Raw genomic sequence first — 244997 nt, forward strand, 5'->3', positions numbered from 1 at the left:
ACCCCCTGCCATAGTTTTTATTCTTATTTTACTTTTTTTTTTTTTTTTTTTTTTTTTTTGCAGGTCTGGGGATGGAACCCAGAGGTATTTGACCTCCGAGCTACACTCCCTGCCCAATTTTTTATTCTTTATTTTGAAATAGGGTCTCACTGAATTGCAAAGGGCCTCACTAAGTAGCTGAGGCTGGCCACCAACCATGATCCTCCTGTCTCAGCCTCCCAAATACTGGGATTACAAGCATGTGCCACCATGCCTAGCTTAAACTTTTTTTTTTTTTTTTTTGGTGGTACTGGGGGTGGAACCCAGGGGCTTTCCACTTCCAGGTTATACTCCCAGACCTATTTCCTATTTTATTTGGAAACAGGGTCTCACTAAGTTGCTGAGAGCCTCACTAAGTAGCTGAAGCTGGCTTTGAACCTGTGCGATTCTCCTGTCTCAGCCTCCCAAGAGTGGGGATTATAAGCATGAGCCACCATGCCTGAACTTAAACTTTTTTTTTAAATCGACTTTATTTTTTAGAGCAGTTTTGATTCACAGCAAATTGAACTGAAAGTATAGAGTTCCAGTATACATCCTGCCTCCACAGCTGCATAGCCTTCCCCTTTATACCTGCTAAAATCCACAGTAACCCTACATTGCCAGAGTCCATGAAGTTCACGTTAGTGTTCATGCTTGGAAGAAATATATAATGACATGTAGCAAACCTTGAAAGCACACAGGATGGCTTCACATTCTATGGATTGGGCTACATATAGGGTGACATGTAGCCACCTATATAGTATACAGCATTGCTACACCGCCCTAAAACTCCATGTTTTAAAACTCTGCCTATTCATCCCTCTTCCCTATTAACCCATTCCCCCCCCCTTTTTTTTTGCAAGTCTGGTGATGGAACCCAGGGGCATTCGACCTCCAAGCTACACCCCCTGCCCTATTTTTTTATTCTTTATTTTGAAACCGGGTCTTACTGAGTTGCAAAGGGCCTTACTAAGTAGCTGAGGCTGTCCGGGAACCACAATCCCCCAGTCTCAGCCTCCCAAAGGCTGGGATTACAAGCGTGCGCCACCATGTCCGGCTTATTCTTTTTTTTTTTAAATAAAATTTTATTGGTGCATTGTAGTCATACACCTTAATGAGAAAAAAACAAAAAACTTGTGGAAATATACATGCACACATCACCCAATCAGCCCCTGCCCAATCTCTAACCCCTTTCCTCCCCCTCCCTCCTTCCCATGCTTGGCTTCCTGATTGACTTTGATATGTGTAAGTACATCATGTGCTTTAAAGAGTTTCCCTCTTTTCCCCCTCCCATCCCCTCAGATAGGTCACCTTAATTACTCCTCTATAGGGTCCCTTCTTCATCTAGAGTTCCTCCTGTTACCCATTTCTCCCTAGTTTTTGCACATTAGGAAAAGCATCTGATTTCTTATTTTTTGTTTGTTCTCCTTATGGCCGGGCAAAATTCCATTGTGTACACATCCCATAGTTTTGCAATCTGCTCTTCCATTAGAGGTGAACTGTGCAGCTATGAACATGGTTGCTAATGCATTAGTTTGGTATTTTGGTTTTCATTCTTTCACTCAATGTGACCCTGTTTCAAAATAAAGAATAAAAGGTGGGCGTGGTGGCACACGCTTGTAATCCCCATGCTTGGGAGGTGGAGACAAGAGGATCGCGCAGGTTCTAAGCCAGCCATGCTGGCTTAGGAGACCCTGTTTCCAAAAATAAAAAAGTTTAAAATAGGTCTGAGAGTGTAGCCCAGAGGTAGAAGGGCTTCCAGAAACCCCAGTACCACCCAAAAAAAAAAAAAAAAAAAAAAAAAGAATAAAAAATAAGGCTGGGGTTGTAGCTCAGAAGTAGAATGTCCTGGGTTCCATAACCAGTGTCCCCCCCCAAAAAATCTTAATATACTTTTATCTAAAAGGTGATATTAACAAAATGAGAAAGCTGGGTGTAGTGGCACATGCTTGTAATCCCAGCATTTGGAAGGCTGAGACAGGAGGATTTGGGTTCAAGGCCAGTCTCAGCTACTTAGTGAGGTCCTTTGCAACTCAGTGAGACCCTGTTTCAAATTAAAGAATAAAAAAATAGGGCTGGGGGTGTAGCTCAGAGATACAATGCTCCTGGGTTCCATCCCTAGTACTGAAAAAAAAAATAAAAGTAATAACCAAAATTGAACACGTAATACAGAATGTACATAATGTACAAAAAAAAATTGTTTTTTTTTTTGTTTGGTACTCGAAATTGAACCCAGGGACATTCGAACTCTGAGCTACACCCCCAGCTCTATTTTATTTTTATTTTGAAACAGGGTCTCACTAGGTTGATTAGAGTCTCATTACTTACCGAGGCTGTCCTTGAACCTGCAAGATTCCTGTCTCAACCTCCCAAGATGTTAAAGAAACTCTTGTCAAATGCCTTCCTTAAATTCACTTACTGTCAATCATGCCATCCTACTAACATTTGAAGAAAATGGGTGAGGTCTATATAGGAATTTAAAAAATTTTATTTGCAACTTCTTATAAACCTGAACTTATTTCAGAGTAAAACAAGTAACAGTAAGTTAGCTTGAGATGACTAGTTCTAAGTATTGTTGTCTTTTAGGAATCATTGCTTCTTTTCTAATGATCTTTTAAGTGTATTTATAGTGTGTGTGTGTGTGTGTGTGTGTGTGTGTGTGTGTGTGTGTGGTGTGGTACTGGGGATGGAACCCAGTAGCCTTCTACCTCCAGGCTACACTCCCAGACCTATTTTATATTTTTTTATTTGGAAACAGGGTCTCTTAAGCCAGCAGAGACTGGCTTTGTACCTGCGAGATCCTCCTGTCTCAGCCTCCCAAGCGCGGTGACTACAAGCAAGCTCCACCACTTTAAAATATTTAAAAATAAACTCTAGAATTTAAACTCTGTATTTAAATAAACTCTGTATTTAAAAATAAACTCTAGAATTTTGACAGTTTGTTATATGATTCACTATAACTACCATATCCTTTGGACCAAAAAAAAAAAAAAAAAAAAACCCACCAAAGAATAGTCGTAAAAGCTGTATGCTTAATGTTCCTACTTCTTCCTGTTAAAGGGATAGTAAACTTTCCTATAATATCCTAATGTACTTACTATCCCTTTTGTCTTGAGGAAAATCGTTCTTGCTGGTATATAAAAAGGTCTTACTATGAGTTCGCATACTCTGCATAGTTAAAGAAAACATAGGATCCTATTTTTGAAATTTCATCCAATAAAAAACTTTTAAAGGCAGGAGTGGTGGCACACGTTTGTAATCTCAGCATTTGGGAGGTTGAGACGGGAGGATCTCGCTCAAGGGCAGCCTCAGCTACTCAGTGAGGTCTTTTGCAACTCAGTGAGACTCTGTTTCAAAAATAAAAGAATAAAAAATAGGGCTGGGGGTGTAACTCGGAGGTAGAATGCCCATGGGTTTCATCCCCAGTACTGCAATTTTTTAAAAAAATAAAGAAAAGCCGGGCGTGGTGGCTCACGCTTGTAATCCCCGCGCTTGGGAGGCTGAGACAGGAGGATCGCACAGGTTCGAAGCCAGCCTCAGCTACTTAGTGAGGCTTTCAGCAACTTAGTGAGACCCTGTTTCCAAATAAAATATAAAATAGGACTGGGAGTGTAGCCCAGAGGTAGAAGGCCCCTGGATTCTACTCCCAGTATTACCACCAAAAAAAAAAAAACTTTTAAGGGATCAACTTCTGTAAGGAATATTTTCTTATTATAGATTGCAAAATATGCATTGGTGAAAATGTTATATAGTTATTGTATAATTTTGAAAGCTTTCTTTCTGGATATTTTATATTAAAGAATTATTATTGTTTTATCTATGATAATACTAGTACAGTTATGTTTCCTGAAAGAGTCCTAATTGCTTAACTATGCATACTAAAATATTTACAGGTGAAATGAAATGACAATTAGGATTTGTTTTAAGATAATTTGAGGAGATAGTGGGTAGAAAACAGATAAACATAATTGACCTGGTATTAAGTATATCTACTGAATCAAGGTTAATGAGTGCATTATAGTTCATTCTATTAGTATTTATATTTTTGTGCATCAGCAAAAAAATCCCATAACAGAAAGTTTTTATTTATTTATTTATTTATTTATTTATTTATTGCAGTACTGGGGATGAAACCCAGGGGCATTCATCCTCTGAGCTACACCCCCAGCCCTATTTTTTATTCTTTATTTTGAAACAGAGTCTCACTGAGTTGCAAAGGGCCTTGCTAAGTACCTGAGGCTGCCTGTGAGCTGTGATCCTCCTGTCTCAACCTCCTAAATGCTAGGATTACAAGTGTGTGCCACGACACCCGGCAGGAATATATTTTTACTTTTTTAATATTTATTTACTTACTTGTTTATTTTTTGCGGTACTGGGGATGGAACCCAGGGGCGTTCTACCTCTGAGCTACTCCGCCAGCCCTGTTTTTTATTCTTTATTTGAAACCGGGTCTCACTGAATTGCAAAGGGCCTCACTAAGTAGCTGAGGCTGTCAACGAACCGAACCATGATCCTCCTGTCTCAGCCTCCTGAATGCTGGCATTTCAAGCGTGTGCCACCACGCCCAGCCCCAGCCCTATTTTTTAGTCTTTATTTTGAAACAGGGTAACGCTAAGTTGTAGAAGGCCTCACTAAGTAGCTGAGGCTGGCTGTGAACCTGCTATCTTCTTGTCTGGGCTTCCCAAGTACTGGGATTACAGGGATGCAACACCATGCTCAGCACATTTGCAGTTTTAAAAAGTGAACCTATGCCAGATGTGGTGGCGCACACTTGTAATCCCTGTGCTTGGGAGGCTGAGACAGGAGGATCCCGCAGCTTTGAAGCCAGCCTCCGCTGGTTTAAGAAACCCCGTTTCCAAATAAAAAATATAAAGTAGGTCTGGGAGTGTAGCCCCGAGGTAGGCCCCTGAGTTCCATCCCCAGTACCACCAAAAAAAAAAAAAAAAAAAAAAGTAAACCTATGCAAGAGGCTGAGACCAGAGGATCACGGTTCACAGACAGCCTCAGCTACTTAGCAAGGCCCTTCCCAACTCAGTGAAACCCTGTTTCAAAAAAAAGACTAAAAAATAGGACTGGGGTGTAGCACTGAGGTAGAATGCCCCTGAGTTGCATTCCCAGTACCGCAAAAACAAATAAATAGATAGATAGGTAGATAGATAGATAGATAGATAGATAGATAGCTTGGAGTGGTGGCACACACTTGTAATCCTAGCACTTGGGAGGCTGAGACAGGAGGATCGCACAGGTTCGAAGCCAGCCTCGGCTACTTAGTGAGGTTCTCAGCAACTCAGTGAGACCCTGTTTCAAAATAAAGAATAAAAAATAGGACTGGGAATTAAAGAAAAAGAAAGAAAGAAAGAAAGAAAGAAAGAAAGAAAGAAAGAAAGAAAGAAAGAAAGAAAGGAGGATTGTAGGTTTCTGGCTGCCAGCAACTACTTAGTGAGGCTCTCAGCAATCTAATGAGACCCTGTTTCCAAATAAAGTATAAAATAGGTCTGGGAGTATAGCCTGGAGGTAGAAGAACTCCTGGGTCACACACACACACACACACACACACACACACACACACGACTCTCAGTAACCTAGAGAAACTCTTTTTCTTTTCTTTTCTTTTTATTTCTTTTCGTGTGTGTGTGTGTGTGTGTGTGTGTGTGTGTGTGTTACTGGGGATTGAACCAAGGGGCATTCCACCTCCGAGTTACACCCCCAGCTTTATTTTATTTTTATTTTGAAACAGGATCTCACTATGTGATGAGAGTCTCTCTACTTTCTGAGGTTGTCCTTGAACCTCCCATCCTCCTTCTCAGCCTCCCAAGTACTGGGATTTCAGGCATGTACCACTATGCCCAGCTGAAGTTCAACTCTTAAGCCATCTTCTTGGACTTTTTGTAATGCTTAAGTCCAACATCCATCTACCCATCTCCATCCAAGCTCACCTATTTTTCTCGGTGTCCTTTCTATCCCTGCTCTCAACTAACTAGAGGAGCCGACCTGCCAGGCTCTTCAGCTGAGCCAGAAAAAGTAGCTGCTTCACTTGAGCCCTGAGGATTACGCCTCTGGTCTCGGAGATCAGCACCTGCGATGGCAGAGTTAAAGTGGTGAGCAGTTATCCAGAAAAGCTGCTTAAGAGAAAACCCATCTAGGTCATCCAAAACCCAAATTGCCCTCTACTTTCCCGGAGGTCATGTGCCATAAATGATGTGACTCCTTGTCTGTAAGACCTAGGTAGATAGATTGGAATTTAATATCAATTCAGAGCCCAGAGAATAGTGTTTGATTTACTAGGTAAATACTAGTGGCTGATAACACCTGTGGACTACAAATATGTATTATTAATGTGAGAATGTGGGTGTGCTAAGGTATACTGGAGAAAAGGCAGGGCGCTTGGTGTGTGTGTGTGTGTGTGTGTGTGTGTGTGTGTGTGTGTGTGTTATCAGGGATTGAATCCAGGGACAGTGTACCATTGAGCTACATCCCCAGCCCTATTTTTTATTTTTTATTTATTTATTTATGTATTTGTTTATTTATTTATTTTGTGGTACTGGGGATGGAACCCAGGGGATTTTTACTTCCGAGCTACACCCCCCCAGCCCTATTTTTTTATTCTTTATTTTGAAACAAGGTCTCACTGAGTCACAAAGGGCATCACTAAGTAGCAGCTGAGGCTCTTCGCGAACTGTGATCCTCCTGAATCAGCCTCCTGAATGCTGGGATTACAAGCGTGCACCACCATGCCTGGCTCCTATTCTGTTTTTATTTGAAAACAGGGTCTCACTAGGTCACTGAAGCTATCCTTGAGCCTTCAGTCTTGAACCTGCAAATCTTTCTGTTTCAGCCTCCCAAGTATTAGGATTTCAGGTATGGACAACCTTTCCCAGCTGCAGGATGCTTCTTGACCAAAGAAATCAATCAATAAACTCTCAAGGAACTACTATCATATAAGTGGGATTATATAGTATGTGGCCTTTATATCTAACTTGTGTGTGTGTGTGTGTGTGTGTGTGTGTGTGTGTGTGTGTGTTACTGGGAATTGAACCTAGGGGCATTCTACCTCTGAACTATAGCCCCCAGGCCTATTTTTATTTTAAAATAGAGTCGTAAACCCGGTGTGGTGGTGCATGCTTATAATCTCAGCATTCTGGAAATTGAGATCAGAGGATTGCAGTTTGTGGACAGCCTTAGCTACTTAGTGAGGCCCTTTGCAACTTAGTGAGTCCCTATTTCAAAATAAAGAATAGAGCTAGGTGTGGTGGTGCACGCTTGTAATCCCAGCATTCGGGAGGCTGAGACAGGAGAATCGCGGTTTGAACACAGCCTCAGCTACTTAGTGAGGCCCTTTGCAACTCAGTGAGACCCTGTTTCAAAAAAAAAGAGAGATAAAAATAGGGCTGGGGGTATAGCTCAGAGGTAGAATGCCCTTGGGTTCCATCCCCAGTACTGCAATAAATAAATTAAATAAATAAATAAATAAATAAAATAGAATAAAAAATAGGGCAGGAGGTATAGCTCAGACGGAGGTAGAATGCCCCTGGATTCCATCCCCAGACCTGTAAAACAACAAAAAACAAACAAACAAAACCAGAGTCTTGCTAAGTTACTGAGAGACACACTAAATTGCTGAGGCTGGCCTCAAACATGTGATCTGCCTGCCTCAACCTTGTGAAATTATAGGCATAGGCCACCACATCCAGCTCTATATCTGACTTCTTTCTTTTTTCTTTTTTCTTTTTTTTTTCTTTTTTCTTTTTGCAGGTCTGGGCCAGCCAGGGGCATTCAACCTCCGAGCTATACCCCGTGCCCTGTTTTTTAATCTTTATTTTGAAACAGGGTCTCACTAACTTGCAGAGGGCCTCACTAAGTAGCTGAGGCTGGCCGCGAACCGCGATCCTCCCATCTCAACCTCCCGAATGCTAGGATTACAAGTCTGTGCCACCACGCCTGTCTTTCTGACTTCTTTCAATTAGCATAATATATTCATACTGTAGTTTCTATAAGAACTTTATTTCTTTGTGAATATACTGTGTTTGTTTGTTTGTTGTTGTTTTGTTGTTGGTAGTGGCACTGGGAATTGAACCCAGGGCCTTGTACATCCTAGGCAAGTACTCTACTATATCCCCAGCCCTTTTTTTTTCCTTATTTTTCTCTTGTGGTACTGAGGATCGAACCTAGAGGCATTCTAACTTTAAGCTATACCCCAAATTGATTTTCTTTTCTCTCTCTTCTCTCTTTCTTTCTTTCTTGTGGTACTGGGATGGAACCCAGGGGCTTTCTACCCCCAGACTACACCCCAGACCTACTTTTATATTTTATTTGGAAACAGGGTCTCACTAAGTTGCTGAGAACCTCACTAAGTAGCTGAGGCTGAAGCCGAGTATGGTAGTGCACGCTTGTAATCCCAGCACTTGGGAGGCTGAGACAGGAGGATCTCACAGGTTCGAAGCCAGCCTCAGCTATTTTAGTGAGGCTCTCAGCAACTTAGTGAGACCCTGTTTCCAAATAAAATATAAAATAGGTCTGGGAGTATAACCCTGAGGTAGAAAGCCCCTGGGTTCTACCCCCAGTACCACAGAAAAAATAAATAAATAAATAAAAATAAAAATAAGTAGCTGGCGCTGGCTTTGAACCTGTGCAATCCTCCTGTTCAGCCTTCCAAGTGCTGGGATTACAAGCACGCACCACCACACCTGGCTTGATTTTCTTATTTGGAAACAGAATCTCTCTTGGTTGATGAGAGTCTTAACTACTTGCTTACACTGCACTGGATCCTCCTGTCTCAGCCTCCCAAGTGTTGGGATTGTGGAAGCAGAGGAAACTCCATTTTGTCTCCCCTCCTGTTGTAAACTGCTGTAACCTTGTATTTTGCAGGACCACTACCTGCCCTATGTTAATGGTTTATCTCCTACCTGAAATTCCTGTGTCCCTCCCCTCCCTCCGCTGACCTTGGGTGGGGCCAGACCCAGCACCTGACACACTAACTTGCAAGTTTCTGCTTCTGTAACCCGCTTGCCTGCCGCTTATAAGCCCCCCACCCCAACCAGTTGGCACGCCCCTCTGGTCTGATTTTAGACTGAGGGCTTCGTCGCTGGCCAGCTAATAAAGGCTTCAATCGGCACATTTCCCTTGGGCTCTCGAGTCTCCCGTTTCTCGCAAACTCTGCATACAACAGGATTACAGGCATGTTCCACCATATCTGGCTCCCCAGTTTATAAATTTTGTTTCCAGGTAGGATCTCAATAAATTGCCCAGGTTATCCTTGAATTTGTGGTCCTCCTGCCTTAGCCACCCAAAAAGCTGAGACTATGGGCAAAAGGCCACCATGCCTGGCTTTTGAGTTTTTGTTGTGTAAAATAATACCTTATTGTGATTTTTCTGCGTGTGTGTGTGTGTGTGTGTGTGTGTGTGTGTGTGTGGTGTTCTGGGGATTGAACTCAGAAGCATTCTACCTCTGAGCTACATCCCTACCCCTATTTTATTTTTTATTTGGAAATAGGTTCTCACTGAGTTGCTGAAGCTGGCTTTGAACCCGCAATCCTCCTGTCTCAGAGGCCCAAGTACTGGGATTACAGGCTTATTCTGCCACGGCCAGTTTATAGCCAAGATTGTAATAGAGATAGCATTGGGTCTATGGATTCAGTTAGAAAACATGAACGTTAAACCGGGCGTGGTGGCGCACGCTTGTAATCCCAGCATTTGGGAGGCTGAGACAGGAGCCTCAGCTACTGAGTGAGGCCCTCTGAAACTCAGTGAGACCCTGTTTCAAAATAAAAAGTAAAAAAATAGGGCTGGGGGTGTAGCTTGTAGGTAGAATGTCCCTGGGTTCAATCCCCAGTGCCGCAAAAAACAAAAAAGCATTAACATTATAATAATATTAAGTCTTCTGATTCATGAGAGTAGAAAGCTCTTTTGTTCTGGAATAGCCCTACCTAGTGTATGAAGAGTGGCCCCAAGATCCAGTGCAACTGAAGAGAGGGGGACAGATACAGGATGGCACAGAATACAATGTGTGTATGTGTTTGAAGGGTGTTGGGCATGAACCCCCGGAGGACTTTACCACTGAGCTGCACCTCCAAGCCTTTTTATATTATATATATATATATATATATATATATATATATATATATATTTATTTATTTATTTATTTATTGTGGTATTGGGGGTGAAACCCAGGGGCATTCTACCTCTGAGCTACACCCCTAGCACTATTTTTTATACTTTTATTTTGAAACAGGGTCTCATTGAGTTGCAGAGGACCTGACTAAATAGCTGAAGCTGTCCATGAACCATAATCCTCCAGTCTCAGCCTCCCAAATGCTGGGATTACAAGAGTGCACCACCACGCCCAGCTCCTCCAAGCCTTTTTATTTTTATTATTTTTTATTTTTTTATTTTATTTTTTGTGGTACTGTGGTTCCTGGAAACTCTTTTACCTCCACACTATACTCCCAGACCTATTTTTATATATTTTTTTTTGGAAACAGGGTCTCTTAAGCCAGAGAGGCTAGCTTCGAGCCTGTGCGATCCTCCTGTCTCCGCCTCCCAAGCACGGGAATTACAAGTGTGCACCACCACGCCTGGTTCAAGCCTTTTTATTTTAAGAGAAGATCTTTTCCAGACTCAGTCCACATGCCTGTGCCGGAGCCAGCCGGCAAAAGTACGGGTTCCGAAGAGAGGAGTGAGGACTAAAGAATTCATGCATGGGAGGGCTGCTAGTCACTACTAGCGCCAAGTTTATTCTCTCATGGACCTTTTATACAGTTTCTAGCTTTGGGTTGCACAGGGATGCAAGAAAGGCAAGTACAAGGTACATACATCATGGGCAAGTCAAACAATTCCCTGGTACAACATAAACCTAATCTTATCCTTCAGACAGAACGATTAGCATCAATCATTCCAAGAGGGTCTTATTTACTTTGAAGCCCCCATGACTCCAAACCTTGATGACTCTGGGCGAAGGACAGTCAGAAGTGTACTTTTTTTGTGTGTGTGTGGTACTAGGCTTTCTACCTCCAGGCTATACTCCCAGACCTTTTTTATATTTTATTTGGAAACAGGGTCTTGCTAAGTTGCTGAAAGCCTCACTAAGTAGCTGAGGCTGGCTTCGAACCTGCGCGATCCTCCTGTCTCAGCCTCCCAGCGCGGGGATTACAAGCTTGCGCCACTGCGCCTGGCAAGAAGTGCACTTTTGAGTATGGGTGAAACAAGATAAAGTAAAAACCTTAATGGCTCCCCACAGGCTTGTCATTCACCTACTATGGAGGCCGAGGCCAAGGCAGGAGGTTTGTAGGTTTGAGACTAGCCTGGGCCATTTAGTGAGACCCTGTTATTTTGTTTTTGTGGTACTGGGGATGGAACCCAGGGCCTTGTACCTCCGTGCTACACCTCCAGACAGAAATATATATATATATATATATATATATATATATATATATATACACACACACACACATATATGTATATATACACATATATATGTATGTATATATACATATATGTATGTATACATATGTATATACATATATATGTGTATATATATAGGTATATAGGTGTGTGTGTGTGTGTGTGTGTGTATATATATATATATATATATATATATATATACTTTTTTTGTGTGGTACTGGGAGTGGAACCCAGAGGCTTTCTACCTCCAGACTATACTCCCATACCAATTTTCTATTTTATTTGGAAACAAGGTCTCACTAAGTTGCTGTGAGCCTCACTAAGTAGCTGAGGCTGGCTTCAAACCTGTGCGATCCTCCTGTCTCAACCTCCCAAGCACAGGGATTACAAGAGTGCGCCACTACACCCGGCTCTATATTATTATTATTATTTTTTTATTTTTTTTTATTTGGAAATGGTCTGGCTAAGTTGTTGAGGCTGGCCTCAAACCTGCACTCTTCCTATCTTTTTTTTTTTTTTTTTGGTGGTACTGGGGTTCCTGGAAACCCTTCTACGTCTGCACTATACTCCCAGACCTATTTTATACTTTTTTTAAAATTTGGAAACAGGGTCTCTTAAGCCAGCGCGGCTGGCTTCGAACCTGCGCGATCCTCCTGTCTCCGCCTCCCAAGCGCTGGGATTACAAGCGTGCACTACCACGCCCGGCTATATACTTTTTTTTTTTTTTTTTTTGAAAGAGAGTCTCATTAAGTTGCTGAGAGCCTCACTGAGCTGCTGAGACTGGCTTCGAACCTGCAATAGTCCTGTCTCAGCCTCCCAAGTTCTGGGATTACAAACGTCCGCCACCACGCCCAGCTGAGACCCTGTTTCAAAATAAAAAATAAAATAGAGCTGGGGATGTAGCTTAGAGGTAGAACACCCCTCGGACAAGTTGCCCAAGCTGGCCTAGAACCTGGAATCCTCCTGCTTCAGCCTTCTAAATAGCTGAATTAGAGTCCTGTGCTACCATGTCTAGCCTACCAGGTGCAATTTACTGAGGGACTTACTGATGAAAGTATGGTCATGGACAGCAAAGCCAGTTGGATCCCTGTGATATTTAGGTGTGAAAGAAGAATGTATTTGTGTGTTAGGACAAAAGTAACTTAATCCAGCCGGGCGTGGTGGCACACACTTGTAATCCCCGCGCTTTGGAGGCTGAGACAGGAGGATCGCATGGGTTTGAAGCCAGCCTCAGCTGCTTAGTGAGACCCTGTTTCCAAATAAAATATAAAAAAAGGTCTGGGAGTATACCCCGGAGATAGAAAGCCTCTGGGTTCCACTCCCAGTACCACCAAAAAAAAAAAAAAAAAAAAAAGTAACTTAATCCTAATAGGATGGTACCTGGTTTATCTTACAATAATATCAGAATCAGGCACATCCCTGGATGCAGGGTCTGGCTCTAAAGCGCGACATAAGACTCTAGTGGTTTGGTCTGTTTATAGCTTGCTGGGAAGCTATGCTGGAAAGCCGGCTAGGATTAGTCTGGAGCATTCATGGGAATTATGACTCAAGATGGCTATAGTTATGTCAGGTTGGAAGTATACTTCTCATTAATCCCTCAATAGTATTTTGTAAAGTTTAGTGTACAAGTCTTGGATATTTTGTGAGTGTGTGTGTGTGGCACTGGAGATTGAACCCAGGGCATCCTACCTCCATGCTACACCCCTAGCCCCCTTTTTAAATTTTGTTTTTATCTCCGTCCTTGAACCTGTGATCCTCTTGAAGTACAAGTATTGAGATTACAGGTGTATGCCGCCATACCCAACCAAAGTTCATCTTTATTCATTGTATATCCATCAACACAACTTTATAATTATTGCTTTATGTAATTGTCTTTTTTTTGCGGGTCTGGGGATGGAACCCAGGGGCATTTAACCTCCGAGCTAAACTCCCTGCCTTATTTTTTTATTCTTTCTTTCTTTTTCTTTTCTTTCTTTCTTTTTTTTTTTTTTTTTTTTTTTTTTTTGTGGTACTGGGGTTCCTGGAAATCCTTCTAAATCTGGGCTACACTCACAGACCTATTTTATATTTTTATTTGGAAACGGGGTCTCTTAAGCCATCTGAGGCTGGCTTCGAACTTGCGTGATCCTCCTGTCTCTGCCTCCCAAGCGCTGAGGGTTACAAGCGTGCGCCACCATGCCCGGCCTATTCTTTATTTTTGAAACCGGGTCTCACTGAGTTCCAGAGGGCCACACTAAGTAGCTGAGGCTGTCCTCAAACAGTGATGCTCCTGTCTCAGCCTCCCAAGTGGTGGGATTACAGGCATGCACCACCATGTCCAGCCTAAAAATTTTTAAACATTGAGCTTACATCTGTGATTTGCTTCAGCTATTTTCCCCTTGCAATAGTTGTTTTTTGTTTGTTTGTTTGTTTGTTTGTTTGTTTTTGTTTTTTTGGTGGTACTGGAGCTCCTGGAAGCCCTTCTACCTCCAGGCTACACTCCCAGACCTATTTTACACTTTTTATTTTTATTTGGAAACAGGGTCTCTTAAACCAGAGAGGCTGGCTTCGAACCTGTGTGATCCTCCTGTCTCCGCCTCCCAAATGCAGGGATTACAAGCCTGTGCCACCACACCCGGCCTGCAATAGTTTTTAAATTGTAATTATCTAGAGTAATGTGGGTTAGTGGAAAGACTGATGGGTTTTGATGAAAGTCTTAGAGTCTACTAATGGGTTTCAGACCATTGACTGATTTTGTAATCTGGATTAAGACATTTAGTTATTATTTGGCCTACAATTTTCTTGACTCAAAAGTGGAGAATATAATATTTAGCAGTGTATGACTACTGATTTCCTTTCCTTTCCCTCCCTCCTTCCCTCCCTCCCTCCCTCCCTCCCTCCCTCCCTCCCTTCCTTCCTTCCTTCCTGGTAGAATCCAGGAGCATTCTACCTCTGGGCTACATCCCCAGATCTACTTTATTTTTTATTTTAAAACAGAATCTCACTAAGTTGCTGAGGGCCTCACTAAATGGCTGAGCCTGGCCTTGAACCTGCACTCTTTCTGTTTCAACCACTCAAGTACTGGGGTTACAAGCATGTGCCACCATGCCTGGCTAAAGGCTACTGGTTTCAAATATATCACTTCTTCAAATATGGTTCCTACCACAGATTAAAGAAGTTATTTTGTTATAGTTTACCAGTTGATGCCCAGAAAGGTTAAAAAAACTTTATATTACCAATGTGGATTCCCATAGAAAAGGAAAATTAAACCAGGCATGGTGGCACAATCTTGTAATCCCTGTGCTTGGGAGGCTGAGACAGGAGGATCACTCAGGTTCGAAGCCAGCCTCAGCTGGTTTAAGAGACCCTGTTTCCAAATAAAAATATAAAATAGGTCTGAGAGGATAGCCCGGAGGTAGAAAGCCCCTGGGTTCCATCCCCAGTACCACCACCAAAAAAAAAAAAAAAAGGGAAAATTATTGAGAATAAGTAAAATATAAAAGCTACCTTGGGTGACCTATTGCTATTTATGATATGCTGCAATACAAATTCTTCATCTTGCAAACTGCTTTCTAGGCACATTTCTAAGAAAACAAATATAACTAAAAGAATCTTCTTATAATCACTTTCAGCAATATCATACATACTCATTCCTCAGGACCAGAAATCCTGATTTTTTTTTTTTTTTTTTTTTTTTTTTGCAGGTCTGGGGGTGGAACCCAGTGTTATTCGACCTCTGAGCTATACGCCTTCGTCTGTTTTTTATTCCTTATTTTTTTTTTGGAGGGGTGGTACTGGGGGTGGAACCCAGAGGCTTTCTACCTCCGGGCTATACTCCCAGACCTATTTTTAGAAACAGGGTCTCACTAAGTTACTGAGAATCTCACTAAGTAGCTGAGGCTGGCTTCGAACCTGTGTGATCCTCCTGTCTCAGCCTCCCAAGCGTGGGCATTACAAGTGTGTGCCACCACACCCGGCTGTACCTGATTTCTGTGTGTGTGTGTGTGCGTGTTACTAGAGATTAAACTCAGAGACTACACTACAGCCCTATTTTTGGTTTTTATTAAAAATAACCCAAAGCTGGGCATGGTGGCACATGCTTGTAATCCCAGCATTTGAGAGGCTGAGACCAGATGATCACAGTTCCTGGCCAGCCTCAGCGACTTAGTGAGGAGCTTTGCAATTCTGTGAGATCCTGTTTCAAAACAAAGAATGAAAAATAGAGCTGGGGGTGTAGCTCAAGATACAATGCCCTGGGTTTCCATCCCCAGTACCGCAAAAACAAACAAACAAACAAACAAACAAACAAACACACACCTAAGCTACATTCCAGCTTTCTTTCTTTCTTTCTTTCTTTCTTTCTTTCTTTCTTTCTTTCTTTTTATATTTTATCTGTCCGCGAACCGGGATCCTCCTGTCTCAGCCTCCCAAATGCTGGAATTACAAGTGTGCGTTATCACACCTGGCTTATTTTTATTTTGTATTTATTTATTTATTTATTTATTTATTTATTTATTTATTTGTGTAGTACTGGGGATTGAACCCAGGGATGTTGTACCCCTGAGCTACAGCCCCAGTCTTATTTTTATTTATTTATTTATTTATTTATTTATTTATTTATTTATTTTTACAGTGCTGAGGATGGAGCCAGGGGCATTCTACCTCCAAGCCACACCCCTAGTCCTATTTTTTATTTTTTTTAAAAAACAGGGTCTCACTGAGTTGGAAAGGGTCTCACTTACTAGTAGTTGAGGCTGTCCTTGTACTGCAATCCTCCTGTCTCAGCCTGCCAAATGCTGGGATTACAAGCATGTGCCACCATACCCAGCTTCAGATATTAGTTTTAAGGAATAGGACCATTAATTACATTTAGAGTCTGCAATCTAATACCCTATAAAATCTGTTTGGGAGCCAGGCCTAGTGTCTCAGGCTTGTAATCCCAGTGCTTGGGAGGCTAAAACAGGAGGATCGCAGGTTTGTGCTAAGCCTAGCTATTAAGTGAGGCCATCTGCAACTTGGTGAGACCCTGTTTCAAAATAAAAATAATAAAATAGGGCTGGGGATGTAGCTCAGAGGTAGAATGCCCCTGGGTTGAATTCCTGGTATAAGAAAGAAGTCCTTGTTCTTGTCCAACTTGGAAACAGCCTTTGCACTCAGGTTTTATTGGTTGATGAGATCCTGACCACTGTAGTTTCTGAATTTTTTATTTTATTTTATTTTATTTTTTGTGGTACTAGGGGTGGAACCCAGAGGCTTTCTACCTCCAGACTATACTCCCAGACCTTTTTTCTATTTTATTTGGAAGAAGGGTCTCACTAAGTGCTGAGAGCCTCACTAAGTAGCTGAGGCTGGCTTCGAACCTCTGTGATCCTCCTGTCTCAGACTCCCAAGTGCGGGGATTACAAGCGTGCGCCACCACGCCCGACTAGTTTCTGAATATTAATGAAAGAACAAGTTGAAATATATGACTTAGAGCCGGGTATGGTGGCATATACTTGTAATCCCAGCATTTGGACGGCTGAGACAAGAAGATATTGCTTTGTGACCAGCCTCAGCTACTCAGTGAGGCCCTTTGCAACTCAGTGAGACCCTGTTTTCAAAATAAAGAAAAAAAAATAGGGCTAGAGGTGTAGCTCGGTAGAATGCTCCTGGGTTCAAAAATAAAATAAAATAAGATAAAATAAGACCTGGTTAGTATGTACTGGTATGATTCAAACTCACTATGTAGTGATACTCATTCTAAGGAACTCAGTTCCTCAGTCAGGAAAAGGTAGCCAGACTCGACTACACTGTAATTTTAGTAACCATTGCAAAATTTCCATGTGAGGGTTAGAGGTGGTGTGCTGTGGTGGGGCACATGCTACCTAAGTGTAGCATGGGTGAAGCCCTGTGTTGATTCCCAGCATTGAAAAAAAAAAAGGCAATTATACTTTACCAGTGGGTGGCCAGTTTGAACTTTACTCTCTTCCAGTTATTTAAAAATATTCTTAGCTGTGTGTGGTGGTACACGCTTGTAATCCCCGCGCTTGGGAGGCTGAGACAGGAGGATCGCACAGGTTCGAAGCCAGCCTCAGCTCAAAATAAAAATATAAAATAGGGAGTAGGGAGTAAACCTGAAGGTAGAAAGCCCCTGGTTCTACCCCCATTACCAATAAATAAATAAATAAATAAATATAAAATAAAATAAAAATATTCTTAGGGGTGTGGTGGCGCAAACCCATAATCCCATTACTTCATTACTTGGGAAGCTGAGACAGGAGGACTACAGGTTCTAGGCCAGCCTTAAAAATTTAGGAAGAGCTGGGCGTGGTGGCGCACGCTTGTAATCTCCAAACTTGGGGGGAGGAGATAGGAGGATCGCTCAGGTTTGAAGCTAAGCTCACTGGCTTAAGAGACCCTGTTTCCAAATAAAAATATATTAAAAAATAGGTCTGGAAGTGTAGCCTGGAGATAAAAGGGTTTTCAGGAACCCTAGTACCACCAAAAAAAATTTTTTTAGGAAGAAGCCAGGCATGGTGGCACATGCTTGTAATCCCAGCATTTAAAAGGCTGAGACAGAAGGATCGCGGTTCATGGACAGCCTCAGCCACTTAGTGAGGCCCTCTGCTACTCAGTGAGACCCTGTTTCAAAATAAAGAGTTAAAAATAGGGCTGAGAAGCCAGGCATGGTGGCGCTCGCTTGTAATCTTAGCGCTTGGGAGGCTGAGACAGGAGGATCGACATGTTCGAAGCCAGCCTCAGCACTTTAGTGAGGCTCTCAGCAACTTAGTGAGGCCCTGTTTCCAAATCAAATATAACATAGGTCTGGGAGGATAGCCCAGAGGTAGAAAAGCCCCTGGGTTCCACCCTCAGTACCACACACAAAATAAAATTTTTAGGAAGACCATTAGCAATTTAGCAACTTAAACCTTGTTTCAAAATAAAAGAATAAAGGAGGTTGCAAATGTAGCTCGGAGGTAAAATGCCCCTGGGTTCAATCAGTAGAACACACACACACACACACACACACACACACACACACACACACAATGAGAATGTGGGCTGGAGCTGTAGCTCTGTGGTAGAGCACTTACCCAGCATGCATGAGGCACTGGGTTCAGTTCCCAATACTGAGAAAACAAATTTCTTTGTAACCAAACAAAAATAAGACGTATTTTGCTCTTTTTTCATATTCAAAAGGAACATTAAAAATTATTCTTGTTTTCTTTAGCTATAGCAATCTGTGTTCTTCCCTCAGTAGTCTAGAGTCTCATTAGCAAACAGAATTTGTGTGAGGCTTTTATATTAGCGTCACTCTCCCACAGTGTACCCGGGGAGACATTATAACTAACCTCACTTCAGTAAATGGACCAGACTGTATGGGCTGAATATTCCTATACTTAAAGAACTGAATAAGATGGGTATTGGTGACACACACCTGTAATCCCAGTAATTGGGAGGCTGAGACAGAAGGATCACAGGTTCTAGACCAGTCCGGGCAAATTAGCGAGACTCATAACCTAGAGAAAGTCTGTTTCAAAAAAAAAAAAAAAAAAAATGGGGGGAGGAGGTTGGGGTCTGGAGGAGTCTAGCTTAGAGGTAGAATATCCCCAGTTCAATCCTCAGTACCATCAAGAAAAGAAAAAAACATATGAGTAAGATAATATTTATTCCTGAAAAATGATAACTGAAATTCTTATTCTCCCCTCATTAAGGGTTGTTTCCCCCTTAACCTGGCACAACTGCAGGGTTTTCTTTCTTTTTTTTTATTTTTTTGCGTGTCTGGGGATGGAACCCAGGGGCATTCTACCTCCGAGCTACACCCCCTGCCCTAATTTTTATTCTTCATTTTGAAACAGGTTCTCACTGAGTTGTGGAGGGCCTCACTAAGTAGCCTAGGCTGTCCGCGAACCGCGATCCTCCTGTCTCAGCCTCACGAATGCTGGGATTACAAGCGTGCGCCACCAAGCCGGGCAGTGCAGGATTTTCTAAAAGACACAGCTTTTAGTCTCAAGGAATAAAGAACAGAACCTTCTTTTTGTAGTGGTGTCTTTAGTCAAATACATCCTATATTGTAGTATTGATGAAGTGACAGCAGAATTTTTAGTAACAGGACAATCACTTTTTCGTATGTGACCTATTTTAGCCCCTGAAAAAACAAAAGTACCTGCTTCTGCCAGCGACTGACTTATGTGTTACTGATGGATGAATAGACTTGTACTAAGCATATCAGTTAATTTGTTCTAATTATTCTAAAATCTTTTTTTTTTTTTTTTTTTGGTGATACTGGATATGGAACCCAGGGGCATTCTACCTCCGAGCTACACTCCCAGCCCTATTTTTTATTCTTTATTTTGAAACAGGGTCTCACTGAGTTGCAAAGGGCCTCACTAAGTAGCTGAGGCTGTTTGTGAACTGCGATCCTCTGGTCTCAGCCTCTCAAATGCTGAGATTACAAGTGTGCGTCACCACGCCCAGCTCTTCTAAATCTTAAAAGTAAGTTTAGTTGAAATTGCAACACCCAGGCTCAGCTTTTCATTTCTTTCATAATAATAGCTGGCGATTACAAGTGTATAACCTCATCTGCTGGGACTCTTCCTGACAGGCCCTCCTAGTCCCCTGCACCTCCCAGGGTTATACAACCTTTGGAGCTGGAACACAATGTCAACCAGTCTTTCTAAAGGCGGTGAGTACTGTTTACACGCTGAAGCTGCTGGCACCAACCAGCCGACAGGAGTCAGATGGAAACCGCGACGTTTATCATTCCCAGTCAAACCTGTTGTGCAATGGGCCACAATGGGCACTGTGCGAAAGGTTGCCCAACCAGCCGCCTGGCTTCAGGATTAGTCAGCTCCTTGCAGGAGAGGTATGCGACCAACAGGCTGGAAGTCGCTGGAGATGGAAAGGCAGGCCGGCCAATGACAGGAACCAAAGGGAGGGGAAACTCAATTCTTGGCAAACACTTGATCTTTACTTAGCTAGCAAGAGGATTTGAAGTACAGGGGCAGAAGCCGCCAGGAAACGTCCGAGGGACAGACATTGTTTTCTGACCTAGTGTTTCTCATGAAAAATTTCCCCTGCAGGTTCTGACCATGTTAACCTACAGTGGAACCACAGCATATTGCTGGGAATAGAACCCAGGGGCATTCTACCTCCAAGCTCCACCTACAGCTCTGTTTTATTCTTTTTTGTGTGTGTGAGGAATTGAACGCAGAGGCAGCCTACCTCTAGGCTATATCCCTAGCCCTATTTTATGTTTGGTATGTATGTATGTATGTATGTATGTATGTGTTTATGTATGTGTTTATGTATGTGTTATGGTACTGGGGATAGAACCTAGGGGCATTCTACCTCTGAGGTATATTCCAAGCCTGATTTTTTATTCTTTATTTTGAAACAGGGTCTCACTAAGTTACAGAGGGCCTTACAAGTTGCTTAGGCTGACTGTGAACCTGCAATCCTCCTATTTCAGCCTCTGAAGTCTATTACAAGTGTGAATTTTTTAATTTTTAATTTTATTTTGTTTTATTTTGTGTGTGTGGTACTAGGAGTGGAACCCAGAGGCTTTCTACCTCCAGGCTATACTCCCAGCCCTATTTTATATTTTATTTGGAAACAGAGTCTTGCTAAGTTACTGAGAGCCTAAGTAGCTGAGGCTGGCTTCCTGCGAGATCCTCTTGTCTCAGCCTCCCAAGCACTGATATTACAAGCATGTGCCACCGTGCCCGGCTTGAATTTTTTTATTTTGAACCAAGGTCTCGTTAAGTTGCAGAGTACTTCACTAAATAGCTGAGGCTGGCCACAAACCTACGATTCTCCTGTACTGGGATTACAAACCTGCACCACCACACCCAGCTGAAAAATTTACTTTTTTTTTTTTTTTGCAGTTCTGGGGACGAAACCTCTGAACTACACCTTCTGCCCTATTTTTTATTTATTTATTTATTTTTCTTGGTGGTAGTGGGGTGGAACCCAAGGGTTTTTCTACCTCCAGGCTATACTCCCGGACCTATTTTATACTTTATTTGGAAACAAGGTATCACTAAGTTGCTGAGAACCTCACTCAGTGGCTGAGGCTGGCTTTGAACCTCTGGGATTCTCCTGTCTCGCTAAATTGAGGAGGCCTCACTAAGTAGCTGAGACTCTGGGAATCCTCAAGTCTCAGCCTCCCTAATGCTGAGATTTCAAGTGTGTGCCACCACTCCCAGCTCAAAAATCTCTTTCTTTTAGTAATAAAAGGTTAATGATAGCTGGGCGTGGTGGCACACACTTATAATCCCAGCATTCAAGAGGCTGAGACTGAAAGATCGTGGTTTGCAGTCAGCCTCAGTTACTATTTAGTGAGGCCCTTTGCAGTTACTATTCAGTGAGACCCTGTTTCAAAATATAGAATAATAAGCCGGGCATGGTGGGGAGGCTGAGACAGGACGATTTGGTGCAGGTTCGAAGCCAGTCTCAGCTGGTTTAAGAGACCCTGTTTCCACATATATAAAAAATAGGTCTGGGAGTATAACCTGGAGGTATAAGGCTCCTGGGTTCCACCCCCAGTACCACACACACACACAAAAGAAAGAACTTGTAATCCCCACGCTTGGGAGGCTGAGACAGGAGGATCACGCAGGTTCGAAGCCAGCTTCAGTTACTTAATGAGGCTCTCAGCATCTTAGTGAGACCCCGTTTCCAAATAAAATGTAAAATGGGTCTGGTAGTATAGCCCGGAGGTAGAAAGCCCCTGGGTTCCACCCCCAGTACCATTAAAAAAAAAAAAAAAAAAAAAAAGAATTTTTAAAAAGGGCTAGGGTTGTAGCTCAGCGGTAGAAAGCCCCTGGGTTCCATTCCCAGTACCGCAAACAAAAACAAACAAACAAACAAACAAAAAACCCAACCATACTTTATAGATAATTAGAAAAAACAAAGAGGAAATATTTATAATTTTCTTCTGCTAAGAAACAACTGAAGCCAGGTATGGTGACGCATGCTTGTAATCCCAGCATTTGAAAGGCTGATACAGGAGGATCACGGTTAGCAGCCAACTTCAGCTACTTAGTGAGGCCCTTTGCAACTCAGTGTGAACCTGTTTCAAAATAAAGAATTAAACCGGGCGTGGTGGCGCACGCTTGTAATCCCCGCGCTTGGGAGGCTGAGACAGGAGGATCCCACAGGTTCGAAGCCGGCCTCAGCTACTTAGTGAGGCTCTCAGCAACTTAGTGAGACCCTGTTTCAAAATAAAGTTAAGCCGGGCGTGGTGGCACACACTTGTAATCCCAGCATTTGGGAGGCTGAGACCTGAGGATCATGGTTCACAGATAGCCTCGGCTACTTAGTGAGTCCTTCCACAACTCAGTGAGACCCTGTTTCAAGATAAAGAATAAAAAATTGGGCAGGGGTGTAGCTCGGAGGTCAAATGCCTCTGGGTTCCATCCCCAGACCTGCAAAACAAACAAACAAACAAACAAACAAACAGAGTTAAAAATAGGGCTGGGGGTGTAGCTTGGAGGTAGAATGTACCTGGGTTCAATTCCTGGTATTGCAAAAAAAAAAAAAAAAATTATTGAACCGGATGCAGTGGCACACGCTTGTAATCCCAGTTCTTGGGAGGCTGAGACTGGAAGGATCACAAGTTGGAGGACAGCATCAGCAACTAGTGAGACTTTTATCAATCTAGTGAGGCCTTATTTAAAAAAAAAAAAATATATATATATATATATATATATATATATTTATTTATAGTAGGGTTGGGGGTATAGCTTAGAGGAAGGACACCCTCAGGCTCAATACCAAATACCACAAAAAATAAAAATAAAAATTGTTACATTCTGGATGATATAAACTAGGCATGGTGGTGCGCACCTGTAATCCCAGTACCTGGGAGGCTGAGACAGGAGGGCTCACAGGTCCAAGGACAGCTTCAGTAAGTAGTGAGACTCTTAACCTAGTGAGACCCTGTTTTCAAATATGAAATGAAATTGGGCGGGGGTTATATATTGAAGCTAGAATGCCTCTGGGTCAATCTCCACAAAAAAATGTTGAATTATTAATACCATATACAAAACTTGCATTAAGTATCTAGAAACAGCTTATAGAATAATAACAAAATGAAGAGCTGAGTCCTCGTCTGACTAAGATATAAAACACTAGCCAGATGTGGTGACACATCCCTTTAATCCCAGTTTGGGAGGGTGAGACAGGATGACCACAAGATCAGCCCCAGTTGTACCAGTATTGGGAATGGCCTAGGAAGATTTGAGAAAGCTATGATTATTAATATATTTCAAAAATTGGGTGAGGGGCAACTCTGTGAAAGGACTTGGTTTCTGCCTAGAAGCAGGCAATTATTCCAATGTAAATTAACCTAGCTAAAGGTGATTAACAAGTCAATAGGAGAGGAGAACTACGCCTTTCTCTATCTAAAGACAGATTTTAGGTTGTATTCATTTCGAGTCACCCCCTCATGCCATTTTGGCATGGGGCTTTATTTCTATTTTCTGTATTTCTATCTTTTAATAAACTTATTTCAATCTTAAAAAAAAAAAAAGACAGATCTTAGGATAAGCTAGCTAAGATGGTAGGAGGGGTCGACCTTCATGAAAGGAGACACCTCGCCACACCTGGCTGGGGAAGGTACCTTACAGGGTTAAGGGGAGGTACCTTATAGGGACGTCACTACGTCAGAATTATGCAAACAAGATGGAGGTCATGGGTATAAAACTTCCAGTCCACATGGTTTATCTGGGGAATGGTGCATTGGCCTGGGCTACCCTCCCCCCTCATGCCATTTTGGCATGGGGCTGTAACTATTTTCTGTATTTCTATTTTCTGTATTTCTATCTTTTTAATAAACTTCTTTAAATCTTCAGCAACTGTCCAAACTATGCATATTTATTCTTAGCTCAGGACAAGAACCCGTGGTAATTTTCTGTTTTTGGTCATTTTGGGTTTTGTTGTGGTTTGAGGGAAAGTGTGTCCGGGACCCTAACAGGGGTCCCCGGGAACAGTTTCCCCACAACCATATTCTCTCAATCTGTAACATCAGCAATGTTAGCAAGACCCTATTTCAAAATAAAAATGTTTAAGAAGGGCTGGGGGTGTAACTCAGAGGTCGAAAATTATATATATATATATATATATATATATATATATATATATATATATATATATATGTATTTCTGCCATCATTTAGAAGGCCCCTGAGTGTGACCATCTGGTGACATCCTGTTTCTTCATTAGTAGGAATAACTACTAGCTTTAATCTTTTGTCTCTTGCATATGTCTATATATTGGTTTTTTCCTTAGTGTAGGTCCTTTCTAGAAGAACCCAATAGTTAAGGTAAATTGGTTACATGTTTATCAAGCTAGTGTCTGATGTTCGTGGAAAGCACTTGGCTCTCGTTACTACTCCAGAAATTATCAGTCTTACCACACCCAAAAAGACAGGGTGGGCCCATAGCCCAGAGAGAGGCACTGAGCTCAGAGGCGGAGTGCTCTGTAACAGCCTTCTGTAGTGTGTATTAGGGGTTAGGCTTGAGAAGAGTTACCCTAGAAGGGGGTCATTCTTCACTTTTGATATGATTATCCTCCCTCCTGCCAGTCCTCCCTCCATTCCCCAGTTATTATTATTTTTTATTATTTTTTATTTTTCTCAGTATTGGGGATGGAACCCAGGGGCATTCTACCTCTGAACTACACTCCCAGCCTGATTTTTTATTACTTATTTATTGTGTGTGTGTGTGTGTGTGTGTGTGTGTGTGTGTGTGTGTGTTACTGGAGATGGAACCCAGGGGTATTCTACCTCCGAGCTACAACCCCAGCCTTATTTTCTTTATTCTACTTTTGTGTGTGTGTATGTGGTACTGGTGTTCCTGGGAACCCTTCTACCTCCGGGCTATATTCTCAGACCTTTGAACCTGCGCAATCCTCCTATCTCTGCGCCTCCCAAGCGCGGGGATTACAAGTGTGTGCCACCACGCCCAACTCTTGCATATATATATATATATATATATATATATATATATATATATTTTTTTTTTTTTTTTTTTTTTTTTTTTTTTTGTGGGTAATAGGGATAGAACCCAGGGGCCTTCTACCTCTGGGCTACATTCATTCCAAGACCTATTTTATATTTTATTTGGAAACAGGGTCTCTTAAACCAGCTGAGGCTGGCTTGGAACCTGCTTGATCCTCCTGTCTCAGCCTCCTGAATGCTGAGACTACAAGCCTGTTGCCACTATGTGACCCCCATTGTCATTCATTCATTCTTTCATTCACTCATTTATTCATTGTACTAGAGATTAAATCCAGGCCATTCTACCTCCAAGATACACCCTCAACCCTTTTTATTTTATTTTATTTTATTTATTTATATTTGGTGTTACTGAGGATGGAACCCAGGGGCTTTCTGCCTCCGGGCTATACTCCCCGACCTATTTTATACTTTATTTGAAAACAGGGTCTCACTAAGTAGCTGAGGCTGGCTTCGCACCTCTGCAATCCTCCTGTCTCACCTTTCAAGCTCTGGGATTACAGCATGCGCCTCCACGCCCGGCTATTTTATATTTTATTTTCAAACAGGGTCTCTCTAGGTTGCTGAAAGTCTCGGGAAGTTGCTAAGGCTGTCTTTGAACCTGTGTGCCACCACAGCCGGCTTATTGTTTGTACTTTTTAAATTGCTCATTCATTTAAAATTGGGCAGTTCTGCCAGCTGGGCTTGGTTGCACATGCTTGTAATCTCAGTACTTGGTGAGGCTGAAACAAGAGGATCTCAGGTTCACGGCCAGCCTCAGCTACTTAGTGAGGCCCTCTGCAACTTAGTGAGACCCTGTTTCAAAGTAAAGAATAAGCTGAGCGTGGTGGCGCACGCTTAGTAAAAAATAAAAAAAAATTTTAGTAAAAAATAAAAAAATAGGGCTGGGGGTGTAACTCTGAGGTAGAATGCCTTTAGGTTCCATCCCCAGTATCACACACACACACACACACAAAAGGCAGTTCTGGGGCTGAAGATTGTGATTCAGTGGTAGAGCTTTGCCTAGCATGTGAGAGGCTCTGGGTTCAACACCCAGTACCAAACAAAATAAAACCAACCAAACCAACCAAAAAAAAAGTTGTCTTGAGCTGGGCGTGGTGGCACACGCTTGTAATCCCCGCGCCTGGGAGTCTGAGACAGGAGGATCTCACAGGTTCGAAGCCAGCCTCAGCTACTTAGTGAGGCTCTCAGCAACTTCGTGAGACCCTGTTTCCAAAATAAAATATAAATGGGTCTGGGAGTATAGCCCAGAGGTAGAAAGCCTCTGGGTTCCACCCCTAGTACCACACACACAAAAAAAGTTGTCTTCTTTGCTGAGCATATTGTTGTCTGTCTTCTGAGAGAAATATCTATATAATCATCTTCATCTTTAACTCAAGAAATTAGATTGATCAGATTTATCTTCTTTTTGTTTTGTTTTTGTAATACTGGGGATGAAACCCAGACCCTCACAAGTGCTAGGCAAGTGCTCTACCACTGAAGTATATCCCTAGCCCCAGATTTAGCTCCTTGGATTTATTTATTTATTTATTTATTTATTTATTTATTTATTTTGCGGGTCTGGGGATGGAACCCAGGGTCATTTGACCTCCAAGCTACACCCCCTGCCCAATTTTTTATTCTTTATTTTGAAACAGGGTCTCACTGAGTTGCAGAGGGCCTCACTAAGTAGGCTGTCCGCGAACTGCGATCATCCTGTCTCAGCCTCCCAAATGCTGGGGTTACAAGTGTGCGCCACCACACCTGGTTTAGCTCTTTGGTTTTAGAGAGGACAAAACTAAAGCCAGACCTGGTGGCCCATGCTTGTAATCCCAGTACTTGGGAGGCTGAGACAGGAGGATCGCAGGTTCCTCACTACTTAGTGAGACCCTCTGCAATTTAGTGAGACTCTGTTTCAAAACAAAGAATAAAATAGGGCTAGATTTGTACCTCAGAGGTGGAACGCACCTGAGTTCAATCCTCAGTATCACAAAAAAGAAAGAAAGAAAAAAAAACAAAGAAAGAAAGAACAAAAGAGGGAAGGAAGAAAAGAAAAGGCAAAACTAAATTTTTTTTGTGTGTGTGTGTGTGGTACTGGGGGTGGAACCCAGAGGCTTTCTACCTCTGGGCTATACTCCCACCCCTATTTTATATTTTATTTTTGAAACAGGGTCTCACTAAGTTGCTGAGAGCCTCACTAACTAGCTGAGGCTGGCTTTGAACCTGCACGATCCTCCTGTCTCAGCCTCCCAAGCTCGGGGATTACAAGCGTGCGCCACCACGCCCGGCTAAAACTAATGTTTTAAAAATAACTAGGATGTGTAGCTCAGTAGTGAGTGGTGGAGTATGGAGTATGCACCTAGTATGTGCAAAGCCTTAGGTTCAGCCCCCGCACCAAATACTAACAGTAATAATAACAACAATGAGCTTGGCATGGTGGCACATGCTTGTAATGCCAGTACTTGGGAGACCAGAGGACTGCGGTTCATGGATAGCCTCAGCTACTTAGCGACGCCCTTGGCAACTCAATGAGACCCTGTTTCAAAAAATAAAAAGACTAAAAAAAAAATAATAAAAAGGGCTAAGTGTGTAGTTAAGAAGTAAAATGCCTCTGGACTCCATCCCCAGTACTGAAAAAAAAAAAAAAAGACGGACTCTAGCTCAGTATTAGAGCCCCTGATAGTAAAAGAAACACAAATAAAAACAATGAGATACTATATTGTCCAACTATCTGGTTGTTCAAGTAAAATAGTGAGAATACTCAGTTCTGGGTGATTGTAATATTGTTTATGTATCTATGTAGAGAATATTACATCTTTATGTAAAACTTTGATCTCTTACATTTTATATTATTTTGGTACTGGGGATTATACCTCAGGGCATTCTACCTCTGAACTACACTTCAGCAACCCTCCTTTTTATTTTGGTTTGGAAATGGGGTCTGCTAGGTTGCTGATTGTCTCCCTATGTTATTGAGGTTGTCCTTGAACATGCAATCCTCCTGTCTCGCCTACCAAGTACTAAGATTACAGGTGTGCACCACAACATCCAGCTTGTTTTTTACGTGTGTGTGTGTTTTGTTGTGTGGTGCTAGGGATTGAACCCATGGGCATTCTACCTCCAAACTACAATCCCAGCCCTATTTTTTATTCTTTACTTTGAAACAGGGTCTCACGAAGTTGCAGAGGGTCTCACCCAGTAGCTGAGTGGCCGCGAAACTGCAATTCTCCTGTCTCAGTCTCCCAAGTACTGGGATTACAAGTGCGAACCACTACACTTGGCTTTTTTTTTTTTTTTTTTACTTTTTTTTGTGTGGTACTGGGAATTGAACTCATCAGAGACATTTTACTTCTGAGTTACACCCCCACCCCTATTTTATTTTTATACTGAAACAGGGTCTCACTAGGTTGATGAGAATCTCACTACTTGTTGAGGCTGTCCTTGAACCTGTGATCTTCCTGTCTCAGCCTCCCAAGTAGTGGGATTACAGGCATGGGACACCATACTCAGCTGAGATTTATTTTGGAAAGCAAGAAATACACATTCAAAGGAGAGTGTGGGCCATCTCCAAAGTGAGAGTTACCTTTTGGGGGTTCGTAGCTCTTTTTTTTGTGTGTGGTACTGGGGATTGAATCCAAGGGTGCTCTATACCCTCGAATCCAAGGTGTTCTACATCTTGAATCCAGCCCAATTTTATTTTCAAACAGGGTCCTGCTAGGTTGATGAGAGTCTCACTAAGTTGCTGAGGCTGGCCTCAAATCTGCAATCCTCCATGTACTGGGATTACAGGCTGCACTACCTGGCTAATTGCTCTTCTTTTAAAAGTAATGTGGTGAAGGATGAGCCTGGGAAGATTTGCAAGGATGCCGCCAGTCTGGTGGTGCTCACTAGTCAGTTGAAGTTGTTACGGATTGGGAGAGTATGGTTGTGGGGAAACTGTTCCCGGGAACTCCTGTTAGGGTCCCAGACACAATTTCCCTCAAACCAAAACAACTCCAAAATGACCCAAAACAAAAAATTACCTCGGGTTCTTGTCCTAAGCTAAGAATAAATATGCATAGCTTGGACAGTTGCTGAAGATTTAAAGAAGTTTATTAAAAAGATAGAAATACAGAAAATAGGTACAGCTCCATACCAGACTGGCATGGAGGGGTGAGTCAAATGAATACATCAAAGGGACCACACGTGGACTTGCTTTTTTTATACCCATGACCTCCATCTTGTTTGCATAATTCTGACTTAGTGAACATCCCTGTAAGGTACCTCCCCTTACCTGTAAGGTACCTTCTCCAGCCAGGTGTGGAGAGGTGTCTCCTTTCATGAAGGGCAAGGTCAAACCCTGCTCTATCCTCCCTAGATTATCATGTAGATCTGTCTTTAGATAGAGAAAGGCCTAGTTCTCCTCTCCTATTGACTTGTTAACTACCTTTAGAAATGTTAATTTACATTGGAATAGTTGCCTGCTTTTAGGCAGAAACCAAGTCCTTGCACAGATTTGCCCCGCACCCAATTTTTGAAATATATTAATAATCATAGCTTTCTCAAATCTTCCGAGGCCATTTCCGATACTGGTACAGATGGTGGTCTGTTTGTCTACCAGATCCTTAGGCCGATTATGGTCTCTATCATTTGATAAAGAGATAAACTGGAAAGTCTCCTAAATTACAGGTTTTTCTGGATGTCATATCTGTCTTATCAGTGCATAGGACAAGTAGCTTTTTTTTCTTTTTGGTTAATTTTAAGATTTATTTAAAGATTTCCCAGAAATTTGGAAGATACAGGCCTGGGCCAAACTGGTTTGGCAAGTAAAGGTAAGAGAAACTTGAGCACTAGGCTTTGATATTTTCTACCTGGTGTGTGTGTGTGTGTGTGTGTGTGTGTGTGTGTGTGTGTGTGTGTACGTGGTACTAGGGGTGAAACCCTGGGCCATTTGAAACCCCAAGTCCTATTTTTTATTCTTTTATTTTGAAACAGGGTCTCACTGACTTGCAAAGGGTTTCCTTAAGTAGCTGAGGTTGTCCTCAAACCGCGATCCTCCTTTCTCAACCTCCCAAATAATGGGATTACAAGCGTGCACCACCACGTCTAGCTCTACCACTTTCTTTTATTTCTTCTATAGTGCTTCATTCCCAACAATGCTACACTGAGGACCCAGCTTCCAACAAATGAACTCTTCCTTGGGCAGCACACTCAAATCATGTCCCAACCAGAGCAATGACTCAGGAAAAAACCCATGGGCTTCTCATTAAGACCTCTAGTGTTCCTTCACAGAGCGCAAGATTCCAGGAGCTAGGGGAATATTGCCTTTCTAATCTTACAAATTTAAAAATGGAAGCCGGGCGTGGTGGTGCACACTTGTAATCCCAGTACTTGGGAGGCTGAAACAGGAGGACTACAGGTTCAAGGACAGCAATTAAAAATGGAGATATAAACCCTGAGCTGGTACGTACCTATAATTCCAGTCCTTGGGAGGCTTGTTAAGTAAAATGAAAAATTATGCGAGTAAAATAAAAAATAATGTGAGTATGGTGGAGTGTGAAAAACACGAGAGAGGTCCGGTACACGTGGCATGTAAAGTTTTAATGGCACGGCTCTCCCGGGGATCAGGGAGAGGCACCATGGGGCCCGCTCGACTGTCCGAAGCTAGAGGGCTCTCCTTTTCAAGGTATGCATCTCACGAGATGGGGGTTTACTCACAGGAATGCCCAATTCTCCCCTCCCTTGCCCTGCAGAGGTCATGTGACACAAAGTCACACGAGTGCAGGACCCAACTTATCAAGGCTGAGACAGGAAAATCACAGGTTTGAGGACAGTCTCAAGATTTTAGCGACGCCCATCACAACTTAGACCCTGTTTCAAAATAAAAGATAAAAATAAGACTGGAGCCGGGCATCGTGGCATGCATGCCAATAATCCCAGCATTTGGGAGGTTGAGACAGAAGAATGGCGGTTCACGGACAGCCTCAGCTATTACTTAGTGAGGCCCTCTCCAACTCAGTGAGTCCCTGTTTCAAAATAAAGAATAAAAATAGGGGCTGAGGATGTAGCTCATAGGTAGAATGCCCCTGGGTTCCATCCCCAGTACTGTACACACACACACACACACACACACACACACACACACACACAAGACTGGGGTATAGCTCACAGGTAGAATGACTTTGGGTTCCATTCCCAGTATTGAAATAAACGAATAAAACTAGCCAGGTGTGTTGGCACAAGGCCGTGATCCCAGTATTTGAGAGGCTGAGACAGGAGGATCATAGATTTGAAGTCAGCCGTAGCAACTTAGCAAGTCCCTCAGCAACTTAGTGAGACGCTGTGTGTACAGCATGGGATGTAAAACAACTTCAGGAGCTCATAAACAACTTGTTTGGACATGTCGATTGTATAGAACATGGGACCTAGCTTAGGAACTCATACGGCAACTTGTACTGATCTGCCAGCATATGGCCCAGACCAACACGCCTGTGCTACGATGGATAATGGACCCTTGGATTACAAATCTATTTTCTGAGTCGGATGGACTTACATCATCAATACATTTGTGGAAATGACAAGTATCTGCTAATGTTTAATAAGTCTGCTAAAGACAATTGATAGCACTTACAGAAACCTGAAGGAACCCTAAAACTGAGCACACTGAGCTACTGTCTACACCATGATGAGTCTACCGTGTGTACAACGCAGATCCAGCACCTTCGCTTCGGCCCTGCTCTTTGCTGACGGAGAATCAGTGCCAGTCTTCAGCCCTCTCAGTGCCCAGAGCAACTTCGGAATTTCCTCTGCCATTCTTGAAATTGGTTTGTTATCTCCCTGCTTGTTTGTAACTAGTCACTTGTTAAGTACCTGAAGTGCGTAGGTGTTAGGATTTGTATATTGTTTATATACTAGTTCAACCTAAATTGTTAGATTTGCTAGGGTAAAGTGTATTGTTTGATGCTTAATCATAGCTAATTGGTTTTTGGCAAAGTAGCTGCCCAGCATCCAAAACTAGCCTAACCTAACCTATAGAATTTACTAATAATTTCTCACATGCTATAACCTTCAAGTATTGAATAAACTTCATGACATTGTGGAAAGTCACAAATTGTGTGTGACGTGGCTTTGTTACAGTTGTAACAGCCCTGTGGGCTCTTTTCCTGGATTCAAATTAATATGTTGAATCATGAAATTAAAACTAATAGACAGCCGGGAATGGTGGCGCACTCTTGTAATCCCAGCATTCGGGAGGCTGAGACCGGAGGATCGTGGTTTGCGGACAGCTTCAGCTACTTAGTGAGGCCCTTTGCAATTCACTGAGACCCTGTTTCAAAATAAAGAATAAAAAATAGGGCTGGGGGTGTAGCTTGGAGGTCGAATGCCCCTGGGTTCCATCTCCCCAGTACCGCAAAAAAAAAAAAAAAAAAAAAAAAGTTCGGTTGTACCTTAAACAAATCAAAGTCAGTAGGAAACAGAAAGGGAAGAGAAAAAGAGCAGCGTGCCTGGAAGACACACGGGAGAGGCTGAAAATGGAACTCTGCCTCCCCTCTCTGACCCCAGGCCTTAAATACAGTTTTCTTATTGGTATGTTATCAGCGTTACCAAGACAACAGGCTAGTAACTTATTTCTTAGGCAGGTGGTGCCTTCTTATCTCTGGACAATGTACTTACTAAGTACAAGGGTTAATAATCTATCTTTTTTTCTAAATCTGTTGTATCAGGCTGTATCAGTTGCCTATTAATCTGAGTGCTTTGAAGTCACATGTGGAATTTACATTCCACACACCAAGGTCGGGTCACAAAGAAGAAGAGGGAAACAGAGGTACTAATTGCAGTCCGGGCACCTGCGTATAATCTCTAAGAGCAAGACATGAGGCTCTTGCTACCTATATGGTGTCAAGCTGAGCCAGGCATGGTGGCGCACGCTTGTAATCCCAGCGCTTGGGAGGCTGAGACAGGAGGATCGTGCAGGTTCGAAGCAGCCTCAGCTACTTAGTGAGGCTCTCAGCAACTTAGTGAGACCCTGTTTCCAAATAAAGTATAAAATAGGTCTGGGAGTATAGCCTGGAGGTAGAAAGCCCCTGGGTTCTACCCCCAGTACCATACACACACACAAAAAAAGTGTCAGGCAGAATAACTGTAATCTTAAGACTTTTAATTGCTTGTCTATATTTTTAGGGCTAAAGGCTTTAATTGCCTCAACATTCTTATGATGGATTAACATCAAGGCGAGCGGAATGTGGTGGCGCACGCTTGTAATCCCAGCTTTTGGGAGGCTGAGACCGGAGGATCGTGGTTCACGGACACTCTCAGCTACTTAGTGAGGCCCTCTGCAACTCAGTGAGACCCTGTTTTAAAATAAAGAATAAAAAATAGGGCAGGGGGTGTAGCTCAGAGGTCAAATGCCTCTGGGTTGCATCCCCAGACATGCAACAAACAAACAAACAAAGAGCATCAAGGCAAAGGAGAGGGGATAAGAGTTTTGAAGTCTAACAGGAAAAGCTGGGTTTCTCCCTGCCTGAGCGCCTGCGCAGCTTCCAGACTTTGACTGCCTTTATGTCTTTATTGTAAATCAATACTGGAACAGTTTTCCAATACCAACAGAGCTTATTGGTCTTAGGACCTTGTGGCCCATTGCTTGAGACACTCTGTTTCAAAATAAAAAGTAAAAAGGGCCAGAGCTGTAGCTCGGAGGTAGAACGCCCCTGGGTTAAATCCTCAGTACCAAAAAGATAAAATAGTAAAACAAAATAAGACAAAAAGCTAAGACACAGACTTGCATTTCTAGCACAGGACATCACAAGACTAATTTATTATTATTATTTTTTGTACTGGGGATGGAACCCAGGGGTATTCTACCTCTGAGCTACATCCCCAGTCTTATTTTTCTTTATCTTGAAGCAGGGTCTCACTGACTTGCAAAGGGCCTAAGTAGCTGAGGCTGGCGGCGAAGTGATCCTCCTGTCTCAGCTTAATATTTCTCTCTTTTTTTTTTTGGCGGGTCTGGGAATGGAAGCCAGGGGCATTCCACCACCGATCTACAGCCCCTGCCCTATTTTTTATTCTTTATTTTGAAACCGGGTCTCACTGAGGTGCAGAGAGCCTCACTAATTAGCTGAGGCTGTCCACCAACCGTGATCCTCCAGTCTCAGCCTCCCGAAGGCGGGGATTACAAGTGTGTGCTACCACATCAGTGATAGAGGGCTTGCCTAGCATTTCTGAGGCCCTGGGCTGGGTTCCATCCCCAGCACTACACACACGCAAAAAAAAAAAAAAAAAAGAAAGAAAGAAAGAAATCCTAAAGCTAGGAGTGGTGGTGCACACTTGTAATCCCAGCATTCGGGAGGCTGAGACCTGAGGATCGCGGTTCCTGGACAGCCTCAGCTCCTTAGTGAGGCCCTCTGCAACTTAGTGAGACCCTGTTTCAAAATAAAGAATAAAAAATAGGGCAGGGGGTGTAGCTCGGAGGTCGAATGCTCCCGGGTTCCATCCCCGGATCCGCAAAAATAAAAATAAAAATAAAAATAAAAAACAACAAACAAGCCAGGCATGGTGGCAAATGCTTGTAATTCCAGTACTTGGGAGGCAGAGACAGGAGGATCCAGGTTCCGTTCAGGTTTGGAGTCTGACTCTATTACTTAGTGAGGCTCTCAACAACTTAGTGGGATCCTGTTTCAAAATCAAGAACAACAACAACAAAATTGGGCTGGTGGGTAACTCAGAGGTAGAATGCCCCTGGGTTCCATCCCCAGCCCAGCACCAAAAAAAAAAAAAAAAAAAAAAAAAAAATTAAAACTACCAGCATTCGGGAGACTGAGACAGGAAGATCGTGGTTCACAGACAGCCTCAGCTACTTAGTGAGGCCCTCTGCAACACAGTGAGACCCTGTTTCAAAATAAAGAATAGAATGCTCCTGGGTTCCATTCCCAGTACTACAAAAAAATAAAAAATAAAAAACAAACAGTGTGCCTCACCATCCCCAGCTTACTTATTATTTTGAAACAGGGTCTCACTAAGTTTCGGATAGTCCTGCTAAGACGCTGAGGCTGGTGTTCAACAGTATGATCCTCCTGTCTAAGCTTTCCAAACCTGGGATCACAGGCATGCACCAGTGCATCCAGCTTATATGGCAGTTTATAACAGCACACTGGACACATACTCAGTTCCAGACACAAGGATTACACTAATTTTCTCAAATGTAGAAGTCAGTAGAAGGGCTTAGTGTGCTAATGCATTTGGGAGCACTTTAGTGCCTGAGTGACTAATGGGGATTCAAAAGCTGCCATTAAACATAGCTCCAACTCTATGATTCTTGCTTTTCAACATTAGGAAGGTTGATTATTATTTCCAGACTGATGAATAATGTACTGTCTTTTTATTTTTTGGTACTGCTTTTTTTTTTTTTTTTTTCAGTATTGAGGATGGAACCTAGGGGCATTGTACCTCTGAGCTACACCTCCAGCCCTCTTTTTTAGCCTTTTAAAATTATTTATTTATTTATTTATTTATTTATTTATTTTTGCGGTACTGGGCATGGAACCCAGGGGCATTCTACCTCTGAGTTATACCCCCAGCCCTATTTTTTTTATTCTTTATTTGGAAACAGGATCTCACTGAGTTGCAAAGGGTCTCACTAAGTAGCTGAGGCTGTCCTCAAACCGTGATCCTCCGGTTTCAGCCTCCCAAATGCTGGGATTACACGCGTGCGCCACCACGCCCGGCTTAGTGTTTCTTATTTTTGAGACAAGGTCTCACTGAGTTGCAAAGGGCCTTGGTAAGCAGCTGACCCTCTCTGTAAACCATGATCCTCTGGTCTCAGCCTTCCGAATGCTGGGATTACAAGCATGTGCCACCATGCTTGGCTTTGGTACCAGGTTTTGAACCCAGGGGCATTCTACCTCTGAGCTATGCTCTCAACCCTTGTATTTATTAATTTTTTAAACTTTAAAATAGGTAATCATTAAGTTGTTGAGGATATCACTAAGTTGCTGAGGCTGGCCTCAAACCTGTGATACTCCTGTCTCAGTCTCTCAAGTGCTGGGATTACAGGTATGTGCCACCATGCCTAGCTAAACCTCCTTTATAACAAAAAAGTTTGAACTTTAGGACCAGAAGAAACTGCTAGACAAGGATCGTGTGCTTTACTCTTTTCTCTTCCTCCATATGCGACTATTCCTAGGCAGCCTCTACTTTAAAAACCCTTATTTCCTGGGAAGGAGAAAGACTGCGCGCTCTCCCTCTTCCCCTCCCTCCTCCTCCCCTCCCCTCTCCCTCTCTCCCCCTCCCTCCCTCCCCTCCTCCTCCCCCCTCTCTGTTTCTCTCCATTTTGTGATGCTGAGAATCAAACCCAGGGTCTTACACACGCTAGTCAAGCGATACCCAGCCCTATTCCTGTTTAATTGCTAAGTTCTACCTTTGTATTGATCAGCTGTAACTCCCAAAGGCAGCTGGAGACTTTTTTTTTTGTCCACTAGAGGAATCAAGACTTTCCAGGAGGACTTTCAGACCAAATAAACCAAATCATCAATCAGCAAAAAACAATGTGCCATTTTTCCTGGAAACTTTGGAAACACACTGCAAACTGTGTTCCCATTTAGGAGGCTATGTGTGGAGCCAATTTCTGGTACCGGAGCCTGGAGCTGTAAGGATTCTGTTTGCAGAAGGAATACCACAGCTCGGTCCCAGAGCATCGGGGGCCAGAAGCGATGCCAGTCTAGTGCCAGCTTCCTGCCTCCTCAGCGGCAGTAAGTGTGGCCCTGAGTCTACCCTTCCCCCGTTTAAAAAACGATGCTTCAGATCTGCACGAGATTTGGAGCGGAACAAAATCAGGAGTGCAAATCAGCTGCAGGATGCATAACTTCCAGAAGCAGAAATTATTATTTTTTTCTTTTGTGGTACTGGGCATGGAATCCAGGGGCATTCTACCTCCGAGCCACACCCCAGCCTTATTTTATTATTCTTTATTTTGAAATAGGGTCTAAGTTGTGGAGGGTCTCACTAATTTAGCTGAGGCTGGCCTCAACCCTGTGATCCTCCTGTCTCAGCTTTGCAAGTACTGGTCCTATGACTGGTCCCATAGGACCAGGGTGGAGTGTGTACAGAAGCCCTGAGGATCAGGTGTCAGAGATCAGTTAAACAGCTTTATTTATTTATTTACTTATTTGTAGTACTGGGGGTCGAACTCAGGGGCTTTTTACCTCCAGGCCATACTCCCAGACCTATTTTATACTTTATTTGTATTGTGTGTGTGTGTGTGTGTGTGTGTGTGTGTGTGTGTGTATGTGTGTGTGTGTGTGTGTGTTACTGAGGGTGGAACCCAGGGGCTTTTCTATCTCTGGGCTATACTCCCAGACCTATTTTTTTTTTTTTTTTTTTACTTTATTTGGAAACAGGGTCTAAGTTGCTGAGAGCCTCACTAAGTAGCTGAGGCTGGCTTCGAACCTGTGCAATCCTTGTGTCTCAGCCTCCCAAGCGCTGGGATTACAAGTGTGTGCCACCATGCCCAGCTTACCGCTTTATTTTGCATATATTTTTGTACTGGAGTTTCAGCCCAGGAGCATTCTATCTCTGAGCCACACCCCAGACTTTTTTATTTTCATTTATTTTTTTTTGATCCAGGGTCTTGCTATATTGCTGAGGGTCTCACTAAATTGTTGAGGCTGGTCTCAAACCTTCGATCCTCCTGTCTTAGTTTCCCAAGTACTAGGATTACAGGTGTGTACCACCACGCATCTGGCTACAGCTTTACTATTAGAATCATAAGGTGGTCCCTGACAGAAGTAAGCTTTTCTCATGAACTCACACATGTACAAACTCTCCATCTCTTAGGAAGAAAAGATGTGTGTGTGTGTGTGTGTGTGTGTGTGTGTGTGTGTACTTTTGTGCACCGTCAGAGCTAAATGTCCCTGGCACATAGTAGGTATGCAGAGGACAGTGCTGCCCTGCGTCTTGTGCAGCACAAGCGTGGCCACAGGTTTGGTGACTCTCATAAACACAGGTGTAAATCAGGCTTTGACTGGACCTCCTTGCGTCATAAAACCTCTCCTCAAAAACTCCACTCCAGCCAGGATTAAAGAAACATGTTCCCCCAGCTCCTCCCCAGGCTCCAGAGATGGGGAGTTAACAAACTCAAAGGCCAGGGCACAGGGCAGGTGGCCAGATCTTACCTGCTGTGAAAGCCTTAGCCACCTGCGTTCACAAAGCAAATCCACACGTGTCTTTTAATTTCTTCTCAGTCCATTAAATAACAGGATACTCTTCAATTGGAGGAATTCAAAGTCACATGCCTGGAGCCTCCTTATTTAGCCCGTCTTCCCGGGTCCATCAGGCATCACCCAGAATACCATGTGCAGGTATTCATGAGACTGGATCCTGGTTATGTGTAAACAGAAATTTCCATTTGAGTCATAATTAGTCTCTAGATAATTAACTCATGAACTGCGGTGGCTAAAAGTTTCCTTTGTTAGCAGCCTTAGATTCTACTAAAGTTGGGCTCACAGACAAGAGAGAAGGGCGCATTCAGTTGGGGAAAATACGACTATTTGATACACTTCTGAAACCAGTTTGACTTGATTTTGCTGTGTATTCGAACCCGATTGACTTGATTATTACAGTATTTTCGATTGGTCAGCAGTGGGAAGAGACTTTAAATAGCTACATCTTCATTTGCTGAGTTGGAAAAGATCTTTGCTTTGCTCCTTTAGTTCCTTAAATAGCTGCTGTTGATCTCCTCTGTTGACTCTCTCCGGGAGCACTCTGTCGCTGCCCCGTAATTGCTTGGGGCTGCTTTGCTTCTAGCTGCAGAAGGGCCAAATTTATTCTATGAGGTGAGATTGAAATAGGAGTTGACTTAAGCATGAAGCCAAAGTGAAACCAGGCACACAGTAAATGTACAAGGTGATTATGAAGTTCGCTTCTAAATTAAATATAAATCTATGGCATGCCGCATCTCTTTGAGAGTCAGCTGAGGGCCAGCTGGCCGTGAGTTCCTTCAATATGAAAAATCTCCCCAAGACTTCCAGTTCAGCTATTCTCCCCATACTCGTCATCCCAAAACTTTATTTTCTTTCTTTCTTTCCTCCCCTCCTTCTCCTCCTTTTCTTTCTTTTTATCCTTCTTTCTTTCTTTTTGGTACTGGGGGTTCAATCCGGGGGCTTTCTACCTCCAAGCTATACCAACAGAGTTTTTAATTTTTATTTCAAAACAGGCTCCTGTTAAGTTGCTGAGGGTGGCCTTGAACCTGTGATCTTCTTGTCTCAGTATCCCAAATTCTGACATTATAGGCATGCACCAATACACCTGGCTTCTTCTCTTTCTGGTACTAGAGATTAAACCCAGGAGCGTTCTACCACTAACGACACCCCCAGCCCTTTTAATTTTTTATTTTGAAACAGAGTCTTGCTTAGTTAACCAGGCTGGCCTCAAACTTGGCATCCCAGGTGTGTGCCCCCAAGGAGCTTCTTCCTGAACGCCAGGACAGTAGGACCATGGGTTCAATTGTCAACACTAATGTCCCTTGTTCTGCTGGTCTTTTCTTTTGAACGTCCTTTATTAGAAAGCTGATTTCATGTGATCTCAGGCTGGGCTAACTCTCTATTTGAGGATGCTAAAAGCTTTGCTGCCAAGCCAGTGTTGAGTACAGTCTAAACTGGGAAAGGAGCCTATGCTGGGAGCCAGCCAAGACGTTAGCCAGTTGCGGCTGTGGCTTAAAAGGTTATTGGCTCACTCGCAGGAAGGCTGGCAGACTCGACATTCGCTCCACATTCCTCTCGTTAGTCAGTTGTTTTTGAATTTCTTTTCTATTGGAAAACCCAAGACGTCCTCTTTCTTGAGCGTACATTCTCAGCCGATCTCTTTTCCGCTGCGATGCTAGGAATGGTGTCGCGCTGCACCCACGGTGAGTCAGAGGTCAGGAGGCAGGTGCCTTCCAAGTCCTTTGCATAGTGTCCCTGCCCCTTCCCCATGACTCAGGCCACGCCGGTGCCTTGAGGAAGCACCCGAGGCTCTGACCCCAAAGTGTCAGGCCCAGCAAGGTGCTCAGACGGCCTGACCAACAAGGGAACTCACCGCGCTGGCTTACCTGGTACTGAGAGACTATCTGGGACACAGAACTTTTTTTTTTTTTTTTTTTTTTGGTGGTACTGGGAGTGGAACCCAGAGGCTTTCTACCTCTGGGCTATACTCCCAGACCCATTTTATATTTTTATTTGGAAACAGGGTCTCACTAAGTTGCTGAGAGCCTCACTAAGTAACTGAGGCTGGCTTCAGTTGTGTGATCCTCCTGTCTCAGCCTCCCAAGCACGGGGATTACAAGCGTCTGCCACCACACCCGGCTAAGGGTTTTTTTTTTTTTTTTTTTTTTTGGTGGTACTGGGGTTCCTGAAAGCCCTTCTACCTCCGGGCTACACTCCCAGACCTATTTTTACATTTTTATTTGGAAACAGGGTCTCCTAAACCAGCGCACGGCTGGTTTCGAACCTGCGCGATCCTCCTGTCTCCGCCTCCCAAGCGCGGGGATTACAAGCGTGCGCCACCACGCCCGGCCAGAACTTTCAATACTAAAACGAGGAGTCCTAGGTAAACTGAAGTAGTTGGTCATAATGTACCCAGCCATTCCGTGTGTGTGCACGCATGCGCGTGCGCGTGCGCGTGTTCCTGGAGATGGAACCCAGGGGCATTCTACCTCTGAGCTACGACCCCAGGACTTTTTCTTTTTCTTTGTTTTGAAACAGTCTCCCTGGGTTGCTGAGAGTTTCACTCAATCCTCAGTAAGACTGTTGAATCTGGTCTTGAACCTGTGATCCTCTTGTCCCAGCTTCCCAAGTGCTGGGATTACAGGCATGCGCCACCATGCCCGGCTTGTACCCAGCAATTCTTTCTTCCTTCCTTTCTTTCTTCCTTTCTTTCTTTCTTTCTTTCTTTCTTTCTTTCTTTCTTTCTTTCTTTCTTTCTTTTTTTTTGCAGTACTGGGGATGGAACCCAGGGGCATTCTACCTCTGAGTGATACCCCCATCCCTAATTTTTTATTCTTTATTTTTGAAACAGGGTCTCACTGAGTTGCAAGGGGCCTCACTAAGTTGCTGAGGCTGTTGGCGAACCTTGATCCTCTGGTCTTCACCTCCCCAATGCTGGGATTACAAGCGTGTGCCACAAAGCCCAGCCTCTTTTTTTTTTTTTTTTTTTTTTGTGTGTGTGTGTGTGTGTTACTGGGGTTCCTGGAAGCCCTTCTACCTCCGGGCTACACTCCCAGACCTATTTTACACTTTTTATTTGGAAACAGGGTCTCCTAAGCCAGCATAGCTGGCTTTGAACCTGCCTGATCCTCCTGTCTCTGCCTCCCAAGCGCGGGGATTACAAGCGTGCGCCACCACGCCTGGCTCTTTTTTAAATTTTAAATTAAAAATATACATTTTTTTTTCTGGACTGGGGATTATTAAACCCAGTGGCATTCTACACCTGAGCTATACCACTAGCCCTTTTTTTAATTTTTGCAGTCGTGGTGATTGAACCCAGGGGTATTCTACTTCCAAGCTATACCCTCAACCCTATTTTTAATTTTTTATTTTGAAATAGGGTGTTACTAAGTAGTTGAGGCTGGCTGCAAACCTTCGATCCTCCTGTCTCAGCCCCCCAAGTACTGAGATTATAAGTGTGCACCACCATGCCTGGCTCTATTTATTTTCTTGAAAAAGTTTTGCTAAATTGCTATCGTAAACCTACAATTTTCCTGCTTTAGCCTCCCAGAATACTGGGATGACAGAAATGCTCTGGAACTTTCTTTTATTCCCTGCAATGATTTGCACAGACAGGTGCTCACTTTTCTATCGTGGTTATTTTTTAATTTCTGGGGATGTGTTTTTCTCAGCTAAGGTCATTCCTAATTAGCAGTGGATCTCAGTCAAGGTCATCATGAATTATGGTGAAATCAGGTCTCTGCTTCTCCACTCTGAACAGAACAGTGTGAGCAGAAGGGCGGGAGCTTGGTGAGTCATAACAGAAGTGGTTAGGTAAACAGAAGGGTTATGCAAAATGAAGAGACCTATATAGCAGGTCAGCTGAGCGGCTCCATAACAGGAGCACAAAGAAACATGGTGTGGTGTAAACACCAAAGACAAGGAAGTATTTTTTGTCTTCAGATTTAAAAAAAAAAAACGGTAGGAAGGAAACATGGTAGTTCTCTGACTGGGAAGAAAGGTAACCAGGGAGGTGCAGCCCCCGTGTGGTAATGAGCATGTAATAAAATGACACCACCTGACACGGTCATGTTTTCAAGGTCTTCAAAATAATATAACTCCCAGCAGTACCCTATCTTTCTAGAGCTGAGATTTGCCCCATTTTCCTTGCCAGTATTCTTCCCCGGATATTGAATTTTTTTTTTTTTTTTTTTTTTGGTGGTACTGGGGTTCCTGGAAGCCCTTCTACCTCCGGGCTACACTCCCAGACCTATTTTTACATTTTTTTTTTTTGGTGGTACTGGGGTTCCTGGAAGCCCTTCTACCTCCGTGCTACATTCCCAGACCTATTTTATATTTTTGAAACAGGGTCTCTTACGCCAGCGTGGCTGGCTTTGAACCTGCGCGATCCTCCTGTCTCCACCTCCCAAGCGCGGGGATTACAAGCGTGCGCCACCACGCCCGGCCAGATACTGAATTTTTTCATACAATAGTCCAAATAACTCAAAATCATTAGTATGTTATGTATAGATTTTTGATCACTTCGTTTATTGTTCCTGGGAATGTGTGTGTGTGTGTGTGTGTGTGTGTGTGTGTGGTACTGGGGGGTGGGACCCAGGGGCTTTCTACCTTCGGGCTACACCCCAGCCCTATTTTATAATTTATTTGGAAACATGGTCTCACTAAATAGCTGAGGCTGGGCTTCCATCCTGTGAGATCCTCCTGTCCCAGCCTCCCAAGCGCTGGGATTACAAGCGTGCACCACCACGCCCAGCTCTCAGCCCTATTTTTTATTCTTTATTTTATTTTATTTTTGCAGGTCTGGGGATGGAACCCAGGGGCATTCAACCTCCAAGCTAAACCCCCTGCCCTATTTTTTATTTTGAAACTGAGTCTCACTGATTTGCAAATAGCCTCACTAAGTAGCTGAGACTTGTCTGCAAATGGCGATGCTCTGGTCTCAGCCTCCCAAATGCTTGGATTACAAGTGTGGGCCACCATGCCCGGCTCTTATTCTTTATTTTAAAACAAGGTCCTAGCCGGGTGTGGTGGTGCACACTTGTAATCCCCGCACTTGGGAGGCTGAGACAGGAGAATTGCACAGGTTCGAAGCCAGCCTCAGCTACTTAGTGAGGCTCTCAGCAACTTAGTGAGACCCTGTTTCCAAATAAAATATAAAACAGGTCTGGGAGTGTAGTCTGGAGGTAGAAAGCCTCTGGGTTCCACCCCCAGTACCACCAAAAAATAAATAAATAAATAAATATAAAATAAATAAATAAATAAATAAAACAAGGTCCTACTAAGTTGCAGAAGGCCTCACAAATTGCTGAGGCAGGCCACGAATCTTCAATCCTCCTGTCTCAGTCTCTCAAGTACTAACTGGGATTACAAGCCTACATCACCAAGCCCAACTCTCTCTTTTTATTTCTGAAACAAGGTCTCCCTAAATTTTTTAGGGTCTCTATATTGCTGAGGCTGGTCTCACACCTTGATCCTTTGGTCTCAGCCTCCCAAGTACTGGGATCACAGGTGTGTCCTTCCAGACTCGAATATTTGATCACTTTACACACTGCTGTGAAGCCAGGCGTGGTGGTGCACGCCTGTAATCCCAGCGCTTGGGAGGCTGAGACAGGAGGATCACACAGGTTCGAAGCCAGCCTCAGCTACTTAGTTAGGCTCTCAGCAACTTAGTGAGACCCTGTTTCCAAATAAAGTAAAAAAAAAAAAATAGGGCTGGGGCCAGGTGTGGTGGCGCATGCTTGTAATCTCTGCGCTTGGGAGGCAGAGACAGGAGGATCGCACAGGTTTGAAGCCAGCCTTGCTGGCTTAAGAGACCCTGTTTCCAAATAAAAATATAAAAAGATAGGTCTGGGAGTGTAGCCCAGAGGTAGAAGGGCTTCCAGGAACCCCAGTACCACCAAAAAAAAAAAAAAAAAAAAAAATAGGGCTGGGGGTGTAGCCCGGAGGTAGAAAGTCCCTGGGTTCCACTCCCCAGTATCCCCCCCCCAAAAAAAAAAGAATATTTAAACACTGCTGTGTTCTCCTCAGTGCTGCAGGCTTCTCACCAACAAGAGGCACCGAATGCCTTGAATGAGGGACCGGGCGAAGTATGATCGGGAAGGTGAAGGTGACTGAGAACTAAAACTGGAAAGATGGCTCTTGGAAAGAGGGCCCAGCAACCTGTCCTTATGGCGGCCCTCTGCAGCAAGGCCCTTTGCGGGACAGCGCTGTGGCTCTTGACTTCTTTTCGGGATGGAGACCCAGGAAGTGGGGCTGGGAAAGGAGTGCCGTAGACAGAATGGAAGTGACTAAGGTGTTTTGACACTCCTGAGGATGGGTGTTCCACCCCTGGAAGCTGGTTGCCTACTTTGCTATTCCACCACGCCTTTTCCTGCTGGGGACCAGACACAGGTTCCCAATTCTTCTGACTAATTCCAAAAAATGCAGGTGAACCAAGGCTGAGTTGACCTACTTTGCAGATAGGATGTTAAGCAGTGAACGCAGGGCAGCCGTGGTCAGTGTGCCTCACAGCTCTGCTTTAAGGCTGAGGGCTAGACCAGGAGCTGACTTCGTGGTACCTAAAAGAGAAATTGGGAAACCAGAGACCTCAGGTAAAGGAGCAGAGACTCCATGGAGCGACGGAGGGGGCTTAGGGAAAAGGAAGAGAGTTGTGAAGAAAGTAACAGCTTAAATAATGCAATGTAGTCAGGCGTGGTGTTGCACGCCTGCAATCCCAGTGCTTGGGAGGCTGAGACAGGAGGATCGCAGTTCGCGGACAGCCTCAGCTACTTAGTGAGGCCCTCTGCAACTCAGTGAGACCCAGTTTCAAAATAAAGAATAAACTGGGTGTGGTGTTGCACGCCTGTAATCCCTGCGCTTGGGAGGCAGAGACAGGAGGATCACGTAGGTTTGAAGCCAGCTGCGCTGGCTTAAAAGACCCTGTTTTGAAATAAAAAAGTATAAAAATAGGTCTGGGAGTGTAGCCCGGAGGTAGAAGGGCTTCTAGGAACCCCAGTACCACCAAAAAAAAAAAAAAAAAAAGCTTCTGGGTTCTATCTCCAACACCACAAAAATAAATAAATAAATAAATAAATAAATAAGTGCTATGTGTGTACATGAATTATCAATGCCAATCTGAATCACACTTCTGGGCAGGGGAGGGGTAGGGGATCTAGAGGGAAGCCCACAACGTGTGTGCGCATATGTGCTCCTTTCCCTCTGTACCTCATTATGAGGTATAATTCTAGTCTACCAATAAAAATATAAAAACAAAGTTCTCAAGTTGGCCTCCATAAAAAAAAAAAAAAAAAAGAATGGACTTGTGGCAAAAAAAGAATGGACTTGTGGCCACCCTGCAGAAATGAGGAGGGGGGTAAGAAATGAGTGCAAGGCCCAGTACGGTGGTGCATGTCTGAAATCCTAGTACTTGGGAGGCTGAGACTGGAGGATCATAGGTTCACGGCCAGCCTTAGCTACTTAGTGAGGCCCTCTGCAACTTAGTGAGGCCTTGTTTTAAAAATAAAGAATTAAAAAATAGGGCTGGAGGTGTAGCTTGGAGGTAGAATGCCCTGGGTTCAATTCCCAGTACAGAAAGAAAGAAAGAAAGAAAGAAAGAAAGAAATGAGTGCTAGGTCAATTGCAAATTGTTGGTCCTTACCCCCACTTATGCTGAGTCAGAATGTTTTTATTTTTATTTTATTGTGGTACTGGGGGTGGAACCCAGGGGCTTTTCCAGCTCCAGGCTATACTTCCAGTCCTATTTTATATTTTATTTTGAAACAGGGTCTCAGTAAGTTGGTGAGAGCCTCACTAAGTAGCTGAGGCTGGCTTGGAACCTGTGTGATCCTCCTGTCTCAGCCTCCCAAGCGCTGGGATTACAAGCAAGCGCCACCATGCCTGACTCGAGTCAGAATGTTTTTTTTTTTTTAATTTTTTTATTTTTTTGGTGGTACTGGGGTTACTGGAAGCCCTTCTACCTCTGGGCTACACTCCCAGACCTATTTTTACATTTTTATTTGGAAATAGGGTCTCCTAAGCCAGCGTGCGCGGCTGGCTTCGAACCTGCGTGATCCTCCTGTCTCTGCCTCCCAAGCGCGGAGATTACAAGCGTGCGCCACCACGCCCGGCCGAGTCAGAATGTTTCTAAAAATAAAATTTTACAGCCGGGCGTGGTGGTGTACTCTTGTAATCCCAGCATTTGGGAGGCTAAGACCAGAGGATCACGGTTCGCAGACAGCCTCAGCTACTTAGTGAGGCCCTTTGCAACTCAGTGAGACCCTGTTTCAAAATAAAGAATAAAAAATTGGGCAGGTATTGTAGCTCAGAGGTCAAATGCCTCTGGGTTCCATCCCAGACCTGCAAAAATTAATAAATAAATAAATAAAATAAAATTTTAAGTTGGGTATGGTGGTGCAAGCTTGTAATCCAGTAGTTGGGAAGTTGAGACAGGAGGACAGAAGGTTTGTGGCCATCTTCAGCAATCTTGTGAGGCCCTCTGCAATTTAGTGAGACCCTGTTTCAAAACAGAACATAAAAGCTGAGCGTGGTGATGCACGCTTCAGCTACTTAGCGAGGCCCTTTGCAACTGAGACCCTGTTTCAACAATAAAAAGGCTAAAAAAGAGGGCTGAGGGTGTAGCTATTAGATTGAATGTCCTGGGTTCCATCCCTGGTACTGGTACTGCAAAAACAACAGCAACAACAACAACAACAACAAAAAAAAAAAAAAAAAAAAAAAAAAAACATAAAAATAGGGCTGGGTGTGTGGCTTAGAGGTAGGATGCCCCTGGGTTCAATCCTCAGAACCGCAGGGGGAAAAAATACCCTTCAGCTTTGCTGTATCTACTGCAAAAACAAATCCTCTCTCAGCAACCAGACTGTTAGTGTTCCAGCGAGTGTGGACACCTCGCTGCAGGGACGCGGTTCTTGGGGAGAGCTCCAGGGGAACCTTGAGGAAGGGCTTCACTCACATCAGTGCAGACCTTCATCTCCTTGGGAAGAAGAGGCTGCTTGTTGTCGGGGTGGGGGCACAAGAAGGGGCTGGCTGCTGTCTGCATCACCTGGAGTCAGGTAGAACATGAGCACAGTATAGACACCGGCTCCCTGCGGACACTCACCTTCCACCCAGGTCACTACTCGGGAGAACCAGCTTCTTGCTGGCGTCGAACATTCCCGGTGTGAGGATGTTTCTGCAGGGTTTGCATGAGTCCAGCTGTTCTTGTTCAGGATCTCAAGCCCAGAACAATGAGTCATCCTCGAAAGACAGGACATTGAACTTGACTCACATTCAGCTGCTTTGATTCAGCAAGCCTCAACAGTAAGAAACAAGGGTATCAGAAAATCTGGGGATGGTATCTACATCTCCCACAAAAGGAAGAGTTCAGCGTGGTTGACTAAGATCTGAGTCAGTGCTGGGGACGTAGCTCAGTGGTAGAGCACTTACCTCGCGTGTGTGCGTGAGGCTCTGGGCTTGACGCCCAGTACTGCAAAAACAGCAGCAACAACAACAAAACTAATTGTCTGGTTACAGAAAGAAGATCCTGGATTCCTGGATTATAAAACCACCTTGTGATACTTTAATGATGCAATAAAGATCTCTATTTAAAAAATAAGGTGGCTGGAACCACCCTATGTGGTGTGGTGGCAAAACTGTAATCCCAGTACTTGGGAGGCTGAGACAGGAAGATCCCAGGTTTGAGACCAGTCATGGCAATTTAGTGAAACTCTGTGTAAAAAAAAAAAAAAAAAAAAAAGGCTGAGGGTGTAGAATGATCTTGGTACCATAAATAAATAAATATAAAAAATAAAGTATGATTCAGTGGTTTTTGGTATAATTACAAGATTGTGCAACCATCACTTTTATCTAATCCCAAACATTTTTTCTTTTTCCTCTTTTTTTTTGTGGTACTGGGGATGGAACCCAGGGACATTCTATCTCCAGGCTACACCCCTAGACCTATTTTATATTTTATTTGGAAACAAGGTCTCCACTAAGTTGCTGAGAGTCTCACTAAGTAGCTGAGGCTGGCTTTGAACCTGTGCGATCAATTCTCCTGTCTCAGCCTCCCAAGTACTGAGATTACAAATGTGCAACTGTGCACCACCATGCCCGGTGATACTAGAGTTTTTTTTTTTTTTTTTTTTTTTTGCGGGTTTGGGGATGGAACCCAGGGGCAGTCTACCTCTGAGCTACAACCCCTGCACTATTTTTTATTCTTTATTTTGAAACAGGGTCTCATTAAGTTGCAGAGGGCCTCAGTAGCTGAGGCCGTCCTCAAACCATGATCCTCCGGTCTCAGCCTCTCAAATGCTGGGATTATAAGCGTGTGCCACCACACCCAGCTAATACTAGAGTTTTATTAGACATGATTTTCAAGAATGTCCTACTCATTCTATGAGATTTTTTTCATTCTCTTGATGGTGTCCTAAGCACAACAGTCTTAGTTTTGAGCCCAAATTATCTTTTTCTTTTGTTTCAGCCAAAGTCATAGAAATTGACATCTACATTTTCTTCTAGGACATTTTTTTGTGTGTGTGGGCCTGGAGATGGAGCCTAGGGGCATTCGACCTCCGAGCTACACCCCTGGCCTATTTTTTTTATTCTTTATTTTGAAACAGGGTCTCAAGTTACAGTGGGCCTCACTAAGTAGCTGTCCATGAACCGAACCGTGATCCTCCAGTCTCAACTTCCCGAATGCTGGGATTACAAGTGTGTGCCACCACGCCCCGCTGGCACATTTTAATTTAATTAAGTAATTTATTTATTTTTGTGGGCCTGGGGATGGAACCCAGAGGCATTCGACCTCCGAGCTATACCCCCTGCCCAATTTTTTATTTTTTATTTTGAAACAGGGTTTCATTGAGTTGCGGAAGGCCTCACTAAGTAGCTGAGGCTGTCCGCGAACCCTGATCCTCCGGTCTCAGCCTCCCAAATGCTGGGATTACAAGCGTGCGCCACCATGCCTGGTTACATTTTAATTTTAGGTCACATTTGGGTATTTGATCCATTTTAGCCTTTGCATATGGTATGAGGCCAATCTCTAAATATATATGTATCATGTGGCTATCCAACTGTCCCAGCAAGTAACTCAATGCTTGACTAACTTGAGAAAATAAAAATAAACGATCAGCTGACGAGTAAGAAATATTGCTGTATTAATTGCAATGCTAAGCTTGGATTTTAGGAATTAGGGCTCTCTACAGGGTTGGATGATGGTTTCTCCAAAAATATATCCATGTCTCAGAGTCTGTGAATGTGATTTTCATTTTTATTTTATTTTTTGATCCTGGGGATTGAACCCAGAGGCATTCTACCTCCAACCTACACCCCCAGCCTGATTTTATTTTTTATTTGGAAACAGGGTCTTACTTGGTTGCTAAGAGTCTCATTAAATTATCGAGGTTAGATTTGAACCTGCCACTCCAAATCCTGGGATTACAAGCATGCACCACCATACCCAGAGTTAGGTTTTATTTTTAAAATAGGTCTTTGTGGGTATAACTAAATTGAGACTATCTTGCCGGGCCTGGTGGTGCATGCTTGTTATCCCAGCATTTGAGAGGCGGAGACCAGAGGATAGTAGTTTGCAGACAGCCTCAGCTACTTATTGAGGTCCTTTGCAACTCAGTGAGACCTTGTTTCAAGAAATAAAAAGACTAAAAAAAAAAAAAAAAATAGGGCTGGGGGTGTAGCTCTGAGATAGAATCCCCTAGGTACCATCCCTAGTACCGCAATAAATAAATAAATAAATAAATAAATAAATAAGCAAGCCGGGCGTGGTGGCGCATGCTTGTAATCCTAACATTCGGGAGGCTGAGACAGGAGGATCAAGGTTGTGGACAGCCTCAGCTGCTTGGTGAGACCCTCCGCAATTTAGTGAGACCCTGTTTCAAAATAAAGAATAAAAAATAGAGCAGTGGGTGTAGTTCGGAGGTCAAATGCCTCTGGGCTCCATCCCCAGACCTGCAAAAAATAAAAATAAATAAATAAATAAACAAACAAACAAATAAATAAATAAATAATAAAGCCAGCCTCAGCAACTCAGTGAGACTCTGTTCCTAAATAAAAAATAAAATAGGGCTGGGGGTACAGTTTGGAGATAGAATGCAATCCCCAGATAATCTTTGTGTGTGTGTGTGTGTGTGTGTGTGTGTGTGTGTGTGTGTGTGGTACTGGGGATGGAACCTGGGACATTCTACCTCTGAGCTACATCCCCAGCCCTATTTTTTATTCCATTTATTTATTTATTTATTTTGGTGGTACTGGGGTTCCTGGAAGCCCTTCTACCTCCGGGCTATACTCCCAGACCTATTTTATATTTTATTTGGAAACAGGGTCTCTTAAACCAGCAAGGCTGGCTTCGAACCTGCGGGATCCTCCTGTCTCTGCCTCCCAAGCGGGGGGATTACAAGCATGCGCCACCACGCCCGGCTCCATTTTATTTTATTTCATTTCATTTCATTTCATTTCATTTTATTTTATTTTATGGTCCTTGGGATTGAACCCAGACACATTCTACCTTCCAGCTACACCCCTAGCCTGAAATTATTTTTTATTTGGAAACAGTGTCTGGCTAGGTTGCTGAGGCTGTCCTTGAATCTGTACCTTCCTGTCTCAGCCTCCCAAATACTGGGATTACAGGTGCGCACCATCATACCCGGCTCAAATGCCTTTTTTTTTTTTTAAATATATATACATCAAAATACCCGCGTGATCAAATTGTTAAAATGAGAAAAAGCGTCTCCAGTGGAGATGAGGCAAAGCAAGGCCGCAGCTGCCTCCGTGAGGGGAAGCAGTCTAACCACTTCTCACTTGCTATTGACTCACCATGGGCCTCTTGACCACAAGAAGAAAGACGTGTCCACAGTTTAGAAAGTCTATTTTTAAGACGCTTTTGTGTTTAAACAAAGGCCTAGATGATGTGTGTGGTACTTTTAGGAGAGAGAAGAGAGGATGTGAGAAGCGCAGGAGGCCTGACAGTCGAGATCTGAATGAGCAGAAAATGGAACTCTGGCAGCCACAGCAGAATCCCGGCCTCCAGCTTCCTGGTCATCAGAGTCTCAGCTGTGGACGCACAGACACAGTTTTCTTGAGGCTCCTTTACTTCCAACAGCAGCACTAACAAACTTGCCCTTAATCTGCCACTGGCAAACTTTTCTTTTTCAGTACTGGGGATGGAGCCCAGGGTCATTCTACCTTGACCTACACCCCCAGGTCTATTTTTTATTCTTTATTTTATTTTATTTTTGCAGGGCTGGGGATGGAACCCAGGGGCATTCGACCTCCGAGCTACACCCCCTGCCCTACTTTTTATTCTTTTTTTTTTTTTTTTGGTGGTACTGGGGTTCCTGGAAGCCCTTCTACCTCCGGGCTACACTCCCAGACCTATTTTATGTTGCAGGGGTGAAATGTGCGTGGTATGTGTGTGTGGAGAAGTAATCCCCCCTCACCACATAGACAGACAAACAGAAAAACCATGGATTCTTGTCCTAAGCTAGGAATAAGTATTCATCGCTTGGACAGCTGCTGAAGATTTAAAGAAATTTATTAAAAAGATAGAAATATAGAGATAGTTACAGCTCTGTGCCGGAGCGGGGGCACAGGGGGGCAATTCGAATGAAAATGCCAAAGAACTCCAGTTTACTGAGTTTTTATCCTGTCTAAGTCCAGCAGGTCCCTCTGATTTTGGAGATAATGTTACCCCTTATCTCCAGCCCCGGCTCTGCTTCTGTTATCTCTCCAGCCGAATTTATGGCCTGAGGGGGGGAGGCATCTCTGTCTCCAGACATAGGCTTTTACCTTTTGTTTTATCCCCCAAAATGTGTGAAGTTGTTCTTAGGAATGCAAAGACACATTTTTCTCCTGGCTCCAGCCTTCTTTCCTGCTAGCTAGCCCTGGCTTTCTTAGTAAAGAAGATATATTATAAAATTGGAAATCTTTCCCAATACTGATACATTAATAAATTTTAAAACCTTTTCCCACTACCAGTACATTTTATATTTTTGAAACAGGGTCTCTACGCCAGCGCGGCTGGCTTCGAACCTCCGCGATCCTCCTGTCTCCGCCTCCCAAGCGCGGGGATTACAAGCGTGCGCCACCACGCCCGGCTTTATTCTTTATTTTGAAACAGGGTCTCACTAAATTGTGGAGGGCCTAAGTAGCGAAGGCTGGCAATGAACTTCTGATCCTCCTGTCTTAGCTTCCCACGTACTTGGATTACATCATGCTCAGCGATCAGACTCCTTTTTAAAAAGTCCTTTTTTTTTTGCCAGGCGTGGTGGCACATGCTTGTAATCCCAGCATTTGGGAGGCTGAGACCTGAGGATCGCAGTTCGAGGACAGCCTCAGTTACTTAGTGATGCCCTCTGCAACTCAGTGAGACCTGGTTTCAAATAAAGAATAAAAAATAGGGCAGGGGTTGTAGCTCGGATGCTGAATGCCCCTGGGTTTCATACCCAGACCAACACACACACACACACACACACACACACACACACACAAAATATATACTATATATATATAGTATATATTTTAGTATATATACTATAGTATATATATTGTCTAAGCAGGCATGGTGGCACACACTTGTAATCCCAGTGCTTGGGAGGCTGAGACAGGAGGATCACACAGGTTCAAAGCCAGCCTGAGCTACTTAGTGAGGCTCTCGGCAACTTAGTGAGACTGTTTCCAAATAAAGTATAAAATAGGTCTGAGAGTATAGCCTGGCGGTAGAAAAAGGCCCTGGGTTCCACCCCCAGTACCACACACACAAAAATAAAAATAAATAAACAAACAAATAAATAAACTGTCTAGTCAGTGGTGCACACCTGCAGTCCCAGTACTTGGAAGGTGAGACAGGAAGATTGCAAGTTTGAGGCCAGGGTCAGCAACACTAGGCTTTCTGTATTTTAGTGAGACCCTGTTTCAAAATCTACAATAAAATACTAGGGGTATAGCTCAGAAATAGAACACGCCTCCATTCAATCTCTACTACCACAATACACACACACACACACAAAAGAATAGCTACTAATAGGAATTTTACACAAGTAGGCTTGGAATCTTTTTTTTTTTTTTTTTTTGGTGGTACTGGGGTTCCTGGAAGCCCTTCTACCTCCGGGCTACACTCCCAGACCTATTTTTACATTTTTATTTGGAAACAGGGTCTCCTAAGCCAGCGCGCGCGGCTGGCTTCGAACCTGCGCGATCCTCCTGTCTCTGCCTCCCAAGCGCGGGGATTACAAGCGTGCGCCACCACGCCCAGCATTGGAATCATTTTTTAATAATCTCACAATGAGACGGTGCAGTAGTATTAAGCAAAGAAAAAAGATGATAAAAAAAACTAGAATCTTTGAATTTACATAACAAGGGATTATACTTGTGGTCTGTACTGGATATATTCCAGGTCTATGTTTCTCAACACAAAATCTTCCATTTCCTGCAAGTTTAAAAGCCTGTACATCAGCTAAATAAATTGTAAAATCTTCAAAAGTCACATGGGCACAATTCATTAAGTGGCTGATCACTGTCAGCCAGCAAGCAGCTGGAATACTGTATTTCTTTTTTCTTTCTTTTTTTTGCGGGTCTGGGGATGGAACCCAGGGGCATTTGACCTCCGAGCTACACCCCCTGCCCAATTTTTTATTCTTTATTCTGATACCGGGTCTCACTGAGTTGCGGAGGGCTTTACTAAGTAGCTGAGGCTGTCCATGAACCGTGATCCTCCAGTCTCAGCCTCCCAAATGCTGGGATTACAAAGCGTGCGCCACCACGCCCGGCTGGAACACTGTATTTCTAGCACTCATGAAAATAAATTTTTCCTGATAAATTGATTTTTTTTTTTTTTTTTTTTTTGGTGGTACTGGGTGTGGAACCCAGAGGCTTTCTACCTCTGGGCTATACTCCCAGACCTATTTTATATTTTTTTAAATTTGGAACAGGGTCTTACTAATTTGCTGAGAGCCTCACTCAGTAGCTGAGGCTGGCTTTGAACCTGCACATTCCTCCGGTCTCAGCCTCCCAAGCGCAGGGATTACAAGCGTGCGCCACCACGCCCAGCTTTTCCTGATAAATTGAGGTCTTGCAAGGATTAGCAAATTCTTTCTTCTTTTTTTTCTTTCTTTCCTTCTTTCTTTCTTTCTGGTACTGGGGATGGAACCCAGGCGCATTCTACCTCCAAGTTACACCCCCAACCCTATTTTTTTATTCTTTTTTTTTTGTTGTTGTTGTTGTGTGTGTGTGAAACTAGGGATTGAACCCAGAGGCATTCTACCACCAAGCTACATCCTCAGCCCTATTTTTTTTTTTTTTTTTTTTTTTGTGGTACTGGGGTTCGTGGAAACCCTTCTACCTCTGGGCTACACTCCACTCCCAGACCTATTTTTTAATGCTCTTTTTTTTAAAAATTTGGGAACAGGGTCTCTTAAGCCAGTGCGGCTGGCTTCGAACCTGTGCAATCCTCCTGTCTCTGCCTCCCAAGCACGGGGATTACAGGCATGTGCCACCACGTCTGGCCTCAGCCCTACTTTTTTATTCTTTATTTTGAAACAGGGTCTCACTAAGTTGTGGAGGGCCTCACTAAGTAGCTTAGGTTGGCTGCGAACCTGTGATCCTCCTGTCTCCGCCTCCCACGTACTGGGATTACAAGGGTGCGCCACCATACCTGGCCTATTTTTGTTTTTGTTTTTTTGGTGGTACTGGGGTGGAACCCAGAGGCTTTCTACCTCTGGGCTATACTCCCAGACCTTTTTTATATTTTATTTGGAAACAGGGTCTCACTAAGTAGCTGAGGCTGGCTTCGAACCCGTGCGATCCTCCTGTCTCAGCCTCCCAAGCGCAGGGATTACAGGCGTGCACCACCACGCCCGGCTTTACCTGGCCTATTTTCATTCTTTATTTTGAAACACGGTCTCACTGAGTTGCAAAGTTCCTCACTAAGTAGCTGAGGCTGTCCGCAAACTGTGATCCTCCTGTCTCAGCTCCCAAATGCTGGGATTACAAGCGTGCACCACCACACCTAGTTTAGCAAGTTATTTCTAAAGCGGAATGTATAGTCAACTGTGGAGAATATGCAATATTTTAATTACCTTGTTTACAGACTTTACAGTTATGAATATTAATGAGCTCTGGAAAGATACTAATAGACTTGAAGTTTTATGATTGTGGTCAGACAAGGTAATGCAATCATTAAACTGTCTGAAAGGATTCAATATTTTTAACTTTACAGTTTTTTTTTTTTTTTTTTTTTTGCAGTACTGGGGTTTGAACCCAGGGACATTCTACCTCTGAGCTACACCCCCAGCCCTATTTTTCCTTTTTTGAATGGGTACTTGTGATGGAACCCAGGGGCCTTCTACCTCCAGGCTAAACTCCGAGACCTATTTTTTATATTTTATTTGGAAACAGTGTCTCACTAAGTTGCTGAGAGCCTCACTAGTAGCTGAGGCTGGCTTCGAACCTGCGTGATCTTCCTATTTCAGCCTCCCAAGTACTGGGATTATAAGTGCGCACCATAACGCCCGGCCTATTTTTCATTCTTTACTTTTGAAACAGGGTCTCACTGAGTTGAGGAGGGCCTCACTAAGTAGCTGAGGCTGTCCACGAACCGTGATCCTCCGGTCTCAGTCTCCCGAATGCTGGGATTACAAGTGTGTGCCACCACACCTGGCTACAGATTGCCAATTTTGCATTATCAGTTTGAGGGTTGAATTTCTTCCTTCATAATGCAAATGTATTATTAAAAGAGTCAAGGGAATGCTTTCCTTCAAAGGTGTTGCAAAAGGCTCTTGGATTATACATGTATTCCATTAAGTGTGATTCTTTAAGCCTGCATCACATGATACTCTTTCTGTGAAGTTCATTTTGGTAGCCCCACTTTTCCTCTCTGGGCTCTCATGGCATTATGCCTGTACCTCTTTTATTTATTTGTCTATTTTATTTTATTTTATTTTTTGCGGTATTGGGGATGGAGTCCAGGGGCATTCTACCTCTGAGCTACACTCCCAGCACTATTTTTTATTCTTTATTTTTTTATTTTTATTTTTTGGTGGCATTTGGGGTGGAACCCAGGGGCTTTCCTACTCTGGGCTATACTCCCAGACCTATTTTATACTTTATTTGGAAACAGGGTCTCTTAAGCCAGCTAAGGCTGGCTTTGAACCCGTGTGACCCTCTTGTCTCAGCCTCCCAGCACTGGGATTACCTGTGGGATGCCTGGCTCTTTAAGTCTTTATTTTGGAACAGGGTCTCAACGAGTTGGAAAGAGCCTCACTAAGTAGCTAAGGCTGTCCGTGAACCTCAATCCCAAATGCTGGGATTATAAGCATGTCCCACCACCCTTGGCTTATTTATCTGTTTATTTATTTATTTGGAGATAGGATTTCACTAACTGCCCACATTGGCAATCTCTCAGCCTCCCAAATTGCTGGGGATTACAGGTATGCACCATCTAGCTGGGCTTATACCTATTACAACACTTATTTATCTTTTTTCTTTTTTTGTGGTACTGGGATGGAACCCAGGGGCATTCTACCTCCAAGCTGCACCCTCAGCCCTACTTTTTATTCTTTATTTTGAAACAGGGTCTCACTGTTGCAGAGGGCCTAAGTAGCTGAGGCTGTCTGCATACCGCAATCCTCCTGAATGCTGGGATTACAAGTGTGCGCCACCACCCCCAGTACTTATTTATCTTTTTAAGTGCATTAAGCTTCCATCTGAGTTGATGATAAAACCTATTTTTTTTTCACATAAATTTTTTTTTTTTTGCAGTAGTAGGGATTGAATCCAGGGGCATTCTACTTCTGAACTACACACCCAGTCTTATTTTATTCTTTATTATTTTAACTGCAGTGCTGGTGATTGAACCCAGGGGCGTTCTACCTGCGATCTACACCCCCAGCCCAATTTTTTCTTCTTTATTTTCAAACAGGGTCTCACTAAGTCACAGAGGCCTCACTGAGTAGCTGAGGCTGGTCATGAACCTGGATCCTCCTGTCTCAGCCTTCCAAATACTGAGATTACAAGCTTGCACCACCACGCCTGGCTTATTATTCTTTATTTTGAAACAGAGTTTCACTAAATTGTGGAGGGCCTAAGTAGCTGAGGCTGGCTGCAAACCTGTGATCCTCCTGTCTCAGCTTCCCAAGTATTGGAATTCCCAGTGAGCCACCACGCCTGGCTGGGAAGTTTATTTTTAGAAGTAAATTTAGTTCCAATGCTCTGGTAATAAAAATCTGTTATAACCAATGTTAAGTTTTTAAGCAATTGATTAAACAGAATGACTCAACCAGTAGCTTGCCTCTATTTCTTCCCTTAGAAAAAGAATAAAACTCAATATAAATATTATGCCACTTTGTTTCATTCAAGTTGCTAATCAACTTGTTTTTAAAATTAGGGATTAAAATCAGAGACTTTAGTATGTTGGGCAAGCACTCTACCATTAAGTTACATCCTGAGCCAAACATATCTAATTTGCAAAGAGTTACCAGGGGAGGGTGGCTGACACAAGCCTGTCATCCAGTACTTTGGAGGCTGGGATAGGAGGATGGCAGGTTAGAAGCCAGCTTTGACAATTTAGTGAGAACCTGTTTCCAAATTAAACAAATAAAAATAAAAAGGAGCCAGGAATGGTGGCGGATGCCTAATATGTACTTGGTAGGCTGACATAAGGATTTCAAGTTCAAGGCCGGCTTGGGCGATTTAGGGTAATGCTGTCTCAAAATAAAAAACAAAAAGGAAGTCAGGTGTGGCAGCACACGTCTGTAATCCCAGTACTTGGGGAGCTGGGGCAGGAGTATCTCGGGTTCTAGGAGAACTTCAGGAAGCAGTGAGATTCTCATCAACCTAGCAAGACCCTGTTTCAAAATAAAAAAGGGGGTTGGGGGTGTAGCTTAGAGGTAGAATTCTCCTGGGTTCAATTCCCAGTACCACAAAAAAGAAAAAAAAAAAAAAAAGAAAAGAAAAATGTGGGGAGGTGGAGTGTAGCTCAGTGGTAGAGACCCTGGAATCAATCCTCAATCAATCTCTCATTCATGTTCTCTCTCTCATAAGCACATGTGCACACGTGCACACCCACACTCACACACCCACCCACACCCACACACACACACACACAGAGTTACTATGCCAATAAATACACAACTGCCTTATAACAATCATCATCTCATTAAAGTAAAACCATAGCTGGGTGTGGTGGTGCACTCTTGTAAGCCCAGTACTTGGAAGGCTGAGACAGGAGGATCACAGGTTCAAGTCCAGCCTCGGCAGTTTAGCAAGATCCTGTTTCAAAATAAAAAATAAACAGAGATGGAGATGTGTACTCAGAGGTAGAGCTCTCTGATATTCAACCCCCATTATTACACACACACACACACACACACACACACACACAAAGGATGAAAATAACAATGTACTTTTCAACTATTTACGTGTGTGTGTGTGTGTGTGTGTGTGTGTGTGTGTGTGTGTGTGTGGTGCTGGGGATGAAATCCAGGGGCTTTCTACCTCCGCGCTACACTCCCAGACCTATTTTATATTTTATTTGGAAACAGGGTCTCACTAAGTTGCTGAGCGCCTCATTAAGTAGCTGAGGCTGGCTTCAAACCGGTGTGATCCTCCTGTCTCAGCCTCCTGAATGCTCAGATTACAAGCGTCCGCCACCACGCCCAGCTCCATGGTTTGTTTATTTTTTTTTGGTGGTACTGCGGTTCTTGGAAGCCCTTCTACTTCCAGGCTACACTCCCAGACCTATTTTATACTTTTTATTTGGAAACAGGGTCTCTGATTACAAGCGTGTGCCACCATGCCTGGCTCCATGTTTTTTTTTTATTGTTAACTTAAAATTATTATTATTTTTGTACTGGGCATGGTGGTGCATGCTTGTAATCCCAGCATTTGGGAGGCTGAGACAGGAGGATCAGAACTTTGTGGACAGCCTCAGCTACTACTTATTAGTGAGGCCCTTTGCAAGTCAGTGAGACTGTTTCAAAGTAAAAACTAAAAATAAAAATAAAAAATAGGGCTAGGGGTGTAGCTTGGAGGTAGAAAGCCTCTGGGTTCCATCCTCAGTACCATAAAAACAAAAACAAAACCCACATAAGCATACTATAGAAAATTAGGAAAAAAAAAAAACCAAAGAGAAGGGGAAATATTCATAATTTTCTTTTGCTTAGAAAAAACTGAAGCCAGGTATGGTGGCGCATACTTGTAATCCCAGCATCTGGGAGGCTGAGATAGGAGGATTGTGGTTCGCGGCCAGCTTCAGCTACAAAGTGAGATCCTGTTTCAAATATAAAGAATAAAAAATAGGGCTGAGGGTGTAGCTGAGAGGTACAATGCTCCTGAAATCCATCCCCAGCACCACCAAAAAAAAAAAAAAAAGTTTTTTTGTGGTACTGAGGATTGAACCCAATGGTAATCTACCACCCACCGAGCTACATTTCCAGCCTTTTCTCTATTTTATTTTGAGACAGTGTTTCACTAAATTGTCCAGGCTGGCCTTGAGCTTGTGATCTTTCTGTCTCAGATTCCTGAGTTGCTGGGATCACAGCCATTTGCCACTGTGCACTGTTGGACACTTTATAGAAATGTGTGTGTGTGTGCGTGCACGCGCGTGTGCACGTGTGTGTATATCCAAGGGATTGAACCCCGGGCCATGCTACCTGTGAGTGATACCCCCAGCCCTATTTTTTATTCATTATTTTGAAATCAGGTCTCACTAGATTACAGAAGGCCTCACTTAGTAGCTGAGGCTGACCCTGAAGCTGTGAATCCTGTCTCCATCTCCCAAGTACTGGGATTACAGGCATGTACCACCACGCCTGGCTTCAAGCTTCCCGCTTTGAGGAAGCACATTCTAGGAAAAGGGAAGAGGATATTAAAATGCAGTGTGGCTGCGAATGGTAGTACACACTTGGAAACCAGAATTTAAACCAGTGCAAAGAATGCTCTAAAGATGGGCTCCTTGAAGTTATAAGGTTATTACTATTCCATTGTAATGATTTTCTGGAATTTTTAAGGCTAGCTAGTTATCGCTTCTGTGTAAAATAATTTAAAATACAAAAGAGATAAAGAAAAGTAACTTTATTTATGTAATTTAGAAAAATTGATTGTAGTGTTAGAATTTGTCAAATGTTTTTCATTCTGAACAATTTACAAGAGTACTTATATACAAACATAATAAAATAGAGTATATCACATTGCTTTCGCGTGAATCAGTGTTTTCTCAATTCTGAACATGCCTCTATCACTTCAGCTTGTATTTTTTTTTGTGTGTGTGTGGTGCTGGGCGTGGAACCCAGGGGTTTTTCTACCTCCGGGCTACACTCCCAGACCTATTTTATACTTTATTTGGAAACAGGGTCTCACTAAGTTGCTGAGAGCCTCACTAAGTAGTTGAGGCTGGCTTTGAACCTGTGCAACCCTCCTGTCTCAACCTCCCAGCGCTGGGATTACAAGCGTGCACCACCACGCCCGGCCGGTTTGTAATTTTTAACAGGGAAATACTTTATGCTGACACAGTGCTTAACCCATACAATAAAATAAATTGAAGTGGAAGGAAGGTCAATGATCATGAACAGAGTTAAAAAAATATTTAAACCAATATGATTTCATCATTAATTTTTTCTGTATTAAAATATGTCCCATGTTAAAAAAACATACTTGTATTCACTGATGATCTAAACTTATTATACTAAATTTGGCATTCATGTAAACCCATAGTTGATCGAAATATAACATAGATATGAATCTATATGAAACATCAACATGAATGTTTGACAAAAATGAAAATCAACAAAATTATTAGGAATAGAGGTAACAGAAAATCCATTTAAAAATAGTGACATGGAGTTATTCTATTTAAAATGAGTAGCTTTCATTTTGTGAATGCAATTTTGAACTAACCCAAAAGACGGTGAAAAGTCATGATATTTTATGGGCACCAAATCTTATGTTACACTGTAGAGCTGTATATAATTTGTACCATTATATATCCTTTGATTATAAATAGCTTTAAGATCATGTAGTCTTGCTGGAGAAATCCAATAAAGTTTAATACTATTATTGAATAAGGTAGAATTTTCAATTAGCCACTGGGATAGAATATAAATGCAGATAATTTATATTAGAGTTAAATCTATATCTGCCAAGAATTAAGTATGCCACATGTATATGGACCGATAGAAGAGGTTCATTTCTTTTATTTATTTTCTTAGTGGTACTGGAGATGGAACCCAGGAGCATTCGACCTCTGAGCTACACCCCCAGCCCTATTTTTTATTCTTAATTTTGAAACAGGGTCTCACTGAGTTGCAGAGGGCCTCACTAAGTAGCTAAGGCTGGCCTTGAACCAGGATCCTCCTGTCTCAGCCTTCCGAATGCTGGGATTACAAGCGTACGCCCGGCTGGTTCATTTCATTTTTAAAGCAGTGGGTTGTTTAGGAGATTTAATTCTTTAGCATTTCCTTGAAATTCCTGGCAAGAATTCTGATAGTTCTATGGCCTTATTAAATGGAGAGAATAAAAAAAAAAAAATGTTGTTTGCTGTCACTCTGCAAAGTCACAGCTATTTAAATTAAAACAATCAACTAGACCTCCAAGTGCACTTATGTCTAAAATTTTGCTTTTGTCCCCAAAAGAGAAGGAAATGATCAAGTATTATATTAAGGTGCTTACTCTTCCAGAAAAATAATATCAGAGGAAATTAGTCTTTAACTGGATGCTTGAATTCTTTCCAGGGTTCTTGGTGTGTTTAGATGAAGGGAACTTGACTTTGACGCTTTCCTGATTGCCCTTCAGCGCGGCCTCAAGGCGGGCTTTCAGGGCTGGAGAGGAAGCCATCACGTTTTTAAAAACTGATGAATACTGAGGCCCAATCTGCATGAGACTTTGTAAAGCAAAGTCATGTAAACTTCTCATTACTGAAGGTGCTGATCCCAGAGAATTCTCGTCCAAAAGGAAGGAAATGAGCATGGGCAGAAGACAGGCCACCAGCGGAGAGCCTAGAAAGTATAAATGGTGCAAGTTCAGAACACGAGCCTTCCTCAGTCAAGGTGGCAAAAATACCTGATGGCGGTTTCCCTTGGGAGGAAGCATTCTTCCTACCTTTTCTCCCAAATTAACACTAAATAATATCAATACTTGGATTAATGATTGTGAAATACAGATCCAACGTGACTCGATGAATGGTTTACTACGTAAATAACACTGAGGTTCTGACTTTGGAGAGATTCTGCAACATTATCAATGTAGTGCTGACACTTACGATGCTGTTCTTCAGCGACAGTGACCAGTGCCTCCAAGACCTTTATGCCTTCTTCAAAGACCTGAAGCTCGGTAGTGTCCTCAGGTTTTCTCTTGTCTATTTCCTGCAGTTTTTCCACAATAGAGGATGCTAAAGAGTAAATGTATGGGTAGGAAACTGCTGGATTCGGATACTGAAAAATGGAATGTAGGAGCTGATAGGTCTTGACTTGTACCTAACAGGTAAGAGACAAGAATAGTATAAACTATAAATATAAAAAATAGTATAAACTATAAATATAAAAGAGTCTCTAAAACAAACATTTGAGCAACTAAAAATTCTTTGCAATTAAAGTTGCAAAGGTATTTAAATTTATCTTTAATTTTGGAAGTCCAAGTACCAAAAGATATTTTTTTCTTTTTGAGACTGGAGATTGAACCTAGCGCACTCTACCACTGAACCTCACTCTCGGCCCTTTATCTTTTCTTTTGAGACAAGGATCACAGAGTTGCCTAGGTTGGCCTCAAAATTACAATTCTCCAGAGTTGCTAGGATTACAGGTGTGTGCCACTGCGCCTGGCTGGAGAAGTTTTCAGTTAGTAATAACTGAGCCTCGGATACATTTCACTGACTGATACTGCCACTGTGTGAAGCAAGTATTCAAATAAAGGTCCTAACAATTTGGAGTGGGATAGAAGTATATGAGTACAATAGAGAAGGATAATAACGAGTGGTTACTTTTTCTACTTTTCTCCAGGTCCCATTTTCTCCTTCATGTCCCTCTCTATAATATACAATGACAACAACAACAACAACAAAAACTAGAAGCAATAAAATACAAAAATATTTTGCACAAAATACTTTAGAAACTGTTTTAAACAAAAAGCACATACATTTCATGTATTTCTTTCTCTCTCTTTTTTTTTGGCAGTGTTGGGGACTGAACCCAGCATGCTAGGCAAAGTGTACTATCGCTGAGCCACACCCCCAGCCTAATGTTAGATGTTCACAGGTCATGGTATGAAGTTTTTTAGGAACCATGTCTGAACCACACCAAGTAGGTGTCATCCTATATTTCTGGGAGTAGATATACTGTGAGCATGAGCTACCAATTCCATTTGTAGCACCTAAAGGAATGGGAAAATTAATCTAGCAAATGAAGTGGTCATAAAAGAATGGAATGAACTTGTGTGCATTGTTTTTTGAACAGGTAGTATTATTTCACAATTATACTGCTGAAAACATGTTAGTGAATTTATTTCTCTCTTTTTATTTTTAAAAAAAGGAAATCCACGCCAGGCATGGTGGCGCACACTTGTAATCCCAGTATTTGGGAGGCTGAGACAGGAGGATTGCAGGTTCCTGGCCAGCCTCAGCTACTTAGTGAGATCTTCCGCAACTTACTAAGACCCTGTTTCAAAATAAAGACCAAAAGCTGGGCATGGTGGTGCACACTTGTAATTCCAGCATTTGGGAGGCAGAGACTGGAGGATCATGGTTCGTGGATAGCCTCAGTTATTTAGTGAGGCCCTTAGCAACTCAGTGAGACTCTGTTTCAAAAATAAAGAGTAAAAATAAATAGGACTGGGGGTATAGCCCCTGGGTTTCATCCCAGTACTGAGGGGAAAAAAAAAAAAAAAAAAAAAACAATACAAAATAAGGTTGGGGACGTAGCTTGGAGGTGGAATGCCCCTGGGTTCCATTCCTAGTACTACAAAAAAATTCAAGAATAAAAAATAGGGCTGGGAGTGTAGCTCAGAGGTAGAATGCCTCTGACACTGAAAAAAAGGAAAAAGAGAAAAAAAAAAGGCGGGGGTATAGATTAGTGGTAGAATGTCCCTAGGTTCAATCCGTGTGAGTGTATGACACACATGTCCCTTGTTCTAATTATAGCAATAAAACTTCCTATCAAAATATTTTCTAGAGTTACACTAATTTTAAGATGCCCTTATTTCAAATTTAGCTTCATAATATTTCCTTTCTCTTTTCCTCATTACCCTTTACCCTGAGGGTGAAAGAATAAAGACTATTATTTGTCTTTGTTACCCAAGAGTAGGAATTAATCCCAAATCTAAAAACAAAAAACTGTTGTCTGAAGCTTCTTGTTGAAGCCAACAAAATCACAAAGAAAAGGTTTGCAAAACTCCTAATACTTTCCTATTACAATCATCTGCCTGCTGAGAGACACTTACCATAGGATCTTTTATGCTAAGAGTAGCCTTGAATTTCTCAATGCAACGCTCCTGAAGGCATGGGATGCTAGTCACCTCTGGACTGGTAGACAAAATAAATACTGTGATGGCAGTAAGCAGACTGACTTCATCAAGGTCTTGATGTGTTCCATCGCCTAAGGAGAAATGATCCATTAGAACAGATCGTATTTATACTTTATGCATCTGTGTAGCTTTAGTTTGATAGCAATAACTTTTTTGTGTATACAATGAACACAGGTAACAAACACTGACTGACAGGCTTTAAAAACTTTGGCAAATATTGGAGATTTTAAGATGTGTATTATTAAGTAATTCTTTTTTTTTTTGTGAGGGTCTGTGATGAAACCCAGGGGCATTCGACCTCCGAGCTACACCTCCTGCCCTGTTTTTTATTCTTTATTTTGAAACAGGGTCTCACTAAGTTACGGAGTGCCTCACTAAGTAGCTGAGCCTGTCTGCGAACCGCGATCCTCCAGTCTCAGCCTCCCAAATGCTGGGATTACAAGAGTGTGTCACCATGCCTGGTTATAAGTAATTCTAAGAAGGCCTGATAGCTGGGTATGGTGGTGCATCCTCCTGTCTCAACCTCCCAAGTACTGGGATTATAAGTGTGCACCACCACACCTAGCTATTGGACAAGAGTGGCAGGGATAATGTTTTATATGTCTAAAGACATTTTACAACCACTGTAATATGCTATTAAAAATAAAAACTATGGTGGTGTACACCTATAATCCCAGCATTTGGAAGGCTGAGACAGGAGGATAGCGGACTTGAGGCTGACCTCAGTGAATTAATGAGGCCCTTTTTCCAAAATAAAGTATAAATAAAATAGAACTGGGGGTATAGCTAAAAGGTAGAATGCTCCTGGATTAAATCCCCAGAACCAGCAAATAAACAAACAATAAAAATCACATAACAGGGTCTGGAAGTGTAGGTCAGTGGTAGAGCACATGCCTAAGTGTACAAGGCTCTGAATTTGATCCCTGGCACTGCAAAAATGTCACCCCCTAAAACAAAAGACCCACACAATGATAAGAGAAGATGAAAAAACATAATAAGGAAAATAATACTGGCTGTCATTTTATTGATGCATGCTAGTAATAAACAAGATGCTTCATGTATTATGTTACTGTGTTTACAATTTCCTATAAAATAATGTCCTTGCTGGATGCCAGTGATATATGATCCTAGCTACTCTGGAGACTGAGGGAGGGGATCAGAAGTTTAAGATCAGCCTGGTCCAATTAGTGAGACCCTTGTTTTAAATCATAATATCCTGATTTTTTTTTTTTTTCTTGTGGTAGTAGGGGTGGAATCCAGGGGCTTTCTACCTCTGGGCTGCACTCCCAGACCTATTTTATATTTTATTTGGAAACGGTCTCACTAAGTTGCTGAGAGCCTCACTAAGTAGCTGAGGCTGGCTTTGAAACTGTGCGATCTTCCTGTCTCAGCCTCCCAAGTGGAGAGATTACAAACGTGTACCACCACGCCCGGCCCTGTAACCTGGCCAGTCACTCAGCTAGTAAATACTGGAGTGATGAGCCAGACTGATTTTGTTTTATTTATAATGACTTATCCATTTTTCAGTACAGTGTATATAAAAAGTTCTGTCATAGACCATTTTTATATAAACATACTCTTAATTCTAAAGGTTTCTTACCATAAACACATAGGCTACTTGTCATTTAACTGTACTAAAAGGTAAAAGGCATTAAATGTACACATATCTTAAGGTGAGAATCCTCTAGGTGAGAATCACAACTATAGTCAAGTAAATTGCTTATCCTCAAAAAAGCATTTCACTGTTTAAGACAATCTGAACAAATGCTTCCAAACAGCCTTAATTACCTGGATCCCAACAATCGAGAACAGTTGTTAAAGCACTGCGAAGCAGGTTGGTCCACGCAGTGTGGCTCTTCTCTGCTCGGGCCATGGGGGAAGACAGTATTCCCTTTAGAGCCTGGAGGGAAGCTGCCACCGTTGAAGATAACTGGCCCCCAGGTAACTTTACAGCGGTTTCTCTGAGGACCCCAATTGTGAGGTACAATATAGTAGGAAGAATTGAGATGCTTCCTATAAGACAAATGTTAGAAACACTCAGCCAGGTGTGGTGGTGCATGCCTGTAATCCTAGGGCTGGGGGTGTATCTTGGAGAGAGAATGCCCTTGGGTTCAATCCCTAGTGCCACACACACACAATTTTTAGACATATTCTGGACTGGAACCCAGGGGCATTCTACCTCCAAGATATAACTCCAGTCCTATTTTTTTATTCTTTATTTTGAAACAAGGTCTTACTAAGTAGCTGAGGCTGCCTGTGAACCTGTAATCCTCCTGTCTCAGCCTCTTAAGTACTGCCATTATAACTGCTAAGATAATTAAGTAACTTATATTAAGTTTTTAAGGTTGTATTAAATTTTGATGACTAGCCGGGCGTGGTGGTGCATGAATTTAATCCCAGCAATTGGGAGGCTGAGATAGGAGATCGCACAGGTTTGAAGCCAGCCTCAGCTACTTAGTGAGACCCTGTTTTCAAATAAAGTACAAAAATAGGTTTGGGAGTATAGCTTGGAGTTAGAAAAGTCCCTGAGTTCTACCCTCAATACCACACACAAAAATATTGATGGCTATAATTGATATTTAAACTGTACAACAGTATTATTAGTATAATTAAGGTTTTGTTGTCTTATATTTTTTGGTAGTTGAGCTAATACCAGATCTTTTAATAATTTTTTTTTTTTGGTACTTCGGATTGAACCTAGGAGCATTTTATCTACACTCAGTTGTGGAGTTTGGCCTGGAACCTGCTAATCCTACTATCTCAGCCTCACATAACTCTGCTGTATTTTACCCCCCCCCCTTTTTTTTGATACTCGGGATGGAATCTGGAGGTATTCTACCTCCAAGTTATACCCCCAAACTGATTTTATTTCTTATTTGGAAACAGGGTTTCACTAAAGAGGGCCTCGCTAAATTGTGAAGGTTGGCTTTGAATCTGTGATCTGCATCTCAGCCTCTCAAAGTACTGGGATTTTTTTTGTGTGTGTGGTACTGGGGTTCCTAGAAGCCCTTCTATCTCCAAGCTACACTCCCAGACCGATTTTATACTTTTTATTTGGAAACAGGGTCTCTTAAGCCAGAGAGGCTGGCTTTGAACCTGCATGATCCTCCTGTCTCCAGCTCCCTAGCGCAGGGATTACAAGCGTGCACCACCACGCCCGGCTCAAGTACTAGGATTATAAATGTGCTCCACCATGCCCAGGTTAACCATTTTTATTTTAAATTAAATTTTTTTTTAATTTTTTGCGGTACTGGGGATGGAACCCAGGGGCATTCTACCTCTGAGCTACACTACTAGTCCTATCTTTTAGCCTTTTTAGCCTTTTTTTTTTTTGTGGTACTGGGGGTGGAACCCAGGAGCTCTTCTATCTCTGGGCTATACTTCCAAACCTATTTTATACTTTATTTGGAAACAGGGTCTCACTAAGTTGCTGAGAGCCTAAGTAGCTGAGGCTGGCTTTGAACCTGCGCGATCCTCTCGTCTCAGCCTCCCAAGCACTGGGATTACAAGCGTGCGCCACAAAGGCCAGCACTCTTTTAGTCATTTTTTTAAGGTTTGAAACAGGACCTCACTAAGTAGTAGCTGAAGCTGTCCGTGCACCACAATCCTCCCATCTCTGCCTCCTGAATGCTGGGTTTACAAGTGTTACACCGCCACGTCCCCCCCCACCCCGACCTTTTTTTGGTGGCACTGGGGATTAAACCCAGAGGCATTTACCTCTGAGTTAAACTCCCAGCCTGATTTTATTTCTTATTTGGAAATGGGGTCTTGCTAAATTGCAGAGGGCCTTGCTAAGCTGTTAAGGCTGGCTTCGAACCTGTGATCCTCCTGTCTCAGCCTCCCAAGTACTGAAATTACAAGCATGTACCACTACGCCCAGCTATACTATGCTCTTTCAAGAAATTTGTGGAAGCCAGGCGTGATGGTGCACGCTTGTAATCCCAGCAGTCGGGAGGCTGAGACCGGAGGATCGTGGTTCGCGGACAGCCTCAGCTACTTAGTGAGGCTCTCCGCAACTTAGTGAGACCGTGTTTCAAAATAAAGAATAAAAAATAGGGCAGGGGTGTAACTTGGAGGTCAAATACCTCTGGGTTCCATTCCCAGACCCGCAAAAAAAGAAAAAAAAAATTTGTGGAAATCCACTCAGTACAAAATACTAGACGTTTTCGGCTGGGTGTGGTGATACACGCTTGTAATCCTCGCGCTTGGGAGGTGGAGACAGGAGGATCATGCAGGTTCAAAGCTAGCCATGCTGGCTTATGAGACCCTGTTTCCAAATAAAATATAAAATAGGTCTGGGAGTGTAGCCCAGAGCCCAGAGGTAGAAGGGTTCCATCCCTAGTATCACCAAAAAAAAAAAAAAAAAAAAAAAAAGAAAAGAAAAGAAACAACAACAACAACAAACCACCACCACCAACAACCAAAAAAACCCCACCAAACAAAATACTAGGAGTTTTCATGGCCACTGAAAACAGTTGAAAAGGTAGTTAAGGGTTGGGCATGGTGGGGCATGCTTGTAATCCCAGTGCTTGGGAGGCTGAGACAGGAGGATTGCATGGATTTGAAGCCAGCCTCAGCTACTTAGTGAGGCTCTCAGCAACTTAGTGAGACCCTGTTTCCAAATAAAATATAAAATAGGTCTGGGGGTATAGTCCACAGGTAGAAGGCCCCTGGGTCCCGTCCCCAGTTCCCTCCCCCCAAAAAAGTTATTTTTAAGTTTAAAATGAACATGAAGAAACTAAAGCTAAAATTTAATTTAATTTTCCGGAGTCCACTCAACAAAACTCATATAGTGTATTTTTACCCCAATCCTCTGCTAGTCACTGCACCCCCCCACTCTTGGTATAAGACAGGATGTGAGAAAAAGGAGTAAAAGATTTAGTTAAACTGAAGCTTAAAGTTGTGAAGCTAAAAATAAGATAGCATAAGACACATCTAAGCAAAAATGTGCTTACCAATTAAGAAGTATATATTAAGTACTGAATAGCTGTTATGTGCTAGATTTTGTAGAGTATGCAACATTTAGTTGGAATTAAGACACATATCTTTACATATATTATCTTATAATTACATAAAATGCTTCCATATGACAGATTAAAGCTACAGATTTACATACAGAAAGAACATATGTATGCATACACTCAAAACTTAGTATGAGCTAGAATTTTTATTTTTATTTTTTACAGGTCTGAGGGTGGAACCCAGGGGCATCTGACCTCCGAGCTACACCCCCTGCCCCATTTTTTATTCTTTATTTTGAAACAGGGTCTCACTAAGTTGCGAAGGGCCTAAGTAGCTGAGGCTGTCCGCGAACCGCGATCCTCCGGTCTAGGCCTCTCGAATGCTGGGATTACAAGCGTGCGCCACCAGGCCCAGCATGAGCTAGAATTTTTAGGGAAAACTTTATAGATGTAACTCATCTATAGTTAGAACTAATATATATATATATATATTCTTTGTAGTATGGAGGATTGAACCCAAGGCCTCAAGCATTCTAGGCAAGTGCTCTACCACTGAGCTACACTCCCAGCCCTAGTGTTGAACTTTGAAGGAAGAAAAAAATTTAAAAGCAAAGAAGAGATGGGGTTGTTTCAGAACAAGTGACAGCAAGGACAACAGCACAGAACAAGGATGAACATGAAGCCTTCTGGGTTTAGGATTTGCATAGAATGAATCAGCTGAACTAGACGGAGAGCCTTAAACCCTAGGTTAAAAAGTGTACGGCCTGGGAGCTGTGGGTAGAGCTCAGTGGCAGAGTGCTGGCCTAGCATGTGTGAGATCCTAGATTCCATCCTCAGCAGTGAGAGAGAAAAAAAAAAAAAAAGAAAAAAAAAAGATTAGCAACAAGGCTGCATCATCTGCTAATGCGATTTCTCTTCTTTTGCACCAAGTAAAGCAATCACATGACCACAGCATACCTTCAGGAGAGCACACTGCAGGAAGTTCAGAGAGAATAACCAGTGCAGCTGAAACCAATCTACTTCCATCTTCAGTCAGTAGCTGTGGCTTTGCAGCTTTTACTCCCGGACTACCCGTCAATTTAGGATTTAGTTCTGGGAGTTGTCTAACAAGAATGCATACACACAATTCCAGAGTTGCAAAGACCAAAGACTTCCCAGGCACCAGTCCTCCTGTATCCTTTCCTTCTCCAAATTCTGGCAGAGTTTCCTTCTCAGCAGCCCCATCATCAACTAAAACATAGAAAGAATGGTGTTTAATAAAATACTTTGTGCCTGCTTGGTTTCTGGAAAATGACAATTTTCATCTTTTTATAGGTAACATTTAATGGCTTAAGTCTTGGTAGTGTTAAAGCTGTTATGGGTTAAAAACAACAACAACAAACCTGTCACCCTGTCAGCTTTAAAAATATTGCCTGTTTAGCCCATTTAACTCCTTGCTGTTAAGAATGTGAACGTGACAGAGCTCTTAATAGTGACCTAGGTCCCTCATGCTTGTTTGTTTTTGCGGTACTGGGGATTGAACCCAGGGGCATTCTACCTCTGAGCTATTCCCCCAATGCTATTTTATTCTTTATTCTGAGACAGGTTCTCACTAAGTTGTGGAAGACTCCATGAGTTATTGAGACTGGTTGTGAACTGGCGGTCCACCTGTCTCAGCCCCCCAAGTATTGGGACCACAAGTGTGTGCCACCGTGCCCAGCTCCCTCGTGTTCTAAGAAATTGCCCTATCACCCTGGACTGCTTGTCTCTAGACTTCTTGTTAAGTGAGAGAATAAATCGTTCTGTCTTAAATCTACTTTTATATTGGGATTTTTATTATATGTAGCCAAATGTAATCTTAAATGATAAACTTACCAATAATGTATCAGACCTGTAAACAAGCAGGTGTCAAACTAAGAGATTAAATAACTATCAACAGTTTTTGGGTTTTTTTGGTGGCACTGGGGATGGAACCCAGGGATGTTCTATTTCTGAGCTACCCGCCAGTCCTATTTTACTTTTGATTTTGAACTTGCTAAGTTGTTGAGGCCGGCCTTGAAACTGTAATCCTCCTTTCTCAGCCTCACAAGTCCTGGGATTACAGGTGTGCACACCACATCTGGTTTATCAATAGTTCTTCCCATGTACATTGGTAAGTGGTCTAGCAGCACAGGAATATTTTTTTTCTTCAAGCTTTGTTAAAATTCTCATTTTCCCCAAAAATGGCTTAACTATAGACAATATCCAAACTAACATGCACAGAAGAATACGAGGTTTAAAGCTAAGCCTAGAGATCTTCCATTTGTCCTGTACATCACACATTTTCAAGACTACATAGATATTAGATTTACCTTCTGCACTTCGTCTTTTCTCCCTCACGTGTTCTTGAGCTGCATAGATAATCTGCCTCACCACTTCAAGTGACGCCAACTGAACGGAAGGCGATTCTCTGGTCAAAACCACTCGATGCAGCACATTCAGCAACTCAATACCCAAGTCCTATTATAGAGAACAGGTAGAGGACACTGCGTGGGGAGTTACACACTATTTTGTTTTGGTAAAAAAATACCAATGTAAAATGTCATTTTGACAAAATTTAGAAAAAGAAAGTATGACAAACAGCCCATAAAAAATAAAGATGTCTGTGTAATAAACTTATGTAAAAACACTTTAAACCAACTCCACACTATATTTTGTCCAGTCTTTTGGAAGATGGCACTATGGTAAAGATCATTTTCATACAGGTTCTAAACTGGGCAAACAGAGAAGGACATTTCAAAAACAGGATGGGAGAACTGGCTAATGAACACAGAGGCTGACAAGTAGATTCCCAGGCTTACATTAAGGTTTTCTAGTAGTAATAAAGACTGAGGGAGAGGTATGGTATTAAAATAGATTGCTCTCTAAGGAATAAATACACTAGAGAAATACTACTCCATTTCCCTTTCTCTCTTTTTTTACTGGCTACTCTGGTTGCTTTCTTTCACCTTTGAAAATAACAGAGCACATCTGTCATCACACTTGTTTTAACACATGGAGAAATGAAGCACTAAGTCTACGATTTATTTAAGCCCCATTCAAGTCAGGTCAGGACCTAATGCTTTAAACCTGATAAACGACAGTGTAATTAAATAATAGATAGTCTATGTAGACGGGCAATCATACTCCCTATTCACCTTAAAACCTGAGTCAATAACAACAAAATTAGTACACTGGATAACACATGGTGCCATAAGGGCCTGCTGAGTGTGTATTTACCCCTGAGAAGAGCAGCCCAAGGGAGCGCCACATTTGCACAGTAGTCCTTTCACCATGGACACAACTGCACCTACAGGCGAAACCACCTACACGCTAGACAGCAGTTTCTTGAAAACACTTGCCATTGATCTCACCAACAGGAATACTTTGTAATGGATAGTAACTAAAAGAATAAATTAGATTCTTGTGGGAAAATGGAATGTAAGAAGATATGGATGAATGCAGAGATCAGGGTTCACAGAAACAGAAAGAGCCAAGAATGAATGCCACATGTAATCAGTGGCTGCTGTCCCAGACCAAACACAGGACCTTCTTGCTGCAGCAGAAAGCACAGACACAAAGGTGGCGGAGTCAGAGGTCTGACTGCGCCTGGGTCGTCACGTGTTCTGATGGCCCTACAGTGCCAAGGCCAAGCTGCACAGCTATTTAATTTTCTTTACACCTTTCTGTTCACTTCGGTTCACTGTAGTAACCGGAACATGTTTCTGTTCCTTCAAATTACAGCAGCTGTACAAAAAACAAGGAATCACCTGATCACTGCCAATTTTCGATCTGGGCCAAGGAACGTCCAGGAGGGCCTGTAACGCATGTAAACAAGCAGTGATGCTCTCCATTGTTGCCTCCGCTCGCAGTGAACAGAGAAAGCCCACACTGATTCCTGTGGAGGGCAAGAGAGATCCTCAGACTATGCAGTTAAAGAGTTAATCTTCTATTTTGATAAGATATTCAAATAGGCTTAACAAATAAATCCAATTAAACAAGTGACATGGCAAGTCTCTTTCCTGTGTTACCTACACAAACACAAAGCATAATCTCAACTAGGTCTGTGTATAATTTGCTTAGGTTGCTATAAAACAGCTCATAGATGCAAAAATTACAATAAAACTGTATGAGGGAACTTAACATGTGGTTTCATAATTTTGAATAAAATTTAAGTGATTATCATGTATCAGGCACCATGCTTTATATGTATACTATTATTATTTAGTAATTTTCTTACTACATTCTCATGATACTGAATGAAAATAGGTACTATTATAACCAGTATTTTTTTTTTTTTTGGTAGTAGTGGGGATTGGACTCAGGGCCTTGCATATGCTTGGCAAGTGCTCTACTACTGAGCTATAATCCCAGCCTTTAAAAGTTCCTTTTAAAATGCTCTCACCCTAAGGCAACTGGAAACAAATATAAAAATGTGGAGTTGGGGGTGGTTGAGATTGAACTCAGGATCTTGCAAATTCTGCCTACACCTTCTACCACAGAGCGACATACACCTTCAGGCCCTAGAAATAATTTAATAGGCTCAAGGATGTAAGAATCAGGTCATTTCAGGCCTGGAAATGAAAAATAACAGAAGTTCTATGAACTACAAATCTTACATATTGATTTACTTTTATAATCTTTACATTTCATTTAATCACAAATTTCTTCTTTTTTTGTGTGTACTGGGGATTGAATCCAGAGGCATTCTACCTCTGAGCTGTACCTCCAGTCTTATTTTATTTTTATTTTGAAATAGGATCTTAATACTAGGGTGATGAGAGTCTGATTACTTCCTGAGGCTGTCCTTGAACCTGCAATCCTCCTGTCTCAGGCCACCAAGAACTGGGATTATAGGCATGTGCCACCATGCCTGGACAATAAATAATGAACTTACAGTTTGTTTCCTTAGAACCAAATTATATAGAAAAAAATGTTATTGTGAAAGCTCACTGTGTTAAGACACCTCACTTTAAAAATAAAGTTGTAGCCGGGCGTGGTGACACATGCTTATAATCCCAGCATTCAGGAGGAGGAGACAGGAAGATCACGGTTCTCGGACGGCCTCAGCTACTTAGTGAGGCCCCTTGCAACTCAGTGAGACCCTGTTTCAAAAATAAAGAATAATGCTGGGCGTGGTGGTGCACGCTTGTAATCCCAGCACTTGGGAGGCCGAGACAGGAAGATTGCACAGGTTCGAAGCCAGCCTCAGCTACTTAGTGAGGTTCTCAGCAACTTAGTGAGACCCTGTTTCCAAATAAAATATAAAATAGGTCTGGAAGTATGGCCTGGAGATAGAAAAGCCTCTGGGTTCCACCCCCAGTACCACAAAAAAGTTAAATAAATAAAGAATAAAAAATTAGGGCTGGGGGTGTAGAATGCCCCTGGGTTCCATCCCCAGTACCGCCAAAAAAAAAAAAAAAAAAAAAAAAAAAAAAAGCTGTGGTACAACACCTGAGTTTGATCCCAGAAATATCATCAAAAATAAATAAAATAAAATCAGTTGTAGGAAAGCTAAAAAAAAATTAAATTTCATAAATCTAAAAATTTCATTAACTCTTAATCTTTAATATCTACTTGCAGTTCTGTGCCAGTGAGCATACTTTATTTTCTTTCTTTCTCTCTCTCCTTCTCTCTTTCTCTCTCTGTCTCTCTCCTTTCCTTCTTTCTTTCTTTCTTTCTTTCTTTCCTTCTTTCTTTCTTTCTTTCTTTCTTTCTTTCTTTCTTTCTTTCTTTCTTTCTTTCTTTTCTTTTCTTTCTTTCTTTCTTTCGTCTGGGGATGGAACCCAGGGGCATCTGACCTCCAACCCACACCCCCTGCCCTAGTTTTATTCATTATTTTGAAACAGGGTCTCACTAACTTGTGGAGGGCCTCACTAAGTAGCTGAGGCTGTCTGCAAACTGCGATCCTCTGGTTTCAGCCTCACAAATGCTGGGATTATTTATTTTCTTTTTCTGTGGTACTAGAGATTAAACCTCAGGACATTCTACCACGAAGCTATTTTACCCTCAGCCCTTTTAAAAGGTTTTATTTATTTATTTATTTATTCATTTTTACAGTACAGGGAACTAAACCCAGGGGTATTCTACGTCCATAGTACACTCCCAGCCCTGTTTTTATTCTTTATTTTGAAATAGGGTCTCACTGAATTGCAAGGGGCCTAAGTAGGTGAGGCTGTAAGTGAACCTGCAATCCTACTGTCTCAGCCTCCCAAATACTGGGATTACAAGTGTGTGCCATCGTGCCCAGCTCTACATTTTTTATTTTGATACAGGTTCTTACCAAGTGGTCACATGCTGGCCTTAAACCTGTGAACCTGTCTCAGCCCTCCAAGTACTGGGATGACAGGCATGCACTGTCTCTACCTGAGCATATTTGAAACTTTCAATTGTTGAGAACAAGGGGACTACCCATCAAAATACTGCAGCTTTTTTATTATACAGTGAGAGAACATTTGTAGACATGACACAGATTTTTTTTTTTGTGGTACTGGGGTTGGAACCCAGGGGCTATCTACCTTCATGCTATACTCCCAGACCTATTTTATACTTTATTTGAAAAACAGGGTCTCACTAAGTTGCTGAGAGCCTTATTAAGTAGCTGAGGCTGGCTTTGAATCTGTGTGATCCTCCTGTCTGAGCCTCCCAAGTGCAGGGATTACAAGCGTGTGCCACCACGCCTGGCTGACAGAGCTTTTAAAATTTGTGTGAAAAGAACTAGGTTTCCTCTACAAAAATTTCTGTAATTTATTTGACTTAATAAGCCTGTAGAATTATAGGCTTATAATAAAATTCTTAATTTTATAAAAGGTGTATACGTTTATCCAGTTGCGTTGAGGCTCTCTCTCATACTCAGCAAAGAACGATGTGACAGTCCCCAGGAAGATGGGCAGCAAGGCACAACTCAAGGAAAACCCTCTACACTGTCAGCATGGAAGCGCTTTTACTGACCTAAAATCAGATGGAATCTATCGGTGTAGACATCCTCAGGGGACTTTACTGCAGCCCCAGATGACGAACCCTGACACATGGAGGTCGGTGTTACAGGCCTTGAGAGATTAGATGCTCCTTCATCTGGATCAGCAACAACAAAGCCTGTGCTTGTAAGCCACAATGCTGTTGCATGAAGAATAAGGGCCCAGGAATTATAATAATGCAACTTTGCATTTTCACTAGTTTCTGCTGTGTAAAAAGCACCACCTATAGAAAAAAATAAAAGAGAGGAAGTGAACAGTTTCAGGAGGAATAAGAGATTAGTTTCCAGTATGTTTATTTTTATTTTTTATTTTTATTTATTTATATTTTGTGGGTCTGGGGATGGAACCCAGGGGCATTTGACCTCCGAGCTACACCCCCTGCCCTATTTTTTATTCTTTATTTTGAATCCAGGTCTCACTGAGCTGTAGAGGGCCTCACTAAGCAGCTGAGGTTGTCTGCGAACCATGAGCCTCCAGTCTCAGCCTCCCGAATGCTGGGATTACAAGCGTGCACCACCACGCCCAGCCCAATGTTTTCTTTTCTTGGTTACAAGATCAAGGCCATTTCTATCACTTGACAAGTTCAATTGTAGCCTCTTTCAGTCAGTCCTGCATACCCCAAGGCAGCTAATTTCTTTCTTTCTTTTTTTTTTTTTTGGTGGTACTGGGGTTCCTGGAAGCCCTTCTACCTCCGGGCTACACTCCCAGACCTATTTTTACATTTTTATTTTGGAAACAGGGTCTCCTAAACCAGTGCGCGTGGCTGGCTTCGAACATGCGCGATCCTCCTGTCTCTGCCTCCCAAGCACGGGGATTACAAGCGTGCGCCACCACGCCCGGCCATGGCAGCTAATTTCTGATTTTCATTAGCACAGATAAATTCTGCCTATTCTTGGACTTCATATAAATATTATATTCACTTGTGATTGATTTAATGTTTTTAGAGAGTCATTCATGTTGCTATGTTATCAATATTTTGTCACTAATTTTTTTTAAGTACTAGAAACTGAACATGGGCATTCCATCTCTAAGGTATACTCCTAGCTTTTTAAATTTTATTTTATTTTTGGTGGTACTAGGATGGAACCCAGGGGCTTTCTACCTCCGGGCTATACTCCCAGACGTATTTTATACTTTATTTAGAAACAGGGTCTCACTAAGTTGCTGAGAGCCTCACTAAGTAGCTGAGGCTGGCTTTGAACCTGTGGATCCTCCTGTCTCAGCCTCCCAAGCGGGGGGATTACAAGCGTGTGCCACCATGCCTGGGTCCTTTTTATTTTTGAAACAGGGTCTCACACTAAGTTGCTGAGGCTGGCCGAAAACCTGCAATCTTTCTGTCTCAATTTGCCAAGTACTGGGTTATAGGTGTGTGCCACCAAACCTGGTTTACCTTCTTTTTTGCGGTACTGGGAATGGAACCCAGGGAGGCATTCTACTTCCGAGCTACACCTCTAGCCTTATTTTATTTTGAAACAGGGTCTCCCTGAGTTGTGGAGGACATCACTAAGTAGCTGAGGCTGTTCGAGAACTACGATCCTCTTGTTTCAGTCACCCAAGTACTGGGATTACGAGCATGTACTACCACGCCCATCACCTACCTTATTTTCTTAAATTTCTTAAATCTGCTGGGCATGGTGGTGCACGCTTGTAATCCCAGCATTTGGGAGGCTGAGCTGGGAGGACTGTTGTTTGCGGACAGTCTCACCTACTTAGTGAGCCCTTTTACAATTTAGTGAAACCCTGTTTCAAAATAAAGAATAAAAAATAGGGATGGGAGTGTAGTTCAGAAGTAGAATGCCCTTGGGTTCCATCTCCATCCCCAGTACTGCAGTTAAAAAAATGCAGTTAAAGTGTCCTAAAATTGATGATGTGGTGAAAATTGTACAGCTTTGTGAACATACTAAGCATCTGTGGATTGGTGTACAGTTTGTCCATTTGTTTATTTATTGTGGATAAATATGTATATCCATATATATCCAAATATATATATTTACATATATAAATATAAAAATATATTTAGTATATATATTTTTTCCCTCATAAAAAAAAAAAACAAAACCTTTCTTTCTGTACTTAGAACTGAATCCAGGGGTGTTTTACCTCCGAGGTACACCTCTAGTCCTTTTTATTTTTACTGATTTTTTATTATTATTGCTATTTTTGCAGTACTGGGGATTGAACCCAGGGGCATTCTATGTCTGTGTTACACCCCAGCCCTATTTATTATTCTTTTTTCTTTCTGGTACCGGGGATGGAGCCCAGTGGCATTCTACCTCCAAGCTACACCCCCACCTCTATTTTTTATTCTTTATTTTGAAAAAGGGTCTTACTAAGCTGCAGAGGGCCTCATTAAGTAGCTAAGGCTGGCTGCGAACCTGTGATCCTCCTGTCTCAGCCTCTCAAGTACTGGAATTACAAGTATGCTCTAATATTTGCTTTTAATATTATGTTGATAAATGTCTTATCATTTTTGCTGTTAAACTGTGTCAATAAATCAGTTTATTTTTGTTTTGTCTATATTTTTATGCTACTAAAAGTATAATAAACACTCTATATATAATTTCAATAAAATTATTTCAATACTGCAGATTAAACATAGGGGTTTTCTACCTCTAAGCTATATTGAAGAACTATTTTATTTTTTATTTTGAAAAAGTCTTGCTAAGTTACCACGTTCTGGCCTTAAACCAATCAAAATCCCAATAGAATGCAACAGGCTGAATCTAAAATACGTATCATAGCCGGGCGTGGTGGCGCACGCTTGTAATCCCCGCCTTGGGAGGCTGAGACAGGAGGATCGCGCAGGTTCGAAGCCAGCCTCAGCTACTTAGTGAGGCTCTCAGCAACTTAAGTGAGACCCTGTTTCCAAATAAAATATAAAATGGGTCTGGGAGTATAGCCAGGAGGTAGAAAGCCTCTGGGTTCCACCTCCAGTACCACCAAAAATAAAATAAAATAAAATAAAATAAAATAAAATAAAATAAAATAAGTATCATAAAGTAAAAACAATAGCCAAGACATTTTTTTTGTGGTATTGAGGACGGAACCCATGGGTATTATACCTCCGAGCTGCACCCCCAGCCCTATTTTTTTAAATTATTTTGAAACTGGGTCTCACTGAGTTGCAAAGGGCCTTGGCTAAGTAGCTGAGGCTGTTCACGAACCGTGATTCTATGGTCTCAGCCTCTCGAATGCTGGGATTACAAGCGCACGCCACCAGGCCGGGCTCGCCAAGGGATTCTGAAGGAAGACTAAGGCTGGCTACCAAGTATCCAACACAGAAGATATGACACTAATAACTGACTACACAATTAGATCCCTACTCCCTTTCACACTCACAGAATAAATTTCAGTTCAGTTCAACTTAAGTTCAAAATAGAAGCCAGGCATGGTGGCACACACTTGTAATCTCCATACTGGGAGGCTGACCAGTCTTGGCTACTTAGTGAGGCCTTCTGCAATTTAGTGAGACTCTGTTTCAAAATAAAAATAAAAAAATAGGGCAGGGGTGTAGCTCAGAGGTAGAATGCCCCAGTTTCCATCCCCAGTACTGCACACACGTATAAAAAAGTTCAAAATACAAATGCAAAACTGTAAAACTTATAGGTCTTTAAGATCGTAAGTTAGAAGCTGAGCGTGGTGGTGCACACTTGTAATCCCAGCATTTGGGAGGCTGAGACATGAGGGTCGCAGTTTGTAGACAGCCTCAGCTACTTAGTGAGGCCCTTTGTACCTCATTGAGACTCTGTTTCAAAATAAAGAATAAAAGCTAGGCGTGGTGGCACATGCTTGTAATCCCAGCATTTGGAAGGCTGAGACAGGAGGATCGTGGTTTGTGGTCAGTTTCAGCTACATAGCGACGCCCTTTGCAACTCAGTGAGACCTAAGATTAAAAATAAAGAATAAAAAATAGGGCTGGAAGCCAGGCATGGTGGTACATGCTTAAAATTCCAGAATTTGGAAGGCTAAGACTAGAGGATCGCGGTTCGTGGACAGCCTCAGCTATTTAGTGAGGCCCTCCGCAAGTTAGTGAGACCCTGTTTCAAAATAAAGAATGAAAAATAGGGCAGGGGGTGTAGCTCAGAAGTCGAATGCCCCTGGGTTCCATCCCCAGACCTGGAAAAAAAAGATCTTAAGTTAGGTAAATACATAGGAACGCAAATCATAAGTGATTATGATTATATTAATATTAAAGCTATATGAGAAAGGACAAGATGTGGATTTGGAGAAAATATGTATAAGATAAACATGGCAAAGGAACAGTATTAAAATGCATACAGAATGTATTAATGAATCATATAGAAAGTACAAACTCCAACAGAAGAGAGGGACAAAGATTATGATTAGGATATTTATGGAATAAACAACTTGAAAAGTACATAACCATAAAAAAGACTCAAATAAAAAAACAATATTATTTTATAGCTATCTGAGTAGCAAATTTATTCTTTTTTGTGGTACTGGGTATGGAACTCAGGTGTGAGTTATACCCCCAGCCCTTAAAAAATTTTATAAATTTTAAAAAAGGCTCTCACTAGCCAGGCATGGTGGCACATGCTTATAATCCCAGCGCTTGGGAGGCTGAGACAGGAGGATCGCACAGGTTCAAAGCCAGCCTCAGGTACTTAGTGAGGCTCTCAGCAACTTAGTGAGACCCTGTTTCCAAATAAAGCATAAAATAGGTCTGGAAGTATAGTATATATATAGTATATATATATACTATATATAAAGCATAAAATAGGTCTGGTAGAAAAGCCGCTGGGTTCCAGTACTACAAAATAAATAAATAAATAAATAAATAAATAAATAAATAAATAAATAAATAAAGGCTCTCATTAGCCAGATTAGCAAAAATTATTAAATTTGATAGTAAATCATGTTGGAAAACTATGAAAAAATAGAAACATGTTTTTAGTCAGTATACACAATGGGTATAACCACTTCAGAGAATAACTTGGCAGTATCTTTTTTTCTGGTGGTACTGGGGTTTCTGGAAGCCCTTCTACCTCCAGGTTACACTCCCAGACCTATTTTATATTTTTTATTTGGAAACAGGGTCTCTTAAGCCAGCGTGGCTGGCTTTGAACCTGTGCGATCCTCCTGTCTCCGCCCTCCCAAGCGTGGGGGTTACAAGTGTGCACCACCACACCCAGCTTCTTGGCAGAATCTTGTAAGGTATGATGTACCTTATGAACTCGGAAATCAACTTGTTGGTGTCTACCCTGAAGTAACTCTTTAACACTTTTCTGTGAATAAAAATTGTTTTGGGGAAATATTTGGATAAACATTATCTGCTAAAGGAGAAGTTTTGGAAATAAAAGTTGTTGTCACTCTAATTTTTTACCTCCTTACCTTCAACAGGAAGCTGGGAAGCAAATTCTAAAGGCAAAGTTAACAGAGCAAAATCTTGAAGCGCAGCAAGCCAGAGTTTGCTTAGTGTGGCAAGATCTGTGTAGACCAAGTCAAGCAGTCCAGCTGATGAATGAGACCCATTTCTGAAACTTTCCTCTGAACACGCAGTAGTCTTCGAAGTTTGTTTGTGGTTTTTATGAGATTGTACAGCAATGATGTAGACCTGTTAAAGATTAATTTACAAATATGAAAATCTTGTATCTGATGAAAAGCTGGAATACCTCCCTGAGGAGGCAGGTTTATCTCTGAGCATACTGAACTTAAAAAGTATTTAATCATAAGGCATACTTGTGTAACCACACATGCATGTCATGATCTGGTTATAGATCCCTGGTGATGAGGATTCTCTACCTCCAAGCTACCCACCCAGTCTTTTTTGCTTTTTGTTTTGAAGTAGGGGCTCACTAGGTTGCTGAGAGTCTTGCTAAATTGCTGAGGCTGGTATTGAATCAACGATCCTCCTGGCCTAGCCTCCTATGTACTGGGGTTACAGACATATGCCACCAGACTCTGCTGATTTATTTTGTATCTTAAACAGTTAATTTCAGTTTATCGCTCAAGATGTTTATAAACAACTTCCAAAATTCTAGTTATAAATGAAAAAGAGCCAACCTCTGCCCAGGCTTTTAGCACAGCTAGGATCTCCATGGTAGAAGCACTTTCATTATATATGTGACTTAGAGTTTCTTTTCCAGCCTGTATTTTTGTTAATGATGAAACAAGCAACTGATGAACTCTTCGAAGATCATTAAGGTCACTGACAACTCCACTTGCTATCCAGGCACTGCAAACCTGTTTTTTAAGAAATTAGAAAGTTAACCAGGCATGGTGGTGCACGCTTGTAATCCCCGCGCTTGGGAGGCAGAGACAGGAGGATCGCGCTGGTTTGAAGCCTGCCCTGCTGGCTTAAGAGACCCTGTTTCCAAAAAATTAAAAAAAAGTATAAAATAGGTCTGGGAGTGTAGCCCGGAGGTAGACGGGCTTCCAGGAACCCCAGTAGCACCAGAAAAAGAAAAAGAAAAAAGAGAAAAGAAAAAGAAAATAGAAAGTTAGATTTCAAAAGAGAATGAACTCTAAGCAAGAAAACCAAAGTTATTTAATATGTAAATTGAAGAGTTTTAAAGGTTATTAGATAAAGCACTTAATATACAAATCTCTAATGAAGGTTTTTTTGGCGGTGCTGGGGTCTGAAGCCCCACACATGATTGATAAGTGCTCTGCCACTGAACTGCATCTCTAAGCCTCCAATAAAGATTTTGATTCTCTTGGTGACAATTAATTAGTTAATTAATTAATTTTGTGATACCAAGGATTGAACCCAGGAGTATTCTACCTCTGAGCTATACTCCCAGCCCTATTTTTAACTCTTTATTTTGAGTAGCTGAGGCTGGCTGTGAACCCTTGATCCTCTTGTGTCTGCCTCCCAAGTATTGGGTTTTTCAAGTGTGCACTACCATACCCAAGTGACAATTTTTTTTTAATTTTAAAAACAAAACATTAGCTGGATGTGGTTGCACAGGCCTGTAATCTCAGTTTTGGGAGCCTGGGACAGGAGGATCAAAGGTTCAATATCAGGCTTAGCAATTTAGTGAGAAATTTAGGTAGAATGTCCCTGGGTTCAATAAAGTACCACAAACATCCCAGAATGAAGCAAAAAACCAAAAATCATTAATAATTCCACAATGCAAAAAGTTACTCAATTATCGAGAGGTGTATGTTTTCCTCAGGTGTTATATATGGTATTTCTTTTTCTAAAGAAAATTTATTTGCCCTCTTCCACGTACATATAGGTGGTGCCCAACTTAAAATGGTTCGATTTATCAATATTTGGGCTTCAGAATGGTATGAAGATGATATACATCAGTAAAAACTATACTTTGAATTTTGATCTTTTCCAGGGTTAGTGATATACAGTAAAATACTATCTTGTGATACTGGGAGTGACAGGAGACACAGCTGCTAGTCAGTTATATGATCATGGGATTTACTCTGTAAATACCCTCCTGATATTCTACAGTGTACTGGGTTGCTAAGCTATGATGTTCAGAAGGTTAAATATATTAAACACATGTCCTACTTAAGACATTTCAACTTATGATGGGTCTGTTTTATTTTATTTTTTTGTGTGGTACTGGCGATGGAAACAGGGCATTCTAATTCCAAGCTATACCCCCAGCTTTTTTTTTATTTTGAAACAGGGTCTCGCTAAGTTGCTGAGAGTCTAAGTTGCTGAGGCTGGCTTTGAACCTGTGATCCTCGTTTCAGCCTTTCAAGTACTATGATTACAGAAGTGTGCTACTGAGCTTAGCTATGATGGGTTTATTGATATACAACTCCATGTATGTCGAGGAACATTTGTATTTACTTAATTTCTGTCTAATTTCAGTTCACTGAATATTGAAGACACTCAAATATTTCCTAAATATAATTGAGTAAAAGCTGATGAGGTAGGGGGTGTAGTTTGGTGGCACAGTGCATGTGCTTTATATGTATGTAGCCCTGAGATCAAATCTTAGCACCAAAAAAAGAGGAAAAAGAACTTACAGATTTTTCCATTATTTTTCTAATTAATCTATTCATGCAGTCCTGCTTTAATTACTTCAGGTGACCTAGGACTAGATGTTAAATGTTTGTCAACTCACTTCAAGCAAAGCAACTGTTTAAAACTGTGTATTAGGCCGGGCGTGGTGGCGCACGCTTGTAATCCCCGCGCTTGGGAGGCTGAGACAGGAGGATTGCATGGGTTCGAAGCCAGCCTCAGTTACTTAGTGAGGCTTTGAGCAACTTAGGAGACCCTGTTTCCAAATAAAATATATTTTTTAAAAAAGGTCTGGGAATATAGCCTGGAGGTAGAAAGCCTCTGGGTTCCACCCCCAGTACCACCAAAACAAAAACAAAAACAAAAACAAAAAACTGTGTATTAGCCAGGCGTGGTGGCGCACACTTGTAATCCCTGTGCTTGGGAGGCGGAGACAGGAGGATCGTGCAGGTTTGAAGCCAGCCGCACTGGCTTAAGAGACCCTGTTTCCAAATTAAAAAAAAAGTATAAAATAGGTCTAGGAGCGTAGCCTAGAAGTAGAAGGGTTTCCAGGAACCCCAGTACCACCAAAAAAAACAAAACAAAACAAAACAATCCTGTGTATTATATGGCTCTTAGACATGAAAAACATTCAACTTTGCTTGAACTCTCACTCTAAACTCTCCTGAGATACTCTTTACTCTATCACATAGACAAAAATCTGTTTGTCAACTAGTAATTTTTCTGAGACTGTAGAAAAAAACAGGTACTTTCATACATTGCTAATGGGAGTTGAAATTGGGAAACTCCTAACATACACTTTTTTTTTTTTTTACGGTACTGGGGATGTGGGGATGGAACCCAGGGGCATCCTACCTCTGAGCTATACTCTTGGTCCTATTTTGTAGTCTTTTGTTTTTTACGTTTGAAACAGGGTCTCACTGAGTTGTGAAGGGCCTCTCTAAGTAGCTGAGGCTGTCCTTTAACCACGATCCCATGGTCTCTGCCTCCCGAATGCTGGGATTACAAGTATGCGCCACCATGCCCGGCCCTAATATATACTTTAAAAAAATTTGTTTTTTGGTCCTGGGGATTGGACCCAGAGGTATTCTATCTCTGAGCTACATCCTGAGCCCTATATATTTATTCTTTATTTTGAAAGAGGGTCTCACTAAATTGCAGAGGGCCTAAGTAGCTGAGGCCGGCTTCAAACCTGCAATCCTCTTGTCTCAGCCTCCCAAGTACTGGGATTACAAGTGTATGCCACCATGCCCAGCTCTCCAACATACTCTTTAACCCATCAATTCATTTTTGAGAAAGTATCTCACAGATATGCTTGTGTCCACTGAAAAGGGCCTATGTAGAAGATCACTCATTGCAACACTATTTGTAACAGCAAAAGAACAAAAAGTTTGTATGTCCACCGATATGGAACTGTTTAAATTATGACACAGGCGCAGACTGGGTTCCTATGTACTTGTGGAAAAGGAAGTTCTCTAAATTTAAAAATAAAAGGAAAAGGGTGAGTAGAGATTGACGGTAAAACAACTATAAAGAAGGACCTTGCCGGGCGTGGTGGTGCACACTTGTATCCCAGTACTTGGGAGGCTGAGACAAGAGGATTGCAGGTTTGAAGCCAGCCTCAGCTACTTAGTAAGGCCTTCTGCAACTTAGTGAGACCCTGCTTCCAAATAAAATATAAATAGGTTTGGGAGTATAGCCTGGAGATAGAAAACCTGTGGGTTCAACCCCAGTACCACCCAAAAATCCAAGGACCCTGGTATCTAATACTAATGGAACTGTTTCTTGAGGCCGCTTCTTATGTTTTGTCATTTTAACCATTTACCTGACATGCTTTGGCAGTGACATCAGGTGGTGTCTCTGATGTGAAGGCTGGTCTAAGTGCTGCTCCTACCTAGAGAGAAATTACATGACATATCAAACATCAGCAAGAGAGCACAAGTTCTTCCTTTTTTATTATTATTTTCTTCTATTATTAATTTTTAAAATTTATTATAAAATTTTTGTGGTATTGGGGATTGAACATAGAATCATTCTTCCTTTTAGCTATATCCCCGGCCCCCTCTTTTTTTTTTTTTTAAACTTTGAAACAGGGTCTCTCTTGGTTGCTGAGGCTGATTCTGAACCTACAACCCTCTTGTCTCAGCTTCCCAAGTATGGGGTTACAGGTGTGCACCACCACACCCAGCTAACATCATCATCATCATCATCATTATTATTATTGTTGTTATTATTATTATTATTATTTATTCTTTTTTTTTCCTGTGGTACTGGGGATGGAACCCAGGGGCCTTCTAAATCCGGGCTATACTCCCAGACCTATTTTATATTTTATTTGGAAACAGGGTCTCACTAAGTTGCTCAGAGCCTCACTAAGTAGCTGAGGCTGGCTTTGAACCTATGTGATCCTCCTGTCTCAGCCTCCCAAGAGCTGGGATTACAAGCGTGCGCCACCATGCCTGGCTCAGCTAACATTATTTTAAAATTATATATTCATAATAAGAATTCCGGGCATCTACTTTCTTTTTGCCTGCTTTGCACATCTCTTATTTTTAGATAACTGCATCCCAGTTTTTCCTTTGGGAAACTGTCTCTCCCCTCAACTGTTTCATATGGCAGCTTTAGAGCTGATAGCACTGTTTGGCTCTAAGGACCAACACTGGGATACTAAAAGCTCTTAAGATTTTTGCTTGAAATATCGGGAAAGAAGTACTATCTCTTTATAAGGACCTGGGTGCTAGGAGAGCCATCTTGATATCACTTGGAGAAAGCAAACTTCAGAATCAAGCAAGTGTGGAAGAAAGCAGAGCCAAATAAGAGATTTCTGACAATAATCACAAGAACTTCTGCTTAAATGAGTTGTAACTGTATTTCTAGCATTTGCAATTCTAAAAAGCTAAAAATATAAGCACTCCCTTATTAAGCTGAATTATAATTTTTTTTTTCTCGTGGTACTGGGGGTGGAACCCAGAGGCTTTCTACCTCCGGGCTATACTCCCAGACCCTTTTTATATTTTATTTGGAAACAGGGTCTCACTAAGTTGCTGAGAGCCTCACTAAGTAGCTGAGGCTGGCTTCGAACCTGTGTGATCCTCCTGTCTCAGCCTCCCAAGGGCAGGGATTACAAGCGTGCGCCACCACGCCTGGCTGAATTATAATATTTTATTCTAAGATGACAGTTATATGTAACTTCAATCCCTTTCTTTTGCTTTCTCCCTAAACATGCACTGGCACTTCCTGCCAGGAAAAGGTGATGGACACTGTTAACCACTTGGCGAATTGCTTTGTTTTCCCTAACTCCTAGCCAGAAGCTGCCTGTGAGTCATTATGTGAGATATCCCTCGATGAATGCTGACAGAGGAAGACAGGAGATGATTTGTTGTCTTCCTTGTTCTTCCTAGATTGCCCGATGTACCAATCATACACAATTAGTTAAAAAGATTATAAAACCAGTAATAGAAGCCTGATTCATTTACTAAGTTCAGAATAAAAATAATAATAAAAGTTAAACATACATTCTATTGTAGGACTAATGATTTAAAAATAAAACAATGCCAAGCCAGGCGTGGTGGCACACGCTTGTAATCCCAGCATTTGGGAGGCTGAGATAGGAGGGTGATGGCTTGTGGACAGCCTCAGCTACTTATTGAGGCCCTCTGTAACTTAGTGAGACCCTGTTTCAAAATAAAGAATAAAAAATAGGGCAGCAGGAGGTGTAGTTCAGTGGTTGAATGCCCCTGGGTTCCATTCCTCAGACCCACAAAAAAAAAACAAAAAAAAAAAAAACAAAACTGTTGGGCGTGGTGGTGCACACTTGTGATCCCTGCGCTTGGGATGCTGAGACAGGAGGTTTGAAGCCAGCCTCAGTTACTTAGTGAGGCTCTCAGCAACTTAGTGAGACCCTATTCCCAAATAAAGTATAAAATAGGTCTGAGAGTTTAGCCCAGAGGTAGAAAAGCCCCTGGGTCTCACCCAAGTACCACACCAAAAAAAAAAACAAAAAAAAAAAACAAAAAAAAAACAAAAACAAAACCTAAAAACAAAAAACATGCATGTACTCTAAATAGGATAGTCTTATGGTACTTAGTCAGACATTTGTTAAAGATTTCATTACTAAAAGTCCTTTGTTTCTTAAAATTGGCAAGAAGGTTTGAGTTATGTAAACTAACCCTTAAACTTATGCCTGGAATTCCACTACTGGGGCAGCTGAAACAAGAGGATCCCAGGTTTGAGGCCAACCTCAGCAGCTTATTAAGACCCTCACAACTTAGTGAGACCCTGTTGGTGGTGCACGCTTGTAATCCTAGAGCTTGAGAGGCTGAGACAGGAGGAACACACAGGTTTGAAGGCAGCCTCAGCTACATAGTGAGGCTCTCAGAAACTTAGTGAGACCCTGTTTCCAAATAAAGTATAAAATAGGTCTGGGAGTACAGCCCAGAGGTAGAAAAGCCCCTGGGATCCACCACCAGTACCATAAAAAAAAAAAAAAAATTAAAATAGGCTGGGGAGTGATGGGTGTGGTGGCACATGCTTGTAATCCCAGCATTCAGGAGACAGAACAGAAAACCATGGTTCGCGGGCAGCCTCAGATATTTAGTAAGGCCCTTCGCAAATCAGTGAGACCTGTTCTGAAAATAAAAAGACTAAAAAATATGGCTGGGAGTGTAGCTTGGAGGTACAATGCCCCTGGGTTCCGTCCCCAGTGCTACCAAAAAAAAAAAAAAAAAAAAAAGAGAGAGAGCTGGGAATGTAACTCAGGTAGAATGCCCCTTGGTTCAATCTCTAGTACAGCTCCCCCCAAAGAAAATAAAAACCTAAGTTATAAAAGACCTGTTTTTATGTATCATTTTGCTTTGCTTTTACTTCAGGCTCTATAAAATAATAACTACTAGATTTCTTCTACAAATATACATATTTTCTACAAACTGATATTAACTGATATGTCAGAAGAACTATATCTTCTTTTATGAGCTTGGAGGTGACATGCCAAATAGTTTCATAGATTTTTTTCATTAGTTTTTTTTTTGTTTGTTTGTTTGTTTGGTACTATGAATTGAATCCACAGGCATTCTATCTCTGACCTATACTCTAAGCCATATATATATATATATATATATATATATATATATATATATATAGAGAGAGAGAGAGAGAGAGAGAGAGAGAATGTGTGTGTGTGTGTGTGTGTGTGTGTGTGTGTGTGTGTGTGTGTGTGTGTGTATGTGATACCGGGGATTGAACCCAGGGACATTCGACCTCTGAGCTATACCCTCAGCCTTGTTTTATTTTTATTTTGAAACAGGGTCTCACTAAGTTGCTGAGGCTAGTCTCAAATCTGCAATCCTCTATTAGTCTTCCAAAATTACAGGCATGTGGCACTGTGCCCAGCTTCATCAGTGTTTTTTATGTAAAAAAAAAAAAAAATTGTAACAGAAAATGCTTACATTAGCTTGATACTGTTCCAGAATCACATGACCTGGAAACTCTGGTTCTGGAATAGTTGCAAATCGCCGAATAACAACTAAGAGTGCTTCAAGGCCAGAAAGACGGAGCTGGTCACTGTGATCTGTGGCAGCCATAAAAGCCATGCGAATTAAGTCAGCCAGATGTAGCACCAAGAAGTCATCTACAAGATTAAAAAACATCTTATTAAGAAAAAGAATATGCCAGAACTAAGATTTACATTAAGTGATAGTAACTTCTCCCTAAATTCATGGCCTAAATTTTCTTTTAGGTACCTCTGATTTGATTTATTATTTTACTCTGTGATACAGACTTTAAAGCTGATTTTAATGCACACTCAAATGTTCATACACACAAAACTATCTTAAACCAAACAATTATATGTGGTTCTTAAAAAACTAAAAGCAGAAGTAATATTTTTTCCCCTCTATGTACGGGTGATTAAACCCTGGGACATTTTATCTCGAGCTACACCCCCAGCCCCCAGCCTGTATGTATGTATGTATGTATGTATGTATGTATGTATGTATGTATGTAGTGGTACTGGAAATGGAAACCAGGGGCATTCTACCTTTGAGCTACAACCTCAGCCCCATTTTTTTTTTTTTTTTTTTTGCAGTACTGGGGATGGAACCCAGGGGCACTATACCTCTGAGCTACACCCCCAGCCTATATTTAATTTAATTTAATTTTTTATTTTTTTCTGCCAAGTCTGGGGATGGAACCTAGGGGTATTCAACCTCTAAGCTGAGCTACACCACCTGCCCTATTTTTTATTCTTTATTTTGAAACAGGGTCTCACTAAGTTGCAGAGGGCCTGGCTTCCCTAAGTAGCTGAGGCTGTCTGCGAACCATGATCTTCTAGTCTCAGCCTCCTGAATGCTGGGATTACAAGTGTGCGCCGTCACACCTGGCTAGTTTTTTTTTTATTTTTTAAAATAAGGTCTGAGTTGTGAAGGGCCTTACTAAGTAGCCGAGGTTGTCCGAGAACCACAATCCTCTGGTCTCTACCTCCCAAATGCTGGGATTATAAGCGTGCACCACCTTGCTTGGTCCCCCAGCCCCACTTTTTATTCTTTATTTTGAAACAGGGTCTCACTGAGTTGCAAAGGGCATCACTAAGTAGCTGAGACTGCCTGTGACCCAGTCTTCCTATCTCAGCCTCCCAAATGCTGGGATTACAAGTGTGCACCACCACATTCGGCTTTTATTTTTATTTTGAAATAGGATCTCCCCTAGGTTAATGAGAGTTTCACTACTTGCTGAGGCTGTACTCAAACCCGTGATTTTTCTGTTTCAGCTCCCCAAGTACTGGTATTATAGGCATGTGCCACCATGCTCGGCTGAAGTAGTATTTTTTTAAAGAGTACTAGCAGTCTTTTTAATAAATATTTGTTTAGCCAGGTGTGGTGGCTCACACTTGTAATCCCAGTGCTGGGGAGGCTGAGACAGAAGGATCGCACAGGTTCAAAGCCAGCCTTACCTACTTAGTAAGGCTCTCAGAAACTTAGTGAAATCCTGTTTCCAAATAAAATATAAAATAGGTCTGGGAGTATAGCCTGGAAGCAGAAAGCCCCTGGGTTCCACCCCGAGTACCAACAACAACAACAAAAAACAACACAAAAAACAAAACACACACACACACACACACACACACACACACACACACACACAACATTTGTGCCGGGTGTGCACGCTTGTAATCCCCTCACTTGGGAGGCAGACAGGAGGATCGCGCAGGTTCGAAGCCAGCCACACTGGCTTAAGAGACCCTGTTTCCAAATAAAAAAGTATAAAAATAGGTCTGGGAGTGTAGCCTGGAGGTAGAAGGGTTTTCAGGCACCACAATACCACCAAAACAACAACAACAACAACAACAACAACAACAACAACAACAACAAAATTTGTTTACTAAAGAGTTATTAAGTTGTTATTAAGCTCTGATAAAAGTAAATTAGTTGGTACTTAGGAGACCTCAGACTTTGATGAATTAGGCAGTAATTTATTCTTTTTTTTCACATTGAAGCTAAAAGATTCAATGACCCTTTAAGAAAGTTTCATTTGGCTCTTTATATGGATTAGATTATCATATTTTTGTATGTCTTGCCAAATATCCAAATGATAGAAATATAAATAAAACACAACCGTACCTATAGAAGTAATGAAAGAGAATTCTTTTTAAGCTGAGCGTGGTGGTGCACACTTGTAATCCCAGTACTTGGGAGGCTGAGACAGGAGGACAGCAGAGTCACGGCCAGCCTCAGCTACTTAGTGAGACCCTAGGCAATGCAGTGAGACCCTGTTTCAAAATAAAGTGTTAAAAATATGTCTGCGGTATAGCTCAGAGGTAGAATGCCTGAGTTCAATACCTGGTACTGCAAAAAATAAATTTTTTCCCTTTTATCTGTTTAACACAGTATTTTGTATAAGAATTTGGGGAAATGACTTTGGAAAATCACTTGAGTGTTCCAATAATGTTTAGAGACAAAGCTTTTAACTAGAATATATCTGAGAGAAAATCAAAGAACAAAGTTATAGCTTACACTGAAGAACTAACATTTCATAATGCCAACTACAATTTTATTTTGGGGAACTAGCTAATATACACATTAGTTCCAAAGAACATGATCACTGTCTAAAAACTTAACTCACTGCACATGCCCAAAGTGAAATTTGTATTCATATTTGAAGCTCACTCATTAAGAACGTATTTAAGGCTGGATGTGGTGGTGCACACTTGTAATCACAGCATTCGGGAGGCTGAGATAAGAGGATTGTGGTTTTGGACAGCCTCAGCACTTAGTGAGGCCCTTGGCAACTCAGTGAGACCCTGTTTCAAAATAAAGAATAAAAAGGGCTGGGGTGTAGCTTGGAGATAGAATGCCCCTGAGTTCCAGTATCAAAAAAAAAAAAAAAAAAGACTGTATTTAAACATTAAAAATCTTATATACAAATTGGAATCAAGTTTTATAATTATTTGGGTGAATAAAAATATTTTACTTTCATTTTTATTTTTTATGGGCCTGGGGATGGAACCTAGGAGCTTTTGACCTCCGAGCTACATCCCCTGCCCTATTTTATATTCTTTTTTTTTTTTTTTTTTTGGTGGTACTGAGGTTCCTGGAAACCCTTCTACCTCCGGGCTACACTCCCAGACCTATTTTTTTTTTTATATACTTTTTTATTTGGAAACAGGGTCTCTTAAGCCAGTGCAGCTGGCTTCGAGCCTGCGCGATCCTCCTGTCTCCGCCTCCCAAGGGCGGGGATTACAAGCGTGTGCCATCACGCCTAGCTATTTTATATTCTTTATTTTGAAAAAGGGTCTCACTGAGTTGCAAATGGCCTCACTAAATAGCTGAGGCTTATCTGTGAACCAAGATCCTCTGGTCTCAGCTTCCCGAGTGCTCTGATTACAAGCATGTGCCACCATGCCCGGCTTCATTTTTAATTAATATTAAAACCGTAAGCAGACAGTATTTCTGTTTATATCATTTGGTCTTTTCATCACTATGCCACTTACTTCTTGAATCCCTTTTTTTCATTTCTTGTGCCAAAACAATGTCAAAGTGTGCGCTGTTTGCATTCTCACATTGGTTAATTATCCTACAGACACATTCAGCAGCGAAGACCCTAGTAGTCCATCGGGGATTGGTAAAAGGATGGGATTTTTCATCACTTCTGGTGGTCAGGACTGAGCCATCATCAAGTTTATCTCCTTCTTCCTCTTGCATTGCATCCACACAGGTTACAGTTGCAAAATCTTTTATCAATGGAGAACAAAATGTAATTGTAATTAATGGGTAGCTAAAAGGAACACAAAAGAGACTTTAAATGCAAACTAGAATTACTACTAATTTTTTTTTTTTTTTTTTTTTTAGGTATGGGAATGGAACTCAGAGGCATTCGACCTCCGAGTTACACCCCCTGCCCTATTTTTTATTATTTATTTTGAAACAGGGTCTCACTGAGTTGCAAGGGGCCTCACTAAGTAGCTGAGGCTGTCCGCAAACCATGATCCTCCTGTCTCAGCCTCCTAAACGCTGGAATTACAAGCATGCGCCACCACCTTGTGTAATAACATCAAATAACTGGTTCCAATAACTATAGATAAAAGTGTTGCCTAAAGGACATGCAATGACAGCTGTTCCAGGTCAAAATGACAAAGCTCAGCCTGGCGTGGTGGCGCACACTTGTAATCCCTGTGCTTGGGAGGCTGAGACAGGAGGATTGCACAGGTTCGAAGCCAGCCTCAGCTACTTAGTGAGGCTCTCAGCAACTCAGTGAGACCCTGTATCCAAATGAAGTATAAAAAAATAGATCTGGGAGTACAGCCCGGAGGTAGAAAGCCCCCGGGGTTCTACCTCCAGTACCACCAAAAAAACAAAACAAACAAACAAAAAACAACAACAAAGCTGTGAAATTGTCAAATACAACACTAGATACTGGGACAGTGATCAATCCCGTGTATGTAGATGGCTGTACTTATGGAAAGCTCAACATTTTTTAGCAGGGAATATGAGTAGAGTACACTGGTGATTTTTTTTTTTAAGATGTTGGTTTAACACTGGACCTTGAATAGATTTAAAATTCTTGAATTCACTAAAAATATTTTTGTTAGAAGAGACCCTAGGCTGTCATTATAATTTGAAAGCTGTATTGATGGCTGAAGCTGCTGACTAATTAAGTATCTCCTCTATAACTATGAAATTCACAACTATTTTACTCAACTTAAAATGGAACTAATGCTATAAAACAAACCATTTGCTATTCTAAAAATACCGTGTGTGTATGGTGTTGGGGATTAAACTCAGGGCATTCTACCTCTGAGCTACAACCCCAACCCCCCCCCCCCCTTTGCAGGCCTGGGGATGGAACCCAGGAGAAATCTACCTCCAAGCTACACCTCCTGCCCTATTTTTTTTTTTTTTTTTCATTCTTTATTTTGAAACAAGGTCTCACTAGGTTACAGAGTGCCTCACTAAGTAGCTGAGGATGTCTGTGAACCAAAATCCTCGAGTCTCAGCCGCCCAAATGCTGGGATTATAAGCATGCGCCACTATGCCCAGCTCCAACCCTATTTTATTTTATTTTTTTAATATTGTTTGTTTGATGCAGGAAAGTTGTTTAAGGCAATGAAAAGGGGGAAAAGCAGACATAAGTGTGATTCTTCGTTGTTCAAATGAAAGGAAAATCTAACACTACAAGCAAAATCTTAAGTTGAAGAAAACAATGACTGATGAACTGTGAGTGAAAAATAATTTTATGTAAGGTTTTTACTTTCAAGTTTATTATTTCAACTGGAAATCATCAGTACTTACCAGCTGATGCAGCAAGTACATCTTTACAAAGCTTTAACCAGAGGGAGAGTTTTTCCACGGCCATAGATGTAAGCATATGGTTTAAAGTCTCTTTGATATCTTGGCACAGTCTCTGATCTGTCTCTTTGTCTAGTAAGCTTAATAATGCCCCTTCGAGGCCCACTTCTCTGATGTTAGCATCTGACAAGAAGAAAATCGATGATCTAAGTAATACAGAAAACAAAACTGCCATATGAGAAGCACACACATTCGACAGTTACTGAGTATTACATACAAATATGCTTTGAAGAACTAGACTAAATATTGTGCCCTAATCCACTGAGGTAGATTTTACTTTACAATTGAATTTTGGGGTTATTTATGAATTTGTACAGCTTTTTAAAAAATATAAAGTCACTGAATATCAAGTCTTTATTAAAACATATTAATATGTCTTTTTGTTGCGGTATTGGGGGTAGAACTTAGGGGCATTCTACCTCTGAGCTACACCCCCAGCCCTAATTTTTATTCTTTATTTTTGAAGCAGGGTCTCACTGAGTTACAGAGGGCTAAGTTGCTGAGGCTGGCCGCGAACCGGAATCCTCCTGTCTCAGCCTCCCAAATGCTGGGATTACAAGTGTGTGCCTCCACGCCTGGCTTTGTGTGTGTGTGTGTGTGTGTGTGTGTGTGTGTGTGTGTGTGTGTGTGTGTGTGGTACTTGGGGTAGAACCCAGAGGCTCTACCTCTGGGCTATACTCCCAGACCTATTTTATATTTTATTTGGAAACAGGGTCTCACTAAGTTGCTGAAATCCTAAGTAGCTAAGGCTGGCTTTGAACCTGTGTGATCCTCCTGTCTCAGCTTCCCAAGCGCGGGGATTACAAGCATGCACCACCACTCCTGGCTTTTAAACTGTCTTCTTGAATTAGGTAAATATTATCCAGTTAAAGTTCAACACAGTACATATACATTTTATCCAATATTTCTTCATTTTTTTCCTTTGGTGTACTTGGAATGGAACCCAGGGGTATTCTACCTTCAAGCTATACCCCCAGCCCTATTTTTTATTCTTTATTTTGAAACAGGGTCTCACTAAGTTGTGGAGAGCCTCACTATATAGCTGAGGCTGACCAAAAACCTGTGATCCTTCTGTCTCAGCCTCCCAAGTACTAGGATTATAATAAGTATGCAAACTATGCCCGCTCTATCCAATATTTCTTGGTTTAGTATTTATTTTTTTCTCAAGAGTAAATTTCAAATAAATAAACATATTATTCTTCCTCATTCCAGCTCTGATTTTTTTTTTTCGTGTGTGTGGTACTGGAGGTGGAAGCCAGGGGTTTTTCTATCTCCAGGCCATACTCCCAGACCTATTTTATATCTTATTTGTAAACAGGGTCTCACAAAGTTGCTGAGAGCCTCACTAAGTAGCTGAGGCTGGCTTCGAACCTGTGCGATCCTCCTGTCTCGGCCTCCCAAACGCTGGGATTACAAGCCTGCACCACCACGCCCAGCCCCAGCTCTGTTTTTTTTTTTTTTTAACATGTGAGTTAAAAGCCAAATAAAAAATAATTATTGTAGGAGAAACTTAATTACTATAATTCTGAAACTGTCATTTAATATTATTATTATTTTTTGGTGAGGCATTCTACCGCCAAAGTTATATCATCAGCCCAATTTTATTTCTTATTTGGAAACAGGGTCTCACTAGGTTGTTGAAAGCCTCACGAAGTTGCCGAGCCTAATTTTGAACCTGCAAATCCCTCTCTCAGTCTCCCAAATTCTGGAATTGCAAGCATGCACTACTATGCCTGGCTGTGAACTATTAAATTAACGTAAGTTACTACACAATATTCTCACTGAAAGTAATAAAACTTCTCAAAGGAGAAATACAAGCCTTGATCTAGCATCTACTTCCTTTAATTCTGAAAATGCCAAAAAATGTTCTCTTGGAGATCCAACTCACTTAGCATTCATGAAATCATTTATATTCTCGAAATTATGCTAGACTATTTTAAAAGTGGAATTATCTTTAAAGATCAAAAGGAAGTGACAAGAATGCTTCAGATTAGCAGTCTAAATGGATGTAACAGCTACTACATTATGTGAGTAATGATTTCATCCTAGCTTCAGTTGGGGGTAATGAGATAGGGAGAGTCATAAAGGACAGTTTTGGGTCTGTAAATTCTATGGCACTACTAAATCAGTGTTGACTTTTATAGGTATACAAGCAGGGTATGGTTATGTAGAATGTCCTTCATGTGAAATAAACTAAAGCATTTAGGAGTAAACTTTCAGGTCTGCAGTATGTGTTGAAATGACTGGGCAAAAAAAATTTGCATATGTGTATAGATGAAGATAAAATGAATGTCATAGAAATATTAGGTAGGTGAATCAATGTATTCACTATACAGTTCTTTCAACTTTTCTGTGTGTTCAAAATAGTACAAATGTCTAAGAAAGAACACAGAGTTCTTTACTATAATTTTACTCACATAGGTAATTCAATATTTCTAAAAACATACTAGCATGTTAACACAAAGCTTACAGCAACAGCCATAGAAGATTTCAGTGGTGCATATAAACTGAAGGTCTCTTTGGGAAAAATATATGAAACTGTAAGAAGAATAAAATAACCTGGTTAAGGAGAGGAATCATAGAATATCTTCCTTCCTTCCTTTTTCCTTTCTTTCTTCCTTTCCTTTCCTTTTTTTTGCAGTACTGGGGATTGAAACCAGGGGCATTCTACCTCCAAGCTACACACTCAGCCCTATTTTTTATTCTTTATTTTGAAACAGGGTCTCACTGAGTTGTAGAGGGCCTCAATAAGTAGGTGAGACTGGCTGCAAACCTGTAATCCTACTGTCTCATCATCCCAAAGTACTAGGATTACAAGCGTGTGCCACCACGCCCAGCTCATAGAATAGTTTTCAAATGAGTTCTGCAACCTGTTATATGATTATTATATCAGTCTAGCCATGGAACTGATTTAGCACAAACGTTTTAATAACCAAACTGCAATTTTTTTTTCTTTTTTTTTTTTTTGTCCTGGAAACCCTTCTACCTCTGGGCTACACTCCTTATTTTTTATATTTTTATTTGGAAACAGGGTCTCTTAAGCCAGCAAGGCTGGCTTTGAACCTGCGTGATCCTCCTGTCTCCGCCTCCCAAGCACAGGGATTACAACCATGTGCCACCATGCCTGGCGGCCAAACTGTAATTTTAAGAGAATAGATTAAGTCAGGTGTGACTGAAACCGAAGTTTCATAGGTTTGAGGCCAATCTTAGCAATTTAGCAAAACACTTAGCAACTTAGTGAGATCCTATTTCAAAATGAAAAATTAAAAAGGCTGGGGATCTCCGCAAATAGTGGACTCTCATCTACCTAGCGAGACCCTGTTTCAAAATACAAATAAAATAGGGCTGAGGGTCTAGTTCAGAGGTACAATGTTCCTGGGTTCAATATAACTTAAAGGGGGGAGGTGCAGGAGCACAGTGTGGTGGCACATGGTTATAATCCCAGTACTTGGGAGGCTGAGACAAGAGGATCGCACGTCCGTGGACAGCCTCAGCCAGTAGTGATGTTCTCATCAACCTAGTGAGACTCTCTTTCAAAATAAAAATAAATAGGGCCAGGCATGGTGGCACACGTTTTAATCTCAGCATTTGGGAGGCTGACACAGGAGGATTGTGGTTCACGAAGTGTCTCAGCTACTTAAGAGAGGCCCTCTGCAACTCAGTGAGACCCTGTTTCAAATCAAAGAATAAAAAAATGGGGCTGGGGGTGTAGCTCAGAGGTAGAATGCCCTTGAGTTGTTCCATCCCCAGTATCACAAATAAATAAATAAATAAATAATAGGATTGGGAGTAGGGTGCCCCTTGGTTCAATCCCTAGTACCACACACACACAAAAAGCATGTATAAGAAATTACTTAAAGACTAAGTCTAATTTCCATTTAATGCTATTAAAAAAACTTGCTGTATATCAATAGTTCTCAAACTTCAGTACAAACATAGTGACTGTAAAAACACAGACGGCTGGGTGGACTCTCAGATTTTCTGGTTCAATAGGTCTGGGATGGAGCCACTTGTTGGCATTCTTCTTTTTTTTTTTTTTTTTTTTTTTGGGTGGTACTGGGGATGGAACCCAGGGGCTTTCTACCTTTGGGCTATACTCCCAGACCTATTTTATATTTTATTTGGAAACAGGGTCTCACTAAGTTGCTGAGAGCCTCACTAAATAGCTGAGGCTGGCTTCGAACCTGTGCGATCCTCCTGTCTCAGCCTCCCAAGCGCAGGGATTACAGGCGTGTGCCATCACGCCCAGCGTTACTTGTTGGTATTCTAACAAGTTGTCCACTGAGGCAGATGTCGCTGGTTTGGGGCTGGGGATGGGTCTCAGAATGAGAACCGATGCTCTAAACCACTACAATCAGTGGATGAAATGATAATTGTTAGTAATTGTTCTTGCAGCAGGTTTAAAACATATTATGCATATTAACTTTAAAATTTTGATTTAGACTCATGTATATATAGAAAATTTAAGATTAACACAACCATTTGAGTTGGACATAATGTTGATAAGAAGAATTACCCAGGGCCAACTTTTCTCTGCTATCCTTAGCAAGCATAACAGCATGTTCTGAGACTTCGGCTGCTTCTCTCTGTACAAGCTGACGTAAACAAGCCAAAACTGCTCTTCTCAATAACAAGTAGGGACTACAGAGATTCACCTGAAAAATACCATTTAGGGGATGAAAGAGCTAAAATTCTTGGTGGCACTCAGCAAGTTTGCTAGATATTCACTGAACTTCCTCCTGATCACAATGTACTAAATACATAGAAACTTCTTTAACTATCCGAGTATATACTTATGAATATACAACTTATAAACAGGTAAAGGAATAATACATATACTAAATTATGCACAAAATCCAAGTGAACGAATCCAAGCAAAAGCCTCTTAATAGTGTTAGAAGACAAAATTCACTTGAGGAAAAGTAGTTTTGAAAGATAAAAAAAAAACAATTGAAAGAATTTATACATTTGTTTTCATGCAACTACATAATAATATTTTATGATTTTCTAAGAAACTTACATAAATATAGCAATGTATGACATCGCTAAACTGGAGGCTCTGGAGTCAAACGGACTCAGTTAAGTGCTCGACCCCAACTCACTAACTGTGTAACTTGGCAAATCAGTGAATCTCTCTGTGCTTTAGTTTCCTAGTCAGTAACACTCTCACTTCACAGGGCTGTGATAAAGTTAACACAAAATAACATTCACAGTGCTTACCACAGAGCCTGGCAAACAGCAATGCTCAATTAGTGTCAGTTATTATTAATGTAGTCTCTAGCAGTAGTATTTTATTCAGAATACATGGGATAAATGCATTTTCAAGTAAAGCAGAAAGAGTTTTACTCAGAAAACATTCACTAAAGATATCTCTTAGAGATATTGCAGAATAGCAATTTTTATATACATATATAAATACATGTATATACACATAAATAAATATATATTTTCATATATATATGATTTTTTTGGAGGTACTACAGATGGAACCCAGGGGGATTCTACCTCTGAGCTACAGCCCGCCATTTATTTATTTATTTATTTATTTATTTATTTATTTATTTATTTATTTATTTATTTATTGGTGGTACTGGGGTTCCTGGAAACCCTTCTACCTCTGGGCTACACTCCCAGACCCACTTTTATATCGAATCGCTGGCTTCGAACCTGCGTGATTCTCCTGTCTCCGCCTCCCAAGCGTGGGGATTACAAGTGTGCGCCACCACGCCCTTTATTTTATTCTTTATTTTGAAACAGGGTCTCACTAAGTTCAGAGGGCCTCACTAAGTAGCTGAGGCTGTCTGCAAACCCAGATCCTCCTGTCTCAACCTCCCAAATGCTGGGAATACAACTGTGCACTACCATGCTCAGCTTAAACATACTTATAAATGGAGATAATACACATATATGTACATATCTTAGAGTTACAACGTAAATCTCAGAAGGCTGTATCTATCCATGGCAAATAATAACCTTGGTATTTTACTTTAAATGATCAACTATGAACCAGAGTTTTATATATAAATTCTTACATCAGGATTTTATAAGTGAAATAAAGTGTGGAGATTTAAAAATTTATTTGCTTCTAACTCAGAATGTAAAGGTAAGTTTGGTGTGGTTTGCAATAATAGATTTTTTTCTTCTTCTGATGCTGGTGTCTGAACTCAGGGCCTTGCACATGCTGCAATGTGTTCTACCACTAAGCCACACCCCAGCACAATATATAGCTTATGATAGTGATTTTCAAAGCAAACTCTGAGAAATAATGGCATAATTAGGAGAGTGGTCTTATGGCAGTTTGGCATATGTAGAGAAAGTAGGACTGAAATAGGTGAGTTTGTTATAAGGAGCAAAAGGCTAAATTCTGAGACAGAAGAACAGCAGGTGGTAGGGACTAATTCTCAGTGCATATGAGGGAACGAATGCAAAGGGAGCCGACTTTTAAATTTTATCATGAGCCAAAACCCAGATAAAGTTAGTATGTCATCAGTGAAATATATGTGTGGGAACCGCTCAGTAAGTATGCTCTACTATAACCTCAAGCCATATCGTAAACTCAGAAGTGGATAGAGAGAAATGTTAAGTCTCAAGGTAATGTAATTTCAGTCAGATTTAGTAACTTCTGTTGTTAGAAACTAGTACAGAGGATAACAGAAAAGTTAAAATACAAAAAGATTAGGTTTACTCAGTGCCCAAAATTACTGCTACACTTAATAACAATGACAGAAAGCACTCTATAAGAGAAGTTAATGAATCGACTAGTTATTTTAACTAAGTTTTAAAAGCATATAATGCAAGGCAGGTACAGTATTTATTCAGGCTGAACAAACAATCTTTTTTTTAAAAAAAGCATGCTTAGATATATTCGTTTGGTTGAAAAAAGAGTGAAGGCTGCCACACAAAGCAAAATGGGAGGCTTAATATCTCCATTTCGTTCTCCAGCATTTACAATGGGGAGAGGACTAGAGTGGGTTATGGCAAACAAACAAAGCAGGCAAAATACAGAAATTAATAAAATTGTAAGTTACTATTCCTTTCTGAAATGAATATGTTAAATTGAAAGATGCAAAATTTAGTGCAAGGAGTGAGTGCAACAACTGGAGAAGGTTAGGAAGGATTTGTTTATATTGGCATTAAATAAAAACCATGTAACATGCTATACATACTGGGCTTCACATTAATGGTTGGCTTAAACACAGAGATGCAGCGGAAAACAAGAACATCTACAACCAAAAACAACACAAAGAGAGCACTGCAAACCTCAAAAAAAGTTAGCAATCAAGGGCAGGGACCTACCAACACAGAATTATCCAACAAGATCTCCTGCACAAAAACAAATGACAGACCAGTCATGACAGAACCGAAGGATAAACACTAGGATGACTTTGACAACAGTCAGCTTAGTATTAAAATATGTTGATAGAGTTATCATTCAAGTTGGCTTAGCTCCAATTTAAAAATGTGGTGCACATTCTTAATTTTCCAACTTCATAAAATATGAGCTGAGTTGAGATCTGGAAGGCAGTTAACTCACGAATTCAAGAGGTAAAGATATAAAATACACAATAATTAAAATGTACACTCGAGTGGTCAGGTTTTCCTTTGGAATCTCTGATTAAGCCTTACTATTAGAATCAGATCAAGCAATATGTCTGAGAGAGCAGCTATCTGGATTCATTTACAGGAACAGGTGTCCCGCAACAGATAAAGCTAATTATAGATATCTTTTACTCTCAGAAGCCAAGTTTTAAAACTGAGAGTACTCAGAACTGCGAGTGTAGCTAAGGCCAAGTTCAGAATGGTAGTTAAACAGCATGCGGTTAGAATTCTTTGCAGTATGATTCCTGCTTAATGATGAAATGCAATTTCCTTACTTCAGAGAACACTCTAAAATATAATTTCAATCTAATAAATTTAGAATTGGTAACCAAAATATTAAGACACAAAATTAATGTACTGTAGTTGAAGTTAATTTTTACATATATAATTTCTACATAAGAAAAAATCATTTTACTTCTTTAGTATTTTATGTGTTAACATGAATAAGACCTATAATTGTTACTACAGATTTTTTGAATGGTTCAATGTATCCAAAAGAAAAATCTTACTCTTCATTTCTCAATAAACTTTAATTAATAAGGGAATTCATATATCAAAGGAGAAAACTTTAAAAGTCACTAATAAATATTTTCTACTATAATTCAATAAGAAGAAATAGTACTATATTTAGATGGAGACTAAAGTCAAATCAACTTGCAAAGTGGAAAAAGTTTCAAGAATTATTTTGATTTTTCAAATATAAAGAGTTAATATTCCTGAGGAAAATATTACTACTCAATAATATTCCTGAGTAGTAAAAGTAAAATAGTTTTCCTGTAAGTGCTATTTTCCCTAATACATAATTGACCCAGATCTAAGAAATAAAGGAACAACAATTTCGGTCAGAAATGCCTGTCAGTCTTAAGTGACTATGTTTATAACATATGTCAAGACCAAAAAAAAAACCCAACAAAAACCAATTACCACTTTGGAGGGCTAATTAAAGGTGTGAGATATGTGTCTTTAAATGGAGTATCTTATATAATCCTCACATTTAACAGATGAAGTAGTTTAGGCTGTAAGAAACTTCCCTATAGCCACTTAGCTAAGAGGTGACAGTTATGATCTAGCTATAAAATCTACCAAGGAGTTTAAAATAATGAAATAATAATTGAACAAGGAGTCCAGAAACCTAGTCTAGACTTAGAATTAGCTACCACTACTTAGCTGTGTTATTTTGGGCAAGTTATTTGACTCCGTGGGTCCTAAGAGTATCCTTTCTTTCATTTTTCAGGGGGGTACTGGGGATAGAACCCAGGGACATACCTCCAAGCTATACCCCCTGCCCTATTTTTTAGTCTTTTTTTTTGAAACAGGGTCTCACTGAGTTGCAAAGGGCTTCACTAAGTAGCTAACGCTCTCTGCGTACTGCAATTCTCCTGTTTCAGCCTCCTGAATGCTGGAATTACAGGCGTGTGCCACCACACCCAGCTCTAGTCTTTCTTTTTTTAAAAAAATTTTAAAACAGGGTCTCACTGAGTTGCAAAGGGCCTAGCTAAGTAGCTGAGGCTGTCTGTAAACTGTGACCCTGCTAAGTAGCTGAGGCTGTGACCCGTGAACCGGGACCCTCCGGTCTTAGCCTCCCCTCTCCGGTCTTAGACTCCCCCCTCCAGTCTTAGCTTCCCTAATCCTGGGGTGCACCACCACACCTGGCTCTTAAGAGTATCTTTTCATTAAGACTCTTGTGTGTGTGATACTGGGGATTGACCCCAGTGTTTCTACCTCTGAGTTACACATTCAGCCCTTTTATATTTTATTTCAAGACAGCTAAGTTGTTTGAGGTGACCTTGAATTTACAAACCTGCGTCAGCCTCAGGAAAAGTTGGGATTACAGGTGTGTGCCACTGTGCCTGGCTCCTACTTTTTTTTTTTTTTGGCAGTACTGAGGATGAAACCCAGGGGCATTCTCCCTCCAAGCTACACCCCCAGTCCTATTTTTTTTTTTAATTATTTTTGTTTTGAAACAGGATCTCACTGAGTTGCAAAGGGCCTCATTAAGTAGCTGAGGCTGGCTGAAAACCTTGATCCTGCTGTCACAGCCTCCCAAATGATGGGATTACAAGCATGGGTCACCATGTCCAGCTAATCCTACTTTTAAAGAACGGTATTTCCATCATTAAAACCAGCCTTAGGCCAAGTGCAACAGTATATCTGTAATCAGAGCTACTTAAGAGGCCGAGCAGGAAGATCACAAACTTGGGGCCAGCCTTAGCAACTTAGAGAAACCCTGTCTAAAAATAAAAATAAAAAATTTAAAAAAGGTATGGGGCTATCATGTGTGGTGGCACACACCTGTAATCCTAATCCTTGGGAAGCTGTGACTGGAAGATCACAGGCTTAAGACCAGGTTAAGCAATTTAGTGAGACTCTCAGCAATCTACAGAGACCCTGCTTCAAAACAAAAAATAAAAAAGGGCTGGGGGTATAGACTGGAGATAGACTGCTGCTGGGTTCAATTCCCAGTACAAAAAGAAAAAAAAGGTGGAAGGAGGGGGGAGAAAAGGTTGGAGTGAGAATACAGCTTAGTGATTGTATACCAGTGCATTCAATTACCACTACTGCCCAAACAAACAAAAAAGTAGACAAAACAAACCCAAAAAAGTAGAAATCTGTCTATACGACAGATTTTTAGATTTGGAGGTTCTCTTAAGTTCTGAAATGCTGCACATTTTGCCTCAAACTTGAAAATGAAAAGGATCGTCTATAGCAACACTTCTCAACTGCCAGGCTACTAATGGGAGTGTGCCGTGACCACTGCAAGCCGAAAATGTTGAAAAGCAGTGGTGGCTAATTATAATCTCAAACACAACTCAATTTCTGAGGAAAGTTCAGAGAGAAACTGGTTATGTTTAAGATAAGATAACCTTAAAACTAATGATGCTTATCAACCACTTCATCAGAACTTATAGGTAATGGCTTTCATCTTTCTACATTTGTTAGATACATTATTAGAACATTAAGGGGAAAACTTTCCCCTTAATATTTTAGCAACATATACATTAAAATGTTTCATTTCTCCATCTCTGAAGGAAAAAAAAGTTTATGTAATAATTTAGAATAGAGGACAAATAAAGACAAGGGATCACAAAAATATTTCTGTTCTACAGTATTTATACATTACCTGGAACATTATAAGCACCTAATATATGTTTACAGTTTAATGAATATTCCAAATATTAAATTCAATACTAATAGGAGAAAAATGAATTGAAATGAGAGATTTAAGAGGTAAATATACGAAAGCTGCGTCCCAACTCCAAAAATGAACAAAAGAAAATAGTTATGAATATGATATACAATCTTGTACAGCTAAAGAATATTAAACTGGAGTAAATCTGAGTTTCAAATAAAAGCAACTAAAGGCTCATTTATAATTTTATACTCACACAAAGGCAGCTAACTAGGCTAGACAAGTTGACATGTCGTGGAGCAAACATATGAAGCTGCTGAAGGCAAGAGATGGCCTGGGCTTGAACGAGGCAGTCTGGGTTATCTTGCATCACTGCACAGCCCAACAGACAAGAAGTCCTTAAGGCAGAAATTGAAGTACTGTTACCTAAGATAAAAAGCCAAAAGCTTTTAGTAATTGGCCTTTACAATCATTACTCTTTAAACACATCAGATTTTAAAATTTATTTCCAGTTTTAGCCTTAAGGATATATGAAGTAAAATTTCTACTACAAAATGTTTGAGTGACCGTTAGAAGTTGTATGGGAATTAGAAAACAATGATTGTGGTCAGTGTGGATGGAAATGTTAGGAATAGATTCAGGGTTCCAATTAGGGTGAAAGTTTGTAGTGGGTCTCCATCTCTTTTGATCCCTCTATCAGCTCTTTTGATTGTTGGTATCTGGCCTTGACTGGACTCCACTGGTTTAATCCAGCTGACTAGTTTGCTCCTCTTTTACCTAATTCGGACTGTTTTGGTTTTGTACGAGTGGAAGGAAATGAGGATCACAAATTCAAGTATGTGTGTCGAGAAATCACCAAAATTTATTTCCAGTTTTAGCCTTAAGAATCTACTAAGTAAAATTTCTACTACAAAAGAAGAGATAAGGTTGGGGATGGTGGTTCATGCCTGTGGTCCCTGTATTTGGGAGAAAGGAGGTTTACAGGTTTGATGCCAGCCTCAGCAATTTAGTGAGACCCTATTTCAAAAATAAAAATTAAAAAGGCTTGGGGTGTATCTAGGAGGTATAATGCCCCTGGGTTGAATATATAGTACCAAAAAGTTAAAAATAAGTAAAAATTGACAGTAAACTTAGTCCTGTTTGTATGAATTGGGAGTTACAGTCATATACCATGCAACCTGAACAGATCAGAATATCTGAAGTAAGATGTGGTGATTGATGCACACCTGTAATCCCAGTACTTGGGAGGCTGAGACACAAGGATTGTAGGTTTGAGGCCAGCCAACTTAGTCAGGTTTTCAGCAACTTAGTGATACCTTGTTTCCAAATAAAAAACAAAATAGGGCAGGAGATATAGCCTGGAGGTAAAAGGAAGGTCCATAGGTTTCACCCCCAGTATTATCGAAACAACAACAACAAAAAACCAAATAAACAAAAAGAATATTTAAGATTTGAGGCTTTTTTCCCTAAAAAGATAGGGCTTAGCCGGGAGTGGTGGCACATGCTTGTAATCCCAGCATTTATACTCTTGTGCTCAATCCCCAGTGCCACAAAAATAAAATAACAGACGTGAAGTAGAATAGCTTAAAGAGCCTTGCCTTTTTTTTTTTTTTTAAACAGGACTGGGGAAGGAACCCGGTGGCATTCTACCTCTGAGCTATACCCACAGCCCTATATTTTTTTATTCTTTATTTTGAAACAGGGTCTCACTGAGTTGCAAAGGGCCTCACTAAGTAGTTAAGGCGAGGCTATCCTCAAACCACAATCCTCTTGTCTCAGCCTCTCAAGTACTGAAATTACGACAGTGTACCACCACACCTGGCTCATGTCTGCCATTTTAATTTCTAAGGTATATATCTTACCTTTTTTTCTGGTACTAGGGATAGAACCCAGGGGCATTCTACCTTTGAGCTATACCCTAGCCCTATTTTTTATTCTTTTTTTTTTTTTATTTTTTTGTGGTACTGGGGATGGAACCCAGGGCCTTCTACCTCCGGGCTATACTCCCAGACCTATTTTACATTTTATTTGGAAACAGGGTCTCTTAAACCAGCTGAGGCCAGGTTCGAACCTGTGCAATCCTCCTCTCTCAGCTTTCCAAACCCAGGGATTACAAGCATGCGCCACCACGCCCGACATTCTTTATTTTGAAATAGGGCCTCACTGAGTAGCTGAGGCTGGCTGCAAACCTGTGAACCTATTGTCTCAGCCTCCCAAGTACTGGGATTACAAGTGTGTGCCACCACACCTGGCTTATATTTTACCTTTCTAAAAATGGTATTTATTCCTTGTCTTTAGAAGGTGTACGAAATCAGGCCAAATGACATTTATTCATTCGTTTAATAAAACATACTGAACATGTACCAAATGCCGAACAGAGAGACTGGGAACTGAACTCATTTTTATGTATATGCATTAAATGTAAAATGTCACAAAAACAGCCCATGCATACCTTGTAGCTCTGGGCCTAGTGTGGTAATAAGTGCATTCAAACAGCGACCAAGACTCTGGTGAACTTCGGCATGTGTAGGAGGCACATTGAGCAGCAATGCTATAATGAGAGAAAGGGTAGGTTCCACATGCACGTAGTAGAGTGGGCCAGCAGAGTCGATTACCAGTGACAGAGAATGCAGTGCCCAGGTCTGTGAAGAAAAGAAAAACCATTAAAAATGTTGCAGGAGCATCAAGAAACAGAAAAGACGTTAAGTTTTTTGTCGAAGCACATGATAAAGTAATGGCACAGTATTATGTTTTGTGTGTGTGGCACTAAGAATTTGGAAAGAGAAACTGAAGTCTTTAAGAGTTTAAGAAAATTCTTATTAAATATTCACTATACAACCAACTCAGAAACAATCATCAAATTTAGATATATGTGAGCAACTAAGAATTCCAAGTTATAGGGCTAGGATGTGGCTAAGTGGTAGAGTGCTTGCCTAGCATGAGGCCATCAGTTCAATCCCTATCACTGCCAAAAAAATTAAAATATAAAAAACGTATACAAAAATTCTAAGATAATGTTTGGCACTCTAGCTGACAGTCTGAATCAAATGTAGTGTTTTGAAAGCTGCTTATTCTTTATCCTACATAAAAATGAAAATTTGACGGGCATGGGGGCTCACACTTGTAATCCTGCGCTTGGGAGGCAGAGACAGGAGGATCGTGCAGGTTCGAAGCCAGCCTCAGCTGGCTTAAGAGACCCTGTTTCCAAATAAAGAAATATAAAATAGGTCTGGGAGTATAGCCCGGAGGTAGAAAGGTTTCCAGGAACCCCAGTACCACAAAAAAAAAGAAAGAAAGAAAGAAAATTCAAGTGTTTTTTAAAGATTCAATAAAATCGACAACTATATGCAACAACATGGAAAAATATATAGTGCAAATATAAGAATGTGTGGAAAGAGAATAGGCAGATCATATATAGAAAAAGCCAGTATGGCCAGGCGTGGTGGCGCACGCTTGTAATCCCAGCATTCGGGAGGCTGAGACCTGGAGGATCACGGTTCGCGGACAGCCTCAGCTACTTAGTGAGGCCCTCTGCAACTCAGTGAGACCCGGTTTCAAAATAAAGAATAAAAAATAGGGGGAGGGGGTGTAGCTTGGAGGTCAAATGCCCCTGGGTTCCAACCCCAGACCCCCCCCCCACCAAAAAAAGAAAAAGTCAGTGTGTTGCAGGATTAACAGAGATAGTTTCTGGGTCAGTTGATGGGACTGAAAATAGAGGCTGAGAAGTAGTTTGCCTACCTTTTCAGTAGGGAGCTGTTAAAATGAAAAGTTTTTTTTGAAAAGCAAATATGGTTTCATATTTAGAGAGGGTTTGAAAGAAAAAAATCTAAAAATAATATGACCTATTAGGAGGCTATTACAGTAATCCCCTAATTACTATATTATACACACATAGGGGGAAGAGATAAGACATGAAAAGTAAAGTGACAGAAAGAATAAAAACCAGTTCAGAGTTAAGATGTCAGGAGAAAGAGCCGGGAGTGGTGGCGCATGCCTGTAATCCCAGTATTTGGGGGCTGAGGCAGGAGGACCAAAGGTTCAAGGACCTGCTCAGCAACTTGGCAAGACCCTCAGCTACACAGCAGACTCTTCCAAGAAAATAATAATGATAGAAAAACAAGGCTGGGGGTGTACTAGAGACAGAGTGATCCCCAAGACAACCCCCCACACACATAGAATAATAATTTTGACAGAAATGGGTATAATAAGTACATCAATATGTTATACTGGTTACGAATAAGGCACACCTGTAATTGTAGTACTAGGGAGGCTAAGACTAGTAGGAGGAGGATCACAGGTTTGACTCCAGCCTCAGCAACTTAGCAAGACTCAGCAACCTAGCCCGTTTCAAAACAAAAATTAAAAGGGCTGGTGGCATAGTTCAGAAGTAGGACTGTCTCTGGGTTCAATCTCCAGTACCACAAAAAATGGGCTCTAAATGAACCTCTGATTTGGATTTTTTATCTCATTCCATGATTTAATAGCTTTTCAGCTGTAAACAAGTTACTTAGCTTCTGTAAGCTTACTGCATTTCCCTGTAATAAATTCTACCTCCTAAATTACTATGAAGATTAAATAAGCTAATATATGTAGAAAAATATAACACAATGCTTCATACATACTAAGTTCTTAAATATAGTAGAAGCTATTATGATAGAAGGGTAACTCATTTGTGTGTGTGGGGGTGGGGTGGGGATGGAACCCAGGGGCATTCTACCTCCAGCTACACCCCCTGCCCTATTTTTTTCATTCTTTATTTTGAAACAGGATCTCACTAAGTTGTGCAGGGCCTCACGAAGTAGCTGACGCTGCCTGCGAACCGCGATCCTCCTGTCTCAGCCTCCCGAACGCTGGGATTACAAGCATGAGCCACCATACCTGGCCTAAGGTTGAATCATTTTTAGGAGAAGACACTGACACTGACTTTAGATCCTCTGAGTGTGAGAAGAAGATAGACTTGAATTTTAAAAATCCATCAAAGTTAATAATCTCATTTGACATTTAGTATGGGGGAAATGTTATTCACAAATTAGTCAGTAAAAATATAATCAGTATTTTTACAAGCCTTGAATTTCAAGAAAGGTGTCATGTGAGGTACTCACCTGCACATCAGGAGAAGTGCTGTCCTGAGACAAAGTATAAAGGATTCCAATGCAAGAATTCAAGTGCTGAGAAGACCCTACTCCTCCTATGTACCTGTGTAGGGATCCCAAAGCCAACGAGTGTCCTGTTCTGGTAACCACGTCTCTTGCTGACTTTAATCTGTAATCATAGAAATAAAAATATATGACAGCACTGGAAAAAACAAAACAAAAACTAATGTATGTAACCTTGTTACTTAGACCAAAAAAAGTTTTTTTTTCTTTGGCGCAGTACTGGGTATCAAACTCAGGGCCTTGTTCATGCTAGCCAGTGTTCTACCACTGAGCTACATTCTCACTTATTTTTATTTAATTAATTAATTAATTAATTAATTTTTGTGGTACTGGAGATGGAACCCAGGGGCCTTCTACCTCTGGGCTAGACTCCCAGACCTATTTTATATTTTATTTGGAAACAGGGTCTCACTAAGTTGCTGAGAGCCTAAGTAGCTGAGGCTGGCTTCAAAACTGTGATCCTCCTGTTTCAACCAACCATGTACTGAGATTACAAGAATACGCCACCACACCTGGCTCCCAGCCCTAATTTTTATTCTTTATTTTTAATTAATTAATTAATTAATTTGGTGGTACTGGGATTCTTGGAAACCCTTCTGCCTCCGGGTTACACTCCCAGACCTATTTTTATATTTTTTTATTTGGAAACAGGGTCTCTTAAGCCAGCGTGGCTAGCTTCAAACCTGCGTGATTCTCCTGTCTTTGCCTCCCAAGCATGGGGATTACAAGCGTGTGCCACCACATCTGGCTTTATTCTTTATTTTGAAACAGGATCTCACTGAGTTGCAAAGGGCTTCATTAAGTAGCTGAGGCTGTCCTCAAACTGTGATCCTCTTGTCTCAGCCTCCCATGTGCTGCTGAGATTACAAGCGTGTGCCACCTTGCCTGGCTCTCACCTGTTTTTAAATTTTATTGAGATAGGGCCTTGATAAACTGTTCAGGCTGACATCAAAATTGCAATCCTCTTGCTTCAGTCTCCTGAGTAGTTGTGACTACAGGCATGTACTACTGAGCCTAACTAGACAAAATTTTTTATAAGAATAAACACAAAGCTGGGGTGGTGGCGCACATTTGTAATCCCAGCATTTGGCAAGCTGAAACAGGAGGATTGCTGTTCACGGACAGCCTCAGCTACTACTTAGTGAGGCTCTTTGTAACTCAGTGAGACTCTGAGTTAAATAAAAAAAATAGGGCTGGGGGTGTAGCTCGGAGGTAGAATGCCCCTGGGTTTCATCCCCAGTACCAAAAAAAAAAAAAAAAAAGAATAGTTACAAAATTAAGAAATATATTATAAGCCAATTGCAGTGGTGCACACCTGTAATCCTAGTACTCTGGAGATCGAGACAGGAGGATCGTAGGTTCCAGCTCAGAGATAGAATGCTCTTGGGTTCAATCCTCAGCATCCCTCCCCTTCCCCAAGGCCCCCAAACCAAAAGATTAAAACTAAAACACTAATAATTTTATGTTTTAAGATCAGCAGCCCTCTTATTTTAAAGCACCCACTCTGTCACTTTTCTTAGCTAAATTTCAGAATGAAGTTCTCACTAGCCCCAACAAACCAGCATGCTACATCCAGTTTTGATACAAAGCCCATGAGTATTAAATAAGAAATTCACTTACTTGTCAAAGCTAACTTGAGCTAGTCCAGCAGTAAAAGCTCCATCATCAACTACTTGGGCTAATCTAGCCCAAGCCTCTGCAGCTGCACATCTCAAAAGGGGGTTGCAGCTTTCTAGGGCTCCCATCACTAACGTTAGGGCAAGTCTTTTCATTTCTTCTGGACCTAAACTTCCCTTGGAGCCAGCCACATACTGAAGTACATAAAGAACAATCCAAATTTATAACTCTAGCAAATTCTCTTGTCTACCTTGGAGTATATATTCTAGTTAACCAACTATGTTCCTACTTAAAAAAAATCACAACACAAAAATATACACTGATTATACAAACATAATTTGATTCCCCCCACACAAAGCAGAAATTTACCTTCAGGCAAATAATATAATAATCATTATCACTGTGGCATAAATGTATTCAGAAAACACTGATGGAGATGCCTTCAAGATGAATGACCAATGAACCCTACTACATTTTTCTGAGAAATAAGTCATAAATGCAATAGTGAGCAGGATTTGGTCCACAGGCCAAAGATCATTAATTTCTGGTTTAGTGTTATATGAAGAAAAAGTGTAAGAATTTCACATCCTGAAGCACATTCATTAGGAGATTAAGACAAATGAAAAAAAAAATGGCCTTTAAAAACATTTCCCAACCAACTTAATTAGTCACAGACTTTTTGAAATTAAGCAAATATTGAGAGATGAAAAAAAAAAAAAAAGAATTACCTTCAAGAAATTAGAAACTGAAGAAGCAACATGTAACTGAACTACTTGCTGCCAGGCTCCTTTTGTGTGCTTTATACTGTTCAAAAGTTGTTCCAAAATAAGAAGCCTAAAAGCAGAAACAACAGACTTAAAACCAAGTAGGATACATTTTTAAGATAAGCAAGCCAGGGGACAGCTAAGTTCTGCTGCTAATTTGTTCTGCTGCAATATTTTCTTGCAATACTAAAATGAGACAAATATTTTAATGTGAAGACCCTGAAATGCTTTAGAAATATATATTATAACCAAAAGAAAAATATTTTGATTATGAATCACTCTGACAGTAGGGGAGAAACATTATTTGTGAAAAAAATTACAAGTGTATCTTTTTTTTTTTTTACAGATAATACAAAATTGATTTTACTCTGGCAAATCCAGTCATTTCAGTAACTATTTTCTAAACAAAAATGCATAGAAGCTCCTTGCATCAATACTTGGGAGGCTAAAACAGAAGGACTGTCGATTTCAGTCCTTAGCAATTTAGCAACACTTTAAGGAATTTAGCAAGACTGTGTTTCAAAATCTAAATAAAAAGAGCTGGAGGGGGGATTTCAGTGATAAGAGTGCCCTTGAGTTCAATCTTCAGTTAAAAAAAGAAAGAAAAAAAAAGAGAAAAGAAAAGAAAAAAGGAACCATGGGACTGAGGATTAACTCTGTGGCAATGTTTGTTCAGCATATGTGAGGCCCTGGGTCTTTGATCCAGTACAACAAGAAAAGAGAAGAGAAGGAAATGGGGATCATATTGAACTCTTTGCTAATAATTTGGTTCTATTTTCTAATGCTGGGATTACAAGGGTGCGCCCCCACGCCTGGCACCAGACTAAATTTTTAAAAATTGTCTTACTAGCCGGGTGTGGTGGCACACCCTTGTAATCCCAGTATTGGGGAAGCCGAGACGGGAGGACAGCAGTTCATGGACAGCCTCAGCTACTTAGTGAGGCCCTCCGTAACTTAGTGAGACCCTTTTTCAAAATAAAGAATAAAAAATAGAGCAGGGGGTGTAGCTCGGGGTTCAAATGCCCCTGGGTTCCATCCCCAGACCCAACCAAAAAAAAAAAAAAAAAAAAATTTAGTCTGCCACTAAAATAATATACTTCACCAATTCTCTAGACTGGGTTATCTAGAAAACTTCTAATTTTCTTTACTATAAGCAGCACAATAAATATTTTATCTATATTTCTGCCCATTGTGCAAAACCATATTTAAGGCACTTTGTTTTATGAACATATTTATGCCCAAACTGCCCTTCAGGAAGAACGTGGGGGGTAAATATGACATCAAGGGGGAATTAAGGACAACCACCATATAAATATGGTCAAGCTAAATTTAAAAACCTAAAGTATCATTATTAGATCTTATATATCTGATATAATGGAATTCTATTGCATTGAAAGCACCAGAAACATGTAAGGCTTATGTCTGAGAATTTTGTCACATTATTATATCACTTGACCTGTACTATTTTTTTGGACAAAATTCATGGGCCAAACTATATGGGGTTGCCAGAGACCCAAATGTTTTTTCCATCCTCTCTCTTCTGACAGCCTGAATATGCTATTAACTAAGACCTTAGAAGAAACTATGTCACCAATTCCTTTAGAGACCTCAACAAAAGATTCTGAATCTTCAGGAAGATGCAGATGATTCATTCATAGTAATTCTGACTGGTATTCCTAAGAAGTGCCAATTATAACATGTAATCATCAGTTTGGAAGGAAATAAAAAAGCACTAAAACTTTTAGGCATAGTTGGACCACAAATACACAGTTCACAGAGTAAAGGGCAAAGATATCCACATGAAAATGCTGATATACTTTTGACTTCCAGAGAGAGTAGTATTGAGAACTTGAACTGCTAAGACTTTCCTCACTGCACATCAAGTCACAGGGAATATCATTTGTTAAAGTAGCACATTTATAGCAGTAGTTCCCAATGATGTATATCGGAACCACCCAAGGAGTTAAAAAATCCCAGTGCCTACTGTAATACGCATATCATACTAATAAACCAGAATCTTTATTTTTATTTTTTTGCAGTACTGGACATTAAATGCAGAAGCACTCTACCATTGGGCTATATTCCTAGCCCTTTTATTTTTTTATTTTGAAACAGGGTCTTGGTAAGTTACCAAGGCTAGCCTCAAACTTATAATCTTCCTGCCTCAGCCTACCGAGTATGAAGAATTACAGGTGTGTCACTGTGCCAAATTAGAATCTTGAGGATTTTTAAGGGTTGTTTAGATGATTTTCAATGTGTAAACCAAGGGTGAAACAATCCTCAGGTGAATTTAATAATTCATTTTTTGTAATTAGGTGCAAAACATGTTTAAAGTAAACACAAACACCACCTGAACAAGCTCTATACTATTTTGACTTTTTTTTTTTTTTTTGGTGGTACTGAGGTTCCTGGAAACCCTTCTACCTCCAGGCTACACTCCCAGACCTATTTTATATTTTTATTTGGAAACAGGGTCTCTTAAGCCACCGAGGCTGGCTTCCAACCTGCGTAATCCTCCTGTCTCCGCCTCCCATGTGCAGGGATTACAAGTGTGTGCCACCATGCCCGGTTTATTTTGACTTTTTAATCTTTCAATACTTTTTTTTGTGTGTGTGGTAATAGAAATTGAACTGAGGGGCTCTCTACCACTGAGCTATACCTTGCTGAGATAGGATTACAGGTTTGAGGTCAGCATGCGGTTAACTTGGTAAGACCCTATTTTAAAATTAAAATTAAAAAGAGCCCTGGGGGTGTAGATCAGAGGTAAAATGTCCAGAGTTCAGTCCCCAGTAGTACCCCCATTCACAGCTACATTTTCTTTTGTCAAAATAGAAAGGATCAATTAGTTTAAAGGATAATTTAATTTCTCATAAAAATATGTAAAGGTCTACCACAAACAAGTATCATCACTGGAATATTAGGAAATTAAAAACTCAACATTTGCCGGGTATGGTGATGCAGGCTTGTAATCCCCGCCCTTGGGAGGTGGGGACAGGAGGATGGCGCAGGTTCGAAGCCAGCCTTGCTGGCTTAAGAGACTCTGTTTCTAAATTTAAAAAATATATAAAATAGGTCTGGGAGTATAGCCCGGAGGTAGAAGGGTTTCCAGGAACCCCAGTACCACCAAACAAACAACAAACAAACAAACAAACAAACAAAACAAAACAAAAAAACTCAATGGGCATGGTGACACACACTTGGATTCCCAGCATTTGGGAAGCTGAGACTGGAGGATCATGGCTCAAGGACAGCCTCAGCTACTTAGTGAGGCCCTTTGCAACCTAGTGAGACCCGGTTTCAAAATAAAGAATAAAAAAATAGGGCTAGGGGTGTAGCTTGGAGGTAGAATGCCCTTGGGTTCCATCCCCAGTACTGCTAAAACAAAACAAAACAAAACAAAAACAACTCAACTTTTCAATTCATGTATGAAGTATTCTGTCCCCTCTGGTTATCTAACAACACTCACTGGAAGCTGCCGATGGTTATGATCTACTTTCTGTATCTGGAATACTGGCAGACCATTTAATCTCCAAACGAGTATCTACTATTTTCATTTAGTTGAGACTCCAAACAGAATGAAAGGTTTTACTTTTATCAGGTCTCAACTTTTTAAAAATCTCACCTCTCTAAAACTTAATCCATTATTTTATTATAATCCGGGTAGTGGTGGTAGGGAGAAATATGAACACTTTTTAAAGTTTGTTAAACTGAAAATAAGAAAATTAAATAATTTTCCTGAAACAATAACCGGGCAACAAATCTGAAATGAGAAAGTTTCTCTAGGAGAATAAGAAAATCACTTTTTTTTTTTTTTTTTGGGTGATACTGGGGGTGGAACCCAGAGGCTTTCTACCTCCGGGCTATACTCCCAGATCTTTTTTTTATATTTTATTTGGAAACAGGGTCTCACTAAGTTGCTGAAAGCCTCACTAAGTAGCTGAGGCTACTTTCGAACCTGTGCGATCCTCCTGTCTCAGCCTCCCAAGCGGAGGGATTACAAGCATGCGTCACCATGCCTGGCAGAAAATCACTATTTTTTTTTTTAAAAGGTTGTAGGAAATACATTTTTTGCTTTCTACCTCAGATGTATAAAAATAGTTATTTATGAACATATTTCATTTAAATTCTTCATCCAAAGGCTATCCCCTGTTTCATTCACAGTAGTTACTGCTATACTAATCCAGCTTAATTATTTTAAATTAATTATATTATTTATAAAATAGCAGAGACTTAATTCAAGTCTCATTCTAAGAATCTCTGAATATTCCAGACAACTGTAATTTTCTTATCTTTATTTATTTACAATTCGGTGGTATATTATCTTAAATATCTTAGTACCATAACTTTCTAAGTACAGTATATTTGGGGAATTACAAATAAATTGGTGAAAAAATTATGCTTTGAAATGAAGTTAATAAAAATCAACATAAATTTAATTCACTTTTCTATGTATCGAAAGTAAACTATGTATCAAAAGTAAATAAGTATCAAAAGTAAATAAGTAGTTGACAAGACTAAAATATTTTTAAAGTCTTTATCAAAAGACCAAGGTAAATTCTCTACCTAAATGGTATATTCTGGGAGACATAACTAGACAAACGAAGTAATAAAAGCTATGATCCATCCAAATGCACTGCTATTAGTCATTAGTTAGTATGAGGAAAAGGGAAGAGGGAAGAATATGAATGAATGAGGATTGTAATAATCTATGAACTATTAGCCAGACTATCTTTTTTTTCCCCCCATAGTACTGGGAATGGAACCCAGGGGCATTTTATCTAAGAGCTACACCCCTAGCCCTATTTTGTATTCTTTATTTATTTTATTTTATTTTATTTTATTTTTGGGTGGTATTAGGGTTCCTGGAAACCCTTCTACCTCCGGGCTACACTCCCAGACATATTTTTATATTTTTTTATTTGGAAACAGGGTCTCTTAACCCAGTGAGGCTGGCTTCAAACCTGCGCCATCCTCCTGTCTCTGCCTCCCAAGCGCGGGGATTACAAGCGTGCGCCACCCGGTCTCACTGATTGCAGAGAGCCCAAGTAGCTGAGGCTGGCTGAGAACTGCGATCCTCCTGTCTCAGCCTCTCAAATGCTGGGATTACAAGTGAATGCTAGGATTACAAGAGTGCGCCCACCATGCCCTGCTCTAGCCAGACTATCATGGGAGAGATTAGCTTCCCATTGTTTTTCAGATGATAATAGAATTTCCTGAACACCACATTTTGGTCCCTGAGAAAAATAAATGTCCAGTTAACAATTAAAAAATTAATTGCCAGGTGTTGTGGTGCACACTTGTAATCCCAGTACTTGGGAGGCTGAGACAGGAGGATTGCAGGTTCGAAGCCTGCCTCAGCTACTTAATGAGGCTCTCTGCAGCTTAGTGAGATCCTGTTTCCAAATAAGAAATAAAATCGAGCTGGAAGTTTAGTTCAGAGGTAGAATGCCTCTGGGTTCAATCTCCAGTATCTCTCTCTCTCTCTCTCTCTCTCTCTCTCTCTCTCTCTTTCTCTCTCTCTCTCTCTCTCTCTCTCTCTCTCTCTCTTACACACACACACACACACACACACGTGTGCGCGTGCGCCAAGTATGGTGCTAGATATTGGATTCTGATCCCTGAAAAAGAGATATGTCCAATTATCAATTAAGAAACTAAGCCAAGCCGGGAGTGGTGGCACATGCTTGTAATCCCTGCATTTGGGAGGCTGAGACAGGAGGATCACGCAGGTTCGAAGTCAGCCTCAGCTACTTAGTGAGGCTCTCAGCAACTTAGTGAGACCCTGTTTCCAAATAAAATATAAAAATAGGTCTGAAAGTATAGCACAGAGATAGAAAGCCCCTGGGTAAAAAAATAAATAAATAAATAAACTAAGCCAGGTGTGGTGCTGCATGCCTATAATCCCAATATTTGAGAGGCTAAGATTGGATGATTGCAAATTCGAAGCCAGCCTTAGTAATTTAGAGAAACTGTGTTTCCAAATAAAAATCGGGTTTGGGGCATACCTCAGAGGTAGAATGCCCCTAGGTCAATCCTCAGTACCCAAAACAACAACAACAAAAACTAAAACTTTCATTCTCAATGAGAAATCAGTATCAGCTTTTGGTTTTTCAAAACCAAAGTTCTTTTTCTGGGGGTAGTGTAGGGAAAAGCATCCTACATTTATTTTCTCATAACATCATAAGATGGAAATCCTTACATATTATGTTTCAATGCTCTTTATTTTTTCTATTTTTATTGGGATATAACTGACAAATAAAAATCGTGTAGTTAAGGTATAGAATGCAAGCCGGGCATGGTGGTGCACGCTTGTTATTCCCGCGCTTGGGAGGCTGAGACAGGAGGATCGCACAGGTTCGAAGCCAGCCTCAGCTACTTAGTGAGGCTCTCAGCAACTTAGTGAGACCCTGTTTCCACATAAAGTATAAAATAGGTCTGGGAGTGTAGCCCGGAGGTAGAAAGCCTCTGGGTTCCACACCCAGTACCACCAAAAAAAAAAAAAAAAAAAAAAAAAAAAAAAAAAAAGGTATAGAAGCAATGTTCTGTTCTATGCAATGATCACCACAATCAAGCTAATTAATATATCAAACTAGTCACCACAATTAGCTTGATCACAATGATCAAGCTAATTAATATACCAAATGATATCAAATATATAATTTTTGTGTGAGCCAAAGTTCATTTACAATAAACGGGATTGAACCAGGGGCATTTAACCTCTGTGCTACATCCCCAGCCCTATTTTATTCCAAAACAGGGTCTTACTAAGTTGTGGAAGGCCTCACTAAGTAGCTGAGGCTGGCCACCAACCTGTGATCCTCCTGTCTCAGCCTCCTAAGTACTTGGAATTACAAGCATGCGCCACCATACCTGGCAAAATCAACAGTTTGAGATTCAAACAACTCAAGACTAGCCCATGAACCTGTAAGACCTTACTGTAAGGGAAAAAAATCAGTGTTGGTCATAAATCAGTATTCTTTTGCTAATAATGACTTGTACATTTGGTTTTTCACTAGATATTAAGCTAAGTGTGGGCAAAATATTGTATCCACCATACTGCCCAATGGCTTGGGATAGTTAACAATTCCTTATTCAATATTAGCCATGTAAATAAACAAGAGCTTTTATCTCACCTTCATTTGTCATTTATGAAGAATCTTCTGTGTTAATAAGATCTTCTGAGAACTGTCTTCTTTCCCACAAGCGTTCTATTACATACTCACTGAACTATTTATATATATTTTAGGAAAAGTGAACTATTGAAAAGATTTACCTCTGAGCTTCTTCTACATGAGCACAGACAACCCCAAAGAGCTTGGCTGCAGAACTAATAACTGAGAGTGCTGGAGGCAGGGGCTTAGGCACAGAATCTCCCTCTACGTCCTTCTCATAAATAGAATAAGGGTCATATTCAAGACTTCCACAGGCAACACCATTACCAAGCAGTAGCTAAAAAATAAAAAGGTATATGAGGTTAAAAAAAAATCACAGTTTATAGACTTGAATTTGTCCAAGATATATGAAAAAGGGCACACCTGTTCTTCAATAAATCTGTGGTCAGTTTCTTGTAGCAAAGGACTTAATATCACAAGATCATCCTGATGACAAAGAGGTGGGAGTAAAACTGTAGACGCCGCCACCTGGACATCTGGGGCAGTCAGGTCTGCAGCCAGCTCTTTGAGGATAGCGCAGAGGTTTCCTGTTGAATAAGAGAAAGGAACAATTAGCACTGAGTACTAGCAGTTAACTGGTTAGAGTAAGGGATTAAAAAAACCCAGACTGAAGTTTAATACACACAATAGCCAACCTTAATATATTACAGCCCCAAATTTCTCACCTTTGAAAACTGCTGTACAAATGAATGTCTCAACTAAGTGTTAATGCTCATAAAACTAAGAATAAATAGTGAAAAGACATTTCAAAGTATATACCTCAGCAACATAGCGAGGCTCTCGGAGACCTAATGAAACCCTGTTTCAAAAACAAACAAAACAAGGGCTGGGGATGTAGATCGAGGTAGAATACCCCTGGGTTCAATCCCCAGTATCACCCCTACCAACTCACAGTTTATACCTTATCATATTGAGTAAATACTATCATCACTTAAAATAAAACAACATAAAATACAAAAAAGAAAGTCAAATACTCCCATGCCTTAGGATATAATAACTTTTGTGTGTTCTTTTTACTGTTAAAAAATATTTAACTGGGCAGGTGGTGTGTGCCTATAGTCCCAGCTATTGGAAAGGATGAGGCAGGATTGCTTAAGCCTAGGAGTTGGGGGTCAGTGTGAGCAATATAGCAAGATACTCTCTCTTCTGATTTTTGTGGTACTGGGATTGAACACAGAGGCATTCAAGGTCTGAGCTATATCTCCAGCCCTTCTGATTTTGAAATAGAGTGTTGCTAAGATACCATCCACTGGCTTGACACCTGCAATCTTCTTGTCTCAGGCTCCCAAATACTGGGATTACAGGTATACAGCACCATGTCTGGATGAAAGAATGCTTTTTTTAAAAAAATATTTTATAAGCCGAGTGTGGTGGTGCACGTTTTAATTGAGGCACTTGGGAGGGCGAGACAGGAGGATCACACAGGTTCGAAGCCAGCCTCAGCTCTTAGTGAGGCTCTCAGCAACTTAAGTGAGACCCTGTTTCCAAATAAAATATAAAATGGGTCTGGGAGTATAGCCCAGAGGTAGAAGTAGAAAGCCCCTGGAATACATTCCTGGTACCACACACACACACACACACACACACAATATGTATTTACTATAAAACAGTAAGGGTATGGATAAAAATTAAACTGTCTAAACTGCCTAGAAACAAAGCACTAAATAATTAAATTCATTCATTCATTCATTCATTCATTCAATTCTATGCTGTGTGTGTGTGTGTGTGTGTGTGTGTGTGTGTGTGTGTGTGTTACTGGGAATTGAAGCCAGGGTAGCACTACTTCTGAGCTACACTCCCAGCTTTATTTTATTTTTTACTTTGAAACAGGGTCTTGCTAAGTTGCCAAGGCTGGCCTCAAAAATGCGGTTCTTCCGTCTCAGCCTCCTAAGTACTGGAATTACAGGTATGCACCACCATGCCCAGCTTCATTCAAATATTTAATGAGTAACTATTACTTTCTAGGTACTATATCACCTATAAACTATAAAACATTTGGTCTAAGGAACATACCTTCATAGGTTTCAGGAGGCAAGAGTGTCAACAGTTCATAAAGCCTTTGTCTATAAACTACTGATGGTATTTTCAAAGGATTCCCATATGTTTTAAGTATTGAAGAAAGCCTTAAAATAAAAGAAAAAGTACATCTTAAGTGTAGATTATATGACAATGTACAGACAAAATATAAACACTGAATAGGTTAATATATAAACATATGTAAGCTGCTTTATTATTTTTATTAAGGTATGATTGCAAGGTATAAGACAGATTACAAGTATCATATATGGAAATAATTCTGCTATCTTTTCCTTCCTTCCCACCTCTCCTTTCCTCCTCTCTCTCCCTTCCTTCCTTTTCTCATGGCCCTGGAGTTTGAACCCAGGGGTGTTCTAATACTAAGCTACACCCTCAGCCCTTTTTATTTTTGAAATAGGGTTTTGCTAAATTACCCTGTATTGGCCTCAAACCTGTGGTCCTCTTGTCTCAGTCTTCCAGGTACTGGGATTAAAGAAGTGTGCCACCACACCCAGCTCTGCTAACTTTTCTATCATACTTCATAAAACAAAACTATATAGCCAGCTTTGATTTCTAAGGCCACAAGTGCTAGGTCTCAAACCTGAAACTCTTACTATAAAAGTTCAAACTTTATAACTTGGCATTTGTCAAAAACAAGTCTATTTTGTAGAAAAGTTATCAGACTATTTCTGATACATAAAAATAGGAAACACAAATAGCTAGAGAAAACCCAAGCATCTGTTAGAAACTTGATTTGAAATGCTATCACTAAATAACAATGAAATACCCCAAACTGCAAAATCATAAAGCAAACTTTTTTCTTTTTTTAATTTGGGGGGTTCTTGGAAACCCTTTTACCTCCCGGCTACACTCCCAGACATATTTTATATTTTTATTTGGAAACAGGGTCTCTTAAGCCAGCGAGGCTGGCTTCAAACCTGTGCAATCCTCCTGTCTCTACCTCCCAAGTGCGGGGATTACGAGCGTGTGCCACCACACCAAGCAAGCAAACTTTTAATAAAATATAAGACAAACAAAGCATGGTGACAAGTCTATAATCCCAGTACTTGGGAGGCTGAGATAGGAGGATTGCAGGTTTGATGCCAAGCTTAGCAACTTGGTGAAGTCCTACTAACTTAGTGAGATTTTGTTAAAAAAAAAAAAAAATCCAAGCCAGTATTTTCCTATAAATTCAATTTACAAACTCTGATATCATCTTTCTACTTTTTTCACTCTCTCATTTACATGTGCTTTTATTCTTTATCTTCTGTTCATCTTTACTACTGGTGTTAAGATATCACTTTATCAATGCTCACTCATATAACAAACACTTATTAAAAAAGTAGCATTCTTTGCAAGGTACTATGCTATCAATTAGAGTATGATTGTGATCTTCTCTAGCAATACAAAATATCTCCTCTAGCAATATAAAAATTTAATGAAATTATGCTTATTATATACTGGATAACAGCTATCATGGCATGAAGTTCCTAGGTTCTCTATAAAATTCTGGTAATGTTATTTGGATTTTCTAGAAAACTACTATTTTCTATTATTTTTATAAGAGTTATCTTTTGACTAACTTCATGTTTTAAAAAAATGACTTTCAGAGCCAGGCGTGGTGGCGCACACTTGTAATTCCAGTACTTGGGAGGCTGAGACGGGAGGATCTGGGTTCGCGACCAGACTCAGCTACTTAGTGAGGCCCTCCGCAGCTTAGTGAGACCCTGTTTCGAAATAAAGAATAAAATCGGGCTGGGGATGTAGCTGAGAGGTAATATGCCCCTGAGTTCAATCTTTAGTATTGCAAAAACAAAACAAAACAAAACAAAAAACAAAAAAACCCACAAAACTTTCAGGAGTCTAATACTTTTATGCTTTGCTTAAAGTCTATGTAAAAGATTTTATGTGTTCTTTTTCTTGTTAAAAAATAAGTACTGCTTCTATTTATCTTGATCTTAGACGGTTTAGACTTTTATCCTCCAAAACTATGAGAAATAAATTTCTCTTCCTTATAAATTATCCAAGTAGAAGGTATTTTGTTGTAGCAGCACAAACACAAATTTCTATCTCATTCCAAATTAAAAAAAATTAATTCCAGATGAATTAAAGACTTATATATGAAAGAAAAAACTTAAAATACTTTAGAAATATAGGAAAATATAACTTTGCAGGAAGACTTTTTAAACCAAATGACAAAATGTACTAACCAAAAAAGTAAAAGACTCATAAATCTGACACATTAAATGGGCGATGTGTGTATGTAGGTCTTCACCATCTTGTAGTCCATCAAGATGTATGACTAAAATGCACCAATAAAAAGTTAAAAAAATGTTTTAGGCACAGTGGCACACACCTGTAATCCTTGCACTTGAGATGATGAGACAAGAGAACCATACGTTCATGGCCAACCTTAGAAACTTAGCAAGACCCCATTTCAAAACAAAAAATAAGAGCCAGGCGTGGTGGCGCACGCTTGCAATCCCAGCACTTGGGAGACTGAGACAGGAGGATCGCACAGGTTCAAAGCCAGCCTCAGCTACAAAGTGAGGCTCTCAGCAACTTAGTGAGACTCTGTTTCCAAATAAAATATAAAAATAAGTCTGGGAGTATAACCCGGACATAGAAAGTCCCTGGGTTCCATCCCCAGTACCACAAATAAATAAATACATAACTATAAATAAAAATAGGGCTGGGGGTGTAGCTCAGAGGTAGAACACCCCTGGGTTCAATCTCCAGTACACACACACCAAAACAAAAAGAATGTTAAAGAGCCGGGTGTGGCGCACGCTTGTAATCCCCGCGCTTGGGAGGTGGAGACAGGAGGATCGCACAGGTTCGAAGCCAGACTCACTGGCTTAAGAGACTCTGTTGCCAAGTAAAAAAAAAAAAAAAAAAAAAGAAAGAAAAATATATATATTAGGTCTGGGAGTGTAGCCCGGAAGTAGAAGGGTTTCCAGGAACCCCAGTACCACCAAAAAAAAAAAAAAAAAAAAAAAAGAAAGAAAGAAAGAAAAAAGATGGGGAGGGAATGGGGTAGGAATTGGGTAGAGGTTAAATTGGTGATGTGTACATGTATGCACACACAAGTTTTTTACCCCAATATGATGTATGAATATAATGCACCAATAAAAATTAAAAAAAATTGACATTAGTTGGAGAATATAGTCCATTTACACTTAAAAAAAGAATGTTAAAAATTTAGAAGCTATTTAAAATATTTCTATGAACAACAAAAAAGCTGTATTGAAAATTCACTGAATCAATAAAAAGGGAAATAAACTAAAAAAAAAAATAGGTCAGTGCCATGTCTATTGTTAATGCTCTGGTTCCGTGGTATCCAAATATAGCCCACTGTATATTTTTGTGAAAAAGTTTTCTTGGAACACAACCAGATTCTTTCATTCATGCATTATCTATGACTTCTTCTGAGCTACAAAGATAGAGAATTGTAACACTGAACTCAGAGTTTACAAAGCCTAAACTATTTACCAGTTGGCCTTTTGCAGGAAACATTTCTAGCTCTACTCTAGTTGCTAGTTCTTTGGACTCCCAGGTGTGTGTTTTTTTAATTATTATGTTGTATATGCCATATCTTTCTTTTTTGTACTGGGGACTGAAATCAGGGCCATTATACCTCTGAACTACACCAGTCCTCTTTATTTTGAAACAGGTTCTCACTATGTTGCTGAGGCTAGCCTTAAACTTGGGATCTTCCTGTCTCAAAACCTCCCAAGCAGTGGGATTACAAGATGCACCACCACAGTTGGCTATAAGCCACTTCTTTTTTTTTTGCGTGTTACTGGGGTTCCTGGAATCCCTTCTACCTCTGGGCTACACTCCCAGACCTATTTTATACTTTGTATTTGGAAACAGGGTCTCTTAAGCCAGTGCGGCTGACTTCGAACTTGCGCGATCCTCCGGTCTCTGCCTCCCAAGCGCGGGGATTACAAGTGTGCGCCACCACGCCCGGCTATAAGCCACTTCTTAAATGATTTTTTTTGTGTGTATATAGAGTATATCATTAAACATTTTGGGGAAAGAGTTTCTCTATACATTTTATTAATTTGGAAGTTGTAAGTTCTTATTGTATACACTGGCTTTTCTCAATGTTTTCTCATAATTCAAACTTAAGAAAAATATAAACAAAAAAACTGAAAATGTAACAAGCATCTGGTTCTTAACGAACACAGAACAGCACTAACAAACCAATAAAATGCATACCTGAAAAGGTTAACAGGCTTAATATTTAATTTCTTGTTAAATCTGCCTGTATGAAAGGTACATTATTCATCAAGTAATTTTCCTTCCCTTTTAATATGTATTTTTCTTTCAAGATCCTAGCCTAAAAAAAAAAAAAAAATCACACAACTAAACGATTGCCTTTCTCTGAAAAAGAAAAATCATTCACCAACTGCAGAAACTTGCCTTATTAATGCACTAAAGGGAAATTACATAATTAGAGGGTATCTAATTGCTCTCAGAAAATGTAATCAATCTAAACAGCTGATCCTTACTGGGTGAGCAAAGCCACAGCACAAGGAAGTGGTGGGAGAAGACGATGAATGACTTCCTCAGTAAGGAGATCTCCACAATGGGAAACCAAGCTCTTGATGGCTGAAAGAGAAGAGACTTTGACTCAGTGTAATTAACCATGAAAAAAGGGGTTGATATGGTACAGCATTAGCATTTTATTAGAAAAATATGGACATGTGACAAACAAAAAACATCCTTTAAATTCTAGTATGAAAAAAGAAGCTAGTGTGCTACCCTCATAACTAAATTAACAAAATGGTGCTGTCCTTTTTATAGTTTTTCTGCAGTACTGGGGACTGAACCCAGGGGAATTCTACCCCTGAGCTATACCCCATTTTTTATTCTTTATTTTGAAACAGGGTCTCACTATGTTGTGGAGGGCCTCACTAAGTAGCTGAGTCTGGCCGTGAACCTGTGATCCTCCTGTTTCAGCCTCACAAGTACTAGGAATACAAGTGTGCACCACCACACTTAGCTTCTGTTCTGGGGTTTTACTCAGTCCTTTAGCTCAGAAGTACAAAAAGAAATGAGCTGTCGGACATGGTGGTGAACCCTTGTAATCCCTGTGCTTGTAAGGCTGAGACAGGAGGATCGCACACGTTCAAAGCCAGCCTCAGCTACTTAGGCTCTCGGCAACTTGTTGAAACCCTATTTCCAAATAAAATATATAAAATAGGTCTGGGAGTATAGCCTGGAGGTAGAAAGTTTCTGGGTTCCACCCCTGGGGGGGGGGGAGAAGAAATGAGCTTAGACTTTTGAACTGGCCAGTTTTATTTTTTTATCTTTATTTTTTTGATGGTACTGGGGGTGGAACCCAGAGGCTTTCTACCTCCAGGCTATACTCCCAGACCTTTTTTTACATTTTATTTGGAAACAGGGTCTCACTAAATTGCTGAAAGCCTCACTAAGTAGCTGAGGCTGGCTTTGAACCTGTGTGATCCTCCTGTCTCAGCCTCCCAAGCGCGGGGATTACAAGCGTGCGCCACCACGCCCGGCTGAACTAGCCAGTTTTAGACTAGTTCTTTAGAACCATTTTGGCTCAAGTCAACATGCTAGGATGTTATAGATGTTATCTGAAACAAAATATTTTTTATTAGGAGTTACTTCCTATGAGGTATAAAGTGAGTTTTTTTTTTTTTTTTTTGTGGTACTGGGGGTGGAACCCAGAGGCTTTCTACCTCCAGGCTATACTCCCAGACCTATTTTATATTTTATTTTGAAACAGGGTCTCACTAAGTTGTTGAGGCTGGCTTCGAACCCATGCGATCCTCCTGTCTCTGCCTCCCAAGCGCGGGGATTACAGATGTGCGCCACCACGCCCGGCTTAAAGTGAGTATTTTAAAGTTAGCCCAAATTTCAAGATCAAATTCAAAGTTGGTTTTTATTAAGAATAAAAGTGCCATAGGTAAGCAAATTCAAAATCAACACTTCCCAGCCTTTAAGAGAACCCACTCTTTGTTCAAATTTTAATGGTAAGGTATTATTATCTTTTTCTTGGCAGTAGTGGGGATTGAACCCAGGGGCATTCTACTTCTGAGATATAACCTCAGCCCTATTTTTTATTCTTTATTTTTGAAACAGGGTCTCACTAAGTTGCTGAGGGCCTCATTAAGTAGCTGAGGCTGGTTGTGAACTTGCGATCCTCCTGTCTCAGCATCCCAAGTACTGGGATTACTAGCATGCACCAACAAACCCAGCTTGGAGTATTATTTTCAAATGTGTCTGTATTGTTGAAGGAAGGGTACAACTTTCATGTATGTGTAGACTAAATGGAAACCAGCTTAATCCATGCTAATTAAACCAAATGCTAGTTTTTCTGAAAACAGGAATTAATTCTCCTGAAGAGAAAGCAACCTTGATAAGTTTTCAACTAGACTGCATTTAACAAAACATGCAGTAGGGTAAGTATTAGAACTCTCAAACTTGGTCTATTACCTTCTTCTTCAGTCATCATTACCAAACAATCAATTATGTTGTTACAAAAATGACCAGGGGCAGATCAAGCCCCTCCCCCTACATTAATTGAAACAATCAGTACATGTAAAGACAAAAGGTTGAGGAAAGCCAAAGGAAGGGGAGTGAAGACCAAACTTAACCTACCACAGAGTGCACCAGCTCGGCCTTCCAGGGTTACCTGCCACGTGAACGAATCTCCTCGGCTCTTTTCTGTTTCTAGATCTTTAGGAGATGCTGGAAAGACACACTTCCACAACAGCAGAACTCGAGGGAGGTGATGACCGACAACTGCAGGACCTGCAAGAACATTTAATCTGTCACTTGTGAAAGTACCCAAAAGGCCATCTTTAAAACTCTTATTATTGGGGTTTGGGGATGTAGCTCCCCAAAAGCTTGTATAGCACTTGTATAGCATGTATAGCACTTGTACAGCACTTGTATAGCATGTGCAAGGCTCTGGGTTTGATAACCAGTATGGAAAACAAACAAAAAAAGGTCAATTATTTAAGCGAGAACACTCCCATCAAAGCAGCATATCATAATAACTGCAATACTTTATCTCTTCTTCTCTCCTTTATTTATTTATTTTTTGGTACTGGGAATTGAACACAGGGGGGTGTTCTACCTCTGAGGTATACCCTCAGCCCTATTTATTTTTTTGAAATAGGGTCTCACTAAAGTTGTTGAGGCTGACCATGAACCTATGATCCTCCTGTCTCAGTCTCCTAGGTACCAGGATTACAAGCATGTGCCACAACCCCTGTGATCTTGTCTCTTTTCTAACCTTTTGGTTCTATCTGAATCTCTATTGAATGAATTACTACTGGAAAGGGTTGGAGTAGAGAGGAAAAACAAAGAATAAACTGGGAATTAGCTCTTCTACTATCACTATATCCCTTTTGAATTTATTATATGTATAAAATGAAGCTAGTTCTATCTATAGTTTCTCTAAAAGGGTTTGATAAATCCAAATGACAGAATGTATTTTGAAGCACTTGGAAAAACTGTAACATATCACATAAATAAAGAGTACACTGCTATTGTGTCAAATAACACTGTATCTCTGATTCTCAGAATATTAACTTTTTTTGGTGCTGGGGGTTGAACTCAGGGCTTTCCATATGCTAAAAATAAAAAATAAAATCACAAGTGAAGAATCTGAATAAAATACCTTTAAAATTTTTTTAGGAGTCAGGTATGGTGGCGCACGCTTGTAATCCCATGCTTGGGAGGCTGAGACAGGAGGATCGCACAGGTTCGAAGTCAGCCTTAGAATAGCTAAGGCTCTCAGCAACTTAGTGAGACCCTGTTTCCAAAAAGTATAAAAAATATCTCTGGGAGTATAGCTAGGAGGTAGAAAAGCCCCTGGGTTTCACCCCAGTACAACAACAACAACAACAACAAAAAAAAATTTTTTAGAACATTAATGAACTGGGGTATCATGAACACAAAAACCCAGTAATAGCAAGGCATGGTACACATCTGTAATTAGTCCTTGGGAGGCTGAAACAAGAAGATCACATGTTCAAGGCCAGTCTCAGCAACTCTTTTTTTGTGTGTGTATGTGGTACTGGGGATTGAACGCAGGGGTATTCTAGCTTCAAGCTATACCCCCAGCCCTATTTTTAACTTTTTATTTTAGCCGGGCGTGGTGGCACATGCATTCGGGAGGCTGAGACCAGAGGATCATGGTTCGCGGACAGCCTCAGCTACTTAGTGAGGCCCTCTGCAACTCAATGAGACCCGGTTTCAAAATAAATAATAAAAAAATAGGGCCGGGTGTGGTGGCGCACGCTTGTAATCCCCGCGCTTGGGAGGCAGAGACAGGAGGATCGCGCAGGTTCGAAGCTGGCCGCGTGCGCTGGCTTAGGAGACCCTGTTTCCAAATAAAAATGTAAAAATAGGTCTGGGAGTGTAGCCCGTAGGTAGAAGGGCTTCCAGGAACCCCAGTACCACCAAAAGAAAGAAAGAAAGAAAGAAAGAAAGAAAGAAAGAAAGAAAGGAAGGAAGGAAGGAAGGAAGGAAGGAAGGAAGCAAGCAAGCAAGCAAGCAAGCAAGCAAGCAAGCAAGCAAGCAAGCAAGCAAGCAAGCAAGCAGGAGATGTAGCTTGGAGGTCGAATGACCCTGGGTTCCATTCCCAGACCCACAAAATTAAAATTACACACAAAAAAATTTTACTTTTTTTTGTTTTTGTTGTTTTGTTTTGTTTTGGTGGTACTGGGGTTCCTGGAAACCCTTGTACCTCTGGGCTACACTCCCAGACCTATTTTAATACTTTTAATTTTTGTGTGTGTGTGTGTGTGTGTGTTGGTACTGGGAGTAGAACCCACAGGCCTTCTACCTCTGGGCTATACTTTCAGACCTATTTTCTATTTTATTTGGAAACAGGGTCTCACTAAGTTGATGAGAGCCTCACTAAGCAGCTGAGGCTGGCTTCGAACCTATGCGATCCTCCTGTCTCAGCCTACCAAGCACGGGGATTACAAGTGTGCACAAACACACCCGGATATACTTTTAAATTTGGAAACAGGGTTTCTCAAGCAAGTGCGGCTGGCTTCGAACCTGCGCGATCCTCCTGTCTCAGCCTCCCAAGCACGGGATTACAAGCGTGTTCCACCACGCCCAGCTTTAATTTTTACTTTGAAACAGGGTCTTATTACGTTGATAAGTCTCACTACTTGCTGAGGCTGTCCTCAAACCTGTGATCCTCCTGTCTCAGCCTCCCTAGCACTGGGATAACAAGTATGCACCACCATACCTGACCCTCAGCACCTTATTAAGACCTTCTGCAACTTATTAAGACCCTGTTTCAAAATAAAAAATAAAATGGGGTTAGGGGTGTAGCTCAGTGGTAGAATTCTCCTGGATTCAGTCCCCAGTACCACAAAAACCCAAACCAAAACACCCACTAATAAAAGATAACATACAATGATAACATCAATTTTAAAAAAGGAGCAAAACTATGAAACATAAAAACTAAAACTGATAGCTTTTCACACAAAGTAGTATTTTTTTTTTAAGTTCTGAAGCTACTTTAAAATTCTCTTACAAACAAGAGCTTCTTTCTTCTTATTCCCACATTCTGCTGACTGTACACCTTTCTTTTGAGTATGACAACACAGTTGGGAACTGCACTGGGCTTTGGAGGGAGACTGTCTAGGTTAATATGCTGGCTCTGCCCATTTATTAGTTGTGTCAAGTTGAATGAAAAACTTATCTTTCTTGTGCCTCAATTTCCTCACCTACAAATGAAAAAAAAAATAGTAGCTATCTTATTGGACAATTTCTGAGGGTAATATGAGTTTATATATAGGATAATGCTTAGCTAATGGTAAGTATTTATATAATGATTGACATGCAATTATCATTCCAAAAATTGCCTTATTTTTACAGAAAGATGCCTAATAACAAAATAAAAAAGAATTTGAAGTCAATTTTGTAAAAAATGTAATTTAGTAGATTAGAGTTGGGCATAGTGGTGGGCCCTTGTACTCCCAGTATTTGGAAGGCTGAGACATGAGTATTGCAGGTTCAAAGCCAGCCTCAGCTCCTTAGTGAGGCCCTCTGGAAATAAGGCCCTGTTTCAAAATAAAGCACAAAAATAGGGATGGGGGTGTATCTCGAAGGTAGAATACCCGTGGGTTCAATCCCCTGTCCTGAAAAAAATAAAATAGCAACAAAAAGTTAGTAGATTAAAATATAATTTCCCCATTTTTCTTCTGACTTGGTTTTTAAGATGAGGCATTATGTTAATTTCTACAGCAAAATACAGTCAACATTCATTGCTCACTACTTTCTTTTCTTTTTTTGTGGTGCTGGAGATTGAACCCAAGGTTTTATGCAAGTTCCGTGCTCTGCCACTGTGCTATATTCCAGCCTGCTCACTTCTGTCTTGCTAAAGTAATGCTTTAAAAAACAAACAAACAAACAAACAAACAAACAAATAAACATTGGAAGAAAAGTAGGGAATAAGGTGAGGTTAGAAAGAAAAAAATGATTTTAAGAGGTGTGTGAGACCACATATGTTGCACATTCACATTCATACAATGGGTATGGGGACAGAAAATTTGTTTGTGTGTGTATGACACTGGGAATTGAACTAAGTGACATTTACCTCTGAGCTGATACCTCTAGCCCTATTTTTTTTTTTTTAATTTTTAACACGGTCTCACCAGTTGAAGAGGGCCTTGCCAAGTGGCTGAGGCTAGCAGTGAATTTGAGAACCTCCTATCTCAGCCTCCCAAGTACTAGAATTATAGGCATGTTCCACCATACCTGGCTTCAGCAAATTCTGAAATCAAAATTTAATCACATACCAAAAACCAAAATAAAAAATATAAGTTCATATGTCTATAAAATATATGAACTAAGACATATGAACTAACTTACTTAAAAACGTTTATAGTAATTGCAGAGCTAAAACATAGGCAAGAGTTTTTTTATATTAAGAATAAGATTCTATCAAATGTAATACACATACATATTCTATGAGATGTGCAGATATTAAAAGACATGAGGATATCTGTAGGTGAATCGAAGTCATTCAATATGCCACCAGGTAAATAAGAACTATAGCAAGAAAGCTTAAAAACTATTGTAGATGCCAGGTGTGGTGGCACATGTTTGTAATCCCAGTACTTGGGAGTCTGAGACAGGAGAATCATACAAGTTTAAAGCCAGCCTCAGCTACTTAGTGAGACCCTGTTTCCAAATAATGTATAAAATAGATCTGGAGCTGGGCGTGGTGGCCCACACTTGTAATCACAGCATTCGGGAGGCTGAGACCTGGAGGATAGCAGTTCGCGGACAGCCTCAGCTACTTAGTGAGGCCCTCTGCAACTCAGTGAGACCCGGTTTCAAAATAAAGAATTAAAAAATAGGGCAGGGGATGTAGCTCGGAGGTCAAATGCCCCTGGGTTCCATCCCCAGACCTGCAAAAAAAAAAAAAAAAAAAAAAAAAAATGGTCTGGGAGTATAGCCCAGAGGTAGAAAAGGCCCTGGGTTCCACCCATAGTACCACAAAAAAAGAACAACAACAAATAAAACTATTGTAGTTCACATTCAAGGAGCATATTTAATGTAGTTTTCTTAAGTTTATGTTAATTCAGAGTAGTGAATATATTAAAATAATGAAGATAATTATTTGATTTATTTTTAATTTTTTGGTACCGGATATTCTTGATCTCTGAGCTACACCCATAGCCCATTTTACTTTTTATTTTAAAACAGGGTCTCACTAAGTTCTTGAAGCTGGCCTCAAACTTGTGATCCTTCTATCTCAGTCTCCCAAGTACTGGGATTGCAGCTGTGTACTACTGCTCCCAGCAAGAAAATTATAAAATGGGTAATGAAAATATAAGGAACTGATAAAACTACAAGGCAACTATTTTAATAACACACACTATTAGCTAAAAACCACTTCCCACAAAAAAGAATAAAGACTCTTTGAAGAAATGGCTGATGACAAGCCTGGGACAGAAATGGTATAATGCAAAACATGGGACATCTTATCATGTAAAAAACAAACATGCTATCAAAGAATACTAGATTCATGTAAAAAGAATCCATGAACCAACTTGAAGGGGCTCCTGCTGATCAAAGATAAGACAATTTAAGGATTAAAAAAACATACAAATATATACAATCCCACAAATTAACTAACAATGATAATACTGACAAATTTCATCACTAATTCCCTTTGTAAGAATCCTAACACAGTCTAAAATTTAATAGGGAAAGAATGCATAAATAATGAATAAACCCAAGAAAGCACAGTAGTTAAACAAAACATTTATCAAAAATTTCAATCTCTTTGTAAAGCAACTATGAATATACAATAAAATATAATGTATGGATCTCTCAAAGAAAAAAGGATGTCTTCCTCCAATAAACACTGGTTTTAAGAGATTGTTTCAGGCCTGGTGTGTGATGCATGCTTGTAATCCCAGCATTTGGGAGGCTAAGACAGGAAGATCGTGGTTCGAGGACAGCCTCAGCTACTTAGTGAGGCCTTTTGCAACTCAGTGAGACCCTGTTTCAAAATAAAGAATAAAAATTAGGGCTGGAGGTGTAGCTCGGAGGTACAATGCCCCTGGGTTCCATCCCTGGTACCTCAAAAAAAAAAAAAAAATTTAAGAGATTTGTATCAAGACATTGCATTTATTAAGTAGGTTATTTTGCCTTAGCTCACTAGCAAAGTCAATAATGGAAGGCATGAAATACTCATCAAAAAGAAAAGGAAAACTGAGGCGTGTGTGGTAGCACATGTATAATCTCAGTACTTGCCAGGCTTAGATAGGAAGATGGACAGTTCAAGGACAAGGTTATTTCAAAACAAGTAATACAAAAGGCCTAGAGATAAGCTTGGAGGTAGGCTGCCTCTGGGCTCAATCCCCAGTACAATACACACCACACATTCACACCCCCACACTCGCCCCCACATACACGAAAGAAAAAAGAAAATTTTCTATATTCTACACATTATATTGTGAAATGCTGATCTACGCTAGTGACCAATGAACATATTCTATAAAGGGTGAGCCAGTAAACATTTCAGGCTTCCAGAGTCACACACTGTTGCAGTGATTAAATTGTCATTGTAGTACCTAAAGACCACAGAAAATGTAAAAACAAAGGAGTATGGCCATACTCAAATAAAACTTCATTTATGGACACTGAAATCTGACTCTCATATAATTCTCATGTACCATGAAATACTTTTCTTTTGTTCTTTTCCCAATTATAAAACATGTAGAACCATTCTTGACTCACAGACCATATAAAAACAGGTTGACTATTACCCAATGTCATCAGAGCGGCAATTAGCAACCATCCAGCTTGTGTGCGCTGAGCTGCCAGGCGACTGTTTTGAGCAGCAGAACACAGCAAATCCTCTGCTAATGTCATAATAATCTATGTATAGAAGAACAAGGTAAAAAAATTGTTTATAAATTAGTGGACAATGGAGAGCAGCTAATTACAATCTCTTGAAAAATTAATTCTTACACATAAGTGAAAGAATATCATTTCCTTTTTATAGACTACGTGATAGAACAATGCTATGTAGAAAACCATAAAAAGTTAAGTTTTCAAGCTTAAATAATGGTATATTACACAGGACACAGCAAAGCTATAATCCTTTGCGGAGCGTATGCAATGGCACTGTGCGGCTGTTCAAATATACGTACACAGAATTTGAACTTGCTTTCAGTTTTAAGCAACTGTTCTCTTTGATCAGTAGTTATCAGAAAAGTTCATTATAAGTCTCCCTTTCTAAAATTCTACAAATCACTTTGATACCTCTGTGGCTAATAGTAGCCTTTCCAAAGGCAGTGCATTTCTTGTGGTTGAAAGTAGACAAAATAAACTGGGTGTGGTGACAAACGCTTGTAATCCCCGTGCTTGGGAGGCGGAGACAGGAGGACTGCGTAGGTTTGAAGCCAGTCTTGCTGGCTTAAGAGACCCTGTTTCCAAATATAAAAAGGTCTGGGAGTGTAGCCTGGAGGTAGAAAGGCTTCCAGGAACCAGATCACAAAAAAAAAAAAAAAAAAAAAAGGAGACAAAATAGTTTCACTGTAGAGTGGGATTTGTTAATATGTTATATTTTAAAAGTCTATGAAATAGGCCTAAAAGAGGGGAAAAAAACCAGCCATTTCACAATTATGGATAATAAAGCTTATATAGTACTAAGTTCAGAGAGCATGAAATATATCTGAGAAAAAATGTTACCAATATCCTATGGAAAATCAGCAAGTAGAGCTGGGCGTGGTAGTGCATGCTTGTAATCCCAGCATTTGGGAGGCTGAGACCAGAGGATCCCAGTTTGCCAACAGCCTCAGTCCACAAGGAAACCACTGAGACCCAGTTCAAAATAAAGAATAAAAAATAGGGCTGGAGGTGTAAGCTCAGAGGTAGAATGCCCCTGGGTTCCATTCCCAGTACCACAAAAAGAGAGAGAGAGAGAGAGAGAGAGAGAGAGAGAGAGAGAGAATGAATCAGCAAGTATTATATTAATATTATCTAAAGAAGAAGGCTAGGGTATTTTAAACCAACTGAATGACCAACTGACCGACCGACCAACCAACCAACCAACCGACCAAAGAATGTACTACTAAATTAGAATTGCCTGCAGTCTGTAGTCAATGGATAGCAATCAAAAAAGGTTAAGGACAGGCTGGGTGCAGTGGCACGTGCCTGAAGATACCAGGCTCAAGGTCAGCCTCAATAACTTAGTTAGACCATCTTTCAAAGTAAAAAATAAAAAGCGCTAGGGGCGTGGCTCTCACAGACTAGAAACCAGGACCAAAAATAGAAAAAAGGTAAACTATTTTAGTCAGGACAAATGAACATTCTCTCAAAGAAACTTATCTAAATTAATGGAATGTGAGGATACATTTAATTAAATATATGCAATGACAATTCTTTAGCAAAACATGTTCAGAATATAACTAAAATAATAAATATAAATGGATAACATTGCTTCCTAAAGTTGTTAACCACTTTGTTCAAAGGCACTGACAATACTCAAATATTTTTGGAATTTGTTAAATTTGCAGAGCCCAAACTGTATAGGATATACTATAAAACACAATAATGACATAAGAATGACAATGAGTTGAGTATGTACCATACTCGGGAAGTATGGTAACTTCCCAGTACTCGGGAAGCCAAGGCAAGAGTATCACAGGTTAGAGGACAGCCTCAGCCAATAGTGAGACTCATCAACCTAGCAAGACCCTGTTTCAAAAATAAAAATAAAGCCAGGCGTGGTGGTGCACGTTTGTATTCCCTGTGCTTGGGAGGCTGAGACAGGAGGATTGCACAGGTTTATTTCTTTGATGAGTTCCTTGCTTTCTGTCATGACAAGCTATCTCAGGCTTATTATGTATTTATTGTTCCAGACCTGAAAACAGGTACTCTTTAATGGACCCTTATTCAACTTTTTGGTGGGAAATGATATTTACAACCACAATCTGGAAACCAGGATATTTCCTGCTACTGGGTTATCATTGCTTCTATGCCCTTTCACAGAACAGAGCAGGAATGTAAGTACTTATAAAAAATAAGATTATGGGCTTGGTGTGGTGCAACATCCTGTAATCTGGTACTTGGGAGTTTAAAATAGAATGATTACAGATTTGGGGCCAGCCTCAATAACTTAGCAAGACTCAATAAACAAAAATAACAAAACAAAAATAAAAAATAAAACAAAAATAAAATAAAAATAAAACAAAAATAAGAAATAAAACAAAATAAAAATTAAAAATAAAAAGGGCTGGGAGTGTAACTCAGAAGTAGAACGCTCCTAGGTTCAATCCCTAGTAATTTAAAATAAAATTAAATGACATGGTGGCTTGATAGTGATAATTCCAATTTGAATTTAATATACAGAGCTTTAACTTTCTTGATTGTGTGTGAGTGTGTGTGAGTGTGTGTGTGTGTGTGTGTGTGTGTGTGTGTGTGTGTGTGGCTGAAACAGGAGGATTGCAGGTTCGTGGCCAGCTTCAGGAACTTGTGTGAGGCTCTCTGCAACTCAGTAAGACCCTGTTTCAAAATAAAGAATAAAAAAACAAATCTAACTGGGGGTGGAGGTCAGAGGTAGAATGCTCTTGGGTTTAATCCTCAGTATCACAAAAACAAATTATTTTTTTGGAACAGAGTCTCACCAAGTTGCAGAGGGCTCCATTAAGTTGTTTAAGAGGTTGGCCGTGAACCTGAGATCTTCCTGTCTCAGTTTCCCAAGTACTGGGATTACAGGTGTGCATTACCATGCCTGCCTTAAGTTTCTTGATTCTAAAAATGTATTTCCTTCTTATATAGAAAAATATTGATTCCTAAGAATATTAACATAATGATTTATCTATTTTTTACATGTAAACTAATTTTGAAGTAACACCATCATCAATTACAGTAACTATAAAACTATTAAATGAAGTTTAAGATTTCTTTGACAGCTCTATCCATCCTGACAATAGGATCTGTATGTACTTATGTAGCAAGAAGAGACGTAGCCCAAAAGAAGCCTTTAGGAATGAATTCTCTTACTACATGGAGATCCTTCTAAACAAAACTTACATAAAATACTTTTTTTTATTTTTTTGTGGTACTGGGGATAGAACCTGGGGGCTTCTACCTCTGGGCTACACTCCCAGACCTATTTTATATTTTATTTGGAAACAAGGTCTCACTAAGTTGCTGAGAGCCTCACTAAGTAGCTGAGGCTGGCTTCGAACCTGTGCAAGTCTCCTGTCTCAGCCTCCCAAACTCTGAGATTACAAGCATGCACCACCGTACACGGCTTTTTTATTCTTCATTTTGAAACAGGGTCTCACTAAGTTGCAGAGGGCTTCACTAAATAGATGAGGCTGTCCGCGAACTATGATCCTTTGGTCTCAGCCTCCCGAATGCTGGGATTACGGGTGTGCACCACCGTGCCCGGCTAGAAAATACTTTTTTAGTGTGGAAAAAAACATTTTCTTTTTCGGTGGTATTGGGGATGGAACCCAGAGGCCTTCTACCTCCAGGCTACACTCCCAGACCTATTTTATGTTTTTTATTTGGAAACAGGGTCTCTTAGCCAACGGAGGCCGGCTTCGAACCTGCAGTATCCTCCTGTCTCCGCCTCCCAAGCACGGGGATGACAAGCATGCGCCACCACGCCCCGCTTGGACAAAACATTTTAAAACCTGTCCCTTAATTTTTCTTAACAATCATGTTGATGTAACATTTAAGGAGTAGCTGACTGCTTAAAAAGTTACCCTGCATGGCTTTAGCTAGGTACTATACAAAGACTATAATGTTTTAAGAAAAAAGTCTTTATTATATGGAGAGAATGAAATCATTACCTTGCCCTTTCCATGAGGAATTCCTAAAGGACAATGTTTCACTGCTCCCAGCAGAGCTGCCACAGCAAAACTAAAGCCAATCACTGCTTCTGGTGAAGATTTGAGTACAGTAAGCCGCTCAAGGCAACGATCTAAGAGAGGTGTCAGGTAGGAAGGCAGGGCCACAGCTACGCAGCGTAGACACCAAGCTGCTGATAGTCGAGCAGAAATGCTGGGATGAGGAATTGCTGAAATGACACTGTCAAGAAGGCCTGGAAAGACAGAACAAACAAATGATGGTGTAGCTACACAGGTAAAACCAATCCTCACGGACGCAGGAGAGTCAGTAGGCTGGACACAGGAAAGGAGCTGAAAGCCCAGCTACTCAATTGGCTGAACTGAGAGTCACAAGTTCAAGATCAGCCTGGGCAACTCACCCTGGCTCAAAATAAAAAATAAAAAAGGGCTGGGGATGTAGCTAAGTGAGAATGCATGACCAGCATGGGGTCCTGAGCTCAATCCCCAGTACCACAAGAAAAGAAAGGAAAAAAAGCGATCTATAAATAACACATAATTTTTATTAAAAGTCAAATGAGAATGAAAAAATTGATACATAATTTAAAGTTTTTCTTTTTTTTTAAAAAACCTAGGAGTTACTTCTAACATTTTCTCATGAAAACTGGCTTAAGCCAGTTTATTTTAAAATAAACCAGTACAGCCGGGCATGGTGGTGCACACTTAAAATAAAGAATAAAAAAATAGGGCTGAGGATATAGCTCAGAGTTAGACTGCCCCTGGGTTAAATTCCTACTACCACACACAAAAAAAGTAAGTACATACCAAAAAAAAATTTTTTTTTTAGTACTTGGGGTGGAACTCAGGGACTTTTCTACCTCTGGGCTATACTCCCAGACCTGTTTTATACTTTATTTGGAAACAGGGTCTCACTAAGTTGCTAAGAGCCTCACTAAGTAGCTGAGGTTGGCTTTGAACCTGTGTGATCCTCCTGTCTCAGCCTCCCAAGTGCGGGGATTACAAGTGTGCGCCACCACACCTGGTTCAAAGAAAAATTTTTATTTCCTAGATAAGTCAATGTTTTGCGTATTTTGCCTATAGGCCATTATTAATTTGGTACAAGATGTTAAAATTATCAATAACCTAAACACCTTAAAAAGTCACACCTTGCCCCATTCTCCTTTATAAAAAATCCCTGATGCACTATATAATATACTTTTTATCCATAGTATTCTTATTTTCTGTGAACAAGATATTAAAACCAAGGTTTCACTGGGTCCTCAGTGGGCTACTAAGCTATTGCAAAGACAGTGGAAAGCCCAGTGTGGCAACACATGCCTGTAACCCAGTACCTGGGTGGCTGAGGCAGGAAGACTACAGGTTTGAAGACAGTCTTAGCAACTTAGTGAGACCCTGTTTAAAAAAATATATATATATATAGTACTGGTGGTATAGGTCAGAGGTAGAAATGCTTCTGGGTTCAATTCTGAGTGCTACATGCACACACATACACAAAAAGACTGAAAAGTCTATTCTTGCTATGCTTCATCAAAACATGTTAAGTTTCATATCAACCAATACTTAAATAATGTGTCCCAGATTTAAATAGCTTACAAACACAATATAATGTAAAGCCTCTCAATCATCAGGTAATGTAAATCACAAAAGACAAACATCACATTTTTATTTATTATTTATTTATTTATTTGTTTATTATTTTTTTGCGGGACTGGGATGGAACCGAGGGACTTTCTATCCCTGGGCTACAATCTCAGACCTATTTTTTATATTTTATTTGGAAACAGGGTCCCACTAAGTTGATGAGAGCCTCACTAAGTAGCTGAGGCTGGCTTTGAACCTACACGATCCTCCTGTCTCAGCCTCCCAAGCGCAGGGATTACAAGTGTGCGCCACCAAGCCCGGATAAACATCACATTTTAAAAGTTATTAAAAAAAAAAAAGAAGTCACTAAATACATTGTATTATTCCATTTAGATGAAATGTTCTAAATAGGTAAATCCATATAGCCAGAAAGTAGATTAGTGGTAATCAGAGGCTGGGGGAAAGTAAACGGGAGTGACTGGGAGTGAGAACTAACGGATTTCCTTTTGGGCTCATGAAAACATTCTAGAAAAGGGTGAAGTCAACTGGGTGCAGTGGAACACCCCTAGAATACTAGTCAGTATTTTGGAAGCTGACAGGAGGATCACAGGTTTGAGCACATGCTTAGGGAGACCCTGTTCAAAGTAAAAAATAAAAGGGCTGGGAGTGTAGTTTAGCAGTACAGCACCCCCAAATTCAATCCCCAGTGTCACACACAAAAAAAAGTAAAAAAGGGTGATCTTTATGCCATATATTTATAGCTCAATAAAATTGTTCTAAAAAGTAATTAAATAATTTCAAAGAAAGAAAATAAAGATTGTTAGAAAAGCCCTCTGAGGAACTGATTTAATGTACCATACAGATACTAATGTTTCTAGTGCAGATGAGACATTAAGAGCTCAGGTTTACTTCTCTGTAAGTTTTTCCATGTTATGTATTAACTATGTCCAGAAAAAGTGGGGGGAGAGATTTAGGAAACAACAAAACTCCAGCTGGGTTTGGAGGCACATATCCAGTAATCCCAGTACTTGGTAGGCTAAAACAGGAGGACTCAAGTTTGAAGCCAGCCTCAGCAACTTAGTGAGATCCTATGTAAAAATAATAATTTAAGAAAAGGGCTAGGGGGTGTAGCTTACAGGATTAAGAATGTCCTTGGGTTAAATTCCCAGTCCCAAAACAACCCCTAAAACTCTTATATACTTCAAATTATATTGATTATAATTTTTTCATAAATCGTGTGTGTGTGTGTGTGTGTGTGTGTGTGTGTGTGTGTGTGTGTGTGTGGTACTGGGGGTGGAACCCCAGGGGCTTCTCTACCTCCAGGCTACACTCCCAGACCTATTTTATACTTTATTTGGAAATAGGGTCTCACTAAGTTGCTGAGCGCCTCACTAAGTAGCTGAGGCTGGCTTCTAACCTTGTGTGATCCTCCTGTCTCAGCCTCCCAAGTGCTGGGATTACAAGCATTTGCCACTACGCCCGGCACCATGAAGGAGATTTCATTCTTTCAGTACAAGTATAAATAAAAATTCAAACTAGTCATAAACAACAGCTATACCTGTACTTGAGTCTTGCAGCAAAGGTGCAGCTGTAGTGCCAAGACTGTGTATGAGATTTCCAAGTTCCTGTAAAGCACATACCAGCATGTGCTGGCTGGCGGCCACATCCGTGGAACCAAGCCGGGTTTCCAAATTACCATCACTCAATGCAGCATCTAATAGAAACACATGAATGAACTACGCATCACTATTTTTAAGAATAAACTGTAGAAGATAGGTTGTAGGAGCAGAAAAGATAACGGCAGAAATTAACATAGTACATCTACTTGATCAATATAAAACCCTTGAGTAACCTAAATGTTTTAACGGAGCCAGGCAGGGTGGCCCACACTTGTAATTCCAGCATTTGGGAGGCTGAGACCTGAGGATTGCAGTTCGCTGACAGCCTCAGCTACTTAGTGAGGCCCTCCGCAACTTAATGAGACCGTTTCACAATAAAGAATAAAAAAATAGGGCAGTGGGTGTAGCTTGGAGGTCGAATGCCCCTGGGTCCCATCCCCAGACACACACACACACACACACACACACACACAAAAAAAAAAAAAGTTTCAATGGGAAACTGCATCAATAGAGAACAAACCAAACTAATATAATTGTATAATTGATTTTAATTAAAGTAACTTTATTAGAACTCTCTTATTTTTTTTTTTTTTAGCAGAAGTCACTGAAAAGGAGATCTCATTAGAAACTAAGAAATATTCCAAAATTACTGATACTCAAGCAGAATGGGTTTATAATACAGGTCCTGAAATAGATGAATTGTTTAAAAAATAATTTAATTTCTATAAGATGTTCAACATGGGCCAGGCATGGTGGCGCAAGCTTGTAATCCCAGCGCTTGGGAGGCGGAGACAGGAGGATCGCACAGGTTCGAAGCCAGCTGTGCTGGCTTAAGAGACCCTGTTTCAAAAATATAAAATAGGTCTGGGAGTGTAGCCCAGAGGTAGAAGGGCTTCCAGGAACCCCAGTACCACAAAAAAAAAAAAAAAAGAAAAAAGAAAAAAAAGATGCTCAACATGAATTATGAGGAACTGTATAAGCAGCCTTAAGTTTTTTTTTATATTAATATAGCAATATATCAGCCTAGTTTTCTAAAGGGCCAACTTTTGGCACTGTTAAAACAGACTGTCTTAGTAGATCCATACCCACAACTTTCTTTAGCTTCCAGATGGCCTGGCAGATATCCTTTGCAGCAGCAATTTGAGCCTTTTCTCCAAGGAGGCCACCTATAGTAGCTCGAAGGATAAATGAAACACACCGGCGACAGCAGATAGCATCAATTTGAGTTTGGGTGGCTTTAGGGTGTGACTGTGACACAAGGCTTAGGATATGAGAAAGAAAGACAGCAAAATTTTTCTCTAGCCAAGCTCCTCCTAATGTTGAAACAAATACCACGTAAGCCTAAAAAAGAAAGAAGTTTTATCTTCAAAATTAAGTCATTCCCAATTTTATATTAACATTATCTTATATAAAATATGTAAGGCTTACTAATATTTCTTTATTCCCTACAAACTATATTCTTTCATTTATAGCAACTTCATATATATATATATTAGTATTCTGAATGAGATTTTATGCATATTGCCCCTGTTTTATTTTGGCCAGACTGTACTAATTTTCAGGATAGCAGGTATCTTCAGCAAAACTGTAAAATGTGTCTGCAGCTTCTTCAAACTCAAGTTTTAGCTATCTAACATGGTTTTTTCTTTCTTTTTTGGTGGTAGTAGGGACTGAACCTGGAGGTGTTCTATCTCTTGAGCTATTTGCCCAGCCCTTTTTATTTTGAAATGGGGTCTCACTAAGTTACATGTGCGTCAAACCTGTGATCCACCTGTTCCAGATTCCCGAGCCAGGATTACAGGCATGCACTGCTATACCCAGCTCAAGCTATTTAACAGTTTGAACAACAAACTTAATTCAAACATATGAACACATTTTAAGTATTCACTATGCTCCAGGGAATTCAGTTCTATAAGTCTGAGGAAAGTTTACAGTGATGAATCACTACTCTTTATTTGCATGAAGCTGAATACTGTGTCCTACTCTAGAGATGCAAAGTCAAAGAGTTTTCTTAAGTAATCTGTTCTTTAAAAACACAGTCCACCATTATATTGGGAAGCTCACATGGTCTATATATAGTACAAAATAATGAGGATATATGTGAATTTCTACAAGTTTGCTTTGAACTCTAATGGCATTTAGGACAACAAAAAAGATTAATTGAACAAAAGAATGAAGAAACTTTGTGCTGTTTTATTCTAAGACACCCTTTCTAGGTTTAGCTTTTTGTTTTTATGGTTCTAGAAATTGAATCTAGGAATGCTCTACTACTGAACTACATTCCTAACCCTTTTCATTTTTTATTTTGAGATAGGGTCCTTCCAAGTTGCCCAGGATGGACTCAAACTTGTAATCCTCCTGCCTCAGCCCCCCTGGTAACTGGGATTACAGGGGTGTGCCATAGGGGTTTTAGCTTTAAAAATTTTGTTTAGGACCAAAAATTCTAAGTACTAAAGTAGCCTGCATGCTATAACCTTTATTTAGGAGTTAACCATATAAATGCTTATTTTGTCCATGCTAAATATGCACCTAGTAGCTTCAAAAGAACTCTATTAACACACATAAACAGAAATGTTAAAGTACAAGACATAGGAAAGCTCAATGGCTATAAATGAAAAATGTTATGTTTCAAAGAAAAGAAACAAAAATCCTCTATTATTAGAAACTTAAAACACACTGTGAGTAATAGATTTACTTATTTATGAACTAGTTTTACAAAAGTATTTTAGCCTTACCATGTCTGTTTATACATATGAGAGTGTAATTAATAACCTCGCATGGTATCTTTTTTTGTGGAATCAGATACCAAAACTTTCATCATATGCCAGTGAGAATTACATTTAGATACTCATTTGTGATTCCAACCTGAGTAACTCCAACTCGAACATCCCTACTGACTGAACTGGTTCCTTTCAGCATATCTCCACTGGCTCGAAGAAATCCTGAACTCCCACGTAGAAACCCTGTTCCTAGTAATTCCAGAACTTCTTCCAAAGTTACTCTGCGAATGTTTTGACGTAAGGCTGCTATGACAAAGAACAAAACAAAACTGTGACTCATATTTTACAGACTAAAATTTAACGCATCATCTTTTTTTTTTTTTTTTTTTGGATGTTGGGGACTAACCCCAGGGCTTTGTGCATACAAAGCACATACTCTACAACTGAGCTACACCTTCAGCCCTATTAATTAATGCCGATCTTGATTTACAAAAGACCTGCATGTTAATAGGAACAAAAATAAACTAAAAACTCAAACATAATGCAAAATTTACAGGACATTCTATACACTAACGTAAACACACACACACACACACACACACACACACACACAATCAAATCAGAATGAGCCCTGAAGAGCCATGTCAAAGATCTCTTAAAGTCAATGCCACTTTAGGATCCTGTTTGACTGTTCACCTTCCTCAATGAAAAAGTTAAAAGTCTCCTAAAATAAGGGAAAACATAAATAAAACTGGTGTACTTCTCTACAAATTAAAATGTTGTTTTGAAAATTCTTCTGAAATATTAAAACCATCAAAATACAATTTCCCCCCCAAAGGCTTTAAAACTTTGAAAGCTGCATAAAGTAACCACCACATTCAATTTAAAAAATTCTCAACTAGCAATACAACTTGTTCCCGCAGTCTCTGAAGAAATCAAAGTTAAATATCACTAAACCTACTCAGTTGGCTTTTAGGCTATAATAACTAAGAGAGTAAGTAGTCAGGGGAGGAATGTTCAAGGTTGCTCTTAGTTTGACACAGCTGAATTTCTCAGTGTGACTATCTATGGAATAGTATCTCCTCTAAGAAAAGAAAAAGTAATAAAACACTTTCCCCCGTTTTATTTGAAAATTAATAGTTGCAAGTTCTGATCTTTGTTACAGACTCAAATCACATAGCGGTAGAGAAATAACCTTTTGTTAATGTTATGAACAAAAATCTACTCCTTAGCCTAAAGAGTAGAAGACCATCTGAGACAAATGAAATCTACTTTGACATTTGGGAGAGAATCAATTAGTGAATAGTATAAAATTCTTGCCTTTGTGGATCATAAATTCTGCTGAGACAATACTTAATAAATGACTAAGTACATTCAACAATGATTTAAACCCATGCATTAGGATATGGCAAATTAGGTTAGAAATACCACCAATAGAGTAAAGTATTATGATATTTAACTAGAGATCCTGGGATAGGATTCACTAAAAGGATGATGTTTGGACACAGTCTGACTGCCGACAAGGAATCAGGGATGAGCATATTTGGAGAAATAGTTTGTACGTAGAAGAAAGAGCTGTGGCAAAAAGGCCCTGCGGTCAGCTGAATGCACAGTGAGTTAGAGGACCAGTGTGGGCGGGGCAGTGAAGGCGGAGCAGGAGACTGGGCAGAGCAGAGGGATCAGGAGAGTGTGAAAGACAGGGCCTTGCAGGTCATAACAGCAGGGATGCAGCTGAAATGAGACACCAGTGGAGGACACTGAGCAGAGGGGAATTAGAAGGCTGTCACTTGCCTTTGTCCTGGAGGCAGACAAAGGCAGAAGTGGGAGACCCCTTAGGAGTGATTAATTCAAGCAAGAGGATCAAGGTGGTTCAGTGAGAGAGTGGATAGAATCTAGATATAGATACATATATTTGAAATATTTTTATTAAGAAAATTCAAAATTACCATGAAAACTGCAAGAATATTAAGTTCCAATATACCTTTCACCTAGACTCATTGCATTTTCCTCATTACTTTCTCACTTTATTATTATTATTATTAATAATAATAATAATAATAATAATAATTATTATTATTATTATTATGGTGCTGGGGATGGAATGCAGGGGTATTCTGCCTCCGGGCTACACCTCCAGCCCTATTTTTTATTCTTTATTTTGAAACTGGATCTCACTGACTTGCAAAGGGCCTCACTAAGTAGCTGAGGCTGTATGGGAGCCACGATCATCCAGTCCCTGCCTCCCAAATGCTGGGATTACAAGAGTGTGCCACCACGCCCAGCTACTTTCTCACTTAAAAAAAAAATTTTTTTTTAAATTTGGTGCACTGTAAATTTGACATCATATTAGGGTAAAGAGTGGCAGACAGACAGGACTTTTGATTGTTTTACAGAAAGACTCTCAACTTGAGTGTGTCTGATATTTTCTTAGGGTTTTGGCAAAGAACTACCAAAATGATACTGTATCTTCCTTAGTACCTAACATTAGAAATCAGTCTGAGCTGCACATGCTTGAAATTCCTGCACTTGGAAGGCGGAGACAGGAGGATTGAGCAGGTTTGAAGCCAGCCATGCTGGCTTAAGAGGCCCTGTTTCCAAAAATAAAAAAAAGTATAAAATAGGTCTGGGAGTGTAGCTGGAGATAGAAGGGCTTCCAGGAACCCCAGCACCACCAAAAAAAAAAAAAAAAAAAAAAGAAAAGAAAAAGAAATCAGTCTGTAACCAATGTAGTCTATGCCTATACATTGGTGATATTAGTGTGAACATTTGAATAAGGTAAGTCTGCCAAATATGTTCACTGTAAAATTATCATTTGAAACCACAATATTTTGTGCCAATATTTTAAGATGCCATAAATAACTTGAATCCCATCAAATTTTTATCCAAGAATCTACTGTAAATCCTGCAAATGTTTATTATTATGATTGCAAAAAAAAAGTCATTTCTAACAACTACTTCCATACTTCTTAGTTGGCATCCACTATTAAAAAAGAGCTTCTCTAGCCGGGCATGGTGGCACACGCTTGTAATCTCAGCACTGGGGAGGCTGAGACAGAAGGATTGCATAGGTTTGAAGCCAGCCTCAGCTACTTAGTGAGGCTCTCAGCAACTTAGTGAGAGCCTATTCCAAATAAAGTATAAAGTAGATCTGGGAGTATAGCCCGGGGGTAGAAAAGCCCGTGTTCCAACCCCCAGTACCACACTCACACCCACAACCCATACCCACAGAGCTTTTCCAGCCACACACACTTGTAATCCCAGTACCTGAGAGGCTGAGACAGGAGGACTGTAGGTTCAGCTACTTAGTGAGGCCCTCTGCAATTTAGTGTGGCCCTTTACAAAAACTTAAGAATAAAAAATAGGGCTGGGAGTGTAGCTTGAAGGCAGAATGCCTCTGAGCTCAATCTTCAGTGCTTTAAAAAAGAAAAAAAAGAGCTTTTCCCTATCTTTCTTTCTTTCTATTTTTTTATTTATATGAGTATGTGCTTACAAAATCCCTTTTTATTTAATAGGTCATAATCCATTTCTGTCCTTTTCTTTTGTGGTACTTGGGATTGAAACTAGGGGCATTCATTCTACCTTTGGGCTAACTTTCCGGCCCTATTTCATTTTCATTTTGAAAAAGGGTCTAAGTTGTTGGTCTTGCTAAGTTGCCGAGGCTGGCCTCAAACCTGTAATTGAATCCTGCCTCAGCCTCTTGAGTACTGGGATTATAGATCTGCACCACCACATCAACTTTTTACTAATTTTTTTTTTTTTTTTTTTTGTGGGTATGGGGATGGAACCCAGGGGCATTCGACCTCTGAGTTACACCCCCTGCCCTAATTTTTTTTTTAATTCTTTATTTTGAAACAGGGTCTCGCTAAATTGTGGACAGCCTCTTAGTAGCTGAGGCTGTCTGCGAACTGCGATCCTCTGGTCTCAGCCTCCCCTAATGCTGGGATTACAAGCATGTGCCACCATGCCCAGCTTCACTATTTATTCTGATGTTAATGCTATCCTGGATTAGTAGTCTCTTTACAACAGAAGCTCCTTACTTTTGGGCATTAGGTGTTCCAGGATTCTCTTTGACTTTCTCTGCTCCAACCCCAGAATTAAACATTCTCCTAGGAGTCCCAATCCTGGGTATGTGTTAAGATATGTAGTAGAACTGGGGTCGTCAGGAGTGGGATCGGAACTTGCAATGCAGCATGTACAGAGAAATAGCACAGAAAATAAAATGCAGATGCTTCCCCTAATTAGCAAGAACTAGGAGGAAAGGGGGTACAGGAGGAGGTCGAGTAGTAGAAAGGGGCCTATTGAAAAGCAATTAAGGTGACCAATCAGAGGGGAGGGGATGAGGAGGATGGAATCTCTTTAAAACTCATGAGGTGCGTAAACAATTATATCAAAGATAATCACCAATTAAGCATGGAATCAAGGGAGGGGGAGGGAATGGGATGGGGATTGGATGAGGGCTTATTGGATGATAGGTGCTTGTATATCCTCTCAAGTCTTGTATTCCAAAGTGATGTATCATTAAAAAAAAAAAAAGATATGTAGTAGAATAGGTGGTGAGCGTGCAAGAGAGAAGCCAAGGGTGACTTCATAAATACTGTCTGAACAACTGGAAGGACAGAGTTGTCACCAACTTTCATGGGCAAGAATACAAGTGAAGCAGGTATATATTTATGTGGGGGAGAAAGAGTTAAAGCACTTAACTGGCAAGTTAATCTGAAACACTGAGTAGACATCGAAATGAGACATCAAATAGCACCTAATTGCATATGAGTCTGGTGTCCAGAAGACTGAGCTAAAGATAGATATCCAGGAATCCCTATGAATATATAGGTGGAAATAAAGCCACGAGATTGAATAAGATCACAATAGAGTAAGCATATGTAGGGAAAGACAGATGACCAACTACTAAGCCATTGGCATTCAATATTTCCAGTAGAAAATAAGAAACCATAAAATAGAATGAAGAGAAATTTCTAGTGAGGAGAAGGGAAAAACAAGTGAGTTTGTAAAAGGGGTTGTAGAAAGCAAGAGAAAAAAAGATACGGAGGAGGAACAACTGAGCTCAGTGTTGCTGCGTGATCAAGTAAGATAGCTGAGAGCTACTCACTGGTTTTAGCAAGACTGAATATAAGAAGATAAGCTCTACAAGGGAAAGGGCATCTGTTTTTTAGTCAATATCATACCTCAGCCGGGCATGGCGGTGCACACTTGTAATCCCAGCATTTGGGAGGCTGAGACAGGAGGATTTTGGTTCAAGGGCAACCTCAGTTCTTTAATGAGACCCTTTTTTAAAAATAAAGAATAATAAAAAAAATAGGGCTGGGGGTGTAGCTTGGAGGTAGAATGTCCCTGGGTTCCATCCCCAGTACCACAAAAACAATAACAAACAAACAAAACAAAACAAAAAACATACCTCAAGTGCTTGGAACAGGCCCTAGCCTAGTATAAATGAGTGCCTTGGTATGATATACTATCTTTGAACATTGTGTTTGAGTTGTTCAAGCTATTGGTGTTTGCTTTCCAAATTATTATGCACTATATTGTTAACTCTTAGTCACCTATGTAAAAAAAGAAAAACTATTATGACATCTAGATCATTTTGTGTGTGGGGGGGTATGGGGATGGAACCCAGGGACATCTGACCTCCAAGCTACACCCCTTGCTCTACTTTTTTTTTTTAAACACGGTCTCATTAAGTTGTGGAGGGCCTCACTAAGTAGCTGAGGCTGTCTGTGAACCATGAACCTCTGGTCTCAGCCTCCTGGATGTTGGGATTGCAAGTGTGCACCACCACACCTGGCTTAGATCATTTTTTAATTGCATGAAAACAACTCAGTTATAACACAAGATAAAACTTTGGGATGTAAAATTAAAGAATTTCTAACAAAAGAGTAGGTCAAAGGTTTTTAGTGTGAGTGAAAGTGATTCTTTACTTTGCTTAGTCTGATTATAAAACTGTTGGTATTAGTTTACTGCTATTCCAAAAGGGCGGATATTTATGTAATTCTACATTTTGATTTTTACTACAATTGTGTAGCACTGTACCTTTACAGAAATGAGCAATTCACATTTTCAAGTGAGTTTAATTAAATGTATCTTTAATTTCAATTTCTTAGATAGTTTGAGATTGTTACCTTTTAGAACTCTTTCTCTAGTTGGGATTCTGTGTGTGTGTGTGTGTGTGTGTGTGTGTGTGTGTGTGTGTGTGTGTTTCTCCTGCACTCCTCTCCTCTCCATAAATAAGAAAATCTTGAAGAGTTGTAAGATTAGAAGAACCATAGTAAAACCAAAATTTTCTTATAAATTTAAGCTTGCAGATCTCAATGGGAGAATTAAAAGGTTGTACAGTTGAATGTTTCTGAATGTCTCCTCCCTTCTCTCTCTCCCTCCCTCTCTCTCTGGTGGTTTTTTGTTTGTTTGTTTGTTTGTTTTTTGTGGTACTGGGGATGGAACCCGGGACATTCTACCTCTGAGTTATACCCACAGCCCAATTTTATTTGTTTATTTATTTATTTTATTGCGGTACTGAGGATAGAACCCAGGGGCATTGCACACCCAGGAGCTACACACCCAGTCTTACTTTTTAGTCTTTTTTTATTTATTTATTTTTATTTATTTATTTATTTATTTATTTATTTATTTATTTATTTATTTTGTGGTGGTGGTACTGGGGTTCCTAGAAGCCCTTCTACCTCCAGGATACACTCCCACAGGCTACACTCCCAAACCTATTTTTTTACTTTTTTTTATGTGGAAACAGGGTCTCCTAAGCCAGCGCGGCTGGCTCCGAACCAGCGCGATCCTCCTGTCTGCCTCCCAAGCGCGGGGATTACAAGCGTGCGCCACCACGCCCGGCTTTTTTTATTTTTTGAATCAGGGTCTCACTGAGTTGCGAAGGGTCTTGCTAAGTAGCTGAGACTGTCCGCAAATGGTGATCTTGAATGCTGAGATTACAAGTGTGTGCCACCACGCCCGGCTTATTGTTTTATTCTGAAATGGACTAAGTTGTTGAGGCTGGCTACAAGCCTGTGATACTCCTGTCTCAGCCTCCCTAGTACTGGAATTACAAGCCTTTGCCACCAGGCCGGGCATCTGCCCTCTCATCTTTAGAAACACTGCTTTAGAAAAAACTAGAATTGAGCTGGGCATGGTGGCATGCGCTTGTAATCTCAGTAATTGAGAGGATGAGATAGAAGAATCCTGGCCAGCCTCAGCTACTTAGTGAGAACCTCCACAACTTAGTTTCAAGATAAAGAATAAAAAAATAGGGCTGGGAATGTGACTCAGAGGTAGAATGCCCCTGGGCTCAATCCCCAGTACTGAAAAAACAAACAAACAAATAAACAAACAAAATTGTAATTTACATAATAATGAAAGACTTATAGAGCAATGCTTATCACACAAATTATATGAAAATACTGTTAAAATGACACTTTGATTTAGGCAAAAAGGTGGAGACTGAGTTTTTGTGTTTCTTAAAACTTCCCAGGTGATGACAGTTTTTCTGGGCTGTGGATATTTGAGGAGCAAGGATCTGCAGAAGAGTTAAATTTTCATTTGTGTGAAGTTGTTTAATCTTTAAAATGAGAAAGTAAGTTTTCAACTATTCATGAGTGCTATATATATATATTCTATAAATATAACCTAGGAAAACTTCCTTGTTTTTAAAACTATCCCATCTCTGCTTATCACCTAGCAGTTTATAAAGAGGGACTGAAAACTAACACAAAATGGAGCTATCTAAAAACAATTAATTTAAAAATATCTGTTAGAAATAATCTATATAATTTACTCCCTTGTGTCAATGTAGAAAATGCAAGGTGAATGTAGTCAGACATGTTCTGATTTTTTTTAAATTTAAGATTTAAGTCTTATCCTTTATTAGGTAGCACAGTTACTTCATATATTTTTAAATGATTGAATAAAGCATACTACACTTCAAGAGTTCTTGTATTTTTTCTCAAATTTTTATTGAAACTGTTTGAGAATAGAATTTTAGTACCTATAGCAATGTTCATGAACTAAAATTGATTCATATGCTACTTCTTTTCAAAAGTTAATAATGAAAAAAGTTAATAATGAGTAGCTATAATTCTACATGTATTTGTTTAAATCAATAGGGAAAAATTACAGAACATATTCTGAAAATAATTACTTTACCTGCTCCTGGATGTTTAGAAATTATAGCTTTAGCCAATATTGTGCCCAATAGTTTTGAAACCGAAATCCGCACATCATAATTTGAACCTTCAAAGGACTTAAAACATAGTGTGGCCACACTGTCCAGGTCTGTACTCCACATAAAGATGGCCTCGTTCTGAAGTTCGAGAAGACACTACTCAAATGGACAAATTAATGAAAAACAAAATATAAATGTCAAGCTCAGATCTATATAAGTTGTAGAAATGCTAAGGGTCTAACCAAAATAACACACAAATCCAAAGTGTCTATATAATGGTTATAAAAATAGCAAATGAATATTTATTAAATGTCATAAAGATTAAACTGTATCAGGCCACAAAAGATGGGAGGAGGACCCACATTTTTTTTTTTTTTTTTGGTGGTACTGGGGGTGGAACCCAGAGGCTTTCTACCTCTGGGCTATACTCCCAGACCTATTTTATATTTTATTTGGAAACAGGGTCTCACTAAGTAGCTGAGGCTGGCTTCGAACCTGGGCGATCCTCCTGTCTCACCCTCCCAAGCGTGGGGATTACAAGCATGCGCCACCACGCCCGGCTAGGAGGACCCACTTCTAACTCAGTAAGCAACGAAAAATGCCTTTAGAATCAGTCCACTGGCTCTAAGTAACTGTGAGAATAAATCCAACATAAAAAGCAACTTTTCTTCCTAATCAACTATGTTAAGAAAGCATGAGTAAAAGCAAAAATAAAATCACTTTGAAACAACATAAACCTTTGATATAAATTTTCTTTACACATGTATGGAAAGGAAGCAGAGTAAGGTAGAAAGCATACTTAGTAGTGTAGCAAGTTATACTTTCCACTCTCAGAAGATATGTTACTAAGTACTTGAACCTGAGAAATTCATTTAACCCTCTGGGTCTTAGTATCAAGGCTATGGCTCTAATATCTTTTTCTTAAATTGGTGGAACTGGGGGTGGAACCCAGAGGCTTTCTACCTCCAGGCTACACTCCCAGACCTATTTTCTATTTTATTTGGAAACAGGGTCTCACTAAATTGCTAAGAGCCTCACTAAGGAGCTGACACTGGCTTCGAACCTGTGCGATCCTCCTTTCTCAGCCTCCCAAGTGCGGGGATTACAAGCATGTGCCACCACACCTGGCTTGGCTCTAATATCTTGTAACTGTTAACTAATGCTTTCACAGAGAGAATCTGTTATAATTTTCTTTATATACATTTTTAGAAAATTGGCTATGGATCATTTTACCTTTGCAGCAGCACAACGAACAGCCATGGACCTGTCTGTTAAGCAGGATCTAGCAGCTTTATAAACATCTCGGTGGCAAGGTGTTGCAGCAGCTCCAAGTCCATTCAGTATATTTTGCAGACTCAGCATAATTTCATAGCGACCCTGAGACTACCAAAAAAAAAAAAAAAAAAAAAAATATATATATATATATATATATATATATATATAGAGAGAGAGAGAGAGAGAGAGAGAGAGAGAGAGAGAAGAAAAAGAAATCCCCCTGTAAAGAACAGCATTAAGCACTGATATTTATGTGACAGAAAAATACATTAGTGAACCCACTTATTCTAGTTACTATTTGAAAAGTGTTACTTGTACACATTACATTTCAATTCAATTCACTGGGTTAATGGGACAATTAAATGGAATTATATGAAAAGTACCTACCACAAATCCTGTATGTCATTAAGCATTGGACAAATGGCTAGTAAAATATGAAGTAATACAGTAAAAAATGCATGGTCTACTCCCTAAAAGCTACATAACCCTGGGCAAAATCTGTTTGATTATGTGTAAAACAGAGGTAATAGTATTTGCCTCACAGACTGTTGTAATGAGCAAGTGAGTTACTATCTGTAAAGTGCTTGGAACAGTGACAGGCATTGAGCAAATGCTCTAAAGAATTGACAGCTATTAATATGCTGTTATCATTCACTAGTTGGGAGCTCTAAGAAGTTAGAATTTAAGAGACCTAAGTTTGATGGGCTTGGTGGCACATGCCTATAATCACAGTACTCAGGAAGCTGAAACAGGAAGATTGCAGGTTGGAGGACAGCCTCAGCAAGTAGGAAGATTCTCATCAACCTAGCAAAACCCTGTTTCAAGATAAAAATAAAATAAGGCTGGGGGTGTAGCGTGGAGTAGAATGCCCCTGGGTTCAATCCCAATATCATAAACACTCACATACAAAAAAAGACCCAAGTTTGAACTTTAACTCTTGGTAGCTATGTTACTTTAAATTGTTCTTATTATTTCCTCTCTAGAAAATGAGGTAAAATAACCTCACAAAGCAAGTGGGAGAAATAAATAAGTTCCTGTGGATAAACATTCATCACACAGATGGCAAAGAGTAAACAGTTAAGAAACAGAAGTTACTTATTAATGTTCTACCAAATGCCCAAAATTATATTTAAAGGTGCAAAGTTAACCCTACATATTATGAATCATAGATTTAAAATTTTAATATCTAAACATACAAACACTTTAATTTCAAAACTAGTAAAGCTACAATTGTTGCTGCACATGGTGGCACATGCTTACACTCCTAGTATTTGGAAAGCTGAGACAAGAGAATCAGGTTAGAAGCTAGACTTGACAACTTAAAATCCTGTTTCAAAATAAATAATAATAAAAAGAGCCAAGAATGTAGCTTGGAGTAGAATCCTCCTGAGTTCAATTTCTAGTACCAAAAAAATACCCAAAACAAAGAAAGAAACAGACAAAAATATACTTGTCAAGAGATTACAGTATACTGGAAATTAAATAAAGTGTCTCAAACATAGTGAGTCAGGCATGGCGATGCATGCTTCTAATCCCAGTACTTGGGAACCTGAGACAGGAGATTGCAGATTTGAGGACAACCTCAGGAAGTAATGACACTCTCCTCAGCCTAGAGAGACTCTGTTTCAGAATAAAAATAAAATAGGACTGAGTGTGTAGCTCTGAGGTAGAATGCCCCAGGACTCAATCTCCAGTACCACATACACATAAAAAATAAAAAAAATAACAAGGGTGTTTCAGAGTAGTAAATGATAAAAACAGATCAATGAAGATAAAGTTAAGAACATGCTCCCCTGGCAGTTAAAAGGCCATCTAAACTCTAAGGTACATCTTCAATGTTTTCCCTCTTACACTCCTTCCTTCCTTCTGATGCTAGATAATAATCCACTCACCAGGTATATAGCAGTTATCAAATATCCAAGTTCCTGGTGACAAGCACTTGCTCTGGCACTCGTAAATAATATCAAATGGAAAGGTGAATGAGAGGAAGAAAGATGGGTCTGTCAATGGAAACCCCCCCCCATTTGGATTTATATGAATTCATAAAATTCTACTGTATTATGGTTTTTCTAGCAAGAATTTGATATACAGGGTACATAATGTATAGCATCTACAAATGTTTAATTCATAAAAATAGATACCTATGTATGTTTATAATAATATAATAAAAGCTATTTTATTATTCAAGAAAGCATAAAACCTATAAAATGCTACTATGTTATTCTTTGGTTGAACTTAGTTACTTACTTCTGCACTCTTCATAGCTTTAAGAATATTCCCCACTGTGTCAGTAAAGGTATTAACCAGTATTCTACCCAACTTCTTGTACAAGGAACCCAAACATACCACTGCAGCACTGAAACAACAATTAAATTAGAAATTAGTCATGTCTAAAAAGAGGAATAAAAGATCTTAAAATATGTAAAGGTGAGTATTATAAAAATGTTCTCCATTTTGTTAGTTTTCACTTTTTTTCTTCTTTTTTTGTGGGTCTGAGGATGGAACCCAGGGGCATTCAACCTCTGAGCTACACCACAGCCCTATTTTTTATTCTTTTTTTTTTTTTTTTTTTTTTTGGTGGTACTGGGGTTCCTGGAAACCCTTCTACCTCCGGGCTACACTCCCAGACACCTATTTTTTATATTTTTATTTGGAAAAAGGGTCTCTTAAGCTAGCAAGGCTGGCTTCGAACCTGCACGATTCTCCTGTCTCTGCCTCCCAAGTGTGGGGATTACAAGCGTGTACCACCAAGCCCGGCCTTTTTTTTTTTTTTTTTTTTTTTTTTGCGGTAGTGGGGATGGAACCCAGGGGCCTTCTACCTCTGGGCTACACTCCAAGACCTATTTTATATTTTATTTGGAAACAGGGTCTCTTAAGCCAGCTGAGGCTGCCTTTGAACCTGCGTGATCCTCCTGTGTCAGCCTCCCAAGCGCAGGGATTACAAGCGTGCACCACCACGCCCGGCTTCTTATTCTTTATTTTCAAACAGGGTCTCACTGAGTTCCAAAAGGCCTCACTAAGTAGCTGAAGCTGTCTGCAAACCACAATCCTCCTTGTAGTAGCCTCCCAAATGCTAAGATTACAAGTGTGCTCACCATGCCCGGCTTTAGATTTACTCTCTTGGGAATACATTTTGAAACACAAATGTTTTCAATTATGATAAAGTATCATTGGATATTTTCTTTTGTCAATGGTGTTTATGGTGTTGTAGCTAAGAAACTCTAATCCAAACCACAAAGATTTTTTTCTTTTTTAGTACTGAGGATGGGCATTCTACCTCCAAGCTACCCACCCAGCCCTATTTTCCATTCCTTATTTTGAAACAGCCTCTCACTGAGTTGCAAAGGGCCTCACTAAGTAGCTGAGGCTGTCTGCCAACCTTGATCTTCCTGTTTCAGCCTCCCAAATGCTGGGATTACAAGCATGTGCCACCATGCCCAGCTAGCACAAAGATTTAGTATATGTTTTTCTAAAAGTTTTATAATGCTGGGCGTGGTGGCGCAAGCTTGTAATTCCAGTACTTGGGAGGCTGAGACAGGAGGATGGTTCACAGCCAGCCTCAGCTACTTGTGAGGCCCTCTGCAACTTAGTAAGACCCGGTTTCAAAATAATAAATAATAAAAAAAATAGAGCTGGGGGTATAACTCAAAGGTATTAGAATGCCCCTGGGTTTAATCTCCAGTACTGCAAAAAAAAAAAAAAAAAAAAAGTTTTATAATTTCAGATAGTATATTTAGATTTAAGATTCATGTTGAGCTAATTTTGTGTACATAGTGTGGTGGAAGAATCCAGCTTCACTCTTTTATATGTGGATATCCAGTTGCCCTACCATCATTTGTTGATAATAAAATTTTGTATAGTAAGACCTTTGATAGTATCTCAATAAGCCAGGTATGGTGGTGAATGCCTCTAATCCCAATACTTGGGAGGCTAAGACACACGAATTGCAGGTTCAAGGGCAGCCTTAGCAACTCAGGAAGACCCTGTTTCAAAATAAAAAATAAAAAAGGCTGGTGGTGAAGCTCAGAGGTAGAATACCCCTGGTTCAACCTCCAGTACTGAAAAAAAAATTCATAAGGCATGATAGGTGAATATGAAGTAATTATACTTCCAATAACAAGAATTTTAAATGGACACATCAGTGCCAGGCGTGGTAGTACAATATTGTTAATCACAGTACTTGGGAAGCCAAGACAGGAGGATGAGTAATGCCCTTTGCAACTTAGGGATACCTTGTCTCAATATAAAAAATAAAAAACAGAGCTGGGGTGGTAGCTTGGAGATAGAATGGCCCTGGGTTAAATCCCCAACACCACAAAATAGACAGACAGACAGACAGACACATCAATGTTCAATTAATCTAAATTTCAGCCCCCAAGTTCTACACTACAAAATAAAATTTGTGGTTCTGGGGCTAGAGCCCAGGGAGGGGCCTTCTACCCCCAGTCCTATCTTTTAACTCTTTCTTTGAAACAGGGTCTCACTAAGTTGCAGAGGGCCTCACTATGTTGCTGAAGCTAGCCGTGAACCTGCAATCCTGTCTTAGCTACTCCCAAGTACTGGGATTACAAGCATGCGCCACCATGCCTGGCTCTACAAAATATTTTAATGGAAAACATATTAGATAATCAAAGGACTTAAATATAAAAGAAAAACAAAAAAATGTCTTAGTTTGAAATTCACAAGCTTTATAATATATTCTATTGTAAGCTAAAAATTAGAATAGCAACTATTTCTACAGAATTATTGTGAAATCATATATGGTTCACTGCCTTCTCTAAAATAACAGTTAATAAGATAAACTAGATCCTATGGAAAAAGAAACTAAGCTGTTCTTAGGATCTCAGAAGAGTATTTTTAAATTTATTATCAATTTTTATTACTAAGACCTAAAAACTAAAAGAATATCCAAATTCTGAAGAATGTAAAATATTTTCTTAAATAGTCAAGCACTAAAATTTTAGAAATGCTTTGAATCTCAAACCTAAATTTCAAAAATGTCTAAAATATTTTTAAAGGATTTTCTCAAGACAGTAATAAAATGTTAAAAATTTTAAAGAGTTAGTTGGGAGTGGTGGGACACACTTGTAATCCCTGTGCTTGGGAGGCTGAGACAGGAGGATCATACAGGTTCAAAGCCAGCCTCAGCTACTTAGTGAGGCCCTCAGCAACTTAGTGAGACCCTGTTTCCAAATAAAGTATAAAATAGGTCTGGGGATATAGCCTGGAGATAGAAAAGCCCCTTGGTTCCACCCCCAGTACCACTAAAAAAATAAAAAAGAGTTAAACTGAATTTGTATTTGGTTTCAAAATAATTGCTGAGTAGCTTGAGGACTTTGTATAAAAATCACACAATTCAGAAGCAATATTTTGTTTTCTGCTCAGTTTTAATGTTTAACTTACAGTTTGGTGGGAAGATAACTTGGAGAATCATCTTTGCTACGAATAAGATCATTACATTTATTGATTGTCTCATAAACAGAGAAGGTGTCTCCAATACTGTAAAGTATGGCTAGATTCTTAGCGAGGAGTTTGCGAGTAGGAGGCCCTGGGGAGCTGTTCAACAAAGATAGTAGCTGATCAACAAGAGTCTTCTGTTTTTCCCTTACATCATTCTGGAAAAAGAGGTAATAAAAAAAAAAAAAGATTTAAAGTCAACATACATGCAATCTTCTAATTTAATTTTTCTTTCATATATTTAAGAACTAACTAAAAAGACTCTAGAAAAATACAGAATTAATTTTAATAAAAGTTAGAGGGCTGGGCGTAATTTGTTGCCTTGGTAGGTATACCTCCAAAATAAGATAAACCACACTATGGCAGTCTCTCTTATAAAAGACAAGGGCTCTATTTCTTTTAAATCTTTCTTTATATAATTGAGTCGGGCATGGTAGCACACGCTTGTAATCCCAGCATTTGGGGAGGCTGAGACCAGAGGATCACGGTTGGCAGACAGCCTCAGCTACTTAGTGAGGCCCTCTGCAACTTGGTGAGACCCTGTTTCAAAATAAAAATTAAAAAAAAAAAAATAGGGCAGGGGGTGTAGCTTGGAGGGCAAATGCCCCTGGGTTCCATCCCCAAGACCCGCAAATAAAATAAAAATTAAAAAATAAAAACAAGCTGGACATGGTGGCGCATGCTTGTAATTCCAGTACTTGGGAGGCAAAGACAGGAGGATCGCACAGGTTCGAAGCCAGCCTCAGCTACTTAGTGAGACCCTGTTTCCAAATAAGGTATAAAATAGGTCTGAGAGTGTACCCTGAGGTAGAAAGCCCCTGAGTTCCATCCCAGTACCCCCCCCACACACAAAATAAATAAAATAAAAACAAAATAGCCGGGCGTGGTGGCGCACGCTTGTAATCCCCGCGCTTGGGAGGCAGAGACAGGAGGATCGCGCAGGTTCGAAGCCAGCCGCGCGCTGGCTTAGGAGACCCTGTTTCCAAAATGAAAATGTAAAAATAGGTCTGGGAGTGTAGCCCAGAGGTAGAAGGGCTTCCAGGAACCCCAGTACCACACACACACACACACACACAAAAATAATAAATAAATAAATAAATAAATTTTATATATTTGAAAGAAAAATCTGTATGATTATCGAGACCTTCTTAGTTTTTATGAATCCTACGTCCCCATATATATCTGCATAAATAAAGCAGTAAACTGTAATCCACTGGAGAAAAATGTTAATAACTGATAAATGTTTTCTTTTCTTGTACCTATTTAATGAGATTTTCAGAGGGAATGTTTATCTAGTGGCTTTTCAATTCAGTCTCCTTACACTACTCATACCTTTTTAAAGTGAAACTCCCTATTTATAAAGTACTACACTGTTTATATACATGGAAAAAGATAAGATTTATAAAATAATGAAAATGAGACTAATACAATGTGGATGTAGTTAAGTATTATAAGTATTTTACAAATAATATCAAATATATTGGCTAATCTCTCTCTGTTTGAATAGATCAAACTACTTATAACATTAAAATGCCAATTTGGAAGAAGGCAAAATATATTTTATCATTATATCTTAATAAAGTTTAACTTCTTAGCGCTAATCTACTTTAGTCTGGACAGAACAAAAAATCAAACCAAAGTACGTTAACATTATCTGGCACCTAAGAAGCAACAACTCCTAAACCCCCATCTTTTATCATTTTACCCACCCGACTGGTTGCTACCAAAAGCTTCTCCAGGTATCTCAACCATTCAAAAATAAATTCGGCCTTCTGAACTTCGCCTAGTTGATTGTATGCTTCTTCATTCAGCAGTAAACTATGAGCTAATTCCATTCCTTGCTGCAAATTCTCCTAGATGGTCAAGATTCTTCTCATTAAACTTCAGTCAATATACCTAAGGACAAAAATCTGCAATAGAGAAAAAATATTTTTAAAGGAAACAAAAAAGGTAAATTTTTAAAGAATTTCTTTTAAAAGGAAATCTTCCATTGAAAAGCAAAAGCATATATATATATCTTTCACAACTACTCTAGAATGAATCTGGAAAAATTCCAATAATAAGTTCTTTTTTTTTTTCGTGGTACTGGGAATGGAACCGAGGGGCCTTCTACCTTCAGGCTACACTCCCACGCCTATTTTTTTTATATTTTATTTGGAAACAGGGCTCTTAAACCAGCTGAGGCTGACTTTGAACCTGTGTGATCCTCCTGTCTCAGCCTCCCAAGCGCTGGGATTACAAGTGTGCACCATCACGCCCAGCTCCAATAATAAATTATGATTAACATGGACACAAAATCTACCTTCATAAATTATTATTGCTACTGTTGTTATTAATTTTGGTGATACTAGGGATTGAACTCAGGGCATTCTACCATTGACTTATACCCCAGCCCTTTTTCAATCTTTTTTTTTTTTTCCCTGGCACTGGGGATTGAAGCCTAGGGCTTTCTACCTCTGAGCTACACCCCCAGCCCTATTTTTTTTTTTTTATTGTGGAAGGCCTCACTAAATAGCTGAATCTGAAAGCCAGGTGTGGTGCCGCACACTTGTAATCCTAGCATTCGGGAGGCTGAGACCAGAGGATGGTGGTTCGCGGACAGCCTCAGCTACTTAGTGAGGACCTTTGCAACTCAGTGAGACCTGGTTTCAAAATAAAGAATAAAAAATAGGGCAGGGGGGTGTAGCTCGGAGGTCGAATGCCCCTGGGTTCCATCCCCAGACCCACAAAAAAAAAAAAAAATACTTGGGAACAGTGGTGCAAGCTTGTGGTCCAGGTACTCAAGAGGCTATGGCAGGAGGATGGTTTGCACAGGGAGAGCAGATCAGTTTCCATTTAGCATGCCTTCGTTCCATTATTTCTCAATTTCTATGGCAAATAATGGAAATAATTATTTTAAGGAGTTTTATATAACTTTGATGAATTATCTTATTTAAGTTTTCAATTCCTATTCTTTGTCTTACTTGTGTCCTCTGCCTTGGGCCAATATTCTAGTTTCTAGGACACAATCCCACCCCACAATCACTGTCTTCTCAAATCTGTTCTTTAGTGAGCTGGGTAGTCCCTTCCCAATCAAACCTGTCCATCCAATACCACCCCTGACCCTGCATGGAGGGTCCTTTAAAAAAAAAAAAAAACCAAACTTAGATTATTTTCAGAAATAATGTCATTTTTATGGAACAAGGAACAATACAAAACAATGCTGCCAAGAAATTCCCTTTTACAGAGACAAAATGAATTCTAGTTTCTTGTGTAAAAAAGTCTTCTTTTCCTTTCGTATCAAAACAAACACATAAAAAAATTCAGTTCAGGATAAGGCTAGATAAATAATTTCTGGGGAAAAAAACCCATTAAGTATACAGAAGATGAAAAGCAAGTTTGCACTCAATTATCTATGATTGCTTAGGGGAAAAAATTAACTTAGCAATACAAGGAAACTTTCTGTAACCACCAGTGCAAATGAAAATACTAACTTAGGAATCAAATTACCCATTCTAGAGGTCGTTAGTATTGCTGAAGAGACATTTCCCCCCTCAGACAGCAGCAATATTGTAGTGTAAAATGATCTATCAAGTAGCAATATAGCTAACACAATGTGATAATAAATAATTCAGCAAAAAGCTTGAGATCATAAGCAGGGCATAAAGTTATCTCTAATGCCCTCTACACAGTCCTCAAATAAACTGCTCCTACAGGAAGCAGGCAGTTCATATTGGTAATCTCACTTCTAAAGCCCCAAGTCTACGATGCACCTGAGATCGCCACACACGTCCTATGGGTATACTAAGCAAATGCATTTCACAAATAACATGTGCGCATGCTCTTCCTTGACGTCTCACTTTAGGAAGATGGATTTGAATGCAGTCAGTGTTACCTGCTGTAAGTTTTAATATAAACACAATCCTGCAAACACCCAAGGAATGCTTATTTTCCCAATATTTCTCCCCCATCCCCCGTACTGGGGACTGAACTTGAGGGAATTCTACCTTCAAATTACACCCCTAGTTCTTTTCATATTCTTTTTTATTTTGAAACAGTGTCTTGCTAAGTTGCTAAGAGTCTCATTAAATTGCTAAACCTGGTGTGAAACCCGCGATCCTACTGTCTCAGACTCTGCGATCCTACTGTCTCAGACTCTAAAGTAACTGGGATTACAGGTGTGTGCCACTATGCCTAGCCAATGTCTCTTTTTTCCATTTTTTATGTTTCTATAAAGATTATAATGTGATCAATCTACCAAAACATATAGAGCAATATACTTACATGTTTTTCATAGTATATTTAATGACTACTTGAAAAAATGATTTCATAAAATAGCTATTGCTCCAACTGTAAGGCTAGGCTGTGTGTGTGTGTGTGTGTGTGTGTGTGTGTGTGTGTGTGTGTGTAGTACTGGGGATGGAACCCAGGGGCTTTCTACCTACAGATTACATTCCCAGACCTATTTTATATTTTTTATTTGGAAACAGGGCTCACTAAGTTGCTGAAAGCCTCACTAAGTAGTTGAAGCTGGCTTCGAACCTGAGTGATCCTCCTGTCTCAAGTAGCACATGGTAGCACAAACATGTGCTACCATGCCTGGCTTCAAAGCTAGCCATTTTTAAGAGCAGTCGCCGGGCGTGGTGGCACACGCTTGTAATCCCAGCATTTGGGAGGCTGAGACCAGAGGATCGTGGTTTGCGGACAGCCTCAGCTACTTAGTGAGGCCCTCTGCAACTTAGTAAGACCTGGTTTCAAAATAAAGAATAAAAAAAACTAGGGCATGGGGTGTAGCTCGGAGGTCAAATGCCTCTGTGTTCCATCCCCAGACCCGCAAAAAAAAAAAAAAAAAAAAATTAAGAGCAGTCACTTATTTGCTGATCTTATACTGTGATCTAGAAACTACTTTAAATTACATTGAGCTGGGCTTAGACAGGAGGATCAGTTACTTAGTTGGGGCCCTTTGCAACTCAGTGAGCCCCTGTTTCAAAATAAAGAATAAAAAAAATAGGGCTGTGGGTATAGCTCGGAGATACAATGCCCCAGGGTTCCATCCCCACTACCACAAAATAAATAATAAATATAAGTAAGTAATTTTAAAATCTAGAACTGTCTATGAGTTAGCCCTTTTTGTTAGCCCTCTTATAAATAGGAAACTTGAGGCAGAGAATAGCCCTGTAGCTTTCCTAAGGCCTTACATTTAAGCCATCTGACTACAGATTTAATGACACTACTCTTTCATCAGTTAACCCCCTGAAACATCCAGGAGTCCATGCACTTTTATAAAGCTTAGAACTTATAATCGTGGTATATTATGCAACATCAGATTACTGCATTATTCCCCAAACACAGATCAGGTTCCGCATTTTAGTAAGGGTGGGAAACCTCATATTAAAAAAAGTGAGAGCCGAGCGTGGTGGCGCACGCCTGTAATCCCAGCATTTGGGAGGCTGAGACTGGAGGATCGGGGTTCGTGGACAGCCTCAGCTACTTAGTGAGGCCCTCTGCAACTCAGTGAGACCGTTTCAAAATAAAGAATAAAAAATAGGGCAGAGGGTATAGCTCGGAGGTAGACTGCCCCTGGGTTCCATCCCCAGAACCCCCCCCCCAAAAAAAAATTAAAAAAACAAAGTGAGAAAGCTGGGTGTAGTGGTACACATCTCTAATCCCAGTATTTGGGAGGCTGAGACAGAAGGGTCACAGGTCACAGCCAGTCTCAGCCACTTAGTGAAGCTCTCTGCAATTTTAGTGAGACCCTGTTTCAAAATTTAAAAAATAAAATAAAATAGGGCTGGGGGTAAGCTCAAAGGTAGAATTCTCCTGGGTTCAATCCCCTGTATATCACACACACACACACACACACACACACACACACACACACACACACGAAAAAGAAAAGAAAAAATGAGTTAGAGATATTTACTTATAAGATTTCTGAGGAGCCAGGCATAGTGGCACACGCTTATAATCCCAGCATTTGAGAGGCTGAAACAGGAGGATCATGGTTCAAGGCCAGCCTCAGCTACTTAGTGAGGCCCTCTGCAACTCAGTGAGACCCTGTTTCAAATTAAAGAATAAAAAATAGGGCTGGGGGTGTAGCTTGTAGGTAACATGCCCCTGGGTTCTATCCCCAGTACCCTCCCAAATAAAAGATTTCTGAGGGCATTTAATAAGGTTAATGTGTATTTTGACTCTCCATGAATGCAATATAGTATTAAGTATTAGTTAAAATATCGTCAGCACAGTATTAACTTCTAGACTTAAGTTGCTCCAAGGAGAAATGTTAATGTGTCACTTATTCTTAGGGTCACTTATTCTGTTTTTTTTTTTTTTTTTGCGGGTCTGGGGATGGAACCCAGGGGCATTCGACATCCGAGCTACACCCCCTGTCCTGTTTTTTATTCTTTATTTTGAAACAGGGTCTCACTGAGTTGCAAAGGGCCTAAGTAGCTGAGGCTGTCTACAAACCACAATTCTCCTGTCTCAGCCTCCCAAATGCTGGGATTACAAGTGTGGAGGGAGAGAGGGAGAGGGAGAGGGAGTGTGCGTGCACACACATGCAAGTGCACAATTAAATTAAGCTGAGTGCAGTTGCACTCTCTGTTACCCTAGCCTCTCTGGAGACTCAAGTAGGCCAATTACCAGAATTCAAGGTTAGCATGTAGGCAATTAGTGCAAATACCTCCAACAATCTCAAAGAAAGACATAGGCTGTTGATTATGCCAGTCCTGATAGAAAGGGCTAACACAATTTTCTCTACCTCGGGTTTATAGATCTATTATGGTAGAGATGAAAACATGTTGAAATGTATGGGAGGGGCGGGGGGAAGTATTCTTAACCTTTTTCAGTCTAGTTTCGGGCTTTTTAAAAAAAATAACAATAAAGGAAAATAAACAAAACCAGCTCTCAAGAACTCCACACTTCAGGAAATATACACAAATGCCAAAATCCACAAGTTTCCAAAAAATACAGTAATTAACTTCAGTCTAGAAAGAAGCTGATCATTCTACCCTGACCTCAGATTCCCATTTGTTATTTAAGCTTTGCCAAATTATAGGTTACAAAATGACAACTCATGAGTTATGCAGAGCATTAGGTCATGCTTGAGATGTTCTATATGGAAGGCTGTGCCTGCCCCATAGAGACCACAAGGTGCTTTTATTACTGTTCTTCACAAATCTCTAGGCATGACCCTAACATTGGCTTGCTGACCTTAACTACTGTACTTTCCTGACTTTAGGGTAAAATGGACACTAACACAAATCATTTATAGTTTTAGAGTTCTTAAAGTACAGCTTGATGATCTTTAAATCCTGTCTGTAAGCCAGGCATGGTGATGCACGCTTGTAATCCCAGCATTTGGGAGGCTGAGACTGGAGGATCACAGTTCATGGACAGCCTCAGCTACTTAGTGAGGCCCTTTGCAGCTCAGTGAGACCCTGTTTCAAAATAAAGAATAAAAAATAGGGCAGGGAGTGTAGGTCAGATGTTGAATGCTCCTGGGTTCCATCCCTAGGCCTACAAAAAATAAAATAAAATAAATGCTACCTATATTTATTCCATCTTTGATTCTGAAATGACTTGCTTCTCTCTTCCCACAATAAACATACTATCTTACATTTTGGCTAAAAAAAAAAAAATCGCTTTAGAAAATAGCACAAAAGTCTCTGACAAAAAAATTGACACCTATGACATTATTTTGTATAATCTTAGTCTTTCTAACATGCTCTATAACAACTCTAAATATAAATTGGTTATCATTAATACTTTAAAATGTTGGCTACATTATACTGATTTTAAGCTCAGTAATAATTTGATTTAGCTGAATGGTTAAAAAATTATACATATATTAAATTTAAATATAAAGAAAAAAACTTAGCCAGGTTGCGGCAGCACATGCCTATAATCCTAGCACTTGGGAGGCTGATCTCTGATTTGAGGCTAGTACACAATAACTTAGTGATACCCTGTTTCAAAATAAAAAATAAAATAGGTCTGGGAGGTATAGCTCAGAGGTAGAACTCCCCTGGGCTCAATCTATCATATCACTAAATACATACGAGTAAATAAATAAAGCAAAAACTATTTTAGAGTCAGTACTGAGATTTTAGGAACAGTGATAATTCTGTATGACTAGTGGCAGTACATATGATTCAATTCTTTTAAAAAACAACATAATATATCAGATTTCATAAAAACATAAAAACCTTTTGACAAAAACAAACATCCAACTTTTGAACATTTTATAATAAAAAATAGAACTATTAGAAGTATAAAGCATTAATTACAGGAGCAAAGGAATAAAAAGTGGAAACAATGTACATGGCAGACACTAGGAAAATGGCTTATGCTTGACATACTCAAAGATTAGGCTCCCATAGAAAATTAGTATGTAACTTAGCAAGACCTTATTAAAAAAAAAAAAAAAAGTAAAAGGGCTGGGGATGTAGCTCAGAGATAGAATTTTCCTGAGTTCAATCCCTAGTTTAAAAAAAAAAAAAAAAGAGCTGGGTGTGGCACACATTTGTAATCCCTGCATTTGGGAGGCTGAAACAGGAAGTTCACAGACAGCCTCAGCTACTCAGTGAGGCCCTTTGCAACTCAGTGAGCTCCTGTTTCAAAATAAAGAATAAAAAAAATAGGGATGGGAGGTAGAATGCCCCTGGGTTCTATTCCCAGTACCGTTAAAAGAAAAAAAAGAAAAAAGAAAAGAAAACAACATAAAATTATGAAAACTACAAGTATAGAAGTTTTACATACTAAGAGAGAGATCTAGAGATAAAACAGTAGAATGCTTTGCAAAACAACAGTGCCAAAGAATGAGAACAAGTGTTCTCTTTGGAGAAGTACCGAGTTGAAATACTTTTGGAAAATGAGGAGCTTGGCAGTTTTCCTTAGAGTTTCTCCATACATGCGCACAGATATAACATATGATTTTTTAGGTACCTCTTTCCCCACCTCTATTTTTTCCCTTATTCCTGTAGGTAATATCTCCTGGAACTGGAGTTTTATAGAATACAACCTTGAAATACTAATCATTAAAAGATTGCTATAGGTGAAAAAACAAAATTTTATTTTTATTCATATTATAATAGGATTTTTCATTAGAAATAGAAGGATATATAACAAATCAATGTCATATTTCTACTTAAAATGAAAGAATGAGTTAGAGATATTTACTTATAAGATTTCTGAGGAGCCAGGCATGGTGGTACACGCTTGTAATCCCAGCATTTGGGAGGCTGAAACAGGAGGATTGCGGTTTAAGGCCAGCCTCAGCTACTTAGTGAGGCCCTTTGCAACTCAGTTGAGACCCTATTTCAAAATAAAGAATAAAAAATAGGGCAGGGGGTGTAGCTTGGAGGTCGAATGCCCCTGGATTCAATCCCCATACCTGCCAAAAGAGAGAGAGAGAGAGAGAGAGAGAGAGAGAGAGAGAGAGCGCGCGCGAGCGACCTTTTCTGATTAATATTTGGGATCAAATTATCTAACATTCAGAATTCTAAACATAAACAGAATCTTCTCTTGTTATTCCTGGAATATGAGTAAAGAAAGGACAGTTACTCATATTTTTTAAGTGATTTTACAGTTGTACTAAAAATTGTTTCACCATAAATTTAAAACTTGTAAATTTCATTTTTGGAATTTGGAATGTAAATTTCCATACAATCAAATGAATCTATGTTTTTCCTTAGTCATACCACAAAAGCCTATATTGTAACATGCCCCAGGTACAAAATTAATACCTTATTTTAACATATATAATGAACATATATCCACCGTACAGAGATACCAAAAATATTTTCCTCACATTTGGTAGGAATGAGAATGCTGTTTCTCTACACTGTATAACAAGGCGATAGGAAGGACAAATACGCAGAGCTCCCAGGACCCATGGGGAGTGCATCCCATGCACTGTAGAGAAGTTAGGGTAGAACAGAAGAGAGACAGGAATTATAAGAACAAAGAATTTATATCAAGCTGTGGTGAGAAGGGGCTAGAGGAGCGATGGAATTTACTTTGCTTTCCTCTTTGTTTTTCCCCCAAGTACTACATGTTACTGTTAAGGATGAGAAAAATGGCACATGCTGGATTCAATGAAAGAAAGATTGACAGTGGGAACCTCAACCAGAGGATAGCTGCCGCCAGCAATTCTCCTTCTAGATTACAAAAGAGAAAATCTCTCAAGTGTAGAAAACCTCTCAGAAGTGCGGACCTGTAATCCCGGTACTTGGGATAGCCTCAGAAACTGCACAAGACTCTGAGCAACCCAGTGAGATTCTATTTTGTTTTTGGGTTTTTTGGGGGGTGGTAACTGGGGTCCCAGGGGCATTCTACCTCCAATCTATATACCCAGCCTTATTTTATTTTATTTTGAAACAGGGCCTCACTAGAGACCTTTTTTTGGGATGAAAGTCTATTTGCTGAGGCCGCCCTTGGACGTATAATCCTCCCATCTCAGCCTCCCAAGTACTGGGAGTACAAGTGCACCACCACACCCAAATGAGACCCTGTTTTAAAACAAAACAAAACAAAAACAAAACAGGACGTGGGGTATGCCTTGGAGGTAGAATGCCTCTGAGTTCACTCCCTGGTACTGAAAAAGTAAGTTCTGGGTAGTGGAAGACTGAGCAACAGGAACCAACTAATAAAGCAAAGACAGGAAAAAGAAAACAGCCATGATATTTAAGAAGATCTACGTACCAAAATGTTTTACCTCACTATTTCTTTTAATCTTTGTAACACTGAAATGTATACATTATTCTCATTTTATAGATATAGGTGTTAAGTAATCTGTCCAGAGGCTCAGTAGTAGAGAGCTTGCCTAGCATGTGCGAAGCCCTGGATTTGATCCCCAGTATGAGGCAGGGTAAATGTTTGGGGCTAAAATGTTATTTAAATGGAAAACAGACGGTAACACCCACGTTTAGTTTCGCTGTCCTCGCTCCTGTACTTCACACAGTCTCCAGTTGCTGCTCTCCTGACAGTTACTGCCCAGCTGCAGAAGCACCCAGTTCTTTGCTGTGCTTTCTCACCACTTTACTCTCCTACTTCTCCAACGCTTTGAGGCATTTTGTTCAAGTGTTAGGTCTTCCAGAGGCATCAGCTTCCAAAGAGCCCTCTCCACTGAGACAGTAAATCCAAAAGTACTAAAGATTTGTTCAGACTTTGGCTATTTTTAACAATTGTTATCACTCTCTATTCTATACACCGAACTCTCCCACCTTCTCCTGGGGAAGAGAATCCACTCTGAGCATTTAGGAATGCCAAGAAGAGATTTTAAAATAAAAGAGAAGCTTAACTTTTCTGTATCTCCCACCACTCATCTAAAAACCATTCTAGAAATCTCACTGCTTGATTCCCTCGTTGAGAATATTGTACCAGGAAGTAAAAACAAACAAAAAGTCCACAGAGCAAGTGACTGCTTCAGGACTCATGGACTTTACTGACATACATCCCTCAATGCCTGTTTTGACATGACTAATAGCAGATAGCTGATAGTAATGAGGGAGACTGAAATGCAATTTAATAGAGATATGTGTGTGTTACTGGGGATGGAACTAGGGGCATTCTACCTCTGCGTTATAGCTCCTGCCCTATTTTATTCTTTTATTTTGAAATAGAAATAGAGTTTTACTAAGTTGCAGAGGGCCTCACTAAGTTGCTGAGGCTGCCTATAAACCTGAAATCCTCCTGTCTCAGCCTCGCAAGTGCTGGGGTTACAGGTGTGAGCCGCCACGCTCAGCTTAATATAAATATTTCTAAAAGTAGAGAAATATGGGACTATTAATACAGGAGAAAAATGTACAAGATGCCATTATTCCCCAAACACAAAAGAATTTATAGGATAGGACAGGAACTCTTGCTCAATTTTCAAAATAACTCCTTCTACTTGCAGCTTGCATAATCTGCCACCTAAAACTTCCTTGTTTAGTCTTTAGATTTGGTCTGCCTAAGAACGCTCCTTTCTGGAAGGTATAGGTTGCTCATGCCTGTAATCCCAGTACTTGGGAGGCTGAGACAGGAGGGTTGCAGGTTCAAGGACAGCCTCAGCAATGTAGTGAGACTCTCAACAACCTAGTGAGACTCTCTTTCAAAACAAAAAACCAAAAATGGCTGAGAAGCCAGGCATGGTGGCTCACGCATGTAATCCCAGCAGTTGGGAGGGTGAGACAGGAGGATGGCAGTTCTCAAGACAGCCTCCGCTACTATTGAGGCCCTTTGCAACTCAGTGAGACCTGTTTCAAGATAAAGAATAAAAAACAGGGCTGGGGTGTAGCTCAGAGGTAGAATGCCCCCTGGGTTTCATGCCCAGTAGAGCAAACACACACACACACACACACACACACACACACACACACACACACCACACAAAAAAAAAACAGCTGGGGATGAGGCAAAACGCCCCTGGGTTCAATCCTCAGTAAAAAACACACCCCAAACACACTGCTCATCTCTACTGCTCATGGCTCTTTTATTCTGGTTAACATTCACAGATTCACAGGGAGAGCAGGCTCTCTCTCCCACATGGTTCACCTAATTCACAACTAACTTAAATAACACAAGCAGCCTAGAACTTAGCTACGTTTCTGACCTCGATAAGCCCCACCTGAAGGCTTCCCTTACAGACACTGCTTCTCATTCCTTGCCAGACATCCAGCTAGTACAATTTTGCACATACAGTTCCTTGGAAGAACTCCATATTACTCTGCCTTCTGGCTGCCACCGTCATGGCCAACACATGGAACAGAGTGAATATAACCACTCTTACGTCAAAGTCCCATGCTGGTTTGGGAAGTATTCTGTCATCAAACTGATATTTCTACAACACACACACACACACACACACACACACACAGCATATTCACATAAGATGGGATAAATAACGACTAAATAGCAGTTCAGGCCATGTTTGGTTGCCAAATGTGTTAATAATTTTTCAGAGCCCTTTGTACTCTGGAATTAAGACTGAGGAATATTGTACCTGCATAATTTTTTCAATTTTTCATATATGTATGTATGTATGTATGTATATATGTGTATGTATATATATAAAGTTTTAGAGGTTCAATAGATAATTTTAGTTTTCTGGTAATTTTATTTATACAAAAATGTATTACTTGTATTGACTAATTTTTATTTTGTGCAGAGACACAAAAATATGCACATATTCAACATACAGAAACCTACAAATGCAACAGAAAAGGATAATATGTTGTGCATTTACCCACAGAGAGGCATTACTTTGGGCAATAAGGACAACTAAGTTATTGAAAAAAATATAAACACAAAACATTTTATTCAGTAAGACTAGTACCATACTATTATTTTAAGATTAGTAAAAGTATATGTACAGCTTTAAATATTTATAATTATCACCTCTTCCAAGTTTTCCTTCTGTATCATATAACCAGCTCCAATTTCTGAGGCAGGCAGCTAACATAGTACTTTAATATTGCTATGTTGTGCATATTTTCTATAAATATCATTTAGGTTGTGATTAATTTTTGTCCAAAGCATGATTCTAGATACTCAGTCTAATCCAATCTGCTGGGATTTAGAGAATTCTAATATCCCATTTGGTTCTTACTGTAGACTTGCATTTGAGTTCATGTTCACATTTATACTTCCAAAACATTCTTTGTGATCCAGTAACCCATTGCTGCCAGTAGATTTATGCTAAAAAAAAAAGTTGAGTAAAGGTTAACTTACTATTGTTTATGATAATCATCACCAATGATGTACTAAAAAGAGTTTATTAAACAAAAAAATGTTCCAGATCAAATCTAAATTAAAACTAAAATTCAGAAAACTACTAGAGAAAGATAAAAATCCTTCTTTTTCTTTACTTTTCACGAGGCCAGAGTTGCATATATTGTAAAACTTTACACTTGGTAAATGTAGCCGAAAACACCATGTCCCTATTCTATCATTGCACATCTAGGGTGGAGAGGTATTTATGGATCTTATGTTTAACTGACAGAATTAAAACAGAATTTAACCTGTTTCCTCTTACAAAGGATTTGATGACTAATGAGTTCTAGTCCAGGGATCCATAAAGCTTTTCCATAAAGTAATCAAAGAGTAAACACTAAGTTTTGTGGGCAATACAGCTCTAACACAACTACTCATAAACAACCACAAACAATACATAACCAAGAGTATGGTTGTATGTAATCACCTTTACCTAAAAACTACCAGCAGAATGGATCCTGTTTTATTCCAAAGGACTTAACACAAGAACTAGAAAATGGGTTCAATCAAGTAATATAAGCAAGTCTTGGGTCCCAGTTAACTCATTTCTTAAACAAGGACTAAGAGCAATTTCTTCACATCTCTTTGAAGTACTTTTTATGTGTGTCTGTGCTACTGGGGGTGGAACCCAGGGGCATCCTACCTTTGAGTTACACCCCCAGCCCTATTTTTTATTCTTTATTTTGAAACAGGGTCTCACTGACTTGCAAAAGGCCTCACTAAGTAGCTGAGGCTGTCCACAAACCATGATCCTCCTGTCTCAGCCTCCCAAATGCTGGGATTACAAGCATGCACCACCATGCCCAGCTTTTTTTTTTTTTTAATAAGAGAACAATGGTCTCACTAATGGATTGTTCAAACCCTTCAATTATATAGACTATAGGATAATTAATGAACCACACAAGTACTAATAAAGCTTTTATTTAAGACGCAGATGCTATTAAACAGGTTAACTAGAATTCATGAGAAAAGAATCTTAGCATTTAAAAACTAAAAATGTAATTGCTTACTTTATTCATAACTAAGAAAGGCTAATAAAAGTCATGATAAACTGGGTGTGGTGGTACAAGCCTGTAATCCCAGTGCTTGGGAGGCTGAAACAGGAGGGTCACAGGTAATGAGGTTAGCCTGGGTAATTTAGTGAAACCCTGTTTCGAAATTTAAAAAAATAAGCCAGCCTCAGCTACTTAGTGAGGCCTTCTGCAACTTAGTGATACCTTATTTTAAAATAAAGAACAAAAAATTGGGCTGGGGGTGTAGCTCAGAAGTAGAATGCCCCTGGGCTTAATCCCCAGTACTGAAAAAAAAATTAAAAATAAATAAATAAAATTTAAAACTTTAAAAAGGCTGTGGGGGGTAGTTACTCAGAGGTAGAACTCCAGTGTAAAAAAAGAAAAACTGTTATAAATGGACTCAATCCCTTGTTTGAAATAGAGTTGGATGGAAGGAAGGAAGGAAGCGTGCAAATGTACTGGGTAAAGACAGAAGGACTTTAATTTTTCGCACTGAAAATGTATTCATAAATTTAGAGTAATTTTAATTAACATTAATTTTTGTATGTGTGTGTGGGTCTGGAGATGGAACCCAGGGGCATTTGACCTCCAAGCTACAGCCCTGGCCCTATTTTTTATTCTTTATTTTGAAACCAGGTCTCACTGAGTTGCAAAGGGCCTAAGTAGCTGAGGCTGTCCGCGAACCACAATCCTCCTCCGGTCTCAGCCTCCTGAATGCTGGTATTTCAAGTGTGCGACACCACGCCCAGCCAACATTAAACTTAAAAGGTACTTTGGAGTTACTTATTTTCTAAGTCACTAAAGTCAGATACTTTAAGCAAAGAAAAGGAAAAATGACCTAATCTAAGATTCATAAATAGCAGCAGAGAAGCTTAAACTACAGTTGAGATCTACTGCCTCTAGGTTAAAGGGTCTTTTCCTATTGTACAGTTATCTATACAAAATAACTGCATTCCAAAGCACAACAAACTCAACCTCAGTATTTTCCAACTGTCACCATTCTAATGTCACCCTGCCTGCTTACCCATTTTACTAAAGAAAAAAAAAAATAGATGGTTTTAGAATAAAAGATAAATCGCAGTTTCAATGCTTATCTAAAGTCACTTTCTCAACGACATACCTCCTAAAATATTTGGAAAATAAAGTGAGACAATTCTTACCCATCCACTTGCAGCCCCGCTCCAATGACACTTCTGCTTTCTCTAATAATCTCCCGAAGAGCACTTTCTTGAAAGTTCTTAACTGTACTTGTGGGATCTTTTTTTTCTTCCTTAAAACTTTCAAAATTTTCTCTAGACTGTAACTTCCTTAAAAGCACCGAGTATGCACATGAAAAAGTGCTAAATAGCCAGGCCTGGTGGTGCACGCCTGTAATCCCGGTGCTTGGGAGGCTGAGACAGGAGGATCGCACAGGTTCAAAGCCAGCTTCAGCTACAGTGAGGCTCTCAGCAACTTTCGTCAGACCCTGTTTCCAAATAAAGTACAAAATAGATCTGGGAGCCCTGAAGTAGAAAAGCTCCTGGGTTCCACCCCCAGTACCACCAAAAAAAAAAAAAAAAAAAAAAAAGGCAGCTAAATAACTGACTAAATAAATGCACATTTAAAAAAATGTACAACTATAGCCTTTAACAAAGGAGTTGAAGTTACCTGACATGACGGCCCAAATTTATCTCCATTTGCCAGAGGTATGCATTATTGTGATGAATAAGACCCATAAAGCGCTTCACAAATTTTAATGATTTATAATTAATTGAAATGACATCGCGTTGGCTGACAGGATGGCAAAAAGAAATATTTTCTTATACTAAGCAAATGCCACTCCAGCAAAGGCATTCTTTCCTGGTGAGGTCTGGAAATAGTCCTATAGGTAGAAAGAAATCTCCCTGGTCCACCACTCCTCCTGGGTTGTCTGGGGGCTGTCTGAGGGTTGTCTGGGGTTGTCTGGAGAATTGTCTGAGGGTTGTTTGGGGGCTGGGGGTTGTCTGGGGACTGTCTGGTGGTTGTCTGGGGGTTGTCTGGTGGCTGTCTGGGGGTTATCTGGGGGTTGTCTGGGGCTGCCTGAGGGTTGTCTGAGGGTTGTCTGGAGGCTGTCTGGTGGCTGGGGGCTATCTGGTGGCTGTCTGGGGGTTATTTGGGGACTGTCTTAGGGCTGTCTGGGGGTTGGCTGGGGGCCGTCTTAGAGTTGTCTGGGGGCTGTCTGGGGGTTTTCTGGGGGCTGCCTGGTGGCTGGGGGTTGTCTGGTGGCTGTCTGGGGTTTGTCTGAGGGTTGTCTGGAGGCTGTTTGGTGGCTGTCTGGGGGTTATATGGGGGTTGCCTGGGAGCTGTCTTAGGGCTGTCTGGGGGCTGCCTGGGGATTGTCTTGAGAGTTGCCTAGGGGCTGTCTGGGGGTTGGCTGAGGGTTGTCTGGGGGCTGTCTGGGGGTCGCCTGGGGGCGTATGGGGGTTGGCTGAGGGCTGCCTGGTGGCTGTCTGGGGGTTGGCTGAGGGCTGCCTGGTGGCTGTCTGGGGTTATCTGGGGGCTGTCTTAGGGCTGTCTGGAGGGTGCCCGCAGGGCGCGCAGTGCAGGGAGGCCCCGGTGGCGCCGCAGGGCGGTGCGGGCGCGGGAGCCGCGGGCCGGGACCTGCCGACCTCCCCGCACGCCCGGCCGGCCGCGTCCACGCCTACCTGTTGTGCAGCGGAAGCCACTTTCCCCAGCCCGGGGAAGGGTGGACGCCCGGCAGCGCCCCCGGCGGGCTGCGGGCCCCGGCGCCCAGACCCTCCCCTCCCGCCCGACGGCGCGCGGGTCCGGGGTGCCGCGCCCAGGGCGACCACCCCGGGGTCCCGGGCCGCGCGGCTCCCGGCGCCGCCCTCGCTCGGGGTCCCCGGCCGCTTGCCTGGCGAGCCCTCGTCCGGCGCCGGTCCCCGTCCACGCGTCCCGGCTCCTCGCGGCAGCGGGCAGCACCGGGATCGCCGGCCGCGGCCACTGGAGCGCGCCCCGCCCCGCCCCGCCCCGCGCCTCCGGGCCCAGGCCCGGCCAGCCGGCCGCAGAGCCATCGAGCGCCCACTCTGGCAGGCGCGACTGCTCCAGCGCCGAAAGACCGATGGAGGAGCCCGAGGCCTCGCTGGAGTCTAGGTCAGAGGCTTTGCAGCCAGGTGGAGATTCTGGCTACATGTGTCTTGGTTTTTATCGCCAGGCGGAATCCGTGGGTGCAGCACGAAATCGTGGGTGCAGCACTGAGCAGAACCTGAAGAAATTTCTGGCGGGGCCGGTGCGGTGACGGTAGAGAGTGGAATGTTGTGCCTGCGAAAGGACCCTGAATTTGACCCTTTGACTCTGGGAACTGAAGTAAAGTGACTTGCTCAAGGTCGCTGAAGTGATGATTGAACTGGGACTAGCCGCGTCTTGGCTCCACGGCAGGTGCACATGCCCATTACAATCGGTGTTTTGAATGTCATTTTTCAGTTTTTATTTTGAAACAATCTCAAGCTTATAAAAAGTTGCAAATATTGTACAAAAAAATTTCTTTCCTGACCAGTTTGGTATTTAAATTGCTAACACCATGCCCCACTGTCCCTAAGCACCTTGTTCAAAATAACTATCAAGACCAAACTGCGATATTCTTACATTTTGCCAGTTACCTAAATAACGCTCTTTCTAGTAAAAGTGTTCAGCTTCAAATCAAGCATTACATCTACTTGCCATCTATCTGTAGTTCCTCAGTCTTTGTTTGACCTTTATGCCCTTGATACCTTTGAAAATTCTTGGCCAATTATCATTATTATTTATGATACTGAGGATTGAACCCAGAGGCAGTGTACCTCTGAGCTACACCCCCAGCCCTATTTGATTTTGAAACAGGGCCTCACTAAGGTGCAAAGGATCTTGCCAAATTGCTGAGACAATTGGCCTTAAACTGCGATCCTCCTTGTCTCAGCCTCCCAAGTACTAGGATTATAGGCTTGGGACACCATGTCCAGTGCTAATTATTTTTCGAGAATGTATTTTCACTTTGGGTTTGATATTTTCTCATGATTAGATTTGGGCTAAGTTTTTTTGTTTGTTTGGTTTGGTTTTGCGGGTCTGGGGATGGAACCCAGGGGCATTTGACCTCAAAGCTACACCCCCTGCCCTATTTTTTATTCTTTATTTTGAAACCAGGTCTCAGTGAGTTGCAAAGGGCCTCACTAAGTAGCTGAGGTTGTCCGCGAACCGCGATTCTCCGGTCTCAGTCTCCCAAATGCTGCGCCACCATGCCCGGCCCTCAAGGGCTAAGTATGTTTGACAAGACTCTCCTGGCCTGGCATGGTGGCACACGCTTGTTAAAGACCCTGTTTCCAAATAAAAAAGTATAAAAATAGGTCTGGGAGTGTAGCCTGGGGTAGAAGGGTTTCCAGGAACCCCAGTACCACCAAAAAAAAAAAAAAAAAAAAAGACTCTCCTGGAAGTGTTGATGTACCTTGTGTGTGTGTGTGTGGGGGGGTACGTGTGTGTGGTACTGAGGATTGAACCAAGGGGCATTCTATCTCCAAGCTACACCCTAGCCCTATTTTATTTTAATTTTTTAACTTTTAATTTTTATGTATGTATGTATGTAAGTATGTATGAATGTATGTATGTATTATGTGGGTCTGGAGATGGAACCCAGGGGCATTCGACCTCTGAGCTACACTCCCTCCCTATTTTTTATTCTTTATTTTGAAACAGAGTCACACTAAGTTGCAGAGGGCCTCACTAAGTAGCTAAGGCTGTCTGCGAACCGTGATCCTCCGGTCTCAGCCTCCCTAATGCTGGGATTACAAGTGTGGGCCACCACACCCGGCAGTGATATTTATCTTAAAAAGGTGGTGACTGCCAGGCTTTTCCACTGTAAATTTACTTTTTTAACCTTTATAAATTGATGTGTATTTTGTGGGAAATAGTCTTTAAAGCCATCTTATTTCAAGATACATGTAAATAATGTTTCTTATCAAATTTACAATTAATAAATTTATATCAATATGAATCCAGAGTTTCCTATTTTATTAAATAGGTTATAATGTGTTTCTATTGTTATTTATTTATTTATTTATTTATTTATTTATTTATTTATTTTTCAGTACTGGGGATTGAACCAGGGGCATTCTATCTCAGAGCTACACCCGGGCCCCTAATTTTTCTTCTTTATTTTGAAACAGTCTTACTAAGTTGCAGAAAGCCTAAGTAGCTGAGGCTAGCCAGGAACCTGTGATTCTCCTTTCTCAGCCTCCCGCGTACTGGGATTACAAGAATGCGCAACCATGCCTGGCTCTACTCTTTGATGCTCAAATTGCCCTAAATTTATTGGACATGATGGTACACACCTGTAATCCTAGTGCTTGGGAGGCTTAGACAGGAGGATCACGGGTCTGAGGTCAGCCTCAGAAACCTATCAAGACCTTCAGCAACCTAGTGAGACTGTTTCAAAATAAAAAATAAATAGGGTAGCCGGGTGTGGTGTCACATGCTTGTAATCCCTGCTCTTGGGAGGCGGAGACAGGAGGATCACTCAGGTTCAAAGCCAGCCTCGCTGGCTTAAGAGACCTTGTTTCCAAATAAAAATAAAGGGTTCCATCCCCAGTACCACCAAATAAATAAATAAATAAAATAAAATAGGGTATAGAATGTAGCTCAGAAGTAGAATTCCCTCAATTCAATCCCCAGACACACACACACACACACACACACACACACACACACACACAGAAAATTGCCCTAAGTTTGCTCAGTAGGATCCCCATTTCTTTCCTTTTGGCTTTTATGTCTTTTGTGTGTGTAATGCTTTCCCAACATTCTATTGTAACAAATTTAATATTTGAGGGGGTATTTGGGGTTGTTTGGTTTGGGTCCTAAGGGTGGAACCCAGGGGCCTTCTACTTCCATGGTATACTCCCAACCTTATTTTATTTTTTTAATTTGAAAACAGGGTCTTGCTAAATTGCTGAGGCTGACTTTGAATCTGTGATCCGCCTGTCCCAGCCTCCCAAGTACTGGGATTATAGGCATGCACTACCAGGTCTGGCTCTTGAAAGAGTTTTATATGCCATATACAAATCATCCCGATTCTACCATTAACATTCCATGATTCTGTGCCTAAGGCTCATCCTTTGAGCACTTCTTTAATCCTTCCTTACCTATCCTCCCTGCTCTGTCATTGTTGGAGCACTTCCTTCTGAACAGTCAGACCCTGCAGGCTTCTTTTGCCCCAGCCTGGCTTCCTTATAGTGAAGAATGAGCTCAGAAGCACTGGGCTTGCTCACTGCTCCGGGGCATCACAGCCCAGGCTGCCTCAGTCGACACAGCGAGGGAATATTTGTACATTCATACTCAGTTCATCTATATATGTATACTCACACACATTTACAGTTCTATTTCTTCAACAATATATATTGGAAAACCATATGTTCCCAGCAATGCTTCCAATCCAGCATCACATGGTTCATGCTGGTTTCTGCCATTCCACATTTGTAACTGCTTTCTCTTACAAAGTAACCTGGCTCCTATTGTACTCACTGTGTTTATTTGAACAACTCCCACAAGTAAACAATCACCTTTACTATCTTCTGTTTCTTTGGAGAATGCTGCCTTTATTCTGCTAAGGTTCTGAAACCCCAAATTGGCCACCTCAAGTCCCTTCACTCCCTTTCCTGCTCCCACACCCAGCACTCATGCCCAGCGCATGCCCTGGCCTACCCTGCTCAGGATTCAGTATCCCTTCACAAGCTTCCCCTTGGCATCCTCCTTATTCCACTTACTATATATAGATAAACATACACTATGTAGACACATGTATATCTCATATATTATCTATACTATTCTTTATAGTACCCTATACACGTACATACTGTATAAATTGAATATCATATTACATATTATTCTTTAGAGTATTCTATATATACTCAATAAAAACATGTATGTTATTTGTGTATCTATGTGCATATAGTATATATGTTTGTATGTGCATATATAAGTATGTATAGGTAACTGTAAAGAATAATATAATGTAGATAAATGTTTTATTTATACATGCATCTATAGCAACGTATATATGTAACATATGTGTATGTAGACCATTGTAAAATTCCCTAAGAATGGTAAAAGGTATTATGTGATCCTGAAAGAGAGAACAATTACTATGAAGTCCACTGAGGAAACCCATGAAGGATTTAAAGAGAGATAATGATTACAATAATTATGATGATGATGATGATGATGATGATGATGTGTGTGTTATTAGGGATTGAATCCAGGGGTAGTCTATCTCCCAGCTGCACCCCCAGCCCTTTTTCTAGGTTTTGTTTTGAAACAGGGTCTCTATAGTTATTGAGGCTGGTCTCAAACCTACAGTCCTTCTGTCTCAGCCTCCCAAGTACTGGGATGAAGGGATGTGTCACCACGCAGGTTGAGAGATGACATTTGATGATGGGCATGGTCCTGAAGTTGAGACAGGAGGATCTCATTGGCCCAGAAGTTGGAGGCCAACCTGGGAAACATAGTGAGACACTGTCTCAAAATAAATATAGAAATACACTGCATTCAATATTGAAAAAAACTTTGGAAAATAAATTTTGAGTGAGCCTCAAGCAGAGAAAGTACTCTCTTTGGATACTTTTAAAGTTGGAAGGTATACTACACATCAGTGAGCACAACCAGTAATTTTATACAGGTTTTAAAGATGCTTCTAAATTTTGAGTGATATTACGATGAGAATGAAATTAGGGAAATCAGTTTGGAGAAAAAAATAAGTTTAGTTTTACTTATTATTATTATTATTATTATTATTATTTTATTTATTTATTTTTTTGGTGGTACTGGGGTTCCTAGAAGCCCTTCTACCTCTGGGCTACACTCCCTGACCTATTTTATTTTTGGAAACAGGGTCTCTTCAGCCAGCGCATCTGGCTTCGAACCTGCGCGATCCTCCTGTCTCCGTCTCCCAAGCACGGGGATTACAAGCACGTGCGCCACCACGCCCGGCGTTTAGTTTTAAATATGTCCCATTTGAAGGCATCCAAGAGAATGTGGGACTCCAGCTTAGGGTGGGTCAGAGCTGACAACTGACACGATGAAGGAAGGAAAAAGATCCAGGAAACAAAAGCAGAACTCTAAAATACCAGTTCCATTATCTTAATCAAGTGGAAATATGTCCCACCTTTCAACTACTATTATACTTACTTTGTTCAACTTCAAATAAATTTTTGTAAGTCATAATAAAGAGAAGCTAGAGGAATCAGTGACATGTTGGAATTCTAATTCTGTCACATAATAGGCATGACTTAGAGAAAACCACTTCTTATCTCTGAAGCTCAGTTTCCTCATTCACAACGTAAAAATACTATCTCCTTCCATGCAGTGTTCTGAGGATTGGAGACAGAATATACACAATATGTTGCTTATTGTCAAATGGTAGTTAGAATGACTAGGCACTGAGTCGGGCGTGGTGGTGCACACTGTAATCCCAGCACTTGGGAGGCTGAGACAAGAGGATCACACAGGTTCAAAGCCAGGCTCAGCTACTTAGGCTCTCAGCAATCTAGTGGGAACCTGTTTACAAATAAAATATAAAATTGGTCTGGGAGTGTAGCCCAGAGGTAGAAGGCCCCTAGGTTCCATCCCCAGTACCGCCAAAAAAAAAAAAAAAAAAAAAAATTATTAAGCATTTCCATAAACTCCTCACTCCAATTTATTCCAGCTAATCTACTCAGTTAGTATGCATCATTCTCTGGCACACAGAGGTAGTCATCAGTTATTTGCTGTAGAAATGAAGACTTTTATAAATTTTCTATTTATTTATTTATTTATTTTTGGTGGTACTGGGGATGGAACCCTAGCTACACTCCCAGACCTATTTTTTTTTTTTTTTTGTAGTACTGGGTTTCCTGGAAACCCTTCTACCTCCTACCTCCGGGCTACACTCCCAGACCTATTTTATATATATATTTTTTTATTTGGAAGCAGGGTCTCTTAAGCCAGCAAGGCTGGCTTCAAAGCAGTGCAATCCTCCTGTCTCCGCCTCCCAAGTGCAGGGATTACAAACCTGCGCTACCATGCCCGGCGCCCCAGACCTATTTTTTATATTTTTATTTGGAAACAGGGTCTCTTAAACCTTTGATTTCATCTGAAAGACCTAGCTATCTGAGCCCCAACCTCTAGAAAGAGATTGTGTTCACCAAATCTCCCTATCAGAGTTCACAGACCAACTCGTAAAAATCTACATCAGAGTCTCCATGCAAAGGAGGCACTAGCTGTGGCTGCAACAGAGGGTTTTTACACTATAGAAATAAAGTGAATTAAACCTGTTGAAAGATAAAATGAAATAAAATAAAATTCAAGCCTGGTATGGTGGCATACACCCAAAAACCCAGTACTTAGGAGGCTCAGATAGGAGGACCTCAGCATTTGACACCAGCCTCAGCAACTTAGTAAGACTCTCAGCAATTTTGGCAAACCCTGTTTCAAATAAAAAAATAAAAAGGGTTGGGGGTATAGCTCAGAAGTAGAATATCACTGGGTTCAATCCCCAGTATCACACACAAAACACAGCACACACACAGCACACACACACACACACACACACACACACTTTAGTTAACTTCTTGAGGGGGTAATCTGCTATATTTTTTTAAATTGCCATACTGAACATATTATGTGACTCAAATATACCTTATGATTAAATTTATGTTTCTGGGTTTTTTTTTTTTTTTTTTTTTTTTTTTTTTGGCGGTACTGGGGTTTCTGGAAGCCCTTGTACCTCCGGGATACACTACCAGACCTACTTTTTTATATTTTTATTTGGAAACAGGGTCTCTTAAGCCAGTGAGGCTGGCTTTGAACCTGCGCGATCCTCCTGTCTCCGCCTCCCAAGCGCGGGGATTACAAGCGTGCGCCACCATGCCTGGCTCTATTTATTTTATACTCTTCACTATAAACCATAATGTTACATTTCTTGGCTCTTTATTTTTTTATTTTATTTTTGATTTATTTATTTATTGCGGGTCTGGGGATGGAACCCAGGGGCATTCAACCTTACCACCTGCCCTATTTTTTATTTTTTTTTTAAATAAATTTTTATTGGGGCATTGTAGTCATACATCTTAATGGGATAAAAAAACTTGTGGAGATATCCATGCGCACATCACCCAATCAGCCCTTACCCAATCCTTTTCTTCCCCCTTATCCTTTTTTTAAAATTTGAAACAGGGTCTCACTAAGTTGCAGAGGGCCTCACTAAGTAACTGAGGCTGTTTGCAAACTGCGATCCTACGGTTTCAGCCTCCCAAATGCTGGGATTATAAGCATGCGCCTCCACTCCAGGCTTCTTGGCTCTTTATAACAGAATAAATTTTCCATCAATAAATGAAGCATTCTTCAAAGTAGAACTGTTGGCATTTATTTTATTTTATTTTATTGGTGGTACTAGGGGTGGAACCCAGGGGCTTTCTACCTCTGAGCTATACTCCCAGACCTATTTTACATTTTATTTGGAAACAGTGTCTCACTAAGTTGCTGAGAGCCTCAGTCAGTAGCTGAAGCTGGCTTCGAACCTGTGGATCCTCCTGTCTCAGCCTCCCAAGCGCGGGGATTACAAGCGTGTGCCACCACGCCCGGCTGAACTGTTGGCATTTAGTTAGCCATTGAACTTGCTATGTGCTATCCCACTTTGATTTATTGTTCAAAATATTTGATGAAATACACTTGAGAAACTGCAAATAATGGATTATTAATAAGATTATGTCAAGCCAGGTATGGTGGTACATGCTTGTTATCCCAGCATTTGGGAGGCTGAGACAGGAGGATCGTTGTTCAAGGCCAGCCTCAGCTTCTACTTAGTGAGGCCCTTTGCAACTCAGTGAGACCCTGTTTCAAAATAAAGAATAAAAAATAGGGCTGGGGGTGTAGAAAGCCCCTGAGTTCCATCCCCAGTACCAGAAAAAAAAAAAAAAAAGACTTTATCAACTCCTAAGATTATAAAATTCAGTGGCACAGACTAAAGGTATAGCTCAGTGGTAAAGCATTGGTTTGATCCTGAACACCTCAAATAAAAATCAGCATTGATAGAAAAATATTACCCCACAAATGGAATTCTACCATACTCATGAAACTAGGCTCCTCCTCTTTTTTTTTTTTTTTTGAGGTACTTGGGGTTGAATCCAGAGATATTCTACCTCCGAGCCCCCAACCTTTTTTTTTTTTTTGCGTGTCTGGGAATGGAAGCCAGTAGCATTCGACCTCCGAGCTAGCTACACCCCCTGCCCAATTTTATATTCTTTATTTTGAAACAGGGTCTCACTGAGTTGCAGAGGGCCTCACTAAGTAGCTGAGGCTGTAGCAAACCATTGCCTCCAGTCTCAGCCTCCCAAATACTGAGGTTACAAGTGTGCACAACCCAGCCTGGCTCTCAGCCCTGTTTTATTCTTTATTTTGAAACAGGGTTTCACTAAGTTGTGGAGGAGCTCACTAAGTAGCTGAGGCTGGCCGTGAACTCATGAACCTCTTGTCTTAGCCTCCCAAATACTAGGATTACAAGCTGTACACCATGCCTGGCCCCTCCTCTTGGTTGTATAGAAGTTCCTTTAAAAATCATTCTTTTTTTTTTTTTGGCGTTTTGGGGGCTGGAACCCAGGGGCATTTGACCTCCGAGCTACACCCCCTGCCCTATTTTTTACTCTTTATTTTGAAACAGGGTCTCACTAAGTTGCGGAGGACCTCACGAAGTAGCTGAGGCTGTCCAAGAACCATGATCCTCCGGTCTCAGCCTCCTGAATGTTGGGATTACAAGCGTGCGCCACCATGCCTGGCTTAAAAGGTATTCTTAAACTGAGCATGGTGGCGCACGCTTGTAATCCCAGTACTTGGGAGCCTGAGACAGTAGGATCACACAGGTCTGAAGCCAGCCTCAGCTACTTAGTGAGGCTCTCAGCAACTTAGTGACACCCTGTTTCAAAATAAAATAGAAAATAGGTCAGGGGTGTAGTCCAGAGGTAGGGGCCCATGGGTTCCATCCCCAGGACCAGGAACACACACACACACACACACACACACACACACACACACACACACAAAAGGCATTCTTAAATAAGTTTTGAGAACACTTATTTTGCACTTCTCTAAGTCTGCTCACAGGAATGTGAGTTCTAAAATATATTCGTGTGTATTCCTTTAAAATATTATAGCTATAGCCGGGCGTGGTGGTGCACGTTTGTAATCCCAACATTCAGGAGGCTGAGACCTGGAGGATCGCGGTTCACAGAGAGCCTCAGCTACTTAGTGAGGCCCTCTGCAACTCAGTGAGACCCGGTTTCAAAATAAAGAATAAAAAATAGGGCAGGGGGTGTAGCTTGGAGGTCAAATGCCCCTGGGTTCCATCCCCAGACCCGCAAAAAAAATTAATTAATTATTATAGCTAAGACGAGTTGTGTTGGTGCATGCCTATAATCCTAGTACTTGAGATGCTAAGACAGGCAGATCATAGGTTTGAGGCTAGTACATGATAACTTAGTGAAATTTTCAAAATAAAAAAGTAAAATAGGTGTGAGAGTGTAGCTCAGAGGTAGACTGTCCCTGAGTTCAATCCCAGGAGAGAGAGAGGGAGACAGAGAGAGAGAGAGGGAGAGAGGGGGAGAGAGAGAGAGTGAGAGAGAGAGAGAGAGAGAGAGAGAGAGAGAGAGAGAGAGAGAGAGACAGAGAGAGAGAGACAGAGAGAGAGAGAGACAGACAGACAGACAGACAGACAGACAGACAGACAGACAGACATAGGTCTTTCTGTGTTCCCAGGGCCCCAAACTTCTGGGCTCAATAAACACATGCACACACATATTTTTTTCAAGGTACGAACAGTAATATCTTTTAGAACTAATATTCCTGGGAGGACTCTTTTGGAATAGCATCTCTGATCCGTTCAGCCGTTCAGGTCATGCCTGGTCACTCAGTGTTGACCGAATGACCATGGAGGTAGGGTGTATATGTGACAAGTTCATGTCACAAATTCATGAGTTGGGCACAGGTTTCACTCTGTCAATTTCAATGTGACCTGAAGCCTGAAATGTCACTGATACTCCACTCCAACAAAAGGTCCCCAAACCCTTTGTGATTTAGCTTTCTACCTTTTTGTCTATTAAGCATTATTTGTCAGTGTTCTGCTGAGCTTGCTGTAATCTGTGACAGCTTTTAGCACTAAATTTCCAATGAGAGCTTTTGGCCATGGGTAGTATTCCCTCAATAGGAAAACTACCACTATAAATAGTCAAAGAAGTGCTTTAAAATAGCAGAGTAAATCTTGACCTGTGATGACAAATAAGTAATAGCCAAGCATTTAATCTCAAAAGAAGCAGTTAAACTCAGGGCTGGTGCTTCTAGGCAGGAATGCTAAACAAACACAACTATGTATTCAACCATATTTATTTATTTATTTATTTATTTATTTATTTGTTTGTTTGTTTATTTTTGCAGTACTGGGGATGGAACCCAGGGGCATTCTACCTCTGAGTGACATCCCCAGACCGAATTGTTTATTCTTTATTTTTGAAATAGGGTCTATCTGAGTTGCAAGGGGCCTCACTAAGTAGCTGAGGTTGTCCCCAAACCGGGATCCTCTGGTATCCACCGCCCAAATGCTGAGATTACAAGTGTGTGCCATCATGCCCGGCCTCAACAACATTTTACACAAGAAATGACCGCAAGCATTTTTATACCTCACTAGGACACTTAAGGTACTTACAAATTTTCATTCTCCGATCAGATGAAAAAATACGGTGCTTTACATATGCATAAACTTTATGATTTTGTTTCAAAGTTGCTGCAATTTGTATAAGCTAACCATTTAACCACACTGACGGTGTTTTCCCCCTATCGTAACTGTGCAGGTTGTGTTAGGAGGTTCTCAAAGATCCCTAGTTTTTTGTTTTGTTTTTGTGGTGCTGGGGATTGAAACCAGAGACCTTCTACCTTTAAGCTACATCCCCAGTCTTATTTTAGTTTTTATTTGTAAACAAGGTCTGATTAAGTTGGTTAGGCTGGCTTTGAACCTGTGATCCTCCTGTCTCAGCCTCCCAAGTACTGGGATTACAGATATGTGCCACTATGGCCAACAAGATCTCTAGTTTTAACATTTAAATATTTAAACTGGGCGTGGTGGCACAGGCTTGTAATCCCAGCATTCCGGAGGCTGAGACCCAAGGATCGCGGTTCACAGACAGCCTTAGCTACTTAGTGAGGCCCTTTGCAACTCAGTGAGACCTTGTTTCAAAATAAAGAATAAAAAATAGGGCTGGGGATATAGTTCAGAGGTAGAATGCCCCTGGGTTCCATCCCACTACCGCAAAAAAAAAAAAAAAAAAAAAAAGAAAAAAAATTTAGCCAGAGCCAAGGGTGGTTCAATCCTCAGTAACCTGAGTTCAGTCTTCAGTAACTGCCCCCCCACACACACACATTGACAAGGCAAGGTGGTCTACACCTGTAATCCTAGTACTTCAGAACATGAGACAGGAGAATCACAGTCTCAAAGCCAGAGTATGGTAATTCAGCAAGATCCTGTCACAAAATAAAAAATAAAAAGGCCTGGGGGTATAGCTCAGAGGTAGAACACCCCTGGGTTCAACCCCCAGCTCCACAAAAACAAATAAAATAAAATAATTGTTATTCTTATTTAAAAATCTCTGAAAAGTGAATAAAGTAGGTTATTATTTTGAAGAAATAAAAACAAAAGCCCAGAATAGCTAAGTGATGAGTCCATGTTTGTAAAAAGATCCCACAGGGAAGATTTTTAAACCATGCCTTCTGAATTATTGTCAGACATCTTTTCCATATTATCAGAGTGCATATATTCAAAACTCTATAAAGCATATTAAGCTAATCTCACTATTTATTTATTTATTTATTTATTTAATTTATTTATGCAGTACTGGGGATGGAGCCAGGTATATTCGACCTCAGAGCTACCCCCCTCCCTATTTTTTATTCTTCATTTTGAAACAGAGTCTCACTAAGTTGCAGAGGGCCTCACTAAGTAGCCTAGGCTGGCCACAAACTGCTATCCTCCTGTCTCAGCCTCTCAAATGCTGGGATTACAAGCATACGTCACCATGCCCAGCATCATACTGTATAAAAGTCCTTCTTTAATAGGTATGTAGTCATATTTACTTATTTATTTATTTATTTTTGTGGTACTGGGGGTAGAACCTAGGGGCTTTTCTACCTCTAGGCTATACTCTCAGACCTATTTTATACTTTATTTGGAAACAGGGTCTCACTAAGTTGCAGAGGGCCTAAGTAGCTGAGGCTGTCTGCAAACCACGATCCTCCTGTCTTAGCCTCCCAAGCACTGGGATTACAAGTGTGCGCCACCACTCCCGGCGTCATATTTATTTTAAAATACTAAAAACCATTCGGGTGTGGTGGTAGGTGCCTGTAACCCTAGTATTTGAGAGGCTGTGAGAGGATGATTGTAGGTTCAAAGCCAGCCTCAGCAATTTAGAAAGACTCTCAACAACTTAGTAAGATCCTGTTTCAAATAAAAAATAGCTGGGCGTGGTGGCGCATGCTTGTAATCCCAGCATTCCGGAGGCTGAGACAGGAGGATCACGGTTCGTGGACAGCCTCAGCTACTTAGTGAGGCCCTCTGCAACTTAGTGAGACTCTGTTTCAAAATAAGGAAAAAAAAAATAGGGCAGGGGGTGTAGTTTGGAGGTCAAATGCCCCTGGGTTCCATCTCCAGACCCGCAATAATAATAATGATAATCAATCAATCAATAAATAAATAAAAAATAAAGCTGGGCATGGTGGCGCAGGCTTGTAATCCCAGTACTTGGGAGGCTGAGACAGGGGGATCACACAGTTTTGAAGCCAGCCTCAGCTACTTAGTGAGGCTTTCAGCAACTTAGTGAGATCCTATTTCCAAATAAAATAGAAAAATAGGTTTAGGGGTATAGCCTGGAGGTAGAAAGCCCCTGGATTCCATCTCCAGTACTACTAAGTAAATACATAAATAAATAAATAAATAAGCTGAGCATGGTGGCACATGCCCATAATCGCAGTACTTGGGAGGCTAAGACAGGAGGATCACAGGTTCGAGGACAGCCTCAGCAAGTAGTGAGACTTTCATTAACCTAGTGAAACCCTGTTTCAAAACAAAAATAAAATAGAGCTGGAGGTGTCGTTTGGGGTAGAATGCCTCTGGTTTCAATCCCCATAGGAAAGAAGGAACGAAAGAAGGAAAAGAAAGGGAAAGTCAAGGGAAAGAGGTTTCACTGAGCCGTCAGTGTTAAGATGCTGTAACTGCAGGGAAGAGAGAAGACCCTGGAGATCTCCTCTGGCTTATTGTTTTAATATAGTTTTCACCTTGGAAGACAGAGAAGATGTGACCTTGAAAGGCCGGAATGTTCCAGAGAGAAGGGGAGGATCTGGCAGCAGCTCCTCTGCCCTGGAGGGAGAGCAGACTTGAAGAAAGGTGCAGGAGGTGTCCACGGGGAATCAATGAAAGTGGGACGGAAAAGGAATTACAAGAGCCCTTGGTCTGTTGTCAATTTTTCCCTGCCACAAAGTCCCTGATGGAAACCACAGGAAACACCAGCCTGTGCCAAATTAATCACAAAGTTAATCTATCCAAGGCCAAGGAAAAACATTTAATGACCTTAGCAGCCACAGCCCACACCTAAGGAATGGAATAGGTCAAGGGGAGCTAGACCTGAGGAGGAGGGCTATGTTAATTCAGTGTTACACAAACCCTAAACTGCAGCTGAAAGCTCTTTAGGCAAGAGCCTGTTTACCTAGAGACAAGGACCTGAAGAAAAGAAGGGCTTTCATTTTGGGATGTTACATTCTGGTTGTTTATTTGTTGTTTTTGTACTGGGCATTCTACCTGTAAACTACACCCAGCCCTTTTTATTTTTTAATTTGAAACAGGGTCTTGCTAAATTGTTTGAGGGTCTCTAGAAGTTACCAAGGCTGGCCTTGAACCTGTGATCCTCTTGTTTCAGCTTCCCAAATCCTGAGATTACAGGTGCACACCCACCACTGCGTTTCACAAGATGTGGCATTCTTTACAAATAGTATATAAAACATTTAAAAAATCTAGGCATGGTGGTGAATGCTTGTAATCCCAGTACTTAGGAGGTACAGACAGGAAGATTGCCAGGTTTGTGGCCACCCTCAGCTACTTAATAAGGCCATCTGCAACTTAATGAGACCCTGTTTCAAAATAAAGAATAAAAAAAATAGGACTGGGGATGTAGCTCAGAGGTAGAATGGCCCTGGGTTCCATCACCAGACCTGCAAAAAAAAAAAAAAAAAAAGGAAAAAAAAAAAAGAAAAATTAGTTCATATGGCCAACTTCTTCTTCAGCTACAAACTTAGGGGAGACAGCCATATCTAGATGCAAACAATTAACTGACCGGTATGAACAACAGCTAGAAATTAAGTTACTCATATAATATGATTAGGATAATTGGTGGAGCCTGAGTCATAGATCAGGAAGAGAAGACAAATGTTAATAATATGGAATAGAATTATAAACTCTTGAACTCAATTTGCCAACCTACAAGCCTTGACAGAGCCAGGGCACCAGTCCATTTCCAGGCCATACTTGCTCATCTTAATAACGCTTTATTGACTTACACTTTTTCTCCTTTTGTTTGCTTCCTCTCCTATACTCTCTGAAACCCAAATAAAGAAAACCTTCTTTTATTTATGATAAAATATTAATTTTTAGGCAAGATATAAAATTTCTTTATGCTAGTTGAATTAGGTCAAAATATGTATATAAATATAAACAAAAACTATAAAGGAATAAATAAAATGAGATTATAGTTGAACAATTATGAGCTTTTTTTTTTGTGTGTGTGTATGGTACTGGGTATTGAACCCAGGGACATTCTACCTCTGAACTATACCCTCAGCCCTATTTTACTTTTTGGTTGGAAAGAAGGTCTCACTAAGTTGTGGAGGGCCTGAGTAGCTGAGGCTGGCAGTGAACCTGGGATCCTCCTGTCTCAGCCTCCCAAGGACTGGGATTATAAGCATGTACCACCATTCCTGGCTTTGAGCTTTATCTTTTTAATTTTTGTAACTGCTATGTGTCTCTTGCAAAAAAATATAAAGGGAAAACATATTTATTTATTTATTTATTTATTTATTTATTTATTTATTTATTTATTTTGGTGATGCTGGGGGTGGAACCCAGGGGCATTCTACCTCTGGGCTATACTCCAGACCTATTTTATATTTTATTTGGAAACAGGGTCTCACTAAGTTGCTGAGAGCCTCACTAAGTAGCTGAGGCTGGCTTTGAACCTGTGCGATCCTCCTGTCTCAACCTCCCAAGCACTAGGATTACAAGCATGTGCCACCACACCCGCCTGGAAAACATTTTTAGAAGTTTTCTTTTGCAATTTCATGATGCAGTTTTCCTCCTATGGAAAGGAACCTGACATACAATAAGTGCTCAACATAAACTTTTTGAGTAAGTATAAAAAATAGCAACTAAAATTACTGGGAAGATTTCCTTGTAAAAGAAGTGAAAGAACTGGGCGTGGTGGTGCACACTTGTAATCCCAGCATTTGGGAGGCTGAGACAGGAAGACCGTGGTCCCAGGACAGCCTCTGCTACTTAGTGAGGCTCTTTGCAACTCAGTGAGACCCTGTTTCAAAATAAAGAATAAAAAATAGGGCTGGGGATGTTGCTCGGAGGTAGAATGCCCCTGGGGTCCATCCCCAGGACTGAAAAAAAAAAAAAAAAAAAAAAAGAAAAGAAAAAAAGAAAAGAAAAGAAAGGATAGCAATGGCTATAGTAAGGATAAAATAAGTTATCCACCTGCTCAGACTTCTCTACTTGCCTATTCCTGCTTTCTTGAGATAGAATTAAAGATTTATTAGGGTATCCACATAATTTATCATTTACTGGGACACTTTTTTTTTTTTTTTTTCGGTACTGGGAATAGAACCTAGGGGCATTCGTACCTCCGAGCTACACCCCCAGCCCTATTTATTTATTCATTTATTCATTTATTTGGTGGTACTGGGGTTCCTGGAAGCCCTTCTGCCTCCGACCTACACTCCCAGACCTATTTTATACTTTTTTTTATTTTTTGGAAACAGGGTCTTTTAAGCCAGCTCGGATGGCTACGAACCAGCGCAATCCTCCTGTCTCTGCCTCCCAAGCGCGGGGATTACAAGCGTGTGCCACCACGCCCAGCTAGCCCTATTTTTTAGTTTTCATTTTTTGAAACAGGGTCTTACCGAGTTGCGAAGGGCCTCGGTATGTAGCTGAGGCTGTCTGCAAATTGCAATCCTCTGGTCTAAGCCTCCTGAAAGTTGGGATTACAAGGGGGCGCCGCCACGCCGGGTTTACTGGGACACTTTTGAGAATATAAAGGGGAGCTATTATAAATATGCTAGGTTTTTTGTTATGATATCTAAAGCACAAACTACAGAAAAATAGATCAGACTCTTAAAATTTTAAAAATTTCGGGGCCGGGATGAAGCTCAGTGGCAAAGCGCCTGCTTTGCAGGTGTGGTGCTCTGGGTTCGATCCCCTGTTCCAAAAAAAAAAAAAAAAAAAAGACAAAAAAATTTTTTTTTAATTTGTCAAGAAAATAAAAAACTTATAAAATGGGAGAAAATATTTGCAGATCATTTATCTGTTACTAATTGAGTATCCAGAGTACAGAAAGAATGCTTGTAATAAGTACCCCCCAAATAAAGGAAATAACAAAACTAAAAATTAGCTAATATTTGAATATATATCCTTCTAAGATTATATAAATGGAGAATGAGCACATGAAAATTTGGTCAACATTGTTAGCCATTAATTAAATGCAAAGCAAACCTACAATGGGTTTATACTTCATACCCTGTAGGATGATTTTAATATTTTGGAGGAGGTGTTGAGAATAGAACCCAGAGCCTTGTACGTGTTAAGCACCTACTCTACTGCTGAACTATATGCCTTCATCCTTATTTATTTATTTATTTATTTATTTATTTATTTATTTATTTTTGCGGGTCTGGGGATGGAACCTAGGGGCATTCGACCTCTGAGCTACACTCCTGCCCTATTTTTTCTTTTTTCTTTTGGTACCGGGTCTTACTGAGTTGCGGAGGACTTCACTAAGTAGCTGAGGCTGTCTGTGAACAGTGATCCTCTGGTCTCAGCCTCCTGAATGCTGGGATTACAAGCGTGTGCCACCATGCCCGGCTCATCCTAATTTTTTAAAATGTAAAATCATAGGCATTGGCGAGGAAATGAGGAATTAGAATTCTCATACACTGCAAGTGGGAATGTAAAATGATGTAGCTATTTGGAAAACAGTTGGGCAATTTCTCAAAAAGTTAAATCTCAATTTAACATATAAATCAGAAATTATCTTTTTATGTATGTATCCAAGGGAGCTGTGAACATTGGTGGTAGCATTATTCCAAAAATGCTAAAAACAATGCAAATATCTATTGACGATGGCTATGGAATATGATGGGATATTATTTAGTTACACAAAATAATACAAAGTCGGGCGTGGTGGCGCACGCTTGTAATCCCAGCATTTGGGAGGCTGAGACTGGAGGATCAGCCTCAGCTACTTAGTGAGGCCCTCTGCAACTCAGTGAGACCCGGTTTCAAAATAAAGAGTAAAAAATAGGGCAGGGGCTGTAGCTCGGAGGTCGAATGCCCCTGGGTTCCATCCCCAGACCCTCAAAAAAAAAAAAAAAAAAAGTAGGCCAGGTATGGTGGCATATGCTTGCAATCCCAGCCTTAGGAGGCTGAGACAGGAGTATCACAAATTTGTGGCCAACCTCAGTAATTTAATGAGGTTCTCCACAATTTAAGGAGAGTCTGTTTCAAAATAAAATAAAAAAAAAGGATTGTGGGTATAGTTCAGAGGTAGCCTGCCCCTGGCTCCACAGTAACAAAATTTTTAAAAGATCATAGCACTGATACATGCTACAACATGAATGGATGTTGACAGCATTCTTTGTGGTTCCACAGTATTGTAAAAATTTATTTTAGAAAGAATGTAGTTCTGGGTGATTTCATTTGAAGCACCCCCTCATGTTACCCCTGGGTAACATAAGGCTGTAACTATCTTCTGTATTTCTATCTTTTTTTTTTTTTTTTTTTTGGTGGTACTGGGGGTAGAACCCAGAGGCTTTCTACCTCCGGGCTATACCCCCAGACCTATTTTATACTTTATTTGGAAACAGGGTCTCACTAAGTTGCTGAGAGCCTCACTAAGTAGCTGAGGCTGGCTTTGAACCTGCGCGATCCTCCTGTCTCAGCCTCCCAAGGGCAGGGATTACAAGCGTGTGCCACCACGCCAGGCATCTTTTTAATAAACTCATTAAAATCTTCAAAAGAAAATAAAAAATAGAAAAGAATATACTTCTGATACATGCTATAACATGGATGAATGTTGAAAATATTATGTTAAATAAAAGAAGCCAGACACAGGTATTATATGATTCCATTTATATGAAATGTCTAGGATAGTCAAACCCAAACAGATCAAAATAGATAAGTAGTTGCAGGGCCTGGAGGTAGGAAGCAGATGGGATATAACTTGAATGGGTTTAGGGATCCTTTTTAGATGATAAAAATGTTCTGGAACTAGTAATGATGCATAAGGCCAGGCGTGGTGGCGCACACTTGTAATCCCAGCACTTGGGAGGCTGAGACAGGAGGATCGCACAGGTTCGAAGCCAGCCTCAGATACTTAGTGAGACCCTGTTTCCAAATAAAGTATAAAATAGGTCTGGGAGTATAGCCCGGATGTAGAAAAGCCCCTTGGTTCCACCCCCAGAACCACAAAAAAATAAAAATAAAAATAAAAATAAAAAATAAAAAGTAATGATGCACAACCTTGTACAACCATATTGCAATATTGTATAACACAATATTGTATAACTTTGTGAATACACTAAAAACTACTGAATTACACACTTTATTTATTATTATAACATTTCTTCTTCCACATGCATCCAATCTGTGTGTGTGTGTGTGTGTGTGTGTGTGTGTGTGTGTAATTGCACACTTTCTAAGTGGTGAATTTTATGGCATAGAAAGTAGATTTAATGACAGACAGACAGGTGGATAGATAGATAGTGCCCACATATTGGGATATACTGGAACTGAATGTTACTGCATGTGTACGGGAACTGGTCCTAGATCAGGAATTCAAGGTACTTCCAGTCCTGAAAGACTAGTTGGAAAGAGCTGAAGCTGGAGAAGATGCCCAAATGATTTTGCCACAAGAAAATGTTTAAGCCTGAAATTGAAAACTTTACATATGTCTTCCAGATCATCTTTATCTTTGCCTCATCAACCCTAAAACATGAAGCCAATTTTATTTATTTTTTTTTTTTTTGCGGGTCTGGGGATGGAACCCAGGGGCATTTGACCTCCGAGCTACACTCCCTGCCCTATTTTTTATTCTTCATTTTGAAACCAGGTCTTACTGAGTTGCAGAGGGCCTCACTAAGTAGCTGAGGCTGTCTGCGAACCACGATCCTTCGGTCTCAGCCTCCCAAATGCTGGGATTACAAGCGAGCGTCACCACACCCGGCTATGAAGCCAAAATTTAATAGTGGTTTCCTTTGATTTATACCACCATAATTTATTTCTTCTAGATACTAGTCAACCTAAAATCAGCTTTATAATTCTATTTACATTTACTCTATCCCCATCTCTCTGCAACTGTTTGTGTACTTTTTTCTTTTTCTTCCTCTTCTTCTTTCTCTTTCTTTTTTCCAATAAATAAGATCCAACCCAAGAGGCACTCTACCATTTAACTACGACCCTAGCCCTTTTTACTTTTTATTTTTTATTTTTATTTTTACTTTTTTGGTGGTACTGGGGATGGAACCCACGGGCTTTCTACCTCCGGACTACACTCCTAGACCTATTTTATATTTTATTTGGAAACAGGGTCTCACTTCGTTGCTGAGAGCCTCACTACTTAGTGAGAGTGAGGCTGGCTTCAAACCTGTGCAATCCTCCTGTCTCAGCCTCCCAAGCGATGGGATTACAAGGGTGCACCACTACGCCCAGCTTTACTTTTTAATATTGATACTGGGTTTCACTAAGTTGCAGAGGCTTGCCTCAAACTTGTGATCCTCCTATCTCAGCCTCCCAAGTCACTGGTATTATAAATGTGAGCCATCACACTAAGCTGTGTGTGCTTCTTAGTCCCCTGTCTTTCTCACAAGTCCTTTTTCCTTTCTTTCTCATAATTAGCTTGCTAATCCTCCCCCTATTATTCTAAAAAAAAATTTTTTTTTTTTGCTATTGTGCTGGGCTTTTTCTTTTTTCGATTGTTTGGTACACTCCTATAATCCCAACTACTCCAGAGGCCAAGACAGCGGGATCACAAATTCGAGGCCAGTTAAGGCAACTTAGCTAGACTTTGTTTCAAAATATAGTCCAGTGGTAGAATGTCCCTGGGTTCAATCCCCAGTTACCATGAGAAAAAAAACAAAGAAAATAAAATACCATTTTATTGTTAACACATTTTCCTGTATTGCTAACCTTCCCCTGAAAGTCCTTTGATCTCTTTGCCTATCATAAAGAATCCTGACTTACTGTGACCACACAGGAAGGTGATGGCTATTTTGAGCCAGGAAATGGAGGTGACATTTCCCTGGCTCTGCACTTGAGTTTTCAGATCACGAGTCTTCCTTGCTCCTTTTCTGAAGTCGCATCCTCTTGAGACATCACTCTCTCCTCACCCTCCGCTCTACAGCATTCTGACCTTCATTCCATACTCTCACAGTGCTTGCAGGTATGAGCAGAGCGGTAGCTCTTTCTCTCTGTTCTGAGTCTAATCATCTTGGCTCACCTTTATTGTCCAAATGGAGCCGTTTTCCAGCAGGCTGCCTTTAAATCCCTTAACACTGTCCACTACAACGACACCTTCCCACAGGCTTCTCCTCGATCCTGTTATCACTCGGAGTAGCCCTGCCTCAGAGATCCCATCCTGGGATCAATCTTCCATCTCTCACCTTCTCCCTCACCTAACTCCCCCATTCTGACTTCAAAAAAGCACTAGTTTTCTCCACCTCTTCTCTTTGGTCTGTGAGCTCCTTGATGATTTTGTGTCTTCCTTGTCCTGGCTGGTTTCTAACATCAGTTGTTTCAACCTTCAACCTTACTAGCATTCACCCTTCCACTCTGTGACCTTAATACATGGGATCTCTTCTGTCAGTTCCTGAATGGGGATCAACACACCATCTGCTTTTTCCAATCTGCTCTTGGGCTGTCAAGAAAATTGCATAATTGTGCTTTCTAATTTCCTGCATTATTTATGACTTGGACTCAGCTAGTTGGCTCGGTTACACATCTCCCATCGTGCCTATGTCGAATATTCACTACTGTCCTCAAGCCACTGTTCCGCGGCATCGTTTTATGGCAAAATTAGAAGGTAATTTTGCTGTAAAATCCCATCAGACCTCTTTGTTCACCCTCAGCTCGGTTACCGTTTCCTCTCACCTTCAGTGTTACGGATTGGGAGAATATGGTTTGAGGAAACTGTTCCCCGGGAACCCCTGCGAGGGTCCTGGACACACTTTCCCCCACCCCATAACAAAAGCCAAAAATGACCAGAAACCAGAAAATTACCATGGATTCTCGTCCTAAGCTAAGAATAAATATGCATAGCTTGGACAGTTGCTGAAGATTTAGAGAAGTTTATTAGAAAGATAGAAATACAGAAAATAGAAATACAGCCCCATGCCAAAATGGCATGAGGGGGTGACTCGAAATGAATACATCAAAGGGATTACACGTGGACTGGCCTTTTATACCCATGACCTCCATCTTGTTCCCGTAATTCTGACGTAGTGAACGTCCCTGTAAGGTACCTCCCCTTAACCTTGTAAGGTACCTCCCCTAGCAAGGTGTGGTGGTGTCTCCTTTCATGAAGGTCGACCCCTCCTATCATCTTAGCTAGCTTATCCAATCATGTAGATCTGTCTTTAGGTAAAGGCCTAGTTCTCCTCAACTAAGATCTGTCTTTAAATAGAGACAGGCCTAGTTCTCCTCTTCTATTGACTGGTTAATTGCTTTGAGCTAGGTTAATTTACATTGGAATAGCTGCCTGTTTTAGGCAGAAATCAAGTCCTTTCTTTACCCATGTCTGCTGCCATTTTGACACAACTATTTTGAAATATATCAATTATTTTCTTTTGAAATATATTAATATTCAGAGCTTCCTAGGCCATTCCCAATACTGGTACATTCAACAGCACCCCAAGTTTTCCAAAAGTATATCTCCATTTATAGTTTTGATATGAAATTTTACTCCCTAGGTCATTTCTCTTTCTACTTCCTCTTTCTTTAAAAATATGTTCAGATCTTTTGCATCTTAAAAAAAAAGTCTCTTAAGCCAGGCATGATGGTACACACCTGTTAACCCAGTACTTGGGAGGCTGAGATAGGAGGACCGCAGGTTCAAGACCAGCTTTAGCAACTTGGCAAGACTCTTAGCAATTATTTATTTATGTACTTTTTGTGGTACTGGTGATTGAACTCAGGAGGCATTCGTCCTCTAAGCTATACCTCCAGCCCTACTTTCTTTCTTTCTTTCTTTCTTTCTTTCTTTCTTTCTTTCTTTCTTTCTTTCTTTCTTTTGGTGGTACTGGGGTTCCTGGAAGCCCTTCTACCTCTGGGCTACACTCCCAGACCTATTTTATATTTTTGAAACAGGGTCTCTTATGCCAGCAAGGCTGGCTTCGAACCTGCATGATCCTCCTGTCTCCGCCTCCCGAGCGCGGGGATTACAAGCGTGCGCCACCACGCCCGGCATCCCAGACCTATTTTATATTTTTATTTGGAAACAGGGACTCTTAAGCCAGGGAGGCTGGCTTTGAACCTGCGCGATCTTCCTGTCTCCGCCTCCCAAGTGCGGGGATTACAAGCTTGCGCCATCACGCCCTGCCCTACTTTATTTTGAAATAGGCTCTTGCTAGGTTGTGGCAAGTCTAGCTAAATTGCTGGCCTTGAATCTACAATCTTCCTGTTTTTGTCTCCCAAGTACTAGGATTACAGGCATGGTCCACTATACCAGTCCCTGAGTAACACTTTTAAAAATATTCTGAAATCATTTTGTACTTTTTTTTTTTTTGGTGGTACTGGGGGTGGAACCCAGGGGCTTTTCTACCTCTGGGCTATACTCCCAGACCTATTTTATATTTTATTTGGAAACAGTGACTCACTAAGTTGGTGAGAGCCTCACTAAGTAGCTGAGGCTTGGCTTCTAACCTGTGCGATCCTCATGTCTCAGCCTCCCAAGTGCTGGGATTCTGAAATCATTTTGAAACTAAAATTAGGCCCAGATTTACAATGCAAAAAGAAAGGGAACAACATTTAATCTTTGCTTAAAGACTATAGACATTCTTCTCTTTGAGAGAAACAAAGCTCTGTGGAAAGATTGTAGGAATTTGCACTGTAAACATGTTTTCCTAGTAATTTGGAGTCAGGGGGTTTTCAGATTATACTTTGGTAGATTTTTGGAAAGCTGGACAAACCAAGGGATCACTTAGAAACAGAGCTTTAAGACTTGCACTTGTTAGGGTCCGAGAGTCGCCCCTTCCCCAAATAACGAAGAACACACCAAGGATGTAAATCACAAGCAGAGTTTATTGTGCTGCAGCTCTTACTGGCAAGCCAGGGTCAAGTCTCCTTCACAAGGCTAACTGTCATTCAGAGGAATTGTCCAGCAGCCACCAGAGGAAAGCTTCCTTCTGGCCGGGCTAACGTTCAGCCTCTTAGACAGCAAGCAAGTGGTCGGAGCTCGACCTCGAGCACAAAACAGACCTTACATTTATAGCCCCAGAAAGGGTGTTCACATTGGGTTTACAAAGCAAAACAAGTGCAGCCAATCATCTTCATAGCACTTTGGAAACATTCTTAACAGGTTTCAAACAAGTTCCAGACACTTTGGGAACAGAAGTTCCAGACACTTTGGAAACATTCTTAACAGAAAAACAAGTTTCAAACAAGTTCCAGACACTTTAACTTACTTCTATATCCTAATATTTTAATTTTATAAGGGGAGTGGGATGGCCCTCTCAATACTATTACAGCACTAACTTCTGCCAACTCAGAACCTTGAGAAATAGAAGTCAGTTTTTTTTTTTTTTTTTTTTTTTTTTAACATGAAGAAGAAGAAAACGCTATCATTAGCAATGGGGAAGGAATGCCGAGCAGCCTGGCAGACCTTGAACACTGAATCACCAAGGATACAGCAGCCAGGGAAGGGCAAAGGCCATGAGAGGCCCGAGCCCTCAGCAGCTCAGCTGCTCACCACACTCCCTCAGGCGCTCTAAGACAACTGCAACGAACAACTCACATCCCAGTGAACACAAACCTACACTTTTTTCCCCCCTAGTCCATTTGATTGAAACTTAACACCAACTACTTCTTATATAAGATCTCTCCCCTCTTCTTTTTTGGTGGCGGTACTGGGGATTGAACCTACGGGTGTTACCTTGGAACTATACCCCCAGCTCTATTTTATTGTTTATTTTGAAACAGGGTCTAAGTTGTTGTGGCTGTGATTTTTCTGTCTCAGCCTCCCAAATACTAGGCTTATAGGCATGTGCCACCGTGCTTGGCTAAAGATTTAGTTTTCACAGTCCCACAAAATAGTAGAGCTAAAAGGGACCATGGAATTCATCAAATACAATTTCTTCCCTTTTATGATGAGTTCTAGAGGGACTGAGTAACATAGAGTCCCCAGGAAAGCTGAGACTCCCCAGTTAGAGGCTTGACTTTTGGTTCACAGATACCATCACTAATGTAATCAGTTCCCACATGCTAGTTTTGGAGTCACTGATAGGAAAAAGTATTTGTTAAAATATGGATTCCAAGCCAGGCTGTAATCTCAGTACTTGGGGGGGATCACAGGTTTGAGGAAAACCTCACAAGGATCACAGGTTTGAGGACAACCTCAACAATGTAGTGAGACTTTCAGCAACTTAGCAAGACTCTGTTTAAAAAAAAATAGCCAGGTGTGGTGATGTACCCTTGTAATCCCAGTACTTGGGAGGCCCAGACAGGAGAATTGCAGGTTCACAGCCAGCTTCAGATACTGAAGGGTCCGAGAATCGCCCACCAACCCAAATAACGAAGGACTCACAAGAGATGTAAAATGCAAGCGAGGTTTATTGTGCTGCAGCTCTGTCCCGGCAAGCCAGGGGTCGAGACCAAGACACTAAATGGTCGAGCTCACTCCAAGGTCTGAATTTATAGCCCCAGGAGGGAGTGGTTACACACACGTCAGAGCCCGCCAAAAGTCCGAGCCCGCCAACCTTAGAATACAACCAATCAGATACAAGGACAAACAAGTACAACCAATAATTTTAAAACATGCATCCACACATGTCAGAGCCTGCTAAAGACTGCTTATCTCCCTTATGGTATGTGCTCCCTAGGGCTGCCTTTCCCACCCACCTTGGCTGGGCCAGGCTTATCTCTGCGCTGAGGAATCTGCCTGGAGAGCAGATTAGCATGGCCTTGTTTCCCAGGCCGGAGGGGGAGGGCTGACCTGGCTCAGAGATATGGGGATGGGGCCCATGTTGCTTGCAGCTGTGGGGGTCAGCGCGGGGAGGACAGAGACCTTGGCCGGCAAGCTGGAGATTAGAAGCTTTGACCTGGCAGGTCCCCTGCCCTGGTCCTTGAATCCTGCAACCTGGACAGCTGGGCTTACAGATCTTCATTCTGCTTCCAATCCTACTTTACTTCTATATCTTAACTCTATATCTGTATCTTAACTCTATATACTAATATCTTATTTTATATCCTACTTTCTTAATCCTAATAGGGGAGAAGGCTTCTCTAACTAAATTCTCATGCTGGGGGGGGGGGAATTCTTCTTCCAGCATTCCTACAATACTTAGTAAGTAGCTTAGTGAGACCCTGTTTCAAAATAAAGGATAAAAGGTAGGGCTGGGGGGATATATCTTGGAGATAGAAGTATCCCTGGGTTCAATCCCCACTATTGCAAATAAGATGAAATAAAATAAACAAAATGGGCTGAGGGTGTAACTCTAAGATTAAATGACCCTGAGTTTGATCCCAGTAACACCAATAGCACACTGAATAGTGAGGTAAAACTAAGTATAGTGAATCTAAATGCTTTTGTGAAATGCAGCAGGTTCACCTGGGCCTCTAAAGAAAGAAGCTAACTTATAGGACTAAAAACAGGAAAGAGAGCCGGGCGTGGTGGCGCACGCTGGTAATCCCCACACTTGGGAGGTGGAGACCGGAGGATCGCGCAGGTTCAAAGCCAGCTTTGCTGGCTTAAGAGACCCTGTTTAAAAAAAGAAAGTATAAAGTAGGTCTGGGAGTGTAGCCTGGAGGTAGAAGGATTTCCAGGAACCCCAGTACCAAAAAAAAAAAAAAAAAAAAAGGAAAGAGGAGGAACTGGGCGTGGTGGCACACACTTGTAATCCCCGCACTTGGGAGGCTGAGACAGGAGGATCGCACAGGTTTGAAGCCAGCCTCAGCTACTTAGTGAGGCTCTCAGCAACTTAGTGAGACCCTGTTTCCAAATAAGGTATAAAATAGGTCTGGGAGTATAGCCCAAAGGAAGAAAGCCCCTGGATTCCACCTCCAATATCACACACACAGAAACACAGACACACAGACACACACAGACACACACAGACACACACACACACACACACCAAAACAGAAACAACAGGGAAGAGGAATGAATTTTAAACCCTGGCCAACAAAATAACCTTGTACTTGGAATGGGCAGATGGGCATACAGGTAATAAATCAAATACAGCAAGATGCTAATTATAGAATCTAGCTGGTGGATATCTGGCTATTGACCGCATACTGCTTTCAACTTGTCTGTTGGTATCCATTTCCCCAGTTCTTGAAGCAAGCTCCAGGACACTGGTATTGCCATTTGCTTCTATTTTCTCCAACTTCCTCATTCTTCTGTCCTTTGTCAGTTTTTTTCGGTTTCTCCCATTACTTTCAATTTGGTTGGAACTCAAACTTATTGTTATTTCTTAATTGTTTGCTATGCCATGTCTTTCATATACCTTAATTTTCAAAATGATGCTGAAATGTCAGTGGTCCCTACTTGGATGATATATTTTTTATCACATAGTGCTGTTTTGCCTTTCTTTTGACACAACTACTTTCTCTGTGTTCACAGTTAACTGTTTTAACATCTCAGTTACATTGTAGTCTGAGGATAAGAATCTGTGCATCTTTTTCTTAATGTATCTCTATGATTAAATTTTCTTAGCTCCTTCATCTATACTTTTTATATTAAGACTCATATCTGCTTCGTATTTCTACTTTGATAAGTCTTCATATGCTTCAAAAATATATTGGAGTCTGAAGCCAGGCGTGGGGGCGCACGCTTGTAATCCCCGCGCTTAGGAGGCGGAGACAGGAGGATCACGCTGGTTCGAAGCCAGCTGCGCTGGCTTAAGAGACCCTGTTTCCAAATAAAAAAATATTAAAAAATGGGTCTGGGAGTGTAGCCCGGAGGTAGATGGGTTTCCAGGAACTTCCGTACCACCAAAAAGAAGAAGAAGGAAAAAAAAAAAATATATATATATATATATATGCCTGAATCTATCTTTTCCAGTAATCCATTCATGAGATTTTATTTTTATTTTTGTGGTGCTGGGAATGGATCCCAGATGCTTTCTACCTCTGGGCTATACTCCCAGACTTATTTTATACTTTATTTGGAAACAGGGTCTCACTAAGTTGCTGAGTGCCTCAGTAAGTAGCTGAGGCTGGCTTCGAACCTGTGCAAACCTCCTGTCTCAGCCTCTCAAGTACTGGGATTAGAAGTGTGCACCACCATGCCCGGCTAATCCATTCATGAGATTTTAGAGTAATTTTTCATTCTTCCTCTTTCTTTAGCTCACCATAGCCAATCAGCTGATCTGAAGTGTTTGAAAACACCATTCAATATCTTCAGTTGTGCTCATCTGCAAGCTTACAGCCACCTGTTAGTGAGCCTGAGTCCTCAAATATTTACACTTCTCAAAAAAACCCTGTCTTCCTGCCACCAAATTATTTTCTCTCTAAACCTTATGTCAGTCCTCCTAAAAACTGCTTGAATTATGTCATTCTTCTCTTTAAAACCCTTTAATAGCACTTTATTACCTATTAGTCCAAAACTTGAAATGCCCCCCTCCATTCCTAGTACCCATAAAAACTCTCCCCATTCCTCAAAGGATGGTGTGAATTAATACTGCCTATTTTTTCTTTATTCCTTTTTGTGGTGTTGGGGATTAAACCCAGGGGCGCCCTACCACTGACTGAGCTATATTACCAATCCTGTTTATTTTATTTTTGAAACAGGGTTTCACTAAGTTGCTGGGACTGGCCTTGAACTTGGACCCTCCTGTCTCAGCCTCCCAAGTACTAGAATTATGCCTGGTTACAGTTGCCTTTTTTTTTTTTAATATACATACTTTTTTTTTTTTTTGAGGGTCTTGGGATGGAACCCAGGGGCATTTGACCTCTGAGCTACATTCCTGCCCTATTTTTTGTTCTTTATTTTGAAACAGGGTCTCATTAAGTTGCAGAGGGCCTCACTAAGTAGCTGAGGCTGTCTGGGAACTGCAATCCTCCAGTCTCAGCCTCCTGAATGCTGGGATTACAAGTATGTGCCACCATGCCCAGTTTATATACTTTTATTTGGTGTATTGTAATTTTACATCACACTGAGGTAGAGAGTTATAGGAACATACAGTACCCCCCCCCCCCACACACACAAAATAATCCAGGCACTGGGCAAATGAAAATTTTAAGATGGCTGGAATATAGTGGCATATGCTCTCAGCAATGTACTGAAACCCTGTTTCCAAATAAAATATAAAATAGGTCTAGTAGTATATCCCAGAGGTAGAAAAGCCCCTGGGTTCCATCCCCAATACCACAAAAACAAAAAATTAAGATCATATTTATTCAGAGAGAGACTTATGGACTACAAAGTAAATGAAAAGAATGCCAAGAATAGAAATTATGGCTTACTGCATTTATATTAGTGCAAAGCTTAAGTGAATAATATCCCAAAGCTGGAACTAAGAATTATATTTTTCTAATACAATATAGTCAGACATTTCCTGAAAATTTTCCATACTTTCACCTCAAAAAAAGGCCACAAGTACTTTCTCAACCCCACATATTATAAGGATAATAGCGAATGGCTCTCAAACACTATCACAAAGGGTGTGGCACATTCTCTACATAAATTCTTTTTTTGCATTTGGCTAAAAGGCTAATATAATAGGTCAAACTTTATGAAGCTTCTTAAGAGAAGAACTGCTAGCCGGGCCTGGTGGCGCACGCTTGTAATCTCAGCATTTGAGAGGCTGAAACATGAGGATAGCCTCAGCTACTTAGTGAGGCCCTCTGCAACTCAGTGAGACCCTGGTTTCAAAATAAAGAATTAAAGAAAAATAGGGGCAGCAGGTGTAGTTCGGAGGTCAAATGTCCCTGGGTTCTATCCCCAGACCTTAAAAAAAAAAAAAAAGAAAAGAAAAAAAAAAAGAGTAAACACCAGGCGTGGTGGCGCAGGTTTGTAATCCCTGTGCTTGGGAGGCAGAGACAGGAGGATCGTGCAGGTTCGAAGCCAGCCTCACTGGTTTAAGAGAACCTGTTTCCAAATAAAATATAAAATAGTCTGGGAATGTATCCCGGAGGTAAAAGGGTTCCATCCCCAGTACTACCACCACCCCCCCCCAAAAAAAAAAAAAGAAAGAAAAAAACAGGGCTGGGAGTGTTGCTCGGAGGTAGAATGCCCCTGGGTTCCATCTCTAGTTTCAAGGAAAAAAAAAAAAAAAAGAAGAGAGAAGAAATGAAAAAATGCTATCTAACACTCTAACACAGAGAAATTAATTTATTCAAATAGAAAAATACTACAGTGGTACATGCTTGTAATCCCAGTGCTTGGGAGGTTGAGACAGGAAGATCACACTGGTTGGAAGCCAGCTTCAGCTACTTAGTGAGACTCTCTGCAACTTAGTGAGACCCTGTTTCCAAATAAACAGGCTAAACCCCTAGCCCCATATTTTATTTTTTATTTTGAAACAGGGACTAAGTTGCAGAGGGCCTAGCTGAGGCTGGCCATGAACCAGGATCCTCCTGTCTCAGCCTCCAAAGTACTGGGATTACAAGTGTGCACCCCGCCCCAGATGTGCACCAAACCCGGCTGGAAGCTGCATTTTAACAGGCTCCTCAGGTGATTCTGGTGCAGATGGTCACTGACACATTTTGGGCAATCTGTCCCAGAGGAAAAATTAAGAAACCCTACAGTGAACATTTGTGAAGACACTAGTTCTCCATAAGCTCTAAACACTGCTAAGCCCTTGTGTTACTCAGTTTTTCTTCAGTATTTGACACTCCCTTTATGTCTTGGAGGTTAGTTTAGCTTAACAATGCGTTCCCCTTGTTCTCTCTGCCTGCTCTCTCCAGCCTCCTCTGGCCTCTCACACTTTGCCCTTTCTTTCCATGGCATTTCTCAAGATTCAAAATTTGGTTCTCTATTTCTCCCTGTGTGACTGCATCGGAAGTCTTGAAGTCAACCTCAGATATTTGAACTCTGTCCTGAAGATAAAGAGGAGTTATCAAAGTTTCTAGGCAGTAGAGTATTGTAAAGACATGTTCTGGGAATATTGCCTTGGAGACAGTCTGCAGAAAAAGATTAGAAGGAGGAGAAATAGGAGGGAGAATGAATAGACAGACACTTGAAGTTGTCACCGAGGGGTGGTTTTGGAATGAAAATGTTACTTTTCTAGTGGTTTTCCCCTTTCAGAAACTAGTCTTATTTCAGTAAATTAATAGGCAAGATACTTCTAAATAAATGGAGTTTCATTATCATGTGTGGTTTTTTTATTATATAAACTTAGTTATATTAGGTCCTCTGCAATGTTAATCACAGATAGTAAAAATCTGACATGACATTGTTCTAACACCAACATGAGGTCTTATTCTCCCAAACAAATGGCATATAATTCTAGTGTTTGATATTGATATTTACTAGGTTGAATTCATTCATCATGGAGTCAACAAATCACCTGTAGTATACATATTATTCACAAATGACACTTTTAAAAAATAATTTGGACTAATGAAGGAATAAGTGTATTTCATTTTACTTTATGAGTGTATTCAAGATATTAAAGCCTCATCCATTGTGTCTTATATACATATATTATTTTTTTGTAATTGAATCCAGTTTTCTAAATTGGCGAATTAAATTTTTAGGAATCATATTCTATTTGCAACATTCCAAAATCATATTAAAAAGGCAGAAGCCTCCTAAATTAAATGCAATCCTACTTGCACCTAATTTAGTATATAAGCCAATTTATTGACTATTCCTTCTCAAATAATCCACACTGAAAGATTTGCTAATGGGTGTGGTGGCTCATGCTTATAATCCCAGCATTTGGGAGGCTGAGACAGGAAGATCTTGGTTTGCAGGCACCCTCAGCTACTTAATGAGACCCTTTGCAACTCAGTAGACCCTGTTTCAAAATAAAGAAAAATAGGGCTGGAGAGTGTAGAATGCTCCTGGATTCCTTTCTCAGTACTGGGGAAAAAAAAAAATTTGCTAAGCCTTTATCAAGGTTGGTTTCAATTTTAACACATTACAAGAAAAGTAGAATATGGAAATTATTCATCCCTCTTGTGTGACTTTGGGAAAATTGTTTTAACATATTCTTTCTATAGTGCTATCCTCATTATACGTATACTATGAAGGTAAAATAAGATATGTGAAGGTTTTTTTCAACACCTTAGGTTAGACGAGCTATAGAAAGCCAAGGTGAAGTTATTTTCATAAATACTATGTCTTTTGCCTTTCTCTTTATAGCCCCTTGCAAATAAAGCAAAGGTAGCCATTACTGTCTGTCTAATAACCTTCATGTAGTTGAAACTGTGGTTTTCCACAAGTATCTCAAGCAAGTTTTTAAGCATTGCTTGAACTATAAAAAAGCAATCTAGGGCCATGAGTCAGCATTTTACCTGGATATAAGATCAAAATGATTTAGAGTAGGCAATATAATATTTTAATAAGACATATCTCCTTGGAGAAGCTCTGAGAAAATTGGAATTTACAAGTTTATAAATAGTTTATTACATTTCAATAAGTATATTGTGAATCAATAAAGTAAAATTAAGGACAATGAGCTCATTACCAAGCTGGTTATTGATTCTCAAGGTCCAAAATAGAAGCAAACAGGAAGGATAGAGAAAATGGAATTTTTTGTATGCGTTATAATAAGAATTTTAAGTATGTTGGGTACACAACTCTCAAGAAATTTTAAATATTTCCTGTTGTGGATTATTCAGCACTATTTAAGACACAAGTTAATTACTTTTTTTTTTTTTGTACTGGGGATTGAACACAAGGCCTCTCTACAAGTGATCTATATCCCCGACCCTTTTTATTTTGAGATAGAGTTGTGCTAAATTGCCCAGGCTGGCCTCAAACTTGCCATCCTCTCGTCCCAGTCTCCCGAGTCACTAGGATTATAGTTATACGTCACCATGCCTAGCTCTTCATTTTTTTTTTTTTGGTTAGAAATATTTAGTTTTCACTTTTAAATATCTCTTGAATCATATCAGAGGAATGTGCAAAAACCAAATATTACTTTTGCTAACTCATTTATTCTTTCAATTTCTTATGTATTTTTCTTTTTTACCTTTGAAAAGTTTATCTTGTTAGTTGCCTATCTTACATCACTGTCAGTTAGCTCAGGGTGCCATAACAAAATATAATAGGCTGGGTGGTTCAAACACAGGCTGGATGCTCCAAGTTCAAGATCAAGTTGTCAGCATCGTTGGTTTCTGGTGAGGGCTCTCTTCCCAGCTGTGTGGATGGCCGTCTTCTCACTATACCCTCACATGACAGGAGAGAGAGCGAGTGAGCTAGCTATAAGGTGTCTCTGTCTCTCTATTTTGCCATACTGGGGATGGAACCCAGGGGCAGTGTACCTCTGAGCTATACCCCCAGCCCCATTTTGTTTTTTAGTCTTTTCAATTTTGAAACAGGGTCTCACTGAGTTGCGAAGGGCCTCGCTAAGTAGCTGAGGCTGTCCGCAAACCACGATCCTCTGGTCTCAGCCTCCTGAATGTTGGGATTACAAGTGTGTGCCACCATGCCCGGCTTCTAAGGAAGGCACTAATCCCATCATGAGGGCACCACTGTCACATCCACATCTTAACTCTAATTACCTCCCAATGGTTTCATCTCCAAATACTATCACATCAGGGGTTAGGGATTCAACATGTGGATATGGAAGGAGGGTACACATACTTCGTATATAACATTCACTAATAGAAAAATTGACAACAGCCTCAAATCATTATATCAATATAAATCTAATTAAGAACAATACAAGCCAACTATAAACAACTATCCCAGCTGGGCACATGGCGCATGCCTGAAATCCCAGTATTTGGGAGGCTGAGATAGGAAGATTGCAGGTTTGAGGCCAGCCTTTGCAAATTAGTGAGACCTTGTTTCAAAATAAATAAATATGCTGGGCGTGGTGGCGCACGCTTGTAATCCCCGTGTTTGGGAGGCAGAGACAGGAGGATTGGCGCAGGTTCAAAGCCAGCCTCACTGGCTTAAGAGACTCTGTTTCCAAATAAAATATAAAATAGGTCTGGGAGTGTAACCTGGAGGTAGAAGAGTTCCATCTCCAGTACCACCAAAACAACAACAACAACAACAAAAAAAAACTAAATAAATAAATAAACTGGGTGTGGTGGTGCATGCTTGTAATCCTAGCATTCAGGAGGCTGAAACCGGAGGAATGCGTGGAAAGCCTCAGCTACTTAGTGAGGCCCTCTGCAACTTAGTGAGACTCTGTTTCAAAATAAAAAATAAAAATAGAGCAGGGCAGAGCGTATGGCTCGGAGGTCAAATGCCCCTGGGTTCCATCCCCAGACCACCCCCCCCACAAAAAAATAAATAAATAAATAACAAAAGGGCTAGGAGTATAGTTTGGAGGTAGAATCCCCTTAATTCAATCCCCGGTACCCAAAACAAAGCAACAACAAAAAACAAACAAAATACCCATCTATTCCTGTAGAAAGCTTCCCTTTTCTTCCTTGTATAGCAATCTACTTCAACAGGAAAAATATTTCTAAAAAATTAGTAAATTCACACTAATTTCATATAGATTTTTCAAAATCAAAGACAAAGTGAGACACATGGTTTTCGTTAATGTTGAGAAAAATGGAACATTAATTTATCTTTGTGACTATATGTTTAATAAAAACAACTTTGAACATTCTATACATTATTTCTGTGTCATCTAAAGAGTTTTAAGCCAGGCGTGGTGGCGCACTCTTGTAATCCCAGCATTTGGGAGGCTGAGACCGGAGGATCGCGGTTTGTGGACAGCCTCAGCTACTTAGTGAGGCATTCCGTAACTTAGTGAGACCTGTTTCAAAATAAAGAATAAAGAAAAGGGCTGGGGGTGTAGCTCGGAGGTAGAATGCCCCTGGGTTCCATCCCCAGACCCGCCAAAAAAAAAAAAAAGAAAAAGTTTTAGTTTTTACTTAAAAAATTTTAATGGACACTAAAATAATTGTACATATTTATGCATTACTAAAGATCCCCAGTCCACACACAAACATACAGAAAAGAACTAAAGCATCTGCATGTCCTTGGAAAGTAACAGAATACACAATATCTTTAGATGTACATTTTCATAGGTATTATCTTTACAGTACATTTTTTATAGATATTATTAAAAGGAATAGTAAACCACATATCATTTGATTCAAAATATGAAAAGCTGGGCCAGAGATACAGCTCAGTGGCAGAGCTCTGCATATGTGGAGGTTCTGGGTTTGATCCCTAGCACCACAAAAACAAATGAAGGAATAAATAGAAAACCTCCAGAAACTGAAACAGTGTAACAAAACTGACAAAGTTATAACTGGTTTGAGCTGGATTTTACCTACCTTTAGAATAACTATTTTCTATCGCATACTATACAAATTTGAGGGTGTACGGAATGTATTTTCTTGATCATACACATTTCTTCCTTTCAAAATACCTTAAACGTACATAACCTTTAAGATATGGCTAAGAAGATTTCCTTGATGACTATGAAGTGGATAGACAGTGTGTTTTAGATTTTTGAGTGGAAGGCTGGAGGGAAGCAGGACCACGTGTGACTGAGATCCAGAGTTTATGGGACTTGGAAGGGTCCTCTGATCAGCAGGCTGCAGTTATATATGGGATCCTGGATTTTCTTGTCTCAAAATGTTGCAGATTATTGTATTTAAGACAAAGGAGAAGAAAAACTAATTGTAGTATAGATCATTTTATAGCAGAAAAGAGCTGCGGACAGTAATTCTTAATTTTTCAAAACTCAATGAGGTGTGTGTACGGCCCGTTGGTGTCCAGCTTTAATACCTGCCTGTTGCCGTAAGTGCCGTGTTCCACTACAGCCCCAGCTTCAGCGCACTTGCTGTTAGCGGTTAATTCTTTTTCACAGAGAGATACAAATTGGGAATAGAGTTCTAGCCCTTCTTCTTTTCCACAGTTGGAGTGATACTGCATGTTTCTTCCTTTTACTCTGCCCCCAAGGGTGGCTTGGGGGATGATAAGAACATCGCCAGGCAGATCCAATATAGAGACGTGCTTGCCATTTTCAGTTTCGCTTAATTTCACATTCAACAGTGTGCTGACTGGGTGGGGAAGAAAGGCAAAACATTACGAAGTGAAACACAGACATGAAGAAAACCATCTTTCAGTCAGAATAAATATCTCAAGCTGAAAACCCAGTTTGTTAGCTTTTGCTCCTAATCCAGTCTCTATTTAGATTTTTAAAACTGCTTCATTAAGATAAACAATCCAAGCACAAAAAACAGCAAATTTCATGAAGAAAATAGTGTGATGTTTTAAACCTCACTTAGCAATTAATATCACCTAACAATAAGTTCATAATAAGGCTTAAAGAACCAACTGCAGACAGAAACCTCAAACACTGTTGTCTCAGAATACATGGGAAGATTTTACTTCCCTGCTCCTTTTACTTCATAAAAAAAAATTCCACTGGAAAAGATTATGATAAATTCTTTTCTCATCAAATTCTGCTCTACAACAAAGAATATTAAATAAAAAATTTAGTGCATTTATTTGTTTAAACTTAATTACTTAGATTTTTAAACTGTGACAAATGCTTCCAGATTCAATCCCATTGTAAATCAGCTGATTTTGTACTTTGGTAAGCTTTAAGGCACAATTAACATGAATTAATCATTTTACAAATACAACCCACAGGAGAAGTATAAAAGTGAAATTCATTGTTACAAATGAAAGAGTAAATCAAAGATACAGCTACCAAAGCCGGGCCTGGTGGTGTATACTTGTAATCCCAGTACCTGGGAGGCTGAAACAGGCGGATCGCAGGTTTGGATGCCAGCCTCAGCAACTTGTGAGGCCCTCTGCAACTTAGTGAGACCCTGATTCAAAATAAAGAATAAAATAGGGTTGGGGGTGTAGCTCAAAGGTAGAATTCCCCTGGTTCAAGCCTCAGTACCACAAAAAAGAAAAGATACAGCTACCAGCCCTACTGTAATATTTTTATAGCATTTATGAGACTATAGCTACTAAGTGTTAAAACCACTATAAATACCTATGTGTAGCTAAAGACCTATACTTAGCCTTTATACTTCAACAGTAATTATTTTCAAAATAATAAACAAAAAGCCGGGCGTGGTGGCGCACACTTGTAATCCCTGCGCTTGGGAGGCTGAGACAGGAGGATCGCACAGGTTCGAAGCCAGCCTCAGCTATTTGGTGGCTCTCAGCAACTTAGTGAGACCCTGTTTCCAAATAAAATAGAAAATAGGTCTGGGAGTATAGCCCGGAGGTAGAAAGCCTCTGGGTTCCACCCCAGTACCACCAAAAAATAAAAATAAAAATAAATAATAATAAACACAAATATACTCAGTGTCTCCCTATCTCTGTAAAGGTATAAATGAGCCAGGAGTGGTAGCATATGCCTGTGATCTCAGTACTTAGGAGGCTGAGACAGGAAGATCACAGGTTTGAGGCCAGCCTCAGCAACCTAGTGAGACCCTCTTTCAAAAAAAAGGACTGGGTATAGCTCAGAGGTAGAATGTGCCTGGGTTCAACCTCAAGTACCTCTAATTGCAGAGAATAGTTCCTTTTTTTTTTTTTTTTTTTTTTTGGTGGTACTGGGGTTCCAGAAACCCTTCTACCTCCGGGCTACACTCCCAGACCTATTTTTTTTTAAAAAATAGTTTTCTTAATTTGGAAACAGGGTCAACTAAGGCAGCGAGGCTGGCTTCGAACCTGCACGATCCTCCTGTCTCTGCCTCCCAAGTACAGGGATTATAAGCGTGTACGACCATGCCCAGTGCCAGAGAATAGTTGTGAGAAGACAAATGGTACAAGAAACTTTATAAACATCACACTCGTGCTTTCAAATTAGACTTTTAAAAAGACATGCTTTCTAAGCTGGGTGTGGTGGTACACGCTTGTAATCCCAGCATTCGGGAGGCTGAAACTTAAGGATCGTGGTTTATAGTCAGCCTCAGCTACTTAGTAAGGCCCTGTTTCAAAATAAGGAATAAAAAATAGGGCAGGAAGTGTAGCTCGGAGGTTGAACGCTCCTGGTTTCCACCCCCAGACCCACAAAAAAAATAAAAAAATAAAAAAATAAAAAATAAAAGACATGCTTCTTGGTAAGGTAATTAGTAGTTTCAATTATTAGAGAACCTGTAGAAAATATTATAAAGAATTTGGTATGGTTACCCCACTCTACAAATTATGAAGTTAACCTGGAAAAAAGCAGCTATGGTACACACTCAAATGAACACCTAACTTATGTTTTAAGTGCCCTCAATTTCACTCAAGTAACAATATTTCTAAATGTCTTTAATTTTCTCTATTGCAAACAGGACTTTGCCATATAGCCAGCAGTCCTTATTGATTGCATGGAAGGAAACTAACTCTCCAGAGCTCTTAATTCCAATGGAAATCACTCGCTTTCCAGGCTCCAGGCTAAGAACAGAAAAGTAGTCAATTCTGGAATAACAGCCAATATGAGATAATATAACTTATTACACTTCCATATATCTCCCTCTACTGGCAACTATTGAGGATGACATTAGTGCTGTTGGTAGATATCAGTATGTAGAAACAAATACAATACAAATACAAATGTAAGTAAGTAGAATTAAAATGAGACAATGGACTAACAGTATGTTGGAAACGCAAATATCCTAAGACAGATTATCAATCAAGTGTCTTTGATGCTATTATATGGAAATTAAACTGACAGATTCCTATATCTCAGTCCAATTATCGTAAAGATGAACTGAGGAGAAATAACTATATTATTTCAAGCTCTATGGGCACAACTAGTTAGATTTCCAAAGGATATAAGATTTGATTGGAAAGATATGAATCCATCTAATACATATAAGGTGGGGTTTAAGAGAACCCACCACACTGGCTTACTTTGCCTCCTAAAATACAGAGAAGTACAAACGAATGTTATCAATAACAGAAGCATTTATTTTCCTTGTAATTCAAGCCAACAGAATGTGACTCTACATATAGTTCTTTACTGATAATCATAATATAGAAAGCGCGCGTGTGTGTGTGTGTGTGTGTGTGTGTGTGTGTCTGTCTGTCTGTCTTTGAGGATTGAAACCAGGGACATTCTACCTCTGGGCTCCCCCCAGCCCTTTCTTATTTTGAGACATGGTCTCACTAAGTTGCTGAGGGTCCTGCTGAATTGCTGAGGCTAGCCTTGAACCTGTGATCCCCCTGTTCCATCTCCCAAGTACTAGGATTACAGGTGTGCACTATCATGCCTGGCTATAAAGCTCTGTGTTAGTCCATCCACTAAAAGAGTTAAGGTAGACTCCTTTGGTGCTTTTTGTTCTTTTTACTTTCTGTGTGTGTGTGTGTGTGTGTGTGTGTGTGTGTGTGTGTGTTAGTGGAGATTAAATCCAGGAGTGCTCTATCACTCAGCTATATCACTAGCCCTTTTTATTTTATGTTTTGAAACAGGTCTCACTAAGTTGCCTAAGGCTGGCCTTGAACTTGAGATCCTCCTGCTGTAGCCTCCCAAGTCACAAGGATTACAGGCATGTGCCACTGTTCCTGGCCTACCGCAGTATTTTTAATCCATGAATCTTATGCCTGTAGTTAAAGTAAACTAACAGAGACATATAGAAGCAACAGGTTTAGTCACTATAAAACAAAATGTGGCACGGATTCGGGGGACTTATTTTATCCTATGGTGACTAAGATCCATTTAAGACTACAGGGGACAACTTTAGAAAGTCAATTTTAAGTCGGAATGATAAAAAATTACTTCCTAGTTTTGAAGAATGCTACAATATATTTTATGGTCAATAAATATATAATCTAAGACAAAATACTGCTTTAGGAAAGTGGAAAGAATATCTAAGACTTTAGTGAGCTTTAGGACCTCATGAATCATCCTCCACAATAAGAGTCCTCAATTCATTTTCTTACACCCTTCAAGGGTTTCTTACTACTCTCTAGATTCAAATGTCAAACTCTTATAGTGACTGATTTTTCATCCTCATATATCATAATCCCTTCTTAGATAAGGTTTTCATACCTAAGACAAAGCCATTAAACATGTTTGAAATATCAGTGTGAAATTCCCTCAGCTTTAATTTTTTTGTCCCAGGTGTCCCTCAATGAGCAAATTCCCTTGAATTTCATTATTTGAACTTCTTCTAGGTTAACTTCTATAAGTTTCACCTACCAATTTGTTTTTTCCTTTTTTGTGGTACTGGGGATTGAACTCAGGGGCATTTTACTTTTGAGCTATAACCCCAGCTCTATTTTGTATTCTTTATTTTGAAACAGGGTCTCATTAAGTTGCAAAGGGCCTAAGTAGCTGAGGCTGGCCAAGAACCTGCCATCCTCCTGTCCAAGCCTCCCAAGAACTAGGATTACAAGTGTGAGCCACCATGCTCAGCCCCATTTATATAATTTCTATTGTCCTCCTCCTCCTCCTTTCTCTCCTTCTCTCCTCTCTTTTCCCTCTCCCTTTCCTTCTCTCCTTTTGAGACAAGGTCTTGATTTGTTGCCCAGGCTGACCTCAAACTCCTGGGGTCAAGGGATCGTCTTGCTACAGCCTAGGTAGCTGGTACTACAGATGTGATCCACTGTATCTGCTTTTCCCCCCCTTTGTACTGGGTATTGAATCCAGAAGCATTCTGCCTTTGAGACTGTATCCCCCAGCTCTATTTTTTTTATTTGAAATAGTATATTGCTAAGTTAGCATAAGCTGGCCTAGAACCTGCAATCCTCCTGTCTCAGCCTCCCAAGTATTGGAATTACAGGTGTGTACCACCATTCCTGGTTCTGTGTCCAGATTATACTAACAGGTATTATCTTTTACTATTGAGAATATAAATTGTCTTCAAATTTAGGGATAGCTCCATTATATCAGGGTTTTTTTTGGACTGAATTGTTAGAACCAAATATAATCTTGGGACAGCATGTGAATTGATTTGGTATAGTTCTATATAGTTATCATAAAAATATATTGAATATAAATATAAAGAATATATTGAATATAAAGAATATATGAATTGTCCAGAATCCCAGAATGCTGCAGGCAAATAAATTGTTGGAGACTCCTGATCATTTATTTTGTTTTTATGTTCCCAGAAGAGGTGTGGCTGTGATAACACTAAATTTGGATCAGGAAAAAGGAGAACCATATTTATAAATATTTCCTACAAAAACGTACATAAGTGGCTAATGTAAATTCTTGTGTAACAGTGATGTAAGCCTGAACTGTCCAGGTTTTATGGGATTCATACCTTGTACGTACGATATCATCTACTGCTCCTGTTGTAGACTATCTCATCTGGGAGATCAGGGGAACTATACTGAGAGATGCAGCATCTGTTTCTCCCTATGTGGCCACCTTGATTCCAATAACTTTCTGTATCCTTGGGTGAACTGTACTGTCTAAATCAATGTGAAATACTGAGATGCTGAAGATGATTTTAAATAATTCTACTATACATGCATACTTTAAATTTTACAATAGGCAAATAGATAAAGCCAACAACACTAGACAGAGTTAAATAATAAATAACTTTTATACCAGAATAATTTCAGATTGTGCTTGTTGAGCTGGGGGTGTAGCTCAGTGGTAGAGTGCTTGTCCAGCATGTACAAGACTCTGCGTTCAATCCCCAAAACTACAAAAACAAAACAAAGCAAAAAACCCCCACAATGTGCTTCTTGCTCCTTCTTTTTCATTTATCCATTACTATTCTTTCTCACTCTTCCAGAAAAAAAAAAATCACATACCCATTTTTGGAAGAAGTTCTTTATTAGCTCCCTTGAAGAAGCACACGTAGATCACTAATCCTCTCTGAACCTATGAGGAATCACCACAGTAAACTCAGATTAGAGAGAGGTCTATGCAGAGAGATATAGCTGAATGAATAAAATTTCACAAAGGTTACAAACAGATGTTAAAAACAGAGAAACAGGAATGAGATTTACAATAGAGTTGCTTTCTAAGTAAATATATGACAAAACAAAATGTTTCAAGTTTCAATCACCACAATTATTATTTCTTTAAAATAAAAATCAAGGTTTTTTTTTTTTGGAGGGGGGTACTGGGAATTGAACCAAAGGGCATGCTATATCTCTGGGCTATACAAATAAATAAATAAATAAATAAATAAATAAAGAAAGAAAGAAAGAAAGAAAGAAAAAGGGAGGGAGGGAAGAAGGAAAGAAAGGAAGAAAGAAAGGAGGGAGAGAGGGAAGAAAGAAAGAAAAAAAAAGAAAGAAACAAAAATTACCCAAGGAACAAATATAGCTGTATGAAGAAAACATTTTTTACTTAAAGGTCTTTTTTTCAAAAAATTAGATTTGAGCCGGGTGTGGTGGCACATGCTTGTAATCCCCGCGCTTGGGAGGCTGAGACAGGAGGATTGCACGGGTTCGAAGTCAGCCTCAGCTACTTAGTGAGGCTCTCAGCAACTTAGTGGGACCCTGTTTCCAAATAAAATATAAAGAAAGGTCTGGGAGTATAGCCCGGAGGTAGAAAGCCTCTGGGTTCCACCCCCAGTACCACACACAAAAAAAGAGAAATATATCCAATAGCAAAAGACCACACGCTATATCTTTATACATTTATTTCTACTCTAAATCAGCAGTTCTTTCTTTCTAAGTAAGGCTGCCAAACATAGAAACATTTATTTTGCTGGGTCCATTTATTCAAATCCAAATGTATTCATATCATATCAGATAGGACCAGTGAATAAACAACAGTGTGATTGATGTCTTTTGACATCATCATTCTTTCTTCCCTCTAATCCATTTACTTACAGACAGTGAAAATAAGGGACTGATTCTATTTCTGTAAACTCCAATATTTTTTGTTATTGTTGTTAATGCTTTAATGGTGAAGAATTCAAAATTATATTTAAATAAGTTCTACATGACAAGGTTGGTTGTTATCAGAAATATAAACTTACTTATTTTACATAATGACTTGGATATTTCTTTATTAGCTCTTGTAAGACAGAAAATAGATGAAAAGACACTTGATTTAGATTCTGCTGCTGAATGCATCTCTCTCTCTCTCTCTCTCTCTCTATATATATATATATATATATATATATATATATTTATGTGTGTGTGTGTATATTTTATGGTATTTGGGGATTGAACTCAGGGCTTCACACATGCTAGGCAAGAGCTATAATCCCTGCCCATCAGTGTGTGTGTGTGTGTGTGTGTGTGTGTGTGTGTGTGTGTGTCTGTGTTTAGTACTAGGGACTAAACCCAAAGGTGTTCTACCTATGACCTATGCCCCCATCAATTTTTATTTTTTATTTTGAAACAGAGCTTCACTCCGTTCCTGAGGACCTTGCTAATTTGCTGAGACTGGCCTCAAACCTGCAATCTTCCTGTCCCAGCCTCTCAAGGACTACAGGTATGTGCTGCAATGCCAGGCTTATTTTTTGTAGTAATGGGGATTGAACGTAGGGGCATTCTACCTCCAAACTATACCCCAATCCTATTTTTTATTCTTTTATTTTTATTTTACTTTATTATTTATTTATTTATTTTTGGTGGTACTGGGGTTCCTGGAAGCCCTTCTATCTCTGGGCTATACTCCCAGACCTATTTTTATATTTTTTAAAATTTGGAAACAGGGTATCTTAAGCCAGCGTGGCTGGCTTCGAACCAGCGCGATCCTCCTGTCTCCACCTCCCAAGTGCGGGGATTACAAGCGTGCCACCACGCCCAGCTCTTATTCTTTTATTTGAAACAAGGTCTCACAAAGTTGCAGAGAACCTCACTAAGTAGCTGAGGCTGGCCTCGAACCTGTGATTCTCCTGTCTCAGTCTACCAAGTACTGGGATTACAGTGTGTGCCACCACACCCGCTTTTCATCAACTTTTGATTCTGTATGTTAGTTTCATTGATTCTAGGAGCCTCATTGACTCCAGAGGCTATTAAGATTAAATGAATTAATACTTGTGCTTAAAGCAGGGCCAGGTTCATAGTGAGTGCCACATATATGTTTATTAAATGAGTATATAAAAAGAAATTTAAAGGCGTAGGCACAATTTATTTCATATTTTAACTTCTAAAGCACTTTACAGACTATTGTACACAAGATAGGGTTGCTATTTATCTGTTAACTGTATTAAGATCTACCTCTCTTTTCTGTGTTTTATGTGCTATGTAAATGGGTGTTTTTTTTTTTTTTGGTAGTACTGGGGTTCCTGGAAACCCTCTACCTCTGGGATACACTCTCAGACCTATTTTATACTTTTATTTGGAAACAGGGTCTCTGAAGCCAGTGAGGCTGGCTGGCTTCGAACCTGCGCTATCTTCCTGTCTCTGCCTCCCAAGTGCCCATACATGACTACGCCACCATGCCTGGCTATGTCAATGTAAATGCAGCTCTGCCCTCACACTTGATTTACTGAGAAAATAAGTCATCTTTATAATTTATTTATTTTTTGTGTGTGTGGTACTGGAAATTGTTTTTTTTTTTTAATTTTTATTTTTTGGTGGTACTGGGGGAGGAACCCAGAGGCTTTCTACCTCCGGGCTATACTCCCAGACCTTTTTTATATTTTATGTGGAAACAGGGTCTCACTAAGTTGCTGAGAGCCTCACTAAGTAGCTGAGGCTGGCTTGGAACCCGTGTGATCCTCCTGTCTCAGCCTCCCAAGTGTGGGGATTACAAGCGTGTGCCACCACGCTCGTCCTTGGTACTGGGAATTGAACTCAGGAGCATTCTACCTCTGAGCTATACAGCTCTATTTATTTTTTTTACTTCACTAGGTTGCTGAGGTTGGCCATGAACCTGCCATCCTCCTGTCTCAGACTTCCAATGACTGGAATTACAAGTATGTGCCACCACGCCCGGCAAGGAGTCATTTTTATAAAGTACATTTGTGCTTCTGGAAAAAAAGGCAAGGGCTTCCTATATACACCTAAGGAGGGGCTGGCAAGTTGAATGATATATATATCTGCACTACTTTCAAAGTTCTCTCCACTGAGTCCAAATCTTCAGCATATCCATAGTTGGACACCTGCAATGTCAGAATTAAGTATCTAATTACTCCCAGAAACTGATACCTGTCTTTTCCACTCACATTATCTCTTCACTATGTTATTTTCTTTATTACTTATTCCAATAATAGATCTGAAGTTGTGACATACAGATTCCTCTCTTCAAGTCAAAATAACTTTCTCTGTAGTTTTTTTGGTATAAAATATCTCAAATATACAGAAAAGTACAGGTAACTCTCACTGTAGCTTAACAATGTTCAATTCCCAGGAAGAAAAACATTAGCTTGTAACAGCAAAGTTTTAAATCAATGAAACTAAGAAGCAAAGTAATTTTCAACAATTAAAACATTATTCCTAAAAATAAATCAACTTTGATCATGAAACAAGGTGGGGGACATGAGAAAGATGGAAGAATTTACACATTCTCACCATGTAATTACTTGTCGGCTCTTTAATTTGGTCATGTGTGGGAGTGGAAGGGGAAGCCTTTAAAATAGCTTCTGAAGTTTATAAACACAAACTGATAGCTTGAAAGGCTGCAATACAGTATCTGTGATTTTACATAATGAAATGTGTCATGAAGAACACAAAAAATATAAAGCATGGAAAGGCTTTAAATGATTAATAGTTTTGAATTTATAGTGTCAGGAGAAAACACCCAAAATATATATAAAATTCTTCAGATATAAACATAAAGTATGTAAATATTTAAAAACAAGAAAATCCAAATATGGAAACGAAAATCTTAACAAAAGATCGTAAAAAATAAGAAATAAGAAAAAAGAATTTCTGAGCAAAGGTAAAAACTCAGAAATTTTTGTGCTTATGTTTTCAAATTAGCACAGGGTAACAGATTTTAATTTAAAAATAATGACCCAGATGTCAGAGTTCATGGGTTGTGTGTAACATAACGACTAGGATTGTGTTAAGGAATTCTAGATCTGGGATCCAATTCAGAGAAGATGAATGACTGAGAATCTCCTACCTAAGATTATGAGTAACTCCAAAAGTCTTAATTATCAACTTCTTTCCCTTTCTTTCTTACTGGGGATCGATCCCAGGAGCATTCTACCTACACACCTACACCTAACCCTTTTTTATTTTGAAACAGGGTCTCACTAAATCGCCGAGGCTGGCCTGGAACCTGGGATCCTACTGTCTCAATCTCTCAAAATGGGATTACAGGCGTGTGCCACTGGGCCTTTTTTTTTTTTTTCTTAATAGTACTGGGGTTCCTGGAAACCCTTCTACCTCCGGGCTACACTCCCATACCTATTTTTATACTTTTCTAAAAAAAATTTGTAAACAGGGTCTCTTAAGCCAGCAAGGCTGGCTTTGAACCTACGTGATCCTCCTGTCTCCTCCTCCCAAGAGAGGGAATTACAAGCCTGCGCAACCAAGCCTGGCTGGGCCTGATATTTAACTATTTTTTCTTGTATTTCAATTTACTCCAAAAACATGTCAAGGGACTTAAATAATATTTTACTTGTTTTTCGATGGAGTGGTGATAGGCTATCTAAAAAAGGCAAGTAGAAGGAACCCATATGGACATAAAGGTCTTAAATTCTTTGGTGGAAATGTGTTTGATAACAATGCAACATTATAAAAGGAGCGGTCTTTGTTTCACAGTTGGCAGTAAATCAGGTGGTTTGTTTTTTTTGCAGTACTGGGGGTTGAACCCAGGGGCATTCTCCATTCCAGCCCGATTTTTTATTCTTTATTCCGAAACTGGGTCTCACTAAGTTGCAAAGGGACTAAGTAGCTGTGGCTGTCCCTGAATCGCGACCCTCCTGTCTCAGCCTCCCGAATGCTGGGTTTACAAGAGTGTGCCACTTCGCACGGCTCAAAGTCAGTTTTATTTATTTATTTTTTTATTTTTTAAGTTTTTTGGAAAGCCGGGCCTGGTGGTGGCACACGTTTGTAATCCCAGCATTCGGTAGGCTGAGGCTGGAGGATCGCGGTTCACGGACAGCCTCAGCTACTTAGGAGGACCTCCGCAACTCAGTGAGACCCTGTTTCAAAACAAAGAATAAAAAACTGAGCCGCGGGTGTAGCTCGGGAGGTCGAATGCCTCTGGGTTCCACCCCCAGACCCGAAAAAAAAAAAAAAAAAGTTTCTGGGAGACTCTAACTTGGTGGTAGAATGACCAAAATGGGCGAAACATGGGTTGGATGGCCCAGCATAGCAAAATAAAAAACTAAACACTCTTGAAGCGGAATTGTTTCATGGGAAATCTCATTTTCACGCTGGGATCAAGCTATAGCCAACAAAAACAGGGGCACAAGGCAAATCTTGAACTCTGGCTGCAACCTAACCCTACACACTAGGACCCTGACACTTTTTTTTTTGGTGGTGGTGGTACTGGGGTTCCTGGAAACCCTTCGACCTCCGGGCTACATTCCCAGACCTATTTTTACATTTTTTTTTTTTTTTTAATTTGGAAACAGGGTCTCCTAAACCAGCGGGCGCGGCTGGCTTCGAACCTGCGCCATCCTCCTGTCTCTGCCTCCCAAGTGCGGGGATTACAAGCGTGCGCCACCACGCCCGGCGACCCTGACCCTTTAAGGCTCCAGCGCACGGCGCCCAGGTGGGCAGGCGGCGGGCAGAGGTTCGAATCCCGGCGGTGCCGCCCTCAGCGAGGCCTGTCTTTCCTCGGCCACCAAGTCTGGCTCCCGGCACAGCGCCGCAGGGCCGAGGGCGGCACGCCGGCGGGAAGGCCGCGGAGGGCAGCGCCCGCGGGCCGGCCCGAGGTCCCGCGCAGCTGACCGCACCTGCCCCGGACCAGGCGGCCGGCCGGGGAGGATGCGGAGGGAAGAGTCGCCCGGACAGCGTGTAAGGAACCGCCCTGAGCGCCGGAGGGCCTCGGGAGCTGCGGGCGACGTTACCTCCACCCACTGCGCCGCGGCGTCCCCCTCGGCGGGGCGAACTTGAAGGCGGGCGTGCAGGCACTGCTGCAGGAGCGCGCGGGCCTGCGGTGCGCGGTCTCCGGCAGCCATGGCTCGAGCGCGCGCCGCGCAGGCCCCGCCCCCTGCGCTCAGGCAGGAAGGACGGGGCGGGGCGTAGGAAAGGGACCGCCCCCGGCGCTTTCGGCCCCGCCCCCGAGAGGGCGGGGGCCCGGACCCTCGGGTGTCCCGGATGTGCCTTCAAAGACAATACAGTACCGAGTCACTCCGCACCACCTGTGCAACTCTGCAGAAGGCGCTCCGTGTATACTTTTAAACGAGTGAAGACTTACTAGATCTCTTTCGTATCCATCTTTTGAGGGACAATTTTTCATCTCAGAAACCTTAGGCTTCCAGACGTTGAAAAACTTTGCTTAAGTCCCTATCATACTCATTATGAAGATAAATAAATAGAATAATTCCATTGAGTCAAAAAGCAAGCCGAGAAGGGAATAAAAGCTATTAATCCTTCCAGTTTTTTCTTACCCTAATCAATAAAACAGCGCTGCCTCCTATATTAAGAATGCCACAATCATTCTGATTCCACAATCGCAGAAAGTTACTGATATGCTTGATGAATACACATTTGGAGATCAATACTGAAGAAAAGATCCTTTACTAAGAATATTCTTACCTAATAAAGTGTGATTGTTAGTAAGTTATTTAACATACTACTAATAGAAAAATAAAACGATATATTCAGATGCAAGTGATGTTAAATTCTGTGCAGCGTTTTCTACAAGTACATATTAAAATGTAAATAAGAGTAAACAAGGGCTTGGTTTTCTTTCCCACACAACACATCCTTGAATTTGCACTAGATTAGCATTTATTTCTTCAGGCTTGAAGGGTTCAGAGGAGGAATAATAATGTTGCTCTGATTGCATTACCTAGGTCATTGATTTGGCTCAGTCTGGCACAATATGCCTATACATTCGGGTCTGTAGTTTTAAAGGATGACATCACTGACGGTATTGCTATCCATACAAAGTAGTGTGACTGAAGAAAATAATCCATGCATAATCAATGGTCCTTTATAAACAGAATCGAAGCTGCTTGTTTGCTGGCTATCTTGCAACCTGCCTTACACTTATAGTAAAAACAAAAAAGTAAAAATCTCACATTATCTCTGGTTGCTACATTACGGAGGTTCCAACATTTGTTGACATTCGTACAGCACAGACATGTTGAATTGCTTAATGTCTTCACCATTCTGTCATGATAACTATTGAGTCTCTCTCTCTCTCTCTCTCTCTCTCTCTCTCTCTCTCTCTCTCCCTCTCCCTCTCCCTCTCCCTCTCCCTCTCCCTCTCTCCAGGACTCTTTCCATAGAGACCTTAGCTATGACCTAGATGAACTTTGGTGTCCATTGCAGATGGGTATAGAAGATAGACCTATTGAAATGGTGTATATGGTTCCCAGAAAGCTTGACATATTGAGGGAGCTGTAATAAATTTGAGACTACCTGGAACCCAGGGGCATTCCACCTTGGAGCTACACCCCCAGCCCTATTTGATGCAGTTTATTTTTATTTTTATTTTATTTTATTTTTTATTTTTTTGGTGGTACTGGGGTTCCTGGAAGCCCTTCTACCTCCGGGCTACACTCCCAGACCTATTTTATATTTTTGAAACAGGGTCTCTTACGCCAGCGTGGCTGGCTTCGAACCTGCGCCATCCTCCTGTCTCCGTCTCCCAAGCGCGGGGATTACAAGCGTGCGCCACCACGCCCGGCTAGATGCAGTTTATTTTTAAACAAGGTCTCACTGAGTAGCAAAGGGCCTCATTAGGTAGCTGAGGCTGTTCGCCAACCCTGATCCTCCTATCTCAGCCTCCCAAATGCTGGGATTACAAGTGTGTGCCACCACGCCCAGTTAAAAGTGACCAGTTTTGCTTTAAATCTTCCTATTGGTTGAGAATCTGCTGGACTTTGCTGTAGGAAGTATTATAAGTTGTGGCTCACTTACTCTTTTCTTCTACCTGCAGAGGGCAGGACAGAGTAAGCTTCAAAGAGAAAGCATTTTCTCTCTGTATTTTATGAAGCCTACTTATTCAATAAAGACTTTTTAAAAAGAAGGAGGTACATGCAATAAGATAGCTAAATGTGAACTTAAAAAGGGCTAGGAGTAAAGAAAATAGAATTATGTCAGCAAGTTACAATGGGGAAACTGAAAGTAGATAAGATAGAGTACTGATGCAGGATATAGCAGTTCTCATAGATGCAGAACTTTAATTTTTGTTACAAAACGGTTATGGCCATCCTGTGAGACATTGAGGTGGAACAAGTTGTACAATTTTCTTAAAGTTATAAGTAACAGCAAAGCATAGCTTTCCATTGGCTTTACAAAAAGGCTACTCACTAGAATATGAGGGCTTTGCCTTGTGAATATATGAGAAATCACTATCTAAGCAGGAATAATTCCCAAATAGCTACAGTGTTGAAAGAGGGCCACATGGACACTGTATTAATTGTAGATGGTTTCTGGACTCTCTGATATGGTATAACAATTATTTTGGAGTTGTTTTAGTTTTTTTTAAAAAATTCATTCAAGTTGGCTGCCCCAAATTCTAATATTCAAAAATATTTAGTGGGGATAGTATTATAAAATTCTAATATTTAAAACTTTGTAATGGTAACTCAGTGGTAGAGTGCTTGCCCAGCATGTACGAGGCCCTGGTTTCAATCCTGTTCATCATAAGCAAAAAATAAAATGAATTTTAAAAAGTTCACAAACATGAAAAGTTTGAGAACCACTTCTAAAAGATTCCTTACAGTTAGCAAGGCATGGTGGCACATGTCTGTAATCCCGTTACTTGGGACGCTGAGACAGGAGGACCACAGGTTCAAGGCAACTTAATTGAGGCCCTCAGCAACTTAGTGAGACCCTGTTTCAAAGTAAATAGGGCTGGAAATATAGCTCATAGGTAGAATCCCTCCTGGATTCAATTCCCAGCACACACTAAAAAAAAATTCCTTTACAATTAATACTGTTAATACTATTAATACTGGTAAGGCTTCTGATTGTCAAGAGAAAATGATAGGGAAGGACAATATAATTGGTGTCATAGTTCTCTGGATAAACAGAGTTTTTCCTAAGATGTATCTCTAAAATGAGCCACTTAACTGAGACTTTACATGGGGCAAGTTAATAAATAGAAGTGCAACTGGAAGGGGTAGATGTTTTAACGTGTGTGTGTGTGTGTGTGTGTGTGTGTGTGTGTGTGGTACTAGGGATGGAACCCAGGGGCTTCCTATCTCCGGGCTATACTTCCAGATCTATTTTATATTTTATTTGGGAATAGAGTCTCACTAAGTTGCTGAAAGCCTCACTAAGTAGCTGAGGCTGGCTTCGAACCTGCACGATCCTACTGTCTCAGCCTCCCATGTGCTGGGATTACAAGCGTGAGCCACCACGCCCGGCTGATGTTTTATCTTAAGAAGGGCTGAATAAAATCCAGCCTCCCTGTTCAAAGCCTAGAGATTTCTTTTGGGTTTTCAGTGTCTAGAAAGATAGCTAGGTTCTGAGACATTGGTTCATAGCAACTAAAATGCACATGAGATGGAAGTAGAACCAGAACAGTAATTTAGTTAGGTGGGTTAAGAACTACTGCCGTGACATGGAACGGAATTTCTCACAAAGGGCATGACTGGCATGCTTTCCCTTGGAGCACAGGACACTAGATCATTTTCAGAACTCTCTATTAATTTCCTGTGAGAAATATTCAGTCTTTACGAACAGCATATTCTTTTTATGTAGATGAAATAACAATGCAAGAATTAGGATGTGGAGTCAGAACAAAGGGTAAGAAAAACTGAATTTCTGTGACAGACACTTAAATATGACCCCAGGTATTAACCATAGTAAACAGTGAGAAATCTATCAAAACTTGTCTCTATAGCAAGTTAGTATCAGATTTTCTAAGACAATTTCTTTTTCTTTTCACATGCTAGGCAAGTGCTAAACCACTAAACTACCCCCCCCCATCTTTTTGCAGTACTAGGGACTGAACCCAGAAGCATAGTACCTATTAGCTACACCCTAGCCCCTTTTATATTTTATTTTTTTGAAACATGATCTAAGTTGCTGAGGCTAGCCTTAAAGCTGCAATCCTTCTGTCTCAACCTCCCAAGTACTGGGGTTACAGGTGTGCGTCACCACACCCAGTTCCCATCCCTTTAAAAATAAATATTTTGAGACAGGATCTCGATAAGTTATGGAAGCTGGCCTTGAATTTATAATCCTCCTGCCTCAGCCTTCCAGGTAGTTTGGATTACAGATATGCACCACCATGCCTGGCACAAGGCAATTTCTTAAGTTGTTGTTCCTTAATGAAATCAGAATGATTTACTACAACCCCCAAATGAAAGCAAGCCTGCAGTGGCAATATCATCTCGAGGTACTTATCTGACAGCCCTGTTCTGCTAAAGATTAGTGTATGACCTTTGTATACTTCACCCAGTCCCAATCAATTTCCTCACCTGGTCTTATTAATAAGGGTTGAACAATGGAATCATTCAAGGTTCTGTCCCTGTGAAGGGCTTGCAGAGTAGGGTAGTCTCTATTATTGACCTGACGCTATAATTTAGAGATCCAGAGAGCAAATGGTGAGGTTACACTTTTTATTGAAAAGCAAAAGGTTAAATTAGGACTTTCACTCGATGAACAGCTATGCCGGTTTTACTTGCACGGAGGTGGGTTAGAAGATTTGTGAAGAAGCAATTTTATGTCCATTATTAACTTATAAATGAAAGCCCAGGTCCCCCTCCCCCCAAGTTCTATATGATGTCAGAAATAATTTTGGCTTGGAAAAAAAAGTGACAGAGCAGCTGTCTTGACAGGAAGCAGATGGCATGGTTTGAAGGGTTGGCTAAGGAGGGCTGGATGAAGGAACCGTTAAGCAGGTCTGTGAAAGGTTAAGGTAAACCCACAGGGGACAGTGAAGGCCTAGGGCCAGCGAACAGCAGGAAGCGGTTACCATTTTGAAGTCGTAAGAGGAAGAAGCTGCTTTCTTTAAGAAGCAGCAAGAGCTGCGGCTGGGGAGACAGGACTGGGGGCTTCCATGGGGAAATGCAGCCTCTGTCCAGCTGCAGCCCGCTGCTTTCCTTCTCTCCTGCCTTTTGACTTCCTGCCATTTCTTTCTTTGGCTGAACCCAACAGGAAGGGAGGAAGCAAGAGTTGATTCAGTGCAGAAGGAACAGCCTCTCAGGACATGGAATAGGATGGAGAAAGATGAAGGGGGAATCTGAAGGACATAGGGAGAATATCCAGTGAAGCAACTTCTCCTGCTATCTTTCCAGGGCCAGAGGAAAATGCCCATGCTTTTAGTCTGCCAGATTACTTAGTTGCAAAATATACTCCTTATCTCTGTATACCCTGTTCTCTAATTATAAAGCGTTATTTGTGAAACAATCAAATGTGGGGTGACATCTGGAGAGAACAAGTATTTTAGTTTAAGAAGACAGATCAGCAGGGTGTGGTTGTGCATGCCTGAATTCCTAGTACTTGGGACGATGAGACAAGAGGATCACAGGTTCAAGGACAGCCTCAGCAGTATAATGAGACTTTCAGCAACCTAGTGAGACTTGATTTCAAAATAAAAAAGGGTTGGGGTTGTAGCTCAGAATTAAAATGCCCTTGGGTTCAATTCCTAGTAATACACACACACACACACACACACACACACACACACACTACAGGGCCAGGTTTAGTGTCGAATGCCTGTAATCCCAGTACTTGAGAGGCTTAGACATAAGGGGCACAGGTTCAAAGCCAGCCTGAGCAAGTTAAAGACTCTGTTTCAATAAACAAACAAAGGCCAAGCTATAGCTTGGAGGTAGAATGCCCCTGGGTTCAATCCCCAGTACCATTAAAAAAAAAAAAATATATATATATATATATATATATATATATATATATATATATATATACACATATATATATATACATACATTTATATGTCATATATATATATATGATAATTATCTGGGTTGAGGCTACTCAGATAATACTAACAAAACTATTTCTCTTTTTTAATAATTTTTTATTGGTGCATTATAGTCATATATCTCAATGGGATAAAAAACTTGTGGAGATATACATGCACACATCACCCAATCAGCCCCTACACAATCTTAACAAAACTATTTCGATAAAAGTGAAGTTGAAGCTGAGTGTGGTGGCACAGGCTTGTAATCTCAGTACTTGGGAGGCTCAGACAGGAGGATGACAGGTTTGTGTCCAGGCTAATTTAGTGAGGCCCCCTGCAACTTAGACCTTGTTTTAAAATAAAGAATAAAATATAGAGCTGGGGGTGTAGCTCAGAGGTAGGATGCCCCTAGGTTCAATCCCCAGTATCACACATATATACAACAACAGCAACAACAACAACAACACACCCACAGTGAAATTAAGTTTCTGTCTGTAACTGCACCATGCCAACATCATAGGGATTGTTTGGGGTAGTCTGATTTGTTTTCTGGAAACTTTACAATGTGGGGTTCCTAACTGAGTCACCAAGAGATAGTCTATCTTCTATCAGGGTGTCTGAAATCAAAGTATGAAAAGTCCATGTGAATTCTGATTTCTAGACATTTGCCAAATACATTAAGACTCTGTGGAAAGAGGAAACAGATTTCTTTTTTTTTTTTTTCCTCTCTCTTAGTGTTGGGACTAGAACCCAGGGCTTTGTGCATGCGAGGCAAGCAAGCATTCTACCATTGATTTATACCCCCAGGATGAAAATAAGAGTCTGAAATTAAAAGTCCAAGGGCAGATGGTCCAAACCACAATCATATATTTTGTTATGAACCTGCTGTTTACCGTAGACAGAGTCTGAGGCCAGGAGTATTCGTATAATCGAAGCCCCTCTGTATGAATAAATGACAGTTCCCCCTAATAGAGCTTGGCCTGCCTTTCACGCGAATAGTTTATAAAACCAGATAGCGGCCAGATTTTAATTTGGAACTTGAAATTGATTATTCTTTTGTTCAAATTGCTTTTTAAATTCTTGTTTTATTACTTCACTTATTTGGTAGTATGTTGCCTAGGTAACATAATATGGCAAGTGCTTTGCACTAATGGATATCTTTGGCAGTCTGTGGGGTTTTCCCGGAGGAGGCTGATGAATTATCTTGATCCTTGGGTTGTTCTTTCAGTTTATAGTGTTGTGATAATTTAGTAGATCATTCCAAGACCTTTTGAGTGTTTGTGTATATCTGTTAATCCTCTTGCCAAGTCAGTTTAACCTGTTTTATAATTTTATCACCTGTATCCTTTTTAGAAAAAAAAAAATTCTGAGAAAGATTCTTTTTTTTTTTTTTTTTTTTTTTTTTGCGGGTCTGGGGATGGAACCCAGGGGCATTTTACCTCTGAGCTACAGCCCCTGCCCTACTTTTTATTCTTTATTTTGAAACTGGGTCTCACTGAGTTGCTGAGAAAGATTCTGAATTGGGTGAAGGAGGTTCTGATTAGTCTTTGAATGGAATGCTGAAGCCCCCGAGGACTACTTGGTTCAATAGGGCTGTGTAAGATGTGTTTGATTTTGACAAGACTGCCTTACAACTCTGCAGAGACAGAAGTTAAGCCCTATTTTAAAATTATTTCTGTCTGTAAAAATGTAAAATTATCTCCAGTGGAATGCAACTGTTGCCCTCTGGACATTTACTGGTTTGGGCCAGTTTTATATCCATTTGTAAATTCATTTCAGCATTTTTTTTTAAAACCTGACTATAAGTGTGAAACACTTTGAGTTCTATCTCTCCTTCTTAAAAAGCTTTTTATTTTATATATTTGGATTTTACAAGTTGCAAAAATAGCACATAGAGTTTCCATATGCCCCTTACCAGTTTCCCAGCTTTAGGCCGAATTTAACAACTCAAGTTACTAGGGTACATTTTCACAACTAAGGAATAAGCACTCTAGACATTATCTCCGTGCTTTATTCAGATTTAGTTAGTTTTCCCTTAAAGTATTTTATTTTGGATCTCATCCAGGTTGTCAGACTACATTTAGTCATCATGGTTCTTTGGGCTGTGACAGTTCCTCAGGCTTCCCTTGCCTTTGATGACCTATGCTTCTTGTTTTGAGGAGCATGAATCAGGATGCCCGTCTATTAGAATTGGATATTTTTCTCATAATTAGACTAGATTTAAGGATTTTGAAAGGATAATCACAGAAGTGAATTGCTATTGTTATCACATCATATCAAGGTCTCAACTGTCTTATGGCTGGTGATGTTAATATCAACCATCTGGGTGAGGGGATATTTGCCAAGTTTCTCTACTGTAAAGTTATACCCTTCCCCTCATAAAGTAAAGTTATGGTAAAGTTATTTCCCTTTTTTCTTCAGAAGCAAATCATTAAGCAAAGCCCATACTCAAGTAGTGGGGAGTTAAGATCTATGTCCTTTAGTGGGGAATATCTGTGTATATATATTTTTTTAATTGTTCAGGTACAGGAAACTTGAGCTCTCCTTTGAAGTAGTACCAGTTCTCTCCTTATTGAGTTAAATATTAATGAAAATAATTTTTATACATTGTTATGATCTGGATCTTACATGTCCCCTAAAGGTTCATGTGTTGAAGCTTGGTTCTCAGTCCATGATGCTTCTGGGAGTGGTGGAACATTTATTTTATTTTATTTTATTTTTTTTGGTGGTACTGGGGTTCCTGGAAGCCCTTCAACCTCTGGGCTACACTCCCAGACCTATTTTATATTTTTATTAGGAAACAGGGTCTCCTAAGCCAGCGCGCACGGCTGGCTTCGAACCTGCGCGATCCTCCTGTCTCTGCCTCCCAAGCGCGGGGATTACAAGCGTGCGCCACCACGCCCGGCTGGTGGAACATTTAAAAGATGAGACCTAGCGGAGAAAGTTAGGTCACTGGGGCATACCTAGATGGGGATGTTGGGACCTTGGCCCCTTTTTCTCTTTGCTTCCTGGTCTCCAGGAGTTGAACAGATTTGTTCTACCATGGGCTCTTCATTATGATGTTCTGTTTTTACATAGGCCCCCAAACAATGGGGCCAAGCAACCATAGACTGAAATCAATAGAAACCTTTCTTCCATTAAGCTAATTTTCTCAGGTATTTTATCACAGTGGAGAAAAACTGATTGATACAGACATTTCAATTTTTTATCTGTATGAGATTTGTGATTTATTTTTCTGTTGTTGTTGCAGTACTGGGGATTGAACCCAGGGGCATTCTTCCTCCAAGCTATACTCCCAGTCCTATTTTTTTTAATTTTTAATTTTAAAACAGGATCTCACTAAGTTGCATAGGGTCTAAGTAGTCGAGGCTGATGGTAAACCTGTGATCCTCCTGTCTGAGCCTTCCAAGTACTGGAATTATAAGGCCTGGTGAGACTTATGATTTTATTTCTTTGAAGCTTATTCTTTCATTTCTCTCAGTTAGGAAACATTGTGGGAATTTTTAAGCATACAGTTCTTTGAAATGCATAGGGAAATACCATACTCAAATCTGTTCAAGGAACAAAGAAATAATATAAATTAATTGATCATATCAGCTGTGTGTCTAAGAAAAAAATTAGAAAAAAAATCTAGTTTTGCAAATCGCTCTGTGTTTGTGTGTGTGTGTGGGGGGTTATTGGAGATTGAACACAGGGGCATTCTATCTCTGATTTATATACCCAGCCCTATTTTTTTTTATTTTGAAACAGGGTCTCCCTAAGTTGCTGAGACTGCTTCAAAACTGTGATCATCCTGTCTCAGACTCCCAAGTATTGGGATTACGGGCATGTGATACCACAGCCAAATTTTTACAGATCTTAATTGGCTTTATTTGTGATTCTAGAACAGAGCAGCAGTCCAGATCAAAAGTGGCTCTGAATGCCCTGTTCCAGCACAGTATATTTATAGCCAGAGAAAAGGGAGAAAATGTAAATAAGGTACAGAGACAGCCTAACTCATCCCTAACTCATCCCCTAACTGGAGTGCCTGCCTAGTCCTCAACTGATTATAGTTTCCATTTGTCTTATTTGCATATGACTTGCATAAAATTGGTCACTTCTGATTGGTTGAGACTTAGCTACTTGTTACAAGAGTAGGTTACAATTCTTCACACATTAAGTTAAGTTAAAGTTCATCATGTATAGAGAAAGCTTTAGGCCAAATGTAAAATATATACAGACAAAACCTATTATCAGTCAAGGTCCTGCCAGCAATCAGATAACACTCTGTGTACCAGGTAGCCTGAGAGGATTTATTTACAAAGAGCTTATTTTTGAAGGTGTGGGTATATACCCCCACAGAGGGTATGGTTGTAACCCAGGGCTTAATAGCAGCTGAGATGTTACCATCCCGTTGACCTAGGATGAGCCGGTCTGGAATCCAGAGTGGAGACTTGTACAGTCCCATGAGAACAGGAGTGGACCTTCCACCAAGGAGCACAGCCAACTTCAGGTGATCCTTCGGGAGGAAGCCAATATATATATATATATATTTGACCCTATTCCTCATCTTCCTTTCATTTCCTATCAGAGCTCTGTATTAGCAAAGGCCAGCTAGAAACCAGAAAGCATGATGTCCCCTTGGTGTGATCCACAGACGTGAGCCTGTCAGGACAGCGAGCAGGTGGAGAATGCTTGCGTGTGGCTCTGGAGGGTCAGTGAAGCGTATCTGGCTTAGTGACTTAAGTGGTCTCAGGGGCCACAATGGGGCTGGGCATGGTGGCACGCGCCTGTGATTCCAGCACTTGGGAAGTTGAGACAGGAGGATTGCAGGTGCAAGGTCAGTCTTAGCAACATAGTAAGGCTCATGGCAACTGAGCAAGACCTTGTTTCAAAATAAAAATTTAAAGGGCTGGGGGTCAAGCTTGAAGGCAGAATGCCCCTGGGTCCAACTCCTACTACCAGAGAAAAGAAAGAGAAAAAGGCTCAAAATTTAGTGAAAAGACCAGGAAAACAATGGGAAGCATTGGGAAAACTTATTTTTCTCTATACCACTTCTACACCTTCCCCCTCCACCCTAGTAATAGGGATTGAACTCAGAAACATTTTACCTCTAAGGTACACCTCTGTCCTTTTTATTTTTAAAAAAAATTTCATTAAGTTGCTGAAGTCTCACTAAGTTTGTGGAGGCTGGCCTTGAATCTGAGATTCTCCTGTCTCAGCCTCCCAAGTACTGGGATTACAGGCATCCACCACCACACATAGCTTTCACACTATTGTATTCTTTCTCTCCCTTCAGGGAGCTAACACCTGGAAAGCCTGTACCGAGCCACACTGAGATGACTGCCTCTAACTGGAGGGAACACAAGTCCAAACAAATGGGCACAAAATGAATTTTCAGGCTCATATTGTCCCTGGGGCTAATTTTTCTTAGTCAACCACTTTTCCTTTTACAGCACTTCTCCACATGTGCATGAAGCTTCCTTCTGAGCCTCCAAATTCACTCCAGGCCTGACCTCCAACTCCCAGGGCTCCCTTCCTCTAGGCCACAATCAGAAGTCTAAGATTCTCAGTGTTAGTGTTAGTGGCACTCTCTGGGGTGTGAAGCTGATTAAAGGAATTCCCAGTTATCCTGTGAATGAAATTTACCCTTCTTAAAAAAAAAGTATATTTGCATTTTAATAGCAACCCTCTAACACAAAGTCATCTTTAATTGGAAGAATGTGTGAGTTACTTTTTGTGGGAAGAGGGAGGAAGGGCAGTTGTTCCTTAATTTCCTAAGTTTAAAAGAGTTGCTACTCTCAGAGCATCAGGAGTCTCACCTCCCAGTCGATCCTCCCACGACAGTTTTTCTTCTCTTTCTGAAGTAATCATGTTCAAAAGTTTTTTTAATGCTAAATTCAATGGGCACTTCTCCTCCTCATCCCTATCCTCCTCTTCCTCCTTCTCGTCCTCATCCTCCTCTTCTTCCTCCTTGTGCTCCTCCTCGTCCTCCTCTTCCTCCTCCTTGTCCTCCTCTTCCTCCTCCTTGTCCTCCTCCTCATCCTCATCCTCCTCTTCTTCCTCCTTGTGCTCCTCGTCCTCGTCCTCCTCTTCCTCCTCCTTGTCCTCCTCCTCGTCCTCGTCCTCCTTGTCCTCCTCCTCGTCCTCGTCCTCCTCTTCCTCCTCCTCGTCCCCGTCGTCCTCCTCTTCCTCCTTTTTTCTTCGGCACTGGGGATTGATTGAACCTAGGGGCATTCCACCTCAGAGCTATACTCCCAGCCTCATTTTATTTTTATTTTGAAACAGGGTCTTGCCAGGTTGATGAGAATCTCAGTATTTGCTGGGGCTGTCCTCCAACCTGTAATCCTCCTGTCTCAGCCGCTCAAGTACTCGGATTCCAAGTGTGTGCCACTGTGCCTGGCTTCAGGCTTCCTCTTAACTGATACGGATGCCCTACGTCTTGAAATGTTGTCTTTTCTGATAGAAGACTATGTTTTCCTTCTCTGTTCTAGATGCTCCATCTGAAGTTTTCTCAAGCATTTTGTCACAGCAGTGAAAGCTGACTGACACAGACATGTCATTTTTTTTTTAATCTGTATGAGACTTGTGATTTTATTCTCTTGAAGTATATTTTTTCATTTAGGGAATATTGTGGGGATAAGTATTCCCTTATGGGGCATGAAAGGAACTTCAGTTTCTAGTGTTCCCATTTGGGCCTCGTTTGCTCACTGTGCACACTCTCTGGAGACCGTCTCTCCACTCTCGTGCCTTTAGTTACCATTCACACACTCATCATTCATTCATTCATTCAATATGTAGTTATTAGGTATCTACAATGTGCCAAATATTGGCTCTAGAAGACGTCTGTATTGCCATGAACAAAGCACAAGTATGTGCACATACAGCAAGTCCTTAGAGTAGGAAAGAGACAGATAATATACAAATAAATATCTGATGTAAGATTCGGTAGTGATAAGGGCTAGGAAGAGAAACAGAATGGTGTAATGGTGCCATTTTCTTTCTTTTTATTTTTGCAGGTCTGGGGATAGAACCCAGAGGCATTTGACCTCCAAGCTACACCCCCTGCCCTATTTTTTATTCTTTATTTTGAGACAGGGTCTCACTGAGTTGCAGAGGGCCTCACCAAGTAGCTGAGGCTGTCCACAAACCGCGATCCTCCAGTCTCAGCCTCCCGAATGCTGGGATTACAAGCGTGCACCTCCACGCCTGGCTGCCATTTTCAACAGGGCCTCTTGGAGACATGATAGTTGATCAATCTGAGTGAAGAAGGGGATCTACAGGTTTGTAGGGTACAAATTTATCTCTTGAACTTTAGATCCTATCATGGTTTAGATAAATGTCCCCTAGAGGACTCACATGCTGTTTCCAGCACGTGGTGCCATTGGAAGGTGGCAGAACCTTTCAGAGGGCATGGTGGGAAGGAGTTGGGTCATCGAGAGCATGTTCTTGAAGAGAATATCGGGACCTAACCCCCTTCCTATCTCTTGTTTCACTTTCTGGCTGCTATGAGGAAAGTAGTTTTCTCTGTCACATACTCCTGCTATAATGTGCTATAAAGGGCCCCAAAGCAACAGGGCAACAAACCATGGACTAAATCCCTCAAATTATGAGTCCAAATAAACCTTTCCTCTTTTGAAGTTGATTATGTTGGGTATTTTGTTACAGTTATGGAAAGCTGACTAACCCAATTCTTATATCCAAAAGCCTATTGGATAGCCCACTTGGATATACATTCCTCAAGTGCCTGAAACCGCCAATGTCCAAGTGTGGACTCATTATCTTCCTTCCTCCCCTGTCTGTCTGTCTGTTTGTCTGTCTGTCTGTTTGTCTGTCTGTCTGTCTCTTTCTCTCTTTCATTTTTTCTGCAATGGTTTGGAAATGGAATGCTCCCCAGAAAAAGCTCCTGTGTTGGCAGTGCAGCAAGGTTCATAGCTGGAGGAGGTGAGTCACTGGTGGCCTTGAAGGCTCTATCTGTCCCTGATCATTTCCTGACAGGGAGCGCTCTCTGCTTCCTGTCTACCTTGAGGTGAGAGAGGATTTTCCCTCTCTACCCTGAGGCTCTGCTGCTGAGCCACTTCTGCTTCAGAGCTGGCTAACCATGGACTGAAACCTCTAAAACCATGAGCCAGCTGGGCACGGTGGCGCACACTTGTAAACCCAGCATTTAGGAGACAGGAGGATCCCAGTTCATGGACACCCTCAGCTACTTAGTGAGCCTTTTGGAACTCAGTGAGACCTGGTTTCAAAATAAAGAATAAAAAAATAGGGCTATGGGTGTAGCTCAGAGGTAGAATGCCCCTGGATTCCATCCCCAGTACAACACACACACACACACACACACACACACACACACACACACACACACAAAAACCAAAAACAAAATCAAAAACAAAAAACAAAAAGAAACCATGAGCCAAATAAACCTTTCTTCCTCTAAGTTGTGCTTGTTAGATATTTTGGTTGCACAAATGAAAAAGCTAACCAAAGCTAACTTTTTTCTTTTTTTCTCTTTCTTTCCTTCCTTCCTTCTTTCTCTTACTGTTTAGTTCTGAAAATGGCAATACCATCTGTCCCCCAAGATAGGAACATGTACATTTTTTTCATATTTGATTCATCATTGTTTTAATAGCTTTTATATTTGGGGAAATTCCCACATTATGAGTAATCCCTTCTCACCCATGTAGAGATCAGAACTCAGATTTCAGCCTCCTTTGCAGCTGGGACGTAGGCATGCCAATTCAATAACCTCTGCAAAACTAAATTTGGATGTAAGCTATGTGAATAAACAGGCTCTGCATGAGGCTCCCATATTATTGACAGAGCTTTCAGACACAAGGGGACTCAAGAAATGATACTGGTGGCAGCAGCAACTGTAGTAAAACCAGATTGCTGGGCTCATTGGTAGTGGTGGCAGTGGTGGCGGTGGCGGTGGCAGCAGCAGCAGTTTGGTATGATTTATGGAAATTAGGAACACCAGCAAAAAATTTCTGATCTGAACAATTCTGTGGAATGGTTTGGGTATTGTTCCTGGGATTTTAGCTTTGAATATTTCTCCAGCTATCCCAATAATTCTATAAGCTACTTTATATCTTTAATAAGTCAGTTTTTGGTTAGAAAAGCCATAATAGAATCTGCTTTTTTTTTTTTTAAACGGATACAGGAATCATTCTCAACACACCTCTTTCCTGCTACTCCTCAACCTATAGAATTTATAGGACTCCACAGTGCTGGGGGTTGAGCCTAAGGCCCATGCTAAACACATGCTCTATCACTGAGCTATAACTCCAGCCGCTCATCTCAAGTTTTGACCTCTACCACACCAAATAGAGTGATTGTTCTAAAATGCAAATCTAGCCAGGCGTGATGTGCACGCTTGTAAATCCCAGCATTCAGGAGGCTAAGACTGGAGGATCGCGGTATGCGGACAGTCTCAGCTACTTAGTGAGGCCCTCTGCAACTCAGTGATATCTGGTTTCAAAATAAAGAATAAAAATAGGGCAGGGGGTGTAGCTTGGAGGTCGAATGCCCCTGGGTTCCATCCCCAGACCCGTAAATAAATAAATAAATAAATAAAATGCAAATCTGGTTTTGTCATTCTTTGGCATATGCATTAGTCATATACATATCTAAAAGATCTAACCATACAACTTAGAGGAAGGAAGATTTATTCGCTCACAGTTTTGGGTTCAGTCCATGTGATGCTGGGAACCGTGGATCTCAGGCATGGCTGCAGGAAGCAGACACAGGGAGAGCGCAAGCCTTTGCTCTCACATCCATTCTGGAGGCTGGAAACGGGAGGAGCAAGTGAGGGAGGAGGAGCCATATAGAATCCCTAAGCCCTTAGCCCCAGAGATTCACCCTCTCAGCCACACACAACTGGTCTAGGCCACCACACAGGACTTATCAGTTGCTTATCTGTTGCTGAGATTACAACCAAGCCCCACTTCCTCCAACACTGCCACCCCTTTTCTGCAAGGGCAAGAGGGTCACCCCAAATCCAAAGCATAAGACCCTTCAGTGGCTGCCTACCACTCTCAGTATAGTCTAGGATGGAGTCCAAAGTCCTTTGCACGACTTTGCCCTGCTTGATCTTTGCTGCTCATTTTCACCGGCCTGTTTCTCATAGCTATGTTCTATGTTCCAATTATACTTTTTTTTCTTTTCCTGAGCCGGACTAGCCACAATTGAATTCCTGAGATCTTAAAAGTGCAGAATCTCAGCCCTGTCCCAGGCACACTGAATCAGAACTAACTTCTTAATAAGATCGTTAGGTGGTTCGTTTGCATATAGAAGTTTGGGCAGCGGTGCTTTATAGCACCGTATTTTCCCTATCAGGCGTTTACACATTCTGCTTCCTCTGTTGAAGTGTCCTCCTTTATTTGCCAACCACTGTTATACAAGGTACTGCCAGATGGTTCCTCATCCAGGAAAGCTTTCTGACTGGTGAAGGCTGGGTTGAGGGGCATTCTCTTAATATCCTCAACATGGTACTTATTTCTCTGTACTGTAATTACCTTTGACTCTTTCTTTTTTCTTTTTCTACTAACCCGAAGTTTTCTCTCCCGGTTGTTCTTTAGAGCTAATCGGAAAATTTAAAAATAATGCGGATTCCTGGGACCTGTTCCTAGAGATTATGGTTTTCAATGGTTTGAATAAATCCCAGACACTGGAATTTAAGAAAGCAAACCCAGTTGATTATAATGTGGAGCCAAATTCAGAAAGGACGTGCGCCTTAAAGCTCCTTGAAGACAGGATTGTGTCTTTTTACTTTTGCATCCCTAGGTCCTACCATAGTGCCAGGTATACATACATTATGCTAGAAAATAAACACTGCCCCTGGTTTCTCAGTGATATGTAATAAATTTTGCATTGTACATACCAGCTTAGCTCATACACTACCCCCTCTCATATATGTTAGCAGCTGGGAAGCCTATTTATCTCATTAAAATAAAGAGGCATTTATTGAGGAAAGAACTTGAACTAGAATTTGAAGCCTGTCCTCTGTGCTTGAGCCAGTTTGATGCTATTAAACAAAGCAGGTTTAGCCAGGCGTGGTGGCGCACGCTTGTAATTCCAGCATTCGGGAGGCTGAGACAGGAGGATTGTGGTTTGCGAACAGCCTCCACAACTTAGTGAGACCCTGTTTCAAAATAAAGAATAAAGCCGGGCGTGGTGGGCACGCTTGTAATCCCCACACTTGGGAGGCTGAGACAGGAGGATTGCGCAGGTTCGAAGCCAGCCTCAGCTACTTAGTGAGGCTCTCAGCAACTTAGTGAGACCCTGTTTCCAAATAAAAAATATAAAATAGGTCTGGGAGTATAGCCTGGAGGCAGAAAGCCCCTGTGTTCCACCCCCAGTACCACCAAAAGAAAAAAAGAAATAGGGCTGTGGTTGTAACTTGGAAATAGAATGCCCCTGGGCTCCATCCCTAGTACCTCAAGAAAAAAAAAAAAAAGAATAAAAAATAGGGCAGGGGGTGTAGCTTGGAGGTCGAATGTCCCTGAGTTCCATCCCCAGACTCTCAAAAATAAAAATAAAAATAAAACAAAGCAGGTTTAAGTTTCTTTGGATTTGGGCATGGTAGCTCACACCTGTAGTCCAATAGGCTGAGACAGGAGGATGGCAGGTTTGAGGCCAGCTTCAGCAACTTAGATACATGTTGTTAAAAAGAAAAGGGCCAGGGGTATACCTCGGAGGTAGAATGTCCCTGGGTTCAATCCCCAGTACAAAAACACGAAACACCAAAGAACAAAATAAAACCTATCGGGAGCCAGACAGAGTGGTACAATTCTATAGTCCTAGTACTTGGGACACTGCGGCAGGAGGATCATAGGTTCTAAGCCAGGCTCCATATAAAAGGTTAATCATAAAGATTAATTTCCCTTTTTCTCTGTAGCTCTTTATAATAAATATCATCCATTTTTGAGGATTTCTGGGTAGAACATATGCCTATAGTTAGTGCAAAGATTTAGACACTGAACATGGGTTGTGCCTAAACATTTCCATGCTGTATCAATTGAACTAAATCAGTTGATTTGGGCTATATAGAACTATCTGTTGATTAACATTGTTGATTGATGAATACAACTTACTAACTGCTATACTTTGGATCTGAAATGTTACCCAACGCCTATGTGATAAAAGCTTGGTCCCTAGCTGGGCGTGGTGGCCCATGCTTATAATCCCAGTACTTGGGAGGCCAGCCTTAGCAATTCAGTGAGGCCCTCTGCAACTTAGAGGGACTCTGTTTCAAAATTAATAATAATACTAATAATAAAATAAAAATAAGTCTGGGGTGAAAATAAAAATAAGTCTGGGGTGTACCCCGGAGTAAAAGTCCTCTGGTTTCCATCCCCTGTAACACACACACACACACACACACACACACACACACACACACACACAGAGCTTAGTCTCCAGCCA

At 40.6% G+C, this 244997-nt stretch overlaps 2 protein-coding genes across 3 annotated transcripts; both read right to left on the reverse strand.

Annotated features, from left to right (window-relative positions):
- Positions 1-62214: 62214 nt before the first annotated feature.
- HEATR5A (HEAT repeat containing 5A) lies at positions 62215-163235 on the reverse strand (the record flags this gene model as incomplete). Of its 2 annotated transcripts, none has more annotated exons than XM_080706842.1 (35): positions 62215-62522; positions 62786-62999; positions 64957-65111; positions 66829-67053; positions 70959-71231; positions 72332-72479; positions 73769-73896; positions 76950-77198; positions 82328-82550; positions 83000-83179; positions 86752-86820; positions 90371-90552; positions 93910-94149; positions 95708-95887; positions 100281-100419; positions 106750-106919; positions 108946-109135; positions 111596-111755; positions 113270-113460; positions 113995-114100; positions 121304-121479; positions 121566-121729; positions 123216-123325; positions 127736-127835; positions 129855-130007; positions 136511-136622; positions 140555-140805; positions 143709-143864; positions 144855-145110; positions 146635-146792; positions 154650-154824; positions 155902-156051; positions 158191-158299; positions 161347-161558; positions 163110-163235. In XM_080706842.1, 35 exons carry the CDS (start codon positions 163233-163235, stop codon positions 62215-62217), a joined length of 6138 nt encoding a protein of 2045 aa, XP_080562968.1. The 2 variants fall into 2 exon arrangements, with proteins under 2 accessions (XP_080562968.1, XP_080562967.1); XM_080706841.1 differs by having other exon boundaries at positions 146635-146795.
- Positions 163236-214498: 51263 nt separating this feature from the next.
- DTD2 (D-aminoacyl-tRNA deacylase 2) lies at positions 214499-226719 on the reverse strand (the record flags this gene model as incomplete). Its single annotated transcript, XM_080707496.1, has 3 exons — positions 214499-214824; positions 220484-220553; positions 226609-226719. The coding sequence occupies 3 exons, from the start codon at positions 226717-226719 to the stop codon at positions 214499-214501; spliced, it is 507 nt and encodes a 168-aa protein (XP_080563622.1).
- Between the last annotated feature and the right edge of the window lie 18278 nt (positions 226720-244997).

The sequence above is a fragment of the Muscardinus avellanarius genome (assembly GCF_963383645.1).
Source record: "Muscardinus avellanarius genome assembly, chromosome: 12".
Classification (NCBI taxonomy): Eukaryota; Metazoa; Chordata; class Mammalia; order Rodentia; family Gliridae; genus Muscardinus; species Muscardinus avellanarius.